The 212,365-nt window shown below is 40.3% G+C and overlaps 3 protein-coding genes and 1 non-coding gene across 12 annotated transcripts in view; 3 read left to right on the top strand and 1 right to left on the bottom strand.

The window, feature by feature from the left end:
• The first annotated feature begins 45,979 nt into the window (after positions 1–45,979).
• Positions 45,980–159,975, top strand: LOC114059011 (bifunctional heparan sulfate N-deacetylase/N-sulfotransferase 3). Of its 9 annotated transcripts, XR_003571566.1 has the most exons (19): positions 45,980–46,100; positions 46,786–46,896; positions 58,548–58,635; positions 117,137–118,263; positions 132,781–132,868; positions 133,392–133,546; positions 135,742–135,927; positions 138,089–138,217; positions 144,764–144,946; positions 146,351–146,447; positions 147,294–147,417; positions 149,571–149,745; positions 150,173–150,343; positions 151,346–151,455; positions 151,827–151,929; positions 152,951–155,696; positions 156,461–156,566; positions 157,143–157,329; positions 158,702–159,975. XR_003571566.1 is itself a non-coding variant. In XM_027886969.1 (16 exons), the coding sequence occupies exons 4-16, from the start codon at positions 117,283–117,285 to the stop codon at positions 153,068–153,070; spliced, it is 2,622 nt and encodes an 873-aa protein (XP_027742770.1). In that variant the 5' UTR covers positions 45,980–46,100; positions 46,786–46,896; positions 58,548–58,635; positions 117,137–117,282; the 3' UTR covers positions 153,071–156,408. The 9 variants fall into 9 exon arrangements, 5 of the variants coding, with proteins under 5 accessions (XP_027742770.1, XP_027742772.1, XP_027742773.1 ...); XR_003571569.1 differs by lacking the exons at positions 156,461–156,566; positions 157,143–157,329; positions 158,702–159,975 and having other exon boundaries at positions 152,951–153,147; positions 154,409–156,408; XR_003571568.1 differs by lacking the exons at positions 156,461–156,566; positions 157,143–157,329; positions 158,702–159,975 and having other exon boundaries at positions 152,951–153,373; positions 154,409–156,408.
• Positions 158,441–158,571, top strand: LOC114059023. The gene has a single exon (XR_003571575.1). It is a non-coding gene; the product is annotated as a small nucleolar RNA SNORA24 (small nucleolar RNA).
• A 2,004-nt stretch (positions 159,976–161,979) lies between the features above and the next one.
• Positions 161,980–194,778, bottom strand: PRSS12 (serine protease 12). Its single transcript, XM_027886975.1, has 13 exons — positions 194,429–194,778; positions 186,696–186,834; positions 184,638–184,816; positions 182,986–183,136; positions 180,951–181,129; positions 180,162–180,303; positions 178,996–179,201; positions 175,934–176,075; positions 172,000–172,205; positions 171,417–171,495; positions 169,432–169,554; positions 166,315–166,595; positions 161,980–164,653 (listed from the first exon to the last, which is right to left on the bottom strand). The coding sequence occupies exons 1-13, from the start codon at positions 194,727–194,729 to the stop codon at positions 164,346–164,348; spliced, it is 2,436 nt and encodes an 811-aa protein (XP_027742776.1). The 5' UTR covers positions 194,730–194,778; the 3' UTR covers positions 161,980–164,345.
• A 14,015-nt stretch (positions 194,779–208,793) lies between these two features.
• The window catches only part of METTL14 (methyltransferase like 14), a 16,938-nt gene continuing 13,366 nt past the window's right edge, over positions 208,794–212,365 (top strand). The window contains exons 1-3 of the mRNA XM_027886983.1: positions 208,794–209,178; positions 209,337–209,425; positions 210,043–210,130. Of these exons, the coding sequence (XP_027742784.1) occupies positions 209,113–209,178; positions 209,337–209,425; positions 210,043–210,130 (243 nt within the window). The 5' untranslated portion in view covers positions 208,794–209,112. The remainder of the gene's footprint in view (positions 209,179–209,336; positions 209,426–210,042; positions 210,131–212,365) is intronic.

Here is a 212,365-nt window from a genome sequence, read left to right as displayed (position 1 = left end):
CCCCCCTCACCTGAGGGGTTGGTTTCCCCCAACTGGATTTCCCCCATTCTGTCCTCCAGCAATAATCCAGAACCAGTGGGGCTCCCCCACAGGTAATGATGTCTAGGGGTCAGGATTTGTGGGTATAAAATAATAGCTCTGTTCTGAGCCCTGCTAGTGCAAAATTACGGACTTGATCTATCAATTTCAAATGGATTTTATTGATATCACTCTAGCTCAGGTGCTCTCTGATGCTGGAAAAATTCCTTTGAATTATCAGCTTACTTTTGCTGAACTTGAAGCATTTCTGTCTGATAAATTCACCATTTAACTAGAGGTAGAAGCTGTTCAGTTCTAGCTCCCTTTGTAGTCAGTGAGGATTTGAATTGCCCCGTGAACTGTCTCAATCCACTGAAGACCTAAGGGAACAAAAATAAGTGGCTTAGATAGGCATAGGTGGTGAAGGCAGATAGGATGGTTTCTGTACGCTTTCATGTGCTGCTGAATGAGTAAACCAGGAATAAAAATATTTCTGTGTCTTAGAGATCTGATGAGGCTTTGTTTAGATGAGGAAGAGAGCTACACATGACTGCAGTTCTTACTTTTGTTCACTATTCTGCCAAGCAATGGGATGGGCAAGTGGCATTTCAGTGTCCTGGACTGTGTCTTCATGATCCCACTGCTTAAATGGCCAAATACTGAACTTTGTTGTCCTTGTCTGTAACTGCTAAGTTGGGACCATGTTTGCAGTTTTTTCCTTGGTGTCTTTTGTTCTTTGATAAAAATCATTTTTGTTTTACTTGTTACACTTAGGGCCAGTGTAGTCACTCCTGATTTCACATCCTATTTTGTAAGCTGAAAGTATAGATGGGGCAGCCTCAGATGTCTGTTGATGAATAAACCAGTGATGAGGTACAGCACTGGCAAGTCCAAAATTTTTCCAGATCCTGCCCTACTTAGTTATTCATACTGAAGGAGAGGAAGTTTTGCATGTTGCCTAAGGCAGCCTACAGACAGAGTGCGTGATGTAACCCATCCATGAGAGCCAACAGCTCTGAATTCTGTAGCTTTGCCTAATTATTCAATCTGTGTCATTGTGAATAGACTATTTCTGTTGAGGTGAGAAAGAAAAGCAGCTTTCAGGGTAGAATTTCTGTTGGCTTTATGGGGAGTTGTGTGACTGAACACTAATTGAGGTTCTAAGGTTTAGTGCTCATTTCCCAACAAACTCCTTTTGAAACGTCAGCTTTGGAATTTTAAAACTTCTGTGCTGATTTTAAAAGCTCATCTGCATTTGTAAAACAGAAAAATATAGGGTTTTTTACTTTCAAATTAATACTTTTCAGTTTCTGGCTGCTCATCATAATTTCCTCCATACAGGCTTGTGCTCTCATTGCAAAGTGATATTTGAGAGAAGCTTCCTCTTTGTGTCCAGACTGCTGCCTGGAAATCCAGGAACTTCCTCAAAAATTGACAACTGACAGCTTCTTTGGGCAACCTGTGCCAGGGCGTCACCACCCTTAGTACCAAATTTCTAATATCTGGTCTAACTCTACTGTCAGTTTGAAGCTGTTGCTCTGTCACTACATTTAGTTTTTGTTTGCTGAATCAAAATTATATGAAGAGGTATATTCAATAGTCTAATATTCCCTTAGATTGAATATATTTCTCAGATTACTCTCTAAGGTATTGAGGAGGAGAGTATAAGCAGGAAAGGGAGTACTGTCTGACTGTACCCTGGAAGGAAGGAGAAAACTGTTTTTTTCTTGGTGAAGGCATATAATTTTGTAGAGAGAAAGCTGCTGAACTAGGTTTATTTTTATTATGTATTTATCTTCTGAAATTTTAAAACTTCCAAGGAAAATGTCAGTTTATCAAATTCAATTATGCAACCTTCAGACTTAGTAAAACCTTACACTTTTCTACTTCCCACATGCTTTCTATATTTAAAAAGAGCCTTTTCTACAGTAACTAGCCTTGACAGAGATAATTGGGAAAGCAGTTTGCTTTCTTCCTACCTTCCTAATGTATAGTTTTTCACTTTTTAAACTTGTTCCTCGCTCCAAGACAGAACACCTCAACCGTGAGAGTATTTTAGTGGCCACAAGGGCTTCCTGCACGAGCAGTTGTTGTTTAGGAGTGTTTTGAGTCTTGTCTGTGCAGTTCATTCCAGTTCCAAGCCAGGCTGGTTTGAATGGCTCCCTTTAAGACATACTAACAGCAGCGATAAATAATGAGGAGGCGTCTCTGCGCATCCCGCTTTCATTTGGAAGGATTTGACACACAGCTATTTGACTTTTCACTTTTTTTACAGTTGCTTTAGTCAGGCTGTCTCCCAACACGACTCTGTGTTTCTCGTGGCTGGGTTTTAAGTCAAGTACAGGCTGTGTGCCGTGAAGTGGATGGCATCGTGTGAAGCACAGTGGCATAACTAAGTGTGACACGGGGTGGCACCTGCTGGAGGTGTTTGGACAGGTTTGAGGATTTGCATCTCTTATGCTTTGTGTTTCAGATGCGAGTGCACTGTGTGAAAGGGTTCCATCTAGGATGTCTGCATGGTGCTAATTTGCTGTGAATGTTTCTCCAGCATAATATCAGTTGTGAGAAAAGGGTTTACTTTGTCCTTTTGTTCACAGAAAAGATTTTATAACCAATTAATGTTTTTATACTTAAATACAGAATTGACACCTAAGTTTTGCTTTCCCCTTCACAAAAGGTCATTGCTGTCAATAGGGTTGTAGTATGGGACATGGCATAAATATTGTCTGTTTGAATTACTTTAAGTGGCTCCTTGAGGAAACAATGCTGCAGGTTTTGTAGGGATTTCCATTTATATCTTTCCATACTAAAAATACACCTTTTATTTTATTTTTCACACACTATCTCTGAAGTATACTTGGAGCAGAATACTTCAGCATGTTACCTGCTAGAGTATTTGGTGAAATTTATGGTCCTATTGAAGTAAATGGAAACCTTACCATTGACTTTAGGTGGGGACATTCCCCAGTGAAATTGTTTCTTTGTTCCCTCCTTTTTTTTTTTTTTTTTTTCTTTTTCCTTTAAGATGATGGGGAATAATAAATTCCTTTATACAATAAAATCCTGTCAGGAAATCTGAACTATGATTGGCTGGTTTTTAGACCTGAACATTGCTGTAGAAAATAATTTAAATCGTTCATTCGTGTATAGAAGTGCATGGAAAAACATTATGTATCTGACTTTACCTTTCTCTCCTCTGAAAACACTGGTGGAAAAAGGCCTTTACAAAACATCACAAGGTTATGAAAGGACCAGATCATGGCAAACCGAGGTAGCAATGGGTGGAATCCCCAAAGGGCATCTTTTAACTTTGGGTTCCTTTGACTCCCTCAGCATCTGTAATCCTGTGCTACACAAGTATGGCCACAGCAGGCCAGCCAGGCTGTGGAGTCTTTCCTTAACATAAAGGAAACACTGATAAGAAGAGCATCTATTAATCCTTTCCTTCACAGGAGGTTAAGTTTCTAACTCCAGGGTGGCAAGAGGAGCCTGTGTGGGATCAAAATTCACAGCTGGGTGCATTTCATACAATAACTGTTGAATGTAAAATGTGCTGTCAGTTCTTAGTATCCGGGGCAGGCTGAGCTCTAGCTCAGATCTCTTCTCCACTGGGTTACCTGCCCTAATCCTGCCCTGGAAGGTTGTGCCCACCTTTGTTCTCACCTGTTGTTTCAATGACTGATGTCTTTAAGAGACTCAGAAAACCCTTTCTTCCAACAGAATTGTGGGCAGTGTCTCCCCAAGGCCAAGACAATTTACAGCTGGGTGTATAGAGCGGTTGGTTAAGACATCCTAATTTGAATCCTTTTGAATTAAAGGGAAAAGGGTGGCTCTCCTATATCCCTAAGAGATGCTTCATCCACTGGAATTCCCTGTGGAAAGGGAGTGTTCAAGGGCTGTGTTTTATATTTAAGTGTGTATTCTGCATGTTTGAGCAGTGTCCATTTGCTTGGACCTAGAGGAGGATGGGCAGGTGGGCATCTGTTTTGGTGCTTCATCAGACTACTCCATGAAAATGGAATCAGTTCTAGGTATGGCACAGAAATTATAAATTTAGTCCCCCAAGGAAGAAAACTTAGGGACCGCTAAAAACATTGACCTGTAAAGGATTGATGGTGGCTGGAGATTTACCTTATTGGGCTATTGGTGCCTTATTCCACTTAAGTTTCCTTTCAGCATTTCAGTCTTTTTGTAGATATGAGTCTAAGATATAAAAATGATTGAATGAATGTCAGAATGTTGAGTTTTTAAAGTTTAAGTTATTTTTCCATTGGCAACTTCTCAGAAGCATTTTTGAAGTGAAAAGCCTGTCTTAGATGTAATCACCTGTAACAAAGTAGTAGGTTAAGATGGGTTGAGGCATCATAAGGCCTTTGACACCCAATTATTAAGATCTTTATCCTGAAGAAAACAGTGTTAACAATCTTCATAAGAATATGTTGGATTATCACAAGCTTTTCTGAAGCAGCAATTTAATAACTTGGTAATTAGTTTCATAATTATTAGTCAATGAATGCTTGAAAGGGTGGTTATTGAAACTGGGCCCCACTCTGGAATTTCACCTGAAAAAAAATGCATTCCTAATCTTCAGGAATTAGTGGCACACATTTTGTGTGGTCACTTAGTGAACTGTGTATTACTGGCACATATGCTGAATTCCTAATAATATTTACTCAGTTTTTCTAGAAATCAGCAGGGCTTAAAATCAAGCACTTGAGGACTTAGAACATCCTTCATGAAATATGTCAAGATTCACTTCCAGCTTCCATGATGCTGGTATTTCAGGTTTCATTTACCATCCTCATTGCCCTAAGAGGGGCAAAGAGTGTCCAGACTAGGACATTCCCTTGGGATGAAATTGCTGGTCTAAGTCAGGGTCTCCACAGCTTTGGACCAGTCCCATGCAAGGCGAGCTTTAAGCAGCACCTGATGCAGTTGGGCTGCCATTCACAGATGTTAAACTGCTCCGTCACTGCATGAGTCAGACCATCATTTGGGATGAATATTAGGTTCCCATCTGTTTCATTTCATAGTGCTTCATGTCATGTACCTCCCACTCTGAAGTCAATACAGTCATTTGGTAACCAAACGTAAGTTGGCTGTTTCCTGTTCAATTTTAGCAGATGCCTCTTCTCTCAAACTTTCTTTCCCTGAAAGGCCGTGTCAAGAGTTTGCATGTTTGATTTATTTTCTTAAAATATGGAGGAAAGTGAAACTGTTTTGAAGAGCCAACTAATACTGTAAAATCTCTGCTCAGATTGTAATTTTGCCTCATTTTGCTAAATTCAAAACTGATAGGAGCAATAGCTCAGAGAAGCATGGAAAAATATATTCCAGGCAAAGTGTTAACCACTTTCATTTTTCATTAAACCTAGCCCTCCCATTTTATTTTTTAATAAATTCTATCTAAAATTATGCTGTGTTCAATTATACTTTTAAACTTCAGGCTAATGAAAATCTAACATTTGTGATTGTATCAAATTAGCCCTGAAGACTGAGAAAGTATTTAGTAATCTGTGCAGCATGACCTATATTAAGTGCTGATTGATTTAATATATGAATACATTTTATAAACTGGATAAAATACCAAGTGAAAACCTAAAAAGTGTGAATATTATATTGTCATAGATGGTATATAATAATTAATTAAAGTTTGTGCTTTTATGGAAATGCATGTGGACTTTAAACAAGTAGAACTAATGTGAAATTCTCTTTTTCACCATTTCTGCTGTCATTTTGTTCAACTCCTGACTTAGTTCCCTCCTTCTGCAGTTTGTCAGGTTTTTGTCACACAGAGCACATTGCAGGGTGTGGCTGTTACAGCATCAAACTTCTATACGAGTGACTGCCAAATAAAATCTGTATCAGTGAAATGTCTGCTGTGTTACATGTGCAAAGTAATGGGCTTGAATGGAGACTTGGGTCACATTAGCTTCAAGGGTGCTTGAAAACATTTATTTCACAGTTCTAAGAGCTAAACATGAACTTTGCAGGTTTGCTGTGTAAAAAATGACTAAGTTAGTTGGTCTAAATGCAAATACCTCACTGATTTCAATAAGCCATTTTATTTATAAGGCTGTGACTAAGTATTACACCTTTTTGTTATTGACAATTATTATATGAAGTCAGACTCAATGACTACTAAAATCCCTTTGAATTTTTGAAGCGTTAGTAATTGACTGGGTGTTACATTGTCTATGTCTTTGTGGGATTTGCTTGGGTTTTTTTCTCATAAATATTTCTGGTATGCCTAATCCGTTTGTTATCATGAAGTTTATCACTTACATAACACAAGTTTAACAAGAGTATATCGAGGGTATATTTACATACCTGAAGTCAACAGGAGTTAATTTGTTTGTATTACTAAGGAGTGTGTCCAAAATGCCTCTGAACCAGAACAGTTACTGTTAAGAACTGGGAGGGAACAAATTAAATCCAACCAGACTGGTGGAGATGAAAGATTAAGGAGTAAGACTGGAGGAGTAAAGTGTAGTTGTCAGTAAATGGAGAATTCAGATAGGTACGTTTGGGAACATTTGGTTTCTGTGCCTCAACAGCAGAGTAAGGTTGTGAAGAATCATCAGCGCAGATTTGCTGAGCACAAATCATATCAAACAAATCTTTCTTTAGATCAAAAGGGCAGCAGGACAGATAAATAGGAAGAAGGAAATGTACAGAGTTAAGAAACTTATGGAAATTTTGTAGGCAAAGAGTTGAATTTTTTAGTCTTTCAGGTGTTCTCAATCCAGTTCTAGTGAAGTTTCCTTGAAGAGGTCAGATGGCATAGGGATGGGGAAAACAAAGTGGGGGTCCTACACTTTTGGTACCCCTTGGAGTATGGCAAGAAGAATTCATGAAAATTAGGGAAAATGCCTAAATATAACTAGTGAAACACTGCAAAAGGCTGTGATGTCCTTCATTTGAAACTATATTAGGGCAACATCTCTGGGGTGCTCAAAATACAGTGAATCTTGTCTTATGGCAGGGGCAGCGCTTCCTGAGAGCCCTTCCAGCCCTTCCTTTCTGTGATTTTATCCTGAGTATTTAAAGCTCTAACAGGACTGTGTTACTGCCTATCTGAAACCTTGCAATATGTTGACTAAAAATAACTATCTTCTTCTGCATTAGAATTTGTGAGCCCAGTTTCCCTAGCCTGCAGCAATGTAGACCAAAGCATTCTTCACAAACAGCAGCATTAAACTGCTCTGTGTAGCACACAAAGATGTATTAAAACAAATACAGCGTATCGTTGTCTGTCTGCATGAGGCATTGAAGGCAAAGCAGTGCCCTGAGCAAGATAGCCCTTCAATCCCACTCAGTCCAAAAAAAGACCAGAGAGGAGAAACTGCCTCTTGCACATAAATACGTTTGAAACTTTTCTAAATGGAATCTTTATGCAGAGAGCTGAAATGAAAGCCAAGCCATAAAAAGGCTTTTCCAAGAGCAATCTCCTGAAAGTCACAGCATATTAGAGAAATTTCAAAGAGCCACTGAACCTGAGTTCAGGCCCTGGCATTTTGGGGGTCTTAAAATTCATGACTTCTTTTTGGTGGAAAAAAGGAGGAGGAAGTGTTTCTGTACCAGGTTTGCTTTTCACAAACCTCAACTCTAATGCATGATTGCAATGCTTCAGATTTCCAAACAGGATCTGAACTGTCTGTTGGGTTCCAGGCTAAGATAGGTGAATAAATTCATTTAACAGCACAGCTTTGTAAGGAGAGGACCCCCATATCATAGCAGACATGAAATCAGGTAGTGGGCAGCAGCTTATACACATGTAAGCTTTCTGTGTGGAAAAGGAACAGTTTGATTGCTGCTTTTTTGCCCTTAGTTTCAAAAATGCTGCAACCGAATCATACCCATATAGCAATCTTTGCAAGGCATTACAGTGTCCCAGCGAAACATAAAACAAGATCACCCTCTAAAATAACAGCAATTTCCTTTTAAGTCATTTTTCCCTTAGAAGTAGCATTCAGCTCCTAGTGAGAATGCCAGCGTGAAGCCACACAGCCATAAAGCCAGTTTTAAGCTTAACACCAGTCCAGAAGGGATTAAATGAAGCCAAAGGATATTCATGGTGTTCTGCTACTCCTGTTTGAGTGAGTCAGAACAACCTGCTGACAAGCCGCCACATGCTAAACAAGCAAGATACTCATTTACATCACTGGCCACTTGGCTTGTAGTATTGGCAAACACCTGAGTAGAAAGAGAGATTTACACTTCAGTTATGTAATAGTTCCCCTTAAAATTCATCCTCGCAGTAGTTTGCTTTTAAAATATCACAGGTTTGCTCACAAGTTTCTCCTGTGTACTCTTAGAATTTTGGCAACTGCTGTTTTGAAACTACAGTTCCTATAGCTTTAAGAAACATTTTTGTCTAAATAACTGGTGATGCCCAAATGGCACTGGCATTCCCTTTCAACATGAATCTTCCCACTGGAAGAAGAGGTTCACATATTCCAGTGTTCAGGATAATTGAGTTCAACACTAACAATTCAAAGTAGGAACTTGGAGCCAAGCTCCCCCGCAATTTATGAGAGTTTATAACTGAGGAAATCCTGTGAAGACATTTGTCAGGTGAAGAGTCTTTGTTTCAAGTGGCAGGGGTCTGGCAGTTATTAACACTGTCAAACCTACCAGAACCCCAAAAGACTGGCTTCCCTCCCCTGTCCCACCCAAACTGCCTGGCTGGAGGAGATGGATGTCCAGAGGAGGCTCTCAGTGTTATAACCCAGAGCAGTCCTTCAGTAGCTTTTATCACAGAATATACTTGGAATTAACTTTGTGTGGGCACTGTTTTTTCCAAGGTTTTACTGGCTCAAAGAATACTGGTTTATGCCTCCTGCTCTAGGTGTAGGGAATTGTGTCCTGTATATATGCAGCTGTGCCATAGCCATGCAGTTAAGTTATAAATTGGGATATGCAAATATGTCTTAACAGCTTGGGTATTAATTTAAAAATCTACAAGCTGTTTTTTATTGGAAGAATCTATGTAAGTGAAAAGTGTATTTGATTTTTTTCTGCTTAAAAAAGTAAAAAAAAGGCTGGGGTTTGGGTTGTTTTGGTTTTGTGTTTTGGAGGGTTTTGTTGTTTGTTTTTGTCTCAGGAAGCTTTACTTTGTTTATACTCTGAGGCAATTTTGGTTACAGCAACCCTTTTATCCATTTAGATATATGGAAAAACTTACAGCAGAACCTGTATCACTTATTAGAATTAAGTGTTTAAAACAAAATGCAATGGAGTACTTAATGAAAATAAATGTAGGTACAACTTGTAGTGTCTAAATTCTGTAGCAGGCAACTGCAGTATTTGGAAAATATAGTAGAGCTACTCTAAAATAAGAATAGTACAGTGAACTGAGAGCCAGTCAGCTAATCCAAAGAAATGTGAGCTCTTGGGGTTTTTTTGCATAGAAAAGGCAAACAATGTTGGTATACACCATATGAAGTCTGGCTAATCATCATCCTGATTTAAAAACACAGCACTGTACCAGCTACTAGGAGGAAAATTATCCCAGCCAAAACCAGGACAAGTAGTCAAAATTCAAGTAGCACTTAGGAAGCCTAAGCAAGCACACGAGCCCTTCAGCATTTGTTATGTTCTGTTCTTCGTGTAGAAAATGTCAAGTGCCACTTGAAATGGAGATGAAGTTTGAAACACCCAAACAATGTTCAGTTTTCTCCTAACTGTAGATCAGCTAGTAGGGAATTACAGGATTTTGGATTCCAGACAATACTGTATCCAATGGAACAGAGTGCCCACAAATCTCCCACCCCAAGGATAGTTTATGAAAAACATGGTCTGTTCTACCAAAGTCAAGACTAGGGAGAATGAGAACTTTTGGCAGCTCACATGCAACAAAGGGTAGTGTTTGCAGTTTCTGGGGGGAACAACAGCTTGCATAGATCTCTTCTCTTTACTATAGAGCATCTACAATGTATTGGTAGGATTATGTTGGATTTGTTAGTTTTAACTCTCTAGAAGAGCACCCTGACCTTTTCCTGAATGTACTGTGACATCCTGCAGATGGCCAAGAGGTGTCCTTCCTCTTGCTCTTGCCATTTTAAGAAGTAACATGGCATCCAGCCCATGTTAGCACGTTTGGTGCTGCTGTTTGCTGATCTCATTAGTTAAGCTAATTAAATTATTGGTAGCACAATTACCCCTCTGCCTGTTACAGTTTAACCATTGGCCATGTCGATAGACCATTTTGTCAGTCACTGAAGTGTTTACAAGCATTATCTACATTCACTTGCCACGAACCTTCAGTTCCTAAGGGTCTTGGATTCCTAAGGCTGTTGGATTGTGAGTTTGCGGACAGATGTTGGTAGAGAGGAGGAGAGTGGGAAAATGAAAATGTGCATCTGTATGTGTATAAAAAAGGGAAAGGCACTAAAATTTGTTGTGACATATCACATTTCTGTAGAGGCCAGGGAGTCTATTCAATGCCTTAAAAAGCTAAATGAATAAACTGAACTGTGTTCTGGCAACTCTTGCAGGGAGAACTCTGGATCTCGGGGCTGCAGGGTTAGCAACATCCATAGGAAATTCTGGCTGATTTCTGGAGAGCTGTCTTCACCTCTTCTGGGACACACATTAGGGAGTACTGATGCCCCGGTGTTTGTTAAATGTCCACAGTGTTTTCATTTGTTTGCATTTATAATTAAAACTTCTGTTCCTCAGTATTTCTCTGAAGGCCAGCAAAATTAGCAGTCTGCTAATGCATTTCTGCTGGAAAAAAACATACTGTTGGGGATTGCTACACTTACTTTACAGAACTTGGACAGAATCAGATTAATTCATACCTGTTTTTCATTTTCACTTGTCTTTTGGCTCACGTTTTCTTAATTTGAGATTATATTGGGTGTATGCAATGTCCTGCACCTTCTTGTTTCTTAGTCTTTAAACTGTTGATCAACAGATTTTTCATTGTATAGAGAACTTCATTCTGTTACATTAATTTTACTAGAAAATAGGATGGGTTGTGTGAGAGAGAATAAATTTTTAGGGCTTAAAGGATGAAAATAAATTTTCATAAGCTTTCTCTGCAAATCTCTCATGATTATTGTCAGTGTTTACCTAAGCTAATATGATCAGTTCTTCTAACAATGTAGATAAACTGGTTCAAACTCGTTACATTCATACTTTTTATATCACCGGCTCAGGTAAATCTGTTCTGTTGAATTCATTGATTAAATCAGAAATAAGTTGACAAGAAATTGAATCAGTGTAAAAGTTAGAACCAGAATGAACAAAATCCAAGAAGCTTCCAAAGGTTGAAACCATGGGCTCTAGGCCACCGATGCTGTGGTTTCTAGAGAGGCAGAGAATGTGCAGCTCTTGGCCCCAAGGGTAGGAAGTGAGGTGAGTTAGGCCACCTCAGAGATGGATGAGAGCTCCCTGATGTGAAAACATGGTTGAGATTTACTGATCCTAAAGAGGCTGCTAAGCTTTGGATTCTTCCTACCTCTGCCTTTGAAAAATAACCTTTTAGTTAGTGCCTCTTCCCATCAGGTGCTCAGTTCTCTAGTCCATATCCTACTCTGTGCCTTCCATCATGTTTATGGAATTGGGCCTCTAACTTCTGAGTACTTTGAAGTAAAGGCTTGTCAGCTGTTTGATCCAGTCCTGCTGCTGACTGTGGTAACAATTCTGTATTACTCACAGGAGTAAGAAATAGCTTTGTGGAAATCAAGAATTTAGAAGGAGCAGCCCCAGCAAGGACAGAACTTGATTTAATAAATGAACAACTGCAGCACCAAAATAGATCAGACTGGCTCAAAGGTTCGAAACATTTCTTTGCCCTAAGGCAGTAATTTGTAAGTAAGGAAAACAAGCAAAATCAAGTAAACTGGGAACAGAGCAGAAGAGAAACAATAGCATCCATGATGCCAGTAACAGAAAAGTTGGCAACAAAAGGAGGGACAGGATAATAAAAAGAAACAGAGGGGAAAGAAGATGAAGGCTTCCAGCTCATTACAGCTGCTGTTGCTGCACTGTCTCTGCTTGTCAAATTTACTGTGCACCACACAGCACTGGAGCACTGCGAGGCCCTATCGGTATTCTCAGTGCACACATTCCCACTACTGTGTGTCTCTGGAAAGTTTCCGTGGGCTCCGAAGCAGGATGTCAGAAATGGGGAGGACAGCAGAGAAAACAGAGACAGAGAAAGTGAGGAGCTTGAGAGTAGCTGTCCTCCCAGTAGGTGATTCTGGTTCCATTGCTCACGAAGAAGGAAGAGATTGATCTTCCCAGAAACACTCCCTGGTGCGTTTGTGTAAGTTTAAGACATGGTAGGATTTTGTCAGCAGTGATGAGATCTTTCCAGAGAGGCTGGTGATTAGTGTAACAAGATTGCTGTTCTTCAGAGTTAGCTGTCAAAATTACAGAATTACATGGGAAAAATTAATAAGAATTATTGCTTTTACTTTCACAGATGCTAAATTCCTCAAGCAAGACAAATAAAAGCTCAATACATTATCGTTGTTTTTTCTCTGGTGTTAAAACCATGTGATAGAGAATCACAAGTGATTAAGGAAAATGCACATCAGTGAGGGGGGAAAATGGAAACAGAAGAGGTAAGAAGCAGAAGGAAAAGCCAGTGAGGAGCAAGTCTCTTATCTCAAGATAAAGTTTAGGTTTGGGGCTTCCTGTCAATTCTCAAATGGTTCTGAGTTTTTAGTAATAATTAGTGAAATTGTTGGTGAGTTGCATGGTATGAAGGGACCGCTGATAGGGAAGGATCCAGAATGTGGTGACAATTCAATATTCCCAGTGACAAACAAACACATTGTTTTTGTTCTTTCATTCCTAGTGCCTTATCAGCACTCTGCATGACTACATCACTTTTCCTGCCCCTTCCAGAGTGATGTTTTCCATGGGATTTTTCCCCTCTCTGGTAAATTTGTCAGATATCCATCACGGAAAGGGGCATCCCAGCTTTGGGAAAGAGCATGCCTGAAAGGATGTGGAATTGATTGCTCTTGGCAGTGCTGTAGCCACTTGTAAGTTCTAATTTCTCCCAGGCAGACACAGAATCCATCTGGTTGTGCCAGAGTGATTTGAAAGGAAGCACAGAAATGAGAGTTTGAGATGGCCATCTGTCCTTGTGTCTGTAACATCAGAGAGGGAAGTGTTGGCGTGGCTGAAGCCGGGTGCTGAGCCTTTGTTTTTCTGGAAGGCAGGGCAGGAGGAGCTGATACAGCCCTCTGGTAGTAAAGATCCTTGGAGTTTTCCAAGATTGTGGAAGGGGAAGAATGCCAACTGATACCTACATCCTTGATTTCTCACTCATCCGCTTACATAGCCTGGCAAAAGGATGTGTTTGTGGATGTGTGGTGGAATGTGTGGGTGGGTGGATATATCCAGTCCTGAAATCACTTTGTTAGAAGTAGTTGCCTTCTCACTTCAGGGAAGGAAATAACACAGTGTTAACAGTTCAGAGAAGTGAAGATAGTGTGGTTTTGTGGTTTTTAGTTTTGTTTGTTTATTTAGAGGTTTGGGGGGGTTGTTAGGTTGTTTGGGGTTTTTTTCCTTTTTTTTTTTTTTTAGGGCTGGTAACTTCCTGTGAATCCCCTATAAATATTTTTCAAACCCCAAATTTTGGCTGCCTACTTCAGAGCTTTGGTGCTCACACCAAATTCTTAGAAGCAATTAGGAGTTTGATGGATGAGCCGTCCATTTGTTACATTTACTACAAGCAAACCAGTGCTAATCCGGTAGCCCATTTAAGCAACAAAGCACAGTGTGCATATTTTGTGTGTTATCCTTACACAACCCTTGTAGTTTGGGAAGTACTGATACAATTCTAGGACATCCCCATCTACCAATAGGTGGCTCTGACAGCTGGGATAGAGGTTTTGGTTCCCTTTTATCTTAGATCACAGAGAATTTCATCCTGGTAATGTTGATTTATGGATCCACTAAATAGTACTTTTTTAGTGAATGAGAGTGTCCTAAATTCTTCCCCATATCTCTGAATTACAGTCATTTAGTGGGGAAAAATGTGGTAAATGTTTGTGTGATGGGAGGGGGAGAGAGGGGACCACCACATTTGAACTGAGAACCTTTTTCATTTTTGTCTATATACAGTAGAAATACATGGAAATAAAATAAATGATGAGAGCACATTCTGCATTCCGTACTTGTGGTGAGCAGGAGACCGTCCTGGCCTTTTGGGAGGCAAACTTTGGGAAATGCAAAGTGCAGATCACAGCAGTTGTTCCCAGTGTGCTGTTTGGTATGCAGCAAATCCAGCGAGCTGGGCCCTCTGCAGCAATCTTTGGAATCTATTACATTTGTTCCACAAAGTCACTCTAAACGCATTTAATCTCCTTCATCAGTGCTGCTGACATCCACAACTTATGCACTGAGGAGACGACTGGAGAAGGAGATTTATAAGGCAGCCTCTCCATTGATTCTGAGGCGGCCAGTTTGCACACTTTGGGAAGGGCAGTGTTTCATTTTACTTTATCTTTTCCTTTGCCGTCTTCTCTCTTCTCCCATACTGGATAATGGTGGTAATACTGACCCAGCAATACTTTTAGTTTAGGAACTAACCAGAAATTAAATGGCCATTATCAATGCCACCTTCCCAGGGATTACCTTGCACAGCACCATAGTCCCCCTTCTCCATGTGGAACACGAAAAGGCTGGGAGCAGAAAAATGGTGGGGAACTGTGGCTTTTGTGTGTATTCAAAGGCTTTTTTGAATCAGGCATTTAATAGCAGATTGGTCTTTTTTCAAAGTCCTTTTGAGGGCACAGAGGGCACAGGAGCTGTGGCAGAAATCCTGAATGCAGCAGAAGGAGCAGCTTGTTTCACACACTAGTGCTGGCATTAGTAAATGGGTATTGGCAGAGTGACTGAGTGAGGGACTCTGGACTGGGAAGTAAATCAGCAGCTTGCTTTTTCTGTGCTTTATTTTCTTTCTTAAAAGGCCAGTGCTAAGGAAAGGAAGGCAGAGAACGTGGTAAACTTGGCTGTGGAATTTTTGAAAGCTTTCAATGTTGATCTGACACACCGGAGTCAAGGAGACCTCTACCTGAATCAAAGAGGGAAGAATGAAGCCAATGTTTTGTGCTTTAAGAAAGTTCTATCTCTGGAGAGTAGACTTTGGCTAAGTAAGCAAGACTCCAAGGCAGTTAAATTCCCAGGAGCAACGGGGATTTGTCCCTGTATTAAGGTGTGAGCTGAATTTGCAGGAAAGATCATTATCGGATCCCATTACAAATCCGCTGCCCAAGCAGCATGGAAGGTGTGCCCGCCCCTGGCATTCCTGGGAGACAGCTCAGCCTCGCTGCTTCACTCCTGCTTCCTCAGGGAGTGGCTTGTGCTGGGGAGGCGGCTTGTGCTGGGGAGGCAACTGGAGGCCGTAGTGACACTGCTAAAGAACTAAGTATCTCTTCCCTCAAAGCTTTTCACAGTTCAGAGGTCAAATGTACAGAAAACTGAGTGTCTAAAAATGCTCTTGGAAGGCTATGAAAAATTAACCCAGAGCATAAGGGTCCTTGGAAGGAATTTTCTAGAGAGAAACAAAATTGTGCTGAGCTCTAACTACTGATTAGGTACTGATAATGTAATAGTTCCAGCCACTTAGACTCATTCTCTTAATTATATCTTTTTGTGAAAAGCAGTATTTCATCAGTTAAAAATCTTTGTAAATTAGAAGTTTAGAAATCGTTATGAGTTAGAAGCTGTTCTAAACCTGTATTTTGTTTCCAAGGTAAGTGGTTTAGGCTTCTTCAGCTGATACCGCATGCTAATCTAGAGAGTAAGGAGTTCAGTAGATAGATGCTGTTAAATTAATCAGGAATTCCCAATTGGTTTTTCTTACTAACCTCCTGACTTTTAATGTGCATCCTTCACAATTCAAAAATAGAAATGTGTCTCTGAAAGATCGGGGAGAGGTCAAATAGAATCTCAGTCACAGGCTTTGTGGGCCTATAATTAAATACATTTCTGAAACATTGCATAATGTGCAAAAACATGCCTTGTTGCTGTTCTGTGGAATTCCTTCCCAACAGAGCTATTACTATCTTGAAGGTTTCTGACTGTAACAAACGAAATACCATCTGCTAAAAGAATCATGGCAATACTGTCATCTTCAGTACATCCCTTCTGCTTATTGTGGGCAAAATAGAGGGAATACTCAGAGAAAACAAGAAGACAAGAACCAGTGTCTTCCTTGTTTTATTGCTTATATTGTGGCCACAGTGGAGCCTCCATAAAGGGCTCGGGAACCCACTGTATAAACTTGGTGTTGCTGGGCTGAGGTGAATTTGTAGCAGAGGGAAGTTATGTGACCTCATCGAGGCAATCAGGGTTGTGATAGTGGCATTTCTGCTTTTCAAATACAGTCACTTTATTTTTATCCTATGAAGAAGATGGAGAGAGGGAGGAGAAACACGGAAGGGGATGAATGACAGCTGAGAATTTGTGAAAAAGAGGAAGGATGGGAAAGTGGGTTACTGTCACAGCAGAGATGGTGCTGTGAGGAGAGGAGCCAGAGAGAAACCAAACACTGCCACAGGAATGGTGTTACAGAGTTTGAAGGAGATGAAGCAACAGTGTCATCTCTGCCAGTCAGCTCTGGGGTAGTACCTGCCATGCTGACCTGGGAACCTGTTACAGTTCTGAGATCCTAGAAACAAATATCAGCAGAGAAAAGGAAATTACAGGCAGCTGAGGAAATGCACAAGAACAGAGTTTATAAAGATGAACCCTGAGCTCCCTGAGAACAGTGAACATCTGGGAGGTGCTTTGTTAACTCTGGAGCTGCTCTGTTATTTCTTTAGCGCTGTTTCCATTTAGGCCAGTCCTCTTCTGTTTGCCTGAAGTCATCAAGCACAGAAGGCAGACTGAGGGGAGCAGTATCTTCAGAGGAGTGTTCTCTCCAGTGGAATGAAATCTGAAGGCTTGTGCAAGTCCCAGCTGATGTCTGTTAGCTTTGTTTATGCTGTTGTTCCAGACAGTAAACTAAAAAAAAATTGTCTTCTGTTGACTGACTTCTCATCTGTGGAACAGCACACTCAGTAAATTACTTCCATCCCAGAAGATTCTTTTAATGATAAGTAAGGTAGATACATAAAATATGGCTTTCATTTTTCAGAGTACTCTAAAATTAATAGTTTTAAGGCAGAAATGAAGACCATACCTACCCTTCAGCACCCTCACTATAGTGAAGATGCTGAGAGTCACCTTTCCCTCTTCCTGCTCAGAGAACAAGTACTGTGACTGCATCCTCAGCTTTCCCAGGACACAGCTGAGTCTTACACTTTCTGCAGTTAAAGAATCTCCTGACGTGTGTGTGGTGGAGCCAAAGAGGTGTGGGTTTTTTGCTCGGGCTCTGATGGTCTTCCTCATCAAAGAGAAGTGCCTTTTATTCACTAATGTTTGCATTTCTGGTTGGTAGCTTTAAAAACTACTTGAGAGATTTGTAATCAAATCAAACGGATGTTTACATAGAGAAAGGAGACTTAAGTCCAGAGAAACACTGGATCACATCCCTTTGTACCATTCAAAGAGTTCAATCTTGGCCAAAAATGAAAAAGCCTGTGCAAAAGAATGTCTTCTGTTTGGCTTGACTTGTGTCAGCAAAAAATAAAAATGAAATAAGCCAACAGAGATACAGGTATGAATAAAAACATTGCAAGGCATCCAAGATTAAAGTATTTAAGCTAATATTTTGTACATGAATATATGAATTTAATCACTTTACCTGGTTTAAGCATTCCCTTTTTACTGCCAGGGAAAACAAATTTGTAGTGTACAACAGGTCAAGGATCTGGTAGGGAACAGAATGTGAAGTTCGTAAATCTGTACAAATGCACGGGGAGCAGCTACATCTGTAAAATGCAATAGTGGATCCAGCCTTTCCTTGAAGATGACATGTTAATAAATTGGGGTTTCTTCCACAGCATGGGCTGTTAGATTGGACTACATTCATTCCTATGTGCTTCCACCTGCATGAAAAAAAATAGACTGTAGTCAACCAGCTGGCACATTTTATTGGCAGGCTGCTGTTCTAGTCTGCTCTGGTGATGGAATGACACTGCTCAGTCATAGAAAAATAAACAACAGTTTAATAACACACAGGAATGAAGTTGGCAGAGTCAAACCCTCAAAAGTTGAAGTACAGAATCACAGTTTTGAACTTGTGAACTTAATCTGGCACTCCTGTGTGTAGAATTGGCCAAACCCTTATTTCTATCTCCCTACATCAGTATCTAGGCATTTTCTTTTTGTGGTCCTCCTTTTAGGCAGCCCACAGAGTGGACACCTGCCAGTGACTGAGAGCTAAATCAGTATTTTTTTTAGTGTTCAGTGTCGGGTACACAGTTCTATTTACCAGACAGCATCCTAATATCACACTTGATTACAGATTTATTGCTGGCCTCATGGGCTTTTCATGGAGTTCATTATCGGAGCATCTGAGTGTTTCACAAATGTTAACGGGTTTATCTTCCCAGCTCACAATGAGTGGTGGTATTATTACAGGTTCCTCTGAGAATTCCCTCGCCAGTCTTTAATTATATTCCACTGAATATTTGCAAATGGCAGCTTCAAACACTGCAATTCAGTAAAAACTGGGCAGACATTTCTTGGATGTCAATCAGCATCCATAATTCCTGAATCTTTGCCAGTAATCTGGCAGTAATCAGTAATCCAGTGCACGCTTGAAAATTCTGAATGCTAGAAAGCTCATTAACTAAGCACTTATAAGTTTATTTGCTTGTTTGTAATTGTTAAACTTACATATTTTCTCTGGCTTTGTTCTTGGAAAAAGCTGAGCCTTTTATTTTTTTAAACTTCCTAAACGAGTTTTTCCTGTGGACTGTTGCCCAAGCTGTTCAAAGCCTGCAAAATGTTAAGCAATTGATAATGGAATTTTTAAAAAGTCCATGCCAGAAAAAAACAACCATAAATTACGCTGCTTATAAACATCATGCAGCTCAGTAGCTTCAATTTATTATGACCCAATTGTTAAATCATGATGTTTTAATATGATGCAAAGTATGTAGAAATCCTATCAGGACATGATATATAAATTCTGATAAACATTTCTAAGTGCCTAGTGTTAAGTCAGATTTTAATTAGTTGAAGAGTTTCTCCAGAGTTTTGGGAGCCCATTCCGTATCCACGAGCTCTCCTGTTGTCTCATCAGACATTCTGACATCTGGTCTCCAAAGGCCGCTTCTTTTCTACTGCAAGTGGGTCACCTCCTTGCAGCAATATGCAAAGTGAAAGGTAGGAAAGACAGAAAAGTGAGGAAAAGTAGCCAAGAAACTGGAAAAGATCTGTTTGGATTCATGGAACTGACATAATTTGTCAATGGGCACTCCAGAAGTAACTGTCTTGAAGAACCACGTTTTAACCCACGTTGTACAAAGCTCCACACTGCACAGCCAGAGGGTAATCTCTGCAAGAACAACTTAGTTCTTCATGCATAATTTGCAGCTTTGTTTCCATGCCAATGATTGATTTTCCTTTCTCCTTCCTATGGAGTAGAGAACTTTAAAAAGTACAAGTTGCTAGGGTATTAAGTGGATGAAGAGCAAGGGCCAAATGTAAAAGATTTGGAAGGATCTAGTGGTAGTGGGTTTTAGCACATATTCCACGTCTATTTTTATGTACCTTTACACTTAGTTACTGATGTGAAATGTAATTCCCCTCAGATGTCACCTTGGAGATGCTGAAATGGCTGTGAAGATCCCCAGGCAGAATTAACGTGTGTAAAAGATAACATATCATGACGTGACATGATGGCAGTCAGCTGGCCTCAGCTTTCTGTGTTGGAAAGCTCTCTGCAGATCCTTCTCCTCTGAGCAGATTCTGTTTTATCTTTGCTTTAGTGAGTTTTGCTTTTACAAACTACTACAATTACAAGTTTGATATTTTAGGAAAGCTTCTGAAAATAAAAATAGTATATCTCCTCTGTGTGTATGGGAATGCTGATGACCTTTGGGAGCAGAGCTTAAGTGTCATTTTTATGTGAGCATGCAACAGTTTTATGGCATCTTAATTGGGTACAGAGAGGTGATGGATAGATAGATACAGTTAAAGAAAAGATGGTTTCACTTCTTCATACTTGTTACATCTAATTTCTAGTGCTTACAGGTATCGTGTTACACGTTTAAAATATCATCACGGTGGCAACTCTTTCCTGATTTACAAATTCTTACAGATGAAAAGTTTTTATGCAGAGAGAAGATGTAAAAAGTCCATCTGCTTAAAGAAGAGAGGAGATGATTTAAAGTGGTGGTGTTCCCATCCATCATTGTCCCAATTAGTTTAATTATACTGGATTCAGTGAGGGTCTGTGGGATGAGCTGAACATGGCAAAGATAAAAATCTGTTCGTGTTTCTGCAGAGATGTATGATGAAAATTAAACCTGATTTAGAGTTGCTGAATAGCTGAAAGGGAAGGAAATGTGGTTGAAAGAAAAATGGTATTTGTATGTTTTGGCCTTGTGTTCATCGTTTGAGGGCAAAGAATACATGGGAGTTGTGGTGATGGGTAAGTGATAACATAGTGTAGACTGTTGCAGAGGAACAAATCTGCTCCTCAAGTTAAAAGTTTGTTCCCTCACATCAGCATGACTTTGTCCAGAACACTCAGGAATATTCAGTGTTTAATTTCTTTGGCTGTTTATATAAAAAAATGAGACACTACTCCCTTATTTCACTACAAGGAGGTGGCAGATAAGGATGCCAGTGAGGTAGCCCCAGGAATACTCCAGAATCCAAGTGGCTTTTGTGCCTGTGACCTCTCATGTTTTATTCAGTGTAAACATATCTAGTGCTCTGGGAATGGGCCCTTATAGCCTCGTTGTAGGTCTGTGGCCATGGGTATGTAGGACAAATCTTGAGATATAAAATAGCCAGAAACAGCAGAAAAGAGTCTTGAAAAACATAAAATCAGTTTGAATGCAAGTTGTTGAGCAATTATAGCACTGCAGTCTAGTTTTGTAAAACTGTGGCCTTTTTAACCCATACTGCAATTACAGAAACTGTGTTAATTAGCTCACTCAGAGTTTCAGGTACTGTTACTTTACCAGAGTAGTCATGTCAGGGATCGGGACCAGGAGTTGTATTTTAAAAGTATTTTTATTTCTTTATATTTAAAAATAAATGAGAAGAAAATCCATAGTTGTGAAGTCTCTTGAAGTGCAGGGCAGTACAGCGACTTCTTCAGCGTCAATAAAGTCTGATGTGCAGATGCTGTTACTAATTGGGCATCCTGCTAATTGAGTTCTCATCATGCTGTGACACAAAGGAAGTTCTATAAACCTCTGCTGTTCCTGGGTTCTGCTGGGAGGTTTGTGTAACACCTTTCCCTTGCAATATCTTCAATTACTTAATTTTTCTTTTGACTTTGTTACCAGCCCCTGTCAAAATTAATGAGGTAGAAGATCTCAGGTTTTGGGACAAGACTGCTTGAGCTGATGCAAACCTTCATGAGCCCTTTTCCTTGATCAGATATTTTGTTCTTTTGAACATGATTGTCTTCAGGTTTAAGAACCTGACAAGTTTAATTCCCCCCACAAAACCAAATTCAGTATTTTTATTGAATCTCACTGACACTTAAATAATGCTTGCACCAGAGTAAGATTTAATACAAGTAATTAAAACACGTAATAAAAAAGATACTTAGATGACTCTTAAGTTGTGATCTTGACAACTTTCTGTAAGCAACTGAAGCACACCAATATCTAAAGGCTCTCAGTGAGACACTGTGATCTCAGTGATATTCAAAATGTTGCTTCTGCTTTTGACACCCTGATGCTTTCCACATAAAATACTTTCTGTTTTGAGGGAGGAATAACTAGTGAAGAGCAGAACTCTAGATCTTGGTGAACAGATGCCCACCCTGCCCACTGAATATTTGATGTTACAGGTGGGCTAGGAGGGGGGAAAAAAGGACAAGGGGATTTGGAGGAATAGCCTATTTAGGAAATTGCCATGAATGGATATGGATTTTCTGAAATCCCTTCAAATCTTTAATCAATAGATGTCAATACCGCTTTATTGACAAATGAAAATTGTCTGAGTGTACCAGAAATTCCAGCTCTCTCCAACCAGCTGTCAACATGTCCAGCCCAACCCTTGACAGCTTTAGTAGCACAGTGAAAATTCACAATCCAACATCTGCAGTCCACAGACATTTGGAAGCAAAGTAAAGTTGCTTGTGCTGAATATCAAATTAAGGGATATCACACAGAATATGTAACAGTTGTTCTGGAAGGAAATTTAGAGAATTTGTTTGAAATGGGAAGAAAAATGCATGAATATCCATTGGGGCTGGGTGGGGGGAATGTTATGGTTTCTGTCCGTTTTCCAGATTTCCCAGAGATTCAGTGTGCTGTGACAGGCTCTGGAGTCTGTCTGGATTGAGCACTTTTTTTTTTTAGCAGAGTTCTTAATTTCAGAAATGAAACGTTGAAATAATTTGGGGCTCTGCACTTAGGTATATATTCCACTTGTATTCTCAGTTACTTCCCTTCCCACTACTGTGCTGCCTCTGGCTGTAAGCACTTCCCATACAGTTTGCTCTGTGCCTTGGAGGCCCAGGTTCTGGCTGGTGCTGTTCAGAGCTAGTGCAGTTTTGAGTAAATTACTGCCAGATACCCCAACTGCTTTTACTTGCTGCAGTTTGCAGATGTCAGAGCTGAAGCCTGAAAGTTGGGGTGGAGTTCCAATTATAGTAAGCCACACAGATTTTCAGGTTCTTCACTGAAGTAGCTTTTATATTACTAATGGCAATTACTTGAAAAGTAGTAATGTTGCAGCCTCAGCTTTTGTGCAAGTTAATAAAATACTGCAGTTTTCATCCTCTCCATCTAAGAACTATTGACAAACATTTGTTATTAAACTTCACAGCACCAGAGAAGGTAAGCAAGTTTTTGCTGGTCTAATGGGTAATTCTCTTGTGACTGGAGCAGCTGATGTCCATATGGGTGTTGAGTTTCATCTCAGCTTTATTGCTTCTTTCTCAGTGTATCATTTAGTTCCGAGTCAGCACTCAACTGGCTGTTGTTTTTTCTAGAGCCATCAGCAGATCCATTGTACCACATTAGCCCTGAGATGCTGAAAAACACAGCCAGCTTTGGTAATCTTCAGCTTGGAATTTCTCCTGTAAGTGAATTAACTGCTTCAATGTTTGATTTCATCTGAGATTTCCAAAGCCTTGCTGATAGAGAAAGATAATAGCCAATGATTCCAACTAGTTTTAGCAACTTCATTAGGTGCAGAACTCCTGCTAAGCAGGCCCCTGGTGCATTTAGCTCAAAGGGCATATTTTGAGATTTTTAATATTGTTCCATAGTCACTAAATTGATTGCATAAATAGCCCATCCTGACATCTGTGAATGCAGCCAGCAGTTTGAAAACATTCTTCTGTGGTCTGTATTGAGCGCTTTCTGCTTTCAAAATGTTTAAATTTCAGTAAGCCTTATTTTTATGCAAAAGAAATCAATACCACTTCATGTAGATACACTGTGAATAAAAGGTAAGTTTTAGGTTTTTGAGTTTTTCAAAGTTGAGCTCTAAAGTTACATTTCTCAGTTTTGGCACAAAGGCAATTTGGAAATGGTTTTGTGTATTTATGATTTTGGTGTTTTGCTGAGAAAGGAAATGAAAAGTAGCGGATAAGATGGAGGAGCTCTTTTTAAAACATTCAGTATTTTTCACTAGAAGAATTCTTGTGAAGTAACTTGGTTAATATATGTTGTTTAATGGAAGGACCTTTCACTAACTCACTTTGATTAAGCAAGGCCAACCTAAAGAGGTTGTTTCCCCTAGTGCAGTACTAGGAACTAGTGGCTGCAGCATAAAAGCTTCTCCATTTCCCACAAATATTCCCATTCTAGAGTCTTGTAGCCTAATTCTGATCTTTCTTTAATTGGACATAATCTGCCTCCTCCACTGTTACTGGATTTAACCTCTAGTCATACAGCCTTTCCATCTGTTTCATCATTTTCCAAAAATATTAAAAATCTTTGGAAATATTGCCAACTGCTAATCTGGTTATCTTTTCATACCTTATACAGTCATTCCTGCTCTTATTGGAAAATAGAGAAACTTAGCTCTTTCCTTAAATATAGAAATAATAAAGAAATTATTGCCATAAGAACCAGTTTATTTGGCATTTGAATCAGTTGAGTTTTATCTTTCCTCCATTCCAAATGGTATTTGTTAGCTCAGTGACTCACTGATAATCCATTTTTCAAGCAAAACCTGGCTATAATTTCTTGATTTATTTCACATTTATGATCTCCTTGACCTTGTTTAAAAAAAAAAAAAAAAAAAAAAGACAACTAGCAGATCTAAAAAGCATCGGAATGGGAACAGTGCCAAAGAACTACTTTATAACCACAGTCTTTTCTGACTTAAACTGTTGGCATGAATGTATTTATGTGAATGTTTTGTTTTATCAAGGAGAATAAACTAGATTATTATCTGAAGTAAATAATTTTCTGGCTACTTCCCTCCCGTGGGATTTCAGTGATCTAAATCACAGAAATTCTTTCAGGGGCAGACCAGTAATAAATAAAACTGCATGGAACATAATCTGAAGTGTAGAATATCGTAGAAGAAAGGGTAAGGTGACCTAGCAACTCCGGCATCTCTCATTTTTATGATTCCTTGGGGTGGGAAAAAAAAGTCTTTTGAGCTGACTAGGTTCATTGTAGCAAAATTACTATGAAATATTCCCATGGGACGCTTGCATAACTGACCATTAGGAAAAAAACTGGCCCAGTCAGGAGAATATGACAGATCCATTTTCTGTTCTCATTATTATCTTTGTCCCAAGTGCAGGACAGGGTTATATAATCACAGCTGGAATTTCTCTTGCATTACAATGCACTGATCAGCCACTGAGGGTCTTGCCAGGGTGAGAAGATGGCATTCAAATGAACTCCACCTTGGGGCAGAAAACACTGCCTGAACAGAAAACAGCTACAGTAATGTTAAAATTTAAAATGCTGCAGATTACACAAAAATCTCAGCTGCATAACTGTTCATATGAAAGCATTAGATAGTCTAAAAGCTGTTTTGGGCCATGGCACTTCCTCAGGTCACTGTTCACAGGTACTGTAGTGGTTCTTTAGTGTGCTGCTGCATTAGACATTAGGAAGTTTTAGCTTAAAAAAAAGTCTACGTTAAATTCAAGATTATTGGTTGTGATGTGTCTCAAAAGTAGTACAGTGTTTCTCAGGGAATAAACACTGCAGTGTTGGAAACCAGTGTGAAGATTGTTTAATCCTGTAGTAATTCATGATGAGACTCTGTCTAGGTGGAGTCCCTCTGTGGGATGTTTGGACAAAGTCATGGCCACACTTATGTCAGTGGGAGTGAAAACATCTGGAATGATGGTAATTATGTGTGACACAAAAGCTTATAGAAATGAGAGGAAAGGCTTCCATCAATTGCAGTAAGTGCTGCAGAAAGAAGGTCCTTGGGCTGGTTTTTTGAAGGCCTGTGTGTTGTGGTTCCCTTGTCTCCCTCAGGATCCTTCCCAGATTTGTGGATAACTGAGTTGCTTTCCAGAAAGGCCTTTTATTGACAATGATTTCCATAAGTCATTTAAGCAGTCATTTAAGCTCAGCTTGAATGATGTGAAATATGTTGCAATGTGTGCCATGGGGCAGTGTAGTAAAAGGAACTGCAGCACAGGTTGCTGGAGTAGCTCCCCAAGCCACCACACTATTTAATGTATCATTTTTTTTTTATTTTTTTCTGTACCTTGCTAACAGTTAATCTACATTATTATATAGAGAGACTGGTGAAATAAATGACCTGACAACTCTCCCCTGTATGTTTCCCCAAATCAGCTCTGAAATAACAATTTAAATGGGTGAAAATAATTTTTAAAAGCATTTTTAAAGATATGTCATTATTTTCTATCATGGTGCCGTAGAATGCCATATCTCAAACTGTTAGAGTTCAGTTACTGATCCACCCACAGCAAGTCATTCCACAACTGACTGAAACTGAAACAATTTCCCCTGATGGACATGTACATAAAAACACCGTGTGTGGCTACAGGTTGATATGCACAGCAGAGGTTTTCTATAGCTGTTTAAAAAGCACTGTATCTAAATTACCAAAGACTCCTGAACAAGCAGGTTTCCTGTTTGTGTAAAAAACCAAAATAGGCTAAAATTAGAAGCCTCAGTAGGGAATGCTAAATATTCATTAACCTGGATGGTGGTGCAGTGGAAGCTATTGATTTCTGGTGTAAGGGCTGCATTCCGTACCTGACTGTCTGCCTGTGCCACCGACATCTGCTGCTCTTAGCCAGGGGATGCCCCGTGCTCTGTATCTGCTGAGGCACAGCGGGGCCGTGACATCAGACGTTTCCAAAACCAAGAATTCAAGCCATAAGTAAAACAAAATCAATGTCAAACTGGCATTTCCAGACTGCTTTGCTCTGTCTTCTATCCTGTTTGGCATTCAGAGAGCCTGTATACCACTCTGTGTAACAGCAGGTCCTATTCAATGCCAGGAAGTGACATGGGATGGGATATTTGCAGCTAGCTGAGCTTCCCTCTGCTCTTATAATAGGGAACTGTCCAAGCCTTGCTTTGTCCCTCTCTGGCTGCACTGAGTTCATCTTCACATTTGGAAGTTTCCCTCTTCATCTTGTACCCTGGCAAGACACATCACATGTAGCTGCAGCAGCCGTGCTGCAGTCAAGGACTTGACAGAGAACACACAACAGCCAAAACCAACTACTAAGGACAGTTTTGTCTTTCAGGGAGTTCTTTGTGATCAAATTTTGTGATCCAGTTACTTGTCCTGCTGCTCACGATTGAATCTCAGCTCTGTGCTATAGATTAAATCCTCAGTGACTTTTGAAAGAGTTCACACAAAGTGCATTTGTGCACCTTTTAAAACATAACACTGAGGTATTCTTAACTGTCAGTAAATATTTATGATTCAACTTTAAAATGTTGCTTTTGTCAGATTTTTCCTTTTTTCTTTACAAGAATTAATCTATTTCTATGCTTGGAATTATTTGCATACAGTCCTAGGTTTGAATGCATTAATACCCAGTTCAAAGTGTTGGGAGTTAAAATTGAAAAGTGGAGTAAAAAAAAAAAAACAAAAACAAAACAGAAAGGTTAAATATAGGCTTGTTTTAAATGTTAAAGTACTGTGTTTTCAAAATATATGCCTTGGCTTTAAATTACTGAAACGTTGAAAACTAATGTGCTTACAAACTTCAGTGATATGTAATTAACACTCTTGTCTGTCACTGCTAACCTTCTTTATTAATTTTGCTACTTTGAACATCAGTGCCTCCCATTCATATTCAGAAACAGAGTTCAGTGGATATAAGGCTCATTTGTAGGATTAATTTTTCAGGCTTTTCTTATCATAGTGACATATATTTCTTCAGGCTATTGCACAAAGATTGTTGTTTCCCTGTACAATGTTTAGGCACATGTAATATGAAGGCTAAATCACACTTACGTGTCATCAAACCCAACTTAATTTAGCATGAGAATAACTGCTAATAAGTGCTCACTGGGTACAGTGATGGATGTACAGGTTAGGAGCAAACATGCACACCATGCTGTGTTTTTCAAGAAGTGTATTGTTTTCCTGTCCTCTTTTTCTATTACATTGCTAGGCTAAAAATAAAAAATTAGTATTTGAGTTGTGTTACTAAAATATGATGGTGTAAGAAGATGCATCAATTAATGTTGAGTTCAGCTGAGAAATGTGATGATTAAATGGTCAGCAGAAGGTGAGGATCATGAAAAGTAGTAAAGAGCACAATGGGAGCCACATCCAATAGCAGCTTTCTGGCACAGGAATGAACTTGAACATATTGCTGAGGTTTCCAAGCACAGTTTAGTTTGACCTTTAATTAAGTGCTGATCTCTATAAGGTAACTCAATTACCTTATCCCTGGGGTAGTCACTTAAGGTAGGTGGCACTGTTTGTGTGAGGTATTTGTACCATAGAGGCTTAAGAAACGTCTGCAGAGAATAACTCTTTCCTCCTTTCTTTTAATCAGCTGCCAAGCCATGACTTTCCTGAAGTTGTTGTGCTGCTTTTGTGCTGATACCAAGCAGTGTGTGCATTTTACTCCTCCAGAATTGTCTCATTGTGCTTTTGTTGCATCCAAGTCAATTAGAGCTAATAGTAAATGATTGTGTGGAACATCTTGGGAGCTGAAAGACAGCACAGCCCGTCCATGCTCTGTGTGTGCATTTACCATTATCTTGTTTGTATTCCCCTCTTTTATATAATTCCTTCATCCTTTTAATGTCACTCATTTCAGAACCACTCTGATACTGAACCCCTCTTGCTGTGTTTGTCAGTCAGTTCCACTGACTGGTTTCCTGCTGCACACGTAGAAGCTTCTCCTCAGTTCCCTGGGTGAATAGTCTTTTGTGTGTCCAGTCTATAATGCCTTGTTTCAGGACAAGCCCTTCTTAGCCAGAAGGCTGCCTAGGACATGTAAGTTTGTATGTATTTACTAAGTAACCTTTCACAGCTATGGTGGGGTGTGAAATACAACCCTCTGGAGTTCTTCAGGCATCTCACCTGCTGCATTTGAGGGTGGAGTATGGGCAGGTTGGAGCAGGCCTGTATTTGGGTCTATGTGTCCTGTAGCCAGCTGTGAAGAAGAGAGAGATTGAGGTGAACTGGTGGGTTTCTGTTGTGTTCCTGAATGTGTTTGTTTGTGCTGATGGTTTAAACAGTGACAGGGAATGTTCCTATAGACTCTGTCTTACTCAGGCTGTTCAATTGGCAAAAGACTTTCAGCCTGGGTTAGATCCAGGCTGATTAACACCTTCCCAAACAATTTCCAGGCATGGTTTAGGCATGCCTCGGTACACTTTTCAAAGCTAGCACAAGATAATAAATTGGAAGGATTTATTACTTAGGCTGTCACATGTTTATGTTTTGGGCTGAGGTTTTCCTCTCCTATCAGAGAGCAAAAGGAGCAACCTTGCCTCCACCTGCACTGTGTTGTGTGTGTTGTATGTGCATGTTAATAAGTTATGTAGAAATGCTGTAAGAGAGATACGGAAAGCATCACTTGTAGTGTCAAGATGTTGAGAGTCACCAATCTGAGTCAGGATAACAGAGGAAAAAGGGGTTTAAGGTAGACATAACCTATTTTGCTGAGTTTCTGATCAGGTTACTTCCACACGAAAAGCTTTGCCAACCACTGCCTTGGCCACAGCAAACTCAGTGAAGGGCTCAGATAGCAGGGAAAAAAAGGTGGGTGGTGTGTGTTGTTGATCACTGCTTGGTTGTGGGATTTTGTGTGAACTTGGCAAGTGCTGAACCAGGACCAGGTCAGAAAGGGTGCCCAGATCTCCTGCAAGGACTGCTCCCCAGCATCAGGGAAAGGATATGCTGAGCAGAAAGCCACCTTTTGAATTGGCAAATCTGGATATTTTAATTTTCCTGCACATCTTGTAGGAAACTGTCTGTCTTCCACTCAACAAACACCAAATTCTTTCCATAAAATAAAAACAAAAAGAGAGCTTTCTCCTGAAAAAGTGCTGGGAAGCATCTGCTTTCAGTTAGACGCAAAATTTTGCTTGGAAACATCCTGCTGGAGATGAACACCGAACTCATTTAATAAATCAGTGCCAAAAACAATCTGAGGAGATCTGAGTCGATAATTGGCTTGACAAGATTTCTCCTCCAGAATATGTGACAAGCATTAGGGGCTGTGGAGCCCTTTGCAGCCCTGATCCAGCACAGAGGAGCTGGGCATGCCTGAGTGTCACCTGCATACTGATGAGCCTGGCTTGGGCTCTCCCTGGGCACCACAGGTAATCAACATTCCATGGGCTGTGCAATGCTCCTGGACTTGTGCAGCCTCCCTTCCCATATTCTGCATATGGAAATTTGCATTTCTCCCTTGTTTCAACTGCTTTCAGGTAGCAGTAGCAAAAGGTCTCTTGATCCAAGGGTATTTTTTTAACTGGAGAAAATGAACCGAAATGCTTGAAACTGAAACATGGTCTTAGTGGTCTGTAAAACACTTTTTTTTTTTTTTTTCAGACTTGCATATGCAAAGTATTTAACTGGTGTGCTGTAATCTGAAAAGTCAGTTAATTGGGATGGAAATACTTTGGGGAGAGATTTTTCCCCTTTTATATTTTTGTTTCTCCCCTCAGGAAAACTTTCCAACCAGGGTAGTACAGTAGAAAAGCCTGGAGAAACCCCTCTTGGCTATTACTCCTCAACAGCAATACCAGTAGGGGCACTGCTTTATGCAGCCATGTTTCATCACTTCTGAATTTTCACATTTTCATGGTAAAAAGACAATAAATTGAAAGATTTTAGTGATTTTGAAATAGGACAGTCTTTCAAACAGTGATGGGGATGAACAGGAGCCCTGGCTGTGGAATTCTATTGAGAAAATACCTTGAAATATCCACGAGCTGGAGTTAGCTGACAAAATACATCTTCTGAATACTGAAAGAAACCTTTTTAGCTTCTACTGGAGTTTTTGAAGGCAGAAAAGTAAGAAGAGAAAAATGCTCTACTGATTGTTTTCCTCAAAATGTGAAAGAAAGTAAATTTGATTAGGGGGATTTATTTCGCTTATGTCACACAATCTTCTTCACTAAATATCATCCCTTACATTTTGTGCAATTAGCCAGCTCAGTTTCCTCAAATAAATGCAATGTTAAGAACAACAAGTTCATTAGAGCTAATATATCCTGGATAAGGAAGTGGGTTTAGGTTTTCTTTTTCATCAGCAGTGTGTTCTTTAGTGTCACTGATAGCAGTTAATGTTTTAAAAGGCAGTTGAGATTTTAGCTGGTAGGTTATTTTCAGGGAAGGAGTATTGGAAAACCCTTTGTGAACTTGGGCTGTGCCGCTCCGTGGGAAATGAAGATGTGTCCGTGCGGTGGTGGCACAGGAGAAGGTTTGTGCTGGCCAGACAGTGGCCGGTGTTGTGGTGAGTCCAGAGCTGTGGAGCTGTGGAGCTGAGAAGCATTTACCCCTTTATCTCTGTGTCATTGTGCAGTGTAATTCCCTGCTTCGTTGAAAGTAGCAGGGATAAAAAATGTTTGTTTTACTTTACATCAGCCTTGGCTTATCTCGCAAATCAACTGCTGATTTGACAATTTCTTTTGAGCTTGATTGTGTAGTGCATTCATTTTTCATGGCGCAATCCCTTGCTGAAAGGGCTTCTGATGACACATTGGAAAGCTACAGAAAATATGAGTTTTGGTGCCATTTTCTCAGCAAGACTCACTCACAGTAGCAGAACACTTGCGCACATAGTTCTTCCAGACACATCATCTTCTGTAAAACTGAATGCTGGGTTGTATTTATAGAACTGCTCTTAAGCTAGAAAATTACAATCATCTACTTTTCAAATGTGTGTGGGTAGAGGCTGCAGATCCAAACAGAAGCTTCATTTCTGTAGAGAGAAAATCAATGCCATGTTGAAATTTCTAGCCAGCCTACCCCCAGGGATTAAAATTCTGACAAACAAGCACCCTGAGTTTAGGAACTTAGCAAGTCTCACTTCAAATTATTTTGAAAGACTGTTTCAGATTTTACTATTCAGTTCCTAGAGGATAATAGTAATTTCAGAAATTCCCAGAGATATGAGTAAGGGCCTGAAGTACTCACTGCAGAGGTTGGATCGCTAGTAGAGGTAGAGGGGTGGGGAAATAATAATAATAATACAGTTGGCTTTAGCCTTATGTTTCTTGAAGACTGTGAGGAAAAGGAAAGTTGATGCTGACAGCCTGGGTGAGGAACTTTTCCAAGAAAAAAAAGAACTTTCCAGCAGACTGTATTTGATGGGTATTGTTTTCAGTGAGTCATATCAAAGTACCAAGTACCTAAGCAGAAATAAATCAATAAAGACCTTCTGATTCCTGTATCCTATGTATGGCCTCACGGAACTGCTCAGCAGCTTCAGCAGAGATTTCTGCGTGTTTGTATCTATTATTAAGAACATTCGAAGAGGAAAGGTCGCTGCAGTCATTGGTGCAGAAGGCAAAGAAAAGCCTTTTCCCTCCAATTAATAATAATTTTTGGTTGTGTTGCACTTTGAAAATGTGAGAGCTGAAAGAATTTTGACAGAATTCTAAAACAGTGGAAAATATTCTCTATCAATTTCCTCTTCTACCATTACTGATCTATTGCATTCTTGATCCTCATTTGTTGGCAAATTTACAGTGTCAGCCGTGACATTTGCAAGAGAGTATTTCTGTAACAAAGGTGGTGGTTTGCATCCTATTTGATACCTTTGCCTTATAGAGACGTTAATTAGCAAAGTTTGAATCAGGCCTGAAAAACTTTCAAAATAGACCAAAATCAGATGGAAAACACAGTTAGTCATTATGGATCATGCAGTCATTCTGTTTTATCTGGCGTACAGCTTATTAAAGTTGACAAAATCCTCGTAAAACTGTTTGAGAAATGTCATCTGAACCTAGTTGTTAAAAAATATTGAGATTAAGTGCCATAAGTTACTCTTTTAAATCACAGTAACGAGTTTCTTAGAACCCAAGGCAATATGTCAGGTATAGCCAGGCTGTAGAGAGGAGAGTATTAGTTCTTTGTGGTTTATATAATGTGTGTGTCTGCACAACACAAAATTGCATTAACCTTTCAGACTTACACATTGCATTGCGAATAGAGGTCTAATTATCTTTCCGCTAAACCTATCCCTAGGTGTATTTCAAAATTACTGATTTCCAAGTTTTCCCATCTCTTGAATTATCCTTATTTTGGATTTTCATTCTCCAGCTATTAGCTTGCATGTGTTCCAGCTTGAATCTTGTTTTCCTGAGGGAACTCTTAGCTATTTTTTTTCTTGCTTCCCTAATAATGTTTTCTTTAATCCGTGTTAGAATTTCAATTTCATTGAAACTTAATATTATAAGCAGATTGGTTTAAACATTATTGCTTCTTACTTCCAGCTACCCAGTGACAAAATTAATCATGACCAGGTATGTGGGCAGTGCAAATACCATGTCCCATCTTGTTTCCCACCTGGTATTTAGCTATGGACCTAATTTATGGCCTTTAACCTGTTTTTAATCTGAAGCCATACTAACAGTTTTTTTATAATTAAAGTTCTTTACTTGGAATACATGAAAGCTTTCCCTTCAACAACGAATTCTGATTTTATATCAAAGCAAACTATGAAATCTCAAAGTAGTATAAATGTTAAAGCAAAAAATCTTGATTATACATCCTCTTTTCAAAACTTTTTACAACATTAAGACAGGGTTCAGCTGCCCGTGTGTGGGCATGGATTATATCTATATCTGAGCTTGTCATCTACGTTCCTTTTATAGTAAATGAAGAAAAAAAAAAGGCATTTTTAGGTTGTAGTTAATGACATCCTAAAGAGAAGTCTCAAGTTTGTGAAGTAGAATCATGCTATGTCTGTCTCTCCACTAACTGAACAGAGTGCAGATACACACTTTATAGACAGCTTATGTGAAGAGGTGAATTTTACCTTTAATACCACAGGTGTTTATTTCTTTATTAGATTAGGTTTCTAAGCTCTTGCATTAACTCTAGTAACACTTTCCATATGAATCTAAGGCATTGCGATTCCTTTACTGTAAAGTGTTAAAGATCTTCATTGTCCTTCAGTTTGAAGCTTTCTAGTACAGAAAGGTGGTAGCGTTAATGCAGTTTTCCTATACTTGTGGTGAGATGCTGGATTGGTAATTTTTGGGTCAGAACCGCCAGGGGAGGGGGATTGTGTGTGTGGAGGGGAAGGGATGGGTCGAACCTCGCAGAGGTGAAACGGCGTCGTGTCCCTCCTGGCGGCCCCTGGAGCCCACACAGGGAAACCGCGGAGCAGCTTAAACGGCCGGCCGGGGCAAACTTCCCTCACGGCTCAGCTCCGGGAGCCCCTCACCGGCCCGGCCTGGCAGGGACAGTGGGGACAGTGCCCTCAGCTCCGGGAGCCCCTAACCCAGCCCGGCCTGGCAGGGACAGTGGGGACAGTACCCACAGCTCCGGGAGCCCCAAACCCAGCCCAGCCTGGCAGGGACAGTGGGGACAGTGCCCACAGCTCCGGGAGCCCCTAACCCAGCCCAGCCTGGCAGGGACAGTGGGGACAGTGCCCTCACCCTGCCCTGGAGCCCCAGAGTGACCAGTGGCTCCGAGGCCTCGCCTGAGGGAGGCCGCAGGGCCCCAGCAGATAAATCAAAGGCGTTTGCTCCCCACATGGTCGGGCCCTGCCATCTGGACACCTGAGAGCTGGCCTGCCACAGGTAACTACGTAGTCTGTCTCTCTTTCTCCTTCTTCTCTCTTCTTGCTCCCTCTTCTTCTCCTTTCGTGCTCCTTTCTTGATGCTATGCTTGAAGCTGGGGGGTTGAATTTTGACTAAGTGTTGAGGGTTAGAATGTGCCGGGTCTGTACTGTGGTGGAATGTTTTGTCTGGATTGCGTGGTGCCCTTTTGAACTCATGCCGGGTTCCCTTTTTTTCTCTCCAAAATTATCAGTACAGGTTCCTTTTGGGAACAAGTGTGTGGCTTATTCTCTTGACACTATTTTGAGGTAATAAAGAACCCTATATATATATTTTAAAGTAAAACTGCTGGCTGAGCCCCTGAGCTTGCGGCCCCAGGGCTGGGTGTTGTACTTGGTCACCTTCAGGGTTTTTTGAGCCTATGCTCCTTGGTTGTTGAAAAAAATATTTGTAACAGAAGGCATTTTTATATAATGGTCCTGATTTGTACTGCAGCAGTAAGAAGGGCCTTTGTCCTGCAGATTTGTTTCATCTGCTGCAACAGCTCCAGCTCTGGTAACACATTTGGAGTGTGAAAACACTCTCAAGGGACTGGAAAGGTTGCTAAGAGCATTGAAAGAATTACCACTGTTAAAATTATCATCCTGCAAGTATCATAAGTTCATATTGGTGCTACAGTAGACAAAGTCAGCTCTTTAGTTTTGTTACAAAAAAACTCTTTCTTGTGGCCTTAACTTAGATTTGTAAAAGATCTGTCAGCTAGAGGAATTTCATATAACATCTGTTAACACTAAACTAGATATGTAGGTTTTTCTGTGTGCATCAACCATAAAGGTTTACCAGAAACAATCAGAAATTTTGCAACTGCATTTTCCCATTTAAATCTTAATTTTAATCTGCCAAAGTTACTATACATGACAGGAGTTTTTCAGTGGCAGCAGAATCTGGATTTGATGTTAGTCACTTGGGGTCAAGATTGTGGCTTTTCATTAAGCCTTGTTAGCAAGTTGTTCCACTGAGGTTAAAAAGGAGTAATGTGATTTTTAGAAGTGCTCTTTTTTGCAACATGTACACTCAGCAAATTGGAATCTTGTCCTAGAGGATTACTGTATCTAAATATCACTTATGCATATCTAACTGCAAACAAAAAAGAGAATTATACCTTTTCATTCATTAGAAAGTCTGTCCATGTATTTTATACACAATAAAAAACCCCCACACAAAAGGAGTTGAAGACTTAGTCATCTCAGTTTCCCTTTCATTGATTTGCAAATAGATGGTAGATAATCAGAGAAACAGAGAAACCTATGGCTGATAAAGAGGGCTGTAGCAGATAACTGTAAGTATAAAAACCCCAAATAATTAAGAGAAAATAATCTGGAATTTTCACTTTTCAGTTGTCTAAAATTGATTAAGTTCTTCAGGCAGTGTAGAAATATGATCTGTCTGTGCCTTGGCTTGGGATGTGTTGGGGAACTCTGGTGATATTGGTGGAATTTGCCCCATTAGCACCGTCAGGGCCCCTGACTTTGAGTGCATCAGAGGGGTAGGATGTGGATTGCAGTGAAGACAGATGCCAGTGGCTTTAAGGCTGTGAAGTACAAAGAATCTTCTGCAGTACCCTCTTGTCATGTCACAGCCAGTTGCTTGTTCCGAGGCAGGATAGTAGGTCAGAGCTGCAGGGAACTGTTCAATCAGCTTGTCCTTGTGGGAGGTCCTGGAAGTGGAGGGAGACAAATGTGCAGCTGAGGCAGCCACACAGGAGAGCAGAATACAAGGGGCAGCAAAGTCAGACTGCTTTTGTAGCCATTTAACATTGTGAAAAGCCTTGCCCCGAGCCTGCCTGGTTGTAATTGCTCGAGAAATGGGAAACACATTGCACTCTCTGCTTTCTCATTTCTAACACTGTTATCTGCTATTTCTTCTGTGCATCCTGGAGGAGTAATCTTGGAACATGCTATGTTGAAACCAATAAAACGTGTACTTTTATTTTTATCTCCTTCCTAATATTCACTGGAGTCGTTACACTGGCCTTAGGTCTGGTAAATGTTGTTTGGTGCCTTTTACTAGAAGAAAGACCTGTGCTAAAAGTGCAAAGAAGCATCTATTGTTTCCTTTTCCTCATTCAAGATGGACGTGCGTGTCCTTGTCATTAGACTGTGGTAAAGGGGTAGTGTGGCTCTAGAATTGCTGGGCAGAGAAACCTTTCTACGGTCAAAATACAAAACAAGGCCAAAGGATTAATGCCTGATTCAGCTGTAGACCAGTCCAAACAAGATACCAAATGTCTGCTCGCCTCAGGCTGTGGATTGAGTATGTCTCCAAGCCCATTCATGCCTCGCTTTTGCCAAAGGGAGCGGTTCCCAGCACTGCATTCTGTCTTCACACACACACACAGTCCCCCCTCAATTACTATGCACTTGCTCTGGGCACTTCCATTACATGAGTTTTGCCACTTAGCACACCCCTTTGGGAGCCTGACAACTCACTAACTGGGCAAGAAGCTAAAATAATGTGTGTGTAAATAATTTTCCCGGGCCTTTTTTCCCGCAGGCTTAGCAAATTGAACCAACTCAGCGAGGAATCTGACAGACTCCAAAGCAGGTGCAGGGGGAAGGAGGTGGGATATAAGGAGCAGGATGGGATCATATGGCATAGGGTAAAGGAGCAAAAGAGAAGGCAGAATATCAGAGGAGGAAGGGGAATGGAAGTACTTTCTTGGTAGAAGCTTTTTTGCCAGCCTTTCAGAATGGTTTGGTTGTTGAGCAGTACCTGTAGCTGTTGGCAAAAGCTGTTGGTGAGCCAAGGGCCATGACTACTTTGAGGAATAAGAGGCACCTCTTCCTGTCACAGCATATATACCCTTGAGTTTTATATTTTTAAAGCATGAATTTGTGAAAAGAAATCCTCAGCCAAGTGCAAATGCACTTGACTCCATTGAGCTCAGACAAAGCTGAGTTGTGATGTTTGATCCTTGGGTGAAATGACGTGTTGTGGCTGAGCCAACTGCATTGTTCACTAGCAGTGAAAGGAGCATTTTTGTTCCCAGTCGGCAGGCCTGTTCCCTTCCTTGTGCTGGCTCTGGTGGCTCTTGTACTCTGCTGAGCCACTTGGGCTGGCTCGAACTGGAAAACCCAAATTTCCAGCACTGCTCCCAGTGCTCTGTCAGATGTGGAACCAGGATCCAAGTGACTATGTCAGTTAACAGCAGTCTGGTTCAGTTCAGGAACATTGGGTCAGAATTGCTTTAAAGGCACAGCTGCTTCTATATTTTATTAGATACCTGGGAATTTAGTTCCGTAAAACATTCCTGACGATGTTGAGTTCTGGGGTAGAAATAATCTCATTTAGTATCTAAGTATTCTGGCACAGACAGCTTCTTTAATATCAAAGCTCTCTGTGCCTTTAACATGAAGGCTTCTGATCAGAAGATCTAAACTTAAAATGGTTCACTTGAGGTCTTTGTCGTATTTAGTAAGGATTAAATAAGATTTTTCCAGTTATGTATGATAGAACTGCATAATGAGACCTAATGATACAGTCAACAGAAAGTGATTTAATTCGTGCTACATTATGCTCAACAATAAAGTCTGGAATTCATGGAGCTCCTATGAGTTTGATTCGAGCTCATTTCAGTCTCTAAATGAAGCTTCTTACATATTGGAAGTGGAAACTGAGAACTGAGATCTGTTGACTGTTTCCCAACGATTGTATAAAACCATTACTGAAGTCAGTTATTGCTTTCACATTAATCAAGTTTGAATTCAAAAAAGCAAAACAACAACGAAAAAACCTCCAAGAACACACAAACAAATCAAAAACACTCCAGGGGAATTTAGGAGAATTACAGGACAACTGGATGTCTTGCTATAACTGTGACAAAAAGAGTTTTTCACTACATAAAGGCAAACCCTGCCAAACGTGTCTTGGTTTGCCATCCAATTTATGATTTATTTATTTTAATTTTTTTTTGTTCATGAAAGTTTCCTTCAACAAAAGACTTGTGGCTCTTGCTGCTTGACTACTCAGCCAGTGTGCTGCTCCTCTGCTGCAATTTAGTTTTTATTATAATAGACTTAATCTGTTAAATAATTTAGTGGAATTAAAAATGTATATATGAGTTAATATCTGGACAGTGGGCAACATATACAGTCTGCTGCCTTTTTAGGGACTGAGAAAGCACATTGGAAGGCCAGCTGCTGTGGGTAGCAGAGGTAGAATGTGTGATACTTCAAGGGTGGGCATTCAGGTTAGTAGTACAAATATTTGTTTAATCCATTTCTTTAAAACAACCCTTAATTCTCCAATAGCCCTATCGCAAATCTAGAAACTGCAGGTGATGGTACAGAATAATCAGTATCATGCTCTGGATAACTTATGCATCCTTGAAAGGGTCAGTTATCCACTGCGTGGGGCTTTTTCACCTACTGATAATCAGGCTTCCAAAAAATCAATATGTACTTGGTGGAGAAAGAATGCAGGGTTTGCAGCAAAGCCCTGCAGGCTGTATTTCTCTGTAATGAAAGTATCAAAGGGGCCCTGCCATCTCTCTCAGTTCACTAATATTCTTTCTGTATTGTAAACATTATGTTAGTGACAGTCATTCTGTGGAAAAAGGTTTTGATAATGCTTTTATTTACCTCTCAGCCTTGAAAAATAATATTTCTGTCCACAAAAGGATCCTGTGCTGTGTGTACATTCATGTTTGTCCACATACTTATGTGATTTGAAGCTGTGTGTAGTCAGACTCCAAGTGTGTTAATTTACACTCATCGTATGGAAGTGTGAAGTGGGTATCATCTTTTTCTGACAAAACCTCAGTTCATCTCAGTTTGTCATTCTTCCCTTGATAAAAATGCTACTGCTCCTCAGACTATCACAAAGTGTCCATTTTATGAAACTCTAAGGCAGATAATCAGAGAAAGGAAGCTCCCACAGTCCAGGTGTCTTGGCCATATGTGTGAAAAGGTTCATTCACAGAGGCTTTAACTTTCAGGTGTTGGCTGCTGGAATGAGCCCCCAGGCATTGAGGAAGGGTTTGATCTGATCATTTGAGGGGTCCCAGTTTCAAGAAGCTTTTCTTCATTATGTGTCAGATTTCAGCATCTGCTAAAGCCTCTGGTATTAGAGGTGGGCCCGAGTGTTACCAGTCCAGGCTGCCTTGCTGCTCATAGATTAACAGGCAGAGCTGGCTGGGCTGGAAGCTCTGTCTGCTTCCTGCTCTTGGAAGTCAGCTCAGATGGTGGAGACTCCTTGCTACCCATTGACATGAAAGAATTTACCCAGAACTCAGTACTAATAAATCAGATTTATGAGCAAGAGTTCCCTCTGTCAGCAGATACCCAGAGTGCTTTTCCAGCGTCATCATTTTTTGGCTCCCAGAAAGCTGCAGTAACTTGAGTAAAATGTGATTCGTGATCCCTGATGCCAAAGGCCTGGGGTTCAGGAACTGTCCTGTGCCATGAGAAGTGACCTTGGCTCTGCACCTCCCCTTAGCAAAGGGCAGGGAGGAAGCACTGCAACAAGCTGCAAAAAAATTGAGAATTAACTACTTTAGGTGGAGAAAATCAATCATTAGTGATCTACATTAAAAAAGCCAGCCTGGTACTGTACAAACATATTGTCATGCTCTTGCTCATCTTTTTTTATTGTCTCAGTCATTTGTATAATTTTCTCTTAGGCCAGAAATAGATGTGGAGTTTAATGGTGTGGGCAGTTGTGATTTCATGACAGTAGAAGCCACTGTTTGTATTACATTTAATGAGTTTGTAAATTAAGTGGTTAAATTGTTCAGTAGATTTAGGCTTGGTGTATAAGTAGCCTATTTTAATCTGAAATTATAATTGAATGTATATAATTTGTCTTTCATATAAGAACGTAATGTTATTTGTTACCTGTTATTTTCCCAGTAAAATGAGTGTAATTAAGAAGTTATTCATTAGCTGAAACATACTTTTTATCCCATTTTGCTTTTAATTCCTCACAGAATTCTATATTATCTGTTAAGGGAATTAGTCCCAAAACATTAACATTTATCATACTGGCAAACCCCTTTGAATTGATTTTTCAAGTGGCTAGTGGCCAGCTTGTGTTTTTAATGCTCTTAAAAATGCTTATGACTGCATGCCAAGGAAGTAGCTAAAAAAGATGAACTTAAATGACAGAAATCCCAAAGTTTTTAATTTTAAAGTTTTTTATTGCTGAGAGTATTTAAATTGGGTTTCTTTACACACAGGGAAAAGAAAACAAATAAAAATTTTATGTAGGTAAAAGCACCACCATGAAATCTTGCATATGTAATGAGGCATAAAGAAAAATGGGTCTATCTCCCTTTAGGTTAGATGAAACATTACTAATTATTTTAATTAACGAGTTAGTTACCCAACTCCAATTGGAAGGTGCTGCAGAAATACAAACTGTTATCACTGCTTGTTTTGGTACAAAAGTACCAATTAATATTTCCTATATCCAGGGCTAATTACTTCAAACGTATACTTAATTAAAGGAAACAACCCCGCAATTTGTCAGGAGAGATTCTTTTCACTGCACACAATGGGGAATGTGCAGGTTCGGGCCACAAATAGTGTTCTAGGCTTTAAGATTTGTGGTATTTTTCATTTCACTTGTATGTTTGTAATCACTGGTTGGCCAGTGTTAATAGTTCATGACATAACACTCCTTCTTCCAGAGCAGTAATATAACCAAAAAAAGGGAAAAAAAAGGGTTCTTGGTTCCTTTTAGGATGTTTGTAGCAGTATTTCATCAGGAGAAAGCTCTAATGGGGAGTAAGGAGCTATTAAAACCTAAATTCACGACTCAATTTCCATGATTATACTAAAAGAAATGAAATTGTCAAATGTAATTACCTTTAAATTTTGAACATACGAATGATTTTGCATGAGCAGAACACTGGAATGTCTTTTCTTTACGTATAATTAATACAGTTAGAAGAATGAGGGAAGCAGAGGTACGTGGAGTTTAACAGATAAAGAGAAAGAAAAATACAAAATGAGATGTATGGAGGGACTCCTGGAAAAAACATCCTTATCTCAGAGTAACTGTTTGGATGTTGTGAAGATGAGAGGATTTCTCACATGGCTGTAAGGGAAGGTCCGTAGCAGGGACACTGTTTCTGGAGAGCGTGAATCATCATTTTGAAAGGTTTGAAACACTTGGAAATAGGAGCTTGGCGGCCTCTAACACACCTCTTATCCTTTCATGAAGCTGAGAGAAACCTGGCCCAGAGAAGACAGGGATTATGGGTGAGGGTCAGAAATTACTCTCTTTCTTCTCACAGAGGATTATCCTTCAAGAGTTGTTGAAATCGCAGTTATTCCTTAAACTCTGTGTAATAATGGCAGCCAAAACTCTGAGTAAAGGAATAAAGAGTAAATAGCTAATTGAAAATAAATTCCTTGCTTCAAGCTAAAGTTTTCTGGAAGAATCTTTATTCACTTTATTGTGAACTTTAGCTTTTCCTTCTGCCCCTCAAACATCTCATTTACTGTTAGAGCTACCTAATTGGGCAGCATGAGAACAGTTGCTTCTCTAGGTCAGCCACTTTTTCATATTGAAATCTTTTCTTCTTTGTGCTCTATCTTATCATTGCTTTTTATGTGTGATTTTATATAGATTACAGTAATTACAGAGGAATACTGAACCAGATCTCCCACAGGCTGGAGATACAAGGTCCTGAAAACATCTCCTTGTGATGTGTTTCTCAGCAGGATCCATTTCATCATTATGAAATTATCGCAGGAAACCAGAGCTTTTTGCCTGTAACTGCAGACAATAATGTATGGTGAACACTGATAAAAGAACAGCAGAGAGCTAAGGCTGGGGAAGGGAAATCTGCAGCTGTGAAAAACAAAAGTTGTGGCCCAGTAAATAGGAAAATATCTGTGAGCTTTCAGTATTACGGTTAGAAGAATAACTTGCTCTGTGACAAATACAAGACGAAGCAAAGAATCAGATTAACCCAAGAATATCTGAGTGATTGTGGTGCCAGAAGGTGCACAGGGAGATAATTCATTTTTGGATTGCTTGATTTGAAGGATACTTCATCTTCATATCAGATACTTTGCTTTATGTAATGAAAAATCACACCATTTTGAGAGCAGACAAAATAGGAAGGAGACGCAGGTGCTGTTTAGTTTGAGATATAAAAGATATGGAGGGGACATTCACATTGATGGGAAAGCAAAACAAGCTTTTATCCAAGAGATTTTCCTTATTTAGTATTCAAGCCTCCAGTCACATGTGAAGGGTTTGTTTTGATTTCTCCATTAAAAACAAACAGGCAGACAGACAGACAGACATGTAGTGGTAGAACCAAATAAGTGATATAGAGGAGGAGTTGTGATCTTCGTGTGAGCTTTCATGGTGTAGAAGTTCAGACACTGATGAACCAAACTGCACTGGCATGCACCTTCCTGCCCTGAGCAGAGCCAATTCAGAGCTCTGGAGAGGCAGCACAAAGCCCAAAGCTGCTGGGTTGAACTCCAAGGAGGGGTTATTAAATATTTTTTTCTATTTATTTTTTCAACAGAAAATTTCTAATGACGGTAACTAATAAAACACCAAAGGTGTTAGCGCTGGCTGCGTTTTCTTTGAAAACTGAAGGCAGGATTTTTTTGTTGAGTTGGTTGATGTTTCAGGTCCCAATAGCCCTGTATCAGGAAGTGGTTTTCCTCAAAATTCATGCTTCAGGTTTACCTTTAGTCCGATGTCAGTAGTGTGCTTTGTGTTGCTCTTTATCCGTGTATTAGGCAAACATTTACTTGCTGCTCTTTTCCCTATAAAAAACTACAAACCAGACTCTGATTTAAAATCAGTCTTGATTTTTTTAACACAACGAAAAGCAGATTTGTAAAATAACAAATGAACTTCCAGGAGTGTACAAGTTTTTGGATGGTCAGAGAGGTGGGGTTTCCTTCTCCTGTCTAATAAGATGTGTGACCTGTTTTTTAACCTACCATTTTAGACTTCACCTGGAAAATCAGAACGAATTCTCCCAGTTTCCTGTTGTAGGCACTGTGCAGTTCACATCTTGAATGTCTCCATTGGTCTCTTATCCATCCCTGCTACTATATTTTGACATATATCTTTTAAGGTTTTGATGTGTGATTTGGGTGAAGTGTGTATTTGTTAAAAGGTGACCTTTGGAATCAGATTGTTTGACTGACTTCAGTGCTAATAAGCTGAAGGATGAGGTGTCTAATGAATCCTGTGTATAGAAATAATGATAGATGACTTATTTGGAATTCTACAGACACAGCATGGCCAGGCATGAGGATTGGCTGGAACTGCACCAGTCTTACAGTGGGAAGCTTTATTGATTACACAGAGACAGGGCACATTTTAATAATTTTTAGAACACTGTACTGCCTGAGGTACTAAAATCCATTAAAGGAGGATTATAAACTTTGTTTTAAACTGTATCCTAAATTGTTTCTTGATGTACAGTCAACAGCAGCTCTGTGAGATCAATCACAGTTACTAAGGCATATTAAAATCAACTTGTTTAATTTTAATTGCTCATATGCCTGACCCTCTGTGAGGCAGCTGTTCATAAAGCTAAATTGCTTTTCTCCCAGACAGAAGTTTCATTTCACTTCATGGTAGATTTTTGCCTTGTACACTTATACAGCATTTTGCTTTCCTTTCCCCCTCCTTCTGTCTGGCCCATGATTCTCATTTCTCTCCAGATAATTTTCTCTCTGTTGTGCTTTCTCTCCTCATTAGCAGGAGCTGCAGCCTTGCCAATGAGTCAACTTTAATAAAGTAGGTGGATGGATTGAATTATGAGTTGATGTAAAGTTGCAGACCTGGAGCTCTTTTTGGTAGTGTCTGTTAGCCTGTGCTATGTGAGCAATTTTGCTTACAGGCTCCTAATCAGATCAGCAAAACTGCTGTACTGATGGATGTACTGTGAGCATTTATACATTTATTTTAAACTTATATTCTATTTTCTGTTTAGCTGTATGCATTTCAGCTCTGGTGTTTTTCTTAGGGGAATTCTATAAAGCCATTTAGTAATTTCATTCCTGGTTTTGCATCTTCTGTCATCCTGTGTTTTGATGGGAAAAGATCCCTGTTCAGTTTGTACCGATTTATTTCCTTGCTCCAGTATCTGAAGTTAATCATAGACTTAAAAAAATTAGTAACACCTGAGTCTTCATCTCACACATAACGTATTAAACATGGCTGTTGTCCTAATCTTCTTTGAGTAGAATGGCCTTATCAATACCTGCTTGCTGCCCAGCGTGGCACAAGATGCTGCTCTGTTCTGAAGAGCATTGGATGCTTTCCCATTTCCAGTCAATTTGAGGATTTTCTGTGTCCTTCAAGAGGCAATTTAAGCCTCCATTTCTGGTCAATACTGATAGTAAATGCAGGGAGATAAGAATAAAATTACTGGTTTTCATTTATTGAAAGGCAGCGCTTCTTTTAACAAGAGATGGGTGAGCAAAACCTGAACACTGGATCTTTTGGGGAAAACAGCAATGGTTGCAGCACACCAGTTTTACAACTGCTGGATTTGGATCTGGCATTACAGTAATGGTATGTTAAGGCAGTAAGTGGAAGCAATTAGGGTGATTTGGACATTTTATCTGTGATTCTTGATTCCAAAGGAGTCAGGGATATGGGAGAAAATATGGACATCTTTGAAAAGGGAACACATCATGAAGAAGCCGAATAAGTATTTCTTCCACAGTAGAATAAGAGTTAAAATCTAAGTGGTATATAAAATAATGTGTAATTATCAAGCACACAGCACCGAGTAATTCTGTATTTATAGATGTTACTAGTAAATTTTAGAGCACTCTGTGGATTTTCCCATAGTTTCATTCCTGTTAAATAATGAAGGTGGTGGGTTTTTTTCATACGGATGCTTCTCATAATTTCAGGAGTTTAGTTCAGGTGTTACTTGCCTGTCTCTGCTTCTGCTTTTTCATGTCCATTCTGTGCTACTTTTATAGCAGATTTTAAAATACAAGTTCCTGTCTTCCAGCAGGTGGGGGGGCGCACTGCTGGTAGTGGAAGGCTTGGTAAAGAGGGATCTCTTCAGAAATCCCTTTTTATTCATACTTGGGCTTTGTTCTTAATTATCTGGAAGGGCAACATTTTAAACTTTAGAGGTCTGTTGAGGTGAACTTACTCTCTAAATAAAGTACGAATTGTCTTCCTTAAAAAAGGGCTGACAGGTCACTAGCATTGTTTAGGTAGGTCTCTACAGACCTGCCAGCAAAGACATGATTTCACTGTTTTCCTCTGACCGGGCCAAACTCCAGAAAAGATGTTGTGCTGTAAGAAGGGGGCAAGATTTGCTTCTCCATTCCTGTAACCTGGGAGTCATTATGGTGAATAATGAGCCATCTGAATCAGAAGAGCCCCATGGCTCACATACATCAACCAGCTACCACGGTGATGGACACTGTATAAAAATCTCAGGAAAACAGAACCCTAGGATATTCTCTCTAGTCTGCATTATAAATCCCAGGCAAACACTCCCAGAAATTAAAATCCTCCAGGCAATGTTAAATGTAACTCAACCTTGACTTGCAGGAATTCATCTTCCGAATGAAAAAATGGTTTGTCTCTGTGTCCAATTAATTCTTGGCTTTCATTTGAAACTGCCAGAGAGTTTTCCATCCCAGTTTTGATGCGTTTTATTTATGTAATATAAATCCTTGTCAGCTGAGAATTAGATTTTATTTTTTTTTACTCCCCAGCAACCAGGGTGTTACACACAGGAGACTTGAAAATGAAAGAATCTGTCTCACCTTATGAGCCACAGAGCTAAACACTCTCTCTGAAGAGCTTTTGACCCAGCATGCCCTATACATGCAGCAGGTAAACCTGCTGAACATTGATTATTAATAGAAAACAGAGACATTATCATCTTCCTGCCTAGAAAATAAGTTTCCTGAATTCCTCAGACTTACTTTATATGAGGGAAAGTTTTCAACTTCTGTCGATTGTAAGATCTCTGAGATTCTTCTCAAAATTAGAAGCAGTAATGACTTTATTGTTTTTAATCAGTCACGTAAGACATATTGCTGAGTGTTTGAGAGTTATTGCAAGTTTCCTTTGCAAATTCTGCTTGGATTCATTCCACCGTTTGGAATAGGCCTGTGGTTTTTGCTGTTGTCAATTTTACCATTTTATGCTTCAATCCAGATTTCCCACTCATAATCTTTCCCTTACCACCAAGGAATTATGCAGCGCTGCTGTTCCCACTCTCAGTATGTGGACATTATTCCTACCTAAATTATTTTGCCCTTGCCTGAACCTCATGCTGAGCTCCCAACTTTCCAGTGACTTAGTCGAGTGTATAATAACCAGAGTTCTCGGGAGCTGGAACCTCCTGGTTCCACTGGTGTTTTGGAAAGATGTTGATCTTCTACAGCAACCTGAGGGATGTGCTTTGACAGAGTGCCTGGGAAAGGTTACAGATGACCAGCAGGAATAAACAGTAAAAGAATCAAGTAAGTTTGTGACCTGCACTCTTCAAAATCACTGTTGCTTTCTCTTCAAGCTCAACAGAGTTGTGTGCCTTTGGACTCGGTATTTTCTCTGGTATGCCAGTGCCCACCGGGAGAAACCTGAGGGGAATAAATCCGGACCAAATCCATTCAAGTGCATAGAAGTCTGTGTTGTTAAGAATGCATGTTGGTCAGGTTTAAGAATAGGTTTGAGTCAAAAACTTATATACAGCAGTCTCCATTCACAGCTTGTCTACCTATTTAATTGTTTCCAAATAACTTTTTACAGAAAAAAAGCTAGAGTAGAAAGTGCACATTGAAAAAGTTTAACTGCTGAATAGCTTTATGTTCTTTTTTGAACTTAATTTGTATTTCTATATTCTCTTGTTATTTAACATGCTTAAGAGAAAGTTAATGTGGAAGAAAGAACTCTAATTTAGTGTAAAGCCTCTTTAAAATGTATGTGCATAATTCTAGATGTCCCAGGCTTCTCAAGAATGAATATGGACAAGCACAGCTAGCTGCCTTTTTCTGCAAATACACAAGTAACTGAATGTGTATAATCACAGTATATATTATGTTCCCACAATGCATGAAATACCTTAGAATTATAAAATCATTTGTAGTTTGAGTCCAAACTAAAATCAGCAACTGTAGCATGAAATTAAAGGAAATTTTCAAATAAAGCTTTTAAAATCTTCAAATCATAGAAACAAGTGAAAATAAAAGTAAAGCAGTGGAAATGATAAAATGAAGTTTTTAAATTCTAAATCAGTAACTTAAGATTTTATCTGTAGCAGATATGAAGTCTGCCCTGAAGATAAAGGAGCTGAATTTTCAGAAATCTGCTCATCATAAAAAGACCTGGGAGGTAGAGCACTCCCAGAGAACAAGGGCAGACTATTATCAAGGAAGCAGTTGGTGTAGTGGGAATGATGTGGTAGGCAGTGCCCCTCACAAAAGGTGTGCAGTGATCCCTTTGCTCTGCTCAACATGGGCAGAATCCCATCCAGAGTCAGGATAGTGCACTGCAAGGAAAAGATCTGTGCGGGCTGTAGGGAATCCATGGGAGACCAAACACAACAGTCAGAGAGCTCCAAAATAAACCCTCTGGGGAAAGACTTGTGGAGCTGCTTCACAGAGAGAATAGAAGATAAAGGACTGAGACATGAAAGGCAGTTTCAGAATGGCAAAGGAGAAGTTATTATCCATATCCATGGATAGAAGAGAGCTGCTCCTGTAGCTCCCTGCTCCTGGCTTGCAGCACCTCGTTCAGGCAGTGCTGGCCTCTGCACTGCTGTCACAGATGGAGCAGTGGGGCCTCCAGGAGAAGGGCAGAACCCATTTATCCCCCTGGGTGGGTTTTCATGGTCACATTATGTGCTGGAATAATCCTGACATACTTAATAGAATCCCAGTGTACTTAATAGCATCATCCCCCCCCCACGAGAATACGTGTTTACACAGATAGCACTGAGTGTGTAAGGCACTGGGGTGTTTATTGAAGTACTGATACCGGGCTGATAAGATTTGTTTTACACAGATAACTCTATGGGTCATTAGTGAAGAACTAAAACACATGATTACTGAAAATAATTGATTTTCAAACTACAGTTCTTTCCCAATTAAAATTATCCTGAGGCACTCAAAAGCTATAATTTAAAGTTGCAATAGAAATCCAAGCAAGTCTCACTTGGGGTGATGTTTTAGACACAATAACCATTTTGAGTCATACAGGCTGTAAAAAACCCCCTTTTTGTCATAAATTATTTAACTTTACGCTTGGTTTTTTATGGGATCAAAATTGATTTTGGTTTGGTTTTCAAATGTGTTCCAACGAGGAAATTGGAGGCCATTTTTCTTATGGGGGCAATAATGAATAAAAATTCTCAATCTGGTGTAATCAGCTTAAACTTTACCATTGCCTTTGATGACAGCAAATTTTACTCAGTGCCCTTTACCAGATTTCACCAGAGAACAAGAAAAACAATATCAGCCTTGGCAGTGTGAAGTACCTGGGATTAGTGTGGGCTGCTAATACAGTCTGGTTTGTGCAGACCTGCTTTTCTGGAGAGATAAGTCAGTATTTCTAATGAAGAATTTTGATTTTTATGGCACAGGGATTCTCTCTTAAAACAAAGCTGTTGCACTGCAGCAATATCCATAATACACATGTGCTGGGAAAATAAAAGAGAAATTTAACCCAGGCCTTCTTTCCCTCTGTAGCCCTTTTGCCTTTGATCCAAGTAGGACCATTCCAGTCCAGTTTCAAGACTCCCACTTCTGTTCACTCATTAGTCTGCTCAGCAACTTCTTCTTTTTCCAAATTTGCATCTGATTTGGTGAAAAATTTTGGATAGGCCTAATTTTGTGAAATGGAATTTGAAAAGGTTTGTGGTTAATGAGGACTTGCAAGAGAAAATACGATACATTCAAGATACATCTAGTTATTGTCAGTTCAAGGAAAGGTAGATATCTTTGCCAGCATGTATTTTATTTCCAGTGCCAGTTTTTTTTGTCTCACCTCAACAATAAAAATAATTTGTGTTTGTGGCAGAAATAATTTCTCATCCAAGAAGTTTCCCACCCCAGTCCTTGCTGTGGGCTCTATTAACAGAGTAACTTCACTATCATTATGTCTACTCAGTGCTTTGACTTTGCCAGAAAATATTGATCTGTAGCATGATCTGTCCAAGGGCAACAGCATCATTAATTGCTAAGTGATCTGCAAAACAATTAGAGACCTCCTGGCTGGTGTACCAGAGATGAATGGAGCTGTCCACCTAATCAGATACAGTTGTATCTATCCACGGACCCAATTGTGTTGTTCCAAAATGCCATCAACATCTGTCACTTCCCCCCTTCCCTCACTAACATATGCCGTGCTCTGCCCTGCAGGGTCCTGCTCAAAAGCCTTGGAGGAGGATTTTCTAGGCGTGAGAGGGAATGTGTAGAGTTTTTCAGGAAATTTTTATCCCATGTTTACCTTTGCTTTGTGAGAGACAGGCAGCAATATGCTCGAGATTCTCAGCATATAAGAAGCTGCGATTCACATTTGCATTAACAGCACGGAGGCAGGACAAATCTATTAAAAATTAACTCTGAGCTGGGATGCATTGAATTTAGTATTTAAGGAATGAATAGGATTGATGGCTTTCTAGGCTGTGTTGTTCAGCACCCAGCGCAGTGGGAGCCTGCCTTCAATTGGGTCTCTGAGGACTAAATGGTAAATGGGAAGAATAAGACTCTGCATTTATCAGTGTCATATTTCTTTATGAGGGGAACCAATTAGGGAGTAAATACATAATTAGTATCAGTCCCTTTAAAATTAGGTAAATGTTGCATAAACATCCTCTGCTTAAAGTCCTTGTATTGAGCTCCAGGTGATTATTAGGAAAGACAGAGCAGCAACTGGCAAACATTTTTGTCAAACAAGTAACAGGGAACTAAATTTGGGATGCAGTGGAGTGACTGGTAAGATTCTTAGGAATGCATGCATGTTTCCCTAACTATTTGTGTTATAAGCCTTGGAAGGATTTCGTCTGCTCTTTTGGAGGAGGCTGTAAAGTGTACAGTAAGCTGTACTTTCTTCAGGACAAATTGTATTTTTTAGTAGTGTCTTAGTGTTTAAAAAGTGGACAGAAGCAGCTCATACCACACATTGTTGCTGCTTATGTGTGATAGTTTAGTGCCTCTGAAAAATTCACAACTGAAGATTAGATGCTAATGTTTGATTTTATTTGCATTCTTTGTTTAAGTATGTTGTTGTTTTAAAGCTCTCTCTCTCTCTTTTTTTTTTTTTTTTTTTTTTTTGGTTTCTGGTGATGAAATATGTTAGCAAAATTCCTATGGCAGCCAGTCCGTCATTCCAGCTCAAATTTGAAGTTGCTCTTGGTTTAAATTATGTATAGATTTTAAGACATTTTCCTCCATATAGTATTGGAATAACACAGAGCCAATGAGAAATACACCCAGTGGGTAACCTTCAGTATTTTTATTGCTGTATCTGGCCTAGTTTTAGTCACTAGAATTCTACAGAGAAGCTGTGATTTCTTTCAGTGCAGGCCTTGCTATAAACAGCACAAGGGCCAGAAGAGGAGCACAAGCAGGAAAGCTCATACTGGAGAGTGTGTAAGCTGCTGCTTTATGTGGGATTTAGCACCTGCTTCTTTTAAGGAGTGGTTAATCTTTCTAAATTAGCAGCAGATCCACTGACCATCCTTCCAATCCCTCCAGAAGGAAGAGGGATGAGGGAGTCCCTGCAGTGAGTGATTGAGTGCAATCCCCATTATCCTGTGTCTCTGGGCAGGGCACTGTGAAAGAGCCAAGAGGATTTATCTGGTAGATAGAAGGGTTGGAGGGAGAAAGTGATCCTTCTAAAACCACCAGAAAATCATCCTGCTTTTTGTTCCCTTAGGAAACCGTTCCTAAAAAAATTGAACTTTTCTATAAAAGCAGCTGGATGGTTCCTGTTCTTATTTTGTCTTTTAAGCATCAGCATTCCATACATGGATACAACTGATACTATTTTTACAAAAACACTCCCTATTTCAGTAGAATGGTTTTGTGATGCTTTCCTTGACATCACATCAGGGGGAAGGTGGTGTGGCAGAATAATAAACTGGCTTTCCACTCGTGCAGACAGGTGTTCACATGCACTGTAGATCTCGTGTAACAAGGAGTCTGGCAGCCCTGGCCCGGCTGCTCTGGTTTATGGCCCAGAAAGGGGGAGGAGAACAGGAGCAATACTTAACTCTTGGCAAGCTCCCAGTTTAATTTTCATCTATATATTCTTCTGCCCTCTAGTCAAATAAAACCAAACACAATTCGTAATGCAGGTCACAAGGAAGGTAACAGAGGCAGCAGTCTAAACAGTGACAATCAAATTTTGTATCAGCACAGTGCTGCAAAGGGTAGGTGTTTATAGCAGAGGAGATATGGTCTTTATTCGTGCATAATTTTAGTTTCCACAGTTACTGGGATGCTTGGAGGAGGAGATGCTTGAGGAGACTCCCACAACTCAGCTGTGCTTTTCCTAGCACTGCTCTTGTGTTACTGCCAGGTGGATTTTGGAGCTGCAGCTCCCAAAGTGATATTGTAGGGACTTAGTTGAACATAACACAGTCATTTCTCTGGAGTATAAGATGGGAGAATGGAGGTTTTATCCTCAGTATTTTATAGTCAGAATTGGGCTGGGCCAATATAGTCTCTGTAGGGATTCTCTGTAGGGCAGGCCCTGCATCCAGCCTGTACCTCATGCATTGCTGTGGAAATGATCTCCCTCCTTCCTGGCCCAACAGTCCAGAGTAATGTTTGCTCTTGAGAGCAAACTCAGAAATGCAGGAGGGTTTCTGTAACACTTAATTGTAATAATTTTTCAGGATGGGTCCTTCTATTTTAGTTGTGTTTTGTTCTGCTTAGAGTACAACCTGACTTGTTAGGCCAGAGAAAAAGTCCCTTCTTTCCATGCCTTTACTCTGTGTACCGGCTTCCTGCTCTAGATTAATCCTTTGATCAGACAATGTCCTCTTCCTCTCCCTTTCTATTTGCTAAACTGAGTTAATAGCAGCTAAAAGTATATTTTTTTTCTCAAAGAAAACATTGTTAACTCTTTCTCTGCTGCCACCTTAAATGTTTACCTAGTCAGCCAAACACACAGATTGCAAGCTGTTCCCTGAGTTTTTTGAGTGCCTAATCCCCAGCTGTTCCACGTCTGCCAGCTGCTAAAACAACGAGCTTTCATCCCGAAGATGTCTAATTCTCTCATAAATTATCAGTAAAATATCAATACAGGAGATTTGAGAAGTGCCAGTCAGTAATTTAGGGAGAATGCTAACTTTAAATGAGGTTTGAGGGAAAATAAATGATGTTTGCGTTCTGAGGTGACCTCAGGTGTTCTGATCGTGACACCGAGCTTTAGACAAAAGGTGTCTTGGCTTCCAACACCTGCTGTTATTGCAGAGGAATTGAGGACTCAGTTCTGGGAAGTTAAATGCAAGTTCTTCTACCATTTGTTTAGAGGAAATCCGGCATGGTTCCAATGGGATTGTACTTGCATTTTTGTGTGTGTGTGGCGAAGTATCTGGAACACATTAGATACTGTGGAAAGGCAGATTTACTTTAGAAATGTGAGAGTATTAATATTTGTACCCACTCCTAGCCTCAAAATAGTCTCACTGTAGCTAATTTGCTAAGAGGAAAACAGTTTCTGGAAGTTCTGTGTCACAAAATAGCACTATCATAGGCAGCATTTCCAGAAATAAGACATTAAGCAGCATCTTCACAGGCAGGTAAGAAAAGCCTGTTCCTGTTTACAAGATCCTGGTAATGAAGCATGAAGGATAGTGCTTTGAAGCCATCTGTCAAGCACCTTAGTTTTTTTGGTAATTGAAAGTGATTTAATACATCTCCGAAAAGAAAGGTCGAACATGTGCTGTAATTCTCACCCTGTGCTGAGTCAGGAGGCAGCAGGTTCTTGTGGACAGTAAGGAAAGCTGGATGCGTTCTGTGTGTAGCTGGAAAGTGCCAATGGAGCCCTGCCCTGGGGCATTAATGGAGTGTATTAAGAAATACAGATCTTTGCTAGCAGAGGACCTAAAGGTTCATTTCTTTACAGCGTGTCTGTCTTCTGCCAACAGATGTTCATCTTTAATAATTGCAGGACTTTAATGCACACTTTATGTGGAAGTGAATTTCACTGGGATTAGTTTCACTTTGGTAAAATGCTTCCTGTCCCCCTTTTCCCCCTCATCCCTCTGTTGCTGAGCACGGTATCCATTGAAAGCTTAGCAGATCCAAACGTGATGGATGCATCACTGTGAAGTTGGTATCATTTTCCACTAACACATATAATGTATTTGCATGTTCACTGTGGAGACTAGAGCTTCTCCCACTCCTTGCAGAGATTCTGACTGTGACAGGGAAATATGGCCCTGCAGTTATATCAGCCTTCTCGGGAAACACAGGATGATTTAACTGCCAGTAAAGATGTCAGACACATCCAAGGAAATGCAGGATTGTCAATAAGGGAGCAGCTGAATATCAGACCTGCCCACAGAGGGACTGGTAGCCCTGAGCAACCTCCATGTGCATCACATTTTTGGGAGGTTTCCTTCTTCCCAGCCAGAGGGAGTAAGTGAAATGAACCCAGTATGGGGTAAGATTCTTTTGTCAGGAGTCTGACATTTTGAGGGCTTTTCTCCACTTTCCAACTTTGGATGTTATAATTAGCATACACCTGCTGACATCTATTTATTCCCCATCTTTAAAAAGGTAGATGGTACTTTCTACCTAAGAAGATCAGAGTGAAAAATAAATATCCATAGAGGTTGTGTGTCTTCCAGGCACCGTGGAAGATCAGTGCCATTAAAGGAGTTGATGTCCTAAGTCAGGTTACTGATTTTGTGATTAAATTAAACCTGAACAATTGTTGAGTTTATCCTTTATAACTGCATTTATAAAATGACCATCCCATTACACTCTGTTTTCTAGAAGCACATCACTTGGCCTCAGGCTGGTGATTTTATGTGTTACCCTTCCTTGGGAAAGTGAAAAGCTGGAGTGACTTTCTGTGTCACCATTTCTCCATAGAATTTCTTTCTTATTGCTTAATCCATGACATCCAGATCATGCCACAGTTAACCAGAGTATTTGCAATTAGCATATATCTATCTATAATTAGCATACATGCATTAGAGCGTATGTGGCTCCTGGCTTTGCTTTTCCTTACCACAGTTCCTTCTACAAAAGAAACAGTTCGGGGGTTTTTTATGTCGGGCAAAAAACAAAACCAAAACAAAACAAACAAACAAAAAAAAAAAAAAAAAAAAAAAAAAAAAAAAAAAAAAAAAAAAAAAAAAAAAAAAAAAAAAAAAAAAAAAAAAAAAAAAAAAAAAAAAAAAAAAAAAAAAAAAAACACCACACCAATTTAAACTAGCTAAAACATCTTTGTTATCTTTGTTTCTTCCATCCTTATGTAGAAAACAGCTGAACAGTTTAAAACTAACTTAAAAAATTATATCTGAGACTTACATGCCAAACTTCAGCCAAAAATACTTCTTGCAGCCAAATGATCAAACCCCTCTGATAGAGCATTTATAATGGAATTGCTGATGCAACCTTTATTACAAGGATATGAATAGCTGTAATGAAGGCTTCAGCTGATGTTCTGGCAAACCTACTGCTAAAAATTATTCTGAATTTATCTGGCATTCAGAAAATGCTTGAAGTGGCCAAAATGTTTACCCCGTCATTATCATTTTGACAATATCTCTTTCATCCCAGAGGAAGTGGGTGATGAACAAACTGAAGCGGCTGCGAGGCACGTGCGTGTTGAGCATCTGTTCCTCCTGCTCTTGGCAGCACTGCTGGATTGGAGACGAGCAGGGCCAAGGGCTCAGCCACCAACTTGCCGCAGTTGTGTGGAATCAGACATTAGTGCCTATTGTGTCATTAAAGTCTATTAGTGAACTGCATTATGCTTTCCCTAATCATTTGATTTTGGTTTGTAATCCAGAAATGTCTGTGTTGAGCAAGTGTTCCATTCAGAGTGGGAGTATTTTGGAACTTTCTTTTTCTTCCAGTATAATTTCAGATGATAAAATAATCCGGTTCCTGAATTTCTGATGGTTTGGCTACTTGTGAGATTGCATTGATTAATCAAGTTTGGGTGCTAAACTGATTGTGTTAAACTCTTGTTCAGGGAGTTACCAAGTGAATTGAACCTGTCCTGTATTGACTTCTCTTAAGCTGAGAAGGGCCTGACATCCTAAGTCAATATAAACCAAATTTAAAATTATTTAAATGGGTGCACAGAAGTGTTTGCACTAGTATAATGAACTAACTTCTAAAACACAGTTTAGATGAGTTCAGTATGATGCAGCTCTGACTTCTGGCTGCATTTTTGAGGATTTCAGTGCTGAGGGCAGTAAACTTATAATGTCTGTGCAGAAAAGTTTCCACGCAACATTTCTTGAAAGATAAGTATTTTTTAAGAAACGGGAGTTTTCCCTCATAGAGTTTTCATACAACAAATGCTGCAATTTCTACTGGAACACTTCAGAAGTGCCAAAAGAAAAAAGAGGCATAGCATTGCCTTGAAAGAATTTTAAAATTAAATAAGTGTTTTTGTTAAATGTAACTGCAGATGCTGGTTTGTGTCACTAATCACTGAGAAATGTAATTCTATAAAATTTACGAATTCTTCATCTCTCCCTTTTTTCTTTCAAAAATCTGGAAAATGAAGTTGAGAATGAATGAAAAAATTACCACTTTGGTTGGAAGGCTTTAAATTGGATTTGATCTGAGGAGCTTTGCTCCCAATTAAATGTGCTGATATGCTGGTTTTAACAAAACTTCTGCCTCAGTGCAGCTGGGACACCCACCCAGGAGGAGGGAGGCTCGTGTTTATTTTGTACTTGTCATCAGATTCTAAGCAGAAGATGGGTGGTTTTTACACCAAACCATTCTGAATGAGATGGATGAATATTCCAAGTTTGTCTTGTACAATCCTGTACTGAAGGAGAAATCTTGGTACATCTTCACACATTCAAGAGTTAAAAGAGTCTGATGTCTCAATCACTCAGAAAACTTTTCATGAGAGACTGGAAAGTTTGGCTCTAGAAATGAGGAATAAAAGTATATTCTGAAATGAGGGAAGTTGCTCTGGAATGTGATTCCTCTTCATTGTATCCCATCAGCAAGACCTAGTTAGCCCTGGTGTTTTATTCAGTTGTTCACTGCATTCCTTCAACACCAATTCCTTGATTTTCCAGGTTACTACTGCTGCTTTTGTTCTTCTTACCTTCCCAAGCATTTGGATGCCTTTGCTCTGAGCTTATGACTATTGATGAGAAAACTGGAAATTACGAGGTGCATTGTGTAACCCTGATCTCTTCTTCGTGCACTGCTTAGGGAATGAGTCTCTTGGACTGAACAGCAATAAACCCCCCAAATTGGCTCTTACTAATGCTGCTTGGCACAGTTACAGCTCAGTGCAAGTTTAACTGCTTTAAGTCCTTTCTCAGTGTGAGATTTAATTTTGTAGGTATCTGGCTGTGCTTGGTGTCAGCACACATAAACCAGCTTGTCAGCAGTGGGTCATACTCTGAGATGGGAAAACAGCCCATGGGAGGGAGAAGCAAAGCAGTTCAGAGCATCCTGTCCGCTGCAGGACTCGGTGCGACACTGTCTTCAGGTCAGGGTTGAGCTCCTGTGTTATGGAGGTTGAGCTACAGGATATCTTATCATTCGAAATAAAGAAGCTGAGGAGAGGCCATTCTAAACATTTGTCAGATTAGTAAACTGCCTAAATTTCACAGGATTCATCAGAACACCTCAATCCAGTCCACTGAGCCACCTAAAAAAGCATTTTCACCCTTTTGAGGGAGACCTCCTCTGCAGAAACATCTAAAAACGGTCTCCAAATACTTCACAGACTTGCAGCATTCAGTCCTTTCCAGGTCAGGTGTTAACCTTGTTAACAAACAAAAGCAGTGCTCAGTCATGTCAAGAAAAAAAAAATGAAACAAAACAGATTATGAATTTGAATCAGATTGAAAAAAAATCTGAAAATAAATTTCAATCATTGTTTTAGAAGTGTTTCACTTTCTTAAATTTGGAGAAAAATCCTATACTGACTAAGCAAAGCTTTAGTTGACCAGAGAAAACACTGAGATTTTTTTTTCCCATGAGAAAATATAAAAGTTTTGCCTCAACTGACCTGAAGTGATCTTTTTAATGGCAAAGGGTGCACTTACACGAGTCAGGCTGTCACTCAGCTCCACTGACCAAGATCACAAGTTCTGACAATTTGTGGGTCAACTCTGCTCTTCTCTTTTGTAGTTAATACACATTGACAGCAGGCACACTTAGGCACAGTGCTAATTGGGTGTCTTGTGAAGACTTAATGACATTGTTTAATTAGAAATATGTTTTAATACATTGTTTCTGGTATGTCCATCTTGATTCTGTCTCCTTTGAACTAAATCTTTTGCATTTGTGAAAAATCTTTTACAAAACTCCCTTTCACCTGATTTTGTGTGTCTCACCAAACCAGCAGCACTTCTTTTTGCAGAAGTTTTTTGCCTTGCCAATTGATTCCCTTAAAAAAAGTTGTAAAAATTATTGGAATTGAATTAATTTTTCAAAAACCTTAGTGAAAATACTTTGAAAGGATGAAATAAATATTCCCCTAATATACCTCTGTCCTATGAGTCACTGCAGGGGAATTAGCCAGGTGTAATTTAGGGCAAAATGGAGCCCTCAGTGAGCAGGTGAACTTAAGCCTGAGTTTAGAAATGATAGATGCATTCAGCAGCAATAGCTGTAGCTCCTTATATCATCTGAAATGTGTTTTAGTCACATAAAGTATTTAATTTAAATGGTTCTAGTTCAGGTGAAAGGCAGAAACAGGGAGGATGGCCTCAAATATTAACAGTTTCATTCCTCTTTAAGCTGCCAGTCATTAGCTAACTTCTCCCTTGTTAATAGTAATGCTTGCTGGAGTCTGTTTGAATAATGGCTTTTCCCCACCAGCAGGCAGGCCAGTGGGCAATTGTAATTTAAAAAGCAGGTTAGTAAAATCATATTTAGGGAGCAATAAAAACAGTTTAAACAGAGCTTAAGCTGTCTTGAGATACTCTATTAGGCATAGGATGTTGACAGACAGGAGCGGAACTTGATCTCCACTACCTGCCTGAAGCTTTGAGGTTGTAGACTTCATAAAAATAATGTTTAATATCTGATTTATCTACAGAGCTGTGGCAAGACAAAGAAATAAGAATGTAATAAATCGTTTTTCTTTTCTTTTTATCAGCATCCTTTTGCTGAAAGGTAGATTGCCAGCATGCCAACTGAGAGAAGGTAGGAGAGGCACAGCCAGTGATACAAAGTATGATTGTTATGTAAGCGAAATTGGGATTTATTTACATATGCAGTATAGTTGCAGAGGCAATCTGTTCTTCCAGGAATTCCCCACCAAAGTCATTGCCTGCCTGCCTGCCTGCCAGGGAAAGAGTGTGTCAGAAACTGATTGTAATTAGAGAGCCAAATCCAGAGCCCTGCTGCTGACTCCCTTACATGTGCCCTTTCCCCTGGCCCTGGTGAACACAACCTCACATGTTCATCCTCAAAAGGTGGAATCCCACCAGGATAATGGGAGCTTCAGCCTGTTTGTTGGAAGAACAAGGTTTCTGGGGAATTGGGATGGAGTAAGGCAGACCAGAGAATAAGAATAGATTAAAGCTTTAGTGAATCAAACCCAGTTGTGCTGTGTAACATCTGGGTTTAGATGTGCCTGAGATGTCAACTGGCTTTGTTTTCTTTGCACAGTCTTTCATGCAAATGTAAATGTGTCATCACTCTTTGAGGGACTGGATCCGTGTTTTGCTGGCTTATGCACCTTGGTGAAGTAAAATGTGTAACCTGAGGCAAGACAGTTCTTTAATTGTTTGGGGTTTTGGTTCTCATTATGAATTTTGCATTAATTCAGTGCTAGAGGATCTGTTACAGGAGGTGGAAATTCTCCTAAAACATGGCAACTTGGTCATGGTAGCAATTAATATCTGAAACTGCTACTGTAGAGCCCAGAAAAAAAACTTGCTTTTTTTTCCTGTAAAACTATTATAGTAACAAAGACCATCAGCAGTACTCTGTGAGCCCAGTAAAATGGAAAAAATCTGTGTATTATAAGGACATCTTAAATTACTAAGGCTGGTTGGCATTCTTTCCAAAACAAGTGAAGATTGATCTTTGGACACAAGCTGTGAGCTGTTTAAAATTGCCTCTGCTAAATATATGCTAATTGGCATATGAATGAGATTTTGTTAATCTTCTGCTTAAATAAGTAGGTAGAGAAAAGCTGGGAACGAGTCCTCATTTCTCTGTTCAAAGAAAAAAGACTTGCTATCATAATAATTTATATTAGCAAATATAATGCAAATATGTGTTTGTAGATATAGCAAACAATTAGCAACTATTTCTTGGGAACAATCTGCCAAAATATGCATTTCTGCTTTACTCAAGTACTTGGGAGGATTAAAATTGACAGAAAATCACCTTAATTGTACGGTTAGAGGTGTTGAATGCATTTCTGGGTTCTCCTGGTTTCTTCAGTCATATGGGAAAATTTTCCAAGAAACCCTGTGCTGAGTTAGATGAGCTGCTTTGATGTCCTAATGCACCACAAAATTCAAGTAATGGAATTAAATTTGTGGTCCAGTAAGGCCTTCCATCTGCTTTTTTGCCTCAATTCAGTAACACATTAAACTGCCACAATTTTAAGAATAAGTGATTGCATTTTTAACGTCTTAATGGTACTTCACACTGAGGACAAATCTTTGTGTCTTTAATGTGTGATCCCTGTAACAGGGTTGTATTTATTAAATTTGCGAAGGAAAGTGATATAATGTCTCACAATAAACTGCATGTGATAAAAGCAGAATTTCAGAGGGGGGGCGGGGGGTGCACATGGTTTTATGTGTGTAACATGAAGTGTAACGAGCTGAGCCTTTGATTTGCCGGGAAACAAGTGGCTGAGTTCCTGGAGGAGTTTGAGCCTGGCTGATTCCTTTCCCTTTGGGACACTGGTTTGCATTGACTGGTGGTGGCCAACAAACCTGTTCTTCTCAAAGCCAGTTCTGATCGCTGCTTGTGGGCTCAGCAGTGAGAGGTGTTATCAAAGGGGTAAGTCAGGTAAGGCAAATTCGACAATATTTCATTAAGAATCAGTGACCTGAGAATTATGATTTGGTATTACAAGGCAAGTCTGCTTTTCTTCATGGTAAATGCAACTTAGCTGCTGGGATAGGGAAACGGGTACTACCTTATACTCCTTATACATTTTTTAGCACACCTAAGGCAGAGTTCATTAATCATGTCACAAATCACCTTTGTGTAACTTCAAAGGCAGCATGTGTTATAAAAAAATGTTTTAATACATGAACATAATGCTCGGTCTTAATAATACTATGCTTATCAAAAGAGAAAAAAAAATTAGATTGCATATGGATCTATGTATTTACAAGGGTAAGCATCAAACCCACTCATTCCCTCATGACAAATGCTTCTCTCAAAATAAATTTTTTTCCTCTCCAGAACAGACAAAACCGAGCAATGGCTCATTAAGTGCACAGCACACATCATTAGGTGATGCAGGTAGCCCTTCCTGCCAAGCATGGATAATACTCAGACCCCTCACCTTGGCCTTCACTGCTGCCAAGGGTAACAACTTTGCCAAGTAGGGCATTGAGCCCAGGGCAGTAAAACCTCTGTGCTTTTATTTATTTCTAGTCTATATGAAATAACACACAACTCATTTTCACTCCAACAGAATTACAGTCTCTGCTTACACCACCCTGTGCCGTTATCTCTCTGGTAGAGGAGTTTGTGCCCTAGAGAAAAACCTTCATTTGATAATATATATTTCCTGTCAGAGTTTCCCCCCTGCAGGGCAAGTGAAGTGCTAAGACTCAAATCACAGGGGGAATTGGCACAGGGGTGTTGAACCTTTCTCTGCTTTCCCAGTGTGGGAAAAACAGAGCAGCACCTTTCAGGTGTGACAGAACATACATCCATCATAGTATCCCAAGTTTTTCTTACTGTATAGGCTTAATCTTAGGGAAAAAATAATTTCAATTCTGCCTTACTGTAACTTGCAGTTGTTGGGAAAATAGAAGCTACTCACTGAGCAAGAGTAGGGAAAAGTGGTTCACAGCAAATTCCTCTGCGTAATGATAGAACATATTTGAAAAAGTCAACAGAAATCTAATGGGGATGAAACCAGAAAACAGTATAAACAGTACAGGTCAAAAGGCATTTGCAGAAAACAAGAGTAGCTGGATATGAAGCCATCAGAAAGAATGTCACCCCTGTGAGCCAGCTGTGCTTCCCAGATTGAACTGCACTCACTTGAAACAAACTTTACAAACAAAAATTGCAACATAATGGAAACAACCAACCAGAAAATGTTCAAGAAGTAGAAGGATAAATCTTTTCCCTTGGAAAAGTAGCTAATGAAGTCAGATATCATGACAAACATCTTGCAGAACGTGGTTCAAAAGGATAATTTGAGAGAAAGAACGCTCTATTTTTTAGTGGTATAAGGAAGTAAAAAAAATAGTGTCTAAAAAAGTAGTTTTCTTGGTTTCTATTAAAAATGTTCCTGCAGCAGGCATGAGAATTGAGGAAATAATAGAAGCAACAGTTTTGCATTTGTGTCCACATAGAACGAGGTCTTTCAACGGTTATGTCAGGGACTGCTCCTCAAAGCAGCTTTGAGTTAGCACCACTACACTGACAAGCGCTTTTTTGCTCTGTTTTCTTCAGGAAGTAGAGGGGTTTAGACTCAGTTCAGTCAAAGAAATACATCCCATCCTATCTGGAAGTGTGGAATTATACCTAAGATATGTATGTATGTATGTATGTATTTTATTGCCCATCTGCTTATGCTCTGCTCTTGCACTGCGAGAACAGCTCATGTCTGGAGGCACGTTCTCCAAGCAATTAATTATGCCCCATATTTATGTAATTGTACTGTGCTGCTTGTAATTGAGCCCCATATATTTGGCGAGGGGCTGCTCTGTATACCTTTCACTCCCACCGCTGAGCTGGGTAACAAATTGGTGCAGCTCCTTGGAAACCCAGGGAAAGAAATGTGCCTGGCTAATGGGTTCCATGATGTATGGGAGCAGCCCTGGGCTGGGCTGGCTGCTGAGTGGCTGGGCTGCACAGACCTGCTGATAAATGAGCAGCGTTCCCAGGAATGAGGGCAGGCAGGAGATGCTAAATAAGTACTAATAGGCTACAGAAAGTATTACACTCTGCAGTGAGGGCTCTTTTCCGTAATTCCAGCTAGCAAACTCTATTAGTCATGCTAATGTGATACAGTATTTGTGGCTGCCTTGACAGTGTCCACTTAAATATTCAGGAAGCTGCTGCTTCCACATGTTGTGTCCAAGTGCCTCGTGCTGGATTAGCTCTACTCAATTTAGCACTGTGTTGTCGAGCGCAGTTAAAACAAATGGCGTGGGCTCCTTCATCACCAGGTGACCTGCACTCATTATACAGAGACTGGCACTTAGAAGCAGCTCTTCCATGAGACTGTCCCAGTTGGTGAGTGGCTGAGGTAAGAAGCCACATCCCGGCAGCAGCTGCATTTCGGATCTGCCGAGGCACCTTCGGCATCTTGTGCTCAACCGGTTTAAACAAACACACCCACCCACCTGCATCTGGACACCAGAAACTGCCATTTTTCTTTCCGGTGATGAGGCTGCAGGGCTGCTGTCACTTGTTTATATGGCAAACACGGGATCAATAAACTCCCAGGAATTCAGAGCTCACACGACGCTGCGCTTCCCAGGGAGGATTAGCTGAAATGAAATGTCTGACAGCTCTGTGGCAGCTTTCACATTACAAGCCGGAATTGTTTCTTCCCCTTTACAGTCTCTGATGGAAATGAGAGATGTTAAACTGCCAGTCACTTAAATCTTGGCCATTCCTTAAGCAAGAAATCTTGTATCCAGTCAGAAATGTTGCCTGCCTGGAATATCCCAGACCATTAGCAGTTACTGAGGGACACATCAGCCGTTACTGTTTAGCTTGAAGATCAAATCTGTTCGTTAGTCCTGCCATCTTTCCCCCAACACCTGACAGTGTATAGCATTTCTTAAGCTAGAATCTGCTCGGGTTTCACCATGTGGGCTAGTATGAAAGGGCTAGAAGCTTCTAGAAATGTTTTGTTCCTCTTTGCAGTCTGAATCTTCTTGGTGAGGATTCTCTTTGTTCAGTGCACTACATCGCTGGATACAGTTTTTACTGCTCCAGCTCTTACATGTTCAGAGCAGATGTTACAGGGAATGCAGGGGAAAAGGAGGCTTTCCTAGAAGCCACGAGACAGTATAAACACTAAATTTAGCATCAGGTCTTCCTTCTTTCTTTTCAAAACTGATGAAAATCTAAAAGTAATAAACTGCAGGTGCATATAATGGTTTTAATGATATTTTGTTGCATCACATGGATGACTTTATGATCAAAAGTTACATTTCTAGGCCATAGCTGACTCTTTTCCATTCATGGAATGATATTCCCATGTTGCACAGTCAGTGGCCTTGCTCTACCAACACAGTGTGTTTTCCTACCAGTTGTTGGCTGGGAGTACTGTGTGCTTTGGCAGGAATAGGGGCCCTCCAGAATTTGAAATGGAACAGTGAGCGTGAAACTGCACGTAACTTCCTCCCACAGTGGGAATGACCCTTCCTTCCTCCAGATGTGCTTGTACAAATACTGACTTGAAGTATATTATTCCCTTTTAGTGTCACGAATTCCACTTTAAGCTTAGTTCTTGCTAGTTGAGGTAACTGGAAGGAGCCATCATAGTAAGATGGAATCCTCCTCTCTTTTTTTGATGCAGATAATATCTCTCACAGAGCCGTGTCTTAAACACACTGAACTTTGCTTTTAGGCAGGAGGATTTATTTTACTCATTTGGAATTGGAAGCTGGTAGGTGGTAGACAGCCCTATCTTTTTCTACAGATCTCTGCTGATGCTATTTTTAAAAACAAAATGAATGAAGGTCCCTTAGGAGATGCAGAGTAAGACAACAAACATTTACTACGTCTTTGCCTTTTTTATTTAATAACTGCTGATCTTAAAGTCTGTCACATTGTGTTGATTTTGACTTGTAAGATTCCACGGTGTCTTGCCTGTTGCTGCTCTGCTTCAACAATGTGTGGAAGTTGTGTTATAGCATCAGGACACAACTATATGTCATAAACATTGTTCACATAGTTGAGGGCTTTAACCCTAGAAGGGGGACCTTTTTTGTGGTCTCACTTCGAGTATCTTCCACCTCTGCAGAGGCTTTTCGGTGTCTTGGTCCCTGGGATACTTAAACTCCAGGCAATGTTAGAAGAGAACTGGATGTTTGTTCCCTTTGGTTTGTCCATAAATCTGTAGTATTTGGGTGTCACATTTTATCACAGAATGGTTTGGGTTGGAAGGCACCTTTGAGGTCATCTAGTCCTACCCCCCTGCAAGGAGCAGGGACACCCTCAGCTGCATCAGAACCCCGTCCAACCTGGCCTGGAGTGTTTCCAGGGGTGGGTCTCTACAGCCTCTCTTGTAGGGACGTACATTCTGCTCCAACAAAAGCAGTTTCAGGGTGGGAGCAGCAAATTCCATCTGCCTTCACAGGATCTAAATGAAAGGGGAAAGAAACGGAGGGAGAAACTTCCTGTATCCAGGTAAAGGGAGGGATAACAGGATTCCCTCGCTGCAGCCTGGGCTGACTCTTTCAAAGTGCCTCTGCTTTGTGTTTGGGTCACAACATGTCTGTCTGAAACAAAGTGGACCACTGTCAATCAAAACTGAAAAGGATAACGGGAAAGTGCTGTATTTTCAAAGGTGAAAAGGACATAAAAATACACTAAAAACTCTTAAAATTTTGTCTAGTTTGAGGGGAATTCCATCTTCTCATATGTAGGAATCATTTCAGCTTGTCAGTTTGAAAGTAATGATAATACTGATACAAAGATAAACTTATTTCTGAAGAACTCCCAAGCTTTCTCTTTCTCTTTCCTTTTTTTTTTTTTTTTTTTTTTTAAGGACTTCCTGCATATTTTAGCAGTGAATAAATCTTAAATTAATTCTATAATAGATGATGGAAAAGCACTTTAGAACACGAAAGAAAATCAATGGCACCATAATTTATTAGGAAAATTAAATTATGTGCATTTTATCCAGTTTTGGTGAAGTTTCCCGTTAATGTGGTTTCTGTGTTTATCCAGGAGATACCATTAATCTGACAAAAATATTTTTTCTGGAAATTAGTCTGTCACTTCTTTTTTTTTTTTTTTTCCTCTCTTTTATGTTTATTTCATGTCCTGCTTTCCAAACATCTCCAGACTTTCAGCCTGCTAACTTGTATATCTGTGGGCAATTCATTTGGCCTCTTTTTCAGTGCTCTCCATCTGCTGAGGGGGGACAGTGCTTCCCAATCTCCCTGGGGTTGAATTTAAATGGACTTATGTTTATAAAATCCTTTCAATGCCTCCTGTCCAAAATTCTCAAAGGAAAATCATCACACAAAGAGCTGTGGATACTAACTACACTTTGAAGAAATCATGAGCAGCCTCTTTTTTGTCTCCCCTGTTTACTTTGTTTTTCTGAAATGTTGATACATAGAAAAGTCAAACCAGGAAAAATAGGGGAAAAAAGCTTTTACTCCTACTGGACAGATTTTTTGCTGTTGAATTAAAACTTCAAAGATAAAATGAGAATGAAAACTTACATGCTGTAGCTGTTTGACCTTTTATCTTTGAGTTCTTGAAATAATTCCTGGAGTCGAGACGTTTCCTACATAGTTGTGACTTTAGCCAAGTGTCACATGAAAGGACAGGCTGTTCCCATAACATTGGGATCTCTACATTAATCGAAGCCTTTACCTCAGTTGAAAGGAACACCTGAACACCCCGTGGCCATGTTATTCTGTAATTATCCATTGTAGGCAACTCACCCTTGCTTTGATAAATAAAAGTGCATAGGGGATATGTGCTTCCCTGCAGGGGATCAAATAGAGCGAAGATTTATAGATCACAAAGGCCACTTTCACAGTGTAAATCCAATATTAAAAGATCCTCTGATAATCTCAGTCTATTAATATCACAGAAGGTTTATGCTAATTAATGGTGAGCACTTGCAGAGGAGGGTTGAGTACTGTTGTACTGATTCTGAGTGACAGCTTCCCAGTTATACAGGGCCAGAAAACAGAGAAAACCAGTCTGTCTGTCCTTCTGTGACAGGCAAGTCACTCCCGAATTCCAAACCTTTTCCTTTTGTTCTTGAGCTTGAGCTCCTTGGCGTCATTGCTAATTTTTGTCTCTGTTTTCTGTGCTTTGGCTCCCGCATTTTCAGTGAGTGTTGTGTCTGTCACCTGACTTTGTGTGATGTCCTCAGGTGTGAAACACCTGCTCTGTGTACCAGGTGGTCACCCATAAATTTCTGTTTCCTCTTGAATACACTTTTACAATAAACTCTCCAGCAGCGATGCACTTGAGCCATGAGTCTGTAATGTGCATAAATATGTTTTCCTGCCAGGGAATGTTTTTCTGCATGCTGCAGTTCTAGTATTAAGTTCCATCTTTAGTGGTTATTTTTTTGCAAAAATTGCCTTTACACAATATCAGGTTTTGCTACCCTTGTTTGCACAAAAGCCCTGTAACATTATTAATAATGACTTTAATCTACAATTTAAAAAATCTGCTTTTCTGCACCGTGCTGTTCATCATGTTCTTTTCCATTGTCTCTGGGAAGTTTATAGCTGTGCCTTGCAGTTTGCCAAACTACTCTCAGTCCTTGAAGATGTGGTGAGCCACCTTATATGTGGGCTTTCTAATGCAGTGAAGCCAACAGATTGAATTTGTCTTGCTGTTACTCTTGTAGGAATAACAATAATTAGCCATTTTTCCTTTCATTAACTTTGTGATGTTGATAGATAGGCTGCTTGTAGAAAGGCACAGACTAAATCTTGGAATTCCGCCTTCTAAAAGAACATCCTCCCTGGGAAGAACTCTTCCAAAGGCCAAGGAAATACTTCAGCTTGAAGGTTTTTTGAGGTGGTTTCCTTGTGTTCTTGTCTTAAGAAACTGGTCTCTAATGAGCACATCTGATTTCAAGCTGCTTCAAGCTTGCACCGGGGAGAGAGAAATTTATAAGCTCTGGGTCAAGGTTTGAGGGGAATTTCCTTTTGTCTCCACAGAGTCTCGAGTGTGATGATTTCCTTGCACTCTTTAGGAAGGATGCCTGGTACAAACTAGCCCAGCTTCTAAAATAAGGGCTGCCCAAAGAGGCTGCATAAGGATTGAAAAGCTGGATTTCTCTTTGCCAGTCTTGCAGATGGAAATACTTTTTCTTGTTATTTCTTCTCTATGAAGTAGAGATTTTGAGGTGATGATAGTCTGGGATTTTATGTGAGCTTTTCCACAGAGCTTCCCTTTCCCTCTCAGCTGTACAACCTGTGGAGCGTAGGATGAGGCAGTAACAAGCAATGGGCAGTCAGTGTGTCCTCACTGATGTAATTCATTTAAACACCAAAATCTTAATTGCTTTATTGTGATGATCACTAAATAGTCTGAGGCCTTTGAAACATGGGAAAGCAGAATAAGTAGTTAGTTGATTACAGACTGAAACAATTATTTAATTTAGGTATGATAAAATAATTGAAAACCCAGGTTAGGTCTTATTAGCATGTATTTTGGTATGCCTAACTCTTTAAAATAATACAGTGTTCTTTCAGCAGTCCCCAGTTCCTCTGTGCTTCCCCTGGGTTCTCACAGCCCGTGTCTCATGTCCCAGCATGGCTCTAAATTCCACTTGAGTGGAAATGGTGCTGTTGACTTGCATTTTAGTATAAAACCAAATTTTATTGGCATCTGTCATGCTTTCCTTCTCCTCTCTGAGCTTTCCACTTTTTTCACTGAACTGATTTTGGTGAACTCCACTATCTACATGATGTACGACCCCAGCAATAAAGATTCATTTGGGAAAAAAATAGTTTATGTTACTTCACTGACAAAGGATACATTTGAAAATAAAATTGGTATGTAGGCCATTAGTTTTTATTTTTTTTTTTAAACTTCTTTTTTTTTTCTGTATCTTTTATTTTATCTCTTTCTTTCCCCAACAGAGACACGGTGAGCTTTTAAAAATTGTATCTGGGAGCAGAATAAGTTGTACAGGTTTGTTTTATGTTTGCTAGGGAAAAAGTTTATCAGACTGTTTTGTTGGTCTCTCTAGATTCATTTTGTGGAGAAAGGCTACCAAAATGTCAGTCAAAGCTTAAGGGAAAGCCTACAGCAATCCTGATGTATTAAAATAAAAAAAATAAAAAAAAGTAATGCTGATGAAAAGGCTTCGGACCTGTAAATCGTGGCTGTGCCAGGGTTCATTTGTGAGTGTTTACCAGTATTGTCAGTGCTGACATGGCTTCATGCAGGGGGATCTAAAGCAGCCACAGTTTGTGTGGCCAGACACACTTTCACCACAACAGATCAGAGTGGAACAGATGAGCTGTGGAACTGCAGTTCCCTACGTGCAGCCCTGTCGAGTGTGGCTCCTCTCTTCGGGCTGATGGTTGAGAAGTCTGTGATACAATTCATTTCTCTTGGATGACTGCTCCCACTTTCCCTTTGGAATGACAAGTGCCATAGTCTCAGGACTTTTCCTAAAATGTAATCTGAGTTGTAGGGAAGGTAAATACGTATGATGGATGTGCTCAGTGCACTGCTCTTGCAGCTTCTCTTTTCTTGTGCCGCTGGTTCATCAAGAGCTCATTATCTTGTGTTGCTCAGACATACAGTCAGTCCCTTGCCTAAGATAACTTAGGCTGCCACAGACAGCTCAGGGGGAATGGGGAATGCAGGCCATGCCTTCTGTAGCATAATAACGGGTTCATGTCCAATTCACGTTGTTGTGTTGTCCACCAGAAGGAACACGCTGGCTTGGCTGTGATGTGACTGTGATCTGTTGATTATTATCTTCTCCTCCAGTCAAAAAACAGAATCCCCCCATGTTTAGCTTTAGTTGAAGGGGTGTGAAAAATTGATGGCACCAGCAAAATCAAGTCTCTGGTAAAAATTGCTGGTTCTCAGCAAGGATTTGTCAGTGTTTTCTTTGTCACTAATCAAAAACTTTCCCAGATAATGAGAACTGTATTTTATGTTGTTTTTATTTTCCCATGGCACTTGCTAATTGTTTCCTTGTCAACTCAGCTAATAATTACCATGCCACTGTTTCTTACCAATAGTTGTACCAACCAATAGCAGACCATCATGAGTTTGTCTCCCTAAACTAATAAACAAAGGCAAAAAGAGTATTTTTCTTACTGGTTTTACCCGGGTTTTTTACTTACTGTTTATAAATACTGTTCTACAGTTTTTAAGTGGAGGAGCTTTACTTCTGATTTGGAATTGATTTCACTTCTTTCAGCTTCAAGGCTGACCAGGTTACACGTGTGTTAAGGCAGAGATTTATCTGAGGACACGTGAATAAGGATCTGCACAGTCAGGCCCCTAATTACCCAACTGATTGCCCTGCCAATTAGCTGTTCCCAAGCTTACATGGCCATTCTGTCTCTGGCCTGTCTGGGTTCCTACTGTTCCTTGCTTGCCTGCTCTTTTCTGCTGCAGTCCAGGCAAAGCCAGAAATCTTTGTTTGTGCCCCTTTACCCAGAGCTCTTGTTCATCATCCCCATCATCTTGTCCATCAGTTCTCTTCTTGCTGATGTGTTGACCATACTTTGAAATTAATTTCATTTCGATTACTGACCCAAAACCACTTTTACCTCCACATTCTTGGAAATTCCAGTTGATTAACAAAAAAATACATATCTGATTTCTAAAACCTTCTTTTTTTCTTGTAAAAACAAATGTGGGGTTGTGTGTTTAATTGCATTAAGTTACTTGAGATGGAAAAGCTTCCTTAATTTAGTAAATTACTCTGTGGATCACGATAAGGAGGGTTCTGCTCATGTTCTGCCTTTCTGATGGCATCAGCAATAAAAAGCACAGAGGACCGACCTATTTTAATCATTAAAATTGCAAAGGCATGTCAGAATGCTCGGGGAAAACAGGTCTTCTGAGTGGATGGCATATTTATGTAAGTGCTTTCAAAGTAAAAATGCTTTTTATGGTTGTATCATTAAAACAACAAAACATGAGGAATGCAGCAACAAGGTTCTCAATCTTAATTATAAATCAGCTCAATTACAGGTACAATGTAACCTGTATTTCTAGTTTTCTGCCTATAAAATTAAATTATCTCTGTTGATATAAAAGTATAGGACCCATCTGTCAGGTAGATGAGTTAAAAGCAGCAAGAACTTCTGATTTCTCCTCAGTTGTTTTGTATTTGTAGCTACATATATCTAAACAGTGAACCACCATAGAATTTTTATGATTTTAATTTAATTTCTCAGGCATTAACTTATTCACTTCTTTCAGAAGTGAATTACCCAACATTCCTGGCTGGGTTGTGGGCTGATTAATTATTAAACAAGTAGAACTAATGAAATGTACATATTTGTGAAGAGGTATAAGACATTTTGCAGTCCAGAGTCAGAGATTGTAACCCAAGTGCACGGGCTCAGGTCCTTTCCCTTCAGGAACAGGTCTCCAGTGCAGCAGAGAAGGGGGAGCATGTGTGGAGCAGTGTCCTCTCAAGCAGGCTGATATCTGGGTTACAAGGTCTTGGCCAGGAAGCAGAAAGAGACCAAAAATTAAAAAATGTGAGCTAAAAATCTATCAAAAATGTACAAGTGAGGAAAGAGCTGAAAAAAGTAGCTGAAAATTCAGGAGGAAAACGGAGCCAATTTTGCCTGTGAATGTCCTCTATAATGAATAGCTCGTTGTAAATTTAATATGTTGCCTGCAGTGGGCTATTTTAAGTGGATCTCTGTAGTTCATACATGTATTTATGATATTGAAAGCAGTGACAGAGCACTGGCGGGTGTAGGAGCCTGGGAATAAATCTGCCTGGAGCTCAGGCAGACACTGAACATCTGGAGTACCAGGAATCTCCTTGACGTGTTGCAGAGCTAAACACTCCAACATCACCCAGTTTAGAGGAGCCACTGCGAGAGATTTCAGCAGCTTGGTCTAAAACAGGATTTCAGAGGAAATAACCAAGTGAGGCAAGTTTAAACTCTGGGCTCATGTTTATTAGTGCTGTATCCAGACAATTTCCAGTGCTCAAGCAGCAGGATGGTAATGCATTGGCTGTCCTGTCTGTAATTAGTTGGGTGAACAGACAACTGGAATTAGCAAAAAAATCTATTTAGGGAAAAAGTCCTTTGTGCGTTCCAGTGATCCCGTGTTTGATTACAGAACAGTCTAATTAAGGTCCCATAGAAAAAATGGCTCTATCCTTTCAGCAGGGCTCTGGAACGCATTGGCAGCATCCCCATGCCAGTGGAAGTACCACATGTGCACTTGCTCACTGATTTTAGAAAATCAATTAATCTAATTAATGTGGATTAAATGTGATAGAATCAAACCAGCAATGAGCAGGCTCACAGAGAAGGTAACTTGTGTGAGACAAGGTGTGACTGTGTCTACAGGCAGGACCTGCAGTGTCCTCAGGGCCTGTCTGTACCTGTGGGGGACCTGGGCACAGTCTGCCACAATTCTTTTCTGTCTCGCTTGCCTAATTATCTTCCAGAGTCTTGGCACTGGGAAAGGGCAAGGACAGCGCTCACATATCCTGAAGTAAAGTCAGGTTGTGGCCAGAGCAAGCACAACATCTTGAAAGACTGAGAAAGTAGTTCCCAAGCAAAAGGGCTGGTGAGGCCTCTGTGCACGGCCGTCAGGGACCTGCCTTCCCTGTCACTTCTTGTTGTTCAAACCAGACAGTAGCTGGGAAAGTTACATTACTGTGGTGTGATATTTTATTTAGGTTTGTTTCCAAAGAGGAGAGAAGCTGTAATGATATCTCTGAGTAGCAGCAGATATAAAAATAAGTGGGTTTTTAACCTGCCTCTAATGGCTGAGTCTGTTCACTGGCCTCTCCCGTATCCATCCCCTCACGGGCACACAGAGCACCCGGGCACTGCTACTATCAAACAGTGTCACGTTCCAGCAAACATGAAGAGAATAATTTGTGCTGTTTCTGTGGGCTTCCAGTGAACTTAGACACACGATGCTATCCTCACACCAGACTTCAAATGAAGGCTGCTGCACTGCCTGTGCCCAGCACTTGGAAAACTTTTAGATGCAACGGGGTGTTTTTGCAGACTTCCAAAACATAGTCTGCAGAATCACCTACACGAAACCATCTGCTTGTGGGTACAGCTTAGTTCCACCATCACTACCTCAGAGAAGCAGTGTAAGCTGTGTAGAATTTATGAGGAGAAACGTTTTACCTTTACACTGTCACATAGAGAAGAGCCAAGAGATGGAAGCCCCATTTGGTGTGTAATTAACCCCTTCGACCTCTCCCCTGTCCTCTGTGCAGGGGATGAACAGTGATTAATTACTGCTTCCAAGACAGGTTTTGACATTGACATAACTAGATTCTTTTCTCACCTAATTCCTCCACATACTCTTGCGATAGTATTTGAAGTTGTTTCCTTGACACAAGTTGTTGTTATCCTTAATATTTAGTGTTGCTGTGGAGCTTTTTTGAGATTTTTCTTCATGGCTCTATTTTCAGAAGTCAGTCCCTGGAATAGCTGTGCTTTTGTGGTGAAATTCTCTATCTGGATTCATGACATAAAGCCTTCTCTCTTGTTTCTGCATATCCTTGATTACTTGTATAGCACCAAAGAGAATTTTGCATATTATCTAAATCCATTATTTTTTAAGGTTTAGAGAATTTTAATTATTTTTAAGTGAAAATTTTTCTTGGCTTTGTACCTAAAAAAAGAGGTTAAATCCTTTCTTGTAGTTAGCAGTTATTCTTAGAAAGAATTAATAATTGCTGTCTTATTTCAGCAGTCTCTCAGTTTGTTTATTGGTAAGTTGTGTTACTGTTTTCAGTACATGGATACAAAAGTGGGATCCTCTGCAGGCACTAAGCCAGGAGAGTGGAACAGAGGGGAGGTGAGTGGTGGATAAGTAGGTATCTACAGAAATGGTTTCTCCCCATTCCCACCCACTGTGCATTAACACACAAGGGGAGTATCCTCTCAGCAGTGTGTATTCACTGTCCAATGTTTCAGGATTCTTTCCTATGCAGAAATGAGGGATTCAGGGAGTCTAGAGGGCTTTCCCCAGGTGTCTGCAGGGCCTCGGTGGTGTCTCTGGTCAGAAGGTGTTTCTCTCCTGTGGCACAAATGCTCTGGTGGGACCTCCAGTAAAGCATCTCCTGAGGTCCCTTTTCCCAGTGTCACTCTTGCTCCCCCAGTGCCCGTGAAAGGTTTATAAAGTCTGTTATCCTTTCTTTGGCACTAATCCATGCCCTGAGATTTCTGTGGGGTGAGGAACAATGTGAGTAGCTCAGCTCTTTTGCTGCACTTCTGATACCTTCAGTTTGCATTAATAATTACATATGCTGTAGTTCTAAAAAGCTCGAGAAATATAATTAAAATCAAACAGAATACTTCCTGGGACAGAAAATTGGCAGTGGCACTTTCTGTTCCCTAGGATATGTCCAAAGCTATAAACATGAGCCCTTGTTGGTAGACAGATGGGAAGCTTCCTGTGTAGGACAGAGGAATGGCTGTTTACACCTTCATCTGACCAACAGGGACCGAAAGAGAAACGTTGTTAAGTGAGGACCTTCCATCAGCTTTTATCTTGTGTGTGGAAGATACAGTTTATCTGTCTCAGGGATAATTGGACGCCAGATGACAAAGTGAGCTAATTTAATAAAAAGGCTGAGGAATAAAGATTTGAGTCTGCAGCTATGCCTGATTCTGTTCTGTTCACAGTAAAAGTAATAACACCTTTCCTGTGACATGGCCATTTTAGCATCTATGTTCCAAATTACTTGATAGAAAAAGACATAAAGATTCTTCCTGCTTTGCAGCCATTTTGATCAGGAGATAAAAATGACCAAGTTGTAAACGTAGTAATATCTGGGTCATTGAATCAATTCAGCACCAATTTATGGCTGTGCAGGGAAATGAAAATGGAAAACAAATAGTCTTTAAGTCCTGTTAGCAGAAGATATCCATCACTCAGGCTCAGCTTTTCATTTTTAGGGATATGAATACCATAAGCACTGAACATGACTCTCAGCTCATAAATCAGGTTTGAAACAAAAATTTTTTGAGGTCTACAGGGAATGTTTACAGAACTGCTGTATAAACCAGCAATGCAGATGTGCATAAAGCAGAAGAAGATTAAATGTTGTACCTATAACCTTAGACTTCAGAGAGCTTTAGGAAGGATGTTATCATTTTCATGGGCTGACAAAGGCAGAAACACTGGGATCTCTGCCTCGTTCGTTCTTCGATTTGTAAAATGGTTGAGTGCTACTAGATTTCATCAAGGACCTGAAGTGCCAAGCTACCAAATTAATTGAGAAGCAGTGATGAGCATTTCAGCAGTTCCAGTATGAGTTCCAGTGTCCCCCTGAGCTACAGAGAAATTCAAGCTGATAGAAGCTCGATGGGTTGCAGTTACCGCCTCTTCGGTTGTTAAAGCAAAGAACATGTCAGATCAGCCACTGGTAGGATAACGTGTTGCCAAGACCGAGATATTTTGAGTTAACATTTACTTATATACAGTGCAGAAATGTCAGGCTTAAAGCATGTTACTGAGTTCCCGTATTAAGCTGGGATTTTGTTTGTTTATTGAGATATTGCTGCACAGGCCCTGTGCATGTTGTTCCCGCTGGAAAGGCGAAGCCAAGGTTTGTTGCTCTGTTTCCTTCTACTGGCTTTGGTTTGTCCATCTGTTCAGTGCCCCGCTGCTGCTCTACTCAACCAGCATCACCTTGGACTGGGACTGTGGCTGGAGATGTTCAGGGTGTCCCAGGAAAGGATGTTGGCAATTTCAGGAGCTTTGCTCTGTGAACTGTCACTGAAGCGAGTGCTGACCAGCACTCAGTGGCTCCGTGCCACTGGAGGGGTTGTCTTCAAGTGTCCTCAAAACAGTCAAGCTTAAAGAGTTCTGCTGAACTGTGGAGTTGATTTCTGCCTACTTGTGATTTCCTGGGGAACATGTAGTATTTTTTGCTCGTTTCTGATCCCACTTGTTGAGTAATGGCTTTAGCTCAAGCTGTCTTCATTCCTATAAATAACCTATTTTGGCTGTGGCAGAGGTGATTGCTGATCACGAACTGGGGCAGACGTGGTAATGCTGATCCATACACTGATGTGTCACTGTCTGTCTTGAGTGGGATTTCAGGGGGGAAAAAGTTTGTTTGCTCAATTGTTTTTACATCAACAAATAAAATAGTCCTCCGAAACATCAGGCACGTACAAAAGAACAGTATCTGATGATGTTATGCAAGAACAGCACAGCAGTTCGTGACTCATGGCTTCTTCTGAACTCGGCTGGAGGGCAGGGAGAGTGCAGGGAGTTCTTTTTCATCCTGTTGTACTTCTGTAGCATAAACAGAGTGCAGCTCTTGCTACCAGTCTATCATTGACTTGCACATATAGTCTTCTCGCAGTTTTGCCCATGGAATAAGAGTCTGATCAGCTGCACCCACCCATCACACCTCACTGCCAGAGCAGCAGTGCCTTGGTAAGACACCATCTAGCACAAAATTGGGGGTGTGGGCTGGAAGGTTCAGGGAAATCTAGTCCTGCTTTCTGTGGGATATTCTGAAGTTTGCATAAGTCTTTAGACCTTCAGTGCTTCCTGATTGTTTGGAGAGGGAAGAGGATTGCACAGCAGTCTTTTGAGAGCTAAACCCCCCTTTGCTGATTAAAGGCCAAAAGGACCCTTTCAGTGAGAAAAGGGGCAAGGAAGTGTGGGAGTCCTGCAGTCACTCACTGCCTGACGATTCTGCCTGGAACTGATGGAACATCACCTGGCTGTGCAAGTACCACACACAAAGAAGCCAAAGAAGCTGCAAGGCTGGAGCACCCTGCCTCTTGCTGCTTTTATGCTCTTCAGGGGTCACTGAGCCTGCAGTTGTAGGAAATTAATCAGCTGTAGTACCTGTAGGGCCTCAGGCTCCTACAGGGTAATTTCATTCCTGGGACCTCCCACGTAGCCTTCAGTTTGGATGCTTGGGGGCTCTGCTCTTCGCAGGACTAGCCATGGCCATGCATTCTATGGCTGCATGTTTGGGTTTCTCTTTGCTGCAACAAGACATTTTGTAGCATGAGGTTGGACACTTGAGTACTTCCCTTCATCTCCTGTTCCTGTGAGGTTTCTGTTTATGGAAACCCTGCAATCCTAAAGTGTTGTTCTTGGTTTGCAAAGGTGATATTCAGCCTAAATGCATAAAGGAAGTGGCTTGTAATGTAATGCCCAGTTGGTTTGGATTCTGGCCACTACTGACTTCTCCTAATTTTGTGATCATAACTCTCAGATTATCTGTAAATTACAAACGTTTGAATAACTGATCAAAAGGGTGTGTAAATTATACGTTTTTACAGGTAGAAGAAGGGAGGTAAATGTCTGCTTTTCCCCATTTCTGCTTGAAACTCCAGTTCCTCACTTACAACAGAGTCTGCTGCTCTGTCCCTGTGTGTTTGACCCCCTTTCTGCACCTCTGCCTCCAGCTCTGAGTTTGTGTGGGTTACCAAGCAATGATTCTCAAGGAGCAGGTTGAAGAAGGTGTTATCTGTGTGTTAAAATACCACCCAGTTCACAGTCTGTGAGTCTGTAACTGGTGTATCCCGAAGCAGATATGTTATTCTGCTTCAAGCCTAGTCCAGCAGAAACAAACTGTGTGTTATTTTATGGTCCAGATGCAATGCCCAAAGAATAGGGAACTCATGGATAACTCCCAGGTACCTCAGATGCCTTTTGATACTCAAATCATCCCTTAGCTTGTCTCAGGGGCAGGCAGGTGGGGTTTTTACTGGTCTCTGAGGAGTAGAAGAGAAATCCTGTCTTGCTGAAGCAGCACCTAGAGGAGCAGTGTTGGCATGTCATGGAAATCACTTCACTGTGATACATTAAAGAATGATGTGCTCAAGTCCTGTGCATGCAAACTATTAGTGCTTCTTCCCCCCACATAGCAAGCTGTTTATCTTTCAAAAGGCTGGAAACTCTTCATTTTACTTTCCAGAGATTTCCTTGTGGAACAAACAGTATAAATAACACCTGTAATATGAAGCTTTGGGGATAAAGAGAGATAATGTTTGTGCTTAATTTCTTTCCTCCTTCCCATCCATGTCATGTTCCACATTTGCATATGAAATTCATCTCCCACCCTTTCCCATGAGCCTTGTTCATGTCCTGCTGTGCCTTCCCACACAACTTGGCCAAGACTAAAAGACCTTTAAAGCTGTCATTGAAAATGTATTTTGGGAACTACATTTTAGACAGTATTTCTGTTTAAATGAGTTTTTCCTGATTCCCAAATGTTAGAGAAATACAAGACAGAGAATCTAGGAGAAGGGCAGACCCCGAAGCTGCCAAAGCGTGTCTTTTGCACTAGAAATAACCTTCTCTGGACTGAGCTGATGAACCTGAAGCTTTAAGCCGTGATGTGTGTATTTATGTAGGTTTGCACTCAATCCCAGGAAGCAGAGAAGGTAAGGAAGGAGTGCATTAGGACCACCATGTGTTGTCTATACACAGGAGTAAGAAGCAGCTGTTGCCACGATTTGTGAACCCTTGCTCTCTGCCCTATCTGAGAGCTCAGCTAGGATTACCTGGGACTTGGTGTTCTCACAAGGAATTCAGAGTAGGCTGTTGGAGTATCTTGCCTGCTATTATTTATAGTGAAGTTACACAAACAGCCTCAAGTGAGTGAAATGGGGGAGCATTTTTACTGAGCACTGCACAGATTTGGCAACTCGATGCTATATCCCTAAATGAAAGTGGGAAGCAGCTCTATGGGTGGTCTTCATAACTGCCCCAAAAGCCACTGCCGAAAGCCACAAATAGATCTTGTCTCATCCTTCTCAGCCCAGTGCTCTCCCCACTAGAACAGGCTGTAATTCAGGCATATTTTAACACTCCAGTAACAGTGATGCCAAACCCTGTGATTAGAACTCCTATTTTTTGTGATTGCTGCAGTATTTGACATTTTCCTTCAAGTGTCAGTTTTTGGAATTTTTTCAGAACAAGGAGTCTCAGCTTTCTTTAGAAACAAAAGTTTCAAACCCCTGTGGTTGCAGAAAATTGCTTGAAAATGGGACTCTGATTGTTTTATCAGTTTGTTTTGAAGAACAGAATGTTTGTATTCTTTCTTTTCATTTTTTTTAACAGCTGTCAATAATAATCACTAAATTAAGCATTGCTCAACTTTCTCAACTAATCCAAGACTATGTGGTCATTTGTTATGGCTGCACTGCAGGAAAAAAAAACCTATAAGGAAAGAAAGGACATATTTTTGGCATAGTTGTTGGATGCTCCTCTGTTAAATGGTAGGACTGCTGAGGCACATTTAGTTTGCATGCCAGTTGCAGTGAGACATTTCTGATGGTCCATCACAACCATCACACCATCTGCTTTTTCCAGGCTATTTATTCCATCCTTGTCTAACCTCTTTCTTCTTTAAAACCAAGCACATTTTCTGGAACCTGTTACCACTCAATAAATGATTTTCAAACACTTTCAGGAAAAATTAGTCTGGGCTGCACCTTGTCAAATATTCTGTTGCTGGAGCAGCTGTGGCTTCTGAGGGAAGAAAATCTTACTATCAGTTAGGGTCACAGTGTGGTGTGTCCACACTGGAAGTGCCTCTTGCCTTCTCCTCAGTTAGTCATCAGTTTGTACGGACCACTTAAGCTTTTGCCTGATTTTGAGTGTGTGTTATCATCATGATCTACATGGCAATACCCACAAGTAAAAATGAGGTTAATCCTTGACTATCATCTGGAATCAGCCCTTGAAGAATGAGGTACTCCTCCTTCATCCCACCTGTAACTGTGTTTAGGCAAGTTTTTAATTGTTTTCAGGAAGAGGTATGGATTTCCTAGCTGTAAAACCAGCCAGCTTTTCCAACCTTATGGAGCTCTTGCCTTCAGTGGTGGGTTCATTATACAGTGCCTTGTATCAGTTTTACATTTTCTGCTTTTAAACATCCTCCTTGATCTTGTGTTTTCAGAAGGCCTATAAAAATGCATGGCTTATGTGCACAGTCCTTTGTAGCCTGGAATCACAGCTTCCCTAAGATGTATCCTCTTTAATCAGGGCACGCTGATCTCCCCTCCCCGCTGCTCATTATGATTGTGTTGGGGTTGCAGTATAGTGAGCCTTGCACAAGCACAACACAGAGAGCAGCCCCAGAACTTGTTAATGGTCCTTCATATGGAAATGTCCTCGTTCCTTTAATCATTGAAATCGATCCTTTTACACTCTGCTGTCCCGTCTCCCCCCGAACTTTGTGTTTGTCTCTTACCGATGGCAAGAAACGAACAGAATGTTTTTGTAAGAAAGTGCACCGTGGATTTCCATAACAAAACTGCACAACTCTTTTCCTACCCCATTTCTTAAGCATTCTCAGAGGGTTTTGAAAGGAGAGGATTTTGAATCCTAAGATATCAACATGCTACTACCAACCTCACTGTGAGAAGTTTGCTTTTAGAAGCTCTGTGGCACAGAGACAGGAGGTTTTCATGGTCTTCTCCTCTCCTTCTTGGGCGATTAGCTCATTTAAATGCACAGAAAGTGCAAATAGTTTGAAGTTACGATTACTGGTTATATTTTACTTTGCTTTTACTAACAGCCAATTCCATCTGCTGCCATGCTCCTCTTCTGCCCCCAGGTTTCCTGGGCTCCTCTGTGTCCTCCTAGACGTGTTTGTTTTCTGCATTGTATAATATCACTCCATTTGTGTCCTGCCTGTTTTCCAGATGGCCATTAAATATATATTAAAAGCTTTTATTCTATGGCCAGTATAAACTCTTTAAACATACAGGGTTTATTACTTATTTCCACTGTGTTTTTTCCTGTTCTGGGCTAGAGCTGTGCATCTTGTCCGTGCTGCCAGGGATTTCTGAGTGTATTTTGTGGTGCTGACTGTAAAAACTGCAGCAGAGGAGAAGGAGAGACCATTCCCACTGTCTCCATGCACACCTGAAAGCCCTGGATTAGCAGGAGGATGTGCTGGGCAGGCTCAGGGCAGCTGCATGGCACTGTAGTGCTCCCAGGTCCATCCCCAGCTGCAGGATTGAAGGAGAGATGTGTGGCTCTGTCTCAAAAAAAAAAAAAAAATACCCAGCACAGTGCAGACCTCTGTTTGCTTCAGAAGTACCCCACACATAAAGCATAACCTTGCATCAATATGTGCATCCTTGCTCTCCCCCCCTCCTCTTGCTCTCTAATAGTTTTCCCTAAGATTCTTGAACAACAGAGCAGATGGAAACCTTATTTAAATTTAGAAACCGTGAATACCACATGCTGAGCTCAATGGAGCAATTCAAGTCAGTTTCCCTTAAATGAATATATTTTTTTTTAATGCTGGATTTCAGTTAGAATTTTTAAAATAGCATAAATGTGATATAAAGCATTTGAAGGTACCTGTGTTCCTTACCATGGAAGGCCTCACTTGGACACAAGTGTGAAAATGTGTCCTAAACAGACTAAACTTCACAGCCAGTCGCCCTAAAGGACATTAACACTCCATTATTTATTAGAGTCATTATAAAAGAAACTCCTGCACCGTCCCTAAAGAGAGAAAATCTGTCATGGTTCCCAGGAAAGAGAAGCAAGGATTATCCCTGAAAGCAGTCAAAGGAGAGAATAGTTTTTACCAACTTGTCAGTGGAGTTGCCATGGGCACCAGCCAGGAGCCGAGGTTTAAATGTCAGATTTCCCTTCCACTACTGTTTTTTCCTTTTCTTTTGCTTTATTTTCGCATTCATTCCATTATTCTTTCTTTTTTTCCTCTTCTTGTAAGAGTTTATATACCAGCTGTTTTCCCAACACCCAGTTTTACTTCTTTTTATGCCTATCCTTGGGCATCATGCCAGGCCCAGGTAAAGAAATATGTTTGGTTCTTCTTTTTCTTAAGTGAGAAAACGTGTTCTTGAATACTCTTTTGAAAGTCATTAGCATATTAATATTTATCCACCGAAGAATAAAAAATAGAGTGAGGGAGTTGAGGAAGAAACAGCAGTGGAGAGTGGGGAGCAGCTCCCTTCGATGTAGCACGCCTGGGAGACGTGGCACATTTCATTATTTGCTAAAATATTACACAGAGAGGGATGGGGGGAAGGAAAAGAGCAGAAGGGAAAAACTCACATCTGTGGTAATGTCTCTGCAGGGGAAGAAAAAGGCAAATCCTACCATTTGTGGAAGGTATTCATGTGTTGCCGACTGGCTAAACTGCACGTCAATTGAATTAATGTATCCGCTAAATCAAGATAAAAGCTCCGAAGCAGCAGTTTAGAAAACACTTTTTTCTTTTCTGTTCCTTTTTTTTTTATTCTTTTTTTTTTTTTTTCCTTAATTCCTCTAAGCCGGCACAGGACATCTGGGTCGGTTTTGTTTTGTATGCTGGGTTTTGTTTTGCCTTGTGTGTCTTCCCTGTCAAAACCCCCAAACAAGCCCAGCTGCCGTAAAAAAGAAACCCACAAATCCATTTGTGTTCTGCTTCCTCGTTAATAGCGTTAGCATGGCAATGAACACATCCCGGCTGCAAGTGAGCAGCTCGGGAGTGGGAGGGAAGTTCACACCTCCCTCGGAGCTATTGTTGCCTCCTGGCTGGCTGCGGGCTCTGCAGGGCCGCCGAGTGCAAGCACAGCCCTTGGCACAAGGCAAGGCAGGAGCTGCGAGAAGAAAACAGAACTTTTACGAGAACCAACCAATGCTGGCATTGACTGGGGGCCTGGAACCTCCATTTGGTCACTAGGTTTGTTCTGGAGAACAGAGATGGAATTGTAGCGCTAGCAAATGGTCAGATTTGGAGCCTGGCTTTAGTCTCAGAGTTTCATGGCTGTAGAGAATGGGATAAATTAGTTTTTGGGGGGTTTGGAACCCATTTCTGATCTGCCTTCCTATGATCCTGCCTTGCCTTTAAGGAGCTGAGCATGTTTCCATGTGAATTATTGACACATAATGATTGTAAGCGGTTGATATAACCAGTTACCTGATTTGGGTTTCCTCAGGGCCCAACTTGCAGGGGCCCAGAGCAATGTCTCGTATGCTGAGTGCTCCCACTTTGCCAGGTAGATCAGTCCTTGCCGTGCATTTTGGTGGCTGATTTATGCTTTACCCTGAAGAACCACAGCAGCCTTTGGGAGCACCAGGGAACACAAATGCCCTGCTGCCTCTCAGCTGGTTGCTGTAGCTGAAGGTTGAAACCTGTGAGGCAGCTCCTGGAATCACAATTAAAAGTTAGAAGCAGAAATGTCGTCTCCTTCCTCCAAAGCTTTAGCATGCAGCTATTATGGGGAGTTTACAAAAGTAGGAGTGGTATTTGGGGAACACATGGAAGTAGAATGGGGCAAGGAATAAAAGCCCACAAATTGCAAAAAGGGAAAATAAGGATTAGCATTAAGAAGTTCTTTCAGATAGCGCAGGTTAGTTAGTCACGGAAAAATACTGCCAAGGAAGCTGTGAAATCAAAAGTTTAAAGAAAGAAATAGGAGGCAGTGACAGGAATGTCTTGGGTGTAATTGCTGGAGAAAAGTGCTAAATATAACCTTCCTTCCGTGGGGCAGTGGGAAGGACTGGGGCCCTTGTAGCCCAAGTTTCCATGAAGATCCAATGTTTCAAAGAGCTGATGAGAAGTCTGACTTAACGACAGCAGTGGCCTTTCTACCTTTATTTAAAATCAGAAATTATTCATGACCCTGATTCATGAAACATCCACTCATCAGCAAGCCTAGGAAGTCATGTTAAAAACAACTCAGGAACATTCACTAATTTGTTGGGAAAACTTTATTTTAAGATCTCATACAAACATGCATCACCATAGTAATTTAAAATCTTGTCTGTAACATTATAGCAACCCCTTTCCTGACATCTCGGAAATGTCTTTCAGAGCAGATATTCTGGGTATGCTGGGGTAATTCTGGGTACTCAGTCTTTATCTCTTTACGGTTTTTTTTGTCAAAACATAGTGGGGAATGTGTTTCTTTCAGAAAAAAAAATTAATTTATCCTGCTCAGTAGGATAACTGAATGATTGATTCTGGTATTTTATTTGCAGTCTAAATCTAAAGTAATCTTCGTCCCCCAGTGCAATACAAATAGTCTTGCCTTTTAATACCTGTCCATTCAAAGCAATCAGTTTTCATGACTCACTAAATAATATCTTAACTTCATTTCTATTCAAATATAATCTCACTCAGAAATAAAAAATATAAAAATACAAATCCAAAGGAAATACAAAGAGCTTTTTTACCCAAGACTTCCTGTTTCTTTACACATCAGTTAAAATCAAACTCTGTGTCACTCACTGTTGCCATGCCAGTGCAATCCATGTGCATTCTGCTGAGGCACCAGCCTTGCCGTGGAGAGATTCCAGCTCTTCTAAGGGAGATACACAAAGAAGGGGAAGAGTAAGTGGTTGTGAGCACAACTTCTAAGATTCTGAAGGCAGAAACCTCATTCTGTCTGTAAATGAAGGTATATTCCTTAGACTCTGCATACATGATAAGTAATGGTGGTGGTTATATAAATTCAGGTGCACTGTTCTCATCTGTAGGAATAAAGTGTTGTTATTCTCTTTCCCTTCCTGCCCCACCTCTATCATCTTGGAAGGGGTTTGCTGTGGAGCAGATGGCAGTGCAGGTGGAGCCATACATTAGTTTAGCAACCCTGGCCTTCAGCCATGTGGCAGTGTAGAGCAGGAAATCAGATTACCAGGTGGAAAACTCAAGTTGATATGAACGCAGATTAATATTTCCAAGATGAAGCTTATTAGCAGCAGACAAAACCAAGAATTAATGTCCTGATCCAGCACTTAAACCTGAGTGGGGAAGTAATATCAAAACTAGGGATGTTCCCTGAAGCATCAGTGAAGGTGCATGTCTGGTACATGGGATTAATCTTAAACATTTGTTGTGCAAGGCCAGTTACATTAGAGGATGTGGAAAAATAACTGCTAAAATTGGCTTAAAATCGAAACCTGCAGCAACAAGTCACCTTTCCAGGGTGTTATGTTTCCAGTGGCTGTCATTCCCATTGTAGCAGCACTGGAAACCCCACATAATATTTGGGCTCTGCAAAATGTGATTCCTGAACAGATATAAAGCAGAGGGGTTAATTTACAGTGGAATTCTTCTCACTGGAGGTGACTCTCAGACATAGGAAATAGCTGATTCTGTTCAGTGTGAGCTGCTGCCCAAGTGCACATCAAAAATAGCACAGAATACAGGGTAGCAGTTCCACCACAGGAGCACTGTCTGCAGAGTTCCTTGCCTGGCTAACAAAACACCAATATCCAGAGAGAAGCAGAAATAAGGAGGAGAGGGAACAATTCCAACCCTGTGCTCAGCCAGGGAGGAGGCGAAGGGAAGGAGGGAAGGCTGTCAGCCTTAGGTGCTTACCAGCTCTGTGTGATCCAGGAGGTACACATAACTAATTCCTTGCTAATGACTGAAGGTGAGCTTCCAGAAAGCCGGGACCAGGAAAAAGGGAGCAGGCTAAGGCATTCCAGCACACTAATCAGAACAAACAGGAATTGTCCTAGGGCTCCATGCATCTTGGCATGCCCTTTCCACCACAGGTACATAAGCAAATGTTTGGGAAGCACAAATACAGGACAATTCCTTAAAATCATTTCAACCCTTCTCTAATGGCTGTTTCTAAATCTTGCTAAAATGGTTGTGGTTTCTTTGTGCTTAGTAACACTTGAGTGTTTCTATGGACTTCTCTGGAGTCCCACTTAAACTTTAGCATTTACAATGTCCTTACTGCTCATATGGAAGAATTTCTGGTTGGATGCAGAGCTCTTCATCCAAAAGGATTTATGCCATTAACTAACTGCGGAAATACAACGCAAAATATCGGTCTCTGTCTGAGAAGGAGAAACCACCTGAAAATGTAGCCCCAAACTCTCAGATAGGGTGTGTGTGTGTGAACAGCCAGGATTCTCAGTATTTTACATGTGCTTCATCACAATGGATTCAGAATTTATCATCTCTGCCTGTTGGAGAATGGTGTCATCATGCTTGAGTTAAAACCTTTGTGGCAACAGCTGCCCTTGCTATGATGCCAGTGTTACAGATATGAAAAGCAGAGAAATGAGAGTGAAGAAAAAAGATCTAAATTAATGGGGGAAGGGGGGTGAGTGGAACCACTGCAAGATTTGTCTTTCTGAAAACTGCCTGATTGCTTTTCAGTTCTATCCTCTTTTTTTTTTTTTTTTTTTCCTGTTGACAAGCAAAGCTTGGGAATAATAAGTGCTGCATGAATTAAATCCATCACACTTGACTGACTGGATACCATGTACTGGATCTTCAAACCAATTTGGTTCTATCAGTGTGCCTCTATTGATTTCAGTGCTTTGACAGAAAATTCCAGAGCGACAAATGAAGGGGGGGAGTCTTACAAACATGTTTTGTGATACCTAAGCTATAGCCAGTAGCTAATGCAATGCCAGAGTTCCTCTATCTAAGGTGCCAGTGAGCCTGGTTCTGTCCAGCTCGGTCAATAATGTTAAATATTGTCTCTGTTGATGCTGCACACTGTTCTTTTGTGTCTCCTTAAGAAAGGATTATTGACAGCAGAGCAGGAGGGTAGTTATTCTTGTCCACCTACACCGTGTCTGTTCCAGAGCATCACCAGCTCCCCCCCCAACTCCCAGTACAGCCGTGCTCTGTCAGACATCCTAGGCATGGACTCGGAGGAGGATGGAAATCTGTGCCACTGAAATGGAAATCTGCAGATATGTTGCACAGGTCTTCCACCAGTTGCTGTTTATGTCACTCTGTTTTTAATTCTCAGACAAGTACTAGCTTTGGAAAGTTCTAAAAAGCATTTTATTTTCTTTCCCTCTTCTCTTTTTTTTTTCTGACATTTGTCTGTTCCATTTTACTTTGCGTAAGAAAGATCAGATCCTGTCCCCAGCTGGACCTGGGAGAAGAACTGGGACCAAAATTCTGGCTTGTACAGGGAGTACTGGGGATTCCTGATGGAGCACTCAGGGGCTGATTGTTTTTTTCTGTTGAGATGCGTAATGAAGTAGGAAATGTTGAATATTCCATGCAGTGCACTGAGATTGCTCCTGGTAAGGAGGCTGGTAAGGGAGTGGGAGGGTTCAGCTGAAGTTTTGCCGTTTGCCTTGTGCCACCCTCAGGTGTGACACAGAACCTTTCTGCCTTGTCATGCATCTCTCCACATTATCAATCCTCTGGGGCAGGACTGTTTCTCCTGTGCTTGTCTAGGGCATGGAATAAAGCTTTCAGGAGGGATCTGCAGAAGGCACCGTAATTCCCGTCACCAGTGCTGAGAAGGGAGCTGTGTAGGAATGGCTGTGCCAGGCAGGTGCACTAGTGGAGCTCAGCACCTCCTGCATGCAGGCAGCATAATGAAGAGCTCTCATTCCATGCTGCACTCTCCTCTCAGGTCTCCAGACTTCCTTCTGATTTCTTCATTTGATTGCTTTATTCTGATTATGATCAAAGCTTAACATACAGTTCAATGATTTCTCTGTGCATAACTGAAATCCAGTCGGGTTCTTCCCTGTTAATGTCTGTCGCATATTTCACCTGAGTGTTTGTGATTATTTTGGATAAACTCTGCATTTTGTCAAGGGTAAATACATTGGAATGTGTGCAGCAGTCACTGTTTCCCAAAACATGTGACATTTTCTACAGATGGCTCTGTTAGGGAGAAATGTTAAGCCTTAAGATTTTCTCTCTCCTGAGGGAAAGAGAAGATTTAATATGTTTTTCTACTGTCCAAAGCACTACATAGCCTAAAAGATAGACAGCAATTATGAATTGTTCCTTTTAATAACATACTGAAGTAGGAGTTCCTTATTAACATAGGAGTCTGCTCTAAAACCTCATTTCTCTAGTATCAATTTACAGTAATTCCTCACCACTGAGTAGAAGAAGAGCATTACAGACCTCCCCAACAGGTACAGCTTAATTTAGCTGTGGTAGCTGTTCAGGAATGCACAGTGATGAAGTGTGTAAAGGAGTTAAAAGTCCCTTCCTTTTATATGATGCAGAAAATGTTTCATTGCCATTTCAGGGCTGTTGTTTGAGCTCCTTTACAACATGCCTGTGGCACAAGGGCAGGGTTGGGCTCCTTGGAGACAGTTTGTTTCCCCCTTAATAGTTACTGACACCATAAGTCAAAAGTGTCAAGTACTCTTAAGGATCAGACTTGATTCCCAAAACTCTTCTAGGGTAGCAGCTTCAGAACTCTGGGGTGGCTCTTGGAGATGGTGAGCTAATGAGACTGTGTCCAACAGGAATTCTTCCTCCTCTCTCAGACCTATCCCATCCAGTCAGTCAGATTCTCAGTCTGTCTGGAAAGCTCTCGGAAGGGTGGGATCTCTTTTTCAGCCCAGCTCTGCCAGACAGCCTAGACAGCTTGTGAGTAAAGGTTAAGAATTAGGAAAGCCAATAAAAGCTGTGGTAAAATGTGGAAAAGTTTAAAAATACTTTCCCACATGTTTTCTACTTTAAAATTGTCTGTGTACTTAGTTTTAGAATTTTGGGGTGTGCTTCAGTTGACAAAAATACTTTTTTCTTTTAAGCATTCCCTGAACTGAGACAAGTTCATTATTCCAGCCCAAGTAACAGTTGCCTTTTGTTTGAGGAGTTATGGCCCATGGTGTCATAACAGTCCTTAGACAGCTTGATACACACTAATGTAATATTTTCAGTATGAATCTCCTTTGATTTTAGTACTGTCTTTTAAAAAATAGGGATTTCTTCAGCCTCTACCAGCTATTGTGGTGGCTGCCTTAGGTTGGAGGCATTTACCTTCACTGAATTTAGGAAATGCCTCCACCTTCAAGAGCAAAGTGACAGAAAGGAGCTCTCAGCACCTCTGGTTCCGGTAAAGAGAACATGCAAATAGAAACAAAGACAGTGCCACTTACAGAGCAACTGTTCCTAAGACGTGAATAAAACTGTTTGAATTTCCAGCCATGTAAATATAACATATTCCTGTCATCTGCAGCATATTGGTAGGAAACCTTAAACAGCAGATGTTTCGTGGGACTTCTACACTGAAGTCCAATCTATATAGGAGACAGAACTTATAATGAGACATAATGTAGTTGTGAGACAAGACTCAGAGGCAATTTCCTGCAAGAGAGAGTGAGATTTAATCACTTTGGGTTACTTCTGCAGCTACTGCTGAGGCACCTTAGTTACTCTGTCAGAGAGGGAGATGCTTGTCAAGATTGTAAGCAAACGGAGTTGCAGCCAGCCATTTACTCACAGACAACAGATGATTCCCACAGACCATTTGTTTTATTTCGGTGCGTTTCGTCTTGTGCTTTGCTGTCTCTGTAAAATCCACGGCCTTTTATGTTAGGACAACAGGACATTAGCAATTATGGCTGGTAAAGTGCTCCACACACAAGCAAAGCCCCCTCCCTGCCAAGTTAGTCATCAGCTCGGTTCGGTTATTATCTCTATCAGTTCTAAAAGTTTTAATTCTAATGGCTTTAATTACCTCAGGGAAGTAATTTTGCCATTCTTGATTGATAAAAGTAGTTGTTCAGCTACTTGAAGTAGCCAGACTTGTAAATATTAGGCCCAATTAGCATTCTCGTTGTCGGCCTAAGCCAACACTGTGTGCAGCAGCGCGAAGGGAAAGCGATCCCTGGCAGGTGATCAGCCAGGTAATTACTCAGGTAATTCCTGGGCAGTCACTCCTAGTCCAAAGGCAGGGCATGGAGTGTGTAACCAGCAGCCCTCAGACCATCCTGCCAGTCTCCGTGCTGTGCAGTGGCTGCCGCTCCTCACCAACATTTATCCAGAATTCCCCATCCTGTTGAGATTATTTGCAGCCCGCAGGCCCCATCTGATTTCTGGGTTGATTGCACAGATTGTAACTCAGGGCAAATTTGGCAGAGGGAGGTAAGGCAAGGAGAGACAGATGGGGGAGAATGTCATTGACCCAATTGCCTTGTCTGAACTAGGTGGAAAATGATATCCTTGTCCCATCACTCTCCACATATCAAACAAATTTAGTATTCCTATATGAGGACTGTGGGATGATTTCCCCCACCCAGGGATGAGTGTTCCTGAGGCAAATGCCATTCTCTATAATCATTTGCAGCGAGCCTCCCTGTCACCACCTTTGATCTTCCTTCCCAGCACCTCCAACCGAGCATCTTCCCCAGCTCTAGAGGTAGGTAAGGGTTGTAAAATGGAGGTTTTGAAACACCACAGCTATAATCAAGAGCAAGACCATATTCCAGGTGATTAGCAACCTGCAGACCCCTTAGTCTTAGCCAGGGCCAGGACATAAAGGAGAATAAAAACTGGAAAAATGTTAGGTTTCCATGGCAGTGCATGGGGAACATCGTCACCAGGTTCAGTGCAGACCACGTGGGAAGAGGAAAATATGGCTATATTTGGGAAAATTGTGGCTAGAGAAAGGAGGGAGGGTGGGTGGCATGGAGACCCCATTTGCCAGAAAACGTAAGATACCACATTTTCCTTTTAAAGCAATAATTTTCATGAGAAATTTTGGCTCTCAGAGATTTGTTCTCGGAGATGTAAATGTGCATTAAGAGTGTGGGGGCAGCATTCAAATGCAGAAATCAGAGTTCTCCAAAGCAGAGGGAAATCAGTGGTGGTGGCAGAGGGCTATTGAATTGGTAGGGCATCCATATTTTATCAAGGTAGGGGTTTGTGATTTATTCTTTTTTTTCTTTCATTTTTAACAAAGGAAAGAAAATGCCATTACAATAATTCAGACTCAAAAGTGCATTTTCCCTATTGCATTTAATGCAATTTCATTAAGTTAGCACAGTCCAAATTAAAATGTGAACAAGATACTTGTTTAATATATCAAAAGCAAATTAAGTCTGGATTTGAAAAGGTGTTAAAGCTTTTCCTTTCATGAAATAAAATTAGTTCTAATTTGTCTCTGAAGTTTAAACTGAAATGAATTTATTGTTGAAATATAAACCAATAGCTTAATCCAAGCTTAATACAGTTAACAGTGAGGAAACATCATAAGGTTCAATTGAATATTGTTATTATGCTTACAAGCTGAGGGAAAAATTAGCACTACTGAAATTACTAAAGCTACAATGGGTAACCCCTTTGAAGTTTATGGCCAAGGGAGAGGCCAGGAAAAGGGAAATAAATACTCAGAAAATGTTCATCTTTTTAGTAAACTTACACAGATAAATTTTTCCAGATGTTTAAAGTGGGACATGAATATTTTGAGGACTTAATCTGAGGTCCAGTATGGGGTGTAAATACAGAACTAGCGCTGCAGTGGTGTCTTATCTGAGGGTGACAAATTCTCTCTTCCAGTGTTTGCATTCTTCTGCTTCTGTTCTTCGTAGCGTGTAATGAATGAGTTTACTAAGCTTAATGTGTACACAATTGGCAAACACAGTATATAAGCATTTGTCTAAATGGCTGAGAACCAATTTTGAGTTTGGAAATGTGACTATTTGTTCAAGAAGGTAATTCAGTTTTAATGGAAAAGCACCATACAGGCCGTCAAACCCAAATGACAGAGTACAAAGGGAAACCATCAGACACCTAAACAAGCAGCCTGGTTTAGAAAAGGCTGAAACGTGATCATTAGGTCACTCTGTTGGGCAGCTAGTGCTGAATTTAATTCTGAATTTTAGGCATCTGTGTTTTTGAAAGGTTTGCTCTCTCAGCCTCAGTTTTTCTTTTGGTGCACTTGGAGTAGTGATACTTCCTCTCCTTACAGAGATGGTCACAGGGTTGCTGCTTCTCACACACTGCCTTGTATATGGAAAGTCCTATAAAAGCATTATCTGAACATTCCAGAGAGCTCTAGTGCAATCCTATTACCCACTCCCAAAGCCAAGTAATGGATAATTGGGTTCCTGCTTACCTTCATTGGATAAGAGATTTCTCACTTAACTCTATCAATAGAAAGATTAGTAGTCCTTGTTGCTCCAGGAGAATAAAGTGGCACAGGACAGGAGAAGTGAATAATAGTGAGTATAAAGCCATGGTTGTAAACTCGTGGATCTGTTGCAATAAAGAAGTTTCAGACGATGAAATATCCCCTCTAACTTTTATGGCCATACTTGGAATTCAGGACATGGAGACACATTACTCTGGGTCACGTGAAGCGGAGTAAAACAGCCCATTAATTGCATCAGAAGTTGACTTCATATATTCACACCTGTCATGTGAAGACAGATTGAGACTCTCCTGTGAGAACAGAGCCAGTGGAAAGGCAGCTGGAGCTCACCTTGACTTCCCTGCCCTCTTTGGGTTAATAAGCATCACTTATGAAAGATGATCCTTGGTTGTGTTATAGCGCTGGTATGTTTGCTGGGTGCACTTTTTCTACATTTCAGTTCTATTTCAATACAATCCACTTTTTCTTTTTAACTTTGTAAAAATTTGGCCAAAGAGGGAGGTTGGAAATTAAGTTTTGTTTTATGCATCTGCCAAATTCACAATCACGTGCACAGAGGAGAGGAGCTGTTAACTCCTTTGGTTGTCGTGGCCCATGACACAACTGGCCCGTGAACAGCTATTCCCACTGGGAATTTTCTGATGTTGCCATCGGCAGGTACTAGACCTAACTTTAAAAAAATAATGTTTTCTGAAGACAAAGAGATGGTTTATTCTGTGCCTCTCTCAGGTAGAATTTTGTCACAGGAGATCACTTAGTTGTGCAGATCTTTCTGCTTTCTTTGTCATCTTTTATCTGGGAAGCACATGGAAAAACCCTTAGCCAGCTTCCAGACAAGGTTACTGCTTTTCAGCTGGGCTTTGACAGAGCCTAAGAATGTGTTTTCCACAGCTGCACAATATTTCTAAACTATTCTCTGTATTTATCTGCAGTGACCTTCCAAAAGGCTGCCCTGATGGCTACAAAGCTTAATTACTGTAATCTTGCTTTAGTTTTGTTTCCAAAGGGGTGTCTGTGCTCTGGAGTAGCATTTATCAGCACACTCATTCCTTGGAATAAACTGATGTGGGGGGTTCCCATAGGGTGCTGTCTGCCTGCACAGTGTCAGGTAGACTGGAACTTGCCCTGTTAATTTTTAAAACCTGTAACAGAGAGGCAATATTACATTGCAAGGCTACCCTTCTGCAGCACCTCCCTAAAAGCTCTCTTTGTTTTGATACTTTCCATATTTCTCAGGTTTCCACTGTCCTTGCTGTAGCAACCAGTTCCCTGTTGCTGCAGGAGTGTCAAAAAAGTGATGTTCTTCTGGATATTTCTGTCTATTTTGAAGTCACTGGAGGGAAACATTTCAGATCATCTCCCCACAGACCCAGCTGGACTTCTCTAAAGGCCTGGGTTTTTTCCTTCCTCCTTTCCAGGTCTTTACTTTGCAACCACTCCCCTGCATTGTTTACCAGTTTTAAAATAATCCTTGTCAGTCTCTGAAGTGCAGCCAGACTAATTTTTTTTGTGGCATAATAGCAAACCCTTCGATAACTGGTATATTGTATTGGGGGTGAGAAAAGAAAGCATTTAGATAGAGAACAGCTTGCCAAAGCCAGCAATTTCTTCTACAGTCAAGAGAAAAATAAAGCCTCTTGATTCTCCTAGCACAGATTTTAGTGAGTATTTGGTATGAATACTTTCAAGAAGACTGTAGGAAAAACATTGCTTGTAATCATCTCATAATGGAAGAACACTGGGATGGGTCAGGCAATGCCAGCAAGGATGGGGATATATCAGTAGGCTGAAAAAGGGAAGCAAGGGAGAAAATACATAGTTAGGATGTGGCCTGTTTTAATATCCATGGTTAGGGACAAGCAGTCAAATTTAGGCTTTACATTGCCATTGCCATGGATGTCTGAACCTTGCTAGGGAAAAAGAAGCGTGTTTTATCCACCAGGTACAAGTGTGGACCAGTTCCTGTTTGCCAGACTTCACAGGACTGAATTATACTGATATTTCTCAGTAGTAAACTTTTCAAATTTATGAACCAGGCAAGCTTAAACGCCACTGTAAAGGAAATAAATGAGATATTTTGCCAATTAAACAAAATTACTTCCTTAAGTCATTGTTTTAAGAGGTCTGTCATTGTGTTGCAAGGATGGGAGAGGAGGATGCTTCATCAGAAATACTAAAAAAAGCTGCAGTTTGGAGAAGGGGAAAAAGAACATTAATAAAATTTGTAGGTGGTACTGAGGTGACAGGTGCTATAAACACTACAGGAATAGAGACATAATAGAACAAAATAGTGCCTAGTGAGGCAAGGCTATGCAGTGGAAATGCAAAATGAGAACCAACTAGAAAAAAATGCAGAGAGGCGTCTCCTGGGGAAACGACTCCTGAGCACACACGGTCAATGAGCAGGAGAAAATTGGGAAATGGTAGTGATTAAAGAGCCCCTGAGGTGAGGCTTGTCAGAGAATCAGACAAGGATGATGTGAATAAAGGAAGGGGCAGTTTTAGGATACATCATGTCCCCAGTGTGGTCTCTCCCTGGTCAGAGAAGTGGTGCAGGGTTTGGGTGTTAGGGCTGACTGATGTCGGGACCAGTTGACTCTGCCTTTCTGTGGTGCCTGGAAGGCCTTTTTCTGCTTTACTGAGCCCCTGAGTTTCACACCTGCTGGTTGATGAAAATAGAGATTAATTTCTCATGATGCGAAACACAACAGCAACTTTCCTAATTATTATTTTCAATCAAATCGTTGTGATTTTCCTATGAGAAGAGGACTAATTAAGAAAAGTAGAGGCCTGAACTACATTGCTTTTAAGTGTATTCAGTTAGTGCTTCAGTCTGGGAGGAGAGCAATCATTTCTCTTTGTCCTCTGATGGAAAACTTCCTCCTTCCTCCTCACTTCACAATTTTTAGCGAGAAAATGTTCGTGTTATAAACTAGAAATCATCTCAATAGTCAAGAATTGCAATCACCAGTATTCTCGTGCAAGCCCAGAGCTGCCGTGCAGTGATTCACTCTAAAGGCCTGAAGGCTGTTAACATGCAGCAGGTCAGGGGGGCACTTGAGCACGTGCCTAATGCTGAACATGAGTCCGTGTTGGACTCTGGGTGATGATGATCTGCTGCACCGAGGGCTCATCCTTGGACTGATCACCTGTAGCTTCACAAGGAGCATCCAGGGAAAACCAAACATCAACCACCTGCCCAAATAAAAATCTGCCACCCCCAAAAATGTATTTCTTTCCCTCAACAAAAGGTTTGCAGTCTCTTTCAGAGGAAGTAAAAAGCAATTTGAGTATCACCCATGATGAGTGGTTTCTTAAGCTTACAAAGTGCAGAAAAAATGAGTATGTAAACATTTAACTTTTGCTTTCTTCTGCACCTGGGGCTGTCACAGCCCAAGTGATACCAGGGAGCCTGTTCCACTAAGCTTGGCAAAGATGTTACTCGTCAGGAAGTTCAAGGTCAGTGCTCAGAGTTCTGAGAGCTGCATGTCCTTGTCTCTAACTTGTGCTCAGTTCTTATCCTGCAGTGAAAAAGAGCCTGTCAGCACCTCCAGTTTATGCTTTTTCTTTATTTGTTTCACGGGGGGGGGGGGGGGAAAGAGGCTCCAAACCAAATGTTAGTCCCAAGTATCTTGATCTAAATCTCTGCCACAAAAAGTGGAAGAATATCTTTCCATAGTGTTGTCCTGTTCTGGATTTATGCTCCCCTGCCATTTGTGTCACTCATCCCACCGCGTTTGCTGTGATGTCTGCCACTCACAGAAGGAGAACAGCAGCTCCCTGTATATGCTGAGTGAGCAACATGACATTCAGTGGATTTTTAATTAGCAGTGCAGTTCATGGAAGAGCTGTGAGCCACAGCTGATCGGTGAATGTAAAGTACAGCCCTTGCTCTTTTAATCCCGCCTGCTTATTTTACATGAGAACAGAGCCTTTGCAAGTGGCATACTGGAAGCTCATTATACAAGAGGAATAAAATCTAGCTCTCTGTTTTTATCTTACTTTTGTTGGAGGCATATCCCATATAGGGATCTCAACTCTAAAGAAATCTTAATGTAAAAAAAAAGAAACAATGGGATCAGCGACAAGCCTAATGGGCTTTTTCAGATGTTTAAAACATGAGGCCAGCACATTCATGCATGGGATGTGCACGAGATGAGTTCCTGCTAAAGAGCTAAGTGAAGGATCTTCCAGTGGCACACTGAAGTTATGGTAAATAGTCCACAGTAGTTTTTGTTTCCAGTACAACAAGGAATGTGATGCATGTGCAGTGGTGGTGGTGAGTTTTGCTCGAGTCCACAGGAGAGGCGGATAACAGTGGAATGTTGATGTTGTCCCTAATGAAATAATTTGTCTGGTACCCACTTGGTTTCTCCAGCAGCCTCTGCTGTACCTCCATGTCAGCACAGATTCTTACTTGAACCGCCACATTTCTTTTTTCTTGCTGGGTTTTTTGTATCCCGAGCACATTTCTGGAGCTTTGTTGTACCCTGATTGCTTTGTGTGTGCTGGTTTGCAGCTTACCTTGAGAAAGGTTTGTTTACTGTTGCAGAGTAGCCTCCGAATTTAAGCCACCACAGCCCTGACAAACATTAATTTTACTTTCCAGTGTTTACTTTTAATTTTTCTTGCTTTTCTGTATCAAGTTCCCTTAGTATAACAGTAGCTGAGCAGTGGGGAGTTTGACATTTGCTCGCTGGCACACAGAAATTCCAATCAACTTCAGTGGATTTTAGATTTACAGTTGCCATAGGGAAGAATCAGAGAAGCAGCAAAGGTGGTTTGAATTGTAAGCAAATAAGTTATTCAATAATATCCCACTCTTTATTGTCAAATACAGTTACTCTGACTGCAGTTTGGGTGCAGGAGCATAGCATGGGTGAAAATATGACTATGTGCTATTTGAAAACAGTGATTTGGAAGCAGACACATATTCATTCTTTTATCCATCAGGATAGTTTAATTAGATTGAGGTGTACTTTTTAATAAGGTTCCTTGCTGCATAGTTGGTTAACAGACCACATTGGTTGAGTTTGTTTGATTAATGGGGAAGAAAACTTCATTACTTAAACCAAGCTGTGTCCTGGGTGCTCCCTGAGCAGTGCCTGAAGTGCTGAGTTGGATCCAGCAATCCTGGGAAAGGTCACAAACCCATTCCCAGAGCCCTGGTCTGAAGCCTGTTAGAAATTCTGCTCCGATCTGCTTTTATTGCACATTAGTTTTAATAGGATATTATTGGTTTGTGAATACCCTTTTCCCAGATGCTGCTACAATGTAGTTTTTATTGCATAGCAGTTTTAATGTGATTTTACTGCTTTATAAATACACTTTTCACCATTCTTGCCTTGCTACCATGGCTGTACCAATATGTTTGCACATTAACATTACTGCTGTCTTAAAATCAAGGTTAAAGCAATCACAGTAGGGCTTTGCAGAATGAATGGTAATTGAAAATGCACCTAGCAGGATGCTCTTGATATTCCATAAACAAACAAAGCAGAATCTTTATTCATTATTTATCACTTGTTCTTTGTGACATTTCTTTAGGAGCTGTGTCTTTTTCCTTTCACAGAGCTGAGCCAAAACATATGTCGGGCCAGATGCGTACATTTACCTCTCTTCCTTTTCTCCCACCCTGATTCACAATCAATTTGATTTTCCCCAAAGTATCTTTTCCTTATGAATTCACCATATTTGCAGAGTGTACCATACAGAGGTTTTTAAATATTGGCACAAGGATTGGGGTACCTTAATCTTCTATCTGTGCTCTGGTGTTCCAAGATGCCTTAAAAAATATCCGTCAGTCAAATTTGCTGACACAAAATTTTAAGCTTCTTGGTAGAAGTAATCTGGATCTCCTGACTTAAACATATGCATCCCCCATGGTTGTGGTTTAGCATCCTCTTTGCACCTGATAGGCTGGTAGGAGAGCACCTCTCCTCACAGGATACAGGTGCACAGTCCTGTTTTTACGGTTTTATGAATATTTTTGAAGTGGTTCCAACTCTCCTGCATCTCTGTTAACAGCTGTAGATGTTTGCCTCTGGTCATCTTGGGTTTGAGTCTTTATGTCTTTAGCAAGTAATTTGAATTTTCTGCACTCTAACCTGCAATTTGTGCTGGTATCTACCTATTCCTCATTTATTCCACCCCTAGATTTTGAAATAGGCTTTGTTTTTATTGTTGCCTCTGTTTCTGTACCGAACCAGAAGTTGCCTGAAGTTCTCTTCCATCTTCACAGTATGGTTTTGATTTTAAACACATTTTATTCATACTTTTCTGCATGAATTGTCTTCACATTCCATCTCTATCATATTTTCTCCTGGTTTGGAAAGTTAACCCCTCTGAAGTGCAGATATGTGTGTGTTTTGGTTGGAATGCTTCTCTGTTCTCTCAAACTGGATCTGAAAGGGTCAAGATCCCTGTTCCTCAGACAACACCCAGTGTCCAGTGATTCATCCAATGCCCTCCATCATCTCCAAGGCACAGCAAACTAATTCCAGGTGGGCTGTGGTACCTTTTCTGTCAGAAAGACCCTTACTGAAGTCAGTGGAGAAATGTCTGCTGACTTGAATGAGGTCTGTGTTCAGATTTATTTTTGGAACACCAAACTCTTTTATTTTTACCTGCCTTAAAACCCCAAAAAAGATAAATGATCTTTCAGAACAAAATTGTTTTCATGTTCTTTTTTCTCTTTCTTTGATTGCATTTGATTGGGATGCAGCTTTGCAATTCTGTGAGGAGCAGGTTCTGCCTGTCCTTTGCTCTTTCTTCCACGGTGCAGCACGCTGGCATAATTCAATAAGGTTCTGCTATGTACATATCTTATGATCTGCCAAGAAACTAATTTAATTCCAAATTAACTGCTCTCAAAAGTATTTTTTTCCTTCTTCATTTTAACACATTGCAAGGCTACAAAGTAACTGTAGTCCAATTTTAATGAGAACAGTTGAAGAGATACCGTAGATAAATGTCAGAGCATCTTCATTTCTGAGGCTGTGATTCTGACTTAGGGCCAGCTTTGGGTGTTCCAGGTAGGCAGAGGAGGATCCCAGGAATAGGGATGCTTCAAGGTTTAGTGAGGAAGGCGGGCGCTCCTGAGATCCCATCCACATTCATAAATCCTTTCCAGAACCCCACCCTGGTCATCTTCACCTGAGCTTCCTTAACCCACCATCCTCCAACTGTTCGGATCCTCCTACTTCACCCACTTCACTTCTTTTGTCCTCAGTTTTGCCTGCACTGTTTGGAAGCATTACAGTTACTCCAGCCAGGTTTCTCTGCTTGCCTCGGTGTGTCTGTATTTATCCCTTCCCCGATATTTGCATTCTTCAGGAGACACAGCCAGGCTTGTTCTGTGTTTGTCAAACAGTTACCAAAGTGAAGGGGTTCAATGTCAAGGGCTTACAGGAAGTAATTTTGGCAATAAATATTAGGATAAAATGTTCAAATATTTCTACATTGAGATTTTTTTGTTAACTCTAACCTTGTTATAAGCTTAAACACAAGCATTTCAGCAAGCTTTTACTGAAAGGTTTGCTGTCGTATTCAGTAGGGGTGAGGCCAGACAATTAAGGCATCCACACACAACTTCATTGGAATGGTGACATGTTCTGTTCTGGTGTTCTGCAAAGTCCAACATTCCATCAGGTTGGAAAGGTAGAATTTTATACTATGCAATAAAGGAAATATCACTGCACACTTACTTAGCACATGAATATAAGAACTGATTTAAGTTCTGTGCATGGCATGGAAGTACATTGGATATTGAACAAAAATAAAGTTGGTATTTCCTAAGTCTTCCTATGCTGACCTTAGCTCTGAATTGGATATTTCAGAATCAAAGCTATACCTGTCACCTGCTTTGTATCTTAAATAGAGTGCACATCCCTGTGTCTATATTAAAAATAAAACCAAAAGAAATAGCTTTTTGACCTTGAATTAATGATTTCAAACTGGCTTAGAGAAAGCAGGAGGAGTTATTTCACAGCTGCATCCCCATGTGTACTGTTTCCACGGATTTTCCCCCAAAACAATGACATGAAATAAATTATTTGTAATGAGATATTTAGCTCCATGGGCATGAACAAAGACTCTCTTAGGTATTCCTCATAACAAAACCATGGAACTTTGCAGGAATTTCCCTTTTTGAAGTGGACTGTTCTTCAGGCTGCTCTTGAATATAGGTCAAGTATCAACCAGAAGAAAAGAGTGAGCAGCTTCAAGTTATGTATTATTTACATATTTACATTTTTGTGTTATGGAGGTCAAGAGAAGAGTACTAAATCTCTTCATTTTTTTACTCTTCCCCTATTTTCTTCAAAGGGAGGAGAAAATAGGATTTGGGGTTGCTTTTGGTTTTCTGTTTTTGGGTTGTTTTTACTGACTGTGATTTAGTCAGATTGCTTCTGCCTACAGTGGATTGAAACTAAGGCAAAGCTTCATTAGCATCACGACATGTACTTGTGCTTAAGTTCCATAATTCTTTCAGGTCTGACAAAAGAAAAGACATGCTTTTTTGGTCACAGGGATAGAAAACTAATTAAGCTTTCTTTGAAAATGACAGCAAGCTTCTCTGAAATTAGATTTTTTTTTTTTCCCAGCTTTGAATTATTTCCGATTCTGGTATAGTCTAAAAGTTACAGACCAAGAAGACTGAACCAAGCAGAGCAGAACATTCTTGTAAGAGCATCTACTGTGCCTCTGAGATTTGTTTGTATATCTGAGGGTAACATATTTTGTACTTATTCTGGCCCCAGCATCACACACTGCATTTAAAGCAAAGCATCTTGTAAAACTCCGAGACTGCCAAGGTCGGCTAGAGCTGTCACAGAAACCCATCCAGTCCTACCTGAGAGCAGAGAGGCTCCATGGCTGCTCACACAGCACCGGTCTAAATTCAAGTGTGAGTTAGAAACACTGGGGTTTGGGCTGTAATCATACCCAGCTATCAGCAGGGTGAAGGGCTCTGCAGCCAAAGACCTGCAGGTTGTATTCCTGCACTCTGAAGCGTAAATAAACTGCAGGAAGCACCACAGGTAATTTGCCTCTAAAAATGCCATTAGAAAAAAAGGAGAGAGAAGTTTGATGATTTTCTAGGGCTCAACCCTCCAGTAACTATGGCAATATTGTCGTTAAAATCACCCTTTTTTTTGCTTCATTGAAAAAGGTTTAGGGGAGGAAGATAATAATGTAAGGAAAGGTAAAGCATATATGAGGAGAACTAATTTGTCCTCAAGGAAGTCAAGCAAGTCAAACAATTATCTCACGGTGACTTTTGAGAATCTACAAAAGTGGAGTTTAAGATATTTGTGACAGAACATCCACAGGGCAGCAGCAAGCATAGAGTAAAATCCTTTGGTTTCACAGAACTGCTGAAGGGTGAGGTTGGGAGGCACCTCTGGGGGTCACCTTGTCCAGCCCCCCTGCTCGAGCAGGGTCACCCACAGCAGGCTGCACAGGACCTGGAACATCTCCAAGGGTAGAGACTCCACAGCCTCTCTGGGCAACCTCTGCCAGTGCTCAGGCACCCTCAGAGTGAGAAATTGTTTCCTTTCTCAGGGGAGACCTCCCACATTTCAGTGTGTGCCCATTGCCTCTGGTCCCTTCGACACTGTTTATAGACAGGTGTGTCTCAGGTGAGGTAATTTGTGTGTCAGAGAACTGGAGGAAGAGATTAAGCGCAAAGATTAACTTGTCTTATTGGTGGACCAAGTGTGATAGAGAGAAGCATAGCAGCATTTCCATCCAGCACAATTCTTTTGCAGCTCTCACAGCTCACAAGGGTCATTTTGGATTCCCCCACTTTAAGATTACCCCCTTTTTTACATCTGTGCCCAAGCTTTGTATTTTTGAGTCTTACTGCCTTCATATAAAAGAGGAGTAGAGGATGTAGTAATATATCCTGCTACTTGGAAATCCCACAAAGGAAAACTTATTTCTCGTAGAGGTAAATGAAATTCGGCAGCAACATGGACGTAGGCTCTGCTCATTCTCAGAAGAAACCTCTTCCTAGATCTCTCCCTCTAGAGGAGATATTGAAAATGAGCCTTTAAGATCTTCGGTCTCATGGACTGACTGGAGGACAGGAAAGGTTTCATTATGCAGGAATATTTGGATAAGGCTTAGTAGATGTTTTTCAGCCACTTGACACACCAGGTAGTCCTTCTTTTGTGCACTACATTGTATAAAAGCTACAAAAGATGAGAAAAGGTTGGGGAATTTGTGGTGGGGGGAGCTCATTTTTCGTCTGGAAGTGGTGGGTGACAGCAAAATGCAAACTTTGTGAAAAAGGTGATACTGAAGCACATGATGCTTTTATTTGCTTTCATTTAGTGAGGTGCCAGGAACTATTACAAATGTTGGAGAAAGGCACATTATGGAGCACAAAAGGGTCATTTTTGCACAAAGACACATTATATCAGCAACCTGCTGCCTTGTAATAGGATCAAGGGAAAGGTCGTGTGTTGTTTGATGAACAAGTGTAGAAGTCCTTCACCTCACCGAAGGAGAGGCTAATTGGTGAGGCGTGGAGACAAAGTAGTTGAGGAAGGGTTGAGGATGTTTTCCAGGAAATGGGACTGGTTTCTGAGTGCCAGCTTAGGTAACTGAAAGCTAGCAAGAAACACATGCATGCAGATCACCATCAGGTTGGTTGCATCAGTTTGTTCTTAGCTCAACAATAGTTTTCAAGGCTCTTACCAATAGTTTTTGTTTGGAAAAGGAAGAAATAGTATCGGATGCTGTGACTTTAAAAACTCATCACTGCAAGCACAGAGGCCTTTCTGGTTTGTGTCCTTCTTGTACATCATCCATCATGTCCACACCTGTGAGATGTGCTGGTACACACAGTGCCTTGGGGGGGGGCGGGGGAAGAACAGAGCTGAGCTCTTGTACTGACACTGAGCATTGAATGATCTCTGGACAACCAGTGGAGAGCTCATACGAAGTGTGAGTGTACCCAGAACTCCAGCTGACAGAGCACTTCCCCCTCTTGCGCACAGCAAAGCACAAGTGGCAGTTCAGAACATGTATAATTACGAGTAACAGAAGAGGAGAGATCACTCCTGAAATCCTGCTGCTCCTCTCCTGGTCAGCAGCTGAAGAAATGAGTTTAACTGAACAGGCACTGTAATTTAAATATCTATTTTGTCCCCAGCCATCTGAGCATGAGATGGCAGGAGAGTTAATGTGATTTGGTTCTCCCAGTTCTCCTATAAGAATACTGCCTAAGCTGTCACTTTAATGCTGAAGTAACTTGAGCGTCCAACATGGTGACAATTTCCCAGCTCCTCAATAAGTATCAGCTTTTTCCTTCTTTAGTTTCACAATATAGTTTTAAAGACAAAGCTCCTGGTAAATATCTGATTTCACAACAGAAAACTAATGTACTCTGTTAATGACTGGGGAGATAAAAATATTTCATATTCTATCCACCCTATGAAAATTAACACTGCATTATACTAACTCCTGGCTTGATTTAACAATTTGTATTGCTGGCTGTTATATTGGATTTCTACTCTTTTATTCTTTGACCTGGTAGAATGTGTATTGTAAATGGCACATCTAATTAAAAAAAAAAAAAAGGAAAAGGAAAAGCTTGTGTGGACAACAACGTGAACAAGAAAATGCTTCAGGATTCAGTTAAGGCTGAAAACAAAATGTTGCACTGGGGAATGTCTGCTGCAGACCAGGGGGATGTTTTCTGTGCAGTTGTTCTTTGAAGAATACGGGAGTTGTCATCACACTCGTTAGGCCGCGTTGGAAATGCAGCCTCACGATTGTATGGAAAAATGTTATTCTTTTTATTTAAAGGATAGAAAAAGTGAGTTGATCCACTGTTCCTGAAGCAAAGACCGATATAACTGGATGTCTCAAGGGCATCATTATACTCGCAGAGCTTTCTGCTTCTAGAGCTGATCTTTCAAGCTGGCTTGTGTCCACACCGTTTGGAAATCACCATCATCCGAGACCTGGTCCTACATTTCTTGGCATGCAAAAAATCCTCTTAAGTCAGTAGTAGCTTTTTATGCAGAAGGAATTCCTAATAAACCTTTCTTAATTGCTATTCAGTGGCTTTTGTGGAGTGAGATTTCTCAGTTCAGTTCCCAGTGGATGCCTTTGGCAGGGAAAGCATCCAGCACCACCACAGCCAGTTTTTTGTGATATCTAAGATGGGATACAGCGAAGGAGCAGGTACCTGCTGGCTGTGACCCTCAAATCACAGAGTATTGCCTCCTGCAAAGGAAGCTGTGCTGAGAAAAATAAGAACATAGACTATAATTTCAAAACTTTACAGGGAAATCAAACCTCTTGAAAAGCATTTTAATATTCTGGTCTGAGAACTAAGAGGTAGGGACATTCTTCATTACTCTGCCAGTTCTAGAAGAAGAGTTCTAGAAATGCTTGTGTATAAACTGATTTATTAAGAACTGCAAAGCTGCTTGTGTCAAACAAATGCTGTCACTGTGTTACCTTTGGAAGAAGGAGCTTGAAAATGGATTTTTTTTCAGTGTTTACATAGGTAGAGAGTAACATGCTGTGGGATGGGGCAAATTAAATTTGAGTTTGATCACTTCATATTGAAAGCTGAAGAAAATGAAAGGAGAAGGGGAAAAATTAGCTTGTCTGGTATTTAATTTATTGCTTTGTTGGTTTGAGCAATAGCTAATATATCTGTCCAATGACTGTGTTGGGCCTTTTCTGATAGCAGGTGAACAGATATCAACAGTTCATGTTTCTTCAAATACAGATTTTCTCCAGAAGAAAGCATCAATTCTATACTGTAGCTGTCTGTACATAGTCTATACTGTGACTTCTCACAACATACCGACCCTTGGCTTTCTGTCAAATGTCAGCAAAGTTAAATCCTTGCTCAGTATATAAACCCAGGGATTTGTCCCTCAGAAGTGGCTACAAAGGCACAGAGTGTAGTGTGTACAATGTGATGATGGAAGGAAAGAGGGAGAGGATTAGTGCTTCTGCTTCAGTAACAGTGTCAACATCTGGCAGAAGCTGGGAAATGACGTCTGTCATAGCACACAAGAGCAGAATCAGTTGTGAGTGAGGGATAGGACAGGAGCTGTGTCCTGCAGCTGTGGCAGTCTGGGAGTGAGGGAACTGCTCCACAACTCCTCCAGGGCCACATCTCCTGTCCTGGCACAGCAGAGAGCACCAAGTGGAAAAAGGTGACAGCATCCTAAAATATATTTGCACAAGGCATGAGATTGAGCACCAGAATCTACAAAGATGGATTTTTCAGGAGAATGTGCCCCTGTCCAGCACAGTAATTCATCTTCATCTAATAAGATATAGAGCACAGTCAAGTGTGCATAAATCATTCCTTGTTTGTTCTGTTTGCACTGTACGTGGTTGGGATTCGAGTACTTTGGACACTGTTTGTGTCAAAGAGGAGAAAGATTGCAGTGTTAAGATAAAGAAGGAGAATGGTCCTTTGCTACAGGCAAAACATGCACCTCCATCAGTCTGCAGTCTGGAACGAGCTTTGAACAGCAAATAGTGTTTGGAAGAGCAAAAACACTATTTCTACCCAAATAGCTAAAAACCAGTGCCCTGTACTAATTGAGAAGGTCTGATAGTGCCCCCAGTGAAAAATGCCTGACACGAAAATGGACTGAGGTGGGAGCTCCTCAGCAGGAATCAGAGCTCTTTAGTTCTTTTGCTGGCTGTGGAGCTGCCTCATCAGCAACCCGGACCTTTTCTTTGAACTCAGGATGCCTCAGCCTTCCCGGGAGCCTCCTGTGTCCAGGCCTCTGGATCTGAACTGCTCCAGAGACTACTCCTGTGTGTACAGTCAAGTGTACGCTCGATTCATCTGCAGGATCAAGACTTTAAACACTATCCATGGCCCAGAAGGCACCGTGTGCAAGGGCTGTGGCACACATTGGGTAAATGAAATAAAATGGGAAGGCTGACATGTGGGGCAATGCAAAAACCTAATTTTCTAGGCACAGTTCCTAGGAAACTTCACAGGGAATTACATACAAAATTTGTGGCATTAGAAAGCATTATAATTTACTGCTATTACATGGCCACCAGCTGCCAGCTTAAACCTACTGCAATTTCTGCTCTAGAACAACACAAGCTGAAAGGTAGAATTAAACTCCTAGTGACAGAAGCCACCTTTGTCATATATTTGCACAATATCTGGTGCAGTGGGCCACTAATAACAAATAGGAAATCTCAGCCTTTAGTTTTAATCTTCAGTCAGTCTGGGTTAGCATTTGCCTTTAAGGTGACTTAACATTTTGCATGTAATTACAGTCTCTGGATCTTTGAAAAGAACTGTTTCTCTTGAGTTTTCTGAGTGGAATAAAATACTCTTATTAGCCTGTAACCTTTCCCAAATCCCTCTCCCATATGGTATTCATGTGGCATCACATATTACAATATAGGATAATACCCTGGATAATATGTGCTACCATGAATATCCTTACTTGATGAAAACAGGGTGATTAAGATCTCTGAGCATGGTGCGTGTCTACATGTGGGCAACCTATTGGTGTAATTCCTTATGATTAAATCAAAATAATATATGACAAACTTAAGAGTTCTAGCAGCTTATCTGATATTTTAATCCACTTCACGTTTGGGGAGAACTGAAATATTAATAAGCAGAAAAATAAAGTATTCAAATTAATTCTAGTAGAAAAGAAAACAACTTCCCCCTCTTTTTTTTCTTTACCTGTTGATTTCTGGGACAGATGACAGCCTGATACATTTCCCTGGAGGCTAACATCTTGTGTTCCAGAATACAAGCTTTCATTAAAAAATGATGACTGGGAAGGAGATGTTCATATTCATGTGAGGAGAATGCAGGTGCTCTTCTTCACTAGTGAGAAACAACCAGTGTGACAAACCAAGCCCTGCAGCTGTACCAGCTGTAGCAGCCTCACCGTCAACAAGGAGGATTTACTGGCAGTGTTCTTGTTGTTGTTATCTCCCAGCACAATAAAAAATTTGGGGTCAGTGGGATCGATAAGATCCTCTTAAGTCATCAAGCCCAAGCCAGCACTTGATGAATAATGAGCGGTGGTCACTCAGGCTCCATCTCAGAGTTAACTCTGCTTTATGCCCTCGCTGCTCACAGAACAGGTCTGCTTCATCATGATGAGTCAAGAGCTGCTTCTAATTTCCAGCCTAACTTCCTGCACCAGTTTCCCCCAGTCATTATTATGCTAAAAATCTTTTTTGTCTAAAATACTTGTCAGCTACCACTGCATATTTCTCTCCCCCTCACGTGCTGCAGCGACATCACCTCAACCTTGGCCTCGAGTATCGCAGGACAGGCTGCATATTCCCCCAGTCATGCTAACAGCTCTTTTCTCCTCCTCTTCCACTTTGTACCCTTCTCCCGAACTTTAACCAGCGTTCCAGGTGAGGATATTCCTCAGTCTTATGCAACAGCATCAACACTTCCAATATTTCCACCTCTTCTTTTCCTCTGCAGGCACTGCTTGTGGTATTTTCTAGACACATCCCCTTGGCAGCTGACAGCCATTCTCTAACTTTGAGTAGTACCCACGTCCTTTCTCACCTCAGTGATTTCCAGCTGATGAGCTCTCAGTTTGGAGCAGACAGTCCTGTCATTGATCCTGTGGTGTGTTACCTTGCATGCTGAATAACTTCCCACTCTGTGCAAACTCATTGCTCTTTGTTTGCTGCCTCCAAGGGCGCAGGGAAGCTGGGCTGGGCCTTGGGTGCTGTGTGTTCAAGGAGCACTGAAGGCAGGAGGAATTTATTTATGTAGAAACAAGGGAAGAGTGTGAGGAATTTGAAGGCGATGCTGAAGGATGCTGCTTTTCTTTACAAAAAAATTAACTCATTTAGCTGTGTACTCCAGAGTTATATTTGCTAAGGGAGAGGAAAGATGAAATTATGATTTTCCCAGCTGATTGTGAATGACATTCCCCTTTGGGAAGCATTTGCTTGACTGAAGCACTAGGTATAGCAATTTAATGTTTTCTCTCTTTGGCAATATTTTTTTTAACTTTTCCTTTGTTATTGATGGGGGAAAATGAATTGATTTTAGGGTAACAATGACAGTTCTTCTTAGTCGAGAGTATACCCTATTTTACTACATATCCTAAAATCAATTTTTAACAGCAGTTTTAATTATATATTACTTTCTTTAAAAGGGCAAAAATGCTTTAAAGTGTTGATTGTGCTTATAACAACTTGGTTTCTTTCTAATTCTCTTCCATCCCCATTATTGCTTTCCTGTAACCAATTTCAATATTGCTAAGGAGCTTTCACTCAAATTGACATACATTCAAAACAACTCACTAAAATTAATACATTCTAAACCTATGCTGCTATTTTTTTGCATACTTATTAACTTGGAACCTATGAACCTGATATAATGGGAAGGAAGAGTCTTTCCTCCCTTTTCATAAGCAAATTTGCTGGTAAATTGCGACAGAAAATGCTCAGTCCTCCTCATTATTGGATCTGTCTTACACCTCACGTGGCATGTGACTTGAGCAGTAAAGATGGTTTTTCAGCTTAGAACAGACATTCCTAATGACTTTCTGAGCTTCTTGAATTCCAAAGCTACCCATTTGATCATTGTGCAAAGATGACAATTGTCTCAATACCCTGATTAACATGGAACAAAACATATTTATAACAATAGTTTATTCTAAGCATAGAGATAAAACTGCCTTTCTGCTGCCAAGTAGTCATCACCCACAGCATGTAATTAGCAACTTGCCTTCCACTGGCTTGAAAGATATTACTACAATGTATGCAGATAGTGGGATTTTTTTTAGGCTAAGGTATTGAAAATTAAATAGAAAGTACTGAAAAGAAACAATAAATGTGTTTTCCATCTGAAAGCTAGTGGCTTTTTAGAGAAAATCCATAAGCGTGGCTGGCTTCCTGTATTGTTTGCTACAGAATAGTCATTAAGCACTTCACAAATGAAGGGTATTGTAATAACAATAATGGAACAATGTAGCTCAGCTATGAACTTGGAACGGTGTTGGGTTTTTTTTCTTCTCTGAGATAGCCTCTTAGCTGATTATGTTTTTACCATAAGTCAAAATCTTAGGCGACATCTTTCTCTTCATTATATAGATGAAACTTGTAAAGAAAACCTTTTCCAGCTTAACAAGTTTCTTATTAATCCAGAGAGCATTAAAAATCTACAGTAACTTTGCCTTTTGACTAGTAGCATTTGTAGTAGCTTTAAAAAAAGAATTAATGAAATTACTAATAACAAGCACTTGCCGAGATGCTCCTTGTTTTCAAATACCTGTAATACCTCACTGTAATGGCTTCCTGCAAGACAATGCAACAGAAATAATCCAAATAATAATCAGTGTTGGGCTAAAAGATGTATCTAAACTTGGAGGTGGCAGGACTGGATACAGTATTTCTTTATTAATTGAAAACCGTTGTTATTACAAGTAACTCTCCAGAGTTACTGGAGGGTTACTTGGCTTGTGGAATGATGCCCAGGGTAATCAATCTGTCCATCTTAACAGATGCAATTTGCGGTGGGAGTTGTAGTAATAACCACCACAACAAAAATGCCTAAATTTTGCACAGATTTCAGCAGGACCCAGAGTTCATTTGCAGACTTAGAACCATGCAATGATTAGAACTGTTTCTTGCCTGAAAGAGGTAAGACACTGAGACAAGATAGAATTCAGTTGCTTTGAGAAAGATAGAAAGATTGCTGGTTAAGCAAAAGGAGGAAGCACCATCTGAAGACTTGAATTTGAATAAAAATATGAATGAGAAAGAGAGCATTCACATGTAGAGGCCAGCAGTAAGAAAGGGAAAAGGCTGAGGCCTTGGTTTGGTTCATTGGTGCAGATGAACAGTTGTCCAGGTGTTGCCTTTCTTTTGCCTACAGTTCAGTAGATTGCCATTTTCCTCCTCCCTAATCTCTAGTCCGTGTTTAGTACTGATGTACCTCTTTTTTTGTGAGCTACTCTGGGCCACAGATCTTGGCCAGAAGCACAGTCAGCAGTGTCTTAAGATGTATTGCTCAAAGAATGGCTAAGACATCATGCCCAGTTCACACTGCAGTGGTAGCTCAAGAGCGAAAGACTGAAAAGTGGCACCAAGAAAGATGAAAGTTGTTAATACTCCTGCCAGAACCACTCGGTGCTGCAGCTGCTGACGTGCAGTGGCGCAGCCCTCAGCTGTGAGATGTCTAGCACATCTCTGTGAGCATCCAGGTGCTTCTGAGGACAACGCTCCTCTGTCCACGTTGGCCAGCAATACCTTAGAAACAGTGCCAGCTGCTCACAAAGAACGGTAGGAGGGAAACAGTGAGTTTGAGCTCACATCCAAGAATTTCAGTCACTTTTGGCTGCCTCCTGCCCCATACCACATAGCCTGTTACAGGAAAAATCCTTTGTAATAGAGAAGCTACAAGACAGCATCAGCATATCCACACAATCAAGAAAAAAAGCTGAATGTGGGAGAAAATTGCTTTCAGTAGAATACTGAGAGAGCAACAGGATTTTAGATGGACTCTCTATTCCAGGGGTTGCTAACCTCACAAAGTCCTTGTGATAAGTCCTCTGTCCTCCTAGAAGTCTAGCTCATGGAACCTGGGATCTTGCACTACTTTTTAGCTTAGGAAACCTTAAAATTTGGGGTGTTTAGAGTCTGCCATTAGAATAAAAGGGAGAAAAAAAGAGGAGAAAGCAGTAAATAACAGCATTCCTGAATTAATTGCTGTAAATTCTGCTGATGTTTGGAAAAGCAATGTTCAGATGACTGTAGCTTTCTTTTGGTTTAAGTTTCTGCCTTCAGTTAGTCATAGAAAGGGAGGTTTGGACAGACAACCGCCAGTGATGGAGTTAATCCGATGTATTGAACTGTCAGCCATTAGGTGAGCTAACAATCACCAGGCAATTGTGAGGTAAATTAGATAGATCAAGAGGGCACTTGTAAAATTTATTAATTTTATTTCCCATTTGTGAAAGCTAATGCGGTTCAGGCAGGGAATCGTAACTCCCTCACCTGCAGTAATGGAATAGCCCCATCTCCAGAGCGAGGGATGCAGAGTATCAGTGAAAAATACAGAGGGACTAACTCTGTTTAACATGGGGTTAGGAAATTCAATAAAGAAAGGCAGTGAGGCTGCAAACACATTCCTTCAAGACTTTAACCCCATATTGTCTTGAGAAAATATAATTGACCTTATGGAATTTCCAGCCTTGTGCGCTACATTTAAACCGGCTCAGAAATCGGCCGGACCTAAACCTGCAGCGATAGCGAGGGTTTTGGCGGGAGGGTGTGAGTTAAACTTCCCTTCAGCGCGACTGCGGCGGGGGCTTGCTAGATCTCTTTCAGAGAAGGAAAAAAAAAAAAAAAAAAAAGGAAAAAATTTAAAAATCATTCTTTATTTAAAACCCCACAGCAGGAGGGAATCCCGCCTTCGGTTCCCTCGCGGAGGAGGCGCTGCAGGTGTCGCGAGGTGCAGCCCCCGCGGGGGCTGAGGGCGGGAACGGCCTGAGGGGCCGGGGCCACAGCCACGACAGCCCCCGGCCCGGCCCGGCCCGGGTGAGGCTCCCGCGGAGGAAAGGGCAGTGAAGTGGGCGGTGGCGCGGCGGAGCCCCCACCCGCCACTCGCCGGCGATCGCGGAGCGGCTCCTCCTCCGGGAGGGCGCGGCGAGGCGGGCGGGCGGAGCTGCACCCCCGGCGGGCAGCCCCGCCGCACCTCCCGCGCCCGGGGCGGCTCCGCGCCCGCCGGGTGCCGGCGCCTCTCCCGGAGGAGGCTCCGCAGAGGAGGCAGAGAGCGGGAGCTGCGCAGACCGGGCGGGGACATGTCGGCGGAGCGCGCCTGGAGGTAACGAGCGGGGCGGGCGGTGCCCGCGGGCCCGGCGGGGCGAAGCCGCACAACTCCGCGCTCGCCTGCCCCGTCCCCCCGACAAAGTTGCGCCCGAGTCTCCCCGGAGGCTCCCCCGCCGCGGGCACCGCCCGGGACGGGAGCGCGGCGGGACGGGGCGGCCGCCGGGGATGGGGTTCCCGCTGAGGGAAGCAGCGATTTCGGGTTGGTTCTGTGGTGTTTCCTGGGGTTTGGGTTTGTTTTCCTTGTTTCTCGGCGCACTCAGCATCTGCCTGGCGCGGTCCCCTCAGCAGCCTTTCGGTAGCTGGGCTTTTCCCTCTCCCTCTCCTCACGGAGTTTCTCCGCGCGACGCGGTTGCCCTCTAGTGTTTGTGGGAATTGGCGAGGGCTCTGTTGGGGAACAAAATTAGTCAGCGTAGTTCGGTAATTATTAATAACTTCGGGTGTTTATTGCTGCTTGGATTCCCAAATCCCATCAGAAATTGGTGTGTGATGCTGCTCGGTTCAGCTGTCACGTGCAACCTTCGGGAAATGGCAGAAAACTTCTATACTATTTAATTGACTACTTGATGTGCTGGATAATTGCTTCAGGTTTTGGTGTGATGGTTTTTTTTTTTCTTCTTAATAAAGTGGAAGGTGGGAGAAATGGGATTTCTTTCCCTGTCAGCGTCCCCAGTCAGGTCTCTCAGAAGGAATGGTGCTGAACTCTGCCTTATTAACTCTTTTCACTTGGCTTGTGCTTGGCACAAGTGAGAGGGGGAAGTAAAGATATGGGCATAGACCAGAGAATGTGCTGTACATTTATCTAAAAAATCTTGAGGAAATCGTTTCCTCTTTAGATGGTGATTTTTCTACAAGTGCTGAAAAGTAATAGGGTATATCTCAGAAAAATTATATGTGATTGATAATTGTATGTGATTGTCGTGTGCTTTAAGACCTTTCAGTTGAAAGAATTATATGAAGGTAAAATAGTAATTTGAAGACCAAACCCAACTTGTGTATTCTTTTAAAGTCTTTCAGACCTTCTTTTGAACTATTTTAAATACTGTTTATTTAATCTTTGTAAATATCCTTTAACGATGAACTGTGATGCATGAATTCCTGTCCTGTGAGGGTCTGTGGTACTGTGTGAGACAATGCAGCATGGAGCTAAAGGTGTCATAGGTACAGTAGAAACAGGGAACTACTTGCCCCACGGGCTTGACAAAGTATTTCTATCCACCCGAATTCTTGTTCTGCCCAAGCCATTCCTTTTTCTTGTGTTGTTTTTTTTGGTTTGTTTTTTTTTTTAAAGATATGAGAGAACGTAAGCCCTTCAATAGTCACACATTCCAGGGCTTGTTATGTGATACTAAAGAGTCCTAAAGACTTCCCCTGACAATTCGTGTCTCATATCACCATCTTTTCAAGTTGAAAATGTCTTTTTAATATGCAGTCATGGAGTCTCATTCTCAGCCTGGATTTACTTGTCTGAGTTATCACTGCTTGAATAGCCCAATCAGTAGAACAATGTTGTAAGTAAGGGCACTCAGTATTTGGAGAGTGCTTTCATATTTCCATAATTAATTTAAAATATGAGCACTGCTGTCTATCCCAGGTTTGGTTCTCTTCAGATGCACTTTGCTGCTCCTTGCCATGTCATTTATATATCCAAAGATGGCCATTTTAGTAGTACTGATATGACTCCAGAATACTCCCTTTGAGGTCATATTTCATAGTGTGGCCAAAGCAGACTGTATGCTCACGGAAATTAAATAGCATTCAGATCAGTGGAGATGTAAATGCCTACATTAACATGCTGAATAATGTCTATTTTTTGTCTAGTCTTCATTTAAAACTTAGCCTTCATTTAAAAATCAGCAGGATGTCACTAGCCCTGTGGTAGTGGCCAGGTTGGTAAGGAACAGAACCAGAATATAGTGATAGGGATTAATAAAAGAGGAGACTTCTGGGGAGGCTGCTGTGCTGTTTATTGGATAAATTGTATTGCCAGAAAACAGAAAGTGAAGACTTGGAATTTTATGTTCTTTGTGTGTGTTTGCTGCATCTCATTAGTAACCTAAGTCCCCAGCCAGTGTTGTCTCTTGGAGGCATTTCCATTAGGGTTATCATGTTGAAATGATTTATAGAAGCCAAGGATTTGGTCGTTTATTTTTACCAATCAAACAACAAACTAAAGGAAGCTGCAAATAGCAGGAACTTCCCAGGCTCCTTATGGTATGTGGTTCAGCTCTTTGGAGCTTATCGTGGCATTTGTCCTACCTTGTTAGTGAATTTAAGAAAACCCAAACCAAACAAAAAAAAACCCCAAACAAAAACCTTCAGTTGCAAGTCTCTATTCTAATGCATCTGTTTGATGCTTGCTGCTGCAGATACCTGTAATTGTGACTGCCCAGCAGTACTGCTTGGAATAGTACATCTTCCACTTAATAAGGTGATAGTTTTCTCCTGTACCCACAAGATTTTCATGTGAGTTAGTCCTTGGCTCCAGAAATCACTTCTACAGTAGATGAGGAGGACATAGAGCCTTGCTGTTTGTATTCAGAGTAAAATGCAAAGCTTACTTCCATGACTCAGCTTTCTCTCAGCAGAATCATCTCCTCCCTAGTGAGTCCAGAAGTTAGAAGCAAATTCTGAATATTCAAAGATGATAATTTTCACCTTAAAGGAAGCATTTTGATACTTCATACTTGGAACAACACAGGTAGAAGGTTCTGGTCTGAATTTTCAGATGGTGGCATGAAAATGCAAAATAGGAGATCAAACACAGGTTGTAGGAGATTAAATGCAGATTGTCCTAAAGTAATAAAGTTCTAGATGAAGAAAAAATGAGTCATTTTATTGCTTCAGACCATGGAAAAAGACCATACAAATTATTTTATAGGTAAAACTTATACCAGGAGGACTTTTACGGAACATAGGATTCACTGAAACAATACTAACAAGCTTGAACTCTTGCAAAGAATTTCTAGACTCTTTGATTTTTTTTTTTCCTTTAAGCCTTTTTCTTATACCTGGATTTTTTTTTTATTTATTGCTGTTTGAGTTATCATGACTTCTTTCTTTTGTAAAATACTGTATTCTTTTGTCATGAAAGTAAAACTCCATAAGCGCCGTCCTCTTCTGAAATGCTGCTTCCAGCAGCTCCCTCCCTGTTGGTACATTGTGACTTACACTTTTGGTCTGGTGTTACTGTTGGAAGTGACAGCCAACAAGGACCATTTTCCCCGAAGCCATGTCTGAAGGTGTGCTAGAGATCAGTGTGGTGGTCTCAGTAGGTTCCACAGTGTGCTGGGGGTGATGCACCTCGAAGATGTCAATAGCACTCTTAGGTGGGTGCATGATGAGTTACTGTAGCACGTGCTGTAAGATGGCATTAGAATATCCAGCGAGTACTGTCGCTCGGAGTAAAATGCTGCTGTTCCTCAAGGAAAGCAACTGCACCTTGTCAAGGCTTTGCAACTGTTTTGGTATTATTAAATGCATGTTTTCTTTGTGGTTTTTATGTTACGCTCTCTGTGTTCTTTTGAACTCTTGCCACGCAAACTGGTCCTTAAATAAGTGAAAATCACATAAGCATCAAGCTGATACAAGAGAGCAGAGAGCATGCATCTCAGACTTGTGCCTTACTGAGTTCCATCCCCCTTCCTTACTGTCTTCAGTGTGCCAAGTCTGGCTGTGTCCTGCTGCGTCCTGGAGAATTCCTCATTCCTCAGAGTCAAACCTCACATCTGTCCTGACATTTCCAGCCGCTCCTCCTTACAGCTGCACTCTGCAGCCCCAGGAGGCACCTGCAATTAGGAGCTAAGGATGCAATGACAGGGGTTTTTTTGAAGAAAATAGAGGTTTCTGGGCCGGCTCCAGATTTTCTTCTCCATGGAATGGCATTAGGAACTGTGTCCATTCTGCAAATGTTTCTTGGGTTGCAGCCCTTCTGTAATACACAGTTCAGCCAACTCTGTCTAACCGGCCCTTCCGTGCTACGAGCTTGGGTCAGTGTCAGTTCTCATTTTTCCTTTACACCAGCCAGGTCTGTGGTTGTTGAGGAGGAGTGGGAGTACGTTCAGCTTTTCTAGACAACGTAGTAAGTGTTAATTTTAGCCACTAAAATTATGTTTCTTGGCACTCAGGCAGCTGAATTGGAAATGCAAAATGAGGAGAACCCTTCGTGTGTGTAATGAAAAATCATCTGTCTGGAAACATCTCTCTGGTTTTACTCATTTGGAATGGAGCTCCTTCTTTGTCACCTGACTTCTTCCTTACTCCTTAAGTGTCTCTTTTCTGCTATCTCAAGTGATACTCTCTAAGTGAGTGTGACAAGGATCAGGCATCTCAGTAGTTGAAAATGTTCTTTGACATCTTCTAAAGGTTGTTAGGTCTTTATGCATTCTTTAACTTCTTTTCCTATACACGCCTCTAGAAACTGAGAGCTGGGATTATGTTCTATTTTTGTCTCACGCTGATTAGTGAGGCTGTATTCCTGCATGCAAGGCAGGTGTCCTGCCTAAAAGCTACGAGCAGGTCTTTGTGCAGCTGCAGGGAAGGTTCAAGGCTGGGTGTAGATCCTCCCAGAACAGAAAGGGTTGATATGTCTGTGAGTAGCAGGTGGAGAGAGTAGAATCTACTTGTTCAGACAGCGGGATTGTCAGGTGAGATGCCAGTTTAAAGGGAATCTTAACTATGAATGAGACAGCTCATGTATGCTTGCTCTTCATGCTTAATTTTGCAGTTTTGATGACTAGGATGATTTGGAATTTCTTTTTCTCCTTATCTCATTTTTCTCCTCATTTATTTTTACTTCATGCTCATTGTGGTGCTAGGAAGATCATTCTTTGGGGTTTATTTAAATTTGGGAGCATTACATAGGTGCTGTTAAGTACTTCATATTTTTCAACTTTTTTGAAAACCCGGAGTGAAAGACCGACTTGTTTACAAGGTAAAATTTAAAAACAAAACAAAACCAAAACCAAAACCAAACAAACAAAAAACAAACACAAAACCCTAAGAATGGAAGGATTAAGCTCTTGGAAAATGACCATGTTAATGCCACACACATAGCTTATCCTAGTCCCATTTACAAATGGGCATGGATGGGCACTGAAGTTACAATGGCATGTTCTAGATCTTGACACCATGAATATTTTTCAAAATCTGCTTGTAACCTTCCTTTATAACTTAGGATAATTATTTTATGCTTGTCACACTGTCCAGTTATTTTACTGGGGACATTTTGACAGTGCTTGGACTGCTGCTTTGAAAAATGACTGCTTTCCTTAAGTACAAGTTGGAGCACAGGTATATCCTTAGGTGATCTGCCTCTTCAGTTAGCCTTTGATTTATTACTGTCTCCTCTGAAATTTACGGGCTCGATTATTGGATGGCTTTTTTAATGCAAAGCAATGTGATGTGCTTCTAACAGTTTGAGCAGCTGCACAATCCAGTAAAATGCTATTTGTTTTCTTCTACCGTTACAGGAAAAAGGTTGTGTTTTTAAGATACTTCTATAACACATATAGTATCAGTGTGTGTGCATACAACAGTTCAGATGTGCATGTTTTGTTTAGAACCTCTTGGTTCTTCAGAAACTAATTTAAGATAGAATTTGTTTGATCATGTCCCCCAGCCTGTTGGGGATGGGAGGAGGAGGGCTGTAGATTTTCAGTATTTGGGTTGTCAGCAGTTGTCTACTTGGAGTTAACTTTTTGGATAAAAAGAATTTCTGAAACACAGTAAATTCTTTGCTGTCATATCTTGCATTTTCAGTGCCTCTTTTACTTGATCCTCTGGGGTGAGGAGGATCAAGTGAGATTTGAAGACTCTCAAATGCATGTGGCAGCTGGTGGGAGCAGGAAGAAATCACTCTTAATACTGCAGAGTTTTGAGCTGTTGATCCCCGAACTTCTGCCTGGGTAGCGATTTCTTTGCTCCCCATTAATTTAAGTGGGATGATACTTCACAAATGCAGTGCCCCAATTAAATCTCTGGTTTTCTTTTTTCTTAGATTGTACCTCTGGTGAAGCTCTGTGGAAGATAGATGTGTGTGCTGCAATGGTGACATAAAGGTTTCACAGGACTGGAGCAAGTTGTTGAGAATCTGTGTTTGTTTTTCATGCTGCTGTCGAGAACTATCTAAGGCAAGTAAACACCATGAGTTTTATCCTGAAACTTCACAGACATTTTCAAAGAACAGTTATTTTGCTGGCCACTTTTTGTATGGTGAGCATAGTTATCTCTGCCTACTACTTGTATAATGGCTACAAACAGGAAAACGAACTTCCTGAAATCTCTTCAGAAGTGGAATGTGGTGATCCTCAACTGTTGCCGTACAAGCCGATGGAGATGAAGACCATGAAGCCTCTTGATCCTCTGAGGACAGACCTTGTAGTGCTGGTGTTTGTGGAAAGCCAGTACTCCACGTTAGGCCAAGATATAATAACCATCTTGGAATCCAGCAGGTTTCAGTTCCACATTGAGATTGCTCCTGGGAAAGGTGACCTCCCGGTGCTTATAGACAAAAATAGAGGCAAATACGCTCTCATAGTGTATGAAAATATTCTAAAGTATGTGAATATGGACTCTTGGAACAGAGGCCTTCTAGATAAGTACTGTATAGAATATGGTGTAGGTGTTATTGGATTTCACAAAGGCAATGAGAACAGCTTGCAGAGCTTTCAGTTGAAGGGTTTTCCTTTCCATGTCCACAGCAATGTGGGTATTAAGGACTGTTGCATTAACCCTCATTCCCCACTGCTCCATGTGACTAAATCTTCTAAGCTGGAGAAAGGGCCCTTGCTTGGAAATGACTGGGCTGTTTTCCAGATTAATCACACAGCTTATCAACCAGTGATATTTGCAAAAGTAAAGACACCAGAAAACCTTTCTCCACCTGCTGCTCTCAGTGCACTCTATGCCACGGTAATTCATGACCTGGGGCTCCACGATGGGATACAACGAGTCCTTTTCGGCAATAACTTGAATTTTTGGCTGCACAAGCTGATTTTCATAGATGCCATCTCTTTCCTAACTGGAAAGAAGCTCAGACTGTCCTTGGATAGGTACATTCTGGTTGACATAGATGACATCTTCGTTGGGAAGGAGGGAACAAGGATGAACACCAACGACGTACAGGTACAGTATGTGCACAAACTAATGGTCATTACAGCAAAGTGATGGTTTTTTCTCTTGAAGTGAATAGTTGTTAGTGGTTTGAACTCACAGCGGATGTAGATCAGAAAGTATTACAAACAAACTGTTTGGGTCTTGGTAGAGAAACCAGTTGGTCTGTCTTTGAGTAGTCGTTGATTCCATTCTAAACATAATTGCTGAGTGTTTAACTCTACTTGGATGATCCCTTCTCTCTAAGCACACACTTCAGTGGTGTTTGGAAAAAGCACAGGACTTCAGGAGCTCTTCATATGTGATGTGCATGCAGTTAGCCCTACAAGCAGGAGGTAAATGTGGTGAGCAGTAGTAAATGTCAGCATAAATTTTGAAGAATAGGCTGGGTTATTAGCTGTTTGAAATAGGTTTAGATGTCAGGAGTTGCTTGCAGCATTTCACCTCTGTTATCTCTCTTTTATGGCTCTTGCTTGCGAGGAAGGTTTGTGTTAATATTGGTCTTAAAAGCTCATTCTGTCGCTGAATGACTTGATGATTTCCATTTTAACATTTGGAGTGGTGCATTCCTGAAGGTCATTTTCCACTCTGTTGTGCTGTTGCAGTGAGGTGATAGCTGTGGGTCAGTAGCAGTAACATCTTAACATTGTTTCTTCCTGTGTAAGTGGCTTGCGTTTTGTGAAGTGTTGTTTCCGAGCAGGTAATTAGAGGTCACCTTGTACAACTCTACTTGGTTTAGAAGCTAAAAATCTGTGATGTGCTGATTGTTACCCCATTTGTGCTAAAAATAAAGGAGAATGTTTTGTTAGAACTTTCTTAATGGAAAGAGGAACTGGGAGAAGGAAAGACAAGGACAGCAGTGTGTGCAGTTGTTTAATTTTGTTTCATTTTTAACCAAGTTTTTGTAACTCTGCATATAGCACTTCCTTAAACAAAAGGTTTGAACCTGCAGTTAAACTTTAATTTGCTTTAAAATTGCAGCATACACTCTTTTCCAAAACACTCTCTTCACATGCAATTATAACTGAGATACAACATTCTCATTAAGTTGGTGTTTTCCTTATGCAAACAAATCACAAGGGAGAGAGTTGAAATAAAGGGGAAAGCTAATAAATGAAGTTTCTGTGGAGAACATGATGGCAGTGTTTGAGTTAGGTAAGTGGAGAATCTCCTAAATGCAGACTCAGATCACAGGAAAGAAATAAGGTCTGACCCACATCCCTGAAGAACTCCTGCTTTTCTACAGAAGCAGCAGTGTCTGGTGAGAAAATATGTAAAATAAAGCCTGACTAAACCTCTTGCTGTGTTGTGCAATAGCAGTTTGAGACAATATGTTTTGTGTTGTTTCTCTTTGCAAGTGACACCTTTAGATTGTCATTTTAGGATAAGTTAGGATGTTTAATTGCCGGAATTACTTACCAGAAGCAGGAGGCTGTTGAGACAAATTTGATTAAAGCAGATACAGAAGGATAAACTGTATTGTTTTGGGAGAATAATTTGCAGTATGTCAAAATGTAATCTTCCCAAAATAAAACTGTCAAATTCAATAGAAGTAATATCAAAGTGGAAATAACTTTTAAGTAGGATAATTTCATTTATACAGAACTGTGTTCTGAAACAATGGAATCTGAAAAAAAAGTGTTCCCTTCTGATTCTTCACCTACTCATAGTTAAAATGTTCTATTAAACATGTTGTTAGGGCTGTCAGATGCAATGCATCTTCATTACTATTAATATCAAAGGAGTTATCCTCTGTGGCACAACGACATGTGGAAGGAATGAAACAAAATCCATTTGCAGTAGTTGAAAATCCGTTCTTGTAAAGTATATTTGCAGATAAATGACATCCCATTAAACAGGAGTGTTTTACTGAGCTCTGCTGCAGTGACTGTGACGGACAATTGGGCACTGCAAGTGTCAAAATGGGTTGCTAAATGTAGACTTTGTATAATTTCAGTACTCCAGATTAACTCCTTTCTATCATGCTTACATTTTAAATACTAACTGCAGAATTGAGTAGGATGCTCTTTTGTGCTTTAATTTTGTTGGACATGTTTCTTATTTAATGTTTTCGGGTTGTATGTGGTAGGACTGGGGGCTTACTGAGAGTGAGAGGAATGTTTCTACGTGTGCTCTATTAACTCAAATTGAGGTAAAACTCTTCAGGAAGCTCCCACCACCCAGAGGACCTCTAGGTTTGCTTCTGACTGTTCTCTGGGTAGGACAGAGTTCAGGAACTGGAGGGTTAATGCACAGCTGGTAGCAAAAGTAAGGTATTCAGCTGGTCCAACCCCTCTGCTCGGCTTGATCATGTCCTGGTGCTTTTTGACTGTGACCAAGGAGGGAGATCCCGACTACCTGTAAGATAAGGTTTGCAGGGGAATTTCTTCTTGAGATACCTAAATGAGATGTGCAGAGAGGCCAGAAGAGTTAATATTTGACACAAGGCTAAACTGCCCTACCCTTTAAAGTGTGTGAATTGGAGTTGAGCCCTTACAAAAATTGCTGTCATAAGATTTAAGGGGTGATTTTTTTATCAGTATTATATATTGACCTCAAAGAGGTCAAGTCAAAAGCAGACCCTCTACTATGATTGTCTTCTGCACCTCTAAAGAGGAGACAAAGTGATGGTACTTCAGCTTGAGTACCTGTAGTGTCAGGAACACAAGCATAAAGAGCCCTTCTGAAAATCTCTTAGAAATAGAGTTTATCAACCTAAATCCTGTAAAACCAATAAATAGTTTGTTTTGTTAAACAACAGGTGAAGTTTCTTCCAATTTCACCACAGCTGCTTCAATTAAAAAACAGGAAAAAAGAAAAGGAAAACTTGAAATAGCACTGCAGATTTTAGATTACCTTGCTATTACAGATTTGCCTGTCTCTGTAAAATCTGGACTGATAAAACATAGTTCTTCAGTGTAACATACTGAGTAGCTGTCACTGCATCAACAATAATTATCCATCTTTGTAGTTATTTACTTTGTCTTCCTCTGGTATAATAGAAATAATGGAAGAGAACAATTCCATGGTCTAATTGCCTCCTACTTGGAAAATAAGCTTGGTAATATCATCTCAACATACATTTTTCAGTAACTTTTTTCTCTCCTGTTGTCTGTCAGGCAGGAGGGACCATTATGCTGTGACAATGTTATATTTTCTTTTCCTTGTGTCTTTTAGAAAGACTAAGAGCCCGTGCAGTGCAAGTAATTCATTTAAATGGACATACAGAGAATAATCTATTTAGATATCCACCGAGTAAGTTTATCTTAATAGACCATGATTGTCCTGGCTGACAGTCTACTAATTTAGTATCTCTTTTGGTTACAGTTACTCTTTGTAAAATTTTTATGACTGTAAAGCATTGAGATTTTTCAAGGGAAAAGCAGCTGACAAAAGGGGAGAAATTAAATGTGATTTCTTTTTCCTGTTGACAGTTTGTGCAATGCTGGTGTTTTGGGCAGTTTGGTTTGGTCTACCTTTTCTTTCATTTCCCCAATACATGCATGTTCTGTGGTTCCTTAAGAGTTAATCACATTTGCCAAATGAAAAATTAGAACACTGTGAAATTATTTTTTCCTCATAATTAGCTCTGTGATCCTTCCTTGACTGCCTTGTCCTTTGTGTGCTTTTCAGAAGAGACCCTTTGAATTGAAGTCAGGAGGGGGATCTCTTCTCCTTGTTCATGTAAACCTAATCTTTTCCTACCCTTGTAATTATTCTTTTATGATTAGCAAGCCAAAAGTTTCATATTGACTATATCCATTATTGGAGGGGGAAGATGGGTCTTTTCTGATCATTCTGTTTTGGGAGTGCTTGGGCAATGCTGAAATGGGCAATACAAGCTTCACTCTGCAGCCTTGGAGCATTAGTCATGGAAGAGTTGGACAAGAGCTCCACTCTTGGTGCATCGTCTGTGCCAAACATCCTTCTCATAATGGAGAGCATTTAGCTGGATTTTGAGGATCATCATGCAGGAATCTATATCAGAGCGAGCCCTCTAACTTTCCATGGTGGACATAGACAGCATAGGAAAATAACTCATCTTCAGGCAGGCACTGCTGAAGTGAATTGCACTTTAAAAGTATGTAATTGTTTGTTGTTCAGAAATTGCTTCTAGAGTGACTAAGATCAAATATAAACGTTTGCATTTGGTCAGGTCGGTGCTCCTGGTCAAAGCCAGTGCTGTCACATTTTTGTTATTTCCTTAGTGCACTGGTGGCCTAACCTTTTGTTTAATATAATTCTGCTTAAAAACAGATTTCCCCCCTAAGAGCTAGTTGTTTATTCCCTGTATGAAATTCGTCCACATTAGTCAGCACAGCTTAAATTATCACAGTTGTTTAAAACCCATTAAGTGTCTTTTCACCCTGTGCAGCATCTGTGGAAAGAAACCAGAACTTCCCATGGCAAAGCATTCCCCTTGGCCATAAATTTTAAGAAGACAACCATGTGTCTTTTCACTCACTCTTGCCTAGGAATGATGTAAATATTTGCCTCAGAAGAGAAGCTTAGATATATTTTGTGTTAAGGCAGAACTTCTAAAAGGTGCAGAAAGCTGAACTGTCAAGACAAGCGATGGTTCCTGTCACAGGAGGAAGTCTGATTCTCTCAGTTAATTGCTTCTTTATCTCGAGGATCACGTAGAAGGTTATCGGGAAAGAAGTGACAGATGTGTCATCAAATGTGTCGGCTGCACAACCACCAGAGATACTCAGGGCTGTTTGGTTGCACTGAGCCGTAAATCTTTCCTTTGGGGAGGTTCACAAAAACCTTTTTAATCACCTCTTTAAATTACATAACAAATTAATGATTAAGAACTCTTGTTCTGCTAAACCATTTTACATTCCCAGTCCATTAGCTGTACTACCTTTATACCACTGTTCAACGTGTCTACTTTGTGTTACATACATTCTTTCTTAATTTGACCTGAAACTCCTAAAGTGTTTTGTATTGACTTGTTGGAAATAGCAAGGAAAAAGTGCGTTCTTTACTCTAAAAAGTGTCAAGGAGAAGGAATATTATCAAGCACAGTGTCTCTGTAGCTGGCCGATGCCCTAGGACTGATTTACTGGAGCATATTGTTTCAGCTGCAGTAGTGTGTAATATTATGCACTGTGAGACAGTAGAGAATTAGAATTTGATTTCAGAACTAAAATATAACTTTGAAACCACTTCTAAAAATTGTTTTATGTATTTTATGGACTGCTACCAGCGTAAAGTACACTTTACCAGTCAGTCATTGTAACATCCAAGAGCAATTTGGTTTATGTATCAACTTCTATGAATAATTATCAAGTAAAACTGTTACAACTGCTGCTCAATACATTCCAGCTCTTTTTGTTAGAGGCACTGATGTTTGAGATGGAAAGCTGGATAAAAATTTTCATTTAGAGAGGGATGACTGCAGAGGGATCCTGGGGACACAGGATATTTGAGGGCTGATTTCCTTCAAGCTCTTCCACCCCAGCACCAGATTTGACTGTTGATTGCACACTGCCTGCTCTGTCTTCAGGACAGAACCACGGTAAGGAAATCTTGAAATCTGTGAATCCCCTGGTGCTTTCCAAATAAGATAATGTGCACTATGGATTAAGTCACCTAAATCTTTCCAGAAAATGAGAGTTAATTTGTTTTCTTTTTTTGAATTCCCCACATTTCTCTGTGCTGGTGAGATGTCCTTAGGCTTAATGTGACCCTTAACAATGGGATCTTTCTTTTCTCAGTGGAGTTTTGTGATATCAGAGCTATTTTTTTTAAAACATAAGGAATTGCACTCCCCTCAGATCAAGTGGGGTAACTGAATATTTGGTAACACTGTTTCTGCTTTTCCTTTAAAGATACCTTTACACTTGAGTTTAAAGCTTCCCATCCAAAGGCATCAACAAAAAGTCTTGAATTCACCAGGTGTACCAGCCTGCAGTGATCATTTCTGGCTCACAGCCACTTAGTTAACAAGCTCTGTCTTCCTCAGCCTACTTGGAAACTTAAACTTAAGGAATGTAGGTGAATATTTTCATGGATGAGATAAAACTGCATGTGATTGTGCATACTTGGAGTGTTTTCAGCATAACCTAAACTCAGCAGTGTTTGGGTTCATCCATCTGGCCCTGAAAACAAAACCTGCTGTCACATCAGTCCCTCTCTTTCCTTGGATTGCAGATTCTCATGGTCAGAGGCTCTTCTTGTTCAGAAAGCACCTCGATGATACAAATAACAATAATACAATACAGCTTCCCACAGAGCTGCACAGATTCCTCCCTGTGCTGGTGGCTGCTGCAGATTTATTCTGACCTTTTCCAGTTACAAGTTTACCATCCAGTTCCTGCTGCTAATGAAATAGAATAAAACTTTCACAACCAACAAATGAAAACACACTGCAGACTGATCTAGAAATCAAAGCCATTAGCTGTGAAACATGATACCAAAAGCGAGCCTACCTCCTTCCCCATCTTCAGTCACATCAAGAAAGGCACAGTCTGGCAAGAAGGAAAAAGTGAGGGTGGAAGATGGGACTAAAGATGCCTCAGAGCTGTCTTTGGTAGAACCCTGACAGCACTTAAAAGGAGGCTGAAAAATAATTTTGTATTTATATCTCAATAGTAGGGGGGTTATTTCTCTTACCCTTTGTCCTTCCTCACTGCCACTGTTACAGGTAATAGAAGCATTGAAAATGTGATCTTAAAAATATCCTAAACCCAAGATGAACACTAAAATATACCCAAGTTTGTAATGGAAACTGGTTTGAAGTTCAAGCTGACTATGAAAAATACCATTTTGCATCACTAAAGTACTTCATCTTACTGACTGAGGGGCTTTCTAGAATATTGTGCTCAGTTCTGCAGCACTTGATCAGAAATATTTAGAGAGTGCTTAGAGACACGAGAATAGGCAGGAAACATCTGAGCACAAAAATGAAGGCTAAAAAATTCGGGAAGTAACGATGACCCAAGCAGAAAGCAATAGGCTGCAGATGTCTGCAGGGTGTCAACAGTGAGGAGGGATAAAAATATTTAATGTAAGGCACAGAGGTGTTTAAATGTAGGCAGAATAGCCAATAAAAGTAGCAGAATAGAGGCTAATATGCAAAAGGAAGTGAAAAGATTATGTAAGTCTTTAAAAATTAGATTTGGCAAAAGGCCATGAAATATGCTATTGGAAGGAATATAATATTGGCAGGGAGTTTGTACTGAGATATATTCTCAATCTCTTACAGTCTAATCAAATGCAGAGCTCAGTTGGATTCCTGCGTGCTGCTTTGAGGCTGCAAGTGTAGACTTTGCCAGCTGGGAGATTTCACTATGCACATGTAGTTTTTGTAATCTTGTCTCTTAGAAATGTGAACACTCATGCAAAACCAGGAAAGGTGTGTTTTAACACTTTAATAAAATCATCCCCATGTTTTTCACTTGAGGTTTTCTTCTGCTCAGTTATATCCTTCAGACTGTGTAGGAGTCAATGAAACTGTCCCAAGTTTTGATTAACTTTAAGTAAGTCCTTATGTCATTTCTGTGTTGACTACACATAATCATAAAAAATACGGCTTGAGAAAAGAGTTATATCTGTTATTTTATGGAAGCTTTCTCTCTTTTTTTGTCACTTCTTTTGTACCAGTGTTGATGTAGCTGGGGAATTTCATTCAGCAGCTTTAGAACTATTCATAAAGAGAAGAAAAAAAGATAAATATTTGTGACCCATAGCTGGTGAGCAAGCTAACACTGAATTCCCAGCTGTGTCTTAAAGGGAGCTTTCAGAGAGAAAAAATGAAAATCTTTTTGGTCAAAGATTGTTTTTTCTGTTGATAAGGGCATAGAGGGGGAAAAACAGCTTTTGGTGCCTCAGCTCACCCCAGACATAGGGATAAAGGTAGATAGTTTTAATCAGATACAGTCTTAAGAGATGCACAGGAAGCTTTTTGACTCTACTAGGAAAAAAAATAATATCTAAGAAGCATTTGTGAATGGACTGTGTCATCAGTGTGTTGCCCAGCCCATGGAGTAATCTTTATTTAACGTGCCAGTGATGCGATAATTTTGGGGTTTGTGCTTTACTAAACCAAGAAAGCAACTGGCTCTGTGGTGGTTCTTATATAAATTACAAGGTTGGAGTCTTCATTTATTTGCACTTTGTTCTTAAGTATGTAAAACCAAGCATTAACACAAATACTGTGTTTTAGTCTTTCCTGGGGGAAAAAAGTGTAAACTGATACGTGTTCAAGGCCAGGTGAATGAGGCTCTGAGCAGCCTGGTGTAGTGGAAGGTGTCTCTGCCCACAGCAGGGGATTGGAATAAGACGATCTTTGAAGGCCCCTTCCAACCCAAGCCGTTCCATGGCCTGCCTCTGGCCAATCCAGGTGCTGTGTCCTGGAGCTGGTGCTAGCCTGGGCTGTCCCTCTGTCATCTGGATGGGGTGTGTGGGGCGGAGCGGGGAGGGAAAGAGGTACCTTAGAGACCTGATGGACAGGGCAGGTCCTGTGGCACTGTGAAGGGGAGTGCAGGCTACTGCACCGTGGGAATAGCAATTTGGGAGACAAATCTGTGGGAAACTAGGTTTTATGGAACAGGGTTTGTCTTCTTTTTGCAAGCCATGGGTGTAGAGGTGGACCTGAAATTGTGTCTCTAAAAACCTGGGCATTTTGGAGAGAGTAACGTGACCACAAAGTCAGACTGGAGCAGGTGTAGTGACCCAGCTGCAGGTGGCTGCACATCAGGTGAGGCCCCGTGGTCTCTGCTGCTGCTGAGAGATTAGGCTTTGAAGTCCTTCCAGGGTTGAGCCTTCCAGATATTTTCAGCATTCAGTGGCTGTGCAGAGCCACATGGTGCCAACAGCAGGGGGAAAGGGCCCGGAGCCGCAGGGCTGGCCGGTGTGCACTGGATCAGGGAGGGCTTGTCCTCCAGCCAGACCGTGCCTGCTGTGTGTGTTGGCTGCTGTGAGAGCTAAAGCTGGAACTGGCATTTGAGGAAGCATTAAATAAGAAGCAAATGTGCTGTTGATAATGAATGTGGTGCTAGGAGCTTGGATCATAACCTCTGTCCATTCTGAGCTGGGTGACTATAAAATACATGCCCCATTAGACTGAACAGCCATGCCACTGTTTTATCTGTGACAAAATAGTGTGCACCCTTCCAAACAAGATGTGGAGCTGTACCAGTGTGGGCTGTCTAATGAGGGGGTGCAGAGGTGTAATGCCTAACATTTACTGGGAGCCAGACAAGTGTCGACACGAATCAATGAGCAACCCTTAGAATTTATCTGCTGCTGGTGGGATGCAGTGGAGACAAGCCAGACTAAGCAGGCAGAGCAGAGCAGAGCAGCCAGAAGTGAACTGGAACAGGATCTGAACCACTCTGTCACCCTGAGAGATGGGCTGTCGTGCTCAGAGCTCAGGCAGCATGTTGTGGGGGGAGGTAACTGCAGCACAGCCACCTGAAATGCTTTCCATTGACAAAACTCACCTTCCTGCTGTGCTGGCTGTGACCACATCACAAGAACTTAACTGGATAGTTATGAAGAGATTCCAAATGTGTTTTACCTCTTTGGTGTTGAGTTCTGTCATACTGTGAGAACTTACCTCTTCATACTTGGTGCTTCATAAGCAGGCAAAGTGTTAGGTAAAAATGCAACCAGCTAGTTTTCTATTGAATCCTGTCTGAGCAAAACCCAGGGAAAAATATGTAGCAGTAGGATGTTTGTTCTGTTTCAACTGGCCAGGGATTTTTTTTTTACCTTTATTTTAAAGAAATGCTGCATTTTATTTCTGTTAACTGCAGAATAACGAGATCACTTAGCTGTTTAGTAATAGTAACTTCTTTCATCTAAGTTTAATTAGGAGCTAATAATGCAGAATTTCAGACAGAATCCTGAAAATACCATGCTAATTGCTTACTTTATTCCATAGCATTGGCATCAAGTATTTATAACCTTCCCTTACCTTGCCATAATTAGCTTATTCTCAGTAACTGCTACCTCAGCTTCCAACAAGTGAGAAGTTGGTGAAAGAAGTTACAAATATTTCTTAAATCTCTTGGTTGGACAAATGATTTACCTAGATGAAAGAGCCTAATTACTTGAAAATGTGTAATTGGACCATCATCAAGATCATGATTGTATGTGATATAAAAACAACTCCAAAGGAAGACCCAGTGGCATTTAAAACAGTGTGTTCTGATGAAAAACTTTTGATTGAAATCATTTAAGCAGCGTTTTCCAAAGTGGCTACTTATATTTTCTGGATCCTTGAGTGGACCTCAAATTCAGACTCCTATTTATACATGTGAGCACATAAAATGAAGTTGTGGCTCCTGAATTTTTTTCCTCATATTGGGCACTGAAAAACTTAAGGTGCACATAACTGGCTCCAGCCTGATACCTTATTGACCTTCTGAGGGAAACTGGGTTGCCTCTTCTCTGCCGGCAGAACATTTTGCACAAAGATCTGAAAGTTTTCTTTGTTGTTTTTTTTTCTCTTGCCCTTTCTGTAGTGTCAGCTCTGTTAGGAGAGTGCACAAAGGCAATTTAAGCTTTCTTCTCCTTTTGTCTGGAGGATATTCAAAATATTTTTTTCGGATACACCCAGTACACTCAAAGCAATTATTCTTTCTCCTGTGTAGGTTAAATGTTTATGATAATGGGTGTCAAAGTGCTAATCTTGGAAATCCAGAAAGAGTAGATGTTGAATTTTAATGATGATTCAAAATACATAATTTATCATGAGGGAAACGTTTTTCACTGAAGCAAAGTAGTCTGTCCAATAAAATAATGATTCCCAGACATTTGGGATGGACCTTCATTGAGGCTGTCTCCTGTTTCCTCTTGTCAGAGGCTGGAAAGGCAAAGTGATGTCACAGAAAGAGCACAGTAAAAGGACATCACACCAGTTACAGCTCATTAAACCTTTGTACTAAGAACCCCATTCAGAAGCTTAAAAAACGGCTTCAGTTCTGTTTCCTCCCTCTCTTGTAGGGCTTGGACTAAAGAGGAAATATGGTAGGGAAAATTAAAGCTACTTCTGCATAGGAGCTCCCACAAAGGGGCTTGGTGTGCTTTCACACTGCACTTTCTGTTAGTTTGTCCTTCCTTTTCAGAAGGTCCTTGCCTTTATTAAAGAGCCAACATGGCATTAGAAGTTTTTCTCAAAGCAGAGTAATTCCTAATTTAGTGGCTCCTTTGATAGTATTGTCAGACACAAAACAGTAAAGCAAGCGTTGGGAGATGAGATCTGCTTCCCCCCCAAAAAAAAAGAAGGAGGAATAGAAAAGCTTTTTGGAAAATTATGAAGCTGCCCTTGCTTTTTTGTTGGGGACATGAAAGCCTGTACTGAAGTGTAAGATGTTAATGCTGCAGCACTGTGTCTGTCTGCTTGCCAGTTGAGTTAAAATCCACGTGCTTACAAGTAGAATTAACAGCCTATTGAGTTATTTCGCTTTTCAAGTGGCAAAGTTCCTTAGCAGCTTTTGAGCAGGAAAATAGTGGTAAATACGTTGGTATGACTGCACAAAGAAGTCATCATTCCTCTTTGGAAGCAGAGTTCAACGAGGCATTCTTGATTGATTTCTTTGATCAGTCAAGACATTTGGGTCTGGGTATTTTTGTTGATACTGAAGAAATTACAACTGTCTGTTTACCAAAGACAAGTTGACACTTGTAACTTCTCAGTGACAGACTCTGAAGTGAAACCATGTGAAGAGATATTTGAGGACAGGAGGCAGGATGGTCTCCTGCCTATGGAAGTGGGAAGCAAGTTTGACAGTAGGAATTTCATCCTTGGATTTACAGCTGATTTACTTGAGCAGAAGCTTTTGACAGCCCACATCATCTGTCTGTGCCTGTTTGTCCTGTTCGTGAGATGAGAAAATCTGTTGTTTTGCTGCTGGAAAAACTTTTTTTCTATTCCTTGGGTTGTAAAAGGGGCTTTTTCTGAGTTTTTTTTTTTTGGTGAAGAAATCATATGTAATCGTATACTGAATTCTCACATTTGATTTCTGGAACAAGGAATTTTCCCAAACCTAGTATGTAAGCTTAGGAAAAATGGAAAAGAAAGTCCTGTGTCTGTGACAGTGATTATGCAGCCAGAGATTTATTTTCATTACAGGACCAGCAGAAATATAGCATGGACTAAATAATTATTATTTATGAACGTATGAAGGCTTTTTAAATACTTTTAAAATACCATCTTCAGTACTAATGTACTTACGTAACATTTCATGCAGACACTCAGAGGGTCTGTTCATAAGCAGTCATAAAATATGCAGAAAATACAGCAGCTCCCCTTCAGCATATAAAACAGCATGCATAAAGGAAATTTTGGGCATTTTGTCCCCTTACTTTTCTCTCTTTCCATCTTTCTGATGGAAACTCACAGTAATAGGCCCTGCCATCTGCTACTGTATATTCTTCATGAGTTTTAACATTTTGTTTTTAGAACCTGAAAGATGAGTAAAATGTCAAGTCGCCCAGAAAATAATCACAGGCACGACAACTCAAATGTTAGCTCAGCTTGTCTGTGCAAAAAGTGCTTCACAGCAGGTCTGGGCCCTCCCTCTTGGCAGATGGAGCAGGTACCCCCTTGGTGTTAGCTGGTATTTCCCAACACAAGGTGAGAAGCTGGGACTGCACCGGCAAAACTAACTCCCAGAGAAGCACTAAACTCTGTGTTGTATTATTAGAAAAATGTCATTGGTTCTTGCTACCTGTTTGAAAGGCTGGGTCTCCCTCTTTCTCCAGTTCTGGTTTTCCATCTTGCTGGGACCAGACTGGAGCTGACAAGCTGGGAAGGTGTTGGAAAGGTACAGGATACCTTTCAGCTGGAAAAATGCTCACAGCTCTTAATGGAGAGGAAAAGAACGGGCAGCCCGTTCGTGCCCCCTGGCTGTCAGGCTGGGGTGTGGCCGTATCCTTTGCCTCACACCTTCTTAACCGTGCAGAGATACAATTATTTCATTCAGTCGGTTCCCAGCAGCTCCAGGATGGTTCTCATAATAAATCCTGGGCACATTTGCTGCTTTTCATTACAATCAGAAGCCTCCTCGGAGATCCTTGCTCTCTCAGCCTCTGCAAAAGCCCCTGTTACAGCATTGCAAGATTTTGCACTTAATATTCCACTTCATAAGTCTGGAGCTTGTTTTCAATTATTTCCATTCTGTGCTTCGTTTTACTCATTCCTTTAGGAAGTCCCTTGTTCACAGGACATGTTTCAGGCTTTGCACTGACGGAAGATGCTCTTTACCAGGTGAGCGCTGGAAAAGAGCTGGAGAAGAGCTCATGTGCCCTGGAAAGGTGGATATTGCCTCCATCTGCAAAATGGGCAGTCAATTTTAAGGAATTGTAACTTGACTGTACTATTCCTAATATCTAAATTAGACCTGACTTCTGTGCTAACATTTTGTTGTCATTGGCATACCAGTTAAAAAAATAATTATAGACAAATTACTTACATAATGAAAAGGTCCAGAGAAACTGTAACTAGAATTACTGGCTTGTATTTTTCAAGGCACCAAATTGTCATTGAATTTCAAGAGTAGGGAGCCCTCTAGACCTTTAAACCTTTGGAAATCTCCGGTCATTTTAATCTTTTTTGTGCTTTTAAATACATTCCTCCTTCATAACACACTGACAATAGTAATGTTTTTAATTACTTCATTAAAATCATTGTGCTATAATATTTGCTGGCCTTGAAAACTTTTATGACCTCTGCTTTTCTGTTTTGTTCTTGCTTTGCAAAGTTTGGAAAGCTGGGTTTCAGTGTTTCACCTGGAAAACTGAAAGAGAGACCAGGATGTAAGAGTTCGGGAGATATCTCCCAAAACACTGTGCAAATCTTGGGAGTAACAAATCAAGAAGAGCATATTGAAATCAGAGAGTGAGGCTGTAGCTGATGAATAATGCTTTCCCCTTTCTTCCTACATGCTGTTTTCTTGTTTGTACTAATTTAGTGCAAGTACAGGAATGCTGTCAGCCAGTATTGTCACTGTCTGAGAAATGAGTCAGAATTCAGAGGAATCTAGGATCAAGTTGTCTGATGTGGAATAGGCTTCTTTCTGTCTTTCTAGATTTTTTTTTTTTTTTAATGCATTTGCCTTGATTTTGAAACATGACTGAAATGCTGTGGATGTATTTGAGCTGATCTATAGGAACATAGTCCTGATAGTTGCTGTTCACCCTCTAATGGAGCAGTGGGGGGTGGGGGGGCACACGAGACCTGAAGTTCATTCCTGGCTGTGTCCCAGGTTTACTGAATGATCAGTGGAAGGTCTTTTCTCTGTGTGTCTCTTTGTTTTCCTAGCCCATGATTCAGGGAGTAAACCAGTATTTAATTGCTGGTCATCTCCATGAGGAAAAGTATGGAGTTTGCTGTCTTTACATGGTAATAAAATACCCGTCATTGCTTTGTCTTACATAAACAACTGTTTTTAAATAACAAAACCAGTTGAACAGACATAAACCTGTAAAAATACTTACACTGTTCTATTAAATTTCTGTGCCAGGTTGTGTTTTCTTACAGGTATGTTTATATGGTGGTTTGCTTTTTTGCAGGCCCTGCTTGACACCCAGAATCTTTTGAGAGCCCAGATTACAAATTTTACTTTCAACCTGGGATTTTCGGGGAAGTTTTATCACACAGGTAAGTTTTGTCACTTTCCTTCTGATGGTTTTCTTTATAATCTGAGGACAGTAGGAAGGATAGAGACTAAAGGTCTTAGTAAGCTGTGATTTCTGCATTAGGTGTCAGTGTGGAACAGATTCAATTCTTCCTCCCCTTTATTAAAATTTCAGTCCTTTCAGCCTCTTGTAGACTGATGAATTCCACCAGTCATATGAAATTTTCCATTGATTTCACTGAGAGACCTGTTGAGCTACCACAGTTTATCCTCTTGGATACTGTGGAGATACAGCAATATATATTATCCATTAAAATAATCTTGTACTTAATCCACTGTAGAAATAGGTAGAAGGTATTAAAATAGGATGTGAACCCAGCAGAATGGTCTGACTGTCACCTTTGTCACCAGTGCCTCAGCAGGCAGTACTTTAAAATGGACACATTTTGTGATGTTAATACCAGTCTTATATTTTCAAACATGTGTAAGATTATAATACAAGTAGAGGCTTTACTTCAGAGCTATTTTTTTCTTTTCCTTTTGCAGGGACTGAGGAGGAGGATGAAGGTGATGACCTGCTGCTGAGATCTGTGGATGAGTTCTGGTGGTTTCCCCACATGTGGAGTCACATGCAGCCCCACCTCTTCCACAACGAGTCCTCGCTGGTGGAGCAGATGATCCTCAACAAAAAATTTGCCTTAGTGAGTTAAAATTTTGCATTTTTTATTTAATTTAGATCCTCAGAAACCATTATTCTTACTTTGTTAGAAAACCAATCCCTGTAGAATTTGGTTTAGTCTCAGTGAATTGGGGAAAAAGGAAGTTTTGATAAAGTGCTTTTTGCAATCACTCTTCTGTGAAAATTCTGTTTCTCAACTGTTTGTATTTCCTTCTCAATTAAAGTTTGATTTGGCTTTCTGAAAAAAATTACAGAAAAATTCTTTCAGAATGAAGAATTAAAATGTTCCCATCTTAGAAAGTCAATATAGAAAAATGATACTCTATTTCAGTATTTTTGTATAGAAAATTTTATCCAAATAACCCATTGTTTAGATTAGGAAAAAAAAAATCCAATTTTCTGAAAGAATAAATGTTCCATCAAAACATGTCAAATGACTTTATGAAACCACTGCATGTTAGGATTGGTTACACGTGCCACATTTTCAAAGATGATTTTCTGCAATGATACCTAATAACATCTTATATATTCCCTTTGGATCAGCATTACATAAACTTGTTTTGTAAAGCATTGCCTTTACTCATTATTTACTCGCAGCCAAATTCTGAATAAAAGAGGGAATATAAGAAAAATTAAAACTAGATTTTCGGTCTGAGGATACCAGAGAAACAGGCTACAGATGCTTTCATGCAGCAAAACAAAACCAAAATGCCAAACATAGTAGATGTTATTTATCTGAAGAAGTGGTCTGATGTAAAGACCTTAAAATGTCTTACATCAGAATAGCCCAGCAAACATCACTTATTTGCTGCATTCCATCTCTTTATCCAGCATCCTAATTTTACTTCTTCCTTTTCAAAATGCACTGGTGGCTCTTTAGTTGGCAGGTAAAGACTTTGTTCCTGGGAAGTGCAGGGGAATTTGAAATGCCAGAACAAAGGAGAGTGCACTTATGGCCATGTGGCAGTGAGTGTGGGAGGACAGCATAGACCTGAATACCAAGCAGTTGGTGTTTGTGTTTGAAAACTTTGCTTTTAAGTAAGATACAGCCTTTCTTTCAAGATTTTACCAGGTTTACTGAAAATTGTAGTTGTACTGAGTACAGGCCAGCTCAATTTGAATGTTTCCTCTGAAGAAAGCATTCCAGTAGAGGTTAGAATCAGGAAAATGTAAAAATCCTGTGCCCAGATTTCCCCTTCTAATACGATTCTGTGTGCTGTTCCAAGGTCCACTGGAAATGAGTTCTTGTGGTTCTGGTGTGACCTAAGACATCCTCTGGGATTAGTCTACAGAATGTAAGCATTAAAGGATGTTATTAGAATAATGCATATTCAACCCTGGCTTTACATAACTCCATGAATTTCCATATTCTTCACTATTTTCAACGCTCTTAATATGCACCCATTTTTCTTTGAGATAAGACTCAGAGTTTTTTCATATTCCTTTGCAACTAGTTTATTCAAAGGAAGAGGTCCAAGTATCAACCAACTCTCTGCACACAAAGTGTGACTACAAAAAATGACCATATAAATGCAGCCAATATAAAAAACACTCGAAACCAGAATTCAAAGGCAGTGCAAGGGCAGCCTTCCTAAATCATGACAACACAATGACGTCTTATGGCCTGTGCACTCTGCTAATCAGACTGTCAAAGAAAGATCTGTTATCCCCTGTTCCTTTGAAAAGTAACCTGAAAGGAAATACATTAAATATGAAAGAAGGTAGTAGCAGTAAGGTCAGTACGTAAACAAGAGAAATGACAGGAGTCTGCAAAAACAGGAAATGTACTACAAAAGGATTTACTCCACGACATCTGCCTGTGCAATGTTACAAGTGCTTATCTTTTATCCTTTTTTAAAATGACACTGAAATGGTTAATCTGGGTTTTGAATAGGGTTTTATGTTTTGAGTGGACTAGAGGGTACAGGCAGTGAGTGAAATTCAGCTCCTCATCCGAGTAGTTGTGAAGGGACATGCAGTGGAAATCACACTCTAGTAGTTGGAACTGCCAGGTACTACCTGTTGTGTTGAATACGTGCCATTTTCTCTCTGAATTCTCTGCCTTCCATCTCCCTTCCAGATCAGCATACTTTGATATTACTCCTGTTTGCATTGCAGACCTGTTCTTGATCTCTCATTAAACAAAGGATCTGAGAAATACCAAAACGTCAAGTTCCTTCAGTTTTTGAAAGCAGCCCTTGTTCTGTTATGTTTTAGGAACACGGTATTCCAACTGACTTGGGCTATGCAGTGGCTCCGCACCATTCTGGAGTGTATCCAGTACACGTTCAGCTTTATGATGCCTGGAAAAAGGTCTGGAATATAAGAGTTACCAGCACAGAAGAATACCCCCATCTGAAGCCTGCAAGGTACAGACGTGGCTTCATCCACAAAAACATCATGGTGAGTTGTATTGATGATGTTCACGCCGTACTCTGCCGTGTTATGAACAATTTATTTTTAAGTGGAAAAGCACAGTATCCTGAAAGTTCACATTGTGAGAAGCACATATTGCTCTGCATAAGTAGCAAAATATATTTGACAGTGCCTTGTTAATTAAAATGAGTCTGTTGCTGATGATGTTACTGCCGATGAAGGTGGCATCCAGGCGCCCCGCTGTCAACAGTTTACAGGCTGTTCGCTCCTCTAGTCCTACTGTTAATGCTGGTTCAGAGATCTCAAGTTAAAAATCAGCTTGGCATGGTTCAACAGAATAGGATGGGTTAGGTTTCTCTCAGGTTTTTCAGCATTACATCATTCACAGCCCCCTTTGCCAAAGGAAGGGGTTGTACACAACTGACACGGAAGGCGTTGTGCTGCTGCCATCTGGTCACTGGGGCGGAGGCTATTTCAGATTCACATCCTGTCATTATTATCTCAGAAGTGTTTCTAAACAGCTTTTCAAATTCTTGGTGACATGTTCTGGAGTAACTTCCTTTTGGAGCATGTGGGAAGAGTGGTGAACAGGCAAGATCTGGGGGGTGTGCTGTGTTATACCTCTGGCTGCAACAAGAGGTTTCGGAGGGTCAGCTGCCTTGCCACAGTATTGCCCCTTAGAACAGAATTCTGGCATTGTTCTAAAGTTGCCATGGATACCACTTTGCTTAGCTAAACTGTAATATTTTAAAGTTTTGATCTATTTTTGGGTGAAACAAATCAAAATGATCTCCAGAAGTCCAGGAACAAATTTGACACTGTACAGGTCCGAGCTATAGTTTTTGTTCTCCTCAAAGCAATCCCTGTATGTAAAACAATGGTTGTGCATGTGCTCAGGGAGCATGAAGCATTTGGGGAAGATGGATTGACTCACAACCTCCAAAAATCTCTTTCATGAATTTTTGTAAAAAGATGTCATTTGAATCTCACATAATGAGATTTAGTACAAGGACACTGCGGCCAAAATCTGTTCCCGAGAACAGTCGTATAAAACCACCTGTTTTGGGAGTCTCAAGCTTTCAGCTCTCCAGGGCAAGTGCATTAATTTTTTACATCTGCAGGCTTATAGTAATGAATACATTCAGTAATAAAACCGGTGTGTAAGATTTGCCAGAGCACCTCCCAGCCAGTACAGCTTCATTCCCTGCCTCTGCGAAGAATTGTGCTCATATTTCATCAGTGCAATCCAAAGGTTTGTTAAAAACATATGGAAGTTTAGAGAAGATGTAGAAATTCCATGCATTTTTTGACAACGCAGAATTTGCACTCTGTGGTCACAGTATCCTTTACATTACAAAAAAAAATAATATTGAGAAATGAAATGCGGGAAATAAAACCACAGCCTGTGTCAAATAAGGCACTTGTACACTTTCAAAGTCAATAATAATCCCAGTGTAAGAATTTCACATGAACATCCATACTCAGCTCTTGGTTTTCTGTAAGGGATAGACATAACTCAAATACTCTCCAGCAAATTATTTCCTCAAGTCGATAAAAAATATTTTAAATTTCTGCTGGAAAACTTGACTGCATTTATTAGTTCTTCCCATTTGAAAGATTTGTTCTTTGAATGTTTTTTAAAATAACTTTTTTTGTAGTATTTTGTGTTGCAACTGGTCTTCCAAAACCAGCACAGGTAAATGAGAAGGAAAATTTTCTTACGATGTGAGAATTATTGGCAAAATTCCCCATGTATTAGTGTAAAATTATTATTGCTGCTGATGCCTGGGCCAAAGAAGAAAACCAATTTGACTTTCAAATTCCAATGTAAATTTACAACAAAGCCATCACTCAAATAAAAGTGGTACTGATTAATACAGTATAGACTGATAATATTTCAGATTATGTTTCAAAATATTTTAAAATTTTAGAACTCACTGATGATTACACTTCAAATACTTGGTTGTAGGATGAGGCATTACAGACAAAGTAAATATGATGAATTTTTGGATGTTATGATTTCAGTGTTAATAATTCAACTAGATTCGTATTGACTTCTGACAAAGTTGAGATGCCAGATCTACCCAGCAATTATCAGTTATGTGTTACTTACCCGGCATTTATTATGTCATTTAAAGTATAAACTCTTGAATCTTCTTTTAAATTATTTTTTTTAAAATAAATTCAGGTGCTTCCTAGGCAAACTTGTGGCTTGTTCACCCACACCATTTTCTATAAAGAGTATCCTGGAGGTCCAAAGGAACTAGACAAAAGTATTCAAGGAGGAGAGTTGTTCTTCACAGTGGTCCTCAATCCAGTAAGTACAGTGTCATTTTGAAATGTTTGAACAAAATTAATGAAAGGAAAACACACTTGTGGTCTCCCTTCTAGAGGATGGCAGGAGTCCCAGTCCTTACTTTGATGATACGTATCATTTCAGGCATAGAATCACAGAATGGTTTGGAAGGGACCTTAAAGATCATCCGGTTCCAACCTCCTTATCAATGGAGCTGAGACCTGGAAAATTCCTTGGATGGGGAGGGTATTGGGACCATAACAATGCTTTGGCAGTTTATGGATTTGGACTGAAAGTTACTGGGCTTAGCAAAGGAGATTGAGAGGAAGGCACAGTAACAGCATTTTGAGTCTGGACAAAATATATTCCATATTGAAGCACAGCCAACAACTATTTTACAACGGCAGGGAAACAGCAGAATTTAATAGGGGTGCTTGAGGCATAAGCTTTTGAAAGTAAAAGAATTAAGAGAGCAGAGGGGAGGACAAGGTAAGAGGTGAAACACTCATGATATTTTGGTATAAATCAACTTGGATTGTCCCTGCCTGACATGCTTGAATGTTGAGTACAGTAATGCCTTTTTATATATTACAGTTAGGTCTTTGAGTCCTGCATTGCTGTATAAACTGCGTGAACACCCGGTTCTGAAAATTGTGATATCCCCAATACGATACTGGCTAAAAAATAGAAGTTAAATAAATTATTTTCTAAATATAGCTGTAAATGAATATTAGGCCAAAACCTACCCAGGACCAGTTGTTGAAATCCTTTTAGGGCATGCCCTTGTACAGGTGATGCATCTGGTTTTAAATTCCTGCTTATAAATAGTTTCTGAAGTTCTCAGCATTAGCCTGGAATGTAATAATTTTGAAGGTTAGGGTTTGCATCTTTGTTGGTTTTATGTATTGCATGCATTTATATTGTAATTTGCAAGTCAGAGTTGGGCAAAGATTTAGACATTAAAATGAAAACACAGTAGCTTTAGGAGTCTGTCTAATTATGAAGGGGCATTTTAAACTTCACAAACTTTCCTGTATTCCCACTAAAATTGCTGGGATTTCTTCATGTGGAAACACCAAGCTTTTCAGAGGATGCAAAAATTCCCATATGAGGCATTTTCTAAATGTTATTTTTCACTGATAGAAAAAGAATAGGAAACACTAACCCAGGAACCATTACAGTGTCAGCTAACCAATATTCTGAACAATGAGACTTTCGAAAAATGGCTGTGAATTCAATGTAAATCTCAACAAATCCCTTCATTGTTTTTTTTGGATGACTGATCTTAAGTGAACGTAGTTTTTGAGGTGTAAATCCCAGCTGAGACTTCAATGAGTACCCTGCACTGAAAGAAGTGCCCCCAAGAGCAAAGCCCAAAATTTCTCTGTGGTTTGGTAGTTTTTCACAAGAGAAGGCTCTGCTTCCTTGTAGTGTTCCAGATCTGCAGAATAAACCACAGAAACCCACAGTATATTTTGTGTTTTGTGCGTCTCTCCTCAGGATCCTGCTGACTGCAGCGGCCCTTAGGCAAGATCATGCTGTCAGGATCTTCCACCAAATGTTTTACAGGAATAAAAAATAGCAAGTTTCAGCAGCCCTGTATTATTAGTATACTGACTGTATTTCCCCCCATGTTATCAGTTGAAAAATTGACCTACAGGGAGGTTGATAGACTTACAGACTGATTTAGCCAGGGAATTCTGTAACAAAGCCACAAGGAAAACACGCATGGTACAAGTGTGTGGTGATGAGTATCTCACCCAGTCAGAAAGACCTATGTCTTTGTTTTATTATCTCACGTTGTTACTATTTTTCCTAGCACTGTATTGACTTTAAAACATTTTACCAAGTATTTTTCCAGCTAGGCTTGTTAGAATCTTCAGTGACTTCAGATTGGTCTGTCTCTATGTGCAGTATTCAGTGAAATTCTTGGATTAGAAAAACAAATTTCTGTTCAGTGTCTCTTAAAATGAAGTTGTACCAGTTTCCTAGGTATGTCTTGTAACTGGTGAAGGAAGTGAGCCATTAGATTTTGAGCTTTGTATAAGGATGAGGTGGGTATAGACCCTGCCATCAACCACGTCATTTCTTCTCAGGTGGGCTAGTGAATCTCTTTATCAATACTGACCAAGGCTCTCTCAGTAGTTCTGATAACCCAGTCCTAAAATACCCTTTGAACTATGGAAGGTACAGATTGGGAGCTCTGCTATCTTACAAGATGAATGTTTAAGGGGAACCAACAGTTCATGAAAAATTTCTGTACTTTTTCTCCTCCTAAGAAAAACAAACATAGAAGATTACAGTAATTGCATTACATGCACTCCCATGCACTACCTGCCAAAGTACGGTGTGTCTGCAGGTGGAAAGTAGAGGGAAAATGCCCTGTGGAATTTGGTGAAAGCCTTGAATTGGTTGACAGCCCAACAATGAAAGTAATGTGTAGCCAGCTGTGTGTTCTCCCCATGGTTACTGCGGTGCTGATCGAGAGGGAAGACTGTTAATGCTTTGAGCCCTTTGTCTGATTGATCTTAAAATAATTGTAATCTTTGTCTGCGCTCAGTTCTAAGTATTATTTTCTTCTAATTTTTACCTCTCCCCAGTTGCAGTGAGTAGAGCTGTTATTAAGCTAATTGACTTGCAGCAAGGGAGAAATTATCTCCTTTAGCACTAAAAATGAGAGGATTTGTGTGAGCATCAGCAGAACCTGCTGTATCTTAATGTGACCCTGAAAGAAATGAATACCCAGGCTTTGGCACTACAGAGGGAAAAACAAAACCAAAGGCATTCAGACTCAAATCTTTCCTTTCTGTCTGTCCTGCTTGGCACAACCTCATATTTAATTGTACTGAGTGTGAGAAGCAGGAAAGATGGTTCAGTTTGACAAGCTTGAGTGAGAAAGGCATCAGTTTCATCTGCATCCTTCCTACCTGTTCTTCAAAACCAGCCCATAAAAGCCAGACAGAGTCTGGTATTTTGTGGGTGGAATAGAAATCAAAAAAAACCCCACAAAGTCCTAAATGAACAGGCATATATGGAAAGGCTGTGGAACGGGCAGGATTAGCTGTCTCATTAGAGGTGATTCCTTGTAACAGTGTACAGGAGATGCATCAAAGTTGTGGGCAGTAAGAAACTTGGCCCTTCTGTGATCCTTAAAATAATCAGGTGGAAAGCCTTCTATACAAGTGGTTTATTCTATCAGTGTGTCAGTCTGATGGAGCAAATCCAGCTGTTACTCTGAATACCTGAAACAAAATGTTCTGAGAAACTTGGAAACAATATCAGAACTGCAAACAGAGTGTGCACAATGCCAGATTAATTGGATTATAGGTGTTCTGAGAGTTACACATACTCTTGTGGCCTGTAAACATTTGCTCAGCAGCTAAACTCTCAGCAATATACTAAATCGGTAATGCATCTGCTCCTAGTGCCTAGCTGAGCCTACATAATTAATTGTCAGTCATAACTTCATTTTGGAATGTTGTGCATGACTTCATTGAGTTGAGAGGCCTCAGTGCTGCCTTTTCATGTTGGTGCACAGATTGGAGGGTGACACAGTGCCCGTGACAAAAGTACCTTGATGATAATGTGATTTAATAATACGAATTTATTCAAGTTGGAATTGCCTGCAATAAATCTATATATGGTTTAAAAAAAAAATGAAATGTACGCCCAGTATGTAATAAATGTTTATTACCAAGTTTTTCTTATACAGATTTTTCTAGTCACAGATTTAAAATGCGAGAATAATTGATCTGTTTAACATCATCAGTATCCTGAAAGTCTCAGACCTCCCTCTCTTTCCCTGATGGGGAAGGAGTGCAGAAATTCTGGAGACAAGCTGGAAAGGGAAAGCAGAGTAGAGGAAAACACCTTGACTGCTCTGATTTGAAAATGTGTGAGAGCAGGGAAGGAGCTGCTGCCTAGAGGCCAGATTTAGTCCCAAGCCATCATTTTAAAAGTTGTCTGCATTCCATTTCAGTTCCCTTGTGAAAGATATTAAATCCTGTGGAGACTGTGCACTGAAGTGCAACCAAGATGATAGTTTGTGTATGAGGAACAGCAAAAAATGGTGATCCTCCTGCACTGAGAGAAAGAAAATGCTGAGATGCCCTGAAAGAAATTACTTGAGAAGAGTGCTGGAAATAATAAAACCAAATGAGCTCTTTTTATCTGAAAGGGAGGTTAAAATGCTTGTTAGAGTAAATATAAATCCATTCAGAGCTGCTTCCCTTTTGAAGAAGGAATAAAGAAATATGTGAAGCTCTGCTTGTAGTTTACAGCATTTCCCAGAGGTGCAGCAGTATTGAACAAATAGTGTTATTTACTAGGTCTGGCCTTGTGAGGTGCCCACGAAGGATTCCTTTTAAATCTCTTGATCACTGGTTCTAAGAGAATAAATCTTAGCAGTGTAATGTGCTATTAGTTGCAGAGAAAGAGTAATCACTCTCCTTAGTTAGAGCCTGTTTGAATGAATCAGGATGTGGTGTGATGGAGCAAAACAAAGCATCATAACTCAGGGTGGAAGGCAAAAAAAAAAATATCCATTATGTGTTGTCTTGGTGTGAAACAGCCCCACCTGCACAGGGAGGTGGGTGGTGACACACCATCCATCTCGGCTCATCTGGGGTGGTTTTGATGCCACACAGAAGTAAAGGAGACCTTTTCTTTAATGTGAAGTCACGTATTAGATCATGTATTTGGTTACATGATGTATGGACTTCTTTACAAGAGTCAGTCATTCAAGTTTTAAACCAGCATTTGATCGTCTTTATTATAAATAATTAACCATAAAGTTTTTGACATTAAAAACCCCCCTGTAAAATGGGAGCTAAGGTCTCTGATGTATTTTTCCCTTTCACTGGCACAGTTTTGTATGCTGGAAATTATTTATGATGATATGTCCAATCAGTTTTTCAGCCTGCACTCTGACATTCTTTAAATTACAGTGATATTCTCTTCAGGGGAAAAAAATAATACATATTTTCCCCAAACTAGCAATCTTTTCAACTGCCCTTGCTTTTTCTTTCATGGCAGTGCTGTAGCTGTTGGCAGGTGAGGAGCTGCCAGGAGGTGAATTGACATTAAAAATGCCAGAGGTCAGCCCAGGTGTAGGAAAGAAAGAGGCTGTCAAGAAAACAAGTTAACCTTTCTTGTGGAAACCTGCTGATTGTACCTTTGTTGAGAGCAACGTTGTCCTGTGGCTGGTCTGTTCCTGCTTTCAGAACAGAAATAAAAAAGGAAACTTGAAAAGGTTATACATTTGGTTGCCTAAAGGGGAGGGGTTTTCAATCTCAGTCCTGTCAGCAGTACATTCCAGTTTTTCATTCTTTTCTTCTTTTTTTTTTTTTTTTTTTAAATTGAAGGCTGGAATTCCTTTATAAAAGATTAACTTCAGTTCCTGAACTAATTTCAGAATTATGACCGTGATAAGCCTTTCTTTTTTTAAAGTGGCTTACATCGGGTCTTACTTTAAATAGAAATTGCTCATTCATGGCATTAGCAGATTTATTTAGAAAACGAGTCATGTTTCTAATTTTTTAGTGGAAATCAGTCTGGAGAGTTTATCTTGGGAGAGTTCTATTTTAAAAAAGAACTTCAAAAAAGAACTCGGTGGTAGAGAGGTGAGGGTTGCAGATTTCAGTGTAGGAACAGTAAGTACACTGTTTCAGCAGTGAACAGTTACCTTGGCAAATGAATTGTTGTGCAAAACAGAGGTTTCAGTCTTGAGCCCATGAGAGACCATCCCTGTATTCCTGCTCTGCCCATCAGCACAGTTCAGGTGCATCCAAACACCCTTCCTATGAGAAAGCTCCTTGGAAGCATTGCTTCCCTTGGGAGTGTGGAAGTGCAGTTGGATCACAGGATGCAGCGAGGAGGGTGTCTCTGAGCACCGGTTTCACTTTTGGGGAGAGTAAAATACCAGCAGCCTTAAAACTTGGGCATTTGTTTTATTTGGGAGTATTTTATGCAAAATTATTTGGTTGTACTCAGTCAGGTTTCACAGGGTTTTTTTGCTGTTTCTGTGTATGATTTGTCTGTCAGCCCAGTGCTTGCAGAGTGGCTTTGGAGAAGAGATGAGTTCTTTATCCTGTAGAATTTACAGCTGGAGCAAGGAGATTTAAATACACAGCAGTAGAGGTCAGCTACCTCTTGGTCTCTTCCTTCTTTGCTCTTCCAAGGAAACAGAAATCACATTTTTAGCATTACATTTGTATTCCACTTTAGTTAAACTCGTGAGCACTGTTTTTGCTGTATCCTCCATTAAGCAAATTTACATAAAGATTATGTCAGTATTGCCCAGCCCCGGGGTAGGATTGCATATCCTGGTGCTCACAGAGCTCATGGGACCTGTTCCAGCGTTTTCCTCATTGATTGCATCGAGTTGACTTGGGAAGAAGGATGTAATTCAATGAAGAGCCAGGGTAGGAAGGTCTGTGTGAATGTGATCCAAGTCCTGCAGCAACAAATAAGAGCAAAATGCAAATGAGATTTACATTATCTGGGGTTGCACTGCCATCTAGTGATGCAGAGACTCAAGGTGTGCTGTCTTTGTTTTGTCTGCTGCAGATCAGCATCTTCATGACACATTTGTCAAACTACGGGAACGACCGCCTGGGCTTGTACACCTTTGTCAACCTGGCCAACTTTGTTCATACCTGGACAAACCTCAAACTGCAAACCCTTCCTCCAGTTCAGCTGGCTCACAAGTATTTTGAACTATTCCCTGAGCAGAAGGACCCTCTCTGGCAGGTGGGCAGGTTTGCTGATTCAGAGGTCAGAGAAAAATGGTCTTGATGGCGTTTCTTGTGAAATTTGTCGTTTCAGTTTCCTGTAGAGAAAAGCATTTATATTTTTAGATTTACCAGTTGGTTCCTCCAAACAGCTTACTGAAGCTTCAGTGTGTGATTGTGTTACCTGCCACTTGTAAAAGGCTATGAAATGAATATGTATTAGGATGTATAATTAAAATTAATTCATTTTATTTGAGACTGTACTTTTAAAAAAAAATGTGAGGAAAGGCAGGAAAGTGCATGTTGTGTTATTTCCCCTCTCCTTTTGGAACTAACAGCAGTGAAGCATTTGACAGAGAAATGTATATACATACTCCAGTAGTTAAAGAAATGAACTTCTCTCCAAGTGTACAAGGAGGAAAAGACATTAAGACCATGGATACCCTAATGCTAAACTGATTAACCACGTAGAAATAGATTTAGAAAGATTAGAAAGTTATACAAAAGGCTGAGAACTACCCAAGGAAGAAGTTTCCAAGAAGCTGTAAGGTACCTGGGTCCTTGCAGTGATAATATGTAACCAAAATATCATCTTCTTGAGGTGACTTGATAGAAGTACTCTGAGGAGCAGACGTTATTAAATCAAACATAAAAATGTATTTCAGCTTGCTTACTCAAATGTTTTCCAGCCTTGGATATTGAATTGCCAACTCAGAGTCTGAGATTGCAAATTTGTACTTTAATATCCATCTTGAAATTCATGCTGTTATTGAATAAAACATTGAACTAGGGGGGAAAATGTCAGGAATTCTGCCTCATACTAAGATAAAATGAATTTAAAAATGGAAATTAGCCTGTAGCCAAATTACTTGAAAAATTAGAATTACTTAGAAAAGACATTTGTAAGTAACAGTGACTAAGATATACTGAATATGGTGTATTTTGTCAATAATGCACATTAATCTGAGTACAGTTACATATTTTTAAGCCTAGAAAGGGTGCATGAAGATAATTCCCTTCACCTCAGGGCAGTGCTGCCAAACAACAGTGTCAGAAACTGTTTGCAAGTAGGATTTCCAAAACAAATCTAAACTGATTCAGTTGTAAAGCAGCAAATGAAAAAAACCAAGATTCATGTTATATTCTGATTTGAACTGGAGAATCAGAATATTTATAAAGTGTATGGAAAGTCTTAAATGACAATTAATGTACCCTTTCAGTATAGTGTGGTAGCTGTTCTAGTAATGTAAAATTAAAAATCAGTGATTAGATAACTCATCAGCAATTTTAAGTCTTCCTAACTTGTATGTCATTGATATATTTCTATGTGGGTGAAAAATTGGTCATTTATAGATAAAGATAATTTAAGGACCTTCTCAGGTGTGATGAGCAGTGACATTCTGACTTTTCTTCTCTCTTGTAGAATCCCTGTGATGACAAACGGCACAGAGATATCTGGTCTAAGGAAAAAACCTGTGACCGATTGCCAAAATTCTTGGTTGTAGGACCCCAGAAAACTGGTGAGATTTTATTGCATTTCAGCAAGATAGGCTGTGTGTGACTTGAAATAATTTTACTCAGATTGCTGTGTAGAGATCTTGATCATCTAACAGCAATTTTTAATTTTCAGATATCATCCAAGTATGCTTTAATAACGTGAGTTACAACAACAGACAGTAAACGTAAATAAAAGGCAGAGTTCAGGTGTGTGTCAGATTTTGGGGGCTTTATGTCAAAATCAGCAACACTTTGATAAATCATCAGTAAGACAAACTCTTGTCAAAGTGGAAAGAGGAGATGACAGCACAGACATTTTTCCAAGGGTTGGATTCTGAATTGAAAGTACTTATCTGTCCCACAAGTGTCTTGTTTATAGAAACCTGTTATTTCTTTGCATTAATTTCAAGTCAGGAGGTTCCTAATGGACAGTTTGAATTGCAAGATTGCAGTAGTTTATAAATTACCTTAATGGTTAATTTTCTTCTCTGTAATCAGAAAATTGCATATGTGCTTGCTTTCATCTTCACCAGTCCCTAATAGCTCCTTGAGTGCAAGAGTTCTAAATTATTTTTTGTGACAGTCTCATTTAAACCAATAATTATTTTTAAAGCACAGTTATTATTAAGTGTGAAAACCAGATTTCAGGCATTGGCATTCCAGTTCTTTTGTTAACTGTTTACAGTTCTTTAAATCTCTTCATTCTGAAAGCTCAGAAAGCACAGAATCTTAGGTAATATAAATCAGAGTCCCCTCACTGAAATGGAATGGAATAAAGCTGGTTTAGTCCATCTGTGAGTATGATCCTCCCAAAAAATGTGTGTGTATGTATTTTCTTTTTAAATCTTGGACTTTTGTCCTATTTGCAGGTACCACAGCCTTGTATTTGTTCCTGATCATGCATCCTTCCATCATTAGTAACTCCCCCAGCCCAAAAACCTTTGAGGAGGTACAGTTCTTTAATAGAAATAACTACCACAGGGGGATTGATTGGTAAGATGGGTTATTAGTATAAATATACAAGTTTATATATTGTGAACAATACAAAAATGACGTTACTGTTGGTAATGGTAACTGTGCATATATAGAGTGAGATAAGAAAGAACCTTCAGTGAAATGAGAAAGAAATGCAAGTGAAGAATGATCTTACTACAGAATATCATAAATGCGCTAATTTTTGTGAGACTTTCTTGTATAAATCCATATATTAATATATGCAAAACAGTAACAAAATATATTTTTCTCATTCTCACATGCCTTTGAAGTTGGGACAGTAATGGTTGTTAATTGGATATATGGACACAAAAATTATGTTCTTGTTGTAAATCTTATTTCTTACAAGAAAAAAAATCAGGTAGAGGCTATTTTTTTTTTCTTGAAATAGGATTTAGAAATGGTAATCATGTAAAGGGGGAAACAGGGAAAGCCTCTCAGAATGTTCTTTAAAACTCAAGGATTTGGGAGAACGTGTCTCTGTAGGTTAGTAAGTGATGGTAAAACAAAGCACATGTCCCTGCTGCCGTGTTCCCTTTGGATACCGGGGAGTCACAGGCACAGCTCCACCAAAGTCACTCTTGACTTCTCCTGCTCTCAGAAAGGGCTGCACTGGAAAGCACTACACGATGGAAAGCGGTAACTGGGGAGCACCAGTGAAGGATTATTGATTTTTTGTCTTGTTTCTTTATTTTACCCCCAGTGTAAGGGAAAGTAGTTTTATTGCCTTTGACTTCGTATTCATCCATAAAATTACCTGGGTGAGCGCTGCTCTGTGGTCTCAGTGCAGACACGTCAGATCCAATTTGTTTGCAGTCACTGGCTTTTCAGAGTTGTAATTGTTGAGCAGATTCTTACTGGAAAGTGTGGTGAGTCAGCCAGTTACTGCCAGTTGGGAGGTGCTGGATGAACAACTGGGAATGGGAATGCTGCCCTCTTGCTGCTGAGACTTTTGGAGTCAGTGAAGATGACAGGCAAGCCAGGCCTAGGAGCTCCACACTGATGGAGACAGTCTAAGTACAGTAAGCCAGTTCTTCCACAGAATCAGGATCTTCATGTTGCTGGAAGACCACTTTTCTGCTTCTCTCATTCCTCCTGCCATATCCACTTCCTTAAGGTGCAGATACAGTTTGGCTGCCGCACCTGTGCCAGACTGCCTTCATCTTAGCGGTGGTGAATAAAGCTCACGGTGGTCAGCCCGTATAGACCAGGCTCATCCTCTTGGCAGGTTCTCCCCACAGCTCCCACCTCTGCACTGGGTGCCCCTCTCACCACTGCCAGGTTCTCACCCTGGAATCTTGCATCCTCACAACTATCCATTGGTACAGCTTCTTAATTTTAGGTTTGCATTCCGTCTGCCGGACGAATCTCTCAGACTTTCTAGTCTGATTGTGTATTTTAATGCTGGCTTGTAATGAGCTTACTGAGTGGTAATTAGATGAAAGCTCTCTCCTCATTAGTCCATTAATTGGCTAGGATTCTTGCAAGAATCACAAATAACAATCAGTTCAATTTCTTTTGGGGTTGTGTAGATACAGCTTTATCCCTGACCCTAACTGAGGCTTTAGCCAGGCTTACCTTTAGGCCAAGGCTAGCTACAGAAGCAGAAGAGCTGCTTTCAGCCCTCATGGCCTCAATATTACCATTTTGAAAGCAGTATAGGTGTAAGTTGTCATCAGTGGTCTTCAGGGGAGGTTGTTTTAAATGGCATTTATTTATTTAATTTATTTCGGTGCATCTTCCCCACATAAGCAGGCTCTTTTGAGTGAAAGCAATGCTGATAGTATCTTTTTCTTACAGTTTTGCACTGTAATTGATGTCAGCAAAAGGGCAAATTTGGAAAACTCAATTTCTGCTTTTGACTTCAGCAGTTTGTTCTGACTGAAAAGTGAGAATTTGCTAATTATAAGAAGATACATGAATATTGTAACATTTTCATCCAGTTACAAAAAAATAGCTGCAATGTCTAGTTATATGTAGTGAGAAGAAAGCTACACCTAAAATATGATCAAAAATATAATGTGAACTTCTGTTTGCTTCTATTTGGCAGTTAGCTGTTATTTTGAGTATTCTAGAATAAAATATGCTTAACAGATTTATCAACCTTTGTGTGATTTTTTAAAGTAAATCTGAGGATGATGTTGCTTTCCTAGGTACATGGATTTCTTCCCCACTCCTTCTAATGTCACCACTGATTTCCTCTTTGAGAAAAGTGCCAACTATTTCCATTCTGAGGAGGCTCCCAAGAGAGCTGCTTCCCTCATCCCCAAGGCCAAGATCATCACCATCCTCATCGACCCATCCGACCGGGCGTACTCCTGGTACCAGGTACGGACCTTGAAGAACACAGGCAGGCACAAACCAGGGTTCCCCCCTTGAGTGCTCTCTCTGTATCCTCTCAGTATATATGTAAAGAAAGGGTTTGGATAGGGCAAGCTTTCATTCCTCAGTCAGTGACCATATGTGATCACACACGGGCTGAGGTATGTCTCCTAATCCTGGAAATATTTTAAGGGTTGAAATACCAGAAACCACCTTTTCTAAAGTCTGCCTATAATAGAAACATGTAAAAGTGTTTACTTGATTTAATTTATATAAACAGCACATACAGAAATTAGTCTACAGACAGTTATCTAGTTCATGCTCAAAATAAAAGATCCATTTAGAAATTGTTGTCAGTAAGACCAACCAGTTTTGTCTCATTTTCCCAGCTTTTGTGGTCTGTAACATTCCAGCCATGTAACTTCTTTTACAGCATCAGCGATCCCATGAAGATCCCGCAGCTCTGAAATTCAGCTTCTATCAGGTGATCACAGCTGGTCCTCGAGCCCCCTCTGAGCTCAGAGCTCTCCAAAAGAGATGCCTGGCCCCTGGATGGTACGCTATCCATATTGAAAGATGGCTAACTTACTTCCCACCTTATCAGGTGAATAAGACTGTAACTTGACATCCTAACCTTAGAGATTTGTGTATAGTGTCCTAAAGTTTACTTTTGTAAAAGCCTTGCCTACTGAATGCTGGTCCTTGGGGATATTCTACAAATCATTATCCTCCTCCTGGCCCTGTGCAGGATCAGGCCTCAAAAGATGCACATCTTAAACCGTGAATATCATGTGACAACACAAGGCCGAGCAGACAATATCACATGATCAGTATCTCCTTGGCAGATTTATTTCTGGAATGGATTTTCATGACATTAGCAGTGTGTCTGGCACTGCTCCCCACCCAACAGTTAAAGTTACTTCACTTGAGAGAGGTTGGCTGCAATCCAAACCTTCTGTTTATCCAGGACTCTTCTGGCTGAGACAAGTTGGCTGCAGTCTGCACCTTCTGTTTTCCCAGAGTGTGCCAAGGAAGCTTTGATTTATCTGATTGGTGTTATTCTCCATATATTCTCTTTTCAGCCAGCCTTGTATCTCTCTTCATGAGATGCACAATACTGTAATATGATGGTACTCGTATGAAATTCTCTACATTGTGTTTTCATTAGCTTTTCTCCAAAATCAGTGCATGGATATTGAACAATAAGCATTGTCATGCAGATTTATACCAGATTTTACATCCCACAGTGATCGTGAAGAACTTGTAGCCTTATGTTTTCTCTGGAAAAGTAGTGGCCATGACTATGATTTTTTTCTTGGCTGAGCCAGTCTCTCTCAATTTCCTGCCAATTTTCTTATCTTTCTAGGTCCTTCATTACTATTTCTCTGTTGTCACAACACCTTCCAATTTAATATCATTTCAGATTTAATTAACATGCCATTTACCCAGGTCATTAATGATGATGATAATTAAGACTGGACCAGTTATTGTTTCCTAGTGCAGTACTCTCCATGTAATGAGGGAGTTTGACAGAGGTGGAAGTTTCAGTTTGAAGCTCGAAATAATGAATTTTAAATTAAACTTCCATTTATTTTATCTGTTGTAGTTGCTAATTATTGATGGACAGCAGCTGAGAACTGACCCGTCTACCGTAATGGATGAAGTACAGAAATTCCTGGGAGTCTCTCCTCACTATAATTACTCTGAAGCCCTAACGTGAGTTAATTAATTCCTCATTTTCACATTCCTAAAATACCAGTTAGTCTCTGAGTAAGGTCACTGCAAAATAAAGCTTCTCAGACTTGTTTGAGCTGTCAGGAGGATGTATTCTTCAGAACACAATTCGGGGTTGAATTTTCCAAAAGTCATCCACTGAGCCACTCAGTGCTGACAAACAGACAAAGCTTTGTGAGAATTGGATTCTTTTGGATTCTGACACTTAAGATTTCTTTGCCCTTAAAGGCAAAGATATCAACCATAAGGCTGATAACTTTAGATTTACTCTTTTAAGTCTTCAGTCTAAACTTTGGAGATTTCTCCTCCTTGCACTATTTTACAGCTTTTACACCTCAAGATATTTGTTTCAGGTTCGACTCCCATAAGGGATTCTGGTGTCAGCTCCTGGAAGAAGGAAAAACAAAGTGTCTCGGAAAGAGCAAAGGCAGAAAATACCCTCCTATGGATTCTGAGGTAAACTATTATGCTCATTGGCATTGTGCAGGGATTCAGGTGCCATGTATGGGACATGATGCAGGCAAAACCATAAGAAGGAAGAGAAGAAAAAATGAAGTGCTTCTGAAACTCTGTCCCCTTTACTTTATGGACTTCAGCAGCAGAGGCTCCACAGTGCATGTGTTTCCTCAGTCATGGTCAGATATTTATATTTGTGTAGTCTCTTGTCTCTGAGAATAGTTAGACCCTGACAAATAATGCAGACTCTCATCCAGTTTTAAGAGAGGGTAGATTCTGTTTCCGTGAATTTTCTAAGTACCTTCTCCAGACAAATGCTCAAATGAGTAAATGTCCATCAGATCAAATGCTGCAGCAGTTTAGTCTCCTGTAACTTTTATGTTGGTTCTGTCCTGCATTCCCATCTCATTTAGCCTGACTAAAATGCAAATAAAAACTTACAGTTTGAGCAGCAGTAAGAATTAATGTACCAAGTCAAAAGGGATTTTTTTCTCGTGGTACTTAAAACTATAAGTAACTTCACAGCAGTAGAGTTGTACTGACACAAAGTCACTGAGTGAGAAGGATTTTGGTCAGAAATAAGACAAGACAATTTGTTTACTGTTGTCTTTTTCAACTCTAAATACTTCTGAAAATGAAGTTACTAACTGATAGATGTCTACATACAAAGATAATTTAGAAATTTTAAAACCTTTCATTTCAATCACAGTGCAGTAAATTCAAAGTTACTGCATCAACCTCAGTGTGATTCTGTGTTTACATTACTATCTGAGAGTAGAATCAAATCCTTGACTTCACCATTCATTTGGACAACCTCTGTTTCTTTTGGAATTATCTTTTAGAGTTCAACTCCTAACTGAAGAGCTTAAACTTGCATGCAATAGATAGCATAAAACCATATAAACTGTATAAGAGAAAGTAAAGTTTTGACACACGTCAAACAAACTTTGAAACATCAAATGCACAGCAACTGCAGTACAGCATTTTATTAAATAAAAATACCTGCTTTTGTATCCATCAGTGCAGGGCCTTTCTGTCAAGCTACTACAGAGATCACAACGTGGAACTGTCAAAACTTCTTCACAAATTGGGACAACCCCTGCCCTCGTGGCTGAGACAGGAGCTGCAGAAAGTGAGATAGCATTGGAAAACAGCTGTTTGAAATCTCCCTTCCACACTTCAATCATCATACCTAAACTGTCCAGCAGCTACCAGAAGGTCTTGTAAGATATACCTCTTCAAAAAAGTGTAAAAGATAGAAATTATTTCCATATGCTGGCATGTGGATTGCAAAAAAATACATGCGTTTCTTAGAGCTCTGGTGGGCCAGACCTTTCTTGCAAACGTTTCTGGGCCTGTGGACTTGTGGACTACTGTGCACAAATGTGGAAGTTATTTACAGCTGGTAAAAACATCAGAGATACATGACCTGTCCGATTTCATGGTAAATATTTGCATTTTTATATATCAGTTTGAAAGTATTGTGTCTCATGTAGGTTTTGTAGCCCATTGTTAGGCCGCTGACAGTTTTTCTTACTATTTGATTATGGTGTTGCATAAGGTAAGAAAAGTTAATGTAGCACAAAATGCCAAGTGTACTTCTGCCTTTAGAATCAGCTTGGTAATACCCAAAGTGTGTACAAACCCAGGTGAGAAGTACAGTTGATATGATTATAAACAATTTAGCTGTGCACAGCAACTAAATACACAGAGCAAACTCTGGAAGCCACAGGCAAAAGCAGTGTAGAAAAAACCAAACTCATACAAACAAAACTATGGTAAGGATCTGTGATTATATCCTGTAACAATAAACCCTTACAGTGTGGTAAGGACCTCTGTCCATAATAGTGTCTGATCTTGTACTGACTGAAATGTTAGAACATAGCCATTATCTGAACAGAAATTAATTTGGACGTGTGAAGCATAAAAAGTGCAGTATAGTCCTTATGAGCAGTATTAAACAATTGTGACCCAAACTGGAGCAGTGGAAGAAACTCCTAGTTCTGGGAGCACCCAGATCCAGGCACTGCACTCACAGGCTTACTGTGAATCAGGAGTATCTGCACTGAAATGGATGAAAAACTTAAAGGAGCAGAAAGAGATCCATACTTTTATTGCCTTAAGTTGCACCACTACTTTTTCCATTATTTGCCTTTTTGCATTCCAAGATCCTTCAACTTTATCAAAATTGTAGCATTGTTCAGTAACCTTCAGTTTACATCAGCTGCAAAAATCTGTCAGATTTCTAGAAGAAAATACTGGTCCTAGTTCCAAACATCTTAAACATATTTGGTATTAAAAGCTGAGGAAGAAGATCAATGACAACTTCAGCTGAGTGTGGCATTAATGCTTCTCCACTGAACTTTGGCTCTGAGTGTTTCTAAAGGCATGAAGGGGTAGTGAAAACAAAAGAGAACTACAGTACTAAATGCAGTGTTTTATACAGTAGCTCTTATAATGTTTTCATACTTTGTTTTAGGGTGAATACTTAAAAACATGCATCAAATGGTGGAAAAACTTTCTGTGTCTCAGTGCTGGTTTACGACATTTCTGTAATCATATGATTTAAATTTCAAGGTAATGGAATGGAAACCAGTATGTTATTCCCTCAATAGAAAACAGATGTTGAGATCCTTACTGTACCTCTAACTGGTAATCTTTATTATTTATTGATTTTGTCTATGTAATATGTGGTTTTGATAAGCCTGTAAAGAAAAAAAATCTAGACAAATTTGCTGTATATACCAGTATTCTTTACACAGCACATTTTTGCTAAGGGAATATGCATGATAAATGATGAGGACCTACTAGAGTAGACATTTTTTAAGATGAACATCTTTATTATTTATTAGAATGAGAATTTTCATTTCATTTTAAATATTCACTGTCATGTGGATTTGTCTCAAAAGCTGACTTGTCTTAAAATACTTCTTACTTGATAAAAGAAATACTCTGGATTCTGAACATCTGTAAAAGCAAGTACCCTGCATGCTACGGACAGCTCATGCTTCCTGCAAGCATCTATATAGATTTGTTACAACTACACTGAATAACTGGAGAAAATACCTGGGGTTTTCATCCCGGCATGATTGATTTTACCCTTGATGTAACCTGATGTAACATCACTCAAACATTTCTAACAAAACCGCAGGGATTGCACCAGGCTCCTGTTGTGCACTGCTGCCTCAGTTACTCCATGTTCTTCAGTGGAACAATTAGAAAATAGAACAAAATGGGGAAAAACTTGGGCACTATCAAGTGCCTGATATTTTCAGGGTGAGAGAATAATCTGCACAGAGATTGGAGTGTCTCCTACATGCAGGAGGAATGGCCTTCAACCACATTCATAGTTTGTTCTTTGTTTTAAAGAATTCCCTCTCTTGTCTTCTTTCCCTGGGAAAAGAGTGGGAATGAGTGGGCAGCCAAGGACAGAGCGGTGATGCACAGTGATCACATTGTACCCTGGGAAGTTGTCCAGCCCAGCTGTGGTCACCACGAGGCACTGGGGTAATAAGTCCTCCACGTGCACGACCTTGGCCTTGGGTGGATTATCACTTTGTTGTAAAAGGATGGTATGAAGCCACATCTCTATTCTCCAGAGCTATTCTACTTAAATATGTTCTTATATTTAACAGGAGCCTTTAAAAAACAGAGTGACATTTAACATGCAGTCAGCTTGGTGAAGGATGAGGAGGCTGAGCACAGCATGCAGACAGCAGCTAGATGAGTTATTCCCCGTGTCATAGGATGGACATGAGTACAGCAGAGTAAGCAAGTCATACCACATGAGTTACCTGGCAAAGTTTAACATCTCTCTTCACAGCTTACCTACAACCAGTGTTTGATTTCCAGAGATAGACTATCAGTATTACTACTCTTAAAAAAAATACTGATTTCTTACAACGAATTCCTGTTTGCTAGTCGAAGTCAGATGTTTGATTGTGGCTGGTAACACAGCCATGGTTTCTGTTCCCCTCGTAGGTAACTGCACAAGCAATTTCTTTGACAACTGCTTGATTATTTGAGCTTCACCTTTTATTTTCCTAAATCAGATTCTGAAATTTGCTTTCTATAGACCTCTGTGCCATTAAAAACCAATGTGTAGTTATGAATACAAAGTGACCACTGGGGGGGGTGTAAACACAGAGACTGATATTCAATTACCTAATTATTTGAGCAAACATTCCTGAAAATACTGTGGTATTTTCCCAGTTCTACTTGTGCAGAAAGAATTAGTTTGAATGATTTGCAGACTATCTTGTACAGAATATCCTTTTTCATTGCTTAAAAATGTGAAACTTCCTCAGGAAGAAATTAAATAGATATTTCGATGTTTATAGATGTAATACTCTTGTCATTCACATTGAATGAAAATTGCTGGAAACATTTTTCTCAGAGTTTTTTTAAATAAAAAAAATAGATATTATTCTGATAGTGGCATGGTATTTGAAGTGCAACAATAAACTCTGATAAGAAAATGTAGTGCTGTGTGGAAGTGCCTTTCATGTTCATAGAAGTTGTCCTTTTCCAGGTCGGTTATCAGCTATTGCAGCTTGACACTGAGCTACAACACAATCCAGCAGCACAGGAGCAGCATGAAATGTTTTCAGAAATGAAAAATGTTGCTTACTCTTGCTGTGAGTGAATATTGCTGCTCTATGCAGCTGCTCGTTTTACTGCTTTTGCTTCCTGCTTACTTTTTATTTCTTGCGCCAGAAATTGCTAATGTGCTGGAGAAACATATCCAGAGTTTGCTATTTGTAAGATAACAACCAGAATTTATTCAAATTACTTGCCTTGGGGATTCAATAGTTGTGCCAGTGCGTCAGCCTACACAGACATGAGAAAACCCTTCTTAGGAGAAACCTCTAAAATACGGTATGAATGTCTTAAAGGAAAATTCACTGTTATCAATACATTCAGAATAGAAAAATGTACTTATCGAGCTGCTTAGTATCTTTGTATCATAGGAGTGTGGAAAATGGGAAACCTACGTTACCAAAATACTCCATTCACTACAGAGATAAGATGCAACCTATAATTAAGTAGTCTGAGCTTCTTGTATAATACCCATCTCCATAATCTATTAAGAATAACAGAAGTGAAATGATAAAGTAATAACAGGTAGTAAGCAAAGGGAAGAGATCCTTGCTGCAAATAATACCTGTTTGGCCTCTCCAGTTTATCTGCTTTCATTTAATGTTTCTTTTTAGTTCTTCAGATCACCAAATTCTTAGAGCTCAAAGGCAAAAGACACTGGTTTTTTTTGTCTCTGTGCACCACGTGGATGAAGAAAGCACAACAGCCAGCATCAAAGGACAAATTCCAGGAAGAGGAGTGCAATCTGCAGCTGAAACCAAGGACTAGGGAAACCAGAATGGAGGAGGTGTTTAAGAAAAAGTAAGGGTGATAATTTCAAAAACATATATTGAGGCTGAGGATGATGAATAATAGTTAAATAAGGTGCTGTGATCTGAAATGTACAGTAATTAGGGAGATTTAGACTTGGCATTAGGAAGCATTTCTTTATAGAAGGTGACCAGACCCTAAACAGGCTCCCTGGAGAGGTGGTTTATTCCCCAGGCCTGTCAGTATTTAAGAGGCATTTGGAAAATGCCCAACAATAGGCTTTAATTTTAGGTCAGCTCTGAGGTGGTTGAGCTGTTGGTCCCTACTAACTGAAACAGTCTGGTCACTTCTGTTCTATTGTTTTCCACCCTGTACTAATTAAAATTGAGGGTGTGGGAGTTTGATGTTCAATCTTGCAAATTAAGCATTTGCTTATACGGATTGGAAAAGGTGTTCACCTAAAGGCATGACTTCATTTTTCTAGCACACCTTTCACAACTTCTTCTTCTTAGTGTATGGTTATCAAATAGCAAGCAGGATCGTTTTGTCATTTTTGACTGGACCAAGCACAAGCAAACACGTGTATCCACCCAGATAAAGGAGCACCGTTGCCCCCGCTCCTGGGTTATGGCCCGGCGGGCCCCGCCCACCGCCCGAGTCCCCGCCCACGGCCCCGCCCGAAGCCCCGCCCATGCCCAGTTGCCGTCGCCGGCGCGCTCGGGTTCTGTCGCGCGGCGATGGGGTGTCCACGCGGGCGGGCGCGCGGGGCGGCCGTTGGCGGTGCGGGGGCGCGCGGGGCGGCCGTTGGCGGTGCGGGGGCGCGCGGGGCGGCCGTTGGCAGTGAGGGGGCGCGCGGGGTGACCGTTGGCGGTGAGGGGGCGCGCGGCAGGCGCGGGAGGCCAAAGAGAGGCTCAGGCTCTGATGGGGGGAGCTGAGGGTGAAGCTGAAGCCGGCGGTGCTGGTGCTCGCGGACCGGGCACACTCTCTTCCACAACGGAGCCGCCGCGGCAGAAGAGCGGAGAGAAGCGGGGCGAGCAGCAGGTGGGTTCCGTGACGGGAAAGGCGGCCGGGTGGAAGTCATGAGGCGGCGAGGGGCCGGGGCCCGCATGAGGGAGGAGGGAGGGAAAATGGCGGCTGCCACGTGGTGGGGAGGGATGCGGTGATCCATGACTCCATGGGGGCTGCCGCCTGTGGCTGACTCCCTTCCTAGGCATGGAAGAGCAGAGGCTTGCGGATTGGCACAACTTTTACCTTTTTGTGGGTATGAGTCGTTGACTGTAGCAAGTAACAAACCGAGTCTGCTGTGGGGCTGGCTGTCTGCCCGTATAATCGTTCTTGGTTGGTTGGCTTTCAGTTTTCACCTTTTTTGCCCCCGATAAGTGATTACAACGCAGTTTTTTAATTTTTTTTTTTAATTCCACAGGAGCGCAGAAACTGAAAATATGGAGACGTATCTATTCTTGAAGATCCTCCCCCAAAAAGTATGTGACTGGGTGTATAGTACTAATAAGCTCTTCAGGAGTGAGATTTTGATAGTGAAAAATACTGAATTGATAATTTATGCTTAGCGATTAATCTACTGCGACTTATTCTCTTAAGGTATAGGTTTGGTGGTTTATTTTAAGCCAGGCTTCATTTTTTACGTGATTTATTGCCAGATAAATAAATCTAACTGCATTAGTGTAATTAGGAGGAATTGGGTTTGGGTGTAGATACATCAGAAAAAAAATCCACTATTCCTAGCATAAAAGTCGTGTTGCCAGTATTCTTGCAAGCCAAACTAGAGGCATCCGAATCCACAAATTTCTCCGGAATATTCTTTGTAAGGGGAATGTCGTTTTCAATAAGCACGTGAGTAGTAAGCAGAATCTGCAGTTACAGGAGCAGGGGAGACACGCGGTCGATACATAAAACATTGTTTCAGCGCATCCTGCTGTTCAGTGATGTCTGTCTGCTGTCTCGTATATTTTCCCAGCAGCAATATTAAACTACCTCAAACTTGTTCTTGCAGGGGAAAAACACTCTTGAGCTGGGGCTAAATTCCACATGTGAATTCTAAGAGTAGCTGTGATTAAAATTTTAATTTTTGCTTAAAGTGGGGTGGATTTGTTTAGTATTCTGGAATTGATACCTTTTGCGAGCAGTAATATTTCTGCTTATCAAGCAGAGCTAGTAAAATGTAATTTTAGGCTGGATCCTAACCTCGATTTTTAAATAAAGTTAGGATTTGGAACTTTAATGAGAGATTTTTCAGTCCATCTCATCTTGGCAAATGGGCTGAAACACAGCTTACTGTGCCTAAAATTAGCCTTGGCTGTTTCTATACGAGTACAGTTAGGACGAGTAGCCCATTTTGTGCAGCTTTCAGGGATGTGCTGCTCTCTTTGGGCTGTCACTAAGTGTTGAGCAATCACAGTAATGGTTTTGTTAGTTCAGTGGCTGTGCTGCACTGTCCTGTGGCCGACCACACTGCAGTATTATTAAATCCAGTGACGTGTGCACCTTCAGTGGTGGCTCCTCCGCTGCTGAAATATGTTAGAAAGGTTGTTGCAAGTGTGTCCGTGTACTGCAGAAGCTGAAGGTAAGTTTTAAAGTCTTGAAAATGGATGTGGAAACTTACACTCGTGATTTTAGTATCTATGCCAATATAAAGCGTTCAAATGTATGAATAAATCAATAAAGAGATTTTGGCTGCAAGTGTGGTTTCTTTCTTTCTGCTGGGTAACCAAGATGAGACCTGTGCATGTTCATTGGAATGACTTACACATGCCAAATCTGTCTGTTCTGGGGACACACCTTTTGGTAGCTAGGCCTTCAGTTTGGCAGAATCTGGTTTCAGGTGGCTGATGCATTGTCTAGGAACCATTCCAGGAGGGGTATGACATTCTTCGGAGGTTGCTGCTGCAGGGAAGAAACAGTGACTTTAAATGTAGCTGCTTTTTTCAGCTGCAGTTCCTGGAGACTCCATATTCACAAAAATAGATGGAGCCTCAGTAGATGGTGAATCACTGCAAAATCAGGCAAGACATTTTACTTATGGGTAACTGTACTGTCTTAGCTAATACCACCTGTGCTGGCACCGTCTCATATAGAAAATTTTCCAGTTAATAAGGAGGTTTTTTGCAAATTCTTCTAAATAAGCAATTTAGGGTAAGAGGGCTTTGAATGGGCTAGGAAACAAAACCTGAGATCCTCAGCAGGCAGTGTAATTACTGCTAAGCGTTTGGCAACTGAGGTGGGAATTCCTGTTGGGAGTGGATGGAGTGGAAGTGTGGACTTTTAGTTACAACATGGATTAGACCAGTGGAAGTTACTTTGGGTGATAGTGTATGTTTTGGTTGGGAGATCAAGGAACTATTACAGGAAACATCATCTTATTTTTCAAGCATATACTTTTGCTGCCAGAGTGGAAGTACAGCTGAATGTATATTCTGTGTGGGCCTATAAGTGATATCCCCACCTGTTTAACTGGTGGTGTGTGGTTCCTCTCTCCTTTTAAACCACATTATCATATGACCTGCTTACTGCTTGGCATTCCAAGCTTGTGGCTGCCAAGCCTGGAAGCCAGCAATCCTGAGTGTACTGTGTTTCCTTTTCTCTAAGAAGGCTTGGCTTGTGCAGTAACCTTAGTGCTTCTAGAAAATAACATCTTTTCTTACCTTTCACAAGCCAGGCAGGCTGGGCAGGAGAGAGAGCTGTGACTGTCCCAGAACAAGGTGTGCACGGGAAAGTGCTGCTTTTGTTGCAAGCACACTGATGCAAAGTGGCTTCCTTCATTTTTGAGGTTTTGTTTTGTTTCCATTGTGCCTGGCTTTGGCTCTGAAGAAAGGCAGATGTAGGTAAATGAGTTGGAAGCAGCAGGAGTAGGGCTGGGGATTGGTTTCTCCAGGGATCTTGAGTATAAATACTATAGCCCAGGAAAGCATGGAATAGTTGCAGTAGCATTGAAAATGGAGAAAATTGAGGACTGACCTTTAGTTATATACAAGCTGTTACAGTACTGTGAGTATTTCTGGAATTAAGGCGGCTACGGTTCTAGGTATTCTGCATGTAGTCATAAAATAGGATCTTGGTTCATCTGGGGTTTACAGGTAAGTGCCCTTTTTAGGAAGTTGTTTGGGATCAAGATAAATTTAATAGATATTGTGTCAGTTGCAGTGATGCTTCTGCTCTTGTGTATTCTCTGTAAAATAAACAAAAACTTGGGAAGTTGACGAGGGCTGCATCTAACCAAGTCTTTCAGTGCTGGGAAGCCTAAATAGATTATAGACTGGTGTTCAGGATGGTCATTGGTAATGGAAGTGCTAAGTGCCAATAGTTTTTGCCACTATTAACACCATGGCCAACCTGCTTAATAGAAAAAACCTAAGCATAAGCTGAAAAGCAGCGTGTTTTATACAACCCCGTGTATTTAAAATGTTGATTTGAGGGAAGAGCAGCAAGGGTCAAAAAATTCTTAAGCAGTTTTAAGAGTCTAGGATTAACATATTTATGACAGCCTAGCTGGTCTGAGTTCAAGCAGTGGGCATTTTGTCATACAGGACAGTCTTCCTTTTCTGAGGAAATAGCCCTAAAATTACATGCTTGTAATAAAATAGTTTCAAGAGCACCCTTTCTTATTTAGTAAAGTTCATGTGAAGTTTACCCAGCTGATGTTCCTGCAGCACCTGCTTGTATATCCACAGTATTAATGTACAGAAGTTGTAGTCAGTGTGGCAGTTTTTATTGTATACATGTACATCATCAGGCTCACTGAACAAAAATGAGAATGGCATAACATGGAAACAATTGCATTTTATGTTAGAAACTGAAAAGGCATGCTCAGCATGGAAACAGTAGTGCAACATTTTAAAATCTAATTAAGCATCCTACTAAAAGAGTACTAGCAAACTACTGTACTAAATCTGTTTACTATACTTAGTATGCAGGCTTAATTCCCACCCCCAAGTATCATATTTCTGTGGTGCAACTTCTAAAAGGAGATGACTATTTCCACTGTACACAACGCATATATTGCACTATATAGCCTACTTCACCACAAGTCTCAATGGTCTTGTATAGCAAAGCTTGGATGGTACAAGTGGATACATTTTGACAGACTGACTTCCCTTGTAATTAAACGGGCTATATAGAAGTAAAAATGTAATGGTTTCAATGTTCACTAGCACAGTGTTTCACATTGGTCTAACAGCAGGTGGTCACAGTACCGTGATTTTTGACGTGTTTTTTAATGATATACTTCACACGATTTCAAATAGCATGGAATTACAGAGAACTAAAATATATTAAAGCACCCCATGTACTAGTTTAGCACCATTTCCAGTAAGATTTAAATTAGTCATGAACCTTGAAAGTGTGAGGTCAGAGAGAAATTAAGGGCCAAGTTTTCAATCACATGGGCTTCTGTGACATCATTGCCCCTTTGTATGCAATTGAGTTGTGGCTGTTTGTTGTAACACCAGAGAGACACAGAACCGTACAGAAATGAATGATTTTGCCCACTTACAGCATGAATACAAGCATCCCACTTTTTCACAAGACACCACACAACGTGTCATAGCCAGAGTGTCTGGGGACTAGGAAACAGGGAAACAGTCACTGGTAGTCACGATTTGCACAATCACTATGTGGTGACACATCTGCCACACTTGTCACACTGGAGTGTTTCATGGCCCACAGAGCTTTCAGTTCATCCTTCTATGAGCATGTTTGTTAATGGAATACACAGAGGACACTTGAGATGGTCAGAATGGCCTTTGACAGGGATTGGGGAGATGGTGCTGAGCTGTCCTGGCTCCTTTTCAGCTGCAGTCACAGGTATTTTCCAGACCGATCCTGTCAGTGTTGCACTAAGATGGTGATTACCTGCCGTGTTCTGTGTTCTAGGTTCAGTGGGGTGGCCCTTTCTAGAAGGACAGTAAGCTGGTTATCGGTGCATTTTTATGTTAAAGTTTTCACAGCATAGGGGAGAGTATTTGGAAAAGAGATTAAATGGAATCAAGATGTGTCAATATTTTAGAAGTCAGTGAAAACTCTCAGCTTTCCTGTAAAGATCAATCTGAACCAGTGCTGCAACTAAGCAGGGAAGAGCTGTCTAAATATTGTAGAAAACAGTAGTTTAAGACTATAGACCTTGTCAGACAGGTTTTGGCTCAACATCTCCATGGTATGTATTTATAACTTCTTCTTGTAGGACTGGCAGAGGTTCTTTGCACTACTTGAGTAAAGCCCAGCAATGAGAAGAGCGGGATATTTGTTAGTCTGACACTGTGGTTTTAAATAGGATAAGTAAATCCTCTCCAAAATGCTGTATTTACTCAAAATTACAAATTTCAGAAATCAGACAAATGTTACTTATCTAGAGGAAGGAAAATAAGTGGACATTTGTTTTTGATTTAGCTCTTGCTGGTGTGCAGGATGTTTGTGAGGAAACAGTCAGTGTACTACCTGTTTTACTTGGGAATGTACTTTATGCACACTGAACTGTGAGAACATTTATCAGAGTAGCTGGGGATCTGATTATTGGCAATTATTTTCCTTCTAATATTTAATACATACTCAGAATTATTTAGCAAGAATCAGTCTGCTAATGGTCTCATTAGCTACTGAAACATGAGTCAAATTTAGAGGACTGAGTGTAAGATCACAGGGATAATAGGCAGACAGTCAAGAAATGATTAAATAAACTAGACTGAAGATTAATTGAGATCTGTAATTAATTCTAGAGAAGCTTGGAGCATAAATAGCTTGGAGCTACTGCAGTCTTCCCGTGGACAGTGAGTCTCCCCATGAGCTCTCCAGCTGTCCTGCTCCGGGGTTACTCTCAGCTGGCTATCACTTTCCCCTTAGATACATGTAACTCGTTCCTGCAATATATAAACTTCCTTACCCCAGAGGACAGTAATCCCTAACTGGAAAGGTTGTGTGTATACAGCTTGGATTTAACAAAAAGAAAAACACAGGAATCAGGAAAATGTGTCTGTTTCCACCCACTGTGGGCCCCAGCTGTGCACTGTCTGTGCTGTTCAAGTTGTCCTGCTTCAAAGTTTGGTTTTCATTCCAGACATTCATAGTTTGGTCACACTTTTTATCCAGGGCACAAAAGAGGATACTTTTGTGTAGACACCTGGGGAATCCTTGACCCCGCAACCGTAGCCCCAGGAGGTCACACCATACACAACCCAGCTTTCCCCTGGACGTTCACACATCAGTGGTCCACCACTGTCTCCCTGACAGCTGTCAACACGTTTCTGTTCCTGGATGTTTCCAGCACAGAGCATTCTTCCTGTGAATCTTCTTTTGTAGCGCTCTTCACATACCCTCTTGGGAAGTAAGGGGATGGCAGCCTGTTGCAGTGTTCTTGAATAAGCCCGTCCTAAAAAGAAGACCCAAATTATTGTCTCATTACAGTGGTTAGTCTTGGAAACGTAAATGGGATTTAATCCAATTTATGCTTTCATTCTTCGCACTGTTTTGTCCTTAAATAAAATTAATTGAAGCAAGACTAAATACTGAAAAAAAATCTAGTGTGCATTAAATATAATACTAAAACATATAGATATTGTACATGTGAAATATAGATGCTTTATAAAAAGAAAAAAGTAGCTTGTGTTCTCTAGATCTTTCCAAGGCTGGAGTTTGGTTTGTTCCAAGCACTTTGTGTCTTCTACAAGAGTATATACTTCCGTACTTGCATGGGAAGCAATTTTTGGGAGTCTTGAGCAGTGGAGAATAAAGTCATAGAAGTACCTAATTTCTAGGTCACCAGTTCAAATCCAGTCTAGCCCATCCTGACAGGTGCTGCATCTTCTGCTGGCTTCCAAGTAGAGCATCCAAATTAGATCTTTGTACTTCTTGTCTATAGCTTACACCTCTTTTTCAGTTGGAAGCATGGGAAATGAAAGCCAGTGTTGGTTTGGCCTTTCTAAAGTAAAATGTTAATTGTTGTAACATAATTATGATTCACACAGTAAGTGTGAAATGTCAGCTGAGGTACTGGATGATGTAATTTCTTACCATAATTGAAGCCAATTATTGCTGTGGTTAATGTTTCCTTAAATAGATGTCCTAAGTTAACAATATTGCAGGGCTTCCAGTGAATTTATGTAGAAAGGCTAGACAGAGCTAGGCGATGAATTAACAATTGTTTTTAGCAAAAAAAGCCACCCTCCAAGTCCCTCTCCGTTACTGTAGTACAGTGACCCAGACATCTGTGCACACAGATCAGTGCATGTGAAGAGGAAGAACTGATACTTGGCCATGCTGCCTTGTCTCCTTGCCAGTTTGAATGAATCACTGGAACAAAGGCTCAAGTGTGGTTGCTGACTTGCACTGTATTCAGCACCATAAAAACATAAAACATAGTTATCAATTTGTAAAACATTTAAAGGACAAAGACCTTTGAAGAGGAAGAATCTTGTACTGACCGAAAAAGTAACTCAAAGCCTGGAATGCAGATTGCATTGTGGCTCTCATAAATTTTGGCAGAATGTTCTCTTACTTAAAACTAAGTGCTGGTTGAAAGTGTCAGTGATAACAAGGGAGACTAAAATGTCACTTAAAATTTTATTCCATCTACATTTTCCATCCCTTTTTCTGTTGAAGTAGTGTAATTTAAGTAGTCTTTCCAAAATTAAAACATGCATGGTCCTTACCTTTAAACCCCTAACTGTGTTAGAGCTGTTAGTTATATACTGAGGCAGGGGGTTAAGCTGCTGCACAGGGTGCGCCTGGCAACAAATAAGCTTTTTATTTGGGTTTGTCAGTCTAAATGAGGCCACTTAACTGACAGGGTCTCTGATTTAGAGTGACATGGTTAATCACTGCATATCAAACACAAACTAAATTCAGTCAATAAAATGTTGTCATGCCTGGTTACGGAACAGGAGAGAAAGTATTCCCCTATGGCAAAACCAGTACAATTGTTTCATTTTGAGCATTTTCTTATATTAAGTCGCTGAGATTTTTTTTTTTTTTTTTTTTTAAAGCAGCCTGAGATAGCAAGATTGGCACATGACATCATTAAAACACTTTTACCTGTGTCACCCCATCCAGTGATATAACAGTTGGGAGCAGTTTTCTGTGGTCTCTCTCTCCTTAATGGCAAACAAGCAGGCAAGACGTGGGTGCTGAACCTGGCACACTGTTCCTCTGGGCCCTGTAGCCTCACCAAGGCAATGTCGTAGTCGCTGCTGTCAGGCCTGTACTCTTTATGCATCACAATCTGTTGCACTCCAATTTCTTCCTCGTACTCCTCTGGTACCAGGGTGTGATAGTCTCCGACTCGCACAGCGTAATTCCGAGTGTTGTTGCCATACCTGAGATGGAAGTGAAAACAAATAGGGCTGGCTCATGCAAAGTCAGATCCTAAGCAGGCAAACGGATTTCATCAGGGTTGCTATTATTGATATAAGTAAGGATACCAAGAGATGCTTTTAAAGAGCAAAAATGCTCTCTCAGGTCTTTAGATTGACATTCAAGTACAAATACAAAAATCTTCTGAATTTACAGATGGGCTCTGTTCCTTTTTGTATATTTTCATAGGCAGGTTTCTTATGGCCATCTGCCATGACTGACACTGATTTCAAAGGTGCAAGGTGTGCATTATAAATATATTTAGTTAGGGTAGCATAAACTGCCAGTAATTACAATGAAATCCTTAGTGCTAACATCATTGTAATTCTCCAAATAATTATTGAAATGAAAACAATGTTAAGGCCTACTTTGTAGGTTGGTTGAGAAATTCTGGAGACTTAGATAAAAACCTCTTACGTCAACTGAAGTTATAGTAAGGAAGACAAAGCATATGAGCATCACAAGCACCTATTGTCAAAGTGACAGAAGGACTATAAATCTTAGACTTGTTTTTCATCTCACATGATCCAAGTTTCTTTCACATCATAGACTAAATGGTAAATGCATTAGAAATTATTACTGTGGCTGAAATAACAATTTTCTGTGCATGCCTTTGGAGATTTTTGTATTACAAGACACACAGCCCTTGGGAAAATTCAAACAAGGGAGTACTGTTGGGTACATGTATTCATTTTAAAATCTGGCTAAGCTAACAAATATTTTTCCTTTGAATGATCCCTTTCCCTAATAGCCTTCAACAGGAAATTTCTAACACTTTTGCAGAAAATACCCCGGTGTTCCATCACCTTCTAACTTATACCTGTTCTTTTTATACCCTCCAGCAATGTGCTGGTCTCCATAGCTTGCTAAAGCTTGCTTGAGGAGCAGCAGACAAAGCAGTTCACTGCACAGTATAGGTGTACCACTGAGTATTTCTTCTAGTTGTGGGTTGCACTCTGGTTGCCTGCAAAGCTTGCTTTGTCTAATTATGCGGATCTTGAGGTCTTCCATGAACAACATTTCATTGTAGGCTTCTAAGGAGAGAGCTGTAGGCTGTGAACAAACATCTTTTCATCTGAAGATGAACTTCTATACAGGATAAATGAAGGGTTTTTTTTCTATGCCTCATATTTCTAACTATCCAAAGTTTTTTTTTTTTTTCATGTATAGGCCTTCAAATTCCCCATAGGTGTCAGAATCACTCTGGACAAAACTTACAATAAGATGAGTGGGTTATAAAATGAAAAAAAGCTTCAAACCATTTTTTGATCTTAAATTATGTGTCTATGAAATTACAGAAACCGGCAATACCACTATATTACTTGTGAACAATTCTGTGTTTAATTTTTATCCCTAGTACAGATGAGCCCACTTTGGTTACCTAAGCAGTGTTCCAATTTCCGGGATATGAGAAATGGTATACTGGCTTTTCTCTTGTCTGCCTGCGGAAAGTATGTGAAGAAGATGCTTGATCTATAGATAGCTCTTGGAAACCTATCCCCTTAAAATCACTCTGAGCTCAGTGGGAAGTTCAGCCCAGCCTGTTCAATGACAGCTCAGAGCTAAAGGCTCCTTCTCTTTTTTACAGAGAGCAGAAGTGCATCCACAGGCTGTTGGGGCTGCAGGCTTAGGGCTAATTGCAGTTTTAATGCAACATCTGGGGCAAAACAATACTTTGGTCCCTGAGGCCACATGTAACAGTTTTAGGGTAGCCTGTAGCAGACCCTCCAGTGGCTGTGCCCATCTGGAAGTATCCCAGTGTATTTTGCTCCAGCCATGCTGTTGTCCCATCATGTGGATGTTCAGCAGAGTATCCAAAATGGGCATTCCTTGGCAGCACATTCCCTTTTCAAGCCTCTAATCAAAGGCTTTTTCGAGAGCTACATTGCATCCTTGGTAATCACTATAGAGATGATGAACAGGACCATAGGAAGCCATTGCCTCTGAATTTTGATGAAAGGAACTGAAATGCTTTCATATTTCCACAGAAACAGCTGGAACATCAGTAGCAGAAATTTTACTGAGCTTGACCATTTCAGCTTGAAATATTACCAGGACAAGTCCTTCATGATTTCAGGGAACATGAAAATGAAAAGATGTGCATCTGGTGCTGGGCAAAGATAACATTCTGCATTCCAGTAAAAGTATATCTGACTCTTCATTTTAGTTACTAGAGTGCAAAAGGAAAGGCTCAAAGTCCAAATTTAAAACATTAGCAGCCCACTTGAGCAAATTCTAGCAAATAATGCCAAAACTGCAGTGTTGTTCTATGATTTCTTTCCAGCCCATTCCAATGAAGTACATCACTGTTGAAAGCTTACAATACTAGACCAGCTTCCTTCTTGTGCAAGTTGATGCTTTTATGCCTCAGCAACTTCATCAGCAATGAATTCCTGCTATGTTACAGTAAAAATGTCTATCACAGCCAATATCTGTCATTACCAAAATTAATCTGAAATACTACAGTCCCCGTGTTTGGTGTTTTCTCTCTCTTCACTATAACCTGAAAGCCACAAGCTGCAGTTTTTGTTCTGTGGAACAGAAGGTTAAAATGTCAGAATTGTTAACATTTTTTCATGAAAATGCTGAAATTCTGAATATAAATCACATGAGTGATAACACCCAGAATAATTCCAATGTAGTAGGGTGTTTTGTTTGGTTTTGCATTGAGGGAAGGGAGGTTGGTTGGTAGGTTTTTTTAAAACCAAAAGGCCAACCCTTGGAAGAGTTTTCTGTGGGCTTGAACTGGAATGCTTTTTCCTATACCCAGAACAACTGCACTGTTGCAAGGAGACCCACCTTTTGAAGCAGTGTGCAGCAGTGAGCACCCAGCAGCTGCTGATGAGAGTAGCCCCACACAGGAGTCTCCCGTCACCATGAGAGGATTTCAGTCGCAGTGCCACCTGCCACGGCCAGCCGCCCCTGCAGAGGGGGTGAGACACGGTGTTCAGGGGACAGCAGTGGGATTACTTCGAATCCAAAGCCTGGTTACTTTGTTTGACTGACATATCTTGCAAACGACAGTGTTTATTAACAGTGGAGAATATCTTTATATTCCTGCAGCAGTCAGAATTCCATTTAACAATTAAGATTACTTTACAGATCATTTGGGCATCCAGCACTCTGAGTGCTTCCTCCCACGATCAGTTATTTGAATTTTCCCTTCTCACATTGCATTCATTCTGCCAAAAATACATTCTACGGGTTCCTCGCCAAATACCATCCAAGTCATCAAAACAGAAATTTCCTGTCAACTGCAGAGGGGAAAGAGGGGAATTTCTTGAAAAGCTGAACCCAGCATCCGTTCCTGTCTGTGTGAAAAAGGAAACTGGCAAGCTAAGAGGTCTAAAGCAACTGCAGAAACCTCAAGTAGTAGATTAGCATCTTTTTTCAGCCTGTGATAATTTTGTTTTATGTAGCAAATCTGTCATATTTTCAGACCTATGAAAACAGGATGGATTCTTCTTTGCTTGTTTAATAGATTAGCAGTCAGGGAAGGGAGAGGGAGAGAGATGCACCTGTGAGAAACAGCAGCATTCAAGAGTAAACAACAGGTAGTCTTGGGTGTTTTCTGATTCCTTTCAACTTGAACAGATATGCTGGAAGGCAAGAGCTGCTGGGCACCATCTAGTCCAGCATCCTGTCTCAGAGTTGCAAATGCCAAATGTTGTAAAGTAAGTCGAGGAATTTGCTTCCCATAAAGAATAAAACAATTTAGACAATTTTCATTTTTGGTAGATGGGATTTAATATGTTTTTCTAAAATGGGGTATCCAGTTCCTTTTCAGACTTCTTCAGCTTCTTTGTGTTAATGACTTCTTGTGACAATGAGTCCTTTTCTCCTATTGCTTGTATGTTCCTTTTCTTGATTTTGAAGCATTTCTAAGTGCACTATTGGATTTCTCTCACATTTTTGCTACATCTAACATCCCTATACTGATTTATTATGAGACCAGCTTGCTTGTCCTGATTGAATGGTGCAGTACATTATTTGTCACCATTTCATTTCATCCACTGTCCTTAGTGCACATATTCTGAGACAAGAATTCTCAATCTTTTTCTGTTACTCTCATTTGTCTCTTTGCGAAGGTAAGTCATCCTACTTTGCTCACTCCGAATGCATTTAAATATTTTTCTGGGCTCCCTCTTGTTACTGTTCTTTGAAGCTCCTCCACTTAGGAAGTGTCTTTTTTGAAATAAGATTGATTGGTGCTGTTCACATATTTTGAAATAGGTTGCATAATGAGATGTAATGACACTATAAGTGGATTTTTTTATTATACCATTTGTGAGATTGCATCAATATGTATTTTTTGAGGTTACTCACAACTGTTAAGAAAATAAAGCATATGCTTCCTGGGTTTATAGCCGTGTCATCATCAAGGCTTATTTTGTAATGGAAAATCAGATCTTAGCAGTGAATCATACCGAGGCCTTTTTTTCAGTGTAAAACCTTGTACTGTGTTCATAGCGCTCTTTGTATAGCTCACATCCTTTTACTTGATAAAAGTAAATTAATTATTTTTAAGTTAAAAATACAACCCATTCAAGGACTAAACCCATAAGCATCTACAGATTTTCAAATAATGCTGCAAGTATCTATCAATCAATACTTTTTAATTTCCTACCAAATTTGCTTTGAGTATATTTCTGCTTCTCTACCTCATGACAAGCCAAAAGAAAACAAACCTACAATGAAATTGTAAATTAGGCAAACCACTTATGGTAAAATACGCATCTTAGAAGCTTTATATTCAAAATTACTTGTCTTTACCAGTTATTTACCGTAAAGAATTTTTCCCACCAATTATTCGCTTTTGTCGGCGATGTAGTAACCTCAGTCCACAAACAGAGGCGAGAGAATCTAAACCAGAAAGGATATAGAGAGCATTAAACTCAGCATGAAAAGTAGCCAATCTTCAGTGAGAGTTAGCTAAAAAAAAAAAAAAAAAAAAAAAAAAAAAAAAAAAAAAAAAAAAAAAAAAAAAAAAAAAAAAAAAAAAAAAAAGAAACAAACAAAACACAAACAAAACATAAAGGCTGAACTTACTCTGTATTTCATGGTAGTTTTTAAATACTAAATTTTACTTGGGGAAAATACACTGAAGAAGTTTTTTAGCTGAGATCTTCTGTGTTTACAGAGCCATTTACACATTTGTTTCTCAAGTGTAGAATTTTATAGGGTTCTTCCTTAGTCCTGTAAGCGGAAGCAGAGCCTGGCCTACCCCACAGGATTCCTACCCTTTTGTTTCTGTAATTCTTTTTGATTTAACTGTTTCCTCTGTGAGGTGGGATTGTTTCATGGGTCTCTTCCTACCGTGACAGTTCCCCACCCATACCTGGTCTGCCCCTCACAGCAGGGCTTCACCTTTATTGCTGTTGCCAGGGGCCTTCTTGCTGAGGTGGTCACAGATCACACCCGCGTCCTCACTGTGCCGGCAGTTGTGCGTCCCAATGTCCTGCTTGATGCAGTCTGCCAGGGATCTCTCATTGCCTGTACACTTCACGTTATCCACATGGATGGGGCCTTTGCCCTCACCAAAATAGGCCATTGTCCTTGCTCTAGCTGGACCTCTGCAAACAGAGCATACTTTTTCTTATTAAGCATTTTGAGGCATTAGTCTGCATTTTATTCAAGTATTTCTGAGTGAGTAGCGAAAGGCACTGAGGTTTTATTCCCAGCCCTGTCACTGATTCACTTGCTAACAATGACCTTCTCATTGCCTCTGTTCTTCTGGTATGTAGGGAAAAAATAACAAACTTGCTACAGTTCATTGCTGTTCAAAAAGTGCTTTTATGTATCTAGTTAGAAGGCACTGTGCAAAGTATTTTACATTGTAACAGCATTACATTTTGCTATAAAGCGAAATATGTGAAAGCTGCTTTTTCATAATCTCTTTAATCCTCGTATAAAATCAGCATCTGTGAATGCTAAAAATAATTTGTTCAGGTCTGATTCCCTCAGAAAGATGGGCCACTTGAATACAGTAGTGTACAGTAGCCAATTGAATACAGTAGTGCAGTGTGGTAGGAGTTAAGATTTATAGATCTGTTAGTTGTTAATAGTTATCAATATATTTCATTATCATGTCATTTTTAGAGTGCACTCCACAGCTGAGTTCTAAAAATCTCAGGTAATAGGAGCAAGACTGAACCTAGTTCAGTATCGACACCCACCTTTTCCTGGGAGGAACCCAGTGCTCAGTGCTTGTGTAGCATTTAAGCGTCTCATTTGGTAACTTTTGTGAAAGTTTATTACTACTAATTACTTAGGATAATGCATCTTAATTTATAAATAGATATTTTGTTATATATGGTTTAAGCGTCAGAAATAATTACAAGTGGGAGACCACCCAAACAGCTGTACAGAGAAGTGGGGCAGGAAACCACAGCCACCTCCAGGTGTGCCTGAACTACAAGTTTACCTATCAGTTAAGAGCAATTTACTGATATTTTATTGGGATAAGAAGATACATGGAATTCCATAGGTTTCCATTTTAAAGGATAATTGTATATTGTAAAGGACTGCTTCTATGTATACAGAAGGGTAACTGCAGGTATGATGAAATGCTGGAGCAGAGAAAGAATTTGAAAATGAAAATGTATTATGCAAGAAAGTATCTCCCTCCCTTTACAGCTCTTTTTATACTTCTTTAATACCTGCAGTGTTAGAGAAGATAATTGAGAATGGCATAAAGAGTCTGTGTCTCTTCATTAGCTGGGGATTGTCTGTTGGGGAGGAATTCTGATTTGTCATACCATTTCCAAAGCTTTGTCATACAAGCAGTGTGGCTGGATCAAAATGAATCCAGCTCTCCATTGCCACATCCATATAAATGAAATATGAAAGTAATACCTACAAGCTTCCTCCCTTTTTAAACTTGCACTTGGATAGCCTTGCCTTTTTGGATTTTTTTTACTAGGTACTGAAGGATGGGTGGGTAGGATTTCTAATTAGGGAATGTTGGTTAGAATGCATGAATTGTAAAAGAAAAACGGGAAAGAGAAGCATGTAAAAGATAAGACAAATGATACCACAAGGTCAGTTGTCCTTACACATTTCAAATTCCCATGGCTGAGATGTTTTTACCAGATAATCCAAAGCCTTAGCTGCCTTTGGAATTGGTATAGGACAGTCTTTGCCTAATGAGTTTGATATGATTTAACTTGTCACAAGCAAGTGTTCTTCTTTTGTGAGTGACACTGATTACAGCTAACAACAAAAAAAGTAAGCTCAGCTCCCCAGTACCTGCGGGCAGTTGATGTGTCCATGTGTGCTATTACAAAATAGTGAGACAGAACAGGCACTCACTGTAAATTCTTACCTGGTTTTGGTATCTCTATGTCAAATAAAGTTTCTGCTTTAGGGCTTTGCTCTAAAGTTCTTCAGGATGTTGAAAAACACTTCATTGTGAATCACCACAGTATTCTTAGCCTTTCCTTTAGAAGTATTTATTGCAGTTTAGTATAGAACTGTCTTTTTTTGTCTCTGCACAGTCTTACTGGTTACTAAATAAGGGCGCTACCTCCTTCTTCCTACCTTTATACGAGAGTAATCTGTCTCTTACTGTGCATCAGTAATCTCTCAGTTTGCTGATCATTCCTATGAAAGGTGTGTTCATACCCACTGAACTAAAACCAACCAACCAACCAAAAACACCACAAAAAACCCCAAACCAACCCGCACTGTTTAAACAGAACTTCTGCCAGGAAACAAATGTAAAAAATATGATGTTCTAGAGCAGGGAGTGCAGCTTAATAGAGAAAATTATTTCATATAATTGGGAGAACTCTAAAGGTACACATGTTAAGTCTGTGTGTTTGTTAACACACTGAAATGTGCTCTTAAAAGTGGCTTTAGTCCACCCTTAATTGCTGCTTTCCAAGCCAGCTATTTATGCACCAATGACCATCAGAGATACAACCTTTTTGCCTGCTCTGATCTGTCCCTAGAGAGAAAAGGGGCTTCAGGTCTTACCTCCTCTCTTTTCTCAGACACAAGGCCATGCACAATAACATGCAGAGCTCTTTACGTGCAGTATTTACCATTATTCATAATATTGTTAGTCAGGAGGTCCTGTGAATTATTAGAGATGGCCAACTATCATGGAAATCACAAGTTAAGTAACTTTGTAGTTTTGTCCTTTTGTAGTTTTACAGCTATATTCTACTACTGCTTTCAAATACACTTCACTAAATGAAGTTTAGTGAAACCAGACAGTTTTTCAAAGGCATATATTATGTGTTCAGATATCATTTGATGATGCTCGGTTGCACAAGCTTCACATTGTTAGAGACAGCAAACAGTTAACACAATTTGGTTCTCTTCAGCTCAGATTTCCTTACAAATACACTCAGAGAAGACATTTCACTAATTTCCTGTTGTATTTCACTGGCGTTCTGGACGTTTTTCAAGTCTCATTAGTTCTGCTATTTATATATCTGCCCTATAGTTGTTATATTTTTACTGCTCTTGGGCATCCAGAAAAAAACTGCTGATGAGCGAATGTAAGCCTGATTAAGTGCTTTATTTCAAAAGTGACACCTATATAGCATTGGTTTTAATTAGAGGGTGGGTTTCTCCTGTCAGATCTATTCCTGTATTAAATGAAGCTTATTCAAATCACTGTCATGCAGGGCAAAGCCATAATCCTTTGTAGAACAGTTTTATCAAATCTCCAAGCTACATTAAATCAGATTAATAAATGAGGGGGAAAAACCCATGAAACTAGGAATTTAGTAGCTGGTGTTCCTGGAATCTGCAGGCATCATTCCCACTCCTTGTGACAGTGGACGCAGACCTGTTGCTGTATTTCATTAAAAATGTTAACAGTTATGTTGGACACTGTAAGGACTTCAAAGTTATCATTAAGGTTCACAATAGATAAATATTAACATTATGCAAAATAATACCTCAATGAAAACAGATCAAGAGCTTTTTGAAACAAATGTGACAAATAAAAGTTAGTATTTAGAGCTTAGTGATTTAGAATATTTAACTTCTAACAAAAATATTTAATAACTAGCATTTCTGTTGCCAGACCGACTGTGATATGCCTTTGAATGCAAAAATTCCTATTCCCAATTGTGGTAGGTAATGAATACTCCTTTTGAAGAGACAGCCTCACTAATTTTTATACAAATAGTATAAATACACTTTTCTAAGCAAATGGCAGATTGACAAGCTTTAAAAGGCATAAATTATCTTATCAGACATGCCTGTGATATTTGGTTGCAGAAACTTAACATTTGTAGATGCAGCAAACAGATAACTTGAGAAACAGCTTAATGAGTTTTCTTACTTGTAGCCAAGCTGTCGGCAGACTACAGCTGCATCCTTATCAGACCATCCATCATCACAAATCGTGCCCCACTGGCCGTTGATAAAAATCTCCACACGTCCTTCCTTCTTATTCTCACCATCCATCAGCCTGATGGGAGGACCTGGGAATAAATTACTGCTGTCAGCTCACAACAACAGAGGCAAGAAGTACTTCAAGTAATTTTCATTAAGTTCAGTACAGGGGGTCAACTGATGTTTATGTTAAACAAGCCCAGTATCAGCTGTTAAAGCACGCATTTTTCCTCACTGACAAAGGGAAGCAGTTTGTCCAAAGTGCAAGACAAATATCAAACACTACTGTATTTTAAATGTCAGAGTTCGTCTGGTTCCTTTATTTCATATACAGAGCTCAGAAATTGACCCCAGTGGGAACAGAACAATTCCCCAAGTAAAGGTAGAAACCACCTGAGATAATTTGATGTGATACCTGTACAAGCAGGACAGCTTTTCCTTAGAGACTTTATAAGTGAGTTTTACCTCAGTTCACAAATCCATTCTCAAACTGGTTGCTCCTGCTCCTCTTAACCACTGTCTCAGCACAAAAAGTGCAGTATTGTGTTAAACTTCGGCCATTCCATATCGTTACACATGCTGTTCTGCAGCATGGTATTACCATACTAATATCAGACTAATCAGACTAATGTCTGATTACTTTTCTAGAAATTTAAATTTATTGCTTATTCAGATATGTTCGTAATAAGAAGTCTCACTTATGTGGATTAGTCAGAGTTAATTAATCATGGTACGTTCATTGCTTGGCCTGTAGTTAAATTTTGAATCATTAGGCAAAGTACATATTTAACTCTCACTTGCGTTATAATTCCTTTACAGCATGCAAGCAATGCAAGTAGGCTTGAAACACCTATGAATACCTCTGAGGCCTCTTTATAACATTTAAGTGAGAATCACTCTCTAAATCTTTTTTTTTTTTTTTTGTATGCCATACTTTATAATCTTTAATACACTCATGAGAGTTGCTTTTTAGAATAATTAAAAAGACTGTTCCTCATTCTTCTAGCCTGTTCCTAATCTCTAAATCTGTTAGGATGAGAAATTACTTAACGGTGCTCTTAAACCAAGCAGTGTTTTGAGACATTTGCATTTGATTATTAATTCAGATAATCCAGACTCTGAATCAGCACTAGTTAAATCTGGCCTAATTCATTAATGAAACGAGGAAAGAGTTGAAAACAAAATTAAAGTCTGTTTGCTTCACATGTAATTTAAAGCATATTGTTTCTACCGGAGTTCATGCTGTCTGGGCAGTTCCATGAATTAACTTCAACCTATTTACCTACACTGGCATGATCTTACATACTGAACAAATGTTGTCATTATTGTAGTGTATTCTATCTCATTTTTAGTGTTCCTTAATATCTGTATTTCCTCAAGTCAAATCACATACTAATTTCTCATATTTTTCCACTGAATTCTTCCTTACAGGGAAAAATGCTTTTTCACATGCTAGGAAGTAATTGGTAACAACAGAGTCTTTGTCCGCTTTCCAATCAGAAATCTAGGAAATGATGGATAAACTGTCTTATTTTTTTGTTGAACTTTTGATGTTATTTTGAAAGAATAAAAATTTAGATGAAAATTATACTTCTATTAACCAGATGGAGGCATGGGATATTAATAATACTTTATTGTTATCTCATCTTCTTGTGGCTTAGAATATATATGTATTTATGAGCACAAAATTAATATAACAGTCTGGTAATGGGGGATGTGAGAATGTTACCATATGGATGTATTTAACTGAACCAGACCTCCTTCAGCTGAGATTATATTTTATAGGAATTTGAGCAAAGCAGCACAGATGGTTTGCATCTGTAAAGACAGCAGTCATGATTGAATTCCTGTTATTTTGGGGTTGAGAAAATTCTTTCTACCAAATATGATTTGACATCATCTACACATAATGGAACTGTACTGCAACATGAAACATTATCATTGCATGGTGAGAGGTCTAAAGGCTATAAAGAAAAAGGCTATAAAGAGGAAGAGACTACAAAAGTACATGTGGAAGTGCTGAATGTTGTTATAACAGGTAGCAACATCATGCAGTAAATCCATGTTGTGGTTTGTGGGATAGACCTTCAGTCTATGGTTTCCAGAGAACTTCAGGCACCCAGGCACCACGATTCCACTGCATTTCAGCAGAAGCTGGGAATCTAACTCCACTGGTTATCATTCTAATTTCAAAATCAACTACAATACTCTTGAGGTAAGCTAAATAATACTGGCAACACTTTTCTAAAAGGGAACATACTGACAAGCTACAAACTTCATGTAGCAAATTGTTAAACTTTTTCAGAACTGCTGAGCAACCCATTGTTCCCCTGTAGTTTCTACTGTGCATGTCTGATAGCCAGAATGATTGTTTAATTATCTACATAGGAATCTTTGGAATGTATTTGTATATATTTTATTCTACAGTGTCACTATGTAACTGGCATTTTTCTATAACTTCTTATCAGTCTTTTCATTCTTTTTATTTTCATGTGAGTTTTTAGGCTTTTGACATTGGAACTGACTCTTTTATCTGTGTGTGCAGTGTCATTCTGTTCTGGTCAGCAAGTGGGGCCCATTCACCTAGACACAATATAAATGATAGGCAATAGTAACAGTATTATAACAGTAACAGTGCTCAGGTATGAACTTTTGACATCAGAGAAAGTTACTTAGAGGCTGGAGACTGCTGAGTAAACTTAGTTATACCATCAGGAAGTGCAGGATAGGTCTAAAATCTCATGAAGACTGAGAGAACAGCATCTCTGGAATTTGCCGTGCGAATCTGTGTTAAGCTTTAATGTTCTGGCTGTTTATGTTCCTCTAAACAAAGTTTGATTACTTCCTGTGATCTTCATGAGAATAGTGAGGATATTTCCCTTCCTGTTCCTTCTCTGCACACATCTGACAAATACTAGGATTTTGAGCCCCCTTAAGTGTCCTGTACTTTGCTGGGATCTGTATCCACAGCAATACTCATACCATAGTTTCACCTAAGGGCTGCCTTACCGAGCAGGAGCTTCTGGCTGTCGTTATCTGGATGGCAGATGAGCCTGACATCCTCCTGATGGTTGCAGTCGTGCTTTCCCCACTCCCTCCGTGAGCACTGCAGAAGGTTTGTCTCCTTCCCGGAGCAGCTGACATCGTCCAGCCAGATAGGCCCGGAGCTTCCTTCTGAGGAGCTCTCTCTTCCCACACCTGCACTTTTTCCATACCTGCACAACACATAACGCAACATTTTGGTCCACACTGATCAGAGGACTTGTGGTGCTTCAGCACAGGAAGGAAATTAGTTATTCCTGAAGAGATAAAGGTTTCTCAAGCATTAACAGTAAACAGCGTTAACTATGACAGAGCAGGTTCGGTTACCATTAAATTCAAGGAGAGCACCATATGCCTCTTCTTTGGTAATTTTTTTTTTTTTTTTAAGGAATTACTATTACATTGATACAAACTTAAGAATGTAATACCTTTGATTAAGGCCTCTCTTTCAACCAAGCATATGGCTGTTTCACTGATTTTGAGGCTTATAGTATATCTTAGTATTATATTTAAATGCCACAGTCCAGAGAAAATGAGACAAAATCCGTTTTTGAATGTGAGCTGTTACAATCTGAAGGCAAGACAACAGTCACCTCTGAGAGTGCATCTTTGTAGCCACAGCCAGTAGGAAAAGTAGTGAAGAGTGAATTCATCAAGCTCTAATGGGATCTCTCTAAAATAGGCTTTTCAGTACATAACAGTGTTCCAGGGCCAGGCTGCGGCTTTTAATAAGGTAGTGCAGAAGGTCTGTAATTTTTAATGACTGTATGACAAGCAAAGATTTAGAAGAATCTAACTTTTATAGGTAAAATAGAATACAAAATCAGTTTTTTCTCTACAGCATATGCATTGACCTCATTTAGCCAGAAAGGTGATTGGAAGGACCTTGGTGCATAAATGCTGCTGAATTACAGTATCTGTTAAAGGTTTTGTTTCTACCTAAACTGAGGCCATAAATACCTCTAAAACTGTGGGAAGCCTGCTTTAGGGGATTTTAACTCAGTAGTTTCTGTGTAGCACTCAGCTAATATTAAAAAACCAGACTCCTGAGTAAGGTCCATGTAGGGTTTGTGTAAATGTTTGTCATCACTGTCAAGTCACAGAACCAGATATCCAATATCAAGTAATCTTACTTAAATCCCAGCTGCCGGCAAGCCACCTGTGTGTTCAGCTCTGTCCACCCATCGTCGCAGACGGTGCCCCACTGCCCACTGTGATAGACCTCCAGGCGTCCCTCGTGACTGCCTTTCCCACTTGTGAGTCTTAGTGCACCATCTGTGTCGGTAATGAGCAAGGAAAAACAAAAACAGGAGTCAGTTTTTCTTAGGTGCAGTTATTGTTCTAAACCAAAACCAGTAACATCGGGTTTACTGCATCCGATCTGAATACGAGACTCCTACATTTAATGCTGATCCCTGCGTGTCATTGGAGGGGATGACAGGCATGCCATAATGCTCCCGCTCAGCTGAGTAGGGTTGCTTAATGTAACTGCATAAGGGCACAAGGAATAGCACAAGGTATCGGTCCCCCAGGCCCTTACTACATGCCAGGTCTGCAGGAGTGGCTCAGATTACACAGTTCCACTGTACATACACCTTATCTTTCTCTTTGTATCCTGTTCTGTCCCACTGATTCCATGCTGACACGCTTACTGCCCCTGGCAGATGTGATACCCAGCTGGGGCAATGGCCCTCAGAGTAAGTGGCAGTTGGCATGTTACTGAGGAACCAGGGCCTTTTTTTGAATAATGAGATTTTCTGTACCTGTTATCCGTAGCGAATGGCTGGCTCATGTTGATACTGCCAGAACACTTCATTACTGTGAGGTTTTGTGCATCTGCAAACTTTGAAGGTTTTCTTTCCAGAGCTGTGAACTCTGCATTAGGCACTGCTTTTCTGTGTGATTTTTGATAACTGAAGTACCTGTGAGAGGTGTGCAGGAAACGCCAGCATCTTCTTTGTGGGCACAGTTGTGTTCTCGCCAGGAGCTTTTTGGACACTGTTCTATGGACAGTTCATTTCCCGTGCACTGCACTTCATCCAGCAGCACGGGGCCAGAGCCTTCTCCAAAGTAAGCCTGACCCCACGCCTTGGCAACACCCCTGTGAAAATGTAAGGAACACCCAGTCAGGAGCAAGCATGCCGAAGATTTTCCTTTTCTCTGCCTTTGGGTTTTAAAGCATAACTTTCCTAGAGGAGATTATAGATGTACAGCTTGGGTATGAGGATTCTAATTTTAATTTTAATTTAATGTTTATGGGTAGTAAAAGTAATCCGATATATATTTCTACAGCAACTTTCATCTGTTGTCCTCAAAGCACACTAATCAAATCTCAAATACCCAGATGAGGCAGATAAAAGTGATTGTTCCACATTTAGTCATGTAAAACCACAGCAAAGAGATCTTAAGTGACTTGACAACCAGTCAGCAGTAGAAATAAGAATAGAAAGCAGACCTTAGCCTTGTGTGGGGTATATTCTGTGTCAGCACAGAGGATTCTAAGCACGACAAGCTATGTACATTGAAAACACTCCATTGTTCAGCATTACAGAAATTAGGCGGTGTTTAACACTTGATGATCTATCAGGATTTCTCTGATTCTGTATAAGATACCTTATCTTTCATATGTAAATGTTTGTCATGGTTTGGTTTCTTTCCACTCAGTGGCTTCTCTGTTCATATATTCAGTCTAGTTTGAGATTTCAAGATTGAAATGCCTACCTGAATTTTTTACTGTAATGATTTACCTATCTAAAGGATTAGTTTAAATTAAGTAACATACAGTTTTCAGGGCCAAAAATATCCTCAGACACACAGCAGGCAACATTTTAGCAAAACACATAGCTTCAGTCTGAACTTAGTACCTTAAACCTTACCTTTTCTTCCAAATGACCTTCTTAATTCCAAATAACATACTAACAGATCTCTTGCTTGTATTTTTTTCCTTTAACAATGCCAAGAAGATTTTTAATAGATTGGAAATTATGTTTTTCACTGATGTTTGAAAACATTTTCTGATTGTTAAGTAACCATGCATCTTTATGTGCAGCACTAATTTACTGAGCAATGGTATTTTGCCATGCTGGTAATGGGAAAAAGAGACAAGTCATTCATCTCTCATTTTCATAAAGACTTGCTTTTCAAAGTGGTTGAAATTGTGAACCACTGGGAATTTGTATTGAGCAAAAAGTATTTATGAAATACGAATAAGCTAAATTGTCATTATTTTTCACCTATTAATGGTATATTCGTACTGTAAAGTTTTAGATTAGTGCTACAGAGGAGTTGAAGGGGTGTGGGAAGCTACTTACTGAGATGTTTTACTTTTACAATTTCTGGCACGTTTCCAGATGGATTAACAGTATGCAAATTTAGATTATTTTTAGTACTTCAAAACTGGTCTACTGCCACTGTTGGTAAGATTTCACTTCATATTAACGAGCACATGTGTTGTGACATCTTGCTTACTTAAGAAATTCTGTAAGTCTCCAGACGTGTTTCAAAGAGACTTAGCAGACTTAGCACCATCTTAATACAATTTATTTACTCAGAAAAATGAATCAAATCAGAAGCTTCTCAGAACTGCCATTTCTGATCATTAAATATAAGTAATCAAAAGTTTTAGTGTAATCAGCAAAGAGGCAGATTAAGAGCATTACACTTGTCATTACTATACAGAAATGCAAAGCAGAGCTTAGTAACTCCCCAAACCTACAGACAAAATTGTCCCTATCATATGACACTGAAAACTGGATCCTGTAAATCAGAGTTCCAGGGAATTAAAAGTAATGGCACTGTACCTAAACCTTCTATAAATAAACTTAGTGACTGCCCCATAGTATATTAGTGCGATTTTAAAGGAGCATTTTTTACAATTACGCTTGTCCTAGCTTCGGCTGTGTGTGTGATAACTCTCCTGCTTTGCTGCTGGAATGAAAACCATGTAGAAAAACAAACCCAAGGCCAAGCTGCCGGCAGACAACTTCAGCATCTGCATCATCCCACTGATCGTCACAGACTGTCCCCCACTGGCCACCATGGTAGACTTCTACTCTTCCTTCGTGGGCGTTGTTCCCTCCAGCCAGCCGGATCGGAGTAAAGACGGGGGCTGTGATCCAACACAGAATATGGAAAAGGTCATTTAGTTCCCAAAATAGAATCCCAGTAGTAAAGAAAAAGGAAGATGCTTAGTGGTTTCTCTGACATCATTCCAGAACCACACTTTATTTTTTCTAGTTAGATGGAAAACCTGAATTTAGACTTCTTAGAAATGAGTTCCCCTCAGCTCTGCTGTCACTAGCTGAAGAATATTACAGACAGGTAACTCTCTATTGATCTTGAATTACCTACGTGTGAGAGCATTCTCACAGACACTTAGTGCTGTAAGGCCAAATACTAAATCAGTCTGTAGAGCTGCATTTCTACCAGTAAGAGCAAAATTGCCTCTGTACAGGCTTGCTCCCAGAGGGTAAAACCTGAAATAAGAGGCAGAAATTAATTCATTGACATGGAAGTAGTAATTCATCCTCCTGTTTTCTCATTCCTTTCGTAATTCCAGACAGAGCAGTGAAATATCCTCAACTGGAGTCTCCCTTCAATTGTCCACATATTGTTCCCTTCCTGTTTCTGGTCTTTTCATATCAGTAACTCTCTTCTGGTGCACCAGGAAACTGTCTTGAAAGCGTCACTTTTGCACAAAGCTATAATAATGGAAACAGCTTAAAGCCATATAGAACCCCCACAATTGTTCTAATATTAACAAGGTTATTTTAAAGTTTCACCATATCTAACATATGGACAATTTGAAATATGAATAATTTTTATGTAGCCTTCCAACCAATAATTCTACTATTTCATCTATTTCTTGGCTTCAAAAAAGAAAATTGAGAGAATGTTACTGTTTCATTGTTATGAAATCTGGGGCTTTTTGCAATTACTCAAAAAGGCTGATTGCAGTGGAACCTGCAAAACTTGAAAACATTTCTAGTTTTCATTTTCTTTGGGCAAAACTATTTCTCTTGCTTTGGTCCTTAAAATTGTCTCATAGCTTAAAAAGCTTCTCCCTTCCCTCTACTCTACAGTTTCCAAAATTAAGATCAAAATGTTCTTTTAATAGTCATTTATCAAAATATTACTCATTAATAGGGGAGCTTCAGAACAGAAATGCACCTGCCTTTGGATAGGAATGTAAGTAGGAGAGGAAAAGCAGCTCAGAACTGGCTGCAGCCACACACGTTCTGGTTACAGCTGCAGACATTGCCATTGATCTGAAATATCTTAAAAACATTAATAATACTTTTTTTCCTATTAAAAAACCGTGGGGAAGATGCAATCGTACTTTAACACCCTACTTCAACCTTTCTCATAAGCTACATCTCAAAGCAGCAATTGGCTTGTAGGTTATGGAAAGGTAAAAAGTTGCTAAGCTAGTTGCTGCTTGCACAGCATAGAGGTATTTGAAGCAGTTAATGATGTGGTGATTCAATCTGTTTAATTTTCTCTTCCAAGAAATCTTAATATTTATCTTTTAAATTTTAATAACGAGTAATTACTACTACTTTTATTTAAGTAACATAAGGAGTTAACCAAACCATATGTATTTTTTTTACCCAGGGAGGAGCTACATGTGACAGCAGCTGCCATTTTTTGAGGACATGTTCCATCCTGCCCGGTGTCTTTTTCACATAACAGTATATTTTCTTCATCACCACGACAACGCACTTCGCTCCAGAAAACAGGAATAAGGCCCAGTCCAGAAAATGGTATGTGTTTTGCTGTACCCTTTTCACTGTAAGAAGAATAATCAGGATAGGATATTAGAGTGGGAGGAAGGGAAGTGGGAACATTTTCTCATCTATGAATGTTGGAGTAGGAAAGAAAGGGCTTTCTTCAGTGGAGTAAATTCATCACATTTTCATACAGTTCAGCATTGTCTTCTGCACAAAGAAAAGTAACAGATGTGACCCAGTTCTCACCATTTTGTTGTGGGATATTTTAGTACAGTGATTGTGTTGCTGCAAGGCCAGCTACATTCCTGTTCTCACAGTTCTGAACTACAAAAATCAACAGAGTCCACAGGTGATGTATAGGACCAGCCCTGCAGTTCCACTTTCAGGAGAGTTAATGCCACCTTTCACCCTTATCCTCTCCTTTACTCCATGAAAACATAGCAATGCTCTGCCTATATATGTCATATATTGTGGTTGTGATGATGGGACAGTGGAACCACCTCATACCCCATTAGATCAGGCTCATGTCCATTCTCTTCAGCCATTCCCATCCATCCAGAACATTTACAAACAGCTCCCTTTCCTTCCCATACCGAATCTACAGCAGCATTTATGGAGCCATCTTTTCTTCCATATAAAGCCCAACGAAATGAAAACAAAGCCCAAATACTGTAATATCAAAGGAACAGATGGATGGAAGCACCTGAAAATCACCAGTAGTACATAGTGAGTTCACCTGGTAGTACTTAGATCCAAATTTCTGCCAGACACTCATGATAACAGGAACTTTCAGCTCCTGTTTGCTTGGGGCTTTTTGGCCTGGATTCAGTTTTAACCCACTGCTGTTGAAAACACCAAACCACTCACCCATATTGCTGATCTGCTTTTGCTGAGAGCACTCTCATTCAGCTGAACGTTCAGGGAGTGGAAGCAGAAAGAACTTAGATGAAAATGAGGAGGGAGACAGTGCACGTAGACAGCTGAAGTCATAAGCAAAATCACAGCCTCCAGATGGCTGAACTTTTATCTCATCTAATCCTCATATTTTTATAAGTTGGCGTGGTGTGTCCAGATTAGTATTGAACATTATAAACCAGCTTAGGTTTAGTTCTGGCTAGCAGTCTTAAATAGTGGGGTAATCATGAGGAATGTCACAGTGCAAGTCTGCTCTAAAAGCCCCTTACTGCTTCTAGCAAGCAAATTCACTGCTTTGCTATGCTAGTGAAAGAAATGTTATAAAGGCAATAAAGCCAGACAAATTATGATCAAGTGTCCTGTTAATTAACTCCATTCTGGCAACAATGAGAAGCAGCTCAGTGAGGACAATGCAGAGATTTTCAGCCTGACTAATATTGCTATAGCTGTAAAATATCGCCATTTTCCAAAAAGTTAGGATGAGTCCCAGATGTTTTTTGGCAGGATAGAATGGATGATTACCAGGGTAGTCCCAGGCTCCTGAGAACCAGGAATTTTCCTATGATTAGAAGCCCATGTAGAGTCTAATTCTGGCCACATTTACATTGTTATTGATTCAGTAACCTCACTGTTCCTAATTGAGACTTACATATGTGACATCAGGATCAGACCAAAAATTTCTGTCCTTGTGGACATCTCCCAAATGTCCAGGAGAGCAGTTTTTGTTTGCCCTAAGCTTTTCTGACCTGCTCACACATTTCACTTTGAAAGCAAAGCATCTGCCCTGGACTGCTCCTCTCCAGGTGCCATATGCAGCTTTCTGATGAAATACTGCTTATCACAGCAACCTCTTTGAAGTGTAATGCGAAGGATTCTGGGGAGAACAACTTCAGCATTCAACAACTGCTTTCAAACATAAAAAGCAACCATCAAACACAAAAAGCCATGAGGATTAACACAGTAGTTTGTCCTCTATACTGAAACATTAAAAATAAGTTGACTGATTTTTACTCTGAAACTTACCCAAGTGCAAGCTGTCGACATACAACTGTTGCATCATTATTGTCCCAATGGCTCCCACAGATTGTTCCCCAGATTCCATTCAAATAAACTTCCACTGTGCCTTCAAACTCATTCTTGCCACCCTGGAGTCTCACTGACCCTAGTTTAAAAAAAAATAAAAATAAAACAGTTAAACCTCCAAGATATTCCATTGCTCAGTTAATGTATCCCACATGAAAGACTCCAAATCTCATTTTCCCTCTGCAGAGAGAGTTTCTGTGTCATGTATTAGTGAGCTGCTTCCAAGAAACACTTGGGCACACCTAACATTCTTATCCACTGATACACAAAAGGAGATAGATAACCTTATTTTTAACATTTTACTTCTTACACAGAAATTATATTTCTGAACCTTCTGATGCTACAACTTAGCTAAAAATCTAGCAAAAAAAAGTATGTATAGACTACACGTGGTCTTTTAAATGTGATTCCCTCTACCCAAATAAGTAAAAAGTGTGTATATATATATAAAAAAAAATATATATATAAATGCTCTACTTTTATCTTTCACAAAATTCCGTTGAACTTAAGGGAGTCAGAAAACAACCACATGTATTTCATAGCTCTTGCTCTGACCCCTGTAACATTATGCATGTATTAGATGTCAGCAGTTTATTTTAGCCAAAGAATGCATTTGTTCATACTTGTTCTCAGACAGAAAAATATTGGATGTAGTTCTATTAATTCACGAGAAGTCTTTAGCAAATTCTCAGACAAAGCAAGCTAAAAACATAAGGAATTGTCTAAAATAAGTGTGTGGGGGGAGAAAGCCTGCTTCTTGAGAGCTGCAGAACACAGAAATCCAAGACAATTAGCAGATGTTGCATTTTTCTATTACGGTAGTTTTACTTGGGGTGCCAGATGCATGTGCTGTTGAAGGCAGCCAAGGGCCACTGGTAAAGGTGGGCAAAAGCTGCTCCAGGTGTAACTCCACAGAAGCACAACAGAGTCCTAACAGAGCAGTAATACAACAAGAAAGAATATATTTCTGTTAAATTTTCAAACATAGCCCAACTGTATGAATTAGTATTGCCTGAAATCTCAGTTAATCCATCTGCCTCTGTTCTGTGATCTACTTAAAAATTAAAAAGTACACCATCATCCAGTTTGCAGGAGCTTTACCAGTGGGAGGAAATAGTCAATGTCTGTGCCTGCATTTCATTGTATATGTGTTCGTGTTTGGGAAAATAATAACAGTAATAGGTAGATCCACTTTTTTTTCCTCAGCTTGTGTCCTGGTTTTAGTTCAGTATATTTTATAAAACCACGAAGCCAAACGACTGCCAGATAACTCGAGGAATTAATTAACCTCAAACTTGGTTTTGGATGTTCCTTTCTGCCTCCTGTTTACTTTCTCAGCAGTAACTTACTGTGCTGTAAATTGCAAGCAACATTTATTCAGCTCATGTTACAGAGTGAGCTATCATTTCAAAGAGAGGATTACTACTGAGTCAGTTATAACAATACTGTAGACATGTTGCACATCATTTATCTGTCTTTACAATTTTTCTCTTCGTGTTTTTCTGTATGTGTCACATACAGACAGAGTCTGGAATTTTGTTTATTTCTGCTCTTCAACAGACTTTTGTGTAGACTGTTATTTTCACTTGAAACATCAACTGCAGTCATAGCAAAGTGATTCCTACATACCAGAAAGCAAGTTTGAAGATGTCATCTCCAAAAATAAGTTTATTTTAGTGCATGATTGCTTACAGTCCTGTATGACACCTACTGAAATCAATACAGTGTTTCCTGAGTACACATTACACAATGTTTCTATTCAAATATTTGAATAAGGGAGTACTTGAAGAATAAAATTCTCTTCTAAGTTCTCCATGGCAGAATTTGGCTCAGTCCTCCTTCTGTATTTACACAATTCCCAATGACAGCAGTGGAAGAATTTATTCATGTACATAGAGCAAAACATAGAGAAGGGAATTGTTAAAGGTAAATTGAAAATATTTCATCATTTAATTTAAAATATTGATTTTTACCTGATAAGTTAATCTAGAAAGAAATAAAAAGAAAGCCTATTTTTACATGTAACTAATATTAAACCTGCCATTTAATAGAGGTAACCAAATATATGGTATATGCACTTTGAAGTATGTATGAACCTGTATCATATGACGAGTCATAATTATGTAGCAAACAAATCAAAGGGCACACTAATGAGTAAATTATTTCCCTGTTGTTTACTCAAAATGTTGTGGTATTCAGACAGCTGGTAGTTATACTACCAGATCAAGAGATACATTAGCTACAGTAGCAGGGATACCTCATAAAACATAACAGGGCTTTAAAATCTGGACTTTCATTACAGTAGTTTAGTTTTCTTTTCCAACAGATAAAACTCTTACTTCATAATAAAACACAGATCTGTGTTTCCTGTGTAAAGGAAACGAGCCTGATCTGCCACTGTATATGTTTATGCTGTATTACCAAGTATCTATCTGTGTGTTAATATTTTAATTTCAAGAGAGTCAGTGTTTGTAAAATGACCAGGAAACACTTTTTCACTTTTTAGGCAGCAGGAAAACTAATATTTAGCATGATTAAAAAGATACTGGTTAATTCTTAAATTTCAGTGGCTAAGTGTTCTGCTGTTAGATTTTAGCATCTCAGGCCCATACCACACCCTGGCAGGTGTGCCTGAGGGGCTTCCTTCTGTGCTGCCCCTACAGCACAAGAACTGTGCAGAAGAGCACCTTCAGTACCTTTTAGCAAACAGGTCTGGTTAAAATGTATGCATTGGAGGCTCTAGGTTTCTGGAGTCACAGGTATAGTAGCATCTCAGTTGTTTAAGCTATAAGCTTTCATCTCTTTTAGTTCCTGAAGAAAACTAAATATGGTGGCGGTAGAGCTAATGCAGTAGTATCTACTCGCTGCTCTCCATCAACTCAGTACAGTGTCAAGCCTGTCCTTAAAGTGCTTATCAAACCTACACTGCCTCAACACCAAGGTCAGCAACAGGGAACGGGAGCACTGGGATCCAGCCCACGGCTCTCTGCCCTCCTCAGCACTGGTCAGGAAGAGGGAGGATGAGGGGAGGTGAACTGACCCCACAGGAGTTAGGAACAAGGGTGCAGGACCACAAAGCAGGCCTACTAGGCAGCTCTAGGGCACACACTGTGGTCTTAAGACAGACTTAATTCAGCCTTATATTAAAAAATACGAATCTACAACTCCTGCATTTATAAACACTAAAAAAAAATGTGTATGCATTTCTTGTAATTGTGTTCTAGCTGAGGTTACTGCTAGTCAATTCATGTTGTTTACATACAGTCTGGTAATTTTAGTTGTCCTGGTATCTGCCCAAGTCAGTCTTTCCTATCTGCTATCACTGTTTAAAGGAGATTAAGTTATACTTGCAAATGCAAGGAAGTAAGGGTATCCAGTGGGTGCTGCTGAGACTTGCTCCACAACACCTGCTATATAGGCTCAAGATGAGACACCCAGGAAAAAAGGGAGAGGAAAACCACTCAGCCAACTTTTAATTAACTCCAAAAAGCAGAGGAGCTTCAAAGAATTTGTGCTGTTGTGATTGACCTCTTTTCCTATACCATTCTCCAGAGAGAGAATCTCTCATGTCCAGAGATGCTGGATAACTTCAAACCCTGTTTTATTTTTTACATTTCACTGGGAACAAGCATTGTTACTGTGTGTGACTGAACTGCAAACAGAATGGGAATCACTCTCACTTCTGCTGTACTTGTGTTACAAGTGGGGTTTATGGTGTTGGCTAACGGTGTGCCAGTAGTTCCTTTGTAAACCTGTGTCCAAAGGTTTGCAATTTGGCTGTTAATGTAGATTGAGAAAACAGGGATCAGAAATAGAAATTGTGCCTCTCACCCCGGTGCAGTGTGCTCTGAAATGGCAGATTTAAAGCCAAGCAGAAAGCATTTTGAATATTGGAAATCTGTAAAAACAACAAACATTTTTATTTCTGCCTCAATTTCCAAGGTGTTTCAACATGGGATAGCGCCACAGAAAGGCCCTGCACTGATCATCTGCAATTCATCTCCGTTGCCTTGGAGTCAATTAGGTAAGTCCAAACTGGCATCAAGGGTGAGGGTCTCCCATTGACACATCCTGTATAATCCCATGTAATTACATTGTAACTTGTAGTATTTTAGAACACTAGTGGATGATTCATAATACATACAAGAGTCTATCCTAGCTTCAGAATGTAACTAATTCATCAGTTTCTATGGGGAACTTGTAAAAAGCTACCTGTGGTATAGGTCAAATCTAACACCAGTTCAGATCAATGGAAGCTTTTCTTCCCTCCCAGGATCGGGCTAAAATCAAAGAAATTAATCCTGTTGACTTCAGCAAAATATGGATGATGCTCAGTGCGATCAATGTACGCTGTTGTCTATCACTGTTATAATTACTTCCCCCTGGCATTTTAACCTTGAAAAACGGTGCATCCATCAGAAGTACTTTTTAAGAACTATCTTGAGAACTTCAGCAGATAGCAGTATTGCATACTCAAGGATCCTTATATTAGAACTTTCATAAATATTGTATATACTGAGTGTGTAATGTGCTGCATTGGTTCCTCTGCAGCAGTGAGATCCATCATGTCAGCAATCAATGGTTTAAGTCTCTGAAAAACTAAAGTGATCAGAGCTGGAGAAAATGAGGGATCTCATGCTGTGCAGCCCTAGTAAGAGGGGTTCCAGAGGTGCTGCTTCTTAGAAGGAAAATACGGACACTGGTGTTTCATCTTTTTTTTCCTTTAACACTATGCTAATAAAAAAAGCCAAAACCTCAAAAGGCCTTCCATCAACTGCCCGGACTATAGTATAACAGGTAGGGAGAATAATTAGTGTCCACACTATGAACCTGAGGCTTGATTCTTCTCTCACACAAGTTCAGTGAAGCCTTATTTAATTGGCATTAGCGGAATTACCCTGTGATAAAAGCAATTTAAATGGAAAGACTCTACAATCAGGCACTTCTGGAGATGTATACTTTCTTTCCAGCTCTGCCAACTGATCTGTGGCAAAGACACTTACCCTCTCTTGTATTGTTTCCTCTTTGTAATAGAAAGGAAAATAATTAACCCACTTCACTTGAAAAGGTTTAAATTACATTTGTAACAACATAGCCTGATGAACATATCATGCAGAATACTGTACATGCCATACAAACATTGTGTGGAAGCAGTTACTTACAAGCACTGAACTAGGCCTCTTGAAGCCTGAATACATTACAGGTAAATTGTTATTAGCAGTAACTAAAATACTAAATTCTGTTGGATTTATGCTGGCTCTGTGTAGAGAGCACTCTTGTATTCATTTATTTTCCTCTAACATTTCCTTGGTTATATTTTATATATATTTGTATTTGGTTTACTTGCTATCAAGGCATGAATAGGTAATATTACCCAAATGTCTCTCATTATAGAAGGAAGGAAATGAAACAACAAAATCTATTATTTTAAACTATGAAACTGATTTTAGACTGGCACCGTGTAGTTTAATTGCAAAGAGGCTTTTACTTTTTAATTTTTCATTGTTAATGTTTAAATATAAAGCAGTTTAATATATACACATGCACAAAGTGTAGCCAATTAACTTTGCAGGTAAGTCTTAATATTTAAGCTAGAAAAGCCTGGAGATTTACAGTTAAGCCTTTGAACATGGTATCGTATTCCATTATTGCAGGTGCCTAATACCAAGGGTGGGCTTCCTCGGCCCAGGTACTGAAACAGCAGGTCAGTCTGACCTTCTCTAGCCATAAACTGCATCCTAACATTGCCTTGCTGGCATTCCTTTGCTTCTTGCAAGAAAGGAAAGTACTTCAGGAGGAATGTTATAGTAATGTTTGTTTCTGGGGAAATGGCTTGATTTATTTCCATGATCCTCTGTGAGCCACCTCACAAACTCTCTACTTCTTTCCTATTGTCCCCACGAAGGCTTTAGGGCAGAGGTCTGCCCTGGTGATGTCACTGAATGTTTACTGCTGAGTCCAGCAGGAACTGATGACCCTTCCATTAGAAAGTCTTGGCTATTTTTCAGTAGCCATGTCCTCCCCCTTAGCAGGGGCCAACCTGGATTTCCTTTTTCGGGGGGAACAAAGCAGCAATCTGAAAAGACTGAAGAAACAAGACTAACCCAAATCATGCAGTATTTTTGGTGGTTTTTTACTTATATCCCCTTCATGTTGAACTTAGAGGGGATTCTGGAACTAATTTACTTTAGGAAGTGCAAGATTGGGTTCTTAGCAATAATCTGCTGTGTTCTTCTTCACTATTAGATTAGACCAAGTCCTCACAAAGTATTCTGGGAACCAGACTGAAGAATTCTGAAAAAGGCTATTAATATGTTGGGCTAATTTAGAGAAGGAACTGTGGGACCCTTTTCAAAAGTGAGACCAGTTAAAGGGCATGAAGTCTTCTGGATTATTTTTCATCTGTGTCTAGTTATCTCTTTTCTCTTCCATGCCATGAGCTGCCTGGTATTCTTTCTAGGGAAACATCTGTACTGCATAACATCATTCTGTCTTCTGGAAGGAGTACAACATTTCGCTTGGAACATGGCTTTACAAGCTACTTTTTTTTTAATGTGTAAATGATCGATATGGACCTTGGTGCCTCCATATCCTCATCCTGTGATATTTTATACCAAATTGTATAATTATCACATTGTTCAAATTATCATCTTTTTTTCACACATTTTCTGTGGCTATTGTTGGAAGAGAAACATAACAATCCTTTTCAGTAATTTGAAATCAAATTAATAAAAAACCACAACAAACCCAAGTTCCACGAGAACAAATTATTATTAAAAATATTAATGATCAACTTCCTTGCTGACCTTGCGCTATTACAAAATATATAAAAGGAAGGGCAACAAAGCAGGGAATTTTAATTTTTGTTGCAATGATTAGGGTTGATTATTTTTAGTATAGATAGGATATATCCTTATATAGGTGGGAGATAATATCAGAGTGATGCAGGAGAAAATGTGAAGTCATTCAAAGCCAGACTGTGCATATATACGTTTAATGTCAATACTGATGAAATGTAAAGCTGATCAAGGGCTGAATGCTGAAATTGCTGCTCAGTCTTTACACACTGAAAACTTCCCCTGAAGTCAGGGGGAGTTCAGCTGGCAGTGTGTGGGGAGGGGGCACAGGTCTCTTGGCTCCATTCACAAGTGTCCTTGAGCACCATCGCTAACTTGTGAGCCCCAAGATAGGGAGTAAAAAAAGACATAATGTGTGAGCAGATCGCCTTTAGAGCAAAGCATCCTTCTGCCACTTGGTCTACTTCTGTAGACCAAGCACTTCCCAGAGAAGTGCACCCGGTTACAAAGAAGGGAATGCCAGCCAGCCTTGGCTAACTGAGCCGAGTTGAACACTCACAGCACAGCTTCGAAACGCGACTTGCCCACAATTAGAAAATTGCGGCGGAATAACCTCAGGTGGGACCTTGGTCCTTCCGCTGCATCCGCTGATGCACAAGTTTAACTCTCCTTTAGGAACAGCTTCGGCTGTCACGTTGGCAAAGGGTGACCATCCTCCCGTTCCCCGTTCCCTCAGCGACGGGGAACCGGGTCCGGGATGGGAGATGAGAACGCCGCCGCCCGGCCAAGGCTCTCTCAGTCTCTCTGAGTCTCTCCCCATCCCGCGGTCCCCGCGCACCCTCCCGCTGCGCTCCCCGCCGCCCCGTCCGCACTCACCTCGCTCGCAGCCGGCGCGGCCCCTGCCGGTCCCGGGGGCGCAGCCGGGCCGCCCCTCGGCGCCGGGCAGGACGCAGGAGCTGCGGCGGCCCCGCGGCGCCCGGCCCGCCGCTCCCCGCCTCGGCAGCGCGGCCGCCGCCGGTGCCCAGGGGCGCTGGGCCGCGGGGAAGCCCCCGGCGGGGCAGCCGGCGGGGGGCTGCGGGGGGCGGGCGGCCGGGAGGCTGGCGGAGACTTGCCCCGGCCCGCGGGCTCCGGGCAGCGTCCCTATCACCAGCGCCACCACGAAGCCGGCCAATGTCATGGTGCCAGTCCCGCCGGCTCGGGTCCATCTCCCCCTCTCATCGCGCCCGGGATGCGAGGGGGGAAGGCGGGGCCGCGGCGTCCCGCTAATCCCCCTCGCCGCACACTCCTCCCGCGGGGGCAGGGCGAGCGGGGCGCGGGGAGCCGCGCAGCCCCGCCGATGCCGCCTGCCTACCTGCCGCAGCCTGCACAGCGCGGAGGAGAGCGGCCGCCCGGGCACCCCCGTGCCTCCCCGCGCCCTCCCCCCCGGGTTCTGCGCTGCCCGCGGTCCCGCCGCAGCCCCGCAGGCTCACCCCGCTTCTCTCTCGGACTTGGGGCTCCCCTACCAGCCACCTTCTCGGCCCGCCGCTGTGTCTCCCCCGACCTCCGACAGCCTCACAAAGAGCAGAAGGAGCCCGGGCAAAGCCTGGCCTGGGGGAGCGCATCTTCGGGGCTAGATGGTCAAAACGGACCCGCAGGGCGGCTGGGGCGGCACAGGGATGGAGAGATCCCCAGACGTGTCAGCGGGGAACAAAGGGGCTGGAAACAAATGCCGTGAAATGTCTTCGAGGGTTTAGCATTATCCCAGCCCCATGTGCTCTGAATAGTAATCTGCTTATTCCCAACCACTGCCGAGGTCTGCATGACCTGATCAGCTGTGATTTCCCTTTTCCACCGGGATGGCTGTCAGTTACTTTTGCTTCTGTGTATCATAGTGTTTAGCTTTTAATTTTGATTAATTATTTTTTTAATTCACCTCTGGTTTTAATCTATGCTGTTCATATATTGTAAAGTCCAGTTCTGTCTGATGGAGTGCACACCCTTTATTTGGCAATTTGTCACTGGTGTGAGTCTGTAGATTCACATCTCCATAGGACCTTTTTTCCTCTCCCGTTTTTTTGTCTGGAATGTGTTAATTTGGTTTCTGAGAGAGCACATTTGTATTTCCACAACTTTTCGTTGTGACTGGAGTCTAAAAGAAAGAGGGTGCTTCCTGCTTCCCATGTACAGGGATCTCCAGTAAACAGTGTTCCTTCCCTTAGAAGCCTCCAAGCTGTTCAAAAGGTGCAAAATGCAACTTTATCAGTTTAAGGTTTTTGTTTATAAGAACAAAAGAGCTCCAGTGCTAAGGAAAACAGGTCCCACGGTGTTTGGGATTACTTGTATTCACTTCAGTTCTGCTCATCTGTGGTTAATTTCTTATTGCAGCATTACAGTGTATATTTTAATCACTCACAAAGTTAAAGAATACTCTGTTGGGGTTTCTACAGCAACATGATAACTATGCAATCACTTTGTCTCTTGCACTTCTTTGTGGATAGAAGCACACAGATTGTTCTTTCTTGCTGAGGTTTCTTCTGGGGATATGTATATGCATTAGTTTAGAAAACATCAGGACTAGCAAGAGTTTAATTTGTTTTCAAAATATTTGAATATATACAAGATGTTAGCCTAAAAACAACTCATTATGACCGTTTTTAAATTGTCTGAAATTCAGTTTCTGTCATGACAAGTTGGTTGCTTTTATCCTTTGGAAGGACCGGTTAAAAGCATGCTCAGCCTAGCTGGTTAAGGCTTCCTTCATTGCCTAGTAAACACTTCTTGGCATCACAGTAGCAGCAATATTTCATTTTCCCCGACCTAAGCTCTTTTTCTGCCCCCCCTGTAGCCTGGAAGGGTTCTGCTGATCAGCACAGGGGAGAGAGAACAAATGAGTGTGATGAATCTTGCAAAACGCTTGAGGCAAAGCTTTGAACCTGGCACATTCATGTATTCTGATTGCATTCTCCTCCCCGAGGTGTGTGGGCTAGCAGGAACCTCAGAACACTGAACTTTCTTTACCTAGGCAGGGTAGAGCTATTCGAGCTTCAGATTGAAAAATGGTACTAAGCAGGAGGTGAGGGGGAAAGAGGGAGACTACACAGGGAGAAAGGTTTGGAAGTAAGTGGAATTCTATAAGGAGCATAGAGAAGAAAAAAGCAATTGTCATAATGATTCCCTCCCAAGACAGGTTTCAGGTTTAATTGAATGATCCACACATACAAATTCACATGAACATTTTAATTTTTGTCATGATTGTTGTTTTCGGTGTAGCCTTATAAGGAGATAGAGCCTTCTTTTGTTTTAATAACTATAAGTGAGCTTTCACTCAGAATATAATGCTTTTGTTACAATTTACAAATTAGGGAGTTGGTCTGACTCCCGTTCAAGACATTGATAATAGCCTCACTGTAAATGGGAGGGACCCTTTTCTAAAAAATCCTGGAGCTGATGCAGTTTGTTTTCCCAGGCTGAATGCTTTGCACTTTGGTTGCAGCTTCTGTCTGCTGGAGCATTTACAAGTGTCTCCCCCATATGGTTTCTCTTGTGTTTGAACTGTGTGAGCATGTGCAGTTTGTCCTTTGGCTGTGGCACTTACAGGTGCCGTATTGAAACTCACTCTCATCTACTGCACTGCTTTTATTACATTTGCAGGAAGCTCGTTATCTCTTCTGCCTCTGTCACATTGCTCACAATCAGTCGAAAATTACTGGGAAGAGCAAAGACAAAGCAAGAGTTCCATTGGACAGACTGTGTTTTTGAGAACCTTGATTCTTCTGGACATCACTCTAAAAATAACAGTAAAAAAACTGCAGTCTGTTTTAAGGGTGGACTTCACACATTTATAAAACAAGAACCGAGGGTTTATTGCTCTGATACAGCTGTTAGAGCTTTAAAAAGACACCAAATATGAGACATGCTCAGTGCATTTGGTTGCCTTAAAAAGTTTTCTCTCTGCTATAGATAACTGTTGAAAACTCATTCACAAACTGAAAATGAAAAGGCAAGAGAAAATATGTTCGCTTAGTTAGGAAAATAGGCAAGTAGTTCTTTGGAAACCTCAAGAGGTCTCAGTGAATCTGGGTGTTACATACAACTTGGATTCTGAAATTAAAGTATTCAACTTTTCAGGAAAAAAAATTGGCACAAAATGCTGAAAAATAATAAATCTGTGGAAACTGTGCTAGCTATACTTCTGCAGCAGCACTGTGGGATTTGAAGTCAGTAATCTATGTTTAACAAGGCCTGCATTTTTACAGAGAAACAAAGGCTTGTTTTGGTCTTTTGAGGTTGGTAGAAAAAATAATCCATTAAGATGCAGTGGGTTAACTGGCTCCAGCTGAAGTTCATAACAATTCTCCCTTTTACGAAAAATTTTCAATACTTAGTATTTAGCTTATACCTCATCCACAGAGTTAGTACCTATTGACAGCAGTCCCATGGAAGTCCAAGAAACAACACTCATGACCAAAGTTAGGAAATCTGTGCTGTGTACTGACAACTTCCAAGAGAGCAGTTGTAGGAAATTGTTTCCCAGAATAGGCCTTAATTTCTGTACAATTCCACAGGGTTGGCTGCTTTTTTGTCTCCTGATATTTGACAGTCCCAATACCAAATTGTTGATAAAGCAAAGAATAATAAATAATTTATAGTCATGGATGGATCTGACCACTCCTACACGCCTCACTCTTCCCATATTTCTGTGCATATACTCCTCAGGTTACCTGAGAAATGGAAATATTGGAAGTACTCACATAATACAACACCAGTGTGGGTTATTCATATGTGCAAGGCTTAAAGGAAACTTATACAAGAGCTTCCTTCTTCCTAATAGCTTTCTAAAAGCACTTGATAGTTCTTTCCTGTCACTGGCTCTGCTTTTATATCAATTGTGTGAGGGTTATTAGAGGACTAATTTTCAATAAATGATTCTCGTGAATAGGTGAAAGTATCTGATGTGTGGGTTATACATGCAAAAATAGTTGTCCTGCCATTCAAAACCATTTAATACCCAGCATTTAAAATTCAGCTGGAGAATCAGTCTAATTCTGCTCCATTTGAATCAATAGCAAAATTCACTGATTAGGCTCTTCCTGTGTTCAGTAAAGCTGCTTACCTTTATTTTCGAGTAGCTCATGCAGTTTGCTGTCAGCAGGGATTTTAGAAAGGCTGAGCACTTCCAGCTGTTGGTGGAATTCAGTTAAAATACTATTGGCAAGTGAAGGCCTGAGTCAGTCCTATCTGACTGCCACTGATAGCCCTAACCCCAGGTATTCCCTCCTGCATTCCCTCCTGCCCAGGTCAGCGGAGATGTGACAGATCAGAGCAAGGGCTGACTTCAGGCAATGAGATATGTGAAATTCCTCCAGGAAAGAAGTACAGAGCAGACAGAATGTAGCCAGACAGCCAGGCACAACACACTGTAATTAAATTATTTTCAGACTATCCAGCTAATAATTCCTTACTGTTATTTCTTCACACAATCAACTACGTAGGGGTCAATAGATCAAGTGCTGGGATCAATAGGAAAACTTATGCACGTGACCTCGTGGGGACTGGGTGAGATCAAACAGCACCAGACAGGGGCTGAAATCAGGACTAGGAGAGGAAGCAAGGCTTCACACAAAGGAGACTTCCATGTGCAAAATGAGCCATGGAATGGGTGCCGAAATGAGTCAACATTTTTAGGATGTAAGTCAGCACTCTTATAAAATAATTTTATTCATTAGTGTCATTCTTTTTAACTACATGGGCAGTAGAAATTTGAAATGCTGCCAAGTCTGACTCAAAATTAATTTGGGTTTGTGCTTATATGGGAGAGAATAGGCCTTTTGTCCGTAATTCCATATAAGCTCCATAGGGTGACCCTGCATTACACAGGATGTAACTGAACAGCCTGTAATTGATGAGGTTTCCATTACCACATAACACAGTGCACACAGTAGTGAGATCACAGAGAAACCTTCTTTAAAGTGTTAAATACTTTCTTGTACAGCAAGCTGAGTTCATACTAGCAGGCAGTAAGAAACACAAGTTCTGGAACAAGGCAATGAGAAACCTGACTTCCTGGAGCAGGTCAATACATAGGTGCATATGGGCCTAACCCTGGGCTACAGACACCATGAAATAATTGCAGCTAAAACTGAAAGGTAAATGGAATCATGCAGCACTGGGGAACACTGTTTAATACAGTGAATGGGGAAAAATGCTGTTTCAGCTGAGATGATTTGGCCATGGTTTATGGGCCTGTTCAGGCAGTCACAATGGAATGGTGTAAAGGCTGTGTTTTAGATTGTTTCCATGAGCAACCTCCCAGCACTCCTTATGTTCCTCTCCCAGAAGGACCAGTTAGCAGATCCCAAGTGTGCTGTGCCATGTGGCAGAGCGGGGAGTGAGACTGGAGTGTGAGAGCAGGAGTGTCCCAGCCTGCCTGTGGAAATACAGCAGAGGTGCTGCTTTCTTTCCTGCTGCTCGGAATGGGAAGTCAATGTGGCATCCCATATGTTGCAGTCTGTTAACTAGGTGAAAGGTGAGGTTGTGTAGCCAGTCTATAAATAAGCATATTTAAAGAGGCAAGAATATGCCAAAGAGGATATTATGAAGTAGAAGAATGGAAAATTACGGTTTTTAACAAACAAACTCAATGGAGTTTTGCTAAGAAATGGAACTTCAGTTCCAAACCTGATGACCCTGGGTGTTTGTGGGATTTGGTACTTGAGTCAGTCTTTCAAGGGAGAGGAAATATGAAAAAAAAACTTTAATGTTTTCTCCATCATAAAACACACACTTTGGACTCTTTTTTATGTAGAAGGTGGCCCTTACAAATGAATCAACATTATGTAAGCCTGCTACAGAGCAGGATGGAGCCTTATTTATTCAAAACATCCACTGTCAGTGAGGACAACTGGTTCACAGAGCTGACATATATGACCTTCTACAATTTCCTCTGACATTCATGGGCTGAGAAGGTTCCCTGGGGTAAACAATGCTTTACAAATGCAGTTGTTTAAGTTCTTGTCTCACAAACAATCCAGGTAGGCCCTTTCCAGTGATTTATGCCTGCAGTGGTAGCAGGTGTCTTCTCTTTGTTCAGAGATAATATTCTGAAAACACTTCTTAATAATACCTGTTTCAAAATTTTGCATTTCATGGTCATGAAGTGTAAGTGCAATGAAAATGCCAAACCGCAGAAAGTGAGTCAGGCAGGGTTGCTTTGTGTTCTCATCTTCCACCTAACCCAAGTCTCACCTTCCCATTAGCAGCGAGGCATTTCTAATATTTACTGCAGGAATTCTTTGGTGTCCTGCAGAAAATCCAACAGCACTGTCCATACAATGTATAAGTAAGGCTTTTCCTTTTGCATTTTCAGAGGGATGCAGGAATTACTTCAATGCTAAGTTACATACATGCAGTGACCCTTCAGTTATTTATCTTTATTAATATAAGACTCTGTTACTGGGAATGAGAAAGGATGAAGTGGGTTACAGCTGCATTTTTATACTTTTGAGGCAATTATTAAAATATAACTATAGCATATTTAAACATGTAAAATAAAAAGAGAAGGGGAAATTTATAAATACTTGTTGGAGCAGGAATAGTTTTATCCATGAAGCCATATTTAACATATTATAAACTTTGAATTTCTAAATGTTTTTGATCTTGAAAAGCAGCTAACACTTCAGATTAGCATAAACCTTGCCATGAGGGCATTTGGTCTACAGTTTGAAATGCAAAGCAAGACATGTTCCTTTTTTTCATCTTTGCCCTTCTGTGTATATGTATACAACTATAAAACAGCCCATGTAGTTTATTTATTTAACAAAATATGTTGCAGGGACCCCATTTTAAACAAAAAAAATTATATTTAATACATCTGTCATTTCTTCATATGCTTCAGCAGTGCACTCTTAAATATAACTCAAAAGATAAGACTTTCAAGACTTCTAAGTCTTTAAAATGTCCTATTAACATAAAAATACAGCTATATATCTTTTTAAAGTTACATATTAACATGTTTCAATACACATTTTCTCAGAGGCAGAGAAGAATAAGATATAATTCTCTTGCCACTTACTGTTATGTAGGTTTGTTCTTTGTAGGTCTCCAAGTGCTGAACTAATTGACACTGAAAAGAATTTCCCATGTTTCCAAAAGTCTGGTTTACATCTATTATTTTTAATCAGTTTACAGACAGACTTTTAGAAAGATAGTGCTATTATATACAACTTGAGAAATTTATTGTATATGATCTTGAAAACAATGTCTCACAAAGTTAGAACAAAAAAGCAAACAGGATTTTACCACTTATTTTTGATCTATCAAGATTAAAAAGAGAGATCTGAACCATGTTAGAGAGATTCATATGACCCTTCTGCTGTGTGGCCTACACTTGACTGGCCACTGAAATAGAGGTTTGGTCAACGTTACCCAGATTTATTCCTACCTATATTTTTAATATTTGGAGGTTTTGAGAGAGAAGTCATAAAAGCTGCATTCTATTATTATGAATAGTTTGAGCTATGAATATCATTGTTCCAAAGGATCACATGTTCTTATACTTAATGAAGGGAAAGCTAAAAAAAAAAAAATCAGTTTATATTTATTTGACTTAAAGAGACTGGGATTTATTGGTTTATATTGGAAGCACTAAGACTAATTGTAAATTATCTGTTGCTGTACTTGCAGTTTCAATTATTTGAGAAGTTTAGCAGTTGAGGAGGGGAATCTATTGTTGAGTGTTTATAAACCGTGTTCTGTGTGCTATATTGGTAAATAATTTCATCAAAATCAGTGAGTCGTCTCGTGTTAGTGAATAGATATTGTACATGATGAATACAAGCCTTAGTTTGCCCATATTGTTACCATTTCAAAAAATATAAATCTCAGCAATTCCTAGCTTGCTTTCACAAATACAGACAGAGCTGGAGCACCCATTTCACACTGATTAATTTAAAGCAACTCACAAAGATGTACTTGCTGTTTGTGTCTGCTTTCAGTGTTTTAGTGGAAATTTTAAAATGCAACCATATAAGCTTTAAAATAAATAAGGTGAGGCTCCTGTAGGGTTGTGAGGAGATTCTGCACAAGACGGGATGGGAGCTGGCTTTGCACTATTGAACTTGTGGTTAGAACAACACTGGCATTGTACAGACCTGTGACAGACATTTGCACTCAGACTGCCTGCACTACCTCAGAATGTGGGTGGGAAGGGCAGAGATGAAGGGCAAGAGATGAAGAAGGGGGACAAAGATGGAAAATTCCATCCCTTTTGGATGGAAAATTCCGCTGCTGTAACTATTGGCAAAACAAACTGCTTTCTTATAATCTTCATTGTTGGCTTAATCATCCCTTATTCTTCTTGCCTTGTGACTGGTGTCCTTTTCTTATCTGCTCTGATCCCTCTTGTCCCATTATTATGATTTCCCCAGTGCTATTTTCTTCTCAATCTAATGACTCTGTGGAATTACACATCCCAACTTAATATTTTCATATTTATTCATCTTGGCTGGGGTAATGATGCGTCAACTGAAAAGTAAAAGTAAAAAGTAAAATTAAGCCTGTTGGCTTTGGAGATTTTTGCTCTGGATATAGTTATACAAAAGATAGACAGTGACTTGTCCTGGTTTTATATTGATCTGTTTAGCAGGCCATTTATTTGTGTAAATAAACACTGTGTTACAGTACTCACTACTTCTTGTACTTTGGACTTTTAAACATTGTTATTTTACCCAGTACCTTCTAAGAGTGTGTGACTAAATCCTATTAGACCAAATACCCAGTTACATTAAGTAGAAGTACTTTTAAGTTTATTAATTGTAAAATTTCAGAACCTCTCATTGTTTTTTTATTATGATCATTATCCTATTTTGGAAATAGGTCTCAGAATTTTGCTGTTAGTTTCAACCTTCATTTGGCCCTTTGAAATCAAATAATTAACTTCTGTTTGGAGCTGTAGGAGATGGACCTGCAGTTTTAATAACAGGATCATAGAATGCCAGGTTGGAATGGACCTCAAGAGCCGTCTGGCCCAGACTCTCCTGAGAAAAGCACAGCACCCTTAAAAGTGTCCAATACTGGGAAATCCACCACTTTTCTGGGGAATTTATTCCAATGACTATGTGTAGTCCATATATCCACCTTTTTTTCTGTATATATAAGTTTTTCTTCCTAAATCTTCTTTCTGTATTTCCTAGAACTCAGGAAAAGTAAAAAGCAGAAGAATAACTCCTTTCTCTAGAACTTACCTACAAGTACTCTTCCAGAGTAATTTCTTTCCTGCCTTCTCTCTGTACTTCTGGTGCTTCTGAAGCTGTGGTTGCACATTTGCTGCAAAATAATCCCGGCTGGGTTAAAAGATCAGCCAGATCTTTTTCCTGATCTGGTTTATTCCATAACCACACAGAAATCACAGTGGATAGAATGCCATGAACATAAAAATAGGCAGCAGATCTGGGAGCTGTTTAACTTACTGTGCTATAAACTTAAACAAGAAAGCATTAAGCTGCAGATGAGGAAAAACTGAGTGTTTGTAGAAGCCATAGTTAACTGGTAACACTGTAAATGCTCTGGAAAACATATAAGTAAATGGGAGATCAGGAAAAGAAGATAAATAAAAATGTAGGGGGAAATACTCCATCTAATTAGCTATGAGAGGTATCCAGGAAAACATTAAATATATATTTATATATCAGGTAATATATAAGGATGATTTTTCTGGAATACAAAGACTTCAGACATATGAGGTTTTCAGTGTACAAAGCTGCCATATACTGTAATGTTCTGTACAGAGTCATCTAGTCACAAAACAGCTCTGAGACAAAGTAAGAGTACTATAATCAAATAAAACACGCACAAGTGCCATATTAAGACATAAAAAGGGATGTGATTGTTTTGCAAGCATGATAGGACACAATTTCTGACTGTAAGACAAAACTGGCAGTATTATTTTAATATCTTGTTTGAAAAACATGGGTTAAAGCAGGAAAGTGAGACATAATATTTTGTTCTCAGTGCTTATGGAGTTAAGTCTGTAAGTTGGAAAACACTGAGATGTATAGAAATGTGGTTCTTTGTTATTCAAAGCATAAAGAATTCACACTTCTTTAACGCTTTGGTTTGTAATAGTAAAGCCAGCAGAGGCTGGGTGCTCAGATCTGTGCTGCCCTTGAGTGCACCAAATTCAGCTCAGTGGCAGAACAAACATTATCACTGAGGTTTGTATAATTAGTAGAGCTTTGCTGCTGCCTCTCTAAGGGGGCAGTGTTAAAGTGAGAAAGGGGCTGTTTGGGGGCAGTGTTAAAATGAGTAAATACATGGCTAGATGCAATTCAACATAGAGCTGCACTCCATCCTCTCTTCACATGCTGTATTTCAAGGCATACAAGACATTTCTATTAAAAAGCCAGCTGTATTTTAACACATACTCTGAATGTGATGGGATGCCAGTAATGCCTGATCTCCAAAGAAAAAGAGACTTGGAGGGAAAAAAGGTAAAACAGCTCTTACCTTTTGCTATAGAAATTAAGACACTGAATTTGTAGAATAGAATAAACCAGACTAGACTAGACCAGACTATTTACCTGGTCCAACTGCCTGACCACAGGGCTGACTAAAAGTTAAAGTGTGTTGTAGGGCATCGTCCAAATGCCTCTTAAACACTGACAGGCTCAGGGCATCAACCACCTCTCCAGGCAGCCTTTTTCAGAGTTTGATCACTCTCTTGATAAAGAAATCCTTCCTAACGTCAAGTCTAAAGAGCTGGAAAGAGAATGTCTTGAATTAAGAATATAGTCTATATTTTTGGTAGTTCGTGACATTTCTAGAATAAAACATGTTCATCTGAGGAATTCTTAAAAGTGAGAATCATTTTCATTCCCTGCAATTTAACAAATCCAGTGCAAGGTCTTAAAACTCTCTCTTGGCCCATCCACATTTTCCAGAAAACCAAATTCAGTTCAAGAAGCTTGTCTAGCTCTGCTCCAATTCTGCTGTTTATCTGATAATGTTGGATACTGCTCAAAGAAGCTAGAACAATGTTTAATTCAGGACATTTAAGAAGTTACTTTATTTGATGTAGGGGAATCAGAAATATTTTTATAATTTTTTAAACTTTTGTGTGCAAGTTACTTATTCTTGCTTACAGAGTAGAACAAAATATGATGCTGTACAAAAGCAAAAGGAATTAAATAGGAATTCAAAATCTCTGTCAATAGTCAGCTCCAGTTGGTGCAGAGACAGCAGCTCGTGTGCTGTGAGCACATGCAACATCAAGGCTTGATGTCCATCCCAAAGGACATGCCCAACTCTGGATCAAATGACAATGCAACTTGATCTAGATGGGGTGTGAAATCGCAGCACATGCCTGTCAAATTATCCAGAGTGCATGGCAGGGTGTTTATGAAGGTTCTGGCTTGGCTGTGTGTTGGCTTGCTAAGGACAAGCGGTGCTGGCCTAATAAAAACTCTGCTGCTACTTAGTTCCTTCTAGGAGATTTTTTAGCAAAACTGGAGGTATTACAGTGAGTTTGTACAAATTCATGCTTGTTTTTGCAACACGCTCATTTAGTCTGTTCTGCCTCCTTGCAGGCACACAGCTGTTGAGGCAGAGGTAGGAGAGTTGCACAGCCACAGTCACTGGGTGTGGGTATAATATCACTTATTCAAAATAGGCTCCAAAATTCAGGTTACCAACTTTTAAAGATATTTTTAAAGAGGTATATTTAGGTACTTGACTAAAAGCACGTGGAAAGAGACATGAAGTAGGAAGAGTGTGATGTTAGTCCATGTTAACATCTTTTTTCTATTATAATCTATTTTTATATTTTCTGGTTTTCTGTTTGTTTTGAGTTAAAAGATAAACTTTTATTTCCATCTAGTGCTTTTAATTTATTAATTTACTGAGCATCTAATTGGGCATAATGTAGTTTGAGGTTTGTGATGTGAAGACCAATTAAAGTGAGCAAACAGTGTTAAATTAAGCAGTTTGGGCCTAATTCTCTGTAATTTCTACAGTAATTTCTACTAGTACAAAATAACTAGCAGTTTTCTGCTAAATGGAGTAGCCTAGACTTCAATATATGTCAGTGTAACACAAGTGTGAATTGTATAATTATTTGTTAGTGTTTTATAACTATTTTATAATGCTACGAATGGTTAAAAAAAGGCATAGAATGTCTGCTGATTACACAACCACCTGATGCTGGAAGTAGATACAAGTAGGCTGGAAGACAGGATTTGAAATCAAAATTATTGCAACAGTAGAAATAATCAAAAATACTGAATGCACATCAGCGAAGAGAAGTGAAAAATAATGTCCTCAGGGATACTCAGTTAAATAAAAACAACTGGCTTCATAAATTTGAAGGGAAAAATCTGGATAATGGATCAGGAGTGGTGGCAATTCAACACAGTCATTAGTCACCAAAGAACCAGGACAACTGCACTGAGATGCCTGAGCAGGTCAGTCACCTGCAGCACATCCTACATCGTGTCTGTATTTCATGGTCCAGCTGAATCCTCGTTTGGGGAAAAGGCATTCACGAAAGAGCTGACTTGGTGATTCCAGGAGGCAGAAGGATCAGAAGTGTGAAACACAGCAGGGTGAAAAGAAATGTGATGAGTCTTCCCAGGCACTGGGGACTGTTGCAGAGGAGGAGCAAATAACTTCTGCACACTCATGGCAGACAGTATGAAATGCATTTCTCTTGCTGTCCATATGGAATCAAGGTTGTAAATTCCAGCAAGGAGTATTTCGAGTGGGGAGAAGGAAAAAAAATCTGAATGTAAGAACCACAATGCTCCAGTATGGATTGCCCAGGGAGGCTGATGCAGCTCCAGCACTGCATATTTGTAGGTTTGACACCATGTCATGGATGCCATCCGGATAGAGGCTGGATTCCATGCTTTTTTGATGATTCCACCGAAGACTGTGATGCAATCAAAACACCAATATCAGTGATCAGACTCAAATATAGATTGAATTATGGTGCTGTGCATGTGCATGTGTAGCTCTTGACTCCAGGCTGGCAAGAGTTTGGCCTGATATTTGTCTTAACAGAAGAAACAACTGACCACAGACTGGGTGCAAGGCTGGGAGAGCCAAAACCACAGCATGCACAGAGAAAAAGAAAGGCCTGGAGCATTCTGAAAATATACAACCTTCTTGTTTTGAAACAGTGTGTGGATACAGTGGAACATCTTTCATAGCCATTAATATTTGTAAAGATCAGCTCATGTTAGCAGCCAGTTCTAAAAATGGAGTGCAGGCTCCCACAAACTTCATCGTGTCACATCCAGGAGGAAGTGATTTTGTTACTGCGCAGGGACTTCTACTGTATTCATTACAGCCAACAATATCAAAGCAGTGCAGTAGTATGAGATAACATTTCTTTTCCCATAACATTTCCACAGATAGGGTAGTATAACTAGTAATGTATTCCCTGAGGAGATTAAAAAACACCTCTTGGTATTCTGGGGTTTTACCATTTAAAAGCTCCACCGTTTTTGTAGGATGTTCTATCACTGAGAAATGTGAGTAGCTGGAAAAGGTTTCTTTCTGCATTAGTCTGCACTTCTCTCATTTCCTTCTCTTCCTGCATCTTTCTCAGTTTGACATGCATAACATGATTGACATGTATACAACATATACCACATTAAAAAATAGGAGAATAATGGCTTGTATCACAAAAGTGTGACAGTGTCTGACACTCAGATACCAGCAGAGGAACACCACACTCTGTGAGAGCTGAATGTCCCTTCTTAGCTCTTGTCCACATCTTTGGGTGTGACAATTACAGGCAATTACAGGAAGAATCAGTCTATTTCAGGAGAACAAATATGAGCATTAATTATAGTTGTGGGGATAATTTGTATTGTTTATTCTTTTGTTAAGTGTCTTTTTGTGAGACACAAGGGATTGATACTGCACAACTTTTGAATGCAGACAGCAGGTCTGTGTTTCCATTTTCATTCTTGTTCCATTCTGAATAGTTGTCAAAATGATAAGCAGCATGCAGTGTGGATTACATACACTCACAGACAGACAGGATGTACAATAGGGATGAAAGGAGGAAGTGGGAAAGAGATCAAAATTCAGATGAAAAAGACTTTAAAGATTCTGCAAAACTCCCTCGAAGCAGAAGTTTTTAAAGGATCAGAAGTTGGAAGCAAAACATGAAGATTAACCTAGAAATAACCACACTGGATATTGAAATTGGATGTAAAGGATGTACTTAGAAAAACCAGTGGGGGTAAAACCAAGTTAGGGCTCCCAAGCCCAGTTAATTGCTGAAGTGGCCACAGCTGTGACACAGCCTGAGGGGAGCCCTGCACAGCCGCGTGTCTGCCTGAGGGAGGGAACTTGGACCGCAGAGCTTGATGGAAGATGGATTTCATATCTGTACTCGAACAACGCCCAAATCACACGACTCCCCTCGGTGACTCCAGGGAAGCCTGCCCATCGATTTCCACGAGGGAATTGCGGCGAGCGGGAAGTGACGCGTTGTGAGGGAAGTGACGCCTGAGCGGCGGGAGCCCGGCGGAGCGGAGAGTGGCGGTGGCTGTGGCGGAGCGGGGCCGGTTGCGGCCATGAACAGCCGCCTGCAGGAGATCCGGGAGCGGCAGAAGCTCCGCCGGCAGCTCCTGGCACAGCAGGTACGGCCAGGTCCGCCCTTTCCCCCCCTCAGCGGCCGCTGCCCGCCGCTACCGCGGCCTGGGGCGCTAGAGGGGCGAGGGGCCTGGGGCGGCCCTGGGGATGTGTGGGAGCGGGTCTGCAGTGAGCACGGCGTGAATTTGTGTTTGCCGCTGTCCAGCTAGGGGCCGAGAACGCCGACAGCATCGGCGCCGTGCTCAACAGCAAGGAGGAGCAGCGGGAGATCGCCGAGACCCGGGAGACATGTCGGTCCGTATCGGCCAGCGGGCTCTGTTCGAGACTGGGGGCTTGGGACTCTCACAGGCCCTGGAAACGGGATGGGATTGCACGCGGGGAAAGAAAGTGCTTTCATTACCCAAATCAGAACTTTGGCTAAGGCCAATGGGGTCTGGTTACTCCCTTCTAAAAACAGCCTCTTGTGTTAAAAAGATGCTGCATAGGAAAACTGAAGTGTGAATTCAGAATGTGCCACCTGCGTTGTCTCAGAACCTTTATGCTTTTGCTAAGAGCAGTTTAAAAGTTCTTTTGGAATAATCGACGTATCTAGACAGACTAGCTAATGCTAGTAGTTTCTCAGGTGTAACAGTAATTTTCTTGTGTGAGCAGACTTAATTTTGTAGATGTAGACTGCTTTGGTTAAAATAAAGTGTAGCTTTCAGAACAGAAAAATGAGAAAGGGAAGGAAATTCCTTTCTTTTCAAGAGTTCTGTCCTTACTAAGTTGTGCTGGTCTCAAGCATACTGAGAGAGGAACAGCTTGTCATCAAATTTCAAAGTAATTTCAAACTTGTAACAGAAACATGTAGTCAAGGCAGATTATCAAAGATTTTTGGAAATAGGAGGACTTTTTTTTTGGGCTGTTCACAGGGCTGCTTATGATACTTCTGCACCAAATGCAAAACGTAAATATCCAGATGAGGGAGAAGCAGATGAAGAAGAGATTGAAGAATATAAGGTAAGAAAAAAAGGGGAAAAATTACTTTTCTGTGGTGTTCCTGTGTCCCTGAGGGACTTCTAAAATATATATGTATGCATATAAAAAGAAACGTGATGTGTTCCAATACTTGGAATATGAGTGCTCCTTAGGGACATCTGAAGTGTAGATGCTACGTGGTTCTCTTCAGGCATCAGTGCATTGAGCTGCACATGCTCCAGAACCCAATTTTTGAGACTTATTTTAGCGCTGCTCCTGGAAGAGATAAAACATGTATTGCAGTTGGGTACACACATAAAAAAAGCCTTGACCAGAACTTTGTTGTGCCAAAAGAAAACCTTACAGTTACCAGGAGGTACAGGCCATGGGATGAGGTATGGGGAGGCTGAGGGTGCCTTCTGACCTGTCTGTTAAGTGCCAAAGAATGCAGTTCTGGATAAGTGGAAGTAAGAGGCTTGGTTTGGGGTGTGCTTCAAGCATCCAAAATGCCAGGAAAAGTTCAGTTAAAAAAACCCCAAGACAAAATGCCTCCATGGTGAATGAAGTGCTGTCAAACTCTCATGCCCTTAACTTTTACAATGCTCATCCCAGAGCAATTTGACAGCTTTCTCCACTCATATCAATGCAGTGTTTTGGCTAAGATGAGTGGTAGAAAGAGGTCGAACAAAGACATGATTTGCTTTGGGATCTCATTGCAGCATATATCCTCCCTCTCCCCTTTTTCCATGTCCTAATAACCTTGCTTCTATGATTTAACAGAATCAGTGTATTTATTAAATTATGCAGTGTCTGTTGTTCTCTTGGATGCCTAAAAATAGCAATTTTTAAAATTTTGCTTCGTTGTGTTGCATTTTTGATGAGGTTTATAAATCCTTCTGTGATGTCTTCTGTCTTACTAAATAAAAAAGTTAATGTATGACAGGATGTTTTTGATGACTGATTTTTTTAAAGTCTTTGTAAGGGGACAGACATTGTTTCTTTACATGCAAAGTGTTAGTTTGTACCTCTTGTTCAGCAAACAAGTCGTGAGCACCATTGTGAAGTGGCATTTTGATGCTTGCATTAGGGATCAGTTCCTATCACTTTATTTTAGTCCTTCACCAAGTATGTGGTTAAGGAACTAAAAGTTTTAATTACCTGAGAAACATATCTGGATAAGCCACTTGGGTTGGCAAAGTACATGACTTATCGTTAGGATTTTCTTCATTAGTGTGGGGAAGACTTACCCTGAGATGGTTGTAACCACTTTTAAGTAGCCAGACTCTTGCTGCATTGTTGAAATTTAAGAATATTTTAATAACACTGGCTCAGAACAAATTCAGTGGAACAGATGAATAGACTTAAGAAACTTGAAACCCTCAAGCAGAACATCTATAGTGGAGACATCAGCTGTTTCCTGCAGACATTGCTAATTCCCTATTGGCAGGGAGATAAGAACAGTTAAATTCCATCTATATTTATATAACTTTTTCCTTAGCACTTTGAGCCTGTTTAAATTTAGTCTTGTAATATGAACTGATAGAAAAGTCCTTACAGTATCAAATCCTTATTGGATTGTGTTTAATGCTTCTTAGACGAAAGTAAGAGACTTGAACCCTTAGTGTTCAGGGCAAATATCAGAAGTTCATCAGTTAGGAAAATTAGGGGTATTTCTGATGTCACGTGACTTGTCTCTATATTCCTGACTTGGCCAACTGAGCCAGTGACACCCAAAGGCCTTACACTGATACCTTGAGAGAAGGCTGAACAGTGACATTGACTTTTTTGTTATAGCATGAGAGCAGTTTTTTGAGATTAAAAAATGAAGATGTATGTTACTCTTCTCAGCCATACAGGAACATCTGATTAAAAAAAAAAAAAAGGCAATATGTTCTAATTTGGGGGCTTTTTTTGGTGGATCTGGTTTTGGTTTTCTGTTGAATAAGTGCAGATGTATAGGCTGCTTGTTCAGCTTCCTGCTGGCAGTTTGGCCTCAGTCTTGCAGCCTGGCTCTGCCTTGACACCGTAGGGATGGGAGATAGGGAAGAGATGTACTAAAGGCAAAAGTGAATAAGGGATATTTTAAGGTTAGAAAGTTGAATTGTTATAAAGAACTGCTAAAATACTCGTGTTTTGGTGGAACTGTACGAGTTGTACCAGGGTTAGCTGAGCTCCCTGGTCTGTATTTGGAAGTGGCAGACAATGGGATTAGACAGTTTGCTGCCACTGCCAGGCTTTTCACCGCCTTCTGAGAGCTGGGGTTGTTGCTGCACCCCC

Source organism: Empidonax traillii, unplaced genomic scaffold (genome assembly GCF_003031625.1).
Source record: "Empidonax traillii isolate 1590-97213 ecotype Southwest subspecies unplaced genomic scaffold, ASM303162v1 scaffold199:size790550, whole genome shotgun sequence".
Classification (NCBI taxonomy): Eukaryota; Metazoa; Chordata; class Aves; order Passeriformes; family Tyrannidae; genus Empidonax; species Empidonax traillii.
Note: the sequence above shows the minus strand (reverse complement) of the source record. Positions and strands in the feature narration are given on the sequence as shown.

What these genes read in the sequence shown, in the direction of transcription:
- LOC114059011 (XM_027886969.1), top strand. Translation starts at nt 117,283, where the DNA reads ATGAGTTTTATCCTGAAACTTCACAGACATTTTCAAAGAACAGTTATT. An exon ending in TGAACACCAACGACGTACAG is followed by an intron (nt 118,264 to 132,780) that starts GTACAGTATGTG and finishes GCTTTTTTGCAG; the next exon opens with GCCCTGCTTGACACCCAGAA. An exon ending in AATTACTCTGAAGCCCTAAC is followed by an intron (nt 151,456 to 151,826) that starts GTGAGTTAATTA and finishes TATTTGTTTCAG; the next exon opens with GTTCGACTCCCATAAGGGAT.
- PRSS12 (XM_027886975.1), bottom strand. Translation starts at nt 194,729, where the DNA reads ATGACATTGGCCGGCTTCGTGGTGGCGCTGGTGATAGGGACGCTGCCC. An exon ending in TGCCGGCAGCTTGGCCTTGG is followed by an intron (nt 181,130 to 182,985) that starts GTTTGTTTTTCT and finishes ACATTTTCACAG; the next exon opens with GGGTGTTGCCAAGGCGTGGG. An exon ending in TGCCGACAGCTTGGCTACAA is followed by an intron (nt 172,206 to 175,933) that starts GTAAGAAAACTC and finishes CTCTGTTTGCAG; the next exon opens with AGGTCCAGCTAGAGCAAGGA.